General features: G+C 37.7%; 12 protein-coding genes across 13 annotated transcripts; 3 read left to right on the top strand and 9 right to left on the bottom strand.

The window, feature by feature from the left end:
• The first annotated feature begins 22,259 nt into the window (after nucleotides 1-22,259).
• Nucleotides 22,260-27,631, top strand: sync (syncoilin, intermediate filament protein). The gene is made up of 5 exons (XM_059349549.1): nucleotides 22,260-23,846; nucleotides 24,786-25,000; nucleotides 25,548-25,755; nucleotides 26,983-27,107; nucleotides 27,193-27,631. Exons 1-5 carry the CDS (start codon nucleotides 22,317-22,319, stop codon nucleotides 27,239-27,241), a joined length of 2,127 nt encoding a protein of 708 aa, XP_059205532.1. The 5' UTR covers nucleotides 22,260-22,316; the 3' UTR covers nucleotides 27,242-27,631.
• Nucleotides 27,632-29,035: 1,404 nt separating this feature from the next.
• rbbp4 (retinoblastoma binding protein 4) lies at nucleotides 29,036-38,442 on the bottom strand. 2 transcript variants are annotated; one of them, XM_059349559.1, is made up of 12 exons: nucleotides 38,286-38,442; nucleotides 36,888-37,038; nucleotides 36,634-36,779; nucleotides 35,973-36,146; nucleotides 35,684-35,799; nucleotides 34,850-35,010; nucleotides 34,632-34,758; nucleotides 33,842-33,919; nucleotides 33,568-33,644; nucleotides 32,032-32,089; nucleotides 31,813-31,923; nucleotides 29,036-29,903 (listed from the first exon to the last, which is right to left on the bottom strand). In XM_059349559.1, exons 1-12 carry the CDS (start codon nucleotides 38,299-38,301, stop codon nucleotides 29,841-29,843), a joined length of 1,278 nt encoding a protein of 425 aa, XP_059205542.1. In that variant the 5' UTR covers nucleotides 38,302-38,442; the 3' UTR covers nucleotides 29,036-29,840. The 2 variants fall into 2 exon arrangements, with proteins under 2 accessions (XP_059205542.1, XP_059205543.1); XM_059349560.1 differs by having other exon boundaries at nucleotides 36,888-37,035; nucleotides 38,286-38,435.
• Nucleotides 38,443-40,339: 1,897 nt separating this feature from the next.
• Nucleotides 40,340-56,262, top strand: tert (telomerase reverse transcriptase). Its single transcript, XM_059349548.1, has 16 exons — nucleotides 40,340-40,600; nucleotides 42,549-43,860; nucleotides 44,313-44,502; nucleotides 44,596-44,749; nucleotides 45,751-45,918; nucleotides 46,159-46,320; nucleotides 47,672-47,773; nucleotides 47,863-47,948; nucleotides 48,611-48,727; nucleotides 48,857-48,928; nucleotides 49,665-49,853; nucleotides 50,524-50,650; nucleotides 52,517-52,578; nucleotides 52,872-52,996; nucleotides 53,660-53,797; nucleotides 55,022-56,262. Exons 1-16 carry the CDS (start codon nucleotides 40,385-40,387, stop codon nucleotides 55,123-55,125), a joined length of 3,324 nt encoding a protein of 1,107 aa, XP_059205531.1. The 5' UTR covers nucleotides 40,340-40,384; the 3' UTR covers nucleotides 55,126-56,262.
• Nucleotides 56,263-56,791: 529 nt separating this feature from the next.
• Nucleotides 56,792-66,294, bottom strand: LOC131984657 (sodium-dependent neutral amino acid transporter B(0)AT1-like). Its single transcript, XM_059349561.1, has 12 exons — nucleotides 66,144-66,294; nucleotides 65,803-65,943; nucleotides 64,932-65,069; nucleotides 63,572-63,753; nucleotides 62,485-62,595; nucleotides 61,194-61,306; nucleotides 60,988-61,116; nucleotides 60,750-60,906; nucleotides 60,343-60,547; nucleotides 60,100-60,259; nucleotides 59,314-59,476; nucleotides 56,792-57,176 (listed from the first exon to the last, which is right to left on the bottom strand). Exons 1-12 carry the CDS (start codon nucleotides 66,283-66,285, stop codon nucleotides 56,976-56,978), a joined length of 1,842 nt encoding a protein of 613 aa, XP_059205544.1. The 5' UTR covers nucleotides 66,286-66,294; the 3' UTR covers nucleotides 56,792-56,975.
• Nucleotides 66,295-76,747: 10,453 nt separating this feature from the next.
• Nucleotides 76,748-90,163, bottom strand: slc6a18 (solute carrier family 6 member 18). Its single transcript, XM_059349552.1, has 12 exons — nucleotides 89,867-90,163; nucleotides 86,453-86,593; nucleotides 86,229-86,366; nucleotides 82,346-82,527; nucleotides 82,157-82,267; nucleotides 81,954-82,066; nucleotides 81,109-81,237; nucleotides 80,865-81,021; nucleotides 79,939-80,143; nucleotides 79,690-79,849; nucleotides 79,418-79,580; nucleotides 76,748-77,036 (listed from the first exon to the last, which is right to left on the bottom strand). The coding sequence occupies exons 1-12, from the start codon at nucleotides 90,006-90,008 to the stop codon at nucleotides 76,812-76,814; spliced, it is 1,866 nt and encodes a 621-aa protein (XP_059205535.1). The 5' UTR covers nucleotides 90,009-90,163; the 3' UTR covers nucleotides 76,748-76,811.
• A 7,344-nt stretch (nucleotides 90,164-97,507) lies between these two features.
• On the bottom strand, nucleotides 97,508-105,572 carry LOC131984652 (sodium-dependent neutral amino acid transporter B(0)AT1-like). The gene is made up of 13 exons (XM_059349553.1): nucleotides 105,556-105,572; nucleotides 104,669-104,939; nucleotides 102,168-102,308; nucleotides 101,947-102,084; nucleotides 101,677-101,858; nucleotides 101,478-101,588; nucleotides 101,279-101,391; nucleotides 101,040-101,168; nucleotides 99,534-99,690; nucleotides 99,168-99,372; nucleotides 98,875-99,034; nucleotides 97,815-97,977; nucleotides 97,508-97,703 (listed from the first exon to the last, which is right to left on the bottom strand). The coding sequence occupies exons 2-13, from the start codon at nucleotides 104,865-104,867 to the stop codon at nucleotides 97,563-97,565; spliced, it is 1,839 nt and encodes a 612-aa protein (XP_059205536.1). The 5' UTR covers nucleotides 104,868-104,939; nucleotides 105,556-105,572; the 3' UTR covers nucleotides 97,508-97,562.
• A 3,741-nt stretch (nucleotides 105,573-109,313) lies between these two features.
• LOC131984654 (sodium-dependent neutral amino acid transporter B(0)AT1-like) lies at nucleotides 109,314-117,812 on the bottom strand. Its single transcript, XM_059349556.1, has 12 exons — nucleotides 117,614-117,812; nucleotides 114,673-114,813; nucleotides 114,418-114,555; nucleotides 114,146-114,327; nucleotides 113,954-114,064; nucleotides 113,754-113,866; nucleotides 112,991-113,119; nucleotides 111,952-112,108; nucleotides 111,664-111,868; nucleotides 110,679-110,838; nucleotides 110,022-110,184; nucleotides 109,314-109,898 (listed from the first exon to the last, which is right to left on the bottom strand). Exons 1-12 carry the CDS (start codon nucleotides 117,810-117,812, stop codon nucleotides 109,758-109,760), a joined length of 1,839 nt encoding a protein of 612 aa, XP_059205539.1. The 3' UTR covers nucleotides 109,314-109,757.
• A 302-nt stretch (nucleotides 117,813-118,114) lies between these two features.
• Nucleotides 118,115-129,063, bottom strand: LOC131984658 (sodium-dependent neutral amino acid transporter B(0)AT1-like). The gene is made up of 13 exons (XM_059349562.1): nucleotides 128,999-129,063; nucleotides 126,721-126,931; nucleotides 125,794-125,934; nucleotides 124,297-124,434; nucleotides 123,131-123,312; nucleotides 122,944-123,054; nucleotides 122,739-122,851; nucleotides 121,778-121,906; nucleotides 121,360-121,516; nucleotides 121,066-121,270; nucleotides 120,139-120,298; nucleotides 118,690-118,852; nucleotides 118,115-118,568 (listed from the first exon to the last, which is right to left on the bottom strand). The coding sequence occupies exons 1-13, from the start codon at nucleotides 128,999-129,001 to the stop codon at nucleotides 118,410-118,412; spliced, it is 1,872 nt and encodes a 623-aa protein (XP_059205545.1). The 5' UTR covers nucleotides 129,002-129,063; the 3' UTR covers nucleotides 118,115-118,409.
• A 2,317-nt stretch (nucleotides 129,064-131,380) lies between these two features.
• Nucleotides 131,381-141,974, bottom strand: LOC131984653 (sodium-dependent neutral amino acid transporter B(0)AT1-like). Its single transcript, XM_059349555.1, has 12 exons — nucleotides 141,776-141,974; nucleotides 139,392-139,532; nucleotides 139,162-139,299; nucleotides 138,566-138,747; nucleotides 136,661-136,771; nucleotides 136,464-136,576; nucleotides 135,715-135,843; nucleotides 134,405-134,561; nucleotides 133,665-133,869; nucleotides 133,410-133,569; nucleotides 132,493-132,655; nucleotides 131,381-131,698 (listed from the first exon to the last, which is right to left on the bottom strand). Exons 1-12 carry the CDS (start codon nucleotides 141,972-141,974, stop codon nucleotides 131,558-131,560), a joined length of 1,839 nt encoding a protein of 612 aa, XP_059205538.1. The 3' UTR covers nucleotides 131,381-131,557.
• Nucleotides 141,975-143,882: 1,908 nt separating this feature from the next.
• Nucleotides 143,883-158,080, bottom strand: LOC131984650 (sodium-dependent neutral amino acid transporter B(0)AT1-like). The gene is made up of 12 exons (XM_059349551.1): nucleotides 157,560-158,080; nucleotides 156,176-156,316; nucleotides 154,942-155,079; nucleotides 153,842-154,023; nucleotides 152,449-152,559; nucleotides 150,646-150,758; nucleotides 150,443-150,571; nucleotides 149,530-149,686; nucleotides 148,261-148,465; nucleotides 147,496-147,655; nucleotides 145,913-146,075; nucleotides 143,883-145,045 (listed from the first exon to the last, which is right to left on the bottom strand). The coding sequence occupies exons 1-12, from the start codon at nucleotides 157,756-157,758 to the stop codon at nucleotides 144,836-144,838; spliced, it is 1,908 nt and encodes a 635-aa protein (XP_059205534.1). The 5' UTR covers nucleotides 157,759-158,080; the 3' UTR covers nucleotides 143,883-144,835.
• A 3,575-nt stretch (nucleotides 158,081-161,655) lies between these two features.
• On the bottom strand, nucleotides 161,656-176,618 carry LOC131984691 (sodium-dependent neutral amino acid transporter B(0)AT1-like). The gene is made up of 12 exons (XM_059349608.1): nucleotides 176,420-176,618; nucleotides 171,530-171,670; nucleotides 170,585-170,722; nucleotides 169,827-170,008; nucleotides 168,050-168,160; nucleotides 167,421-167,533; nucleotides 166,490-166,618; nucleotides 166,243-166,405; nucleotides 165,157-165,361; nucleotides 164,106-164,265; nucleotides 163,006-163,168; nucleotides 161,656-162,144 (listed from the first exon to the last, which is right to left on the bottom strand). Exons 1-12 carry the CDS (start codon nucleotides 176,616-176,618, stop codon nucleotides 161,944-161,946), a joined length of 1,905 nt encoding a protein of 634 aa, XP_059205591.1. The 3' UTR covers nucleotides 161,656-161,943.
• A 5,547-nt stretch (nucleotides 176,619-182,165) lies between these two features.
• fhod3a (formin homology 2 domain containing 3a) lies at nucleotides 182,166-278,764 on the top strand. Its single transcript, XM_059349607.1, has 28 exons — nucleotides 182,166-182,700; nucleotides 193,915-194,024; nucleotides 200,619-200,686; nucleotides 228,857-228,924; nucleotides 230,495-230,600; nucleotides 238,431-238,525; nucleotides 239,937-240,048; nucleotides 240,208-240,302; nucleotides 241,342-241,485; nucleotides 242,700-242,935; nucleotides 248,108-248,509; nucleotides 249,924-249,971; nucleotides 251,024-251,158; nucleotides 252,056-252,106; nucleotides 256,506-256,714; nucleotides 260,186-260,530; nucleotides 261,400-262,100; nucleotides 262,643-262,783; nucleotides 266,397-266,555; nucleotides 267,876-268,058; nucleotides 268,895-269,014; nucleotides 269,984-270,145; nucleotides 271,261-271,451; nucleotides 272,404-272,608; nucleotides 273,296-273,319; nucleotides 274,339-274,546; nucleotides 275,287-275,451; nucleotides 277,224-278,764. The coding sequence occupies exons 1-28, from the start codon at nucleotides 182,536-182,538 to the stop codon at nucleotides 277,298-277,300; spliced, it is 4,725 nt and encodes a 1,574-aa protein (XP_059205590.1). The 5' UTR covers nucleotides 182,166-182,535; the 3' UTR covers nucleotides 277,301-278,764.
• Nucleotides 278,765-279,258: the final 494 nt, after the last annotated feature.

Genomic DNA, 279,258 nt, shown 5'->3' with positions numbered 1-279,258 from the left:
GTAGTAAATACTCCAATCACTATATCACTATTCCATTTATTTTAAACACAACTCTAAATATCCTTTAGTAAGCTTCCTATTTGTGTTTTTGTATTATATAGCTTGTTTTTCATGTTTGTACATTTTCAAGGTGTTTAACAATGTTGTGATGCTTTTATTTTGAAAAGGTGCCGTCCAGTGTGAAACGGGTGCTTTCATTTTGAAAGGTAGTGACAGGAAATAACCGGTAGAACAGGTAAATGAAAAAACGAACGGTAAATAATAACAAGTGCGTAGTAATTCATATAAAGTTGATATAAAGTATCAAAAGGCTTCTATAGTGGCTGACTGACAGGACACAAGGTTTGTTAAAGTTTATTTTCTTCTGTCATATATTTTTAGTGGCTATATTTGTTGTCTTAACTATAGTAAAAGTGCCGCCCAATGCCCAGGTCTGGGGTAGAGGGTGGGAGAGGACAGTTTATGATGTAAATATGGGTTGTAATTTAAATCCGAGGAGTCTTTAAGTATGTCTGTCCTTTGATTTTCTTGACAACCGTTTATCCGATCAACCTCACATTTGGCGGAATTATAGCTAAAGACACAAGAAAGTGCAGTTGAGTTCAAGCTCAAGGATATATTTGATAGCAGAGCGTTTTATATACACCCCTATTAGCTGTTACATCCACTAATGCTCACTCTGCGTCACTTTGTTGACGTTCGACTCAATGCATTAAAGGAAACATCTTAGCCTCTTTAAGCTAATGGCTAACGGCAACAACAATTTCTTTTCAACACAGGTTTATAGATTAGTATCACAGAAGATGATGCTTATTGGATTTATTTGTTTTATGAAGACATTGTTGTTCCATGCTGGATTACAAAGCTTCTGAAAAGGATATGACGCACCGGAGCGTTCGCTGGAACTAAAGTAAGTCTTGCCCAAAGCATTCCAGAGATATTCTAAAAATAACAACAAGGGAAGTTTGATGTCATGGGGTTTTATTTTGCTTTCTGTTATCATGACGGCAGATGCAGACATTTAATAGAACGCTTCTAAAATAGAACACAATTACTGTAACACCTTTATCTGCCAAATACCAATGACGTGCATCACTACTTACTATCACAAAGCTGATACAGCTGAGTCTGATGGTCATGTCATTAGTTTTGCGGTATATTTGCAGTGTATTTTGTCCCCCAACAAAGTATTAGGCAATTTAAATAAGAGTACATATTTACAAGGATTTACAAGATTCCCAGTATTCAACTGAATGTAGGTCACAAACTATTTGCAAATCATTGCATTGTATTGTTATTACGTTTTTTAGTGTCCAATACATTGTATTGATATAAAAGCCCAAAATATACCCCCTCCCCAGATTAAAGGGGGAAATCTACGAGAAAAAAATTCGTAGATTTATGAGATTTAAAGTGGTGAATCTGTGAGAAAAAGGTTGCTTTTTCCTAGTTTTTTCTCATAAATCTGCAACTTTTTTCGCACAGATTTGCCACTTTAAATCTCTTAAATCTGCGACTTTTTTTCTTGTAGATTTGCCACTTTAATCTAGTAAATTTGCAACTTTTTTCTCAAAATATTACCTGAAGTTACCAAATATAGTTCTTTGCCTGATAAAGGGTTAATCAGTGTATTTTTACCTTCTAAAATCGGTCCTCCCTACCAAAAATCAATGCACATTATCACACTAATAATAAACAATATTAAAGCAATCATGCTCATTAATTTGTAATATTGTTGCCAAGGTCTAATATTAAAAAAACATCCAAAGATCAAACAATCTACTGGAGTAGTTTGGCTCCGTACTCAAGGACACCTGAGGCCTTGATGCTGATCAATCACACATTAAACAGACATCAACACATTAATGGCAGCAGCATGAACTCTGTGTGTGTGTGTGTGTGTGTGTGTGTGTTGACAGTGTTAGATGTGACTGAAAGGAGGCTGCAGGCAGGAAATCCATACTGCCGGTTGGGATAAGCCCAGCTCTCTCGGACCAGCATTATTATTCCCGACCTGCCTTTGTCCAGCCACAGACACATTCTTTCTGCACCGACTGCTTCTCTCTGGCCGTTCCTCTAACAACAGCATGCAATACTAGAACTTCATTTAAAAAAACCCAACAAAACAGCATCTCAACTACACTGCCCTACAAAGACAAAAGGCAGTAACTGCATTTTTGGTCAAAAGTGAGTTATCATTTTCATGACATTCTTTGTTATGTGACAAAACATCTTATCTCAAATAGGGGTGGGCAATATGGCCCTAAAAGAATATTACGATATTTCAGGCTATGTTTGCGATAACGATATTCTTGACGATATTACCAAATACTTCAAAAGATATAGAAAATGTGATTTTTTTTTTTAGTCTGTATAAATAATTAAAAATCTAAAATGTAGTGTGAAGTGCAAAAACAGTTGCCAAATACAAAAAACCTCTTGACTCTTGAGTATGAGCAATTAATAAAAATAACCATTTAGGGGTTCCGGGGGCATATTTTTTAATGAAATTTTGTAAAGGAGAATAAAGTTTCTTATAAATTCTGTGGTGGATTCTGTTAACACACTGTGCTCTTATTTTGAAAGCTGCATGTGTTTAGCGACAGGGAGTAAGTAGCTTTTTGTGATTAAAACAACTTTAACCACGACATCAAGAAGTAGGAACGTTGCCAATATCATGATATGCATTTTTTTTAACCATAGAAAAAATATACCGATATTATTGTGAACGATACGATATGGCACACCCCTAATCTCAAATGTGTGTCGTTTTGAAGGAAAATGGTAGTCGTTTGTACAGTAACTACAAAAAGCCCTAGTGAAACAAAGCACAGTACAGTAACATCCATTACTGTATTCTTGTTACGTTTTACCTAACAAAAAAATAACCGTGTTGCCGCGCAGTGAAGTTACTGTTTCCATGGTGACCACACACAGCTGATTTCGCGGCATCCTCACGAAAAATTATTTTGTTTATTGTTTGTTTTATTTTGGAGAATCTACTGCCTTTTTCCTTGGTATGGTGCCACGTTTTTGGTAAGTAATACAAAGCAAGAATACAGTAACTGCAAAATAGGGTTAAAATATAAAATTAAATATGAGGATTGATATTTTTTAATTTATTTATTTAACCTTTATTTAACCAGGGAATATCCCATTGAGATTAAGAACGTCTTTTTCTTTAAGGGAGCCCTGTTCAAGAGGCAGCAAACACAGAATACAGTTACATATTTACATAACATACAGACCTTAAACACGTCATGAGAAACAAGTGCATGTTATGGAATTGGCCTCAATAACTCTTAGTTTGGATTTAAAAGTGCTCAAAGAAACAAATTCAGTTAATTTCCATTCTTTCTGTAGCATATTCCATGCATAAGGTGCAGAGTAAACAAATGCCAATGTACAAAGAATAAGCTAATATAAAGTAACAAAACAGCCACATGTCCAATAATCTACCTACAACTACTTTGGCTAGATTACAGGATAACTTTAAAGTCATTTTTCTCAGTTCTGCACTCTGCGTAGTTACTGCCTTTTTGCTCTGTAGGGCAGTACACTTCTCTGTTTTTCTTTAGTTAATATTTTAACAAGTGCGTTCATGTTTATCCCCATTCTCAAATGCATTTCTGAGAACAAAAGATTTATCGAAATCGCTAAAAAAAAGAGCAAAACTCAACAAAGTTGCATTCCAGAGTCTAACTATTTATAACGGCAAAGGATGGGAGGGGAGGAAAGAGAGGTGAGAGTGAGAGAAATGAGGACAGACAGAGAATAGAGGCATGTAATAATAGTTGCAGAGAGAAGAGGGAGAGGTTCCAGGTTGATACTCAGCTGTGAAACACACAGAGGGGATTCCTCTGAGCAACAGAGACAGCTTTGTCTCACCAGCCTACGACTAGAATAGATGTTACAGCCTCTGTTGGCAGTGAGTTCTGGTTGAAAGAGGGCTATGGATGGAAGAATGAACAAAAGTGAAAACAAGTGAAAAAGTGCAAAGAAAAAGAAAAGGAGGAGGTAAAAAACAACAATTATCCGACCCCACGGCACTCCAGTTGTCCCTGTCCAGACATGTTGCTGCCTTTAGTACAGGGTTGGGCAACTTAAATGTTGCAGGGGGCCACAGTTTTTCATCAACACTACCGCAGGGCCACATATACACTCAAAAAAGCAAACTGGGTGTCTGTTACCTTCTCCTTAGTCTAACATGTAGCTTCTTCTAAATAAAATGATGTTTTGTGGTTGAACAGTTTTAAAACATGTAGTTTTAGCATAAAATGCAACACTTTAAAATTCACTAGAATACTTCATGTTAAAACAACCTAATTCAATTGCTGAATATAATACTCTGTTTTAAAATGATTTATTTCCTGAATAATTACTATTATGTTCATTTTCATATGATAAAGGTAATCTTTTAGGCTAAACCACTTCAACCTAACTTTGTTTTGTTGGTTCAGCACAATTAATTCATGTACTTCACTATTTTAAAAAGTAGTTGTAACTACCCTATTAAATAAAGTAACTCTTAATAATGTCATACATGTTTAAATGGCCCAAGAAAATTATGTTAGTATGTTACAATTACCCTTACAAATCTAGTTGGACTGACCCCTGGTAATTAATTAACAGTAATGCAAATACATCATGTTGACCCAACATATTTATGTTTTGTTCACTCAACAAAACTGTTTCTCGCTAAATTAAAGCATTTTATTTAGGTGGAAATTATTTCCATAATTTTATTTTGTTCTGGGAACAAGTTATTTTTTTGAGTGTAGGAGCGTGCACTTAACCAGATAAGGTGAAACTGCAATTTTAAATATGTTTACAGTGCAGTAACTTAACATATTTCATGCTCAAATGCATGTATAACAGTATAAATAGGAATACAAAAGGCTTGAAGCAAATAAAAAATAACCACTTACTGTGATTTCTTTTGTTTTCAGTGCAAGAACAGCAGACCAACATTAACTGCAAGAAGTCATTTTGTGCATTTTTACACTGCACTTTTAAGATTTCATGCTTAAAATGCATGTAGTTGTACTTAGGGCCACTTCAAGTGAGGGTGCGGGCCGTATGCGGCCCCCGGGCCTCCAGTTGCCCACCCCTGCTTTAGTAGAAGGGACGTCCCCTTAATGTCCCTACTACATTCCTCCGACCTGCCTTTAATGGAGACACAAAAACACTCGGTGATAGGAGTGGGAGGGAGGTGTCCATTTCACCGTCTTCATGAGAAATGAGAAAAAGTAGAGGAAATGTTGTTGAGTCATGTCTCTAGTGTGGATGAGATGAGGAGGACAGGAAAGAGAAAATACGGGTTGAAACTGTTGAAAATGAAGCTGTAAGAGTTGTCTGCTGTGTGTTTTATGGTGCCTCTGGGGAACAATTCTGTCTAAGAGCCAGACGACAGAGACAATAAGGCTAAAGGAGGGTCAATTTCCTAGAAGCTGTTGGTTCTACCCTAAAACAAAGCAATATCCTTGAAACACTGCAGTTTGTGACCCTTAAACTCTGTAATTCCAAAAGACAGGTACATTATTAAATTATATATATATCTCAGAAAGTCTTGTGATTGTTCCTGCTGTCTTTTATTGTTTTTCTTTGAATTGTTTTTGGCCTTATGGCATCATTCTCGTTGTAATTAAGTGTTCTCTGTCGAAGGACTTTGTAAACTGCTGTTTTTAAAAGGCGCTGCAAAAAAAGAAAAGTTGGGTGAACTCAAAATTTCAAGGCAACAAACTTTGATAACATTTTAAGTTGGACAATTAAACTAAATATTTTAAGTTTTGTTTTTGAGTTTGCTCAACTCTGAATTTCTCTGGCACGATTGTAACGCCGCTATGAAATGTCAGCTAATGTTGTGCCCACAATTTTGAGTTAGCATTGATACGCTAATGGCTACTCTTGTCGCTGTAACAAGCAGCGCCGCTAACATCAGTTAGCCGCTAGCATCAGTTAGCCACTAGCTTCAGTTAGCAGCTAGCTTCAGTTAGTTAGTTAGTTTTCGCTAATGACCAAATTTCACAACAAAGAAATAAGAGTTATCAGAACTATTGTCCCTTGTTGTGAACCCCAACTTAAAGATATAAGTAACAACAACTCACAAACTTTTGAGTTAGCATTGATATGCTAATGGCTACTCTTGTAGCTGTAACAAGCGGCGCCGTTAGCATCAGTTAGCCGCTAGCTTTCGCTAATGACCAAATTTCACCGATTTCCCGCATTTTACAACAAAGAAATAAGAGTTAGAAGAACTCACCAACTTGTTTTTGAGCAGACAACTGGCTTCCTTTGTTGTGCTAACTTGCATTAATACCCTAAATGTCAGGAATTTATATTTCCAAGTTTTACCAACTTAAATCACTGTTTTAGGCCAAAAAATACAAGTTGGCTTTTTTGCAGTGTATAAATAAAGTGATTATTATTATTAAATGATGTCAGGCAGACCCAACATACCTTTATTATAAACTATATTAATAACTGTCACTGATGACTTCTTCTTGAAAGACTGCTGCTTTGAAGTTGCTTCTAAACACATTTTTCATCAGCTGCAGTTCTTTGAACCTTAAGGCTGTGATGTAATGGTGAAAGTGAACTGTTAAGTTGACCCTGGATCAGTGTTTCTATCCGTCTGATACTATCTGGAGAGGAGATGGGTGGGGTCTGCATGTGTGTGTTACCCTGTCATAGATCAGCTCAGTGACCCTTTAACCACCCGTCACATTTTATGAGCCAATCAGTGTTTGCTTCTGCCTGGACATGTTGAAGCTGGTCTGTTGATAGTTGTTGCTTTAAGTTGACATGGCCCTTCCTGGACATATATACACAGACATAAATTAGATAAAGGGAACATTAAATGTTATAAATGGTCCATGACAAGTTCCACCAGATTTTGTGTTTTTACTAAAAGATGAAATAATAAAACAGAGTCAGAGCAAACATACAAAGCCCTGTGTGTCCGACGTTCAGAGTGAAACCGTCTACTCAGTGGACACAGTAAAGTATTTCTCAGAATCCAGGAGTGTTCAGAGCCAAGACACACTGGCTGTGTACAGAGCCATCTGGCCGGCAGTTCATACACACATGAGAATACACACACAGACCTACACACATCATTTATTCAAATAAAAAGTATGCAGAAAGATACGCCTAGATATCAGATCATTTTGATGAAGAACAACCTTTTCTATATTTTAGTTTTTTTTACTTTTTCTTGGAACACAGTCTGCATTTTTAGACATTCTTCCCTTTGACATTTGGTATTTAGCATGTTTTGCTCTCACAAACTCCAGGGTTCATAAAGGATACTTATACACATACTGGCCCTCATTTATCCAACGAGCGTATAAACCAGCGAAGATATGAGTGCATGTTTCATCTTACGTCAGGGTTCACGTGTGATTCATCTAACATTCGTATCTTGCCAATCACAGCGTAAGAATGATTTCATTTAAATACCACGCCCTAATATGTATAACATATATATATAATATATACCCGATTCAGAAGGCTCGCCTCACCGAAAGACACAATACGGCCAAAAAGAGGATTTTTCCCCCCTTCTCTTTTTTTTTTCTTTTCTTTTTTAAGTCAGCTTTATTAGCAAAGTGCACCATGAAAAATAATATATATATATATATATATATATACATTATATAATATATATATATATATATATATATTATATATATATATATATATATATATATATATATATATATATAATATTATATTATTATATATATATATATATATATATATATATATATAATTCTGTCCCAGTCAGAGGAGCGTGTGGCAGCGCTGATTGGAAATATTAAATCTATTCGGGCAGAATTGCTGGTGAAGCAGACGCTGACGCTCCGGTGTCTGAGCCAGATAACAGTAAACATTTAATAGCCTCGGCTAGTATTCTGTTTAAAGAATTTCATGGTTGCAAGGTGTATTTATTTTAAATGATGTTTAAATGATAAATGATGCAGCCTAAACATGTTTTGCTTCGTCACCAATAAAAAACAAAACACCACAGTTTTATCAGCTCCAGGCATCGATACAACAGTCTACGACAGGGATGGGCAACTTAAATGCTGGAGGGCCACAATTTTTCATCAACACTACCACAGGGCCACATATAGGACCGTAGACATAACCAGATATGATGAAACTGCAATTTTAAATATGTGTACAGTGCAGTAACTAAACATATTTCATGCTCAAATACATGTATAACAGTATAAATAGGAATGCAAAAGGTTTGAAGCAAATAAAAAATAACCACTTACTGTGATTTCTTTTTTTTTGCATTGCAGGAACAGCAGACCAACATTAATTGCAAGAAGAAATTTTGTGCATTTTTACACTGCACCTTTAAAATTTACTGAGGGCCACTTCAAGTGATGGTGCGGGTCCTTTCCTCCTCAGTTTTATTAATCTTGTAATTTACTTTTTACACAACTATTTAATGCTACCTATAGGAGTATTCTACACACAACATTCATGAACCAAACCATGTTCTCCACTGCAAAAATAACTTTTGTTCAAACAATATGTTGTTGCTTTAGGTTCCATACACATCTTTTTATATGCAACATGTAAAAAAAAAAAACATTGGACATGTTATGGTTAGCGTGAACTGCTCCTTTAAAAACATGACATGAAATATTTTTTCCAGCAGGAATTCCTGAGAGGGTGTGGTTGCTGCTGGGTTGTTTGGGACTGGACAAAAACAGGCCACAAGTTTCCATCCATCCATCCAACCATCTCTTTCTTTCTTTTTTTCTTTCTTTGTCTCTCTCTCTGCAGAGGAACTATCTGCCTGTTTTCATTCTCTCCAGGGGGTCGTTTAAATGAGGCGCTGACGTCACAGCCAGGAAACCTGAGGTGACCTCTGTTGAATCTTTATTAAAATAACAGGATTGGCACTCGCACAACATCTAATTAGGAGAGCTGTATGCAGAGGGGGGATTCTCTCTAGTGAAACTCTGAAAACAACAGGGATTAAGAACATATTTGTGCAGTCTAAGTCTTCAGCGAGTGTGCAAGAACCTATTTGTTTCCTTTTTCAAAGTCATAAAACGTATTTTATTATAGGAAGCCATCCTAATATTTACTGTAGCACCTCAAGCTAACATTTACATCACACTGCTAACTGCTTAAATGGACACGTCTACACATACTGTACACACACACACACACCAGACAATGACTCATAGCAGTACATTTACATCTAAGCTTTATATGTTTGGGTTTAGAGCAAGCTTCAGGTGAACACAGTGTCCTCTGGGAGCCTTTGTGATAGATGGTTGTGCTAAAAGTGGCACCAGTAAGAGCTGGGTGAGCCTTAAGAGAGATGAGTAAGACCAGAAGAATGCTACAATTTATTCTGACTAGCGTGGTGGATAATATGTTGCTGTACTTACTGGAAGCAGTGAGATCAATGCATACTAATGTTGAAGCAAGAACATGAATTTACAGCCATGCTTGCTGCTCAATGCTAATACATCTTAGGTTAGCAGTTAATATGATGACATTTTGAGTGGAATGTCATTTGTTTTATGCAGGTATTTGGTCAGCACAAAAATCTGATGATGGCACTAGATGATTTAAAGGGTCCTCATAATGGTTACAATTCATCCTGAGTGGGATGTGGATGTTTATTTAAACATTTATTGCAATCCATGCAGGCATTTTATCCAAAAACCACAAATGTCAACCTCGTCTATTAGAAGTCTTAACCTAGTAGTTGCACTACAGGAAAAGTCAGGGGGTCACCAAAGTCGATTGGATCCGTCCTCTCTGCACCATGAATTATTTCTGTACCAAATTCCAACTATTGTCAAGACATATTGCTTAAAACAACAAAAAAAGCCAAAATCATGGTGTAAAATCAGTCATAGTTGTTGAGATATTACAGTCTGGACCAAGGTGGTGGGGTTATAAATCACAAGTTTCATCAAGATACGATATTATATTGATTTCTGTGGACATGTTTGTTGATAATATAAAGCCTGCTATGTTCTAATAATAAAATCAGGGGGATGCGATCGATATGACAATATTATCTTGTGTGTGTGTGTGTGTGTGTGTGTGGATGTGTGTCTAGGGCATATCTCTCTGACCGTTAGTCAGAGTGCACTGCAAAAAAGCCAACTTGTATTTTTTGGCCTAAAACAGTGATTTAAGTTGGTAAAACTTGGAAATATAAATTATAGACATTTAGGGCAATAATGTAAGTTAGCACAACAAAGGAAGCCAGTTGTCTGCTCAAAAACAAGTTGGTGAGTTGTTGTTACTTATATCTTTAAGTTGGGGTTCAAAACAAGGGACAATAGTTCTGCTAACTCACCATGACATCATAAAAAACAAGTGCAAAGGCGATACGAGTCTGCTTCCAGATCTCTCAAGAGTTTTTTAAAGGATGTGACCGTAATAAGGTCCTGCAGATTGAGACTCTGGAGCAGATTCCAGGATGAGGGAGCCTGATACATAAAAGCCTGTTTAGCAAGTACGGTGCGGACTTTGGGAACAGTCAACTGGTATGTGTCGTTGGAACGAAGACTGTAGGTGCTATGGGTCCTGTTAATGTAGTCACACAGGTAAATATATTAGATAACTGCATCAACAACCCTACCACTAGTGTGGCTAAAAGTTGTAAAAACATTTCCTAAAACAAGGGAACAATACATCTGGCTGTTGCGACACCGACTCTGCAGTCACTTAATCCTCCCCTCACTACTGATACAAATCAATTCTGCTTGAACCAGAAGAATCATGTCTACACAAGCAGCCTGTTCAACACATGAACGCCAACACACTGATGGAAACAGTCTCTACGGTTAAAGTTTCACAGTTCAACACTGAATATCTCCTCATGATTTCATTGTTGCCGCTGCTCACTCTTTAGATCAGCTATTCTCAACCTTGGGGTCGGGACCCCAATTGGGGTCGCCAGATGATTTCTGGGGGTCGCCAAATCATTTTGGAAGTCAGCTCTGTCTCCACTGTGTTAAAGTGTTCATGTGTTAATGTGTTTTAGACTTTTTGGTCATTTAATGTCTTTTTTTGGTAATTTTGTGTCTTTTTAGTCATTTTGTGTATTTTTTTTGGTAATTTTGTTTCTTTTTTGGGTCATTTTGTGTCTTTTTTGGTCATTTTGTGTCTTTTTTCTCATTTTTTGGTCAATTTGTGTCTGTTTTGGTAAGTTTGTTTCCTTTTTTTAGTCATTTTGTGTAGTTTTTGGTAATTTTGTTTCTTTTTTGGGTGATTTTGTGTCTTTTTTGGTCATTTTGTTTCTTTTTTGGGTCATTTTCTGTCTTTTTTTTGGTCATTGTGTGTCTTTTTTTGGTAATTTTGTTTCTTTTTTGGTCATTTTTTCGTCTTTTTTGGTCATTTTGTGTCTTTTTTGGGTCATTTTCTGTCTTTTTTGGTAATTTTGTTTCTTTTTTTGGTAATTTTTTCGTCTTTTTTGGTAATTTTGTGTCTTTTCTGGTCATTTTGTGTCTTTTTTGGTCATTTTGTTTCCTTTTTTTGGTCATTTTGTTTCTTTTCTGGGTGATCTGAACTGTGCATGTGAGATTGTGTTCAGTGAGCGGGGGTCGCGGACAACATGCATGTTAAATTGGGGGTCGCGACTCAAAAATGTTGAGAACTACTGCTTTAGATGAGGTGTGTCAAACACGACTGATCCTCTCTGCCTGAGGATGTGATCTCATTCCTGTCTCATCTCATCTCTTCATATCAGCTGTTTTCATCTGCAGTGTCCCTTCATGGGAAGTGGTTGTGACTGTGTAACAGCATAAAGGTGATACACTGAACAATAAAGAATTGTTAGAAAAGACTGGTGCAATACTGGAAAACCTGGGCTCTGTCCCAACATTATGAAACTTCCCAACAAAGGCTACATTTTGAAAAGTTTTGGGTGAGATAGAAGATCTAATCAAAGCGCTGTGGGAACAAGCTGTGGCTGCTCTGTGTCTTTTTAAGGGTGTCTGTCATCTTTAAATAGAGGACATTCTTAAAGCAGAACAGTGGAAAAACACATTGAAGAGGGACAAGGGGCCCCATACTTCATTATATTAAGTGATCCCTTAAGACCATGAAAAGCCGACTGGTACAAACACTGGGTGGCGGACGACAGTAAGAAGATGGCGGCTGACAATTATGTAGCAGAAGCACTCTCTTTAAATAAACACCCGGTAAGGTCACTGTCATTAAAGCACACTTAGCCATCGTGAGACAATGCTTGATGATCCACCACATGACAGACAGCAGGGAACAACAAAGTTAGAGCAGAAGTTAGAGTTCCAAAAAGTGTTTTTGCTACCAGTTTTAATCCACACTGCAAAAAAGCCAACTTGTATTTTTTGGCCTAAAACGGTGATTTAAGTTGGTAAAACTTGGAAATATAAATTACTGAAATTTAGGGCAATGATGTAAGTTAGCACAACAAAGGAAGCCAGTTGTCTGCTCAAAAACAAGTTGGTGAGTTGTTGTTACTTATATCTTTAAGTTGGGGTTCACAACAAGGGACAATAGTTCTGATAACTCTTATTTCTTTGTTGGGAAATTTGGTCATGAGCGAAAGCTAGCGGCTAACTGATGCTAGCGGCTAACTGATGCTAGCGGCGCTGCTTGTTACAGCTACAAGAGTAGCCATTAGCGCAGTAGTTCTCAACCTTTTTGAGTCACGACCCCCAATTTAACATGCATATTGTCCGCGACCCCCACTCACTGAACAGAATCTCACATGCACAGTTTGGATCACCCAAAAAAGAAACAAAATGACCAAAAAAAGGAAACAAAATGACCAAAAAAGACAGAAAATGACCAGAAAAGACAGAAAATGACCAAAAAAGGAAACAAAATGACCAAAAAAGACACAAATTGACCAAAAAAAAGACACAAAATGACAAAAAAACAAACACAAAATGACCAAAAAAAGACATTAAGTGACCAAAAACACATTAACACATTAACACTAACACAGTGGAGACAGAGCTGACTTCCAAAATGATTTGGCGACCCCAAGAAATCATCTTGCGACCCCAATTGGGGTCCCGACCCCAAGGTTGAGAATAGCTGCATTAGCGTATCAATGCTAACTCAAAATTGTGGTCACAACATTAGCTGACATTTCATAGCGGCGTTACAATCGTTCCAGAGAAATTCAGAGTTGAGCAAACTCAAAAACAAAACTTAAAATATTTAGTTTAATTGTCCAACTTAATATTTTATCGAAGTTTGTTGCCTTGAAATTTAGAGTTCACCCAACTTTTCTTTTTTTGCAGTGTACAGACCAACTGAGGATATGTGCCTGGGGAAACAGAATGAGCAATGTTCTCTTCTGCCTCAATAAATAGTTGTGAAGGTGCCCTTAAGCAAGGCATTTTATCTCTTATCTCAGCAGAAGAGCAGTTGGGCTGGGAAGCACCAAGTTAAAAGCGAGATCATGGAATAATACTGATGGAAAATGAGATCCTTCTGACTTCATGTAAAGAGTTTATCACGATCTGATGTCTGCTAATGTAACTGTATGCAAACACACAAGAAGAACAATATGATTGTCAAGGTGGACAAACAAATTTATTAATAGTTTTTCCCGTTTAGCCAATAGAGCAAAACAAAATGACATATTTTTGTAGGCCAACCCGGAAGAAGCATGACAGTTTGGTCTACTGAGAATTAGCCTACGTGATTTTTCAATGGATTTTTGTTCATTGCAGAAAATAAACTATGTGGCAATACTCTTCACAAATGAACACTTTTACTTTTTTTTTTTTACTTTTATGATGTTTGAAGTGTTATTACAGCCAACAGAAGTAAAAAGTAAAGTTATGCAATACCAAATTACACCACGTCACTACCGTTATGCCTCAGACGGTCTCCGACAAGCTAACCAGCGGTTTTGACAAGCAAGCAAAACTGTAGCCTAATAAATTGTTTATTAACCCTTTATCAGGCAAAGAACTATATTTGGTAACTTCAGGTAATACTTAGAGAAAAAAGTTGCAAATTTACTAGATTAAAGTGGCAAATCTACAAGAAAAAAAGTTGCAGATTTAAGAGATTTAAAGAGGCAAATCTGCGCGAAAAAGTTGCAGATTTACGAGAAAAAAGTGGGAAAAAAGCAACACAGTTACTAGTCTCTAAGACTCTGGTTGAGCAGCACAAAACATATGCAGAATTTTTCTGTCATATCAAAAAAAATGCTGATAAACCTTTCCTAGTTATGAATTGATTGTTTATATCTTGATACATTCTTTTCCATTTTATAGTAGTGTTCCTAGTATGGAATACCATATGCAAATTCAATGCATATATAAGAAAAAAATGCATGCTGGGTGCAGACAAAAACAGTGGTTGCTACTATTTTGGCTATACATGCAGGCTGGTGGTTCCTATTTTAGGAACATGTATTATGTGTAACTATTTTTTGTCCCAAAAATACACAAAAAATGTGGCTGCTGGTTTGGCTTTTATATTAAATGATTTTCTTGGTTAACTTGGTACTATTCTATGTTTTCTTAACCTTACTTCATTTTAAAATCACACAAGGAATAAAAGCTTAAAACCCCAAAGGCCTAATGTGGTGAGACCACCACAACTGAATAAAGCTATGAATGGAGCCACCCATAAGGGGTCGCTCTCAGATGAAACAAGAGTTTCTTCCCACAAACTATTCTTGGAAAAACATTTTTTGAGCAAGAAATGTCTTATGAAAAGGGACTTAATGTGTCTACCAGTCAACACAAATGTTGCAAAACAGATGATACCAGAACAGATTTGAGTGAATAATACATTGCACTGCATCAAAGTCCAAAAGTCTTGAGAGTCATGAAATACTGTGCTACCAGAATAAATGGCAAATAAACAGCTTCAGATCTGAACATGAATGTAAGAAAAGTTTGAGGTTTTGCATTATCAAAGTTTTAGAACACCCCAATTTTTCCAGTTTTTTATTGAAATCCAAGCAGTTCAAGTCAAATGAACAGCTTGAAAGGGTACAAAGGTAAGTGGTGAACTGCCAGAGGTAAATAAAAAAAGGTAAGCTTAACCAAAACTGAAAGATAATGTACATTTCAGAATTATACAAGTAGGCCTTTTTCAGGGAACAAGAAATGGGTTAACAACTTAACTCTATGGAGTCTTGGGCTATTTTGTCCATTTTTGAATTATTTTCATGTCTTTGTAAGTCATTTTGTGTCTTTTTTGTCATTTTCTGTCTTTTTTTGTCATTTTCTGTCTTTTTTTGGTCATTTTGTGTCTTTTTTTAGTCTTTTGGTGTCTTTTTTTGTCATTTTGTGTCTTTTTTTGGTAATTTTGTGTCTTTTTTTAGTCTTTTGGAGTCTTTTTTTTGTCATTTTGTGTCTTTTTTTGGTAATTTTGTGTCTTTTTTTAGTCTTTTGGTGTCTTTTTTTGTCATTTTGTGTCTTTTTTTTGGTCATTTTGTGTCTTTTTTTAGTCATTTTAAAAGACACAAAATGACAAAAAAAGACACCAAAAGACATGGTGTCTTTTTTTGTCATTTTGTGTCTTTTTTTAGTCTTTTAGTCCAACATAAAATGTGATTTAGAATCTTTTTTTTAATTTTCAAAACACTATCATGCTCAATAAAGAATTTTAAATGTTGCAAATGTGCATTAATTTCAGAGTACACTGAGACATTAAACTGCATCATTTTCAATTAAATTCTGGAAAAGTTGGTGTGTTCTAAAACTTTTGACCAGTAGTGTATATCAAAGGAAACTACTGACAAATGTTCAGATTTATCTGGATAGTGGCAACCTTACTGCTGTTTGTGAGACGGATTAAATGATCGAAGGAGAAGATAAACAGGAGGAAGAGGTGTACACACTGCCAGGATGTTCTGGTGAGTTTGGAAAATACTGCAGATTGGAGCAGACAGTAACAGACCAGTCCAACAGACCAACATATGGCCAATCTCAGTGGGACATTCAGTCCTCCACCACAACGCCCCCTTAAATATTTGGTTTCCCCCTTGTCATAGTCTTCTCCCACCCACACACTGATGATCTCGCCATCCTTTACGCATGAAACCATAGAAAAGAAACCAAAAAGATGATGATTTTTATGGCAGGCTGTAACCCCAGGGGCTGTGTGGGTGTGCACCAGCACAACAGCGTTGAACAGCGTGTTGAAACAGTTAATCCGTAAACATAACTTCATGTAAATGACCATCTTTCTCCTTAAAGGAACACTCCACCGTTTTTTCATATTAAAACATGTTATTGGGTCAAGTAAGACGAGTTGATACAGACCTCTTGCGTCTCAATGCGTGCACTCAATCGCCCTGGCGCGCGGCGCCACTTGGCTAGCACTTAGCTTAGCCCAGTTCATTCATTAGGATCCAAACAGATGGACAGTTAGAAGCGACCAAACTCCTCCACGTTTTCCCTATTTAAATACAGCTACACGAGTAGTTAAACGACCAAGTATGGCGACACAAAATAAAACGTGGCGCTTTTCTAAGTGGATAAAAAGGAGAACTATAATGTATGGTGGAATAGCACTTGGGAGCACTTCGACTCGGCGCAGTAATATCATCACTCCTGAAAAATCTTCTCCCCTCAGGAGTGATGATATTACTGCGCTAAATAGGGAAAATGTGGAGGAGTTTGGTCGCTTCTAACTGTCCATCTGTTTGGATCCTAATGAATGAACTGGGCTAAGCTAAGTGCTAGCCAAGTGGCGCCGCGCGCCAGGGCGATTGAGTGCACGCATTGAGACGCAAGAGGTCTGTATCAACTCGTCTTACTTGACTTGAATAACATATTTTAATATGAAAAAACGGTGGAGTGCTCCTTTAAGCCTACACTGTTAAAAAAAATGTCTGTAGATTTTACAGTGACCGTAAAATGATAAATGGGTTAATTCAGTTTTAGTAACAATGAAACACTGTAAATGTATATATCAGCCAAAACAGTATTTTTTACAGTTTTATTTTTGGAAAAATACATTACTCCAATGTTAAATACACTGTAATATGTATTAAATATCAAATATATATATATATATATATATATATATATATATAAGCGTCACTGTAATTTTTGCATTTCTCTTTTGTAAAAAAATACTTTTTCTCAATGTTAAATATACGAAACACCATATCTCTAACATAAATATGCTGTAGTATTTTATGGTAAAATCTTTAATTTATGTGGCATTTATAAAGTATTTTCTTGTCAATTATATGGCAGAACAGCGTTTCTTTTGATGGAAAAACTTATTTATACAGTAAAAAATGGAATAAAATGGAAATCTTAAACGTGAAATCAACAGTGCAAATATCTTTTTACCTTAATATTAAAAAAAGTTCTACCGTATTTATTACGGTAAAATTCTGGCAACCACAGCTGCCGGTTTTTTACCGTAAAAACAACAGTTTTTTTTTACAGTGTAGACTTGCCAAAACACAGTGTCACAGTGGTCAACAACGGGGAATTAGATAAACATTACATCATTTTTTTGAGCACAAGAGACGTAATCTTGGAAACACTGAATCAGAATCTCAAAGGAATGGCCGTCATTATTTTATTGGGCGTTAACCGCAAATAAAAGGATATTTAGTCAAAGGGGCATTTGATACTATAAAGTGGGGCTTGTACTATATTAATCTTTGGTTGTTTTGTTCATTTAATAGCAAAAACAGGCAAAAGATGCGTACATAATTCTCTTTCCATCACTATACCCTTTTGGAAATTAGCCATCAATGACAGAGAATATAACAGGATAAACAATCCGCCACATTAACCCATAAGAACCCAGACCCAGTTATCCATAAAGGAAAGTTATGGGGGATATATCACAGACCAAGTGAACCATGCAGAACATATTTATGATGTGGGGTTTTTTGGTCATTCTGTGTCTTTTTTTTGTAATTTTGTGGGTTTTTTTGTGTCTTTTTTAAGTAATTTAGTGTTTTTTCAGTCATTTTGTGTCTCTTTTTTTAGTAATTTTGTGTCTTTTTTGTGTCTTTTTTTAGTAATTTAGTTTTTTTTCTGTCATTTTGTGTCCTTTTTTAGTAATTTTGTGTCTTTTTTAAGTAATTTAGTTTTTTTCTGTCATTTTGTGTCCTTTTTTGGTCATTTTGTGCCTTTTTTAAGTAATTTAGTGTTTTTTCAGTCATTTTGTGTCTTTTTTGGTCATTTTGTGTCTCTTTTTTTAGTAATTTTGTGTCTTTTTTAAGTAATTTAGTTTTTTTCAGTCATTTTGTGTCTTTTTTTGTCATTTTGTGTCTCTTTTTTTAGTAATTTTGTGTCTTTTTTAAGTAATTTAGTTTTTTTCTGTCATTTTGTGTCCTTTTTTGGTCATTTTGTGTCTTTTTTAAGTAATTTAGTGTTTTTTCAGTCATTTTGTGTCTTTTTTGGTCATTTTGTGTCTCTTTTTTTAGTAATTTTGTGTCTCTTTTTTTAGTAATTTTGTGTCTTTTTTGGTCATTTTGTCTGTCTTTTTGTGTCTTTTTAAAGTAATTTAGATTTTTTGGTCATTTTGATACTGCCTCCAGCGGCCCCCAGGTAATTTGAGTTTGAGACCCCTGTTCTAGAATATTTAAAGTGTTTGTTACATGGGTGTCACCGTGGGTTCTTATGGGTTACGGTAACCTTGTATTATTTATGTCATCTAATCTTGTTAAAAAAACAGATAACACTAGTACAATATTAGTGGTTTAATCCTGCATTTATAGTTTAATCATAACTATTAAATTAATAGCTGTATTCATATAAGAGGAGACAGAAATACTGGGTTGATGAGGAGTTGAACTGTGAACTCTGAGGCCATCTAGTGGTGTCTGACTGTTACATGTCTTCCTATGTATAGAGAAATATTCAAATATAGTGTGTAATGAAAGGATAAATGTAAGAAAGTCAGGCAAAAAACATATAAGGGTCAAATGAATGAATGATAACCTGTAACTACCTAAAATAAATTGTTTCAGGAGTAAGAAAAACAGCCTTCTTTATCCCTGTAAAATGTTCCCTTTCTTCTACACTACCGGTCAAAAGTTTTAGAACACCCCAATTTTTCCATTTTTTATTGAAATTCAAGCAGTTCAAGTCAAATGAACAGCTTGAAAGGGTCCAAAGGTAAGTGGTGAACTGCCAGAGGTAAATAAAAAAAGGTAAGCTTAACCAAAACTGAAAAATAATGTACATTTCAGAATTATACAAGTAACGGTAGGCCTTTTTTCAGGGAACAAGAAACTGGTTAATTACTTAACTCTATGGAGTCTTGTCCATTTTTGAATTCTTTTCATGTCTTTGTAAGTGAATTTTGTGCCTTTTTTGGTAATTTTGTGTTTTTTTTTAGTCATTTTGTGTCTTTTGGTGTCTTTTTTTGTCATTCTGTGTCATTTTGTGTCTATTTTTGGTCATTTTGTGTCTTTTTTTAGTCATTTTGTGTCTTTTGGTGTCTTTTTTTTGTCATTTTGGTGTCTTTTTTTAGTCATTTTGTGTCTTTTTTTGGTCATTTTGTGTCTTTTTTTAGTCCTTTAGTTCAACATAAAATGTGATTTTGAATCTTTTTTTTACTTTCAAAACACTATCATGCTCAATAAAGAATTTTAAATGTTGCAAAAATGTGCATTCATTTCAGAGTGCACTGAGACATTAAACTGCATCATTTTCAATTAAATTCTGGAAAAGTTGGTGTGTTCTAAAACTTTTGACCAGTAGTGTACATCTGTCACATCTTCTCATGTCTTTGACAGCTCCGTCTCATCCTCAATGCCCTCTCCTCAGACTGCAGCAGACCACCTGTGGTCCATTGTTGAGGTCACAAGTTTAGGCGAAAGCCAATCCTCCCGTGGGAAGTGGCCAGAAAAGTGAGGGGTACTATTTAAAGATTTTTAAGACCCGATAATGAGGAGGCGCGGGTGGAATCCTGGAGCCATGTTCTCTTTCATCATGAACACACACACACCATAAACCCTCCGCAAACAGCCACCTCTCAGCAGCCATAATAAATGCATCCAGCTGTAACTCCATCAGTCAACCTGCCACTATATGGGAAAACTGGAAGATGCTTGTTTTGTTTTGCTGATGCAAAAAGTGAGGATTTGCATGAAACTTTTTCAGAAAAAGTAGTTTCTAATGCAGTTAAATATGAAATTACTGTGTTAGTTTGTACACTGCAAAAAAGCCGACTCGTATTTTTTGGCCTAAAACAGTGATTTAAGTTGGCAAAACTTGGAAATATAAATTATTGACATTTAGGAAGCCAGTTCAAAGAAGCTCAAAAACAAGTTTGTGAGTTGTTGTTACTTATATCTTTAAGTTGGGGTTCACAACAAGGGACAATAGTTCTGCTAACTCTTATTTCTTTGTTGTGAAATGCGGGAAAGCGGTGAAATTCGGTCATTAGCGAAAGCTAGCGGCTAACTGATGCTAGCAGCTAACTGCTGCTCGCGGCTAACTGATGCTAGCGGCGCTGCTTGTTACAGCTACAAGAGTAGCCATTAGCTTATCAATGCTAACTCAAAATTGTGGTTGAAACATTAGCATTAACATTTCATAGCGGCGTTTACAACGTGCCAATTCAGCACATTGCAGAAGTTAGCAGAAGTAAGGATTAAAAGTTATTACAATGTAAAATTATAAGTTAGTACAACTTACAGTTGAGTTGACAAAAAACTGAATTCAGAGTTGAGCAAACTCAAAAACAAAACTTAAAATATTTAGTTTAATTGTCCAACTTAAAATTTTATCGAAGTCTGTTGCCTTGAAATTTTGAGTTCACCCAACTTTTCTTTTTTTGCAGTGTAGTTTTTTGATACTAAATACATGTCAACCTTTGAGAGAAGTTGTTGTGAGGTCCTTTTATATCTTAATATAACAAATCCAAAGTTAAACAAACTGGTTATACGCTACCAGGTGTTTAATAGACTTCTTAGAGGTCCATTTTGGCAAATCCTTTATGTCTCTGGAGCTGAAACAGCCGGCCGTGGCTCCTCTTTCTGCCAGCCCACTGTTTATTAATAAACCTAAACAGAACTGAGGTAGTCATGGTCACACATAGCAGCACACTGACTGAGACAGAGAGGGGGGCTGGGTCTTTGCTTCCCCTCCTCTCTAAGTTCATATCCACACACTGCTCCCGCTCATTCTTTGCTTTGTCACTTGAACCTCAACTCATTTTTAACGGATTCATCCTGAGGATAATACCAAAGGGCAGAAGAAAGAAACAGGCCTTTGCACTAAAGTAAGTACGATTGTATTTCAAGTTTACGTATGATGATTTGTTCAACTGATGTTCCTTAAATATGAATGGGGAAAACCCATGAAGACAAACCAAACACTAAGCAATGACGCTGCTTTTCCAATAATATATCAAACATGACATGCAGCTTAAAATAAATATATCTTTTATACAGAAGAAAAGCTATTGCTCTGAGTGCTCAGCAAATATAGGCCAGTGCTGACTCTGGGTGGTGGAGGAATGTGACTTGTGCCCATGCCTGTCCTGCAGCAAGACAGCTGGTGACTATGACGGTCTTACCCAGGGCTTTAGTCAGCCATGCATAGCACACCCCTCTCTGTGGTGCTGCAGATTTTAGTGCTCGATGTAATTTTTATGATCTGGTATTCTTTAGACACAAATGCTAGCTAGCGCTGCTTCTTGAATTTTTGGTCGAGGCAGTTTTGGCTAACAAACGGCAGCTATCAAATTAATATCACACTTGCCTTCCATGCCCTTTCTACATTACTAATCTCTGCCAATGACAGTTTTGGGTCAATTTGATCCATTTGCTCTCTGGGAGTCTCAGGCCAGTCTTGGCAAACACCTCAAAGGGTGAAATTACAACTAGATTATTCACCAGGGGAGAGTGCAAATGCCCATCCATCGGCACGATGGCATGTTATGATAATCTGTTCTCTAATGTAATCTGTGTAATGCCACTTGCTGGAGCTTCAGACTGTTTATAAGTAATGTTCAAGTGAATGCAAGAGTAAACTTGTTTGAGGTGTGTGTCTCATCATTGCCAATGTTGGTCCTTGGGGAATCTAGCCTTGCAGGACAGCTGCTGCTAGCTAAACTGCCCTCTTGCCCCTCTCCACATGTCTGCAAATGCTGATGACATCAGACGTCCAGCCAAAATATTAACCCAACTCCTCTGTTGGCATGTCTAGGCCTAGCATTCCTGATATGCAACACGACTGCAAACAAGTACAGCTATCATGTTTAATATGTATTAGCTGGGCTGTCTAATGTATTCTTATGCTTTTGTCAAGGGATGAGTCACTTGTAAAGAAGACTCCTACTTTGGAACTGGCTACAAGAATCAGGCTAAACCAATGGAAGACGATAACATGCCATCGGCTGGGTTCGCGCCTCTCTTCATTAAAGAAGAGGATGCAGATCCGGACCGAACTCTCATGGAACAAAGCGAGAACACGGCAGAATCTGCACTTAACTTCATAAGTTCACAGCGGAATCAGTCCGCTTTAATTAAGCCATACTTACAAGAGATGGATGATTTACTGAAAAGCTGCGAGGAGCTCACCGGCATCCCTTTTGGCTCTCACTTCTCAGCGAGTTACAATGAAACTAGCCTGACTGAATCGAGTCATAGCCACAGCAAAGAGGAAGTCACAATGGAGAGCTGTGGAGAAACGAGTCATTCTCCACAAGCGTATCTTTCCACAGGCTACATCGACACACACATGGACGGAGCTGGATCAGAACACCAAACGGCACAAGTCCAGTCCCAAGGCTCGGGCACCAGCGTTAAAAGGTGTGGAGTCACCACAGAAGCTTTTCGCCAAAATGAAATGCCCCTCACTTCAGCGGGAACCAAGCTGAGTGAAACCATGGTGGAGTATGAGGGTCAGCTGTTGGGGATGCTGGCCATGCTGGAGAACTGTATGGAAGAGTCTGGGATGGACTTTGAGCCCCAAGGCTGGGCTACAGAGTCAAGCCAAGAATATGTACATATTGGGAAGAAGCCGAATCCTTTTAGGGGAACAACTCTGGTGCCCGTTCAGCACGAGAGGGCAACGAAGATGGAGACCCAGTCGATGCAGTCAGAATGCTGGGATGGTCAAGATGCAGGGGGAGATAGAGTTACCAAAGAAAGTAGAAATGAGGAAACAGTGGGTTCAGTGACAAATGGACGCCAACAGAATCAAGCGCTTCGCTGTGACAACTTGGGCAGCTTCTCAATGGAAACACTGGAATGCCAAGACCAGGGGGTTCTTGATTGTCAGTTCAGGTTTTCAGGGCAATCAGGTAGAACAGAAAGTGGTTCAATGTATTGTGAGGCTACAAGGACAAGACATATGTCTACTGATGACGAAACATACGTGAAAAATAATGTAACTGGGATAGAAGTAGACACCACCGAATCAGCAGCAGAAGAGAGACAGGAGCTCAAGATGGACACCTTAGATCTGGGATCTGGCTTGAGTGAACTAGCAGCAGTAGGGTCCCAGATGGAGGAGTGCATAGAGGAGGTGCAGCGGTTACAGGTGAGGAGGAAGGAACTGCTGATGGAGGTGCTGGAGTTGAGAGGGAATAAAGACGAGGGGAGCAATGAAGAGGAGACAGGAGAGCAGATTGATAGAAAAGTGGCAGAGCTGATTAACGCACTGAAGAAGGAGGAAGAGGGAAGAAGAGAGGAGAGGAAGAAGGAGATCCAGAGTCTCAGGGAGGAGCGGGCAGACGAGGAGAGGATGCTGTGGAAGGCGAACCTGGAGAGGCAGGGGCTGTACGAGGAGCTCAGGAAGCTGAAGAGGAGGCTGTTTGCCATGGCCAGGGACTGCGCTCACAACCAGGCGGCCCTGAACAGCCAGCAGCGTGAGGTGGAGCTGCTGAAGAGAGAGGAGGTAAGAAACTCATGAAACATCACTCCGTGCATCACATTCCACAGAAAACCTGGACTTAAATACTAGTGGTGTCAACAATAATCGATTCGGCAATGCATCGCAATGCGGGGCATGAACGATTCCATAATCGATTATGTTTATTTCCTGTCCTCCAGTGGAAAGTTGTGGGGGACAGGGTGGGAATTTCAAGAAGGCCCCACACTCTGGCCTTGATGCCCTGTGAAAAAATGTTCAATTTATGGCCAAGGTGGCCTTTGCGCCCCTGTCAAAGTTCCAGTAAACACAACGCTAACCCGACCCAGGTGCGCATCAACACATGGCTCATTTGAATATTCTAATGAGCCATGTGTTGATGCAGCACAGATAAGCTAGCGGGACAAGCTGTTTTGATATGTTGTGACTGAAGTATGTGGTAGTATTTGACAGAACTTAACATTTACGTTTTTATAGAAAGTACTATTGATAGGTAATTACCATTGTATTTGCCTATTTAAAGTCGACTCGTTAACATTACATTTTTGCGTCATGAAAACTAGCGATAGCTAGCTAGGTGGGATAGCGCTAACGTCCCTACCTCAGGAACAAGGGCTCCACATTTAGCTGATGTAAACTTCACCTCAGCAGGTTCCTTTTTTATGGCAGGAGGAGGCATTTCTCTTTCCTTACTTTTAGATGAACTCAGGCAGGAGATTCATTTTGCCATCTTTTCTAAATATAGCCAATAAAATCTATTGTTATTAGGCCTATCTGACTGCTTGTATTGCCTCATGACTGACCAAAAATGTCCCTTGTTGTGTGCAGTATAATTGTGATGCATCGCAATGCATCGTAGAATCGAACTGAATCGAATCGTTACCTGGTGAATCGTAAGCGAATCGAATTGTGAGGGCAGTGCCAATGCACACCCCTAATAAATAGCTATTTCTTCCTATCTACCAGGAGAAGCTGCAGTCACTGGTGCACCAGCTGACAGAAGAGGGCTCCCAGCTCAGAGCAGCTCAACAACAACAGGTGCTGGACCTAAAAGCAGCACTTCATGCCCAGAGCGCCAGTAAGACCTCCAACACCCAGGAGGAGTTGACCGAGTGCAGGAGGCATTCCTGCGGGGACGTCCAGCAGTATCTGCAGGATGGGCTGAAAGCCCTGGAGGACAGGTCTAGTATTTTCATTCTTTTTCTTTTTTTTTTGTAATTACTTTCTCGTGTCGTTGAGCCGGGAGGTGGTGCCAAGTTTGAACATTTTGTTTACAAACCAAAAAGGACAGATCCTACTCATTCTGCCTTTAAATGTATGTCAAGTCAAGTCAAAGTTTATTTATAGACATTAAAAAAACAACCTCAGTTGACCAAAGTGCTGTACAGTTATTAAAATAGAATAAATCACACACAAATAGGTATAAATAAAAACAATGAAACAATAAAATACTAAAAACAGTAAAACAATAAAATAGTAATAAAAACTCAATCCAAAACAGAGTTAGAGATAAAAAAATTAAAATTAAAATTAAAAAAGACAAATAAAAGGGTAAAAAAAAGTAAAAAGAAAGCCAAGGATTCTTGCCTAGCTGGGACTGAACACCAAGGAGAATAAATAGGTTTTTAATAATGTTTTAAAGTGCTCAACAGACTGTGCAGGTATGCTGTTCCACAGCTTTGGGGCCGCCAAAGTGTAATGTTTCTCATTAAAATGTGTCTCGACCAGGTATGAACCCATGTTGCTCACATTGCTGAAGAGAAGGGAGGCAACAGCCGCAGCTCTAGTAAAGGCCAAAGAGCAGGCCCAGGAGCTGAAGGCCCAGCTGAGACCCTTAAAGGAGGAGATCCAGAAGCTGAACCTCCAGAGGGCTTGCTTGGAGGAGAAACTCAAATTAATTTACATCCAGAGAAGAGAGGATGTGGGGCAGTACAAGGTAAGCAAGATGAACTTTGACCTGTGAATGAGTAAAGGCAGTGGGATCTGTAGAACCTGATAATGTAATAAATTCCCGATAATGTAGTAAAAATCTGCACTTGAGTCCATTGAAAATGTAATAAAACCTGATAATGTAATAACTTCCCGATAATGTAATAAAGTGCATTTCCCAACAATGTAATACTTTTTTTTTTTTACCAATAATGTGATAAAGTATAACATTACTGAAAGGTTTTTGATCAAATCAAAGGTGGCGGAAAATCCAATATGGCCGAAAAACCCCATTGAGCTCGGATTGGCCCAAGGGTTCCAGTGATGCCGTTTGTGAAAAAAAAACGGATGAATGGGTCAAAAGTGAATAAACATTCAACTTTGACCTGTTGGTGGCGCTAGAGCTCTTGAGCTAGAGTTGATACACAGTATCACCACTTGAACCCAAGTAATGGGTGGTCTGCTGTTAAATTATTACAATATTGGGGAATTATTACATTATCGGGACTTGGGAAATGAAGGCTAACCTGATAATGTAATAACCTCCATTAATGTTATACTTTATTACATTATCGGGAATTTATTACATTATCAGGTTCTACAGGGATCTGATACACAAAGCAATAAATCTTTGGTGTTCTTACCAAGGTTATAATAGTTTTGGATTTTTCATTAGTTTTAGTTTTAATTTCGTTGTGAATTTTTGTTTTCAAATTCAGTTAGTTTTAGTTAGTTTTTAGAGTGAGTTTTCTAGTTTTAGTTTAGTTTTTAGTTTTTGAAAATGCTTAGTTTTAGTTTAGTTTTTATTAGTTTTAGTTTTTTTGTAATGGGCTATGTGTTGGGTGCCAGATTCAAAGAGGTCATAATAAATTTTGCCTTTATTTCCTTTAGTTTATCATCTCAGCCCCAATAAGGTTATTAACTGTTTTGAATTTTGGCTTGAGTGTAGACATCCCAGTCTCAGTAAACATATTTACCATGTGTTGCATGTTGAAATAGAAACATTGAATTATGAATGAAAAAAGTTGACAAAAACGAAAACGAAGGACATTTTCACTATAATTTTAGTTAGTTTTAGTTAGTTTTGTAACCACACAATACAGTTTCAGTTAGTTATCGTTTTTTTAAAAACTCTAGTTTTTATTTTTATTTCAGTTAACGAAAATGTTTTTTCAATTCTAGTTTTCGTTATTTCGTTAGTTTTCGTTAACTATAATAACCTTGGTTCTTACAGGAGACAGTGTATTTCCTGGAGGACAGCAGCAGAGAGCTGAAGACTGAGTTAAAGATTCAGAAGAGAAAAACCAAAGAGATCGAGGAGCTGAGAGACAGCCTAACCAAACAACTCCTCCTGTACAGGTAAGAATTGTTCAACTATTCTGTATCATACTTCAAAAGAACTACAAACTTTTAGAAAAACTCTAATGAAAACATTTTCTTACAGGGCTGCCATTAAGGACCATAACAAGTGTGACGCTGAGGAGAAAACATGACCGCATGTTCTTGATTAAAAAAAGAAAACTGAGGCGTGATTTGATAAAACAAAACTTATTTTTTATCTGCAACATAGTGAATTTCAAGATTGTATTAATGCACTTTACACACACGTTGAAACATGCTGTTGTTAACCCTTTGATGCACAACATATTGACCCCCCTTCTAATGCACAACATGGGTCAAAAATGACCCCCATTCATTTATCATGTTATTTAATGCTGCTGTGTGTTTCTGTGCTCTATCTTTTTACATCAACTTATTTTATGATTGAATATTCCAAGTATTCTTTAAATATCTTGTTTTTGATAACAACAGATCATTATTTACATTTTGCCTCTCATACTTTATGAAGAAAAAAAGTTTTTGTTCTATCACATAGCTATCTAATTGGCTAAGTAGCTTGCTAAGCTAACTACTTAGCCAAGAAGTTTAGCAGTTAGCTTAGCAAGCTACTTAGCTAAATACTTAGCCAAGAAGTTTAACAGTTAGCTTAGCAAGCTACTTAGCAAAAATACTTAGCTAAGCAGTTAGCTTAGCAAGCTACTTAGATAAAAAATGGATATGGGTCATTTTTCACCCATGTTGTGCATTAGAAGGAGAGTGACGCAAAAAGGGATTTTATAAAAAAATGAATAAAGGAAAACATAAAAATTAGGATGTATGATGATCAAAAACAAACTAATTGAGGAAAACCTGGAATACTGAATGATGCAAATAATTTATTGCAAAGACATAGAACATAAAAATATATATCGGGTCATTTTACACCCATGTTGTGCATCAAAGGGTTAAAAACCAGTAACCTAGAATTGGTTGGGTTTTCTTTTAGAACATCATGTGAAGATGACCTAGACTGCAGCTTGTAGAAAGGATTTTGTTATGAATAAAGGCTTTGTGTTCGTTGTACTTCAAGTGCGACTGACGAGTTAATGTCTCTGCATGAAGGTTCATGTACTTATAAGGGCAATGTGGCTGGAGAACTAAACAGTGTGACACAGAGTAATAGAGTGAGAGCACGTTTGGCAGACAGGAAAGCACAAAGACGTTACACCAGTTGACACATAAAAAAGGTCCGAGCAAAGTGTCATCAGAGGTGGAATGTAACTAAGTACATTTACTCAAGTACTGTACTTAAGTAAAATTTTGAGGTACTTGTACTTTACTTGAGTATTTACATTTTATGTAACTTTATACTTCTACTCCACTACATTTAGAGGCAAATGTTGTACTTTTTACTCCACTACATATAGCTGAGAGCTTTAGTTACTTTTCAGATCGGGATTTAACATGAAAAACATGATCGGTTTAAAGTTTAAAGTGAAATTTTCTAAATTAGACCTCATAAAAGTATATTAAATAGTTAAAATGAGCCCTACCTTGAAAAAATAAAATGCTGCTTATATAAATGCATCAATAATAATCATCAAATCATATATTGAGAATATATTTAACAATCTGAGTGGGGTCATTCCGCAAAACGAGTATTTACTTTTGATACTTTAAGTACATTTTGATGCTGATACTTTTGTACTTTTACTTCAGTAAGTTTTGATTGCAGGACTTTTACTTGTAGTTGAGTAATTTCACAGTGTGGTATTGGTACTTTTACTGAAGTAAGGAATCTGAATACTTCTTCCACCACTGAGTGTCATAAAGCATAACCAGCTCCTGCAGAGGATTATTTAGGGTTGTTTAAAAATACTTCCAAGCTTAGCAAGGCGCTGATAATATTGATAAAATATGCAGCTTAGAAATTCATATTGAAAAATGTTGACCAAGCGGAACCAAAGACCAATGAAACACGTTTTATTAAGAATGCACTCAATGTACAATTACAAAATATTGAACATAGAAAAAGTTCAACGACTAATCTACATCACGACAACATTTAAATGGTTAATGTATGACTAAGGTGGGGGGGAAGGGGGGGGGCATGAATGGAAATATCCAACAGAAGAGAGGAAGCAGCTGGCGTAAAAACTCCAGAACAATTAGGTGATGACCAGACTGAAGCAGAGAAGATATGAGACGTTTTGAGGACCATAAGCCTGCAAATAACCTCTATCACAGCCAGAGTAACTGTCATTATGTTGTGCAAAAAGCTGGAGTGCATTTTATTTAATTTATTTTTCCTGCAACCATTCCAACTTGTGCAGAGGGAGCTGTTTACTCTCTCCAACAGTAGGCTTTTTGTGAATTACCAAGTGTTGTGGGGCTTTCAGTGTGATCACCATCTATCTAGGTTCTAGGAAAACATTTAATTTATTATTTAAAAAGCATTCGCTTACATTTCAGTGTACGAGGGAGAGCCAATTTGATTACAAAAATATATTTTTTTTTATACGCAGCGCGAAACCCATGAGTGAGATTCTTCAGGAAATAACTTACTCAGTTAAAGTTCTTCATTGTGAGCATTCAAAAAAAAGGTATGACATGATTACTCTCTTGTATTTACAGTGATTTGCAGCATACAGTGTCCCACGGTAGAGTAGAGAAAGGAAGATGGGAAGAAGTAGCTGCATGGAAGTACAGAGGTGGCAGTTTGTGATGAGGTTGTAGGTTCAGACACACACACAGCGGGCGGAGGAGGAGGAGTTACGCTGTGGCTTCAGGGTCTGTCGAACCCTCTGGATCTTCATCGTTGTAGATGTTCTCAGCCTGAAGAGGAAAATCAGTGTCAGTCATTCAGCCACATGCTATCAGGGTGTAATTATGCAATTAGTCAGTGGCATTTTTGATTCAGCTCCACTAAAAAAAGATTAAGTGTGGGGCTTTCAAGAGAAAATATCACTACATGCTTTAACCCATAAGAACCCATGGTGACACCCGTGTAACAAACACATTAAATCTTCTATTTTTTGTTCCGAGGCTAAGTTTAAACCCATTAAACAATTCTAATCCATTAATAGTTTTGTCCTGTATTGCATTTAACTTGCTTTGACCATATTTCCTGAACAAATTAAAGTCACAATTTTGATAAACAAAAAGACACATGGTTATTTGTATTTATTTATTATCAATTTATTATTATTATTATTATGCTACTTTAAAACAAATCTAAAAAAATAATTTGTTGTTAAACAGAACTAATAATGTCACAATTTTGATAGATGTTGTGCAGATGCTGAGAAAAAGGTAAATTTGTGTCTAGTTTTTTTTTTATTTTAAAATACGAAATATTATAAACATAAATATTATAAACATAAATACTATAAGCGCCCAATGTAAATTTTATGTCACATCACAGATCTTTGACATTTAGGGATAGTGTTTTTGAAAACACATCAGAAATGGTGGTATATCCCCCATAACTTTCCTTTAAGGATAACTGGGTCCTTATGGGTTAACTGCTAGCTTTTTAACATCTATCACAGGCAGTGACACAATGAAGCACATCAGTTTTACTTTAAAATAGGGTAGAATAAAGTGAAGAAAGTAAAGATACGACTGGGTTAGTACACTCACCATTCCTCTCTTCTGTCTCCTCACTTTGCCCTGACTGAATCACTCCAAATGACATATCAAAAGGCTGAGATTTTTTCTTTGCAGTCATTATAGTCTAGATGGAATTGTCCAAAAAGTGAAAGTGAGGAGCATTTATGGGTACAAGTCAGGAACCGGCCTACTTTACTTACTTCAAGGGTGCTGAATGCAAAAAAAATGGTTCCCAAGTGAAATTTTGAGTTTTTGACCTTCTCATTTGCATATCAAATTGGCGGCCAAATTGCCCATCTTGCTCAGTTGTTGGACCATTTTCCCCTTAGTTTTTTTGTAAGTAGGCAATCAAAGATGAGGAAATTAAGTTTCTGGATCTATAGTCTAGGGTCAGAGCAAGGATATAGTGGAGGCTCAGTGTCTTTTTTATGTATATTTATATATATGCAAAATACCAACTTTTAAGGTGAAATTAAGCATTATTTGTGTGTTTTTTTTTAAGGCCAACATAAATAGTCAATCAATATCACCTTTAAATGTTCCAGTTGGTATTTTGCATATATATATATACATAAAAAAGACACCAAGCCTCCACTATATCCTTGCTCTGACCCTAGACTATAGATCTAGAAACTTAATTTCCTCATCTTGATTGCCTACTTACAAAAAAACTAAGGGGAAATGGTCCAATGACTGAGCAAGATGGGCAATTTGGTGGCCATTTGATATACAAATTAGAAGGTCAAAAACTCAAAATTTAGCTTGGGAACCATTTTTTTGGGACTCGGCACCCTTGAGATCTGTAAGGTAGGCCGGTTCCTGACTTGTACCCATAAATGCTCCTCACTTCTTATAGGAGGCCTTTATTCTGAAATCCGTCTAGACTATTAGCTGAAATGCCAGGAACTTCCCATCAAAAGAACCTTTCCCTGCCAACGGTTTGCTTCCTGCTCTGATCCACATGTTATAGTCTCAAAGTGGCCTGCTTTCTGTGACCTAAACATGTTTCTGCATAGTTCAATATCTTATTTATCGCCTTTGAAAGAAAATACTCTCCTCTAAAGAAGGAATCGTGTTCTTTGCCCAGCCAATCACTAACATGCCTCAATAAAATGAAATCTCAGGGTCTTACCATCTGCCAGACTTGCATAATGTTGTCTTCAGAGACTGAGCAGATGACCCAGGGCTCGTTGGGGTTCCAGGAGAAGTCGGAGATCTTGGCTGTGTGGCCTCCATGGATAAACTAGTTAAATAGAAGGAAAGACAACATTTTCATTATTATGATGCAGCCTCATGTTACAAATAACAGAAGCTCATGTTTGAAAGTTCAGCAAACTTCAATGACACGCACCAGTAACTCAGGTGGGCCGTCCTCTGCGTCTTCTGGTGACTGTTCCTCTCCGATTTTACTACAAAAAAAGAAAGAAAATAAGAGACACAAAAGTTAGATTTGGTGACAAACAATGTAACAGTCTGACTAATGGGGGTGGGACAATAAGCTTATCAAGATTTTTAGTGGGGCGGATTAGCTGAACAATCGTTCATTTTGTGATAAAAGCATGAAATTTGGTAGATGTGTTGGTGAATATGTTTCGAACAAATCTGGATATTGGGCCACCTCAAAAGCGCCCCCTAGTGGCCGTGGCAGGCATTTGTTATACGAATAAATCAATGATGAATAAAAACTGCCCTTTTAATAATACCAACTGGTGATGAATTGTATATTGTTGGAAAGCCTGATTAGTCACCTTTACAACGAGGTACAGCTTGTAAGGATCGTGCCTTCATGGAATGAGCAACGGGGCTAAACGTGTGGGTAGCACCCCCCAAAAATGTGCATCCCGTGTAGTGGGGCGGTTTAGCTGAACAATCGTTCATTTTGTGATAAAAGCATCAAATTTGGTACACTCATTGCTGAATGAGTGAAACATATTCACCAACACATCTACCAAATTTCATGCTTTTATTACAAAGTGAACGATTGGTGTAAAATATTGAGCTAATCCGCCCCACTATTTGCAGTGTTTCTTATATATTGATTTATTTGTTGATGCCACAATGTCAACACTGACTGCTACCCTACAGGTCTACGACAGCGTACATTCTTTTTTCTCTTCTTCTTTAACATATAGCACTCCTGTAGCAATGACAGTTAGCTCTTGAAGTTATGAACTTACTTGATTCCTATGGTCTATGTCTAGTACCTTCAGGTTGAATGCACTTATTGTAAGTCGCTTTGGACAAAAGCGTCTGCTAAATGACATGTAATGTAATGTAATGTAATGAAACATTACCAAACTGGCTAAAACGTCAGGGGATCATCTATGGCTAACACAACGGAACCAGAATGCAACACAGCCGAATTGATGGACATTCGGGGTTAACCCTATAAAGCCTGAACCGTGAAATAATTGCCAGAAAATTCTAAATTTTCAAAACTGGAGTGTTTGTTGAACCGGCTAAAATGTTTTTTAATTCAATATCAATTTTCATATATGAATTTATTTGTTGCTCACAATTTGCTTTTCTTGAACTCACATAATCATATAAAAAACTAATATTTTTAACCAAATAAAACTTTGACTTTCCTTTTAACATTTTCCTCAAACATACAAAATATTATTTTCCATATAAAACAACATCATACATCTGCTGATATGAAGTTTTCACGCAGTAATGACAGATCCACCAGTGGAACCAGCAAATCATTTTTGTTACATCTGGTATTTTTGTGAAATTTGTTGCTCAGTTTTTTTTAATCATCAATTCATGTATTCATCAGGTTTTTCAGGAAAAAAAATATCACACTGATGATGTAGAGGTCAAAAACTTAAGTATCAAATATGACACACTTGGCTTTATAGGGTTAAGGTATTTAGTTGTTTACCTGAGGTCCCAGACGTTGAGGCGACGGTCTGTTCCACTGGATGCCAAGATGGTCTCATTATGAGGTGACCACTGAACCTGAACAGGCAATCAGAGAACACAAATTAGGCCACTTTGAATAGAAAAACAGACAAACAATACTGGAACTCTGGAGATTTTGTCAGGGAAACGGATTTGATTACAACTTAAAATTCCCCCAACTGACTAAACACATTTGCACGAGAAGACCTGTTTCCCTTATTTCATTAAAATGTCATGAGTGACAACACTCCTACCTGGAAGATCTCGTCTTTGTGCGATTCGAAGGAATGCAGCTTCAGTTTCAAGTTTCTCAAGTCCCAAAGAGCCACAGTCTGTGAATGAGAAAGAAATATTACACACGACACCTGATAGGGCAATATAATCAATATTCTGTCAAAAAAGTTGATATCACAGACATAATCTGCATTAGGGGTGTGCCATATTGTATCGTTCACAATAATATAGGTATATTTTTTTTATGGTTAAAAAAAATGCATATCATGATATTGGCAACATTCCTACTTCTTGATGTAGTGGTTAAAGTTGTTTTAATCACAAAAAGCTACTTACTCCCTGTCGCTAAACACATGCAGCTTTCAAAATAAGAGCACAGTGTGTTGACAGAATCCACCACAGAACTTACAAGAAGACTGTCAAAATAAGATGCCTTCAATAAAACATACAAGAACCTTTATTCTCCTTTACAAAATGTCATTAAAATATGCCCCCAGAACCCCTAAATGGTTATTATTATTATTTTCTCATACTCAAGAGTCAAGAGTACATTTTTTAGTATTTGGCAACTGTTGAGATTTGCACTTCAAACTACATTTCAGATTTTTATTTATTTATACAGACTAAAAAAATATCATATTTTCTATATATCATTTTAAGTATTTGGTAATATCGTCAAGAATATCGTTATCGCAAAAATAGCCTGAAATATCGTGATATTCTTTTAGGGCCATATCGCCCAGCCCTAATCTGCATTCTGTGAATTCAACTAATTACCGACCACTGATTTATGGTGGAATGTTGCATTACCTTGTCTGCAGAGCCGGAGGCCAGGATGAACTCGCTGTAAGGGTTGAATGACAAACAGTTGACCTCTGCTGTGTGGGCGTCTACTGCGTGGCTGGGTTTGGAAGTGTTGTTCGAACGAGTGTCCCAACTGAGGTGAACAATGACAAATATTCATGCACTGTGAAGACGAAAGCTTACATCGTTTTCTGTGAAGTCTGGCTTATTGTTAAGTTTCTTACATCATGAGCTTCTGGTCATCTGCTACGGACCCAAAGAGTGACTCGTGAAGCAAGTGCCAGGAGACGTCTTCCACCACCGCAGTGTGACCAGTGAAGATCGTCTTCGCCTCGACAATCTTCCCCTCCTTTGGCACAGCGCTTATGTCCCACAGACAGATTGTCTACAGTTTGGAAAAGATGAGATAAAAACTCCATTTGATGATTCAATAAACCTCCCAAAATATGGAAAGACACTTGACAAATAGACCTGCAAAGATTGATTGTTTAACCCATTTAGGCCTGAAAAATCGCTGGGCGATTTTAAAATAAGCCTCTAATTTTCTGGAAATTCTGGAAAATTCTGGGAAAAAAAGTGTCAACTCTTCTACTAAATAATAGATTTTTCAGCCTCTGTAGCAGATAGAAATGAAATTCAAAAAGTATTTGAGAGCTTATACAAATACTACAAAACGACGTATCCGCTTTCCAGGCTTCAATGGGTTAACATATTAACCCTTTATCAGGCGAAGAACCGTATTTGGTAACTTCAGTGGATATCCAAAATGGTAATATTTTGAGAAAAAGGTTGCAAATGTACTAGATTAAAGTGGCAAATCTACAAGAAAAAAAAGTCGCAGATTTAAGAGGTTTAAAGTGGCAAATCTGCGCGAAAAAAGTCACAATTTTAATCTCGTAAACTTTTCTCTCAAAATATTACCCCCCTCTACACATTCCACAGTCCACATTCTGGCTGTAAGTAATATCCTCCAATATTCTCTAGGGTTGAAATTTGGAATTTGTAAGTAAGTATTGATAATACTAGAATAAAGCCATGAGACTTGATTTTTCTCTTACATGATCATCTGACGCACTAAGGAGGGAGCCAGACAGATTTGGATTCCAGGAGAGACCGTAGCCTTCTTTCTGATGGCCTCTGAGACGCAGATCAGGGTGACACTCTCCAGAAGCATCTGTGGATGAATGAATATATGCATGTTGTCTATTTCTTTCACAACATACACAACACTAAAGATGTGCTAAACAAAATACTTATCCATAGATCAAAAGGTAACAATTAGACCACTTTACTTTAAAACCAAATGTCACCTTTAGCTGTGTATTGTGTTGTGTGTGATCCTTGTACCTGGCTTGGAAGGGTGCTTGGTGTAGTCAAACACCAGAACTTCTGAAGTGGGAGTCTTGGTGGCGATGATGCAGGGGTTCTGGGGCATATAGCGAGCACGGTTCACCTCTCCTTCATGGTTGATCTTAATTTCTATCTCAATCTTGCCGCTTACTGAGCCGAAGCCTCCAAATTCTGCAAGGAATTACAAGGAAATAGAAGTAGTAAGTCTGAGATACAGTACAGGCCAAAAGTTTGGACACACACCTTCTCATTCAATGCGTTTTTCTTTATTTTCATGACTATTTACATTGTAGATTCTCACTGAAGGCGTCAAAACTATGAATGAACACATATGGAATTATGTACTTAACAAAAAAGTGTGAAATAACTGAAAACATGTCTTGTATTTTAGATTCCTCAAAGTAGCCACCCTTTGCTTACTAGAATACAAGACATGTTTTCAGTTATTTCACACTTTTTTGTTAAGTACATAATTCCACATGTGTTCATTAATAGTTTTGATGAATCACAATGTCAATAGTCATGAAAATAAAGGAAACACATTGAATGAGAAGGCGTGTCTGAACTTTTGGCCTGTACTGTACAATCAACCCAAGAACGCCATAACGCCACAGCCATTGGCAACTTCTACAAACCTAAATAACATCAGGCCTCTCACCTCCTTTTTCACTGTCATAATGTGAGGCTTCAAACTGGGCGTCATCATTGGGTAGCTGAACGCTGGCGATGACCAGGTGATTCTGCTCATCAGACGTGTGAGTGCCCAACACCAGCCGGTGCACACTGTAATCCTTCCCCTCTGGCCTGGTAAGGAAAGATTATTTGTTATTAATGTCATTCACATTTAATAAAAGACTGTGTGCTGGGATGTGTGAATTGTGTACTACTGGCCCTATGTGTAAAAGTATTTACCTGGAGACATCAGGCAGCCACTGAGCAGTCAGGCTGGGCCACTCTAATGCATGGGTCATAACCAGATCGTACAGGAAGGGAGTGTTTTTCTTCCAGATCTTGTACTCCTCGTTTATCACCCTCTCCTCCACCGCATCGTCAAATGCTCCTGCTGAGAAAGACATAAAATGAAAACCATTTTTGGGGTCAATATAAGGGAAACTGTCAGTGTTATCTTCGTGATAGTCAAGGCATTAATGGTAAAAGGACCTGCACTTATATAGCGCCTTTCTAGTCACTTTGCGACCACTCACACTAAGCTCATTCACGCATACTGGTGGCAGAGGCTGTCTTAAACGGTGCCACCATTGGGAATTCATTCTCAAGCAATTTGGGGTTCAGTATCTTGCTCAAGGATACTTCGACATTAGGGCTGCCAAAGACATAAAATGAAAACCATTTTTGGGGTCACTATAAGGGAAACTGTCAGTGTTATCTTCGCGATAGTCAAGGCATTAATGGTAAAAGGACCTGCACTTATATAGCGCCTTTCTAGTAACTTTGCGACCACTCAAAGTGCTTTACACTAAGCTCATTCACCCATACTGGTGGCAGAGGCTATCCTAAACAGTGCCACCATTTAGGAATTAATTCTCAAGCAATTTGGGGTTCAGTATCTTGCTCAAGGATACTTCCACATCAGGGCTGCCATGGTCAGGTATTGACCCTCCTGATCAGTGGGCACCCCTCTCTACCAACTAATGCTACCTATACACCAGAAGACTTTGAAAAGATTTGGAAAAGACTCCTGGAAGACGATCAGCTCACACCTGCTCACATCTAAAGAAGAAGTGTTTAGAGTTTTTAGTCCCAGCCTAGTCTCACACTGAGATTCTACAAAACTCCTAGATTTACTTAAGACTTTCAGTTTTTAGTCTGGGACTGTGGAAACCGTTTGGTGTAAGCCCAGCATAAGCCACAGCAGCCCCAAATAAATGCTATTGCACTTGATCAACACATGTTTAGCTATTGTTGTATTGTTTACATTGGACAGAAATGACTCAGGGGCCTGATTGGTGTTCACAATGTAGCGTTAGCAGTATGGGAGTATGCTCTGAGAAACACACCGTTAGCTTAGCATGCTATCTGATAATACGTGCAGGTTAATGACTGTATGTGTGTCATGCTGCGACATAACTTGCACAAAAGGCTTGTAGTAAACAACAACAACTGGTGTGAAAACATCAACTACAAACAGAAACGGAGATGTTTGCAGCTCACACAATGAAAATGCACCCGGCTTTTGTTATGACTGACTGACGCTAGCTAGCTAGCTAGCTGCTACCCTAGCTAGCCAGGATGCTAACGCTAGCTAAGATGTGTCAGATAACATCTGAGCAAAATAAATAAAATCCTTACCTTCCTTGTCCGCCATTGTAGGTTTCTTAAGTCCACAGAGACCTAAGGATAATTGAGATGCGGAGCCGAAAAGCCTAGTCTCAGGTGCCCCCCTTGTGTGCCAGCAGAGCCCGGGTCCTGTTAAAGCTCCGTGTGATCAGCGCTAAGCTAACAGCTAGCCGCTAACTGAGAGACGTGGGTGCGTTGGCGCGCTCTCGGTCCACGCGGGAGGTCCTCCAGCAAATCAGCGCGCATCCGCGGTGCGCGTGCCCGCCAGCAGAGGGCAGCATGCCGGAGACAGACAGACTGTATTATATTAATTGTACATACGAAAATAATTCACAGAATCTACCCCACTAAAATTTTTCTTCAACGTTTTAAAAAAGATTTAGATTTGAATTGCTTTTTTTGTGAAGGACACCCTGAAAGTATTTTTCATTTATTTTGGTTTTGCCCTTTTTCGTCTTAAGTTCTGGAAAGATATTTGTAACTTCCTTTTTTTTTTCAATTGAACCTAATTTGTCCCTTTGTTTTGAAAATATACTGTTTGGTTTCACTGACTTCCCATACACAAAAAAAAAATCAATATTAGGCCTACATTATAAATCTTATTATACTATTGGCAAAATATCACATACATAAATCTCGATACACAAAAAAAAATCCCCTCTTTTCTATATTTATAAGTGAAACCAAGCAGTATATTAATTCTATTAAAGACTCTACTCATTTGAAAGCTGCTAAAACTCTGAATATTTGTAATTTTTATAATATTTTTGTATGACAACCTCTTTATGATTTATTGAAACCCCCTGGCGACGTTCTGATGTATTTTTTTGTATTACACCCCACCCAACTGCCTTAATAAAGTTTATTAAAAAAAAAAAAAAAAAATTAATTGTACATACGTTTTATTTTAGTGAATTTTGCTTGTTATGTTTACACAGTATACTAGGTTAATCATACAATTAGAGTTTTTTTTATATTCCTCATAAAATGTTTGATGAACACGGAATGGAAGTCGCCTTTTCCCCCCAAAGCTTCCCTTTGGCTTAAGGCCCTCATGCTGTATTTAGACCTCGAGAAAATTAAATATAATCTGAGGGGAACACGTGAAAAATGTGTTTCTTTTTGGGGCTTTATGATTAGTTACATAGCTAAATTGAAGACACTACAGGATAAATGAAATGCTCACCTCTGGCAATTAACCTCTCCCCATATTTCATTTCCCTCTCTGCCTCATTTCAACCCATGGACAATGTGACTTCTCTGTATGTTGTTATTTTCTGTGTACTCATTTATTTGTTTATCTGCTTAGGGTAAAAAGCAAAGATGTGTATAATTTCTCACAAAACTATGAAGGACTGGGGGGGTAAGGGGTTGTTGTTTTTGGAAAAAGAAAAAGTCCTTATTTCTCATTGTATGTACTTTTGCCTGTCAAATGAATAAAAATAAATGAAATAAAAATGTTTGATGAACACATGAACATTTACAATTATTAATACACTCTTTTAAGATTTGCCCAGAATTGATACTTGCTTTACTAATAATACTTTTTGTTTAACTCTGAAAAATGTGGAAAATAAACCCACTGTCCTCATACCTATTGTAGTAGTGCTTTTTTTTTTTTTTTTTTTAATCATTTATCATTATTTTTTGTTGTTATAGTTACGACATGAAATGAATCATAATGATAGGTCCTATCACTATAAACCATACATCTATTTTCCCTCTTTTCATTCCCTTATCTTCCTTCTTCATCATTTCTTTCTTCATCTTGTTTACCTCTTGCTTTGTTTGTTAGTTGAGTTATGCCTTTGCCAAATACGTCAGTGAAAAAGTGACATTAAGTTAATTATATTGCTTTAGCTCACACTTTTTTTCTGCACGTGGAACTGTGAAGTTTCGCATCTAATCACGTAAAAAAAACACAACACATCTTTTCTGGTTAGCCATTGGTCAACTGTCAATTCGGCCTCGGAGTATGGGGCTATCTGATTGGACACTTCCAGTAAAGTGATATCTCATTGGCTAAGGATGACGCGGGCTCTTAAAACGCAAACGCTTGCAGCTTGCTCAGTAGCCGCTGCTGAGTGACCTATACAGACACTGCTGTTGCCATGGCAACGGCCGATCTGTCTAAACCTCTGGACATCCTCCGGTCTCTGTATCAGCACGTGCTGACCCTGGAGGAGTTTGCTAGCAGCATTGTGTTCAGAGAAGGAAAGAGAGCAGTTCTGGTTGAACAGACCGACACAAACCGCTTCAAGTCCTTCGTCCGGGATGTTTTTGTCTGCTTTGACAAGGAGCTACAGCAGGTGCCGAGCTGCAACCAGGTAAATAAACTATATTAGCTAACATAGCGTCGGTTATTAACAGTCTATGAGCAGCTAACGCTAGCTGCGCTGCTAGCTGTTAATGCTATATGACATGTGTGCAGAGGAGTAGTGTAGTGGAGTCTTTTTTTTTTTTTTTAAATAAACTTTATTAAGGCAGTTGGGTGGGGTGTAATACAAAAAAATACATCAGAACGTCGCCAGGGGGTTTCAATAAATCATAAAGAGGTTGTCATACAAAAATATTATAAAAATTACAAATATTCAGAGTTTTAGCAGCTTTCAAATTAGTAGAGTCTTTAATAGAATTAATATACTGCCTGGTTTCACTTATAAATATAGAAAAGAGGGGATTTTTTTTTGTGTATCGAGATTTATGTATGTGATATTTTGCCAATAGTATAATTAGATTTATAATGTAATATTGATTTTTTTTTTGTGTATGGGAAGTCAGTGAAACCAAACAGTATATTTTCAAAACAAAGGGACAAATTGTGTAGTGTAGTCTGTTGAGCACTTTAACCCTCCTGTCGTCCTTCCGGGTCAAATTGACCCAATCTGTTTTGACTATTCCTTCTTTCCTCCCTCCTCTATCCTCCGTCCTTCTTTCCTTCCCCCGCCCCTCCTTTCTTTCTTTCCTTCCTTTCCTTTCCTCGCTCCTTCCCTTCTTTTCTTTCCTCCTTCCGCCATCTCCTTTCCTTTCTCTCTTCTTTCCTTCCTCCTGATTTCCTCTCCTTTCCTCCTTCCTTCCTTCTGTCATCCCTTCCGCTTCCATTCCTTCCTCTATCCTCCTTCCTTCTTCCCTTCCCTCGCCCCCCTTTCCTTCCCTCCTTTCTTTCTTTCTTTCTTTCTTTCTTTCTTTCTTTCTTTCTTTCCTTCCTTTCTGCCCTCTTTCCTTCCTGCCTCCCTCCTTTTCTCCCTCCTTCCTTCTTTATTTTTTCCTTCCTTTCTTCTCCTCCTCCCCTTTCTTTTCCTCCATCCTCCTTCCTTTCTTCTCCTTTCCATTCTTTCTCCTTTTCCTCCTCTCTTCTTTCCTTCCTCCATCCTTCTTTCTTTCCTTCCTTCTTTCCTACATCCTTTTTTACTTCCCTTTGCGTCCTTCCCTCTTCTTCCTTCCTTGACCCGAGGACAACAGGAGGGTTAAAAACCTATTTATTCTCCTTGGCGTTCAGTCCCAGCAAGGCAAGAATCCTTGGCTTTCTATTTTTTTTTTTTACCCTTTTATTTGTCTTTTTTATCTCTAACTCTGTTTTGTATTTAGTTTTTATTACTATTTTATTGTTTTACTGTTTAGTATTTTATTGTTTCATTGTTTTTATTTATACCTATTTGTGTATGATTTATTCTATTTTAATAACTGTACAGCACTTTGGTCAACTGAGGTTGTTTTTAAATGTGCTCTATAAATAAACTTTGACTTGATTTGACTTGACTAGTGTTATACGTAAATATAGCATAAAATAACACGTTATTACTCAGTTTTAGTTGAATAAGAGTTGGGACAAAGACGTGCTGCGGCAGGATATTTAACTTGAAGGTCGTCAAAGGTGTTTGTAACTGTAAATGACTCACACATGATATGAGTTGTTGATATGCTTATAATATTAACTGTGAAATAAAAAGATACCTACATTTATTATGAAATATTTTTTTTAATCATAAATAGGAATTATGAGGAAGCAGTCAATATATTGATCAGTAGTGTGTCTTTGTTAATTTAACTAAGAGTTTCATGTCAAATTTACATCGAGGCATGAATAAGCAATGTTATTGTATGGATGCACAAACCTCTCAGCTGTCAGATTTGTAAGAGACTGAAATTAATGTTTTTAAATGAGAAGAGAAGGAAATCAGAATTTAATGATGCAACTATTTTAAGAGACATTTCCCATGTTGGCCAGTAAAGCTTATTTTGAGTCTAATATTATGTATTTTATACTTTCCACAGATCTGCACTCTACCTGAACTGCTGGCTTTTGTTCTTAATAGGATGAAAAGAAAAAGAAAAAGAAACATCTTGGCACACGGCTACAATTTTCAGTCCCTGGCTCAGGAGGAGAGGGATGCCGACCATTTCAAATTCCAAGGAGATATAACTCAAAGTGCTGCCTACATCCACGGCAGTGACCTGTGGAGGAAAGTCACAATACGCCTCGGCACAGACATCACCAGGTACCTGCTGGAGAGCTGCTCTGTGTATGTGGCGGTCCCTCCTTCATGTGTTTTCCAGGTCTGCGGTGCTCCTGTATATGACAGGGTGTCTATGACTACTGCCTCCGCTGGGTTTTTTCTCCAGCCTCGGTCTAGGACGCATAACAGCGCTCGATCCAGAAGGAATCGAGGTGATGGGAACTTAAAAAGTGGACTGAAAGTTGAGAATCCTACTGTTAGTAAGCTGAGGAACAGAAGGGATGTGAGTGTGAAGAAGGGGAAAAGAAAGAGGGAAACTGATAAGAAGAATGAGGAGGAGATTACGACTTGTTCAGCAAAGCGGAGACGGTTAGGACCGCAAGAGTCTACACAGGAAGAGCATCAGGTTTGCTATGAAACAGTGGAAGAAGGGCCCATGTCTGTGGAAGCCACTCTATCTATAAGGCCTTTGGGAAATGGCACTACTGGTTCCAAACAGTCTGTTGAAATGCAAACAACCACAATTCCCTTGGAGGGAGGACCCAGTTGGAGATCAGGGATTTTCCCCCCTTTGCCCCCCTCGCAATGTTTTATCCGCACACTGGGATTTCTGTATGGAGGAAGAGGCATGCGTGGCTTTCTTCTCAACAGGAAGAGGAAGAGTTCTGGTGGATGCAGAAGGCTACAAGGGCAAGATTTGGTACGGATGGTGTTCTTTGAGGGACTGGCATATCTAAACGGGCTGGAGAGGAAACCAAAGAAACTCCCTCGTCGCTTTTTTAACATGCTCCCGTTTTTTAGTCGGCTGTTGCGTCAACACAGGAGATGTCCCTACAGCAGAATACTGCAAAGGATGTGCCCGGTGGCTGAGGAAAGAGATGTAGAACAAGGGGAGTTAAACTCCCTCTTGCCTCAACACTGTGCATCTCACCGGGTCTACCTGTTCATCAGGGAGTGCCTCTCCGCTGTGGTCCCTCAGGAGCTGTGGGGCTCTGACCACAACAGACTTACTTTCTTCGTCAGGGTCAGGGGCTTCTTGCAAAGTGGCAAGTTTGAGAGGCTCTCACTGGCTGAACTGATGTGGAAGATGAAAGTGAATGACTGTGATTGGCTGAAGCTCAGTAAAACAGGTTAGCTCGTCATAGGGGTTGCTCTTATTTTCCCCTGCTACATGTACAGTACAGGCCAAAAGTTTGGATACACACCTTCTCATTCAATGCGTTTTCTTTTATTTTCATGACTATTTACATTGTAGATTCTCACTGAAGGCATCAAAACTATGAATGAACACATATGGAATTATGTACTTAACAAAAAAGTGTGAAATAACTGAAAACATGTCTTGTATTTTAGATTCCTCAAAGTAACCACCCTTTGCTTACTAGAATATAAGACATGTTTTCAGTTATTTCACACTTTTTTGTTAAGTACATAATTCCACATGTGTTCATTAATAGTTTTGATGAATCTACAATGTAAATAGTCATGAAAATAAAGGAAACGCATTGAATGAGAAGGTGTGTCCAAACTTTTGGCCTGTACTGTACTTTGCCTGAGATAACCAAACCACTCTCATCTGCAGGCAAGTTCCCACCCAGCGAGCTCTCATACCGGACACAGATCCTGGGTCAGTTCCTGGCTTGGCTCCTGGATGGCTATGTTGTCGGCCTGGTTCGAGCCTGTTTCTATGTCACTGAAAGTTTTGGCCAGAAGAATGCTGTCAGGTTCTACAGAGAGGATGTGTGGGCAAAACTGCAGGACTTAGCCTTCAGGTACACACACACACACACAAACAATAACACTGAAAAAGTTAAAATTCATGCAAACATGGGGACAGAAACGTGCAAGCCATTTTTGTTATTTAGAGGTCACCTGTCCAAGGGTCAGATGGAGGAGTTGACTCCGACTCAGGTGGCTTCTCTCCCCAGATCCACCGTCATCTCCCGCCTTCGCTTCATTCCCAAGACTGACGGCATGAGGCCTATCACACGGGTCATTGGAGCAGACGCCAAAACAAGGGTACACATTAAGACCTGTCATGATAATCATTTTGTTGGATGATATATTGTCCCAGAAATAATTGCAATGAGACCATTAAGACCATTTAATGCCAGTGATAATGATCATCTAATAGGAGCTTTCAACAGCAATTAACTTTTAAATGTTGGTGATATTCTTATATTGTAACTGTGACAGGCCTTTACATCTTAATAATGACATTAAGGCCCCGTTTACATGAGGACGCTTGCGGGTAAAAACGACAAAATATTTTATCAGAAGTGCCTTTCGTTTAGACGGTGACGGCGTTTTTGGGGCTAAAAAACGCAAAAATCTGAAACCACCCTCCAAAGTGGAAAAGTTAAATCCTCTCCTCCGTAGCGTGTCGTCTACACTGACAAGACACAAAACTCTGATCTGATCTGCTCACGTCACGTATGTGTTTACGTCACATACATGCTCCAGTACAGGAAATAAACAAACGTGGGATTATTTCCATGGTGGGACCTTCAAGCTGCTCTGGCAGCTCTAATAAACTTACAGGAGTCTTTCCACCAAATGTCCAGGATATGTACAGATAGTATTAGTGAACAGAGAAGGATCTGGAATTACCTCCATCACATTCTGGATGCAGCGATTCATCGGAGGCGAGCCAGACGGCTTTGGAGGAGACCTGGGAGATCTAGTGATGGTGGAGAACTTTGTGGAAGGAGTAGCTGATGAAAATACGTGGTGTGAAAACTTCCACATGCCCAAAGATGCTCTTATGGCTTTAAGTGATGCCGCCTGGCTGCATACAATCCAATTCCACACACTTTTGCGTCACCGTATGCAGCAGATTTCCTCCCGAAAACGCTCGTCTAAACGCGGAATAAAAAGTGAAGACGTGACGCCACTTTTGCGTCTTCTGTTCAGTCCGTCATCATGTAAACGGAGCCTGAGTTATCCCTTACAAATCCACAAGTCTTGTGTTATTACATACCGTGGGCTTGTGCATTTAGGACATTTCTTTCTCCCTGCAGCTCTTCCGAGGGCGTGTCCGGGACTTGCTGGACATGCTGGGAGCCTGTGTCCACTCCACTCCGTCCCTCCTGGGCTCCACCGTGTGGGGGATGTCAGATATTCACAAGGTGTTGAGCTCTCTAGCTCCGGCCCAGAAGGACCAGCCACAACCCCTCTACTTTGTGAAGGTTGGTTTCTGTTCACCAGCTTATGCATTGTAGTTGTACAGACTGACAAAGGGTTAGCAATGTTTTCTATGCAGTTTTTATTAATTTCCAACCTGGATCCAGTGTTTCCTCACTGTTTGACATTGAGATGGCGCTTCCTCAGTTTGTGCTTTGTTTATAATGGGATAAAAGGTGTTACATTTATTTTGTATGAAAAGTGCTATAAAATATTGATTGATTGATTGATTATCTGTGTTTAAGGTGGATGTGAGTGGAGCCTATGAGAGTCTGCCTCATGACAAACTGATTGAAGTGATTGGCCAGGCTCTGTCACCTGTACAGGATGAACTCTTCACCATACGCCGCTATGCCAAGATCTGGGCTGATTCCCACGAAGGGCTGAAAAAGACCTTTGTTAGACAGGTACTGTCATACACACACGCTGTTGTCTGATAGATAGATAGATAGATAGATAGATAGACAAAGACACTATTTTCCAGAGCACCAAGTGTTATGAGGATACTGTGTTTATTTATTTTGATCTTTTTACACTGGTTGTCATTTTGTGTTGTTGTTCTTTTCCTTGTGTTGTTGTTTCTTTTCCTTGTGTTGTTGTTCTTTTCCTTGTTTTGTTTCTTTTCCTTGTGTTGTTGTTTCTTTTCCTTGTGTTGTTGTTCTTTTCCTTGTGTTGTTGTTTCTTTTCCTTGTGTTGTTGTTTCTTTTCCTTGTGTTGTTGTTCTTTTCCTTGTGTTGTTGTTCTTTTCCTTGTGTTGTTGTTTCTTTTCCTTGTGTTGTTGTTTCTTTTCCTTGTGTTGTTGTTTCTTTTCTTTGTGTTGTTGTTTCTTTTCCTTGTGTTGTTGTTTCTTTTCCTTGTGTTGTTGTTCTTTTCCTTGTGTTGTTGTTCTTTTCCTTGTGTTGTTGTTTCTTTTCCTTGTGTTGTTGTTTCTTTTCCTTGTGTTGTTGTTTCTTTTCCTTGTGTTGTTGTTTCTTTTCCTTGTGTTGTTGTTTCTTTTCCTTTCATATGTATGTGTGCGTGTTTGGGTATGTATCCAAATGTGGGCGCGTGTATGTATGTATGTATGTATAATTTCGCTGTATAGGTAAATTATATTTATGTTTTTGTAATACAAGACATGTTTAGACAAGGATGTTAACTTGTCATATTTAAGGAGAGGGCGTGGGAGTTTATAAGTTTTACTTCTTCTCACTCCTTTTCGAATATGTATTCTGTCATGTTAAATGTTTTGTCTGACTCTTTTTTTTAATTTATTATTATTTGTTTTCATATTCGAAATAAACTTAAATCAAATCAAATCAAATCAAAAAGATAGATAGATAGATAGATGTACTTTATTTATCCCAAGCTGGGAAATTACAGTGTAGCAGCAGCATTACACACAGAGACACTAACAACACAATTAAATAAAAAGAACAACCTAGGCATACTTCAAGCAATAAAATATAAAAAATACAATAAAATGTAATGTAAAAATAAACTGTCTAAAGAAGGAGTATGTATTAAGGAGTACAATTCCAGTGCAGAATAAATATGAATATACAGTATAAAAATGTTGGTGCCATGAAAGAAATAAGTAAGGTGCAATGAACAGTGTGCATAAAAAACACATAAAGTGCATAACGACTGTATGTAATGAACCAGACTATTATTTTTTATTGTACAGTGTGATGGCATGTGGAAGGAAATATTTTTTGTCTGTGCGTAGATACGTCATGTTTGGCCTGATTGGAGAGTTTCTCACGTTTGTTAAAACAGGCAGATTTCCTGGAGGATAACATGGGATCCACCAACATGAAAGGGTTTGTGACGTCACTGCAGAAAAAAGGAAAAGCTCATCACGCCATCCTGGTTGAGCAGGTGAGAGTGACATCTGCAGGTGTTTCTTTAGAGAAGGGAGCTTGATACTTATTTAAACCTCTGCATTGAATTACTTCTCTTTCTCTTAGTATTTCTGCTCAGATCTTCTCGGCAGGGAGGCGTTGCAGTTCTTCACCCAAATGCTAACTGGCAGTGTTGTTCAGTACGGCAAGAAGTAAGTATTAAAAATACTCATGTGAGCAGCTTTTCATAGGGCTGGGCGATATGGCCCTAAAAGAATATCACGATATTGCAGGCTATTTTTGTGATAACGATATTCTTGACTATTAGGAAATACTTAAAAAGTTTGTTTTTTTAGTCTGTATAAATAAATAAAACTCTAAAAATGTAGTTTGAAGTGCAAATATCAACAGTTGCCAAATACAAAAAATATTACTCTTGACTCTTGAGTATGAGCAAATAATAAAAATAACCATTTAGGGGTTCCGGGGGCATATTTTAATGAAATTTTGTAAAGGAGAATAAAGGTTCTTGTATGTTTTATTTAAGGCATCTTATTTTGACAGTCTTCTTGTAAATTCTGTGGTGGATTCTGTTAACACACTGTGCTCTTATTTTGAAAGCTGCATGTGTTTAGCTACAGAGAGTAAGTAGCTTTTTATGATTAAAACAACTTTAACCACGACATCAAGAAGTAGGAACGTTGCCAATATCATGATATGCATTTTTTTTTTTAACCATAAAAAAATATACCGATATTATTGTGAACGATACGATATGGCACACCCCTAGCTTGTCATAGTTCTTTTGTAAATGTGATCACACTGCAACATAATCACAGACATTCACACTTTCTTTGCCCTTTTTTTATTTCAGAACATACCGTCAGTGCCGAGGGATTCCTCAGGGCTCGGTGGTGTCCAGTCTGCTCTGCTGTCTCTGCTACGGTCACATGGAGAACGTCCTGTTCAAAGACCTTAGTGAAAAGAAAGGGTACGCCACAAACTGCAACTTCTCTAGATGTAATAACACACTTACACCAGCAGAGGACAGTCTTTCTGTGTTGTGATTCTCTCTCTGAATTTACTGTCTCAGTTATTTTCCTCTCTTTGTGTCCTGTAGATGTTTGATGAGGCTGGTGGATGACTTCCTTCTGATCACCTCAGACCTACACAGAGCACAAAGCTTTCTCAAGTATGACCATTTATGAGTTTAAGGACTCTGAGAATGTTTCCCTTTGCTCTCCTTTTTAAGACAAGATGTGTCAGTTGCATGCATTTCATATATATACATATATATATATATATATATATATATATATGTATATGTGTGTGTGTGTGTGTATATGTATATATATGTATATGTATGTATATATATGTATATATATATGTGTGTGTGTGTGTATATATGTATATGTATGTATATATGTATATATATATGTGTGTGTGTGTATATATGTATATGTATGTATATATGTATATATATGTATATATGTATGTACGTATGTATGTATATATGTATATATATGTGTATATATGTATATATATATGTATATGTATGTATGTATATATATGTGTATATATATATGTATACGTATGTATATATGTATATATATATGTATGTATATATATATGTGTATATATATGTATATGTATGTATATATATGTATATATGTGTATATGTGTATATATATATATATACATATATGTATATATATATAGCCTTGCTCCAAACTTAAAGCTACTATATTATTAAAATAACTATTTCTTGAAACTGGCTGATTCTCTTGAAATAGAGATTTGATTTGTTTATTCTCTTCTGAGCTGTAAAATGGGAATTAATTAACTAATTATGAAGTTGCGAAACACAGCTTTAACATGATGTTGAATATTTAATGTATTCGTTGATATTGACACTTGGTTGTGTGTAGGATCTTGTTGCCCGGGGTGCCGCAGTACGGTCTGGTGGTCAACCCGCAGAAGGTGGTGGTCAACTTCCAGTTGCCAGGAGACATGAGCTCATGTTCAGGCATCAATGTGCTGCCTCCTCATTGCCTCTTCCCCTGGTGCGGCCTGCTGCTGGACACACACACACTGGACGTCTACAAGGACTATTCCAGGTGAAGCGTCCCGTCAGTTGTAATTATTCTTGCATAAGTTAATGTTATTTTTGCAGTCTTTATGGCTTCTTGGAAGCTGAGTGAAACCCCTCCTCTGCTGTACTTTGTACCTGCCCATAAACATTCTTGGGGAGAAGTCCAAATCCCTCATAGATGACTAATATACTTTCATAGAGCCCAGTATGTAACCACATATCTATTTGTCTATTGTAGTTTTTGCAGTTTTAAAACTATTTGTTACTTTTTCTTCTTTTCCATTTCTCACAGCTACACTGCAAAAAAAGAAAAGTTGGGTGAACTCAAAATTTCAAGGCAACAAACTTCGATAAAATTTTAAGTTGGACAATTAAACTAAATATTTTAAGTTTTGTTTTTGAGTTTGCTCAACTCTGAATTTCTCTGGCACGATTGTAACGCCGCTATGAAATGTCAGCTAATGTTGTGACCACAATTTTGAGTTAGCATTGATACGCTAATGGCTACTCTTGTAGCTGTAACAAGCAGTGCCGCTAGCATCTGTTAGCCGCTAGCATCTGTTAGCCGCTAGCATCAGTTAGCCGCTAGCTTTCGCTGATGACCAAATTTATGTAACCACATATCTATTTGTGTCTTGTAGTTTTTGCAGTTTTTAAAACTATTGTTACTTTTTCTTCTTTTCTATTTCTCACAGCTATGCAGGCCAGTCTTTACGCTTCAGCCTTACTTTGGGCTCGTTCCACTCAGCTGGACAGCAAATGAGGAGGAAACTGATGGCTGTCCTCAGACTCAAGTGCCATGCCTTGTTCTTGGACCTGAAGGTCAGGGAAATACAGTGGCTGCATTAAAACACTCTTGAATTGAAAAGCATGTCAAGTGAAAGGTCCTCTACAGCAGTAGTTCTCAACCTTTTTGAGTCGCGACCCCCAATTTAACATGCATGTTGTCCGTGACCCCCACTCACTGAACACAATCTCACAGTTCAGATCATACAAACTCAGATGATACGACGGATTTTGGACAAATAATTAAGCACACAACAACTAAAACATCTCACTGTTTTATAATTTATTTTTTTCTTTTAATCTAAGTCCTTTGCTATCAGTTTAAAGGTCCATTCTGACCTCCTGAGTGTGTAACAGTCAGCTTCAAGCCAGAGACTCCTTGGAAAGTAATAACTTGATACTTAGGGATATTTCAGAAAAGACACAAAATTACCCAAAAAAGAATTGAATTGACCACAAAAGTCACAAATTGACCAAAAAAGACACAAAATGACAAAAAAAGGAAACAAAATGTCCAAAAGAGACACAAATTGACTACAAAAGTCACAAATTGACCAAAAAAGACACAAAATGACAAAAAAAGGAAACAAAATGACCAAAAAAGACACAAATTGACCAAAAATGACACAAAATGACTAAACCCCCCCCACAAAATGACAAAAAAAGACACAAATTGACCACAAAATGATCAAAAAAAGACACAAAATGACCAAAAAAGACACAAAATGACAAAAAAAGACACAAAATGACAAAAAAAGACGCAAAATGACCAAAAAAAGACACAAAATGACCAAAAAAAGACACAAAATTACTAAAACCCCCCACAAAATGACCAAAAAAAGACACAAATTGACCACAAAATGACAAAAAAAAGACGCAAAATGACAAAAAAAAGACACAAAATGCCCAAAAACAGACACAAAATGACCAAAAAAACCCACAAAATGACCAAAAAAAGACATTTAGTGACCAAAAAGACGAAAACACATGAACACTTTAACACAGTGGAGACAGAGCTGACTTCCAAAATGATTTGTTGACCCCCAGAAATCATCTCACGACCCCAATTGGGGTCGGGACCCCAAGGTTGAGAAAAGCTGCTCTACAAAGGTTTAACTCTTGTTTAAAGAGGCTCTTGACCCACTATATGTTAAAATCAGCTGCAAGATAAACAAACATTAGCTCTGTCCCATTGACGGGGCTGCTGTCTTCCAAGGACTGAGCCTACAATGGTAGAAACCTGAACCTGCAATCCCTCTAACACAAGATGCTATCGGCCTGCATCAACAAAACAAACAATGTGGGAGACTGATGATTATTATCAGTTCATATTTACAGGACACATAGTAAAATCGATCTTGGAACACAAAATATCTCTAGTTAATATTGGCTACATGTAACAACATTAATTTAATTTATTTTATTTGATAGGGACAATGCAGTTAGCATAGATACAGGACATGCATCTGATGTGCTGCATACAGAGATATAGCTTCAGATAATTTTCAACTCCCGTTCCTAGTTGGGCTTTTACAACTACATACAAAATCACAATACTATAAAAATCCAATATACAATTACACCATCTACAAAATAAAATGAAATTACAAACAACATACATTTACATTTACCCTGAGAAAAAAATAAAAAAATAAATAAACCCTGTATAAATATAGCTTAGAGTTTAAAATCATCATAAATCTATACAACAATAAGGAGAAAAGAAAGAAATAAGAGAGAAAAAGAAAGAAAGAAAAAAAACATTAAGGACAGTTGCTTGAGGTTTAACTTGCATATATATTTTTATATATTAGATTGAGATGCATCAATGAAGTGGAAGTCTCACACATATTTTTTCTGTTTCATTCATGTTTACAGTTGTGGATAACTTTTCCTTTACAGACTAATTCTGTTGAGGCGGTCTACAAGAACATCTACAAGCTGGTGCTTCTTCATGCCTGCAGGTAAAGACGCTGACTTTCCATCTGACAACTGTCAGTCATTCAGATAAAATAAATCCAATAGACACGAGACCTCCTATAGTGTTGAAATGTAGTTCTGACACAAATCTTGACTGATTACTCACTTTCCCTCTCCAGTGTGCTCACTTTAACCTGCACAGTGAGGGTTACAGTTTAATCAACAATGAGCTGAGAGCTATTTGTACCACATTATCTCAGAATGTAAATATCTGAAAGGGCAGGGCTTGTCTCTGTCTTCACCTTTGTCTCCTTGTCTTTTCTTTTTTCCTCTTTAGGTTCCATGTTTGTTCCCAGAGCTTGCCCTTTGGTCAGACGGTTGCCAAGAACCCCGTCTACTTCCTGCAGATGATATGGGATATGGCTGGATACACAAATCAGCTCATCAGGCTCAGCAACAGAGGCAACATTCCCTTCATACACTACTGGTCAAAAGATTTAGAACACACCAACTTTTCCAGAATTTAATTGAAAATGATGCACTTTAATGTCTCAGTCTACTCTGAAATTAATGCACATTTGCAACATTTAAAATTCGTTATTGAGCATGATAGTGTTTTGAAAGTAAAAAAAAGATTCAAAATCACATTTTATGTTGAACTAAAGGACTAAAAAAAGACACAAAATTACAAAAAAAAGACACAAAATGACAAAAAAAGACACCAAAAGACTTAAAAAAGACAAAAAAAGACACAAAATGACTTTCAAAGACATGAAAAGAATTCAAAAATGGACAAAATAGCCCAAGACTCCATAGAGTTACGTTGTTAACCCATTTCTTGTTCCCTGAAAAAGGCCTACTTGTATAATTCTGAAATGTTCATTATCTTTCAGTTTTGGTTAAGCTTACCTTTTTTTATTTACCTCTGGCAGTTCACCACTTACCTTTGTACCCTTTCAAGCTGTTCATTTGACTTGAACTGCTTGAATTTCAGTAAAAAATGGAAAAATTGGGGTGTTCTAAAAACTTTTGACCGGTAGTGTACATGTGGAAAAAAAATAATTTAAGCAACATCAAGTTCAAAACTTATTATCTGCATTTCCCCATCTCTTCCTCTTCCTGTAGGACTGATTCTAGGCAGTAAGACCCAGACTGGTGTTGTGCAGTATGAAGCAGTGGAGTTGATTTTCTGTCTTTCCTTCTTGCTGGTGCTGTCTCAACACCGTCCTCTCTACAAGGAGCTGCTCCCACACCTGCACAAACGTATGTACCTTCAGGGAACACACGTATATAGAGACTACAACATCACACAGCAACTTTCCTCTAGCAACACAACACGCAATTCTGTCCTGACATACTTTAAATTGCGACAGTAATAAAGTTTGTAAAGCATATTTTATACAGAAAGAGGAAATACAATGTACTGCACAAACACACACAGTACAAGAGTATATTATGGCAAAATAAAGTACAGATGAAACTGTTATCATTTTTTGGTTTATTGTTTGGTCTGTAAAATGTCAGAAAAAAATAAAATACCAACCAAAATATATCAACAGCCCCAGATGACGTTTTCAGATATCTTTTTTTATTTTTAATGACAAATGAATGACAGATAATTCCTTTAGCTGTCAAGATATTGTGCATAAAATGGACCCAGCCTCTCTCTTAAATCATATCCTTGCCCTGTGTGATGTAATCAACTGCACGGTAAAGATCACACATTGTACAACTCACTGGTCAAAACGGATGTGAGCAGTAATATCTCTGCAAAATGCTGCTTCCCTTCCCTACTCTTAGTGACACAAGCATGGCAGTATTCCTAAATCTCAGCCACCACAATTAGATCTTCATCTTTGATTCAAGTCACCCCTTGTTGTTGTTGTTAGGATGGCTGCAACAAAAAGTTTTAGTCAAGTAACAAAATGCAAAGTGAGTGAACAGAAGAAAAATCTAAATAAAAAATTTTTTGGGTGTGACCACATTTTGCCTTTAAACCAGCATCAATTCTTCTAGGCATTTTTTCACATCTGCCTAAGACCTTTGCACAGAACTATACATCACAAATTTTGTCATCTTGCCGGCTCGGTTGGTTCACATTAACCGCCTCAAGCAGTCTCAACAATGTAAAGCCTGCTACTACCGCCAAAGATGCTACAGAGCTGGGATCACTTGCGCTTGCGGATAAAAACGACAAAATATTTTTTTAGAAGTGCCTTTCGTTTAGACGGTGACGGCGTTTTTGGGGCTTAAAAACGCAAAAATCTGAAACCACCCTCCAGAGTGGAAAAGTTGAATCCCCCCAATCCCTTTTTCAATTTGCACTTTTATGGAGGCGCCCTCATACCAACAGGTTCTAGATACAACACCAGTCAGGTTATTGCCACTTTTACTTTGATTCTACAGATGCTGGAAATGGTTCAGGTGGTAGATTTTTAAAAAAGAAATAAAAACATTAAACTGTCCTCTGGTTCTCCCTCTTGACAGGGAAGCGCAGTCTAGAGCGGCGTCTGGGGGACCTGAGGCTGGCCAGGGTCCGACAGGCTGCTAACCCCAGGATCCCACTCGACTTCTTGGCCATCCAGATTTAAACCAACTCAAAGGTTCAGATGATGGGAAGAATATTTTTTTTCCTTCCCAGTTTAATGATCCTAGTAGTACCTTTACACAGTGTCGGAAAAGAGGATTAGAGGGTGAGGGAAAAAACCCAGGCCATAGTCATCTGATACAGAGCACTAGGGTGATAAACGAAGGCCATAAACACGCCCTAAACAGCAACAACCACCAGATCAATAAAGATGGATAATTGGAAAATCAGCCAGATACAGCACTAGACTCCGCCTCTTCCCACGTCTGTTTGTCTCTCTGGACTTTGATTTACACTTTGTGGTAGTTTTCCACAAAGAAGACATGACGTCACTTGGAAGACCATTTTTATGAACATAAGGTCACAGAAATATTATCAGTTTATCACATGAATAGGCCAAATAACAGCTGGAAGCTGCAATAATATGTTGTAACACGGCTGTTTGTTTTATTATCATTTGTTAGATTGAATGTTATTTCATCATGCACATTACACAGTAACGTACGAAGGAAAGACTTTAACTGTTAGATAAATCCAGCCTTGTTCCTTAGGAAACACATGAGAGTCGTCAGGTCATATCCTAATAAATTCTGTTAAATATAAACATAGAAATCAATAGCAAAGTGCATTACAGTTCAGCATGAGTGATTTTATGTCAACAGTCCCATTGATTAAGATGAGAAGTCCACAGAAGCAGTCTCACAGTCTGGATGATGTCCTTTTTCTGACAGCAACAAATCAAATCAAATCAACTTTATTTATTTATATTTTTTAACCCATTGACGCCTAAAACTGCCTGTAAAACCTCTGGTCGATTTTAAAATAAGCCCCTAAAACCTGAAGTTTTTCTGGAAATTCAACAGAAGTGTCAACGCTTCTACTAAATAATAGATTTTTCAGCCTCTGTAGCAGATAGAAATGAAATTCAACAAGTATTTGAGAGCTTAACTCAGTGTTAGCTGATACAAAGTGCTGTACATGTTAGGATAGACCAACAATAAAAACAAAGAACAAGCAAAAACAACTAAAACAAAGTGAGTCTCATGCTGGGTAAAACAAAAAAAACGGTAAATAAAAGTTCTTCATTCTTAAGCTTTCTGGTTCTTTTATTCCTGTGTTTCAACCTCAAAGCCAAATCTGCAGATTCAAGTTGCAGATTTACGAGAAAAAAGTGGGGAAAAAGCAACTTTTTTCTCCCAGATTCACCACTTTAACCCTTAATAGGACACTCAATGAAATACTTGAAAATTCCAAATTTCAACCCTAGAGAATATTGGAGGATATTACATACAGCCAGAATGTGTAAAAAACAACAAGATACGAAATAATATTTTGAGAAAAAAGTTTACTAGATTAAAGTGGCAAATCTACGAGAAAAAAATGCGCAGATTTATGAGATTTAAAGTGGCAGATCTGTGTGAAAAAAGTTGCAGATTTACGAGAAAAAAGTGGGGAAAAAAGCAACTTTTTTCTCGCAGATTCACCACTTTAACCCTTAATAGGACACTCATTGAAATACTTGAAAATTCCAAATTTCAACCCTAGAGAATATTGGAGGATATTACATACAGCCAGAATGTGTAAAAAAAACATACGAAAATAATATTTTGAGAAAAAAGTTTACGAGATTAAAGTGGCAAATCTACTGGAAAAAATGCGTTGATTTATGAGATTTAAAGTGGTGAATCTGGGAGAAAAAAGTTGCTTTTTTCCCATTTTTTTCTCGTAAATCTGCTACTTTTTTCACGTAGATTTGCCACATAAGCAAAAACAACTAAAACAAAGTGAGTCTCATGCTGGGTAAAACAAAAAACAGTAAATAAAAGTTCTTCATTCTTAAGCTTTCTGGTTCTTTTATTCCTGTGTTTCAACCTCAAAGCCATCGTTGCTGTGGGGATTCAGTTCACCGCCAGCAGAAGACTTTTTGACTCCACAGCAGATGAGTTTGTAAAGAGCCACCAGAGGGATAGAAACCACCGGTAGAGAGCAGAGCAGCACGATGAAGGCAAACACCGAGTCTGGATACGGCTTCACTTCAGTTTTTGGGAATAGTTCCTAAACAAAAAGAGAAGGAGATGAAGTATAAAAAGTAAAGCATTGGATGTCATAATATTATTCAATTTTAAAATTAAGTTGGAGAAAGACTTGACCATTAACTCATTCAAAAAATTACTTAAAAATAGGATGATTAATTTATATAAGTTAGAGAAATGACTAATAAGCTTCTTTCTTTTCTCTCTTTTGTGACTGCTTATTTCTTTTGTTGATAAATAACAGATTGTACATTTCTAATTTTTAAATTTACTTGAGTTGTAGCAGGGTAATAAGGCGTAATAAGCTATGCTTCAGCCTTTTCGCTCCAAATGTCTATTATCAATTTTCTCTCTCTGTTGACATGTTGTTTACTTTGATCAATGTTTTTCTTTTTTTCTCTGGTTTGTTTTGATGACATGTATTGACCGAAATAAACAGATACGAAACGAAAGTTGAACAATTAGAGATTTGTAAAAATGAATTTATTTTGTTTTATTCTCACTCTTAGATATTGATACCACTCCAATATCTGTGTGCAATATGAAGCTGTAGATGTCAAGAAATGAGTTTAAATTAACTTAAAGTAATTTTGTTCCACCAAAAAAATACTTCTAGTATTATTTGTATAGGGATTTAACAAAAAAGTGTTGTTCAGCATATTTGTTTCCCTTTAGACAGAGACAGGCTCACTGTTTGATCTGTCATAATTAGTGTTCAGATGAGAGTGCATCAATGTTCTCATCTAACTCTTGGCAAGCTGCATTCATTTATTTTAAATGATTAATTGTTTTTGATTTTTTTGACATTACAGACAAACGAGCATCTTGAGATGCAGGAATGGAGTTGAAGTTGAGAGGCAACATCTATATTTGAATTGATTCAAAACTAACTCTGCAAAGCTAATAACTAAATTATCAGTGGACACCGAGATTGCATTACAGCTAATGTGTTACTACTACATGCAACAATGCTACTCTGACTAAAAACAGTAACCCAAATGGTTCTGAAACTAAGGTACTACTGTTTAAACATTTTGCAGTCATATGTAGAATCTCATTAGAGATTACAACAACACTGATATATTTGTCATATAAAGTTGCTTTGACAAACATTTGGAGTACTGTGTTTCAGGTCAAGTCTGAAAAAATACTTTCTTCTGAGGCTAAAAATGGTGCTGATACAAAATGGTACACTTTTGGGTAGTCATTAGATTATTATTAATAGAGAATCTGGGATTGGCTTTCACTCACTGGCGAGCACCACAAGTGATTAATTCTGGTGCTGTAGGGTTAAGGAGCAGGGACCAACTTCATAATTAATTTGAACTTGGAGCCCCACCAGCACCCAAAAAGCTATGATGCATCATGTTTGATGAAATAGACCTCATCCTTTATTACAATTAGCATTAAGTTAAAGGAGATCCAGATCAAAGTAATTAACGATGTGGTACTGACAATTAAAACCATTGAACTAAACCATGTCCCACCCCCTAAATTTTTAAGTAAAATGCATCAATCTAATCCACTTTGAGAGCTAAATGACAGCAAACACACACAGTTGGGTGATATTGCATTATAGAATATTGATATCCTACTGTGACATTTTTTTAAATCACTGCAGATCATTTTCTTTACTGGAATTCTTTTTCTCTCTCTGTTGCAAGGGCACGTTATCGTGTTTTTTTAACTTGGCATCTAATTGCGCTTTTCTATTACGGGTACAGGCAGACTATTAATCTGCTTTTTGCTTCGTTATCCATTTCGGATTTTAGTACCACTCGATGTAGCTGTTCGTCATAGCGAGGCCACATGAAAGCAACGCCTCTTTTGCATTACCCGTTGGTCGCCTACCAAAGAGAGGCACCATGGCACCAGAAGGGCACTAAAAGGGCTCTTATTAAGGCACATTATTAAGTTTTTTTTGCTGTAGAGGGCACATAATCATAAAGTTTTGTATGAAGGGGCACCCTAAAGGGCACCCAATCATTTTTCTGCATGTGTAAATGGCAGCCAATAAGGCACTTCCTCTCTTTTTCACCACTCCAAAGGGCACTTTAGCGCGCTTTTTCAACCATGGAGGCTGCCACTGAACATAGACAAATCATGGACCTGCTCATTGTGCTTTTTACACTCCACATCAATACCCTCGCCTTGCTTACATAGTCTGGGTTCCATGCGGGGTAAGTGGGATGTTTCTGGGCCTGGACGAACACGTAGGCAATCAGCACCACCAGCAGCATTAATGGACTGATCACCATCCAGCATGCCTTCCAGTAGATGTTGGGCCTCTTACCAGTCATGAAATATATGTCTTCACTGAAACTGTTGGAGGATACAGACACAAGAGACAGATGTAACACACTGGGATCAGTTGTATACACTGCAAAAAAAGAAAAGTTGGGTGAACTCAAAATTTCAAGGCAACAAACTTCGATAAAATTTTAAGTTGGACAATTAAACTAAATAGTTTAAGTTTTGTTTTTGAGTTTGCTCAACTCTGAATTTCTCTGGCACGATTGTAGCGCCACTATGAAATGTCAGCTAATGTTGCGACCACAATTTTGAGTTAGCATTGATACGCTAATGGCTACTCTTGTAGCTGTAACAAGCAGCGCCGCTAGCATCAGTTAGGCGCTAGCATCAGTTAGCCGCTAGCTTTCGCTAATGACCGAATTTCACAACAAAGAAATTAGTTAGCAGAACTATTGTCCCTTGTTGTGAACCCCAACTTAAAGATATAAGTAACAACAACTCACCAACTTGTTTTTGAGCAGACAACTGGCTTCCTTTGTTGTGCTAACTTACATTATTGCCCTAAATGTCAGTAATTTATATTTCCAAGTTTTACCAAATTAAATCACTGTTTTAGGCCAAAAAATACAAGTTTGCTTTTTTGCAGTGTATGAATCTCTCTACAAAGCATCAAAGAAAGGAGAGAAAGTTACGTTTTCATTCCACGGACATAAACGACTCCAACGATCTCAAGTAGTGCAACAATGAGCAGAGGTACAGAGCCCACGTAGCTGTTGAAGATCTCAAACCAGTAGTTCCCCGAACCAAGGGTGAAGATGAGCGCCGTTGAAAAGGATACCAAGCAGATGATCGCTGAGGAAGTGAGGAAAGTTTATCACAGAAGGAATTCAAAGGGAAGAACATGGATCCTGAAGCTGAAGCTGATTTACAGGTACCTGTTACGACCTCACTGGGGATCCACGTGGGCAGTAGTTTCAGGTCTCTGATGGGCATCAGAACTCCCTCTATGTTGCCAAACATGGAGGAGAGACCCAAGCTGAAGAGCATGACGAAGAACAGGATGGCCCATATCTGAGATCCTGGCATCTCTATCACTGCTTCGCTGAACACGATGAACGCCAGGCCGGTACCTGACACAGCCTGGGGGAGGAAGATAAAAAAGAGGCGAGAAACTAATGAGAAAGCATGAACTGTCTGTACCCGCCCATGTTCTACTGAACTGCAGGGAAAGAAGGGGAGGTGAGAACAAGAAACAACCAGGACTTGCAGGAAGAGTGAAATTAGACTGGACTTAGAAAAAAAGGAATGCGATGTACAAGATTCAGAGTGTTTTCAAAGTTACCTGGTCAAGGAAAGTCTGCAGGTCACAGGTCCTCAGGGTCTCCTGGGCCACCTCAGCTGGAAATGTACTATTAAGATAACTCAACCAGTCCTCATAGTTCTCCGATGTTATGTTCTGGTCTGAAATCTCAAAGCGGTTCGTCAGAGTCAAGATGTTTCTGCAGATCGAACACAAAAATCTTTTGTATCAGCAAGAAAAATGCTCTAGATTCGCATGCCAAATGTGTGTGTGTACCTACTCGTTCATACAGGAATTGAAAGCTGTGTTTGCTTTAAAACCCAGGATGGAGAAGATGGGAATGGAAGCGTAGAGAGATGTGGCGCTATTAATTACTCCGACTACAACCGCATCCATCTCACAGTTGTTTCTAAAAATGCAAAAACAGAAAGAAAATCATACACAAATCCACTTTTACTGAAGGAGTTAAAGAGTTTTAGTCCTTACTTCTCTGGATTGTAGCTTGAGAAAGCTATGAGACCTCCAAAAGCCACAGAGAGAGAGAAGAAGATCTGGGTGGAGGCGTCCAGCCACACCTGAGGATTCTTCAGTAATTCCCACTAGAGCGTGTGCAAACACAGTATCGGATCATTGTGTGCAACATACAATCGTGCATTGCCTGTAGTAGCTAGTGGTCAAACACCAACCTATTCTCATCCCATCTCGTCAGATACTGACGCTTTGACACAGGCTCTAACAGTGTTTAGCGTTGGTTTTGAATGCCAGTTTATGCCAACTTTAGACAATAAACTGCATGACTAAGGTCCACACTGCAAAAAAGCCAACTTGTATTTTTTGGCCTGAAACAGTGATTTAAGTTGGTAAAACTTGGAAATATAAATTATTGACATTTAATCCAATCCAATCCAATCCCCCTTTATTTGTATAGCACATTTAAACAACACAAACGTCTCCAAAGTGCTGTACATAAAATCAACAATAAAACAAACAATTCCATATACCAATCAGCAATAAATAATAAGTGTATAAATCTAAAATGATGCCATAAATAAAACAATACAATCAAACAGATAAACATAGTAAAATAAAATAAAAGACGTAGTTAAAAGTAGTAAAAGAAATAAAAGACACAGAGGACCACAAAACTCACGCAGTGTTAAAAAGCCAAGGAATAAAAATGGGTCTTGAGACGAGACATTTAGGGCAATAATGTAAGTTAGCACAACAAAGGAAGCCAGTTGTCTGCTCAAAAACAATTTTTTTAGTTGCTGTTACTTATATCTTTAAGTTGGGGTTCACAACAAGGGACAATAGTTCTGATAACTCTTATTTCTTTGTTGTGAAATGTGGGAAAGCGGTGAAATTCGGTCATTAGTGAAAGCTAGCGGCTAACTGATGCTAGCGGCTAACTGATACTAGCGGCGCTGCTTGTTACAGCTATAGGAGTAGCCATTAGCGTATCAATGCTAACTCAAAATTGTGGTCGCAACATTAGCTGACATTTCATAGCGGCGTTACAATCGTGCCAATTCAGCACATTGCAGAAGTAAGGATTAAAAGTTATTATAACTTATTATGTAAAATTATAAGTTAGTAAAACTTATAGTTGAGTTGACAAAAATCGGAGTTCACCCAACTTTTCTTTTTTTGCAGAGTAAGGTTGGGCTTCTGCGCCTAACTACTGGACACAGTTAAACAGGTTGACTCCAAATAATAACATTGATTCTAGTTCTAACACTGCACACAAGCTTCTCAGCTTTTGCGCTCTTTGGCTCACATTGGGAGTGAAGAGGTACACCAGTCCATCAGTAGCTCCCGGCAGAGTGAGACCACGGATCAGGAAAATAGTCAGCACCAGGTAAGGAAACGTGGTTGTCACGTACACTGCCTGAAACATACAAAAATATGGCACAGCCCTCATTAAGTCTTTCGGTAACGCTTTATAATAAGGTCCTTAATAACCATTAATTAACAAGTAATAAGGCATTGTTCTCGCTTTAGATCCGGTAGTTGCAAAAAGCATAGTTCACTTATAATAGATGAGCAATAAAGTATATTTTAATATCAATAAGCAAACAAAAGATTAATAAAGGCATGGCAAAGACATAATGGGTGGGTTATAGGTGTTTGTAATGCTATTATGAACAATTATAAGATACTCATGAGGCTTTTATTAATGTTCTTAAGCATTTGAAAACTGTTAACAAGTTTCTTATTAGTGCTTATGAATCTCTTATAGCCTGCTATTAGCTGTATTATAAAAAGGCATATTTAACTTATAGTTAACTTATAATAGATGAGCAATAAAGTATATTTTAATATCAATAAGCAAACAAAATAAGATTAATAAAGGCATGGCAAAGACATAATGGGTGGGTCATGGGTGTTTGTAATGCCATTATTAACACTTATATAAGCTTATAAACACACAATAATGTTAATAAGCATCTTTTAAAGGACTTACAAGGGCCTTATTACTTGTTAATTAATGGTTATTACAAGGACCTTAACCCTTTATCAGGCGAAGAACCGTATTTGGTAACTTCAGCGGATATCCAAAATAAAAATATTTCGAGAAAAAAGTTGCAAATTTACTAGATTAAAGTGGCAAATCTACAAGAAAAAAGTTGCAGGTTTAAGAGATTTAAAGTGTCAAATCTGCGTGGAGAAAAGTCACAGATTTACGAGAAAGAAGTGGGAAAAAAGCAACTTTTTCTCACAGATTCACCACTTTAAATCTCTTAAATCTGCAACTTTTTTTCTTGTAGATTTGAATATAAGGCGTTACCAGTCTTTCTTTCTGGTGTATGTGTGGTACTGATTTTAAAATAGGGCTTCATATTCTTTTCACCAGGTAAACGGACCTTTCCCATGGACTCGATGCCTCTGATAAAGCAGATGTAGACCACACACCAGGCGCTGGCCAGACAGATGACCATCCACCAGTGCAGGGAGCCACTGGTCTCAATGTCAGGTGTGATGTTCAGGGTCTCACGGTACCAAAAGTAGTTCACAGGAGTGCTCTTCACACACTCCTCATTGTACTCTGTGTGGATTTAGACACAAGCAAAACATGAGACCTTTTACAATTCTTCATGACTAAATCTTCAATTGTGCTTTAAAGGAACACTCCACCGTTTTTTCATATTAAAACATGTTATTCAAGTCAAGTAAGACGAGTTGATACAGACCTCTTGCGTCTCAATGCGTGCACTCAATCGCCCTGGCGCGCGGCGCCACTTGGCTAGCACTTAGCTTAGCCCAGTTCATTCATTAGGATCCAAACAGATGGACAGTTAGAAGCGACCAAACTCCTCCACGTTTTCCCTATTTAGCGCAGTACTATCATCACTCCTGAAAAATCTTCTCCCCTCAGGAGTGATGATATTACTGCGCCGAGTCGAAGTGCTCCCAAGTGCTATTCCGCCATACATTATAGTTCTCCTTTTTATCCGCTTAGAAAAGCGCCACGTTTTATTTTGTGTCGCCATACTTGGTCGTTTAACTACTCGTGTAGCTGTATTTAAATAGGGAAAACGTGGAGGAGTTTGGTCGCTTCTAACTGTCCATCTGTTTGGATCCTAATGAATGAACTGGGCTAAGCTAAGTGCTAGCCAAGTAGCTCCGCGCGCCAGGGCGATTGAGTGCACGCATTGAGACGCAAGAGGTCTGTATCAACTCGTCTTACTTGACCGAATAACATGTTTTAATATGAAAAAACGGTGGAGTGTTCCTTTAACTTTTGTAAATGAGTCCATGTCCTCTCAATTCAGTATTAAAATTGAATCTTAATTCTTATCTATCAATAAGTGTGTTCCTGTATAGTTTGAAAAATGCTTTTTATTTCCCTAATTTTAAGTAAAACAAAGCGGTTAATGGTAATGAATGAATGAATGAATTTCTCATCATGAAGCATATTAATATCTTGGCCTGATTACTGAAAATAAATGAGAGCATGATTTGTGCTCTTTGCCTGTCACACATTCCACTATCTGTCACTCAGCCAAAGCATGCTCTTTTTTTATTGTATAGATTGTAGGCTTCCTCTGTGTCATAAAGCAATAAAAATCCAATAGTTCTCCCTATTAATGTGAAATGACACGTAGAGCTTGCTAGTTAAGAGTCCTCTTAAATCTTTATTGTCTTCATACTCATTTCTCAAAATGATCTTAAACATTTGAATTTTCAGAAGCAGCTAGAATGACTGGTGGGGTTTCTTGTTACCTGTGAGGTTTTCATTGAGGGGACACTGGCTCCAGGGCAGGGGGTCTTGGAAAGAGTGACAGAAGTACCAGAGTACCCAGGCCAGCAGGGTGTTGTAGAACATGCTGACCAGGAATGACACAAACATGGAAGCAATTCCTACACACAGGAAAAAAAAAAGAAACAGCCATAACATTTCCTATTAATATTATTCTCCACTTTTACTCTGTTAATATGTTTTTAAACAAAATCAGTCCTAAAAATCACATTTTCAACTGCTTAAATGCCAGTTTGTTTACATAATACCACTGTTGTTTTTACTGAAGAAAAAACATAAATTGACCTATTTCCTGTATACTAAATTGTAGGGGAATTTTTTTTTAAATATTCTGGGATATGTCAATGATAAACAACAACACTGATTGGCTTAATCTGGTGTAAATTACTACAACTTTGAAGCCAGGCGACATAATAGAATGCATGATTTTATACTGTAATGGTCCTGGTTTTTAAATTGACTTTATATCCACTTAATTTATTTATTTATTTATATAGCACAATTTTAGCAAACACAAGGTTTCCAACGTGCTGCACAAACAATAAATACATAACACAATACAAAGAGATGTAGTAAACAATAGAACAGTAAGATGCAATAAGATAAAATAGATTAAAAAAGGGTTTCAGAGGGACATTTTTAGTCCTTAGGGGCTGGGTTTCTGTATTATGGCTACACAGTCTATGATTGTTGGAGTTCAAAAATATATTGGTTTTTTTTTAAACTCACACCTTTGCCAAAAATTGTGCCATATGCATTAACACAGCCATCATTTTTTGATCAATTAAAAAGCCCAAAATGTCCCTCATGAGAAACAATTGATAAGCCACCCACCGACTCCACCCAGTAGCGGTGAGATGGAGTTCCAGACGCCGATGGTGCCCATGCGCAGCCTCTGTCCTATGGCCAGCTCCAGGTAGAGCAGGGGGAGGCCCTCAAACACCAGCGCTATCAGGTAAGGGATGAGGAACGCACCTGGAGACACAAAGTCAACAATTACCTGACAGTCATCAGCAAGATTATTCAATCAGTAAGCAGACTTTAGCAGAAAAAAGATCCTTAATCATGCTTAGCTTGTTTTTTAAGCCATAATAAGGGAAAGTGCACTGCAATTCTGAAACAGTGTCAAGCCAGGTTAATAAAATTTATGATAGCATCATGTAATAGCATCTCACCTCCTCCATAGATTTGACACAGGTAGGGAAAACGCCAAACATTTCCAACACCTACTGCAAATCCGATACTCGTTAACATGTACTGAGCCTTGTTGTCCCATTTTGGTCTCTCCTCCACGCCAGAGTCTTTTGTTTTGCCCATCTTCTAATCTTCTAATCTCTATTCTAGGTCTGACACAAGATGCAACTATCCTAATCTGTTGTGGGCTGTCCTTTAATGTCCTATCAGGGACAGCTTTGAGGGTTATAGAATTTATTGGTTTTTATGAAGGGATCAGGTTACCAGATAGGGAGCGAAAACACCAGCTATGATTTAATGGTTAAACCCTCCAGTTTGTTGAAAATGTCAGTGTGCTAAAACGTAGATTAATGGATAACTTGGTGATGCTGGTCAATGTTACAGTGACCTAAAGAGACGTCTGCATACCATGACAGTTGCATCATAGGAGCCTTATCTTTATGCAATTATACAGTTAATTAAGTCTGGGACACACACTCATAAACCCTGTTTGTTATTTAGAGGTCACGTCTCCCAGGGTCAGGTGGAGGAGTTTACCTTGGCTCAGGTGGGATCCCTCCCCCAGAGACACCATCGTCTCCCACCTTCACTTCATTCCCAAGACGGATGAAATGAGGCCCGTCACATGAGTCACAGGAGCAGATGCCAAAACAAAGGTACATCTTGATAATTTGGTTTGCAACGGTTGAGCTGCTCCTTTAAAAAAAATGTCCCTATGTTTGTGTAGCAAGAGACTTGAAGAGAACAAATTTTAACCCTTTATCAGGCAAAGAACTATATTTGGTAACTTCAGGTAATATTTCTAGAAAAAAGTTGCAAATTTACTAGATTAAAGTGGCAAATCTACGAGAAAAAAAGTCGCAGATTTAAGAGATTTAAAGTGGCAAATCTGTGCGGAAAAAGTCGCAAATTTACGAGAAAAAAGTGGGAACTTTTTTCTCCCTGATTCACCACTTTAACCCTTAATAGGACACTCATTGAAATACTTGCAAATTCCAAATTTCAACCCTAGAGAATATTGGAGGATATTACATACAGCCAGAATGTGTAAAAAAAAACATACGAAAATTATATTTTGATTAAAAAAAGTTTACGAGATTAAAGTGGCAAATCTACGAGAAAACATTTGTAGATTTATGAGATTTAAAGTGTTGAATCTGCAAGAAAAAAAATTGTTTTTTTCCCGTAAATCTGCAACTTTTTTCGCACAGATTTGCCACTTAAAATCTCTTAAATCTGCGATTTGTTTTCTTATAGATTGGCCACTTTAATCTAGTAAATTTGCAAGTTTTTTCTCGAAATATTACCTGAAGTTACCAAATATAGTTCTTCGCCTGATAAAGGGTTGAAAAGGGGCTGGATTTTATATTTCTGTTTGAACTCTGTGAACTTTTGCACAATTTTAATCTCTGTCTGTCCAGCCCTCTGATGAATCAATGTGCAAACATTTTCATCTTTGTCTCTGTTCCAGGAAACTTGCCTAATTTTCCGTTATGATATTCCTTGGACCAGTTAAATAGTTCAGGACATTAACCCTTACTGCAAAATATATTTCTATCATAACATCAGTCCCATAATTCAATTTACAGGAATATATCAGATATTAAGTTTCAATTTAAAACTGTAAAAAGACAATATATTCAATCACTTAAAACCCACCTGCTTGCCAGTTTTTTAAAAAAAACAAGCGTTTTTAATATGTGTTTTTCGGTTGTGTTTTAGCCGTATGCTAAATAAGGACAACTGCAGAAACTAGAAGATTTTACTTGTCAAATGAAGCCTCATACATGCATTTTGGCCCAAATTTGTTTTGTCCCTATCCCAACCCTTCATCTACCCCTAAACTTTCCCAGACAGGGGGGCTTTAAGAGGTTAATGTTCAAACTGATACATTTTTGCCTTTGTAAAAAGAAATTGAAGTCTAAATTTTGTTTTTGTTACTATTCATAGTGTCCAAGCTTCTTTGGACTCAGGGATGTAAAAGTAATGTAATTTTTTTTAACTTATCAGACTGTTCAAGCTTTGTAAACTTTATTGATTCATTCACATTGACAGAAAAGTGCATAGAGTATATACTTATAGAACTACAGATTTAAAGTAGCTAATCTTTAATTAATCCATTGTATATTATGCATTTACATAATATTTAACCAAGATTGTAGATAATCTACAGACATGTTTCGCCATATATTCATTAACATACATTAGCATTCATGCACAAGGAGGTAAAGACAAACACCTGTGTGCAAGACTTAAGACATATACTTAATTCCATGTGCACATACTTGCATATGCAAAATGTGCATGCACCTAAGCACATACAGATGCATCATGTGTGCATGCACATACACACAGAAACTACATTTTACCAGTAGATTACTGCAAAAAAACTTACTAAAAGTACCTATCTAGCCATGTAAACACAACTACAAGAACTATCAAAGAGCTAACTTGACCCAGTGTCTAATTATATATGATGAATGAGTTTTATTTACTAATCTAAAGTGAATGGTTTGGTGATTGTCAAGAAAACGTTTCTTGAATTACTATTGGTTTAAATTAGCTTTTTATTATTTGGAAAAACAATACTGATGTAGTTGCCTCACTGCAAAAAAAATAAAAGTTGGGTGGACTCAAAATTTCAAGGCAACAAACTTCGATAAAATTTTAAGTTGGACAATTAAACAAAATATTTTAAGTTTTGATTTTGAGTTTGCTCAACTCTGAATTCTGATTTTTGTCAACTCAACTGTAAGTTGTATTAACTTATAATTTTACATTCTAAAAACTTTTAATCCTTACTTCTGCAATGTGCTGAATTGGCACGATTGTAACGCTGCTATGAAATGTCAGCTAATGTTGCGACCACAATTTTGAGTTAGCATTGATACGCTAATGGCTACTCTTGTAGCTGTAACAAGCGGCGCCGCTAGCATCAGTTAGCCGCTAGCATCAGTTAGCCGCTAGCTTTCGCTAATGACCGAATTTCACAACAAAGAAATAAGAGTTAGCAGAACTCACCAACTTGTTTTTGAGCAGACAACTGGCTTCCTTTGTTGTGCTAACTTACATTATTGCCCTAAATGTCAATAATTATAATACAATATTTCCAAGTTAAACCAACTTAAATCACTGTTTTAGGCCAAAAAATACAAGTTGGCTTTTTTTGCAGTGCTTGGGATTGCTAGTATTGTCCGATTTATTTGTAAGGTCATATTTAGAATTCCACAAAACTCCTTATGACTTCAGATGGGAAAGGACCAACAAATGGGAAATATTTGAGTATGATAGTGCCACTTTACTCAACACAATATATCCATTACTGTTGATTATTCATCAAAAATCAATGGTGTATATTTTTATAAAGCAACAATAGTCGACGTAAGTCTTGTGCAGCACTGCCATGGCATGTGTGAAAGGAAATGTTTCTGAACGTGATGCACGTGCAAAGATGATGAAACTGAAAGGTTATTTCAGCAATTTACTGAGAACATTGTGTAAAATAGATTTTATTGTCTTTCTGTACCATTGGGACCCATCCATAGTCCAAGATTTGATGCTTTCTGGTATGTTTTTAATGAGCTGCTGGCTATTGGCTTCATGTTTGTTCAGTCAAGCGCTACGTGACTCATTAGATGATTGTCTAGTAACCTCACATGACTCATCCAGTACCAAGAAAAGTCCAACATGGTCTAAAACTTTCTGCACATCTCTGTGTGTGAATCCTGCATTGCTGCACTGCACATTTTAATAATGATAATTCTGATAATGTGCCATGGAATTAAAAAACCAACAGTGTTGACCAAAGCGCTGCACAACACTAAACATTGAATCACAAAATACAGAAAACAGACAGATTTAAAGACAAGAATTCAGACCACATAATCAACCCTCTAATACAGCTGTTCTCAACCTTGGGGTCGGGACCCCAATTGGGGTCGCGAGATGATTTCTGGGGGTCGCCAAATCATTAAAGAAGTCAGCTCTGTCTCCACTGTGTTAAAGTATTCATGTGTTAATGTGTTTTTGTCTTTTTGGTCACTTAATATCTTTTTTTGGTCATTTTGTGTCTTGTTTTTGTCATTTTGTGGTCAATTTGTGTCTTTTTTGGTCATTTTGTTTCCTTTTTGGTCAATTTGTGTCTTTTTTTGGTCATTTTGTGTCTTTTTTTGGTCATTTTGTGGTCAATTTGTTTCCTTTTTAGTCAATTTGTGTCTTTTTTTGGTCATTTTGTGGTCAATTTGTTTCCTTTTTAGTCATTTTGTGTCTTTTTTTTGTCATTTTGTGTCTTGTTTTTGTCATTTTGTGGTCAATTTGTGTCTTTTTTGGTCATTTTGTTTCCTTTTTGGTCAATTTGTGTCTTTTTTTGGTCATTTTGTGTCTTTTTTTGGTCATTTTGTGGTCAATTTGTTTCCTTTTTAGTCAATTTGTGTCTTTTTTTGGTCATTTTGTGTCTTTTATTAGTCATTTTGTGTCTTTTTTGGTCAATTTGTGTCCTTTTTTGGTCATTTGATGTCTTTTTTTTTGGTCATTTTGTGTCTTTTCTGGTCATTTTGTGCCTTTTTTGGTCATTTGTTTACTTTTTTTGGTCATTTTGTGCCTTTTTTGGGTGATCTGAACTGTGCGTGTGAGATTCTGTTCAGTGAGTGGGGGTCACGGACAACGGCGACTCAAAAAGGTTGAGAACTACTGCTCTAATAGACAGATACTTCGAAGGCCAGAGAGAACAGATGGGTTTTTGAAAGAAATTAAAAAACAGGCAGTATCGGGGCCAGTCTGATCTGTAGAGTAGCTCATTCCAGAGTTCGGGGGCCACAACAGCAAAGGTTCTGTCACCTCTCTGCTTTAGTTTCTTTTTCAGGACAGTCTGGAGCAATCTGCCTGCAGACCTCATAAACGTGAGGAAACACCGGGGTGCAGAAGACAAGACAATATCCATAAGAGATGCTCCTTCTCGCTCCAGCCCAGAAGTCACAAATCCTTTACTTTGTTAGGGCTGATTTTTGTCTACCAGTTTGTTAATTGTACTGGCAGAGATTGACATAATGTTAGCGATGTCTTCTATGGGGTCATTCATTCATTTTCCTTAACCCTTTATCAGGCGAAGAACCGTATTTGGTAACGTCAGTGGATATCCAAAATGGTAATATTTCGAGAAAAAGGTTGCAAAAATTTACTAGATTAAAGTGGCAAATCTACAAGAAAAAAAAGTCGCAGATTTCAGAGATTTAAAGTGGTAAATCTACGCGAAAAAAGTCACCGATTTACGAGAAAAATTTGGAGGAAAAAGCAATTTTTTTCTCGTAAATTTGCCACTTTAATCTCGTAAACTTTTTTCTCGAAATATTACCACCCTCTACACATTCCACAGTCCACAATCATGCTCTCATTCACTCCTACGGGCAATTTAGAGTCACCAATTAGACCTAAGTGCATGTTTTTGGACTGTGGGAGGAAGCCGAGGTACCCGGTGACACAGGGAGAACATGCAAACTCCACACAGAAGAGCCAAAAAATACACTAAAAATAGATTTCAGTCTTGTAATAACACACTTGGAGCAGCAGAGGGCAGTCTCTCTGTATCCTAACTTATTATATTTACTCTGATCTTCCTCTGTGCTTTGATGAGGCTCCACCAGACTTACAAGACAGCAGTGGCACACAAAGTTATCACGCATTTAGCCAACATTTATTTTTCACATGCCTTCAATTTCTCACAAGAGATTTAGTCAGTTACATAAATTGAGTTTTTAAACATCTCAGGATTAAATGAAGTTCATAACAATTATTTTAATTTGCACTTTTCTCATCAACATTATGAAGAGCTTCAAATATAATAGGCACTTCAAATTAATGCATTTCAAAACCAAGTTACAAAATATGTTCCGTTTCATATGAAGCCTTAAGAATTTTTGTTGATGGAAAATATTTATATTTATAGATGGATTTATAAGCAAGCATATGAGTAATTTTATTCTGAAATCATTACACTTAGTCTGTAAACAAGGAAACAACAGAGAAACATACACATGATGCCCCACATTTTTAGTTTGCTGTGTTGATAACTTCCTTTAAAGGTGGTAGTATCTGTATCAGCAATTTCATTTACAGCATAAGCATATTGTTTTCTATTTAAGGTCCTCCTCACTGCCTCTTCCCCTGGTGCGGACTACTACTGGACACACACTCACTCCAAAGACTATTCCAGGTGAAGCGTCCCGCCAGTTGTAATTATTCTTGCATAAGTTAATGTTATTTTTGCAGTCTTTATGGCTTCTTGGAAGCTGAGTGAAACCCCTCCTCTGCTGTACTTTGTACCTGCCTATAAACATTCTTGGGGAGAAGTCCAAATCCCTCATAGATGACTAATATACTTTCATAGAGCCCAGTATGTAACCACATATCTATTTGTCTCTTGTAGTTTTTGCAGTTTTAAAACTATTGTTACTTTTTCTTCTTTTCCATTTCTCACAGCTACACTGCAAAAACAGAAAAGTTGGGTGAACTCAAAATTTCAAGGCAACAAACTTCGATAAAATTTTAAGTTGGACAATTAAACTAAATATTTTAAGTTTTGTTTTTGAGTTTGCTCAACTCTGAATTTCTCTGCTACGATTGTAACGCCGCTATGAAATGTCAGCTAATGTTGCGACCACAATTTTGAGTTAGCATTGATACGCTAATGGCTACTCTTGTAGCTGTAACAAGCAGCGCCGCTAGCATCAGTTAGCCGCTGGCATTAGTTAGCCGCTAGCATCAGTTAGCCGCTAGCTTTTGCTAATGACCGAATTTCACTGCTTTCCCGCATTTCACAACAAAGAAATAAGAGTTATCAGAACTATTGTCCCTTGTTGTGAACCCCAACTTAAAGATATAAGTAACAACAACTCACAAACTTGTTTTTGAGCAGACAACTGGCTTCCTTTGTTGTGCTAACTTACATTATTGCCCTAAATGTCAGTAATTTATATTTCCAAGTTTTACCAACTTAAATCACTGTTTTAGGCCAAAAAATACAAGTTGGCTTTTTTGCAGTGTATGCAGGCCAGTCTTTACGCTTCAGCCTTACTTTGGGCTCGTTCCACTCAGCTGGACAGCAAATGAGGAGGAAACTGATGCCATGCCTTGTTGCCCTGAAGGTCAGGGAAATACAGTGGCTGCATTAAAAAAAAACTCTTCAATTGGAAAGCATGTCAAGTGAAAGGTCCACTACAAAGGTTTAAATCTTGTTTAAAAATTCTCTTGACCCACTATATGTTAAAATCAGCTGCAAGATAAACAGATAAGGGCTGCTTTCTTCGACGGACTCAGCCTAAAGAGGTAGAAACATAAACTTCGAACAAATGATGTGGTCGGTGGCATCAACATGTAGAGTCAACAGTATCCAAGGTTGCTGTTTAAGAGTTGCTGCAAAGTGGTAAATAACAGCTGTAAACCTGTCAAGTTCCAGAATAAATGAGTTTATTACACCTGATGTTTCACTTTAACAAATAAGGTAGCAGACTGTTCTCAAATATCAGTAAATATGTACAGGATAAATAGTGAACTGGATCAGAGAACAGAAAATAAACCTGCCTGTGATATGTGTCAAGTCCAAACATTAATTAACCTTTCTATATAAATGTTTTCACATTTGATTGAGATGCCTCAATGAAGTGGTAGTCGCATATTTTTCCTTTTTCAGTCACTTTTCTTCCGTTTCTGCACCTTTGCTTTTGTGCTAGTCGCATATTAATGGATACCTTTTCTTTTTCAATTCTCTTCTTAAGCATTTACAAGCTGTTGCTTTACAACAATTACAGCTCAGATAAATGCAAATCTTCATACACTACTTACTTCCCCTCTACAGTGTGCTCATTTAACCCTTTATCAGGCAAAGAACTATATTTGGTAACTTCAGGTAATATTTCGAGAAAAAAGTTGCAAATTTACTAGATTAAAGTGGCAAATCTACAAGAAAAAAAGTCGCAGATTTAAGAGATTTAAAGTGGCAAATATGCGCGAAAAAAAGTCGCAGATTTACGAGAAAAAAGTGGAAAAAAAGCAACTTTTTTCTCCCAGATTCACCACTTTAACCCTTAATAGGGCACTCATTGAAATACTTGCAAATTCCAAATTTCAACCCTAGAGAATATTGGAGGATATTACATACTGCCAGAATGTTTAAAAAAAACATACGAAAATAATATTTTGAGAAAAAAAGTTTACGAGATTAAAGGGGACAAATCTACGAGAAAAAAATGCGCAGATTTATGAGATTTAAAGTGTTGAATCTTGGAGAAAAAAGTTGCTTTTTTCCAACGTTTTTCTTGTAAATCTGTGACTTTTTTCGCGCAGATTTGCCACTTTAAATCTCTTAAATCTGCGACTTTTTTTCTTGTAGATTTGCCACTTTAATCTAGTAAATTTGCAACTTTTTTCTCGAAATATTACCTGAAGTTACCAAATATAGTTCTTTGCCTGATAAAGGGTTAATAAAAGAGGCACAAGAAGGGTAATAATCAATCCCTGCACTGAGTTGAGAGCTCATTGTACCACATTATCTCAGAATGTAAATATCTGAGAGGGCAGGGCTTGTCTCTGTCTTCACCTTTGTCTCCTTGTCTTTTCTTTTTTCCTCTTTAGGTTCCATGTTTGTTCCCAGAGCTTGCCCTTTGGTCAGACGGTTGCCAAGAACCCCGTCTACTTCCTGCAGATGATATGGGATATGGCTGGATACACAAATCAGCTCATCAGGCTCAGCAACAGAGGCAACATTCCCTTCATACATCTGGAAAAAAATAATTTAAGCAACATCAAGTTCAAAACTTACTATCTGCATTTTCCCATCTCTTCCCCTTCCTCTAGGACTGATTCTAGGCAGTAAGACCCAGACTGGCGTTGTGCAGTAGACCAGCTGTTCTCAACCTTGGGGTCGGGACCCCAATTGGGGTCGCAAGATGATTTCTGGGGGTCGCCAAATCATTTTGAAAGTCAGCTCTGTCTCCACTGTGTTAAAGTGTTAATGTGTTTTCGTCTTTTTGGTCACTTAATGTCGTTTTTTGGTAATTTTGTGTTCTTTTTAGTCATTTTTTGTCTTTTCTGGTCATTTTGTGTCTTGTTTTTGTCATTTTGTGGTCATTTTGTGTCTTTTTTGGTCACTTTGTTTCTTTTTTGGTCATTTTGTGTCTTTTTTGGTCATTTTGTGTCTTTTTTGGTAACTTTTTTCTTTTTGGGGTTATTTTGTTTCTTTTTTTTGTAATTTTTGGTCAATTTGTGTCCTTTTTTGGTCATTTTGTGTCTGATTTGATCATTTTGTGGTCAATTTGTGTCTTTTTTGGTCATTTGTTTACTTTTTTTGGTCATTATTTTTTTTTTTTGGGTGATCTGAACTGTGCGTGTGAGATTCTTGTCAGTGAGTGGGGGTTGCAGACAACATGCATGTTAAATTGGGGGTTGCGACTCAAAAAGGTTGAGAACTACTGCAGTAGACTACCAGCTAGCTGCCAAACCAACCATGAAAACCGCAGCAACTCAAAGGTATATAGAGATGTTTTGTCCTGCTGACTGAAATATTTGTTTTGTCTACTTTCCTGAAAGTCCTTTAAAAAAAAAAGTGGACAAAGAGAAATGTAACCTAATCTCTGTCAAATTAAGAAAATACAAACCTCATTTCCCTCATCTCACCCTCAGGTTTGAAATCAGTGATGTGGATTTATCACATCTTTAGTATGGCAAACAAATGTAATCCATCTGTTACACAATGTGTCTCTTTAAAGAGGCTTTAAAGAGAGAAAAACAGTCCTTAGTCATCCGATATAAAACACTTAAGTGTAATAAAGATGGATAATCGAAAATCATCCATCTACTGTAACACACCCGCCCACCTCATCCCGAACCTGTTTGTCTCTCTGGACTTTGATTTACACTTTGTTGTAGTTTTCCACAAAGAAGACATGACGTCACTTGGAAGATAATTTTTATGTACATGAGTTCACAGATATATCGCCAGCCATCACATGAACAAGTCAAATTACTATTTTGCTGTAGTTCTTTTTTCTTTTCTTACAATAAACTGAGGACAATATTTTAGAAGTCACGGTAACACTTTACAATAACCATCATTTATAAATGGTAAACAGATAGTTTATTAACGTTTAATCATCATTTATAAACCGTATATAGGCAATTTATAATGGTAAACAGAAAATGTATTAATGTTGAACTATAATTCATAAATACCAAATAGATGGTATATTAATGTCAGTTGATAGTTACTTTACCATTAACAAACAATGACATAATTATTAGTTTATTAATAGTTTTGCACTCATTTTAACATTTTTAACACCATATTAGGTATGTTAATGATTTTGAAATCATTCATATACTTTGAAGACATTGGTTTAAAACATTTAACGATTAAATATGTATGTAAATGGTTAATAATTGGTTTATAAACAAAATGTAAACATCACTTAGATGGTTATTGTAAAGTGTTACCGAAGTCACTCAAAAATCGAACGTCTTTGTGTGAACAGCAGGAAATCTAAGATCTTATGCCAAGATACGTCCATTTTTTTAATGTATTGAAACATAAAAATTCTTACTATAGTTCAGTAACTTTCCAGTAAATTAATGTGAGAATTCCACAGAAGCAGTGATGATGATCAGCATGATGACCGTTTGTCCCTCTGTTCCTTTATTTCAACCTCAAAGCCGTCATTGTTGTAGGGATTCAGGTCGGCACGAGCAGAAGACCTTTTGACTCCACAGCAGATGAGTTTGTAGAGAGCAACCACAGGGATAGAAATCACAGGAAGCACACAGAGCAGGACGATTATAGCAAACACCCAGTCTGGATACAGCTTGGTTTCAGTGTCAGGGAATTTTTCCTGGAGGAAAAGACAAAGGAGCATTAAATGTAATACATACAATATTCTAAAATGATTTCATTTTGAAATAAAGTTGAATAATATTTTTTTGTGAACTTCCTCTCTTTAAAATCGATTCCATTCATATATTTAAGCTACAGACAGAAAGCAATATCTGTGACTTTTTTCGCACAAATTTGCCACTTTAAATCTCTTAAATCTGCGAGATTTAAAGTGGCAAATTTGTGCGAAAAAAGTCGCAGATTTACGAGATTTAAAGTGGCAAATCTACAAGAAAAAAAGTCGCAGATTTAAGAGATTTAAAGTGGCAAATTTGTGCGAAAAAAGTCGCAGATTTAAGAGATTTAAAGTGGCAAATTTGTGCGAAAAAAGTCGCAGATTTACGAGATTTAAAGTGGCAAATCTACAAGAAAAAAAGTTGCAGATTTAAGAGATTTAAAGTGGCAAATTTGTGCGAAAAAAGTTGCAGATTTACGAGATTTAAAGTGGCAAATCTACAAGAAAAAAGTTGCAGATTTAAGAGAGTTAAAGTGGCAAATTTGTGCGAAAAAAGTCGCAGATTTACGAGGTTTAAAGTGGTGAATCTGTGAGAAAAAGTTGGTTTTTTCCCACTTCTTTCTCGTAAATCTGTGACTTTTTTCCACGCAGATTTGCCACTTTAAATCTCTTAAATCTGCTACTTTTTTCTCGAAATATTTTTATTTTGGATATCCGCTGAAGTTACCAAATACGGTTCTTCGTCTGATAAAGGGTTAATCTTATTTCCCTAATGAGTTTATGGTCTCAATCACTAGACAATAAAGCAGGATATACTTTCAGGTGCGGCTACTTTTTAATGAACCAGTCTTTGCCATGGTGAACTGTGTTTTCGTCTTAGAACTCTGACCCTCTCACAGTGTGTTTTTTAAGATAATTTCGATTTTTAAGCGTAAATTTTAAGCTACAGACAGAAAGCAATACGCTTAGCTAACTGTTTCCATTTGATTAAAGCATATTTAATTACTCACTTGTTGAGTTTTTGCACAAGAGCATTGTATCTATAATACATAAAAATAATAAAAGTAGTCACCATGACAACACCCAATGGTTTGTGGATTATTGTTTCATTCTGATAGTTTCTGTTTTGTTTTGTTTTTTGAAAACAGAAGCAACTGTGTTTGGAGGGTATAGCTGGGATAGAGGATTCCAAGTTAGCAGCTTATGCTAGCTAACTGCTAGCTTGGTTAGCAAAATGCATCTATACTTAAAAAATAAACAGCTGACTCTGTAGAGTCCTTTTTGTCCATCTCAATGGTGAACAAGACATTTTAGGTGACCAAAATGTAACTGTCATGAATTAAAAAATACACTGTGAGTGATTGAGACCATAAACTCATTAAGAAAATAAGATTAACCCTTTATCAGCCGAAGAACCGTATTTGGTAACAGCGCTTATCCAAAATAAAAATATTTCGAGAAAAAAGTTGCAGTTTTAAGAGATTTAAAGTGTCAAATCTAAAAGAAAAAACGTCGCAGATTTAAGAGATTTAAAGTGGCAAATCTGCATAGAAAAAAGTTACAGATTTACGAGAAAGAAGTGAGGAAAAAAGCAACTTTTTCTCGCAGATTCACCACTTTAAACCTTGTAAATCTGCGACTTTTTTCGCACAAATTTGCCACTTTAACTCTCTTAAATCTGCGACTTTTTTTCTTGTAGATTTGCCACTTTAAATCTCATAAATCTGCAACTTTTTTCGCACAAATTTGCCACTTTGAATCTCGTAAATCTGCGACTTTTTTCGCACAAATTTGCCACTTTAAATCTCATAAATCTGCGACTTTTTTTCTTGTAGATTTGCCACTTTAAATCTCGTAAATCTGCGACTTTTTTTCTTGTAGATTTGCCACTTTAAATCTCGTAAATCTGCGACTTTTTTGCACAAATTTGCCACTTTAAATCTCTTAAATCTGCAACTTTTTTTCTTGTAGATTTTCCACTTTAAATCTCGTAAATCTGCGACTTTTTTCGCACAAATTTTCCACTTTAAATCTCTTAAATCTGCGACTTTTTTTCTTGTAGATTTGCCACTTTAATCTAGTAAATTTGCACATTTTTTCTCGACCCCATTTTGATATCCACTGAAGTTACCAAATATAGTTCTTCGCCTGATAAAGGGTTAAGGGTTATTTCCTCACTGACTTCTATACAATCGAGACTTCTTTTTACAACCAATGCTGTCTCCCCCTGCTGGCCATTGGAAACAATGAAGGTTTAAGGCAGTTTCGCATTAGGATCACTTTTTTTCCGACCTGGCGGTTACCCCTTCTTTATAATATAATGGATATAATACTGGATTCAATACTACTGAATCCTTAACATCTCAACATCTCGACTTGCTTACATAGTCTGGGTTCCATGCGGGGTAAGTGGGATGTTTCTGGGCCTGGACGAACACGTAGGCAACCAGCACCACCAGCAGCATTAATGGACTGATCACCAACCAGCAAGCCTTCCAGAATATGTTGGGCCTCTTGCCAGTCATGAAATAGATGTCTTCACTGAAACTGTCAGATGATATAGAGACCAGAGAAAATTATTAAGACACTGGGATCTCAGTTGTCATAGGACTATAGTGTAGCACAACAGGATATCAAAGAAAGGAGAGAAAGTTACTTTTTTATTCCATGGACATAAGCGACTCCAATTATCTCAAATAATGCAATGATGAGCAGAGGTACAGAGCCCACATAGCCGTTAAAGACCTCGACCCAGTAGTTCCCCGAACCAAGGGTGAAGATGAGCGCCGTTAAGAAGGATATCAAGCAGATGATCGCTAGGGAAGTGAGGAAAAAAGTTTTTAGAGAGAATTCAGGAAAAAAACATGGATCCTTTTTACTTTAGCTGAAGCTGATTTACAGGTACCTGTTACGACCTCACTGGGGATCCACTTGGGAACTAGTTTGAGGTCGTTGATGGGTGTGAGAACTCCCTCTATGTTGCCAAACATGGAGGAGAGTCCCAAGCTGAAGAGCATGACGAAGAACAGGATGGCCCATATCTGAGATCCTGGCATCTCTATCACTGCTTCAGTAAACGCAATGAAAGCCAGGCCGGTACCTGATACGCCCTGGGGGAGGAAGATGAAAGACATCCAAGAAACGAATGAGTAAGCATGAACTGTTTGTACATGTTTGATAGTAAACTGCAAAAAAAGAAAAGTTGGGTGAACTCAAAATTTCAAGGCAACAAACTTCCATAAAATTTTAAGTTGGACAATTAAACAAAATATTTTAAGTTTTGTTTTTGAGTCTGCTCAACTCTGAATTCAGATTTTTGTCAACTCAACTGTAAGTTGTACTAACTTATAATTTTACATTGTAATAACTTTTAATCCTTACTTCTGCTAACTTCTGCAATCTGCTGAATTGGCACGATTGTAACGCCGCTATGAAATGTCAGCTAATGTTGCGACCACAATGTTGAGTTAGCGTTGATACGCTAATGGCTACTCTTGTAGCTGTAACAAGCAGCGCTGCTAGCATCAGTTAGCCGCCAGCATCCGTTAGCCACTAGCATCCGTTAGCCGCTAGCGTCAGTTAGCCGCTAGCTTTCGCTAATGACCAAATTTCACCGCTTTCCCGCATTTCACAACAAAGAAATAAGAGTTATCAGAACTATTGTCCCTTGTTGTGAACCCCAACTTAAAGATATAAGTAACAACAACTCACCAACTTGTTTTTGAGCAGACAACTGGCTTCCTTTGTTGTGCTAACTTACATTATTGCCCTAAATGTCAATAATTTATATTTCCAAGTTTTACCAACTTAAATCACTGTTTTAGGCAATACCTTGTTCAGAAATGCCTGCAGGTCACAGGTCCTCAGGGTCTCCTGGGCCACCTCAGCTGGAAATGTACTATTAAGATAACTAAACCAGTCATCATAGTTCTCCAGTGTTATGTTCTGGTCTGAAATCTCAAAGCGGTTCGTCAGAGTCAAGATGTTTCTGCAGATTGGATGAGAAAATAATGTGATCCATTGTTATCAGCAAGGAAAAAATCTCTGGAATTATATGTAATATGTGTGTACGTACTCATTTATACAGGCGTTCAAGGCAGCGTTGGCTTTAAAACCCAGGATGGAGAAGATGGGAATGGAAGCGTAGATAGATGTGGCACTATTAATTAGTCCGACTAAAAGAGTATCCCTTTCACAGTTGTTTCTAATGGACACAAAACAGACAAGTTTTATATGCAGTAATTCATCAACATTTATCTAAGGCAGCTGTTCTCAACCTTGGGGTCGGGACCCCAATTGGGGTCGCGAGATGATTTCTGGGGGTCGCCAAATCATTTTGGAAGTCAGCTCTGTCTCCACTGTGTTAAAGTGTTCATGTGTTAATGTGTTTTCGTCTTTTTGGTCACTTAATGTCTTTTTGTGGTCATTTTGTGTTTTTTTTTTGGGTAATTTTGTGTTATTTTTAGTCATTTTGTGTCTTGGTTTTGTCATTTTGTGGCCATTTTGTTTCCTTTTTGGTCATTTTGTGTCTTTTTTAGTCATTTTGTGTCTTTTTTGGTAATTTTTTTTCTTTTCTGGGTTATTTTGTTTCTTTTTTTGGTCATTTTTGGTCTTTTTTTGGTCATTTTGTGTCTTTTTTTGGTCATTTTGTGTCTTTTTTGGTCATTTTGTGTCTTTTTTGGTCATTTTGTGGGGGTTTTTTGGTCAATGTGTCCTCTTTTGGTCATTTTGTGTCTTTTCTGGTCATTTGTTTACTTTTTTTGGTCATTTTGTTTCTTTTTTGGGTGATCTGAACTGTGCGTGTGAGATTCTGTTCAGTGAGTGGGAATCGCGGGCAACATGCATGTTAAATTGGGGGTCGCGACTCAAAAAGGTTGAGAACTACTGATCTAAGGGAGGTTAAGGAGTTTTAGCCCATACCTTTCTTCATTGTAGCTGGAAAAAGCTATGAGACCTCCAAAGGCCAGAGAGAGAGAGAAGAAGATCTGGGTGGCGGCGTCCAGCCACACCTGAGGAGTCTTCAGTATCTCCCACTACAGCGTGTGTAAACACATAATATCAGGTCATTGTGTCCAACATAAATTATTATATCACCTGCAGGAGCAATTAGTGGTCTATCTCACATTGGGAGTGAAGAGGTACACCAGTCCATCAGTCGCTCCAGGCAGAGTGAGGGCACGGATCAGGAAAATAGTCAGCACCAGGTAAGGAAACGTGCTTGTCACGTACACTGCCTGAAACATACAAACATATGATATAGCTTCAAAGCACAAAACACATGACATTATATGTTTTTCACCAGGTAAACAGACCTTTCCCACTGACTCGATGCCTTTGATAAAGCAGATGTAGACCACACACCAGGCGCTGGCCAGACAGATGACCATCCACCACTGGAGGGAGCCACTGGTCTCGATGTCAGGTGTGATGTTCAGGGTCTCACGGTACCAAAAGTAGTTCACGGGAGTGCTCTTCACACACTCCTCATTGTACTCTGTGTGGATGCAAGCAAAGCAAAGAACAATGGCATATGAAGAAGCTTAATTTTGAAGAATATACTGGCTAACACCAGACTAATCACAAATGAGATCTGGTCTGGAAACCAGCCGTTCATTTCTCCGTAGAGGAGGTGTGGTTTACGATCCTCCGGAGCCGTTTATTGGGCGCTTAGAATGTCTATCAAAGCGTCTGTAGGTAGCTCTTAGCCAATCAGATCAGTTATACCAGATGAGGTAGTAGAGCGACACAAATTGATTTTTGTTGTGTGTGTCTGTCAGCTGTCCCCCGGCTCGTAGCGAGATCACCAGCGTTACGGTAGCGGGGCTAGTAGCGGCGCTAACGGGGCTAGTAGCGGGGCTAGTAGCGGCGCTAGTAGTGGCGCTAGTTGGTAGATAAGTAGTTTAGATTTTTCCCAAATCCTGTAGGAAGCAAGGCTAAAACATCCTTTTTCGTGGTGAAACAGGAGTGTAAAGTCAAACGTTACTCTAAACTAAACTCTAAACTATTTAAAACACCATCTAAAGCTCAAGAGAGTGTCGCGTCTGCTGCAGCCATGTTGGATCCATAAGAAAACTACAAAACTACAAGCTTCCGTCTGCCGAGTAGTACTCGTCATCGTCTTGCCGTCCCTCCCCGTTCTGTGATTGGATCCCTAAAACAGGGCTAAGAAACGGCCCTGGTTTCCAGACTGCCTGGAGGTTCGAAATGAAATTTGAGCGCGCAAGGCAGTCTGGGTATTCCCAGGCTACTGCTGTTGTGAATATTTTCTTAAACATGATTTTCTCACACAAAAAGTGAAAGAAAAACCTAAGAAGCAGTTGAAATCACATCTATTCTTTCTCTCTTATTGAGAAAATCTGGATCTGGCCTCTGACCCGCCCACCAACGCTGCACATGCTATTAGCATATTAGCATAGCTTGCACTGCAAACTGTGGCAATAGTTTCAACATCTGGTCTATTTCCTCCACTCAAGGAGACATCAGAGATTGAGGAGGTCTGTTACAGAAATCGGTGATCAGCTTACATATCAGACTGGTGTAGCTGGCATCCTTTAACCTGCTAGCTTGTAACTGCAGTAGCCTTAGACGTGCATGCTACACTGGAAAGGGATAAGTGTTTATTGGCATGGTTGTTGAAAATAAATAAGACTTTTATTTGTGTTCTTTGCCTCTCACACACTCCACTGTGAAAAGCATGCTCTGTTTATGCCATTTTTAGTGTAGGATCCCTTTGTGCCATAAAACAATAAAAATCCAATAGTGTTCCTATTAAATCTGACCTGAAATGCCACGAAGAGCCTGGTAGTAAGCCAGTCCTCTTGCCTCTTGTGACTTAGCTATAATTGTATATACTTTAACTCAAACCAATGTGACACATTGGAATTTTACATGTGATGTTATAGGCAACACATCTGTCACAACGATGGTCGTTTGAAGCTTCATTAGTAATCATTTGAATGCTGTGCAGCCTTTTTTTTTTTTTTTGCATGTCTATTAATTTTGTTTAATTGAAATTATTATTAGTATTATACTATTTGTAAAGTTAGATTGCTGCATAGGATTCTTTCCAACTCGTGTCATCCAAACATTTTATTGGGGGAAAGAGGTTTTTGGAAAATTTTCAAAATTCTCTATATATGTTGCTGCTATATTATATTAATTTGAATGATATTAATCAAAGTAGGATTTTGTTTGAGGACTTTTTATTAATTTTTTTCAGGGTGTTGACCTTTGAAGCTATATATATATATATATATATATATATATATATATATATGTATGTATATATATATGTATGTACATATGTATGTATATATATGTATGTACATGTATTTATATATATATATATATATACAGCATATATACATTCATTTTCCTTGATGTAAGTTTTAATCTGACCTAACTGACCTGAAGTAAACTAGTGTCCTGCTGCGTGGGGTGATGAGGGAACTATCCCTTCTCAGGAAAGTTATCAGCTCCAAGGAAGTGGTTGTGCTCGATGCCAACCTCCCTTTTCTGTTATATCTTTGATGTTGTAACTACAAATATGAAACTGTGTTCTGTAACTTCTTTGTCAGACTCATTGAATACACTGCTTTTTTTTAAACTTCTTAAATGTTCTATTCTGTGTTTTTTTCTATTGTTGTTTTTATTCATGCTACCTCAATATTTTATTAGGGCTTCGGGGCAATCGCACCAAGCACTGGTCCCATACAGCATAGCTTCCGAGCACTACTGTTATACTGTGGATTTCTTCTTATTCCTCTTGCGGACGCAATTTCGCCCCGCTACTAGACAAATTATATATCAAAACGTGCGGTTTGATCGGGATCGGTGTGCTATTACTTTTCTCTACGGAATAAGAATTTTTCGCGACTTATGTCGCGAAAAACTGCCCAAAATTTTGCATTGAAATGAATGGGACGGCCGAAAGAAAATGAGCAAAAAAGAACATTAATTGAAGATTTTCAGACGTCTACTTCTCCGGCATAATTTCACCTAGAGACTCCATTTAAACTTTAAACAGTAGACAGAAGTCTTGTGTATTGGCGTATTAATTTGCGTTTCGATAGGTCATATAGTTTTTTATCAATCCCTGTTCAATGACCATGATCATTTTTGGAGAAATTCTGAGATTATAATGGGTGTGTATTGCACGGAATGTTCGTGTCAGAGTGTGTGATGTCATCGCTCAGAGTGTAGAGGGAGAGGTAAAACTGTCAAAAAATAAATTTTAAAACTGCGCTCCAGGCCGCAAATTCCACTCTACAGAAATAATTTTTACATAGAAACGTAGGAAAATTTGTCTTCTCACTCACAATCCTCTGGTAAAGCTGTCAGAGTTATAGTTAGTGCGTACGACGCACAGATTCGCCACCAACACCACCAACAGCCTCATTGGCTCCCATATTAAAAACACAGGAAGATTTCAGAAAAAAGGAAGATGGAACAGTTTTTTTAGATCGCTCTAACAAAGCTATGTTTTAATTTTTCTTTTTAAAAAATCATATGTAGACGTTCAGGAAGAACTCGGGACGCTCAAAGTGAAGTCGGATCAATGATAGGTATTATGGTTTTGCCAAAAATGCTTTCTGTTCGAGGACAGAAATTCGAGTCTGTCCACCTCTGCTGTCACTCTTTCAGAACATTAACAGCTGCAGTTAATTCTGTTGATTGCTTTGATCTGATTGCCTTTGATCTTTGATGTGATTACAGTTACAGATACACACACACACACACACACACACATGCACTAAAGTGCGCACACTCCTCACACATGCATACACATGCTTCATATACGCACACACAGGTAACTTTATGCGATTTTCGCTACACACACAGGTAACTTTATGTGATTTTAATTACACCTACACACACACACACACACACACACACACACACACACACACACACACACATATTTTGAGGTTAAAGGGCATAGTTTGAAATCTCTGAAGAATCTCATCATAGTGTACACACACCGGCAGTAGCCCCCGTGGCCCTTTCAGAATTTCCCCAGAGGAAATTTTCTAGTTGTATTTTATCGTACTTGAAGACCGGACTGCTGTGACAATAATGAATGATGAATAAAGTTATCTATCTATCTATCTATCTATCTATCTATCTATCTATCTATCTATCTATCTATCTATCTATCTATCTATCTAAGAGCAGCTATGTGGGGTTTCTTGTTACCTGTGAGGCTCTCATTGAGGGGACACTGGCTCCACGGCAGGGGGTTTTGGAAAGAGTGAAAGAAGTACCAGAGCACCCAGGCCAGGATTGTGTTGTAGAAAAGGCCCACCAGGAACGACACCAACATGGAGGCAATTCCTACACGCAGGAAATCAACATTTTCAGTTCTTCAAATAAGGAAAAATATGACTAATACATGTTACTCATAATTCTAGGCCACCCACCGACTCCACCCAGTAGCGGTGAGATGGAGTTCCAGACGCCGATGCTGCCCTTGCGGAGCCTCTGTCCTATGGCCAGCTCCAGGTAGAGCAGGGGGAGGCCCTCAAACACCAGCGCTATCAGGTAAGGGATGAGGAACGCACCTGGAGACACAAAGTCAACAATTACGTCACAGCTAAACACCAGACAGATTACACTGTAATTATCTACAAACGTTACAGAGAAATACGGCTCCTAATCAGGACCCTGCCTGACACAGTTAAACTTGCCACGTCAGTAGCCATTTTTAAAAACAGATTTTTTGTTCTGACCGCTGGGACCTTGAAAGTCACGTGACTTGGAACAAACCAATAGCCACGGGATATGAAGTCATTAACTTGCATTGTAGCGAAATCCGTGTCAGTTTCACGGAAATTTGAGCGAATCCGTGGCTATTTCACGGATTTCTGTGATACCAGGTTGGTGTGGTTGTGGGAGTGGGTGCACATGTGTGAGTAAGTAAGTGTATATGTGGTGAATATGGAATAGCTTGTCTACATGCACTCTTCAATTAATTTGTAATCGATTTTTGTTTGTTTTTTCTGTGTTTTTTGTTGTTGTTTTTTTAACTGTAATTATGTATATACATTGTGAAGCACATTGAGTCTGCCTTGTGCATGAAATGCGCTCTATAAATACAGTTGAATTGAATTGAATTGATTTGACCTCATTGGTACATTATAGTGAAACAAAAAGAACCTTTTTTTAACCAATATTTTATTCATTTTTAAACAGACACAAAACAGAGAACATACATGACAGCAGAGGCAATTAAGAGAGGCAAAAAATAAACTAAAATAAATAAAATGAAATAAAAAACAAGTAAAATAAAGATACAGGTAGAAGTAAAACAAACACAAGAATAGCACGGCTATAATGGACAAAAATAAACTTTTTATTTTACTTTTTTATACATTAATCAAGCTGTAATAAGATAGATTTCATTTTACGTTTAATATGTGCATTATAATACTAAAACACTTCCATAAATTACATTTTACATTATATCTTTTTTTCTTCTTTACATTTACTTGCCTAAGTAGGTGTATGTTTATGTTTATATTGTATATCTTTTATGTATTTTATTTATTGTCGCACTGCTTTCTGGAGTCAGCTCTTAAATCTCATTGTACATGTGTATAGTGACAATAAAGGCATTCTAGTCTATTCTGTTCTATTCTATTTAGATACTGAATAATGATTTTTTTGGCAGATTTTAAAAATGACCAAAATCATGAGTGGAGTCAGGCTAGTAATAATACTTAAAATAAACAGTAATAAAACCACCCATCATAATAATATAATATATTATATTATATATATACACTACTGGTCAAAAGTTTTAGAACACACCAACTTTTCCAGAATTTAATTGAAAATGATGCAGTTTAATGTCTCAGTCTACTCTGAAATTAATGCACATTTGCAACATTTAAAATTCTTTATTGAGCATGATAGCGTTTTGAAAATAAAAAAAAGATTCAAAATCACATTTTATGTTGAACTAAAGGATTAAAAAAAGACACAAAATGACCAAAAAAAGACACAAAATGAAAAAAAAAGACACAAAATGACTTACAAAGACATGAAAAGAATTCAAAAATGGACAAAATAGCTTGTTTACCCATTTCTTGTTCCCTGAAAAAGGCCTACTTGCATAATTCTGAAATGTACATTATCTTTCAGTTTTGGTTAACCTTACCTTTTTTTATTTACCTCTGGCAGTTCACCACTTACCTTTGTACCCTTTCAAGCTGTTCATTTGACTTGAACTGCTTGAATTTCAGTAAAAAATGGAAAAATTGGGGTGCTCTAAAACTTTTGACCGGTAGTGTATAATCACCTCTGCTTCAAATAACACTTACTGTATATAAAGCTAAAGGTACGCAAGAAAACGCTGACTAATTGTTCTCTAAGCCGAGGTCAAATAGAGCTCAGCTTCCGAAATCTAGAGTCAATATGTGACGTTGATACACTCGATGCAAATTTACAGAATTGTTTTTTTACTCAACATAACCCTGACCCAGGTCCTTTAGGATCTCACCAGGAACTATGAGGAAGTAAACACAGGAATTGGGGCAGTTGAGCAGAAACAATCCCTGATGTTGACAGTTATTATTCAAACACAGATAAGGTTCACCATTTTAACAAAGACTGACTTAGTCCATTTGTTAAAGCCTAATTACACTGAAGTGTTACTGCAATTCAATTCACGACCTCGCTTAAAGATAAAACTGTCCAAAAGGGTTAGGAGGAATATTTAAAATAATAATTGTAATGGATAAAAACAAAAGATTTCGGTAACACTTTACAACAACCATCTAAGTGATGTTTATAGATGGTTTATAAACCAATTGTTATTGAAAACATTTACAAAATTCAATACATATTTAATCTTTAAATGTTTTCAAGCAATTTCTTTAAGGTATAAGAATCATTTTGAAATCATTTACATACTTAATATGGTGTTAAAAATGTTATAATGAGTGTAAAGCTATTAATAAACTAATAATTATGCTTGTTTATGGTAAAGTAATCTATTTGGCATTTATAAATTATAGTTCAACATTATTACATTTTCTATTCACCATTTTAAATGGCCTGTATACGGTTTATAAATGATGATTAAACATTAATAAACTATCTGTTTATCATTTATAAATGGTCTATTTACATCTATAAATGATGGTTATTGTAAAGTGTTACCAAGATTTCTAACTGCAAGCTTAATTAAAACCAGGTGTGACGTTGGAGTAGGTACACTGTAAAAAAAAAAACGTTGTTTTTACGGTAAAAAACTGGCAGCTGTGGTTGCCAGAACTTTACCGTAATAAATACGGTGCAACTTTTTTCTAATATTACGGTAAAAAGATATTGACACTGTTGATTTCACGTTTAAGATTGCATTTATTCCATTTTTTTTACCGTATAAATAAAAGGTTTTTCCATCAAAAGATTTGACATGTAATTGACAAGAAAATACTTTATAAATGCCGCATAAATTAAAGATTTTACCATTAAATATTACAGTATATTTCTGCTATAGATATGGTGTTTAGTACATTTAACAGTGAGAAAAAGTATTTTTACAAAAAATAAATTACAGTGATGCTTTTTGTTACAAACACGGTGCCAATGTGTTTTACAGTAATAGAGTAATGTTGTTTTTTTTAAATTTAAAACCTGTAAAAATACTGTTCTGGCTGATATATACATTTACAGTATTTAATTGTTACTGAAACTGAATTAACCCATTTATCATTTTACGGTCTTTTACTGTCATGGCTTAATAGTTTTTCACCGTAAAATCTACAGACATTTTTTACAGTGTACATATAAGGCAACTCATATGTTAACATCTTATTATAGCATCTCACCTCCTCCATAGATTTGGCATAGATACGGAAAACGCCAAATGTTCCCAAGTCCCACTGCAAAGCCAATACATGTTAACAGGTACTGAACCTTGTTGTCCCATTTGGGTCTCTCCTCCACCACAGAGTCTTCCGCTTTTCCCATCCTGAACCGGAAATAAAAGGTTTTTCACAGTTCCAACTGTGTTACAAAGATGCACCTCTCCTAAACTTCACACCAGCAGTATATTTTTTGTTTTTGTCCAGAATTCTCCTGCTGATCTCAGCTGTCAAAATAAAATAAATACAGTCCTGAGTGTTTTAGTCCAAGTGATGTTAAGTGCTCCTCTCTCGTCCTCTATCTCGCTCTCTTTAGTGGGCTGTCCTTCTGACCTATCAACCTATCAGCTGCAGCTTTTAGCGGAATAGATTTGATTGTTTTTTATGAAGAAAGCAGGCCACCAGGAAGGAAGTGAAAACGTCATTATGCATGATGATTTAGTGGTTAAACCTACCTTTTTTTTAAATGGGAGTGTGCCTAACCTCGGATTAATGGATAACCTGATGATGCTGTTTTAATGTTTCACTGACTTAACTGTTCGGCTGCTGCCAATGAAAAGACACCATAACAGTTGGATTACCACCAGGTTGTATCTTTATACAGTCAATCAAACTTGACTCATACTTGACTATTTATACATTAAAGAGTGAAAGAGCAAAGTCGAAAAACAACAGAATTATGGGTAACGCTTTATAATAAAATGTTAAGGATTGTTTCTGAGATGTAATATTATTTTGTGTAATTTAAGCCGGTTGCCAATGAAGTTAGAATAATTTTGTTTTCAGACACAATTCTCTGTTAATTGTGGTTTAATTTTTGTTGTGATATTTTTGGAAAAGATTGAGTAATAAAGTTGTGAGAAGATAAACACTTTATCCGTCAATAATAAATCACATTGCCACAATAATTTCCTGGAAAGAGGTAAAAAATGTTTGGTAACGCTTTATAATAAGGTCCTTAATAACCATTAATTAACAAGTAATAAGGCATTGTTCTCGCTTTAGATCCGGTAGTTGCAAAAAGCATAGTTAACTTATAATAGATGAGCAATAAAGTATATTTTAATATCAATAAGCAAACAAAATAAGATTAATAAAGGCATGGCAAAGACATAATGGGTGGGTCATGGGTGTTTGTAATGCCATTATTAACACTTATATAAGCTTATAAACACACAATAATGTTAATAAGCATCTTGTAAGGACTTACAAGGGCCTTATTACTTGTTAATTAATGGTTATTACAAGGACCTTAATATAAACCGTTACCGAAATATGCCTTTAACAGAAGCGGGGAGAAAATAAAACATAAATGATTTAATAAAACAGTATTAATAGCAAAATAAATAGAGTAACATAGGGAAAGTGCAAGAATTCCAGAAAGTGGAAGTTTTTAAATTTTTAAATTTATTTTAACACAAACTGGATGTTAGAACAGAGTTTTCAGCTCTTTTTCTTTTTTTCCTGTTGAATATCTTGCGGCAGTTATCAGTACAAGGTAAGCTGTTATTGCTTGATGACGTTTTTCAGCAGAACTGAGCTCAGTGTGTTACTGGAAGGAGGACTGCTTTTTGCAGAGACTTGCACAAGTTTATCTGAAGGGGGAAAAAATAACTGATACTTGTTGTGCTGTGGCAGAATGGGTTTTAAGTCATATTCCTTTATCCTCAACTTAAAAAATACAAGCTAGTATTAAAAAAAACCACATCATGTGTGTATTTCCTGCCTGTTGTTTTCCTCTAAACTGACATCCAGCCTGTGTTTTACACTGGTTCAGTTTAATAAAATGTCAGTCATTGAGAACAGTCATTTGTTCTGTAAGATAGATTGATTGATAGATAGATAGACTTTATTTATCCCAAGCTGGGAAATTACAGTGTAGCAGCAGCATTACACACAGAGACAATAACAACACAATTAAATAATTAAATAAAAAGAACAACCTAGGCATACTTCAAGCAATAAAATATAAAAATACAATAAAATACAATAAAATGTAATGTAAAAATAAAAATCAAGTGTCTAAAGAAGGAGTATGTATTAAAGAGTAGAATTCCAGTGCAGAATAAATATGAATATGCAGTATAAAAATGTTGGTGCTATGACAGTAAGACTCTGACACTATAACAATAAAAGGTTGTATTGTACTTGATAGTGGAGATTTTTACTGGCATCATAGTCACGCAAGGTGCTCTGTGAGGTACAGTTATAGCTGCTAAGCAACAAAAAGTGGAAATATTTTTTTGACATTGTACCTGCCACACATATCCTAACATGGCTTACGTTATAGTTTGACCTAGCATACCAAATGATGGATCCCATTTCCTTTATTACTGTCAAAACAACCATATCAGATATATATATAATATTCCAAATCGGAAACTTTCCATGGGAATTCACTGGAAAATGGGGGGTAAAACTAAACGAACTGAATCATATCCAAACATTAATATAAACTTTTTTTTGTCATAAGCAGATATCCATGTAAAATAATAAAATAAAAATAACATGACGTTTCAACACATTTATTTGTAAGTAGACCTTTATTAAGTTTTAATTATTTTATTGAAAAATCAAGTCTTTCATTGAACAACAAAAACATGAATTTTGAGTTAAATATTATCTATCGCCCCCCTCCAACCCCACCCATTCAAAAATTAGAAAATTGATTTTTACAAAAAGTTCTATTGAAAGTGTTAACCCTTTATCAGGCAAAGAACTATATTTGGTAGTTAGAGTCAGGTAATATATCGAGAAAAAAAGTTTTTTTTACTAGATTGAAGTGGCAACCCTACAAGAAAAAAAGTTGCAGATTTAAGAGATTTAAAGTGGCAAATCTTCACGAAAAAAGTCGCAGATTTACGAGAAAAAAGTGGGAAATCTGCGCAAAAAAGCAACTTTTTTCTCCCAGATTCACCACTTTTAATCTCATAAATCGTATCAGGTACCTGCCTGGCTTTCATTGCGTTTACTGAAGCAGTGATAGAGATCTCAGATGTGTGTCATCCTGTTCTTCGTCATGCTCTTCAGCTTGGGACTCTCTATGTTCCTTTATGTTTGGCAACATAGAGGAAGTTCTCACACCCATTAACGACCTCAAGGTTAACCTAAGGTTAGCATAAAAGAACAGGGTTGGGCTTAAAAACAACTACCGTAATCAACTGGGCGCAGTTAATACAGTTAACATCATCTGATTTCACACAGGACACCAACACCTGTCTCCAAGCGTCTCATATTGGATGCGTTTAAAATTCAGTTAATGGAAAGCCGAGGCTGTTTCATACATACGCTAAAGCGTCAGTATCACAGGTTGAGGGCAGTGACCAAGCATCGGTATGTGAGGAGTTAGGCGTGAGACTAATATGTGATAGCTGATACACTGCCAATCTGTCCAGTGTGAACAGAGACAGGCATTGTAACCCATTAACCCTGCTATGGTTCAACAAGGACACTGTCCGCTAAAGTTATAAGAAGGAATTTCCCACAACAAAAAAAATTACTTTAAAAGAGAATAACTTGTTTGGACAGTCAGATTTTTGAAGCCCCATATAGGCTCTCCAGGTAAAATGTTGAATACAGTATGTTTATAAAAGGTGGACTGTGGATTTTTTCCTCCATCACTTACATTGTAATCAAATAAGGGGGTATCTTACATTGGCCAGTTTTAACAGGGGGAATGATTAAATACAGGAAAACCTAGTTTAGATTTCAAATAACGCTACTGACTATTATGTTAAGAAAAACAAGTAAAACTAGGACTGCAAGCAGTACTGAACGGGCCCTCGCAGTACACGGGTGTCGGGGCATGCTGCCGTCGGGGTGTGTGCGTTACAGGGACCAGTCTATACCACCCCTATGAATTTCATTGCCTTAAGTGTTATAGTGTGGCCACGGTGCCAAATATGTAATTCGACTGCCACCACAGCGCCACCTAGGGGCCGATCAATAAAACCTTAAAGGGTTATCCTCAGGAGGGCATTGACAATAATTGTACCAAGTTTTGTATAATAATGCACAAACTATCCCTTTAATCCTCATACAGTGTCTGAAGGAGGACTCTTAACTGATATGTATAAGCTAGAAGAGGCAGTTAGCAATGGTGGAAAGTAACTATGTACATTTACTCAAGTACTGGACTTAAAGTACAATTTTGAGGTACTTTTATGTACATTTTATGTAACTTTATACTTCTACTCCAATACATTTTGAGGCAAATATTGTACTTTTTACTCCTCTACATTTAGCTGACAGCTTTAGTTACTTTACAGGTCAAGATTTAAAATGAAAAACATGATACATTTAAAATAATTACCCATTTTTATAAATTAAACCACTTAAAAGTTTATTAGGTAGTTAAAATGAGTGGAGTGGAGTCATTTCACAGTGTGGTATTAGTACTTTTACTGAAGTAAAGGATCTGAATACTTCTTACACCACTGTCCTTTTTACTTCTTTACTTTTTTTTTTTACTTTTCAGGTCGAGATTTAACATAAAGTCGTAGTTATGTCATGGTGTGGCCACGGTGCCAAATATGAAATTAGACTGCCACCAGAGCGTCACCTAGGGGCCGATCAATAAACCCTTAAACGGTTATCCTCAGGAGGGAGTTTTGTGTTTATCTGACCAACCAATGTAGAGATATAAAATACTTCAATTTAAGGAGTGCCACCAAGTGGTCATCACCCAAAATTTTTCACAGAGCCTCAGGGGCTCATGGGGAAGTAGTTACCTGAGTTTCATGTCATTCAGACGCACGAATGTGGAGATATGCAACACTTCCTGTTTTGAACGAAATCTTCAAAAATTCTTTTGTGTTGATAATAGCACCACCTGCTGGTCATTTTTGGTGTGTAAGTTACAGGGGCCAGTCTATACTACCCCTATGAATTTCATTGCCTTAAGTCTTTGGTCTGGGCACAGTGCCAAATATTAAATTAGATTGCCACCAGAGCGTCACCTAGGGGCCGATCAATAAACCCTTCAAGGGTTTTCCTTAGGAGGGCATTGACAATAAGTATACCAAGTTTGGTGTTAATCCGACCAACCAATTTGGAGATATAAAATACTTCAATTTAAAGAGCGCCACCTAGTGGTCATCGGCCAACATTTTGCAGAGAGCCTCAGGGGCTTATGGGGAAGTAGTAACCTGAGTTTCATGTCATTCAGACACACCAATGTGGAGATATGCAACACTTCCTGTTTTGTGTTGATAATAGCGCCACCTGCAGGAAGTTGTCATTTAATAACTTGAGTCAGTTCAGAAGGTCTTTGAAGCGACTTGTTTTTTCCTGTATTACTTTTGCTCCTTTTGTAGTGGCTCCACAATTTTCTTCTCAAAAACCTGGCTCTTCTGGTGCTGCAGTTAGTAGATGTCCTTGCTTTTAAAAAATCAGACCAGGAGGACACTTCTAATGGTGGATTTCTTAACCAAAGCTCTTTCTGTGATCTGATCTGCTCTTTCAGTATCACAGCCGCCAGCCATCGGTTCTCTGGAGTTAAACGTAACTCATAACTTCCAAAACTCATCACCTGCTGAGTTATTTGCCTCTGATGTGCTGTGCTTTGTTCGATCTGGTTCAGCTGGCCTTATTGCCTCTCTGTCAGTGTGAGGTCTCCCTCTGGTGGATAGTTTGCTGCTCTACATCTTCAGAAACATCTTCATGTCTATAATTAAAACTTTCTCTTAAACACACCACAGAGACAATATACAGTAATATATAAATATCCTAAAGCCATGAGTAAAATGGATGTAAATTATGTTACATTTTGATATGACCAAAATATTTTTTATTGGAAAAAAATTGCAAGAACTTAACAAGAACTGACAGAAAAGTTTTCATTTGATCATTTGAGGAAATGAAGACCTAATGGAACATTTTTTTTTTTTTACAGATATATGCCTACAACAACTGAAAAACTCTTTCTCACCATTGGCCATTACAAAGCAGCATTTATTTAAAACTGAAAAGAAACAGGTACTACAGTTTTTCTCAATTGCTAAAACACTAAACCCTATTGTCTGAAGCAAATGCTCAGTTGCCTGAACCCACTGATTGATTGAATCAATCACTCTTTTAGCAAAACCAGAAGCACTTTTCACCTGTTTGGACACAACTTGCCAACACATTTTCATTGTGATGCACCCGTGCTGCATAATGGTGAGCACAGGTGACAAAAGTCAAACACAATTAAAGCACAAGTGTCACCACTTGAACACAACAACTCAAAATTGATCACACTTCTGGCTGATGATGTGAGGGAACATATACAATTTTTCTTGATTGCTAAGACACATTTCTTGAAAGCTGCTCTCCTTTTCTCTAAACTGTGAACACAAAAACCCAATTTTCAAGCTACATTCACAAAACCTCAAACTCTTCTTGCAAAACCAAACGTTCACCTTAAAACAGTTAAATCTGTGCTCAAAACTGAACCATGTTGTCAAATCGTGCCCCGAGTTAATCAAAATCAAAGTCAGTCAAAACACTGCTGAGCAGTCACTAAACACTACATAGAAAAATAGAAAACACAATGTTCAGGACGTGAAACTGGAGAAATACATGTTCATTGTTCACTGTAGGCTAAATGCATGTTGCAAAAAATATACATGAAATACTAGGCCTACAAACAGACCAACCCTCCATTACAATACATTGGTACAGTGATGTACTGAAACATATATTTACTTACAGTATACTGTGGTACAGTATGTAATATGTCATACAGTAATTGCTGTCAACATTTACATACTGTACTATAATGTCAAAAAAGGTAATTACCTGTTCTCTTCTCTAAATCTTGGGATTCTGGTGGACACAGTGAATCTACTGATGTTTGGTTGTACCATTTGTCCCGCCTCCCTCATGCTCATACCATGGACAAGAACATGGTCAATCACAGAAGCTCTGATTTCATCAGATTTCATAAATAGGGACCATTTCAGGCAGAGTGTGCATGAACATTAACCCATTGAGGCCTAAAACGCCTGTAAAACCTCTGGGCGATTTTAAAATAAGCCCCTAAAACCTGAAGTTTTTCTGGAAATTCAACAGAAGTGTCAATGCTTCTACTAAATAATAGACTTTTCAGCCTCTGTAGCAGATAGAAATGAAATTCAAAAAGTATTTGAGAGCTTATACAAATACTACAAAACGACATATCCGCTTTCCAGGCTTCAATGGGTTAAAGCATGAAAAGATGTTCCAGTAGAAACCAAGACAAAAGTCTGAACATGACTTGTCCTCTTCTCATTGCTTGTGCGTAGATATAAAAACATGGTACTAATTTAAAATGTAACTTCACCCCCAGGTTTAAGCCTAACTCCACCCACTGGATACTTTAAAAAATATAAAAAAAAGTGGGAAAGGGGCTTAAAAGGGGGCCAGGAGGAAGGGTTTTGAATAAAACAGTAGAGGGTGTGTTGAACCAATAAAATTCCCATTGTAATACATTTGGCCATAATATCAATATTAACACCAGCATTTATGTGTTTTTTCACAGTATAGTTATATCATTGAGTTTACAGCAAAAAAGCAAAATATTTTTTGTAGACAAAACAACACAACAGATTAAATAATCTTAAATGCCTTTATATAATATATATAGTTTATTTATACATGTTCTTAATTTATTAAATTTGGCCAATTCCTTCTCTAGATGTTATTTTTTCTTGCAGCAAACATAGACCAGTCTACATAATGCATATAGAGGCACTGCCAGACTGGGAATTCCGGCCAACAGAAAGATAATTGCATTGATCCATGAAGGGTACGGTACTGATGCCAGAGACGGGAACTCCTTCTGCAAACAAAAACATTGTATTGTTGGTTGCCATTTTAGCTGCACTATCAACATGTTGAGTTTTCAATGATGCATCAGAACACAGATTACTTTATGAACTTGTGTGCTTACAGAGTTGGGATCCCAGACTGAGTAGGTGAGCTCTTTTTGGACTTGTGTCACCAGGTAGAAAACTAAAATAACCAGAACTATGAGTGGACTAACGACCCTCCATGAAACCTGCCAGAAGATGCCTGGCTTATGTCCCACCATGAACTCCAAGTCCTCATTGAACCTGCCACACAAGAGGGTTTTAATTAGTTTGGAAAAGTTTTCAAATATGTCTCAAAGTCATTCCTGGTACACAGGACTTAACCCTTTATCAGGCGAAGAACCGTATTTGGTAACTTCAGTGGATATCCAATATAAAAATATTTCGAGAAAAAAGTTGCAAATTTACTAGATTAAAGTGGCGGATCTACAAGAGAAAAAGTCGCAGATTTAAGAGATTTAAAGTGGCAAATCTGCACGAAAAAGGTCACAGATTTATGAGATTTAAAACGCAAATCTACAAGAAAAAAAGTCGCAGATTTAAGAGATTTAAGGTGGCAAATCTGCGCGAAAAAGGTCACAGACTTACGAGATTTAAAATGGCAAATCTACAAGAAAAAAAGTTGCAGATTTAAGAGATTTAAAGTGGCAAATCTGTGCGAAAAAAGTCACAGATTTACGAGAAAGAAGTGAGGAAAAAAGCAACTTTTTTCTCGCAGATTCACCACTTTAAATCTCGTAAATCTGCGACTTTTTTCGCACAAATTTGCCACTTTAAATCTTGTAAATCTGCAACTTTTTTCGCACAAATTTGCCACTTTAAATCTCATAAATCTGCAGTTTTTTCTTGTAGATTTGCCACTTTAAATCTCGTATATCTGCAACTTTTTTTCTTGTAGATTTGCCACTTAAATCTAGTAAATTTGCTATTTTTTTTTCAACCCCATTTTGATGTCCACTGAAGTTACCAAATATAGTTCTTCGCCTGATAAAGGGTTAAATAGGTTGGCCTTCTCCATAAAGTTCTGCTCAATACCTTGCAAAGTATGATGCAGCAAATGCTGTAAGGTTATTTTACAGAGAATATCAAGACAAAGCAAACATTCATCATGTGACTAAAATAGTTTGAATAAGCACTGACCTGTCTATGCCGTAGATGTAAACAACAGCTATCATCTCAACCAGTCCAATGACCAGAAGTGGAACTGATCCAGCAAAGTTGTCAAAGAGAGTTACCCAATAAATCCCTGAATTCTGTGCAAACAGGAGGCAGATGATGAAGGCGACAGCACATGTTACTCCTGAAACACACAAGCACAAAAACAAGAGAGGTGTTAGAACAAAAATCAGGAAATCTTTCTTTATAAAACAAATTCATCTTATGTTGCAAAGTCAATGTTTGTCAATGATTGTTTTAAATACATAACAGAATACCAGTCAGTGCTTCTTGGGGCCATTTTTTTGGTAACATATTCAGGTCTTTTAATGGGACCACCACTCCCTCAATGTTGCCAAACAGGGTGGAGATTCCCAAGCAGAGGAGCATGACGAAAAAGAGGACAGACCAAACTGGAGAACCAGGCATCTTGGTGATGGCTTCTGTGAACACAATGAAGGCCAGACCTGTTCCCTCCACTCCCTGCACAAACACAAGTAGGAGCAAAAATATGGACTCTGATACTGCAGATGTAAATTAGCATCAAGCTAACTCTGGTACAATGCATCAAATGGCAACATTTATATTTAATATTGCACATTGTTCTTTTATAAATGAAAATAGATGTGTATCAATATATTTACATCACTGAGAAGTTTCTGCATGTCACATGTTTTGATGTCCAATCCAAGAACAATATCATGAGAGGAGCTGTTGAGATGTTTAAAGGCTGACTCATAGTTGTCTGGAGTGATGCTGTCTTCAGGAAGGTTGAATGCATTTAATAAAGTCAAGATGTTACTGGGGAGAAAATATGTCACAGATTAGTAACCCTGCATAACTGGAAATTACATGAAAGGTATTCAGATTTTTCAAGTCTATTGATATACAATATCCACATGCCCACATGTACAGTGAAAGAGTTAATACTCCTTGCTATTATGGTCATCTACCATGCAACTTTGCTTTCTTAAATATAGCTTGAGAGACTTCAGCAGTCTTACTTGGTCAGAAACTGGATAGTTTATCTCAGTGCAGATCTTTGTAAGATTTCATTGTTCTAGTCAACAGCCAAGTTAGACCATGGATACCCACCACACCATTTAATTATCCCGTCGGAGATTAATACCTGTACTAGATGTAACACATCAGTCCAATAGTTGTAAAGACATTTCACTGAAACCACAAATGTTAGTGATTCTTGAAGAGAAGTCAAGGGATCAGCAAAGTCATGTTGTTAGAGCGATCTAAAAAAAATGTTCCATCTCCCTTTTTCAGAAATCTTCCTGCGTTTTTAATATGGGAGCCAATGAGGCTGTTGGTGGTGTTGGTGGTGCATCTGTGCATCCTACGCCCAAACTATAACTCTGACAGCTTTACCAGAGGATTGTGAGTGAGAAGACTAATTTTCCTACGTTTCTATGTATAAATTATTTCTGTAGAGTGGAATTTGCGGCCTGGAGCGTAGTTTTCAAATTTATTTTTTAACAATTTTTTCTCTCCCTCTACACTCTGGCGATGATGTCACACACTGTGGCACGAACATTCCGTGCAACACACACCCATTATAATCTCAGAATTTCTCCAAAAATGATCATGGTCATTGAACAGGGATTGATAAAAAACTATATGACCTATCGAAACGTGGATTAATACACCGATACACAAGACTTGTGTCTACTGTTTAAAGTTTAAATGGAGTCTCTAGGTGAAATTATGCCGGAGAAGTAGACGTTTAAAAAATCTCCAATTATTGTTCTTTTTCGCTCATTTTTTTTGGCCGTCCCATTCATTTCAATGCAAAATTTTGGAAGAAGAAAAAATCCATAGCATGGTTCCTACAGCTATTGCTGTATGGGACCAATGCTCGGTGCGATTGCCCCATGGCCCTAATAAAGCAGAGTATGCTGTGGCTACCTTGTGATTAACAAATTGCTACCATGGTGACATGTCAACCAAGATAACGACAAAGCAATGCGTATGGTGTTGTCTGTGTCTTCCTCCTCAAACTTTGACCCTTTTAAATGTGTTTTCATTTCATGAAAGTTAATTGCAACATTTCGTTGACAAAAAATGTCTTGTTGAGGGCAATTTTTTTTAGGGTGACTCTGTTACAAAAATGCTCATACCCAAATCTTGTGACTACTCACTCACTGATACAGTTGTCATATTTCTCTGTGGCCCTGAAGCCGATGATGGAGTAGGTGACTGTGGCAGCATAGATTGAGGTGAGGCCAGTTACAGCTGTCAGGATCATAGCATCTTGTTGGCAGTTGTTGCTTGTGAAAACAAAGACAAAGGCAAAATAATCAGGGCACAACATGTCTAAGACTGGTTATTATATTCTATAGTGAGCTAAAACTGAACTGCTTATATAAATGTTTCTTACTGAACAGGGTTGTAGCTTGAGAATGAGATGAGGCCTCCCCAAGCTAAGCTAAAGGAATAAAAGACCTGGGCACCTGCATCCAGCCAAGTTTGTGGATTTTTTAACTCCTCAACCTGCAGGGGTGAGGTGTAAATTATAATGCGGCTAGATTTATAATTGACTTTCCTTTTTATCTCAATTATTCGGATGTGAAACATACGTCTGGTGTGAAGAGGAACTCTATTCCACTCAGGGAACCTTTAAGAGTCAGTCCTCGGATCAGGAAGATGGCCAGGACGATGTAAGGCAGGATGGCTGTGACGTACACTGCCTGAGTTCAAGACGAAAAGGAAAACATTGAATCATTGTGACAGTCGTAATTCTAGAAAGCATATTGTTTAACTGAAGGTTTTACAAACCTTGCCCGAAGTGCCGATCCCCCGTATGTAGCAGACACACATGGCTGACCAGGCAGCTAGCAGGCAGAGTACTATGGGCCAGTGGATTCCTCCTGAGTCAGCTATAGAGGTCGTAGTATTCAGAGTCACTCTGTAAAAATAATAATCCACGGGGGAGCTCCGTTGGCACTCTGATACAAATTCTGAAGGGGCAAGAGACAATCCTCTGTAATTGTTAGAGTAGAGTTTTAATGAGTATCTCTGTATATCGCTGTATATATGTTCAAATACCTGTCCCATTGTCATTGAGGGGACATTGGGTCCAAGGTAGTGGACCTTGAAAGGAATTGAAGAGATACCACATGATCCAGGCTATTAAGGTGTTGTAGTACAGTCCGATCAATAAGGAAACCAGCATGGAGGCTATACCTGAGTAAGGGAAAATCATTAACCATTGGCGCTTTTTGTTGCCTCTTCTTTGAATAAATAGTCCCACAGCCTATTTCACTTACCAACACCAGTAAGATAAGGGTTGATAGTCCTCCACACTCCCACGCTGCCTTTCCTGAGACGCTGGCCGATAGCAAACTCCATCAGCAGGAGAGGCATTCCTTCCAGCACCAGCAGGATGAGATAGGGAATCAAAAAGGCACCTGAAAAATGTATGATAAGTTGTGCCATTATACATTTGTCATGAGCCTTTTTGACTCAGTCCCACTTGGCCCTGCTTGTGAAGTAATCTGCCTGCCTTTCTTGCTCTGCTGTGGTGTGTTGCTGCAGGATGCTGGCACCTGTAGGGCCATCTAGATAGCTGGTTTGCCTTTATCTGCTATATCTGTACTGTGCCTCTAAGAGCATGAAGTTTTCCCATTCACTAAATTTTGTGCTAAAGCGGTACTATTAATTTAACTCCTAATCTCTGTGTCCACTTTGTTAAGTAAAGGACAATGCAGGACAAGGTGTCATTAATCCCAAGTGTTTGACTGATGCCTACAACAATCATTACTGTATGGTTCTTGAGCAATGCAAATGTTGTTCACTCCTCATGCAAATGGGTCTGACCTTAGATACGACTTGGCAACAGGAAATATTTCTAGTCCACTTAGGTTGTAGAACCCTTTGGCTAACATTATGCTAGCAAGAAAGCTAACATTATGCTAGCAAGATTCAAAGTCACTAAGATTCCGTACAGTTGAGACGGTAAATATAATTTGACAGTCAGTTTACCAACAAGACTAGTGTCGTGGCAATTTTGACAACTGCACTAAGTTAATGGGTGAGCTGGCCAAACACAAAGCACTCAATACTCAGCAAGTTTTATTAGCACATTCGTGTTCCATACACCGCACAATCCCGAATGGCTCTTTTACACTACAACAAAGTCCCATACACCGCTCGACTTATGTCTGTTGTAGTTCCCAGCATTGATTGTTCAGTAAACCTCAATATGTCCCTATTTTCCTGCCCTATACATCACATCAGGACAGAGCCTACTCGTCAACACGTTCCCCTCAGTCATGGTGTTCGAAAAGTTGAGTTCAAAGAATGAGTTCCCAGCAGGCTTTGTGTCTTGAATACCAAGTAGGTCGCTGCCTACTTCATGTCTCACTATGCAGGAGACACCAAATTTCCTTCACACTAGCTACCTAGCCAGTCATGTCATTGTCCACAAATCAATATCAAGATATTCATGAACTAATGATAGGACGTGTACAGTCGGCTGCAGCCTGAAGTAGCAAGGTGAATAGCGCATAGCGGCAAATAAGATGATCTCTTATCTGTGATAAAAAAATATCAGTAAGTTCAGAGGGGCAGTGTACTTCTTCCACCATCCTGTGGTGTTCAGAGGATGAGATATTAAAGAACTACACTCAGTGTTGTAAATGATTGTAATAAATTGTAAGCAAAGGCTTTGGCTGTGTCCCTGTTGCTGGGGTTATTCATTTTAGATGCGGGCTGGTATTATGCATCCAGTGCATACTTTTACAAAAAGACAGTTTCGTTTATTAATACTGCATGTGTTCACAGTGTTCACATTTAGGTCCAGATTTGTACGCCATTGTTTTACAGCTGACTGGCTCTGTAAAACCCTTTTAGAGAGCTCTGGGCATTCAGGCAACAGCACGACCTGAAAGTCTGAGTCCGATACACAGCAGTCTCAGTATTGCCATAGTCTGTTTTGTCTTATATTACTATTTGGAGCTGGGATGAAGGAATTAATGCACACATGAATATTTCTTTATTTTTTGTGAAAACAAATATCCCACTAGAACAATCAATGAAATTCTTTCTGCAATCTTATTAGTCCCCCCTGGCAACTTTTTTTTGAGATGTGTATTGTAGTTTAAGTTGCTGAAATCTATTCTAAACAAACACACGCTAACAACTTAGCAAGGTACCCTCTCAGAATTTTCAACCTTCATAATCTTTCCTATGACTACCATCCATGTTGTGAATGTGAAAAAGGCTTGAACATTTAATCAAAAATACTTATATACAAGATGTAGAAATCGATGCAATTCACATGCATAATGACTCACTTAACACAGCCCTTTTTGAAAATGAAACACAAAGGACAGGTTATTGTTTTGAAAGTGAAAGGATTCACAGTTCAGATATCTAATATCACCATTGGCCTTTTTACACTAATTCTGCACCACTACAATAAGCCCCTCAGGGAAACATTACAGGGCAGTCCTTAGTAACTCAACCACTTTGTCAAACAATCATTTAAGAACAGTCCATAGAGAGCTTAATCATTGATGCACTGCAAATTATTTATTTCTTACCAAAATAAAAGAACTTAGATTTAGAAGTGTTAGATAATTTATCTTGTCTTAAGAGTAAATTTCTTATTTCAAGTGCTCAACATGCTTATTTCTAGATTTAACAATCTTAATTCAAGAAATCTTGTCAAGTGAAATTATCTGTCCATGCAGCAAGATCATTTTATCTTGTTTTTAGACACTCCTTTTTTGCAATGTGCACATTTCCCATTTGAGTCCGGGCTTACCTCCTCCATGACTTTGACACAAGTAAGGAAATCGCCACACATTTCCAATCCCAATGCAGAAGCCCACACAGGTGAGGATGTACTGGGCTTTGTTGTCCCACTTGGGCCTGTCCCCGGCATCCTCCTTCTCCATCCTGGTCAGATCCTCATGGGAAAGGATCCGGTCTTCCAGTCCTGGGTTAGGAATTAGCAGTCTCATGGTGATCCCACTGAAGCAACGATGTTACACGGCCGTTCTTTGAATACAATGTGAGGGCTCAGTGTATGCACTCTGTAATGTTGGAAAAAGTTTATGATCTTTTTCTTTATCTGGTGGAGTCGGCAGATTAGCCAATGCACACTCTGCATTTCTGTTTTTATACTACCATTCAGTCATTGAGTTTAATCAAACATTAAACATGAATGACAAGTTAGCACCATCCCGTCATAGCAAAAGGATCCTGGATTTGCATTTACTGTCACAGTGTGTACTCTAATTTGAATCTCACTCTCCCATTGTCGTGATATTGCGTGTCCCTGAGGTCCTCCTTTGCAATACAAATACAACTATGAGGTGCTACTTTTTCAAAGAATTTTATTAAGGAAGATAACACTACCTAAAGGAATTTGACTTTACTGTTACATTGTATTTTTCCATCATTTCAGTGGCAGAAAACCAAAGCCACACCTCTGTCTTAAGCTTTGTTCCCTAGTAAAAATCTGAATGTGAATTACTGTAAATAAACAGTCAAGTACTAGATTTTAGTATTTTCTGTCCAGGTGCCCAGTGATATAAAACTGTGACCTGTTGTGTTCAGTCATTCAGTTTAGTCAAACATTATACAAATAGACAATGGCACAGTAGTCAGCTCCTGGGTTTAAACAACATGCTTCAGGAAGCACTTCACCTTTTTCCCAGTAGTATAATGGTGTGGCCCTGAGGCTGATAATGGGACAGATAACCGTGAGGTGCATGCATTAATGAGGACAACAAGAATCCTGAGCAAAGTTGTTGCTCCAAGAATATTATATAAGGACATGTGCACCTGCACTAATGCAACTGGATTTATGAGCATTGTGCAGCAAGGAGGACATGTACGCAGAGACCAAAAAATGTACAAATACAGTAATTTTTAAAAAATATTTCCATTCAATACATTACAGTGCAAAAATGCAACATTTCAGCACATGTTGGACTTTCATCAGTGTAAGATGAGACATGTAGGATGAGTCACCCTATGCGTGATACTTTCCAGGTGCACCTCGTCAATCATCTAGGGCTAGATTGAACACACATGAAGCAAGCTGCCAGCAGGGCAATACACACACCCGCCACTTTATTAGGTACACCTGTTCAGCTGCTCCTTAACGCAGATATCTAATCAGCAAATCACATGGCAGCAACTCAATGTATTAAGCATGTAGACATGGTGAAGACGATCTGCTGTAGTTCAAAGAGATCATCAAAATGGGGAAGAAAGGTGGTTTAAGTGACTTTAAGCATGGCATGGTTGTTGGTCTGAGTATCTCACAAAAAGCTGATTGACTGGGATTTTCACACACAATCATCTCTAGGGTTTACAGAGAATGGTCGGTAAAAGAGAGAATATCCAGTGGGCCTAAATGTCTTGTTGATGCCAGAGGTCAGAGGAGAATGAACAGACTGGCTCCAGATGATAAAAAAGCAACAGTAACTCAAATAAGCACTTGATACAACCAAGGTATGAAGAAGAGCATCTTCTAAACGCACAAGGCGTCCAACCTTGTAGCAGATAGGTTACAGCAGCTGAAGACCACACCGCCACTTTATTAGGAAGACCTTACTAGCTAATAAAGTAGCCTGTGAGTGTATATCTGCATTCATGTTGCAGTAAAACACTGGAACCATCATGTCAATGCCACAGAATGCCAAAACAGAATAAGTGCAGAATAAGAATGGGATAGAGTGTCCTGAAACAGCTGATTCAGGAGCAGCATGGCAGATAGAACTTCTATTGCTTCTAAATGCAAGTCATCCATATTGGATGCCACATTTGATACAAGATGGTACGCAAGATTACTAGAGCTGTATGTTATCATTACCACATACCACATTGTGTGGTTGGTATTGTTTTCACCTTGTGAGTGTTTGTGTGCAGGTGTTTTGTGTGAGTCAGCATGGCAACATGTGGCCCTGGAGAGTTTCGTGATGGTAGCTATCACAGAGGTGGTTTTGATCACTTTTGTAGGTGTTTATATTTATATGTGATAGCTTTACTGCCATGCAAGATGCAGTCACAAAATGTTAATGGTGTGTCATGATTCACATTGAAGACAGAGTTCAAAGATGGGTGTGGTCTAAGCCAGGTGGACACAAGTAAGAAGGAAGCCATTGGTTCATTTCATTCAATTACCTTTTGATTTGATCAGAACCTTTGTGTCCAAAAGCTTACATGGTGAGTGTATCAATACAATAGTTAAGAAACCATTGAAAAACCTGTAAATAACATTTATAACCATCCCAAATCTGAAGTATGTCATTAATATTTATTTTCCAAAACACAATAGATAACTAATATGGAACAAAAACAATAACAAAGAGATTTGCATCACAGGGATAAAGACCTTTCAACCAGGAAGTCAGATGAGGAATGTTCTCTTGGTGCAACAGATTTAAACATTAAATTAAAGTGTTGTCACTGTAGAATTCCAGAAACATTCCAGCCTTGCTGTGTCAACTAGTTTTGCTTATCTGTTTGCATCTTTGTTTTGATTCAGTGCTTAGTACTCTACCAAACAAGCTGATAAGGGCCCTAAGGTGGCCCCTGCTTTATTATCTAATCTTGAGGCCCTACCTTGAGGATTCCTTATGTTGAACTCCAGTTTTAGACCTTTATTGTTTCAGTTTTGTGCTTACAGGCTGCATATTCCCAAATCAATAGAAGGGAGTCAATAGTTACATTTTCATTCAATTCAAAGCAAAGTGAATGAGGGACTGCTTGGGTGATAGGACTTGGAGCACACGGTTATAGATTCTTTATTCTTTATTTGGTCCCCATTAGCTTCTATAAAGAGGTTGTCCTATGTATCACACAAAAATAATAATAACAAGACAAACAGTTTCAATCATAAAGTATAATAAAATCTATTATTATTATTATTATTATTATTGTTATTATTATCATTATTATTATTATTATTATTATTATTATTATTATTATTTTTAATAAAAAAATAAAAATCTAAGTCAAATGTAAGGATTGGAAAATATGTCTCTACATATAAAACTAGAGCGGGGACAAAAACAATCTTTACCAAATACACAGCAGCAAATAAATATATCTGAAAAAATGAATTCAATTAAAATCAGCAAAAACAAACAGTATTTATGTTAGATTTAGCCATTTTTGCTTTAGGAAAACGAAATGTCTATCTGATAGTGCTTTGGAGCATATTCCAGCAGAAAAGGCTGCATAAAGAACAGTTTTCATGATACAATTTGTTTGTGGACTAGGCACCAGCAGTGCAAAAAAATCAATTGGTAGATACTATTTTTTTTCACAAATGAAGTGTGTTGTGCTACAAATAACAAGAATAACGGAAGACTACATTTTAATTTAGCCTCCACAGTTAGCCATGGTCATTGTTTATGCATCAAACACACATAGCACAGAAGGAACAATAAAATTAGCAGTTTTATTTGTTTATTGACTGAATGACTCAGCAGAAGTGTGTTTGTCATAACACTTCCTTAACATGGCAATGCCCTTCTCATCAAGGAAACCCTGCACTCAATCTGATAAGAAAAAGGCTGTAAATTATCTAATCTAACACCGAGTAATTTAGTTTCATAGACCTGCTCGGCTGATATCCCATTAGTAGCCAAGCTGAGTACAGTGCCATTAGCAAAAATCTTGAACTGTTAAAGTGTCACCTATTGGTTTGCAGTCTTCTCTTTTGAAGCTGTGAGTTTGGCAAATTGTCGCTGTCTTGGTTATTGGCTGCTGCCATCTTGGATTTTTGGAGCCAGAAGTGACCATATTTGGAAGAGAATTAAGCTATTTACAAGCTAGCTAACTTGGTTATTAAGGTCTCATAGACTTCTATGCAATCTGACCTGGGTTTGCAACCAATGAAATCGGTCCCTGCTGGCCGTTAGAAAGAATGCAGATTTAAGGCACTCTTGGATTGAATTGTTCTCATATATTTCATAGTGATATGTTACTGAACATGTAGATTCTCTCAACTCCTCTAATGTCAGTGGAATTAGTGAAATTAACTCATGGAACTATTGATGAGTTACACAATTTGAGAGGTCAAGTAGAGTATGGAGTATATTTTAAACATTGACAGGTTTATTATGCGCTAAATTGCTTTCCACTGTATTTGTTAATCATTAAAGGATAATAATCAATTTATTTATCAAGTTCATTGAATAAGCAAGTGACAAAGTTCAGTTTGGCTGGATAATATATCACTAAAACTTTATAATAAAACTCCATTTCAAGAAATCAGCGCAATTTATTCAATCATTTTAAATAGATGAATTGTGATGACTTCTTGAATAAATTATCTATCATTTCAATCAATGATAGTGGTATTTAACATTGCCAACGACTCTGACTGTCCCATGCATTGTTGCATCAGCTGACCTCGCTTCCTCCCTGTGTGAGGTCTTCCCCCCTCTTCTGGCCAACTGCTGCTCTACATCTTCTGCCCGTTATACATTGTGATAAACATAACTGAAAGAGATTGAACATACTCCAAGTCACATTAGACAACTTTCACAGAGGCAAAAAAAAAATTCAAAGACAGAGATGAATGGGTAAAATTATAAAAGATTTATGTAAACCGTATGCTGTCCTGCTTCTAAATTTCAGATAGGACCAATACAATTAGAAATCTAAAGCAGGCTAGTGTGGTGCAATGAATAAGTACAGTTTTTTGATACAGCACCAGTTGAATTTTCACAAAACATGATCAGAAATATGAATAATTTAAACAAAAAAACATCAACATTGTGCGTTAAGAACATGTATACTAACAAACTGCCAAAGAAAAACATGCATTTTGTTGTATTCTGAAATGTGCAACTTAAAACAGATATATTGGCTTATCCTTTCTCCGGATACTAGTTTTTAATGCAGTAAACATAGACCAGTCTACATAATGCATACACAGGCACTGCCAAACTGGAGATTCCGGCCAGAAGAAAGATGATCACATAGATCCATGAAGGGTACGGTACTGATGCCAGAGACGGGAACTCCTCCTGTAAACCACAAAACAGTATGATTTGTGCATTACATATAATGGTTGCTTTAAAGAAAAACAAAACATAAAGTAGGGATAATTAGAATGATATATTAGCTGATCAGAGAAGTTGCATGCTTACAGAGTTGGGATCCCAGACTAAGTAGGTGAGCTCTTCTTGAACTTGTGTCACCAAGTAGAAAACTAAGATAACCAGAACTATGAGCGGACTGATGAACCTCCATGTAACCTGCCAGTAGATGCCTGGCTTATGTCCCACCATGAACTCCAAGTCCTCATTGAACCTGCAAGAACAAAAGGGTTTTAATTAGACCATCCATCCATCATCCATCCATCCATCCATCCATCCATCCATCCATCCATCCATCCATCCATCCATCCATCCAACCAACCAACCAACCAACCAACCAACCATCCATCCATCCATCCATCCATCCATCCATTCATCCATCCAACCAACCAACCAACCAACCAACGCACCATCCATCCATCCATCCATCCATCCATCCATCCAACCAACCAACCAACCAACCAACCAACCAACCAACCAACCAACCAACCAACCAACCAACCAACCAACCAACCATCCATCCATCCATCCATCCATCCATCCATCCATCCATCCATCCAACCAACCATCCAACCAACCAACCAACCAACCAACCAACCATCCATCCATCCACAGGCCTACAATAAATAGGTACATTATTCATTTTGCAGAAGGCAGTACAATACAACAAAATACCACATTAAACAAAGCATTTGCTTTATACAATACCTGTCTATGCCATAGATGTAAACAACAGCTATCATCTCAATCAGTCCATTGACCAGAGGTGGAATAGTTCCAGCAAAGTTGTCAAAGAGAGTTACCCAATAAAACCCTGACTGCAGGGCAAACATGATAGAGAGGATAAAGCCGACCGCACATGTTACTCCTGAAACACACATACACAAAATAATTAGAAAATAAATGAATATGTATGGAGGCCTTGATAGCTCAACACACTGAACACACAAGAAAAATACAAGCTGTTTCCAGGCTGGTACATTCTTAGTGTTGCCATGATTTTTGCCCTATGAAGTTATTGAAGTCAACTATCCATCAGTGGTGTTAGAAATATACAAAAATATAGTTATGTTTTTTGGCATTTATTTGACACCTATTGCAAATTCAGGATTCAGATGTTATTGCAAATATCTGCTCTAAACCTAACCCTTGTATTGAACAGCCAGACCTGTCTTCAAATACAATATTAATAAGACCTATTTTCCTTATTAAACAGAAAAATACAACTGTACATTTTCTGAATTCAAGACTAGCTTCATATTGTTGTTAATGCATAATTACAAACACTTAATTTAATCTCAACATAAAAAAGTAAAACTCGCCAAAACTATGTTGCTAATCATTCTCCTGGCTCACCAGTAAAGACTGGCCTCTAGTGGAATGTGCTTCTTTTTTTTTTTTATTAAAAATCTCATCAAGATTTCCCAATTCCACCCAATCCTCACTTTAAGTGTCCCCTGGAAACAGTTTCCTTTTTCCTGTGTCTTTCTGCAGCACGTTTATATCACTGGTTGTGTTTTATCTATTTGCAGCACTTCTTCAAGATGACTGAAGTCTCTTAATTATCTTGGTATTGTCTATTTGCGTGTGTTATCTTAATTGACAGTGTGCTGAGCTCTCAGGCCCACTGAACATCTTGCATTGCAAAGCCAATATGTATTTTAACTAACAGAAAATAAAAAAAACAGAATACCAGTCAGTGCTTCTTGGGGCCATTTTTTAGGGAAAACATTCAGGTCTTTCAGTGGCACTATCACTCCCTCAATGTAGCCAAACACACTAGAGATTCCTAAGCAGGAAAGCATGACGAAAAAGAGGGCAGACCAAACTGGAGAACCAGGCATCTTGGTGATGGCCTCTGTGAAAACAATGAAGGCCAGACCTGTTCCCTCCACTCCCTGTACAAACACAAGTTAGTCACAATGCAGCTTGCAACTTGCGAATGTGATAATTCATTATGAAAAATTATCAATATATTCACCTCACTGAGAAGTTTCTGCATGTTACATGTTTGGATGTCCAATCCAAGAACAATATCATGAGAGGAGCTGTTGAGATGTTTAAAGGCTGCCTCATAGTTGTCTGGAGTGATGCTGTCTTCAGGAAGCTCGAATGCATTTAATAATGTCTCGATGTTACTGGGGAGAAAATATGTCACAGATTATAATAAATACATTTGAATTATAATAAATATATTGGTAACGCTTTATAATAAGGTCCTTAATAACCATTAATTAACAAGTAATAAGGCATTGTTCTCGTTTTAGATCCGGTAGTTGCAAAAAGCATAGTTAACTTATAGTTAACTTATAATAGATGAGCAATAAAGTATATTTTAATATCAATAAGCAAACAAAATAAGATTAATAAAGGCATGGCAAAGACATAATGGGTGGGTCATGGGTGTTTGTAATGCCATTATTAACACTTATATAAGCTTATAAACACACAATAATGTTAATAAGCATCTTGTAAGGACTTATTACTTGTTAATTAATGGTTATTACAAGGACCTTAATATAAAGCGTTACCAATACATTTTAGCTGTGTCTTCATTGTGCAAAGTAAAGCAGAATATAACGGTTTATTTTTAGGTTTTCAGAATTAGTGTGTATGTGGAAGTTTACTGTATGCATTGTAATCTTCCGTCACTATGAAAGCTGACACGAGCTAACATTAGCCTCAGCAAACGTTATAAGTAAATTTTTCAATTTTAGCCACCATTGGTAATGTTACTAATACAGTGTTAGGGGAGGAGTTATGATCAGCAGCAGTGCATCATCGAGACTTCATTTTAGACAAACACAAAAAATCTTGAACACAGAAATGGGGAAAAACTGTTTAATGGTCTGAGTCCAAAATTCAGTCCTATATAGTTTTAAGTCTTTTTACATGTTTTTTTTTTTACATGTTTACAATGTTTTAATACAAATCTCTATGTATAATAATGACGTTTTTTTTTCTGGTCATTGGGCTGACTACTACAAAAACAATAAAACCTCCATCCTGTGACTACTCACCTGCTGATACAGTTGTCATATTTCTCTGTGGCCCTGAAGCCAATGATGGAGTAGGTGGTTGCTGCAGCATAGGTTGAGGTGAGGCCAGTTATGACTGCCAGGATCAGAGCATCTTGCATACAGTTGTTGCTTAGGAATGGAAAAAAAGGAAAAGGTACAGAACACAACATGCCGGAGAGTGGCTCCTATCTTTATAGTGAGCTAAATAAGAGTTGAACGTGTTGTTTAAACCAGTAGTTCTCAACCTTTTTGAGTCGCGACCCCCAATTTAACATGCATGTTGTCCGCGACCCCCACTCACTGAACAGAATCTCACACGCACAGTTCAGATCATACAAAAAAGAAACAAAATGACCAAAAAAATAAACAAAAATGATCAAAAAAAGACACAAAATGACCAAAAAAGACACAAATTGACCACAACATGATCAAAAAAGACACAAAATGACCAAAAAAGAAACAAAATGAACATAAAGGACACAAAATGACCAAAAAAGAAACAAAATGAACATAAAGGACACAAAATGACCAAAAAAGACACAAACTGACCACAAAATGATCAAAAGAGACACAAAAAGACCAAAAAAAGACATTAAATGACCAAAAAGACTAAAACACATTAACACATGAACACTTTAACACTTTAACACAGTGGAGACAGAGCTGACTTCCAAAATGATTTGGCGACCCCCAGAAATCATCTCGCGACCCCAACTGGGGTAGGACCCCAAGGTTGAGAATAGCTGGTTTAAACGTCTCTTACTGTACAGGGTTGTAGCTTGAGTAGGAGACGAGGCTTCCCCATCCCAAGCCATGTGCATAAAAGACCTGCGCTGCTGCATCCAGCCAAGTCGTTGGTTTTGTTAACTCATCAAGCTGCCAGAGTGAAGCATACGTTCGTACAGTATGTAACTTTTTTTGTGTAATAAATGAAATGTAATATATATATATATATATACATACATCTGGTGTGAAGAGGATTTCTATGCCACTCAGGGAACCTTTAAGAGTCAGTCCTCGGACCAGGAAGACGGTCAGCACTACGTAAGGCAGGATAGATATAACATACACTGCCTGAAATCATAACAAAAATGGGGGGAAATTAATTATTTTAGTGATAGGAAAGCATATTGTTTTACTGAAGGTTTTACAAACCTTGCCTGAAGAGTCGATCCCCTGTATGCAACACACACAAATGACCGACCAGGCAGCTAGCTGACAGAGTACCATGGGCCAATGGATTCCTCCTGAGTCAGCTATAGAGGTCGAAGTATCCAGAGTGACTCGGTAATAAAAATAATCCACAGTGGAACTTCGTTGGCACTCTGATACAAACCCTATAGGGGCAAGAAATAGTCCTCTGCAATTGTTTTAATCATGAGTACATTTTGAGCTTAATGAGCATATCTGTGTGTTTTTTCAAATACCTGTCCCATTGTCATTGAGAGGACACTGCGTCCAAGGCAGTGGGTCTTGAAAGGAATTGAAGAAATACAACATTGCCCAGGCTATTATAGTGTTGTAGTACAGTCCAACCAGTGAGGACACCAGCAAGGAGGTTATACCTTAGTAAGAGAAAATCATTCATTTATATCAGGGAACCAATATTCAGTAACAGCCACTGTTGCCAAGGATTCTTTTTTATGCCTTGGACAAATAGTTTTTGAGCCTATTTCACTTACCAACACCAGTAAGATAAGGACTGATGGATCTCCACACTCCGACGCTGCCTTTCCTGAGACGCTGGCCGATGGCAAACTCCAACAGCAGGAGCGGTATCCCTTCCAGCACCAGCAGGATGAGATAGGGAATCAAAAAGGCACCTGAAAAATGAATGGTCATTCATAAAGCAGCAGCGTATAATACAGGAAGGAAACAGACTATAGTTTCCTCCAAACTTATCACAAAACTCAAAGAGCTGGGATTAAACACAACACTGTGCATATGGATCTTTGACTTCTTGATGGGCAGAACCCGGGTGTTGAGAGTGGAGCCACTTTTCCAACATGGTGGGCTTGATCACAGAAAATGATGAAAAGGCCAACCTGGAAAAAGTAGATAGCCTTACACCTGACTGCTGGTGTTAAGACAACAACAACCTAGACAAGACTAAAGAGCTGATATATCCATCCATCCATCCATCCAACCAACCAACCAACCAACCAACCAACCAACCAACCAACCAACCAACCAACCAACCAACCAACCAACCAACCAACCATCCATCCATCCATCCATCCATCCATCCATCCAACCAACCAACCAACCAACCAACCAACCAACCAACCATCCATCCAACCATCCATCCATCCATCCATCCATCCATCCATCCATCCATCCATCCAACCAACCAACCAACCAACCAACCAACCAACCAACTCCATCCATCCAACCAACCAACCAACCAATCAACCATCCATCCATCCATCCATCCATCCATTGTAGCTATCATGGCCTAGCCAAGATAGCAGTGGCACACATAAAAGGCAGATCGCAGAGGTTACAAAACACAGGCCTACAATAAATAGGTACATTATACATTATTAGTATTATTATTATCATCTCAACCAGTCCATTGACCAGAGGTGGAATAGTTCCAGCAAAGTTGTCAAAGAGAGTTACCCAATAAAACCCTGACTGCAGGGCAAACATGATAGAGAGGATAAAGCCGACCGCACATGTTACTCTTGAAACACACATACACAAAATACAAGAGAGCTTGTTCAAACTTAGAATTAGAAAATAAATGAATATGTATGGAGGCCTTGATAGCTCAACACACTGAACACACAAGAAAAATACAAGCTGTTTCCAGGCTGGTACATTCTTAGTGTTGCCATGATTTTTGTCCTATGAAGTTATTGAAGTCAGCTATTAGTGGACTTTGGAAAAAAGCAGGGAAAGAACGACATCATTCTATATAAATGGGAAATCTTTATCTCTTCAACATGCATGTTGAGAAGATGGAGAGCTTCATGTATCTTGAGGAACTGGGCACTCTGTACCGACTCACAGGTGACAAGGCAAAGACTATATCCCCTCAAATTTTAAGGATTTTTTGCTGTTGCACCATCAAGAGTGTCTTGACAGGGAATATTACTGTACCCAACTAGCCTGGGTATACCCAGACTGCCTTGCGCGCTCGAATTTGATTTCGAACCTCCAGCCAGTCTGGAAACTAAGCGATTTTGCTAGCCCTGTTTTAGGGATCCAATCACAGAGCGGGGAGGGACGGTGAGACGATGACGCGTACTACTCGGCACTTGGAAGCTTTCCGGATCCAACATGGCTGCTGCAGACGCGAAACTCTCTTTAGCTGTAGATGGTGTTCTAAATAGTTTAGAGCGAAAGTTGAAAGGCGAAAGGTCTCTCGGCAGCTCCGCTGTCCCCCGGCTCGGAGTGAGATCACCGGTAGCGGGGCTATTAGCGCCGCACGGGCGGTTTCTGCGGCTCGTTGCGCCGAGCCGGTGAGACCGCCGGTCACCGCCGGTGATCTCGCTCCGAATCGGGGGACAGCGGAGCCGCCAGAGACCCGCAGCAGCTTGTTTGTTGCCCATAAAATCAGTGGATGTGTGTGGCTGAATGACATGAGGGGGAATAAAGCGTGAAAATAAATAATCTTGCAGAAAGCGAGAACTGGAGAAGCAAAGCAGCAGCAACACTCTCTCACAGACACACACACAACAAACATCCATCTCTGTTGCTCTACTACGTCATCTGGTATAACTGATCTGATTGGCTAAGAGCTACCTACAGACGCTTTGATAGACATTCTAAGCGTCCAATAAACGGCTCCGGAGGATCGTAAACCACACCTCCTCTACGGAGAAATGCATTGAAGGTGTCCAGACCTAATCTCCAATGAGATTTGGTCTGGTGTTAGCCAGGCTAGTACCCAACAGCAAAAAGACTTGATCATTCAGCCGGATAAACAATAGGCAGTGCTTCAAGAATAAGGTCTAATAAATAATTATACTGCATGTATATTATCTATGCTAAAAAAAGACAACAATGTTTGTTTAATGAAGATATTTTAACTAAAACAGGAGAGCAGAGTCCGGAGCATTTACAGTGAAGCTCGATTCAATGAGATCGCACCACATCCGGTAGGATCGCACAGCACATCCGGTAGATTACAAAATAAAACGGATTTCAAAATAAAACACAGTGGATCGTCATTTTCTGGCGAGATCTTTGCCACAAAGTGATTATGTACATTCACTGAGTGAATATTTAGAAAATAAAACATATATTTCTCATTAGAAATGTAACCAAAATCCATTTTTATGCAGAAACAAAGTCAAAATATTGATTTTTTTCACTAAAAATGAGAGAACCGTCCGCCATGTTTTTTTTTCTGACCGCCGGAACCTTGAAAGTCACGTGACTTGGACACAAACCAACTTCAAGTCATTAACTTGCATTATAGCGAAATCCGTGTCAGTTTCACGGAAATTTGGAGTGATTCCGTGGCTATTCCACGGATTTTGAGTTAAGCAAATCCGTGGCTATTTCACGGATTTCTGTGAGACCAGGTTGAATTCTGCACAAGTCACAAGAGAATCATACTTTAAAGATAAAAAAATACTATTTTAAAATGTTCCCATTTTTATCTGAGCTTACCTCCGCCATGACTTTGACACAAGTAAGGAAATCGCCACACTTGGCCAATCCCAATGCAATAGCCCACACAGGTTAGGATGTACTGAGCTTTGTTGTCCCACTTGGGCCTGTCCCCGGCATCCTCCTTGTCCTTCTTTTCAATCTCCCCATAGGATGGGATCCGGTCATCCAGCCCTGGGTTAGGAATTAGCAGTCTCATGGCAATCCGACTGAAGAAAAGATGTTAAACTGTTGTTCCTATAAGGGACAGTTTAGTGTATGTTCTGCTGTGTTAAATGAAGTTCATAATATTTTTTTACCTCACATGGGAAAGTAGGTAGATTAGTCAATGAACACTCCTCTTTCCTGTTTTTATATAACCATTTATAACCACCATTCAGTTCAATAAAACGTTAAACAAGTGTGCTCCATGATGCCCTGTCTTTACAGATTTCCCCACGCCCACTACAAGTGTCATCAAATTGGTGAAGACCTTTACTTGTTTTTGTTGTAGTTTATTTGCATGTGCTTTCTTAAGTTGTAGTGTGTTGAGCTTACAGGGCCATCACATAAAACTTGAATTGTGGAAAACAGCATGTTGTCTTGTCAACACAACAAGAAATAATATAAGCAGGCAAATGAATGCAACTAGTAACTACAGTTGATTCATAATAGTACTTTAATAAAATGCATCAATAAAACATAAGTCTTGTGCGTTTGGAACATACATTGTTATAAATAGACAAACCAAATTTAAACAACGATAATTTTAATCTCCAAAAAATATTGCATTCTGTTGCATTGCAAGAAATGATGGTCATTTTCCTACAGATACTATTTTTTTCTTGCAGTAAACATAGACCAGTCTACATAATGCATACACAGGTGCTGTCAAACTGGAGACTCCCGCCAAAAGAAAGACGATCACATAGACCCATGAAGGGTACGGTACTGATGCCAGGGAAGGGAACTCCTCCTGTATACCACAAAAAAAAGAAGAAAAGATTTGTGCATCAGGGATGCAATGGTTGCATTAAAGACAAATGCAACATAAGGAATATTTAGGATGATGGCTGATAACAGAAGTTGTGTCTTACAGAGTTGGGATCCCAGACTAAGTAGGTGAGCTCTTCTTGGACTTGTGTCACCAGGTAGAAAACTAAAATAACCAGAACGATAAGAGGACTGATGAACCTCCATGTAACCTGCCAGTAGAGGCCTGGCTTATGTCCCACCATGAACTCCAAGTCTTTATTGAACCTGCCACACAAGAGTATTTTGGTTAGATTATAAAAAACGATATAGTTTTTTTTTTTTTACATTTGTTGACAGGTTATCTAACAAGGTCAACCCGAACAAGATAACAGCACTACAAAGAAGACAGCAGGAAGAGGTTACATTACATTTATTACACACTCATAATAAAAAAAAGATGCAATAAAAAAATAAAGTGAGGAGTCAACAAACAGTAAAGTTGCTGACTGTTAATACCGGTCATCCTAGGTGACAAAAAGTAACATCTTTTTCAATGTAAACATAGTTATTCTTTCTGCTGTAGTGTACTACTGTAAGTATAAAAGTTAAGTTGTGAAGTTGTGATGCTTTCACTAAATACATGTAGAAATGTAAACAAGATAGTTATTAATATTTTACAAAGGTATTCCTGACATGACATAATAGTTGGCTAAATATTTGGAGTATTTCCCTCAAAAAACTGGAACATTCCGTCACCGTTCAACTCAAATACTACCTCCACTCCAAGCAATTATAAGAAACACTGGAATCCAGCATCCGCACCCAACACAGCACCAAAACCAATCCAATTAAAGTCACCAACAACCTCCTTCTCGCATCTGACTCCAGGTCCCTCAACAGGTTCCTCCTCCTCGACCTCAGCGACACCATCGACCACACCATCCTCCTCAATTGCCTGCAATCATTCATTGGCATCACTGGCCCCGCACTCTCATGGCTCAACACCAACCTTTCTGACATATTTCACTACAACTCCATCAATAATTGCAAATCCCATACCACCGCAGTTACACATGGTGTCCCCCAAGGCTTGCTGCTTGGTCCCCTCGTGTTCGTCCTGTACATGCTACCCCTTGGTCACATCATATGCCGTCACAGACTACAATTTCTCTGCTACGCAGACGATACCCAACTCTACATCTCCACAAAAACCATCACACCCTCCATACCGTTCACCATTACTAACTGCCTCGCTGACATAAAAACCTGGATTATCAGCAACTTCCTCAAATGAGACTGCAAACAAATCAGGCATCACAATTATTGGCCCCAAATCGTGCCTCCCCAGGACGTTTTATGTAAAGCGACTTTGAGTACCTTTAAAAGCACAATCTGAATTATTATCATTAAATAACAGGTAGAGTGTCTGTTACTTAAAACACAAACAGTGACATATTATATCTTATTTTACTACAGAGTGCAGCTTTGTGGCTGCCAATATGGTAATTTAGCAGTAGGCAGTACAATATAATAAAATACCACAGTAAGGAATACATAAGCTTAACACTTACCTGTCTATGCCGTAGATGTAAACAATAACTATCATCTCAAACAGTCCAATGACCAAAAGTGGAACTGATCCAGTAAACTTGTCAAAGAGAGTTACCCAGTACATCCCTGATTGCTGCGCAAACAGGAGGCAGATGATGAAGGAGCCACCACATGTTAACCCTGAAACACACATGCAAAAAAACAAGAGAGGTGTTACAACAAGAATCAGGAAATCAGTTAATTTGTACGGTGGCCTCGACAGTTAAACACACTGCAAATTAAGACAATCCTGGTCCCGGTTTTGAACAAACAGTCACAAGCTTACTTGTTACTTCTCTACCCTTCATCAACTTGGAGACACAGGAACTGCATTTAGGGAATGGAATCAAAACTCACTTTAAATAGAGAAATCACAACCAAATACAAAAACATGCTGAAAAAAGTTCCCATGTAAATGCTAAAAAGTGATGCAGATGGCAGGGACACGCTTTGTAATGACATTGTTTTGGCTTATGAAGTTATTGAAGTCAGCTGTCGGTTGCAGGTTTGCCCTGGCAGTTCTGATGTTCCAAATTTCTCCCCAGGATCAGATTCCTGCTGGAACCTGTGTGATTGTGAAGTTTTTTTTAAATTAGAAGCTTCTATTGGTCATTTTCATTGTCAGAAAGTGCCACTACTTTACTCCATTTCAGTCATTCCACTGTTACTTGTAGCTACAGTAGGGAAACCATTTATCCTAGTCGCAGATGCTGCTTATTTCTCCCAATTTCAGATCACATTCCTGCTGAAACCTGTTTGTTACGTCTACACCCATGGCCTGATTTGGCATTGCAGCTGGTGTGATCTGATTGCAAGACGTTTTCAGTCTTAATTTTCAGTGTGTTGAGCTCTCAGGGCCTCCTAACATCTTTCGTTGCAAAGCCAGTGTGTACAACAAAATAGAATACCCGTCAGTGCTTCTTGGGGCCATTTTTTAGGGAATAAATTCAGATCTTTAAGTGGCACCACCACTCCCTCAATGTTGCCAAACACGCTCGAGAGTCCCATGCAAAAGAGCATAGCGAAAAAGAGGACAGACCAAACTGGAGAACCAGGCATCTTGTTGATGGCATCTGTGAAAACAATGAAGGCCAGACCTGTTCCCTCCACTCCCTGTACAAACACAAGTTAGTCACAATGCAGATAAGAGTAAAAAACTACAATAACTTGGGAATCTGATAATTATGCATCAGTATATTCACCTCACTGAGAAGTTTCTGCATGTTACATGTTTTGATGTCCAATCCAAGAACAATATCATGAGAGGAGCTGTTGAGATGTTTAAATGCTGCCTCGTAGTTGTCTGTAGTGATGCTGTCTTCAGGAAGCTCGAATGCATTTAGTAAAGTCAAGATGTTACTGGGAAGAAAAGATGCAAAAGTTTAGTAACAATGGATAGCTGCAGTCTACATTAAAACTTCAATTAGTTTTTACCCAATAAAGTTGTCATTAATCAAAAAAGAAGTTTGGTGTTGGGGCCACTATTTTATTTATTTATTTATTTTTTACAGTTTAGTTACAGATTGTTCCTTTAAAAAGAACTTGAGAGTGAAAAGTAATGAACACAATTTTGAGACGGCTTTCTTTCAAAAACATTGAAACCCACATCCTGTGACTCACCTGCTGATACAGTTGTCATATTTCTCTGTGGCCCTGAAGCCAATGATGGAGTAGGTGACTATGGCAGCATAGATTGCGGTGAGGCTAGTTACAACTGTCAGGATCATAGCGTCGTGCATGCAGTGGTTGCTTGGGAAAATAAAAAAAGGCAAAAGATAAAGGGCACACTACGTCGAAGACATTTAAAGAGGGAGGGGTGGGGGTTCACTGCTACGCAGACGATACCCAACTCTACATCTCCACAAAAACCATCACACCCGCCATTCTGTTCACCATCACTAACTGCCCACTGACATAAAAACCTGGATTCTGGAAAAAAATCAGGCACAATTATTGGCCCCAAATTGTGCCTCCCCTCTTCCCATGACTGCTTTCTCAACATCAGTGGACTTGTTCATGTTTTATGTAAAGCGACTTCGAGTACCTAGCACAATATAAAGCATTATTATTATTAAATAACATGTAAAGTGTCTGTTAAAACTCAAACATCTTCTCCCTTCTTTTACTACAGAGTGCAGCTTTGTGGTAATTTAGCAGTAGGCAGTATAATATATGGTAACGCTTTATATTAAGGTCCTTGTAATAACCATTAATTAACAAGTAATAAGGCCCTTGTAAGTCCTTACAAGATGCTTATTAACATTACTGTGTGTTTATAAGCTTATATAAGTGTTAATAATGGCATTACAAACACCCATGGCCCACCCATTATGTCTTTGCCATGCCTTTATTAATCTTATTTTGTTTGCTTATTGATATTAAAATATACTTTATTGCTCATCTATTATAAGTTAACTATAAGTTAAACTATGCTTTTCGCAACTACCGGATCTAAAGCGAGAACAATGCCTTATTACTTGTTAATTAATGGTTATTTAAGGACCTTATTATAAAGCGTTACCCAATATATTAATGTATAATGTGTATAAGTCACAAAAGGGCTTCTATAAATGTTTCTTACCGAACAGGGTTGTAACTTGATAAGGAGATGAGGCCTCCCCACCCCAAACCAAACACAAAAAAGACCTGGCTTCCTGCATCCAACCAAGTCGTTGGGTTCATTAACTCATCAACCTGCAAGAATGATGCATGCATTATGATGTGGCTTTATTTAAAAAGATTTATAACTGTTTTATTTCTTTTAACAGTAGTGCATTTAAACATACGTCTGGCGTGAAGAGGAACTGTATTCCACTCAGGGAACCTTTAAGAGTCAGTCCTCGGATCAGGAAGATGGTCAGCACTACGTAAGGCAGGGTGGATGTGACGTACACTGCCTGAGGTCATGATAAGAAAGATCAAAAATTGGGGTGATTCTAGAAAGCATATTGTTTTACTGAAGATTTTACAAACCTTGCCTGACGTGCCAATCCCTCGTATGTAGCACACACACAAGACGGTCCAGGCAGCTAGCAGGCAGAGTACTATGGGCCAGTGGATTCCTCCTGAGTCAGCTATAGAGGTCGTAGTATTCAGAGTCACTCTGTAAAAATAATAATCCACGGGGGAGCTTCGTTGGCACTCTGGTACAAATCCTGGAGGGGCAAGAGACAATCCTCAATTGTTTTAATTATTCTTGAAAAATCTTTTTATTGGCATTTGTAATTAAACAAAAAACAGGTTACAGATTCTGTAAATGTACACAATAACTCCCCCATTGTCCCATATCCTCTACGAAAAAAGGAGAATACAACAGAGAAAGTAGTGCAATAAGGAAAACAGGAGAGAAAAAAAAAGGTAATAGCTGAATCGACTGCTAAAATAAAAATAAAAATACATATATATATATATACACTACCGGTCAAAAGTTTTAGAACACCCCAATTTTTTCATTTTTTATTGAAATTCAAGCAGTTCAAGTCAAATGAACAGCTTGAAAGGGTACAAAGGTAAGTGGTGAACTGCCAGAGGTAAATAAAAAAAGGTGAGGTTAACCAAAACTGGAAAATAATGTACATTTCAGAATTATACAAGTAGGCCTTTTTCAGGGAACAAGAAATGGGTTAACAACTTAACTCTATGGAGTCTTGGGCTATTTTGTCCATTTTTGAATTCTTTTCATGTCTTTGTAACTCATTTTGTGTCTTTTGGGGTCTTTTTTTGTCATTTTGTGTCTTTTTTTTAGTCCTTTAGTTCAACATAAACTGTGATTTTGAATCTTTTTTTATTTTCAAAACACTATCATGCTCAATAAATAATTTTTAATGTTGCAAATGTGCATTAATTTCAGAGTAGACTGAGACATCAAACTGCATCATTTTCAATTAAATTCTGTAAAAGTTGGTGTGTTCTAAAACTTTTGACCAGTAGTGTATATATACATACATACACATATACATACACATAAATGCACACATATATACATACACATACATATAAAGTATATAAAATTAAAAACAAAAAAATAAAATAAAAAATAAAAAAAAGAAGAAGAAAAAAAAAGACAGCAATGGTTTAAGTTTTAATTATGAGTACAGTTTTGGTGCTTAACAAATAACTCTGCGAGTATATTACACTACCTGTCCCATTGTCATTGAGAGGACATTGATTCCAAGGCAGTGGATCTCTGAATGAATTGAAGAGATACCACATGATCCAGGCTATTAAGGTGTTGTAGTACAGTCCGATCAATAAGGAAACCAGCATGGAGGCTATACCTGAGGAAGGGAAAATCAAAAGCTTATATCAGGGGTTCCAAATCGTTGCCATGTTGTGATTAGGAAAACAACAACATACACTATTATGTCAAATATCAAAAATCAAACATACGGATTATTAATATATCTTTCTTATTTTTATTTGTAATGTATAATCAGTCTTTATTCTGTTATAAACATTCCTTGTTATCTCTGGCTTAATATTGAACAGTAATATTAAAGGTAAACATATTTTCTTTCAGAAATTTTCCTCATCTGATAGGCCTGTTTTTCCCCCCCATTACATTCAGTGTTATCTGTTATAAAAGACAGACATTGAAAAACAAAATTAGCATCGAAATCATAATATGGTGCAATATTCATGTCTCTGGAAGGGGCAATATTAGTAAGTGGCAAAATATGTGTACCATTCTAAATGAAGTATTAAAAATTTCCCAGCCTACAAACTGTACTTTGTTTGGTACTGATCCTAGCAAAAAACTTGGTAATTTATGTATTTTGGAGTGATGATGCAAAAATTATTATTCCCTGCAATATCATGAATCATATTAGCCTGGGTATACCCATACTGCCTTGCGTGCTCGAATTTCATTTCGAACCTCCAGGCAGTCTGGCAACCAGGGCCGTTTCTAGCCCTGTTTTAGGGATCCAATCACAGAACGGGGAGGTAGGGCAAGACGATGACGCGTACTACTCGACAGACAGAAGCTTGTAGTTTTGTAGTTTTCTTACGGATCCAACATGGCTGCAGCAGACTCCTGTTTCACCACCAAAAAGGATGTTTTAGCCTTGCTTCTGACAGGATTTGGGAAAAGTCTAATCTACTAATCCACCAACTAGCGCCGCAACTAGCCCCGCTACTAGCCCCGCGACTAGCCCCGCGACTAGCGCCGCTACTAGCCCCGCTACTAGCGCCGCGACTAGCCCCGCGACTAGCGCCGCTACTAGCCCTGCTACTAGCCCCGCTACTAGCTCCGCTACTAGCCCCGCTACTAGTGCCGCTACTTGCCCCGCTACCGTAATGCCGGTGATCTCGCTACAAGCTGGGGGACAGCGGAGCCGCCAAGAGACCCGCAGCTGCTTGTTTATTGCCCATAAAATCAGTGGATGTGTGGCTGAATGTGAACATGCTGCAGAAAAACGTTGCAGAAGTAGAATTGAGCATTTTAGCCTCAAAGTAGAGATGGGCTAGTCTGGCTATGTAAACTATAGATGTAAGCATCAATTTCTGTCGCTCTACATACATCAGACTAATCTCATTTGTGATTAGTCTGGCTAGAATCATATTGCAATTGCAATCAAATTAATTGCAATTGATATTTGTTCCAAATCGTGCAGCCGTAGAGTCTTTTCACTTACCAAAACCAGTAAGATAAGGATTGATGGATCTCCACACTCCCACACTACCGGTCCTGAGACGCTGGCCGATGGCCATCTCCATCAGCAGGAGAGGCATTCCTTCCAGCACCAGCAGGAGCAGGTAAGGAATCAAAAAGGCACCTGAAAATGTATATTAATATTAATAATATATACTCACGCATCTTTGCAAACTTCAACTGTCTTGAGTTGTCCAACAGAATGCTCACTCTTAAGTCACATACATGTTTTTTTGTGTCATCTTTTTCATGGCTACCACTCATAAGGGCTTCAACATCTACAAATGCAGTTGTTTGATTAGCTTTCAAAAAGATGTGTTGATCCCTGTGGCACAAATGACAGTTAACCTTTTATCAGGCAAAGAAATATATTTGGTAACTTCAGGTAATATTTTGAGAAAAAGGCTGCAAATTTACTAGAAACTAAAAAGCAACTTTTTTCTCCCAGATTCGCCACTTTAAATCTCATAAATCTACGCATTTTTTTCTCGTTGATTTGACACTAATCTCGTAAACTTTTTTCTCAAAATATTTTTTTCGTATGTTTTTTTTACACATTCTGGCTGTATGTAATATCCTCCAATATTCTCTAGGGTTGGAATTTGGAATTTGCAAGTATTTCAATGAGTGCCCTATTAAGGGTTAAAGTGGTGAATCTGGGAGAAAAAAGTTGCTTTTTTCCCACTTTTTTTCTCGTAAATCTGCAACTTTTTTTGCGCAGATTTGCCACTTTAAATCTCTTAAATCTGTGACTTTTTTTCTTGTAGATTTGCCACTTTAATCTAGTAAATTTGCAACTTTTTTCTCAAAATATTACCTGAAGTTACCAAATATAGTTCTTTGCCTGATAAAGGGTTAATAGACAGCTTAATCATAAGATACCCCTTTCCCATTTTTCGTCCAAGCTTGCCTCCTCCATGACTTTGACACAAGTAAGGAAATCGCCACACAGTGCTAATCCCAATACAGAGGCCCACGCAGGTTAGGATGTACTGGACTTTGTTGTCCCACTTGGGCCTGTCCCCGGCATCCTCCTTCTCCATCCTGGTCAGATCCTCATAGGAAGGGATCCGGTCATCCAGTCCAGGGTTAAGAATTAACAGTCTCATGGTGATCCCACACTGCAAAAAAAGAAAAGTTGAGTGAACTCAAAATTTCAAGGCAACAAACTTCAATAAAATTTTGAGTTGGACAATTAAACTACATATTTTAAGTTTTGTTTTTGAGTTTGCCCAACCTGATTTTTGTCAACTCAAGTGTAAGTTGTACTAACTTATAATTTCACATGATAAGTTATAATAACTTTTAATCCTTACTTCTGATAACTTCTGCAATGTGCTAAATTGGCACAATTGTAACGCCGCTATGAAATGTCAGCTGATGTTGCGACCACAATTTTGAGTTAGCATTGATACGCTAATGGCTACTCTTGTAGCTGTAACAAGCAGCGGCGCTAGCATCAGTTAGCCGCTAGCATCAGTTAGCCGCTAGCGTCAGTTGGCCGCTAGCATCAGTTGGCCGCTAGCGTCAGTTAGCCGCTAGCATCAGTTAGCCGCTAGCATTAGTTAGCCGCTAGCTTTCGCTAATGACCAAATTTCACTGCTTTCCCGCATTTCACAACAAAGAAATAAGAGTTATCAGAACTATTGTCCCTTGTTGTGAACCCCAACTTAAAGATATAAGTAACAACAACTCACCAACTTGTTTTTGAGCAGACAACTGGCTTCATTTGTTGTGCTAACTTACATTATTGCCCTAAATGTCAATAATTTATATTTCCAAGTTTTACCAACTTAAATCACTGTTTTAGGCCAAAAAATACAAGTTGGCTTTTTTTGCAGTGCACTGAGGCAGAGATGTTACACAGTAGTTCTTGGAGGTCTTGCAGAGACCTTTCCAGTCGTTACAACAGGGCACATGCAATAATATTTTAAAACTTCCCAAAAATGTAAAACTCTTGCTTTTATTGTAAGACGGCTTTTAGCACTTGTTAGTGCTTAAAATTGTTTTACAGGGTGTCCTGCGGGCTCACTGCCGTAAACTGAGAATTTGTTTTTTTTTTAAAGGAATCTCAGAATATTTTTTTTTTTAAGTTTTAAACTAAATTTTTATTTCTGCTGCTCTCAATACAAAGCATGTGGAACATGTTGGTCAATTTGACTTCTTACTGGAAATAATACACAAGTCAAATCAACACATTAATTACGAACGCAACTAGATTTATACAAGCAGTGAAAACCAGCTTACCAACTCAATATTTTATATATATATATATATATATATATATATATATATATATATGTATATATATATATATATATATATATATATATATATATATATATATATATATATATATATGTATTAGTTTTAAAAAGTTTCACTCCTTTTTTTATGAGGGGTGATGTTGATAATTCAATCTGAGACACAACCTCTACCTCCACATCAATGGATTTGGCATATACATGATCTTATAACAGTTTATTATGCATTATATAAAAAGTTATTCACTAATCCAGATTGACTAAAGTCCTCAAAGCCACTTGCAGTCTCATTCATAACTCACAGGTAACTAAACAATCAAGCACTGGACAGGAAGGAGTTAAACTCAGAGACAAACACAGGTCACTGTGACTCCTAACAAGCAAATAATTTAATACAATGTCTGAATGACTTCTTGTACATATCCAGTCATGGAAAAAAAATATTAGACCACCCTTGTTTACTCTAATTTCTTGTTCATTTTAATGCCTGGTGATTATCTGGCCATGGAAAATGTCCAGATATCAGCTCTTAAATTAAACTTTTATGAGCTATTTTTATTGTTATCATTATCTTTCTCCAAACAAATGTTTGGTTAGTTGTACCAGGCATTAAAATGAACAAGATATTGAAAAAAAGGGTGGTATAATAATTTTTCCATGACTGTAAGTTATTACATTATTGACTAATAACATATTCCGATGTCTTAACACTTACCCCGACTGTTGCTTTTTAAAAAAATAGCTGCTCAAAAACCAGCACAATCGATTAATTAAGTAATAGTCTTAGCAAATATTAACAGTGGGTATTACATTTTGGCTGTTAAATGGATGACTATTAAACTTAAATAGCCTAAACTGGTGCACAATTTGAAGGACCTAACACTATAATATAATTTGATAATAAGTCACAAAAATGAAACTCACCATCTAAATGTTGCAGGTGCAAACGTTAGGCTCGTTTGAGATGAAGTGGATAAAGTGGAAGAGAGGCAGCAGGGGAGGGCGGTGACAGAAAGCTTATCAGATATACCATATAACAGTTTGTATGCTTTCTCCAATTGTTTTATTCATGTCAGAGTAGCCTATGTAAATGTCATACAGGCCATATGTAATTTCTGTTCATGCACTGCAAAAAAAGAAAAGTTGGGTGAACTCAAAATTTCAAGGCAACAAACTTTGATAAAATTTTAAGTTGGACAATTAAACTAAATATTTTAAGTTTTGTTTTTGAGTTTGCTCAACTCTGAATTCAGACTTTTGTCAACTCAACTGTAAACTGTACTAACTTATAATTTTACATTGTAATAACTTTTAATCCTTACTTCTGCTAACTTCTGCAATGTGCTGAATTGGCACGATTGTAACGCCGCTATAAAATGTCAGCTAATGTTGTGACCACAATTTTGAGTTAGCGTTGATACGCTAATGGCTACTCTTGTAGCTGTTACAAGCAGGGCCGCTAGCATCAGTTAGCCACTAGCATCAGTTAGCCGCTAGCATCAGTTAGCCGCTAGCTTTCGCTAATGACCCTTGTTGTGAACCCCAACTTAAAGATATAAGTAACAACAACTCACACACTTGTTTCTGAGCAGACAACTGGCTTCCTTTGTTGTGCTAACTTACATTATTGCCCTAAATGTCAATAATTTATATTTCCAAGTTAAACCAACTTAAATCACTGTTTTAGGCCAAAAAAATACAAGATGGCTTTTTTGCAGTGTGGTTCAACCTCCATTTAGGTATAAGTTCTCATTTTAATCAGCATCATACCAGTCATATCAGCAAACCTGACCCTCTCAAACTACATAAATACATGAAATCATTAACAGTCAAAAACAGACAAGAAAGATATATACGATAAATACAGTCTAATAGTCAGATAAAGACTGTCAAGGCTTCAAATCTGTACAGATCTCATTTTATCCATCCTCACATCCTTCTTAAAAGTTTTTTATTGCTAAATTCTTTAATATTTCCAAAAGTCCAATACATTAGATTGTGTATAGTTTATGATTTATACACAAATGTATTTAGTCTCTGACTACCAAGTCAAATCTCAAATCTATCTAGTTTGACAAAAATCTAAAAATATTGTTGTTTGCAGTATGCAAGCCAGCATGTCTTTCTGGCAATTTCCTAGATCAGTGATTCCCAACCGGGGGGTCCAGACCCCCCCAGGGGGGCACCAAAGATCCACGGGGGGTCGCGAAGCCCTCTTGATTTATCATACATCTAATGTGTTAAATATAGATGAGTCAGCATTTAATTCATTAGTGGGACAAAAACAACTAAATAAGGGCTACATTAAACATTTTTTCACTTAATTAAATGGAAAAATCACTATAGAAAAGTTTAAAAATAAAGGCTATATTGCGATAATAAGGACATGTGTAACATCCCTCCTGCAGTATACACAGGTAACCTCACCTAGCGGTAACCTCACCTAGCGGTAACCTCACCTAGTGGTAACCTCACCTAGTGGTAACCTCACCTACCGGTAACCTCACCTAGTGGTAACCTCACCTAGTGGCAACCTCACCTACCGGTAACCTCACCTAGTGGTAACCTCACCTAGAGGTAACCTCACCTAGCGGTAACCTCACCTAGCGGTAACCTCACCAATAGCGGTAACCTCACCTAGCGGTAACCTCACCTAACGGTAACCTCACCTAGCGGTAACCTCACCTAGCGGTAACCTCACCTGGCGGTAAACTCACCTAGCGGTAACCTCACCTGGCGGTAACCTCACCTAACAACAGAAACACAGTCACGTTGAGTTCGGCTTCATAGAAGCAATGGACAATGGGAGGGTCGCCAAAGTTTACAATGGTAAAAATGTGGGTCCCTCAAGAAAAAGGTTGGGAACCACTGTCCTAGATTACCCACAGTCCTCTGCACATCTCACTGTAAATATGAGCTAGAAAGTCAGAGGCGCCATGTTAACAGAAAATACTTTGTTAGGAAAGCTGGTGTACATACTAAAGGTAAAGAGAAAAAGTATGAGCTTTGGAAGGTAGCTATAGTGTTCAGACAGGCCATTCAAGTTAGCTTGGCGCTAATTTAGCCGCTTCGACACAGGGAAGTCTCTAGTGCACTTGCTCAATAGGCCCCATATGGCAGAAGTAGAACTCTTTTGGCATGATCAAACAGCATTCATGTCAAGTCCTGGCTAATCCCGAAAGAGCCTGTTAGCATAACGCTGGGTATGTAACATGATGACCTTGCTCCAGCAGCCTCAGCTGCTCCCTCTTTACATTCCTGAATCATATTTTATAGTGCACACTCTTTTATACGACCATTTATTACTACCAGTCATTCATTAAACAGTACAGTATATATAGATACAGTAGTAATACATTTGCACAAAACATGAGCAGGATTATGAATATTTTACTGAGGTGCATCAATAAAACATAAATATTGTGCTTCTACAATCTTGCAATGAAACATATGACTTTTAAAGAGTTGAGGACAGCTTCAATACTATTTTTTCTTGCAGCAAACATAGACCAGCCAACATAATGCATATAGAGGCACTGCCAGACTGGGAATTCCGGCCAACAGAAAGATAATTGCATTGATCCATGAAGGGTAAGGTACTGATGCCAGAGACGGGAACTCCTCCTGTAAACCGAAAAACCTTACGATTAGTGCTGAAGTATGATTATCTACACAAGATATCAAGATATCACAAGATATTATCTACACAAAAAAGAAAAGTTGGGTGAACTCAAAATTTCAAGGCAACAAACTTCGATAAAATTTTAAGTTGGACAATTAAACTAAATATTTTAAGTTTTGTTTTTGAGTTTGCTCAACTCTGAATTTCTCTGGCACGATTGTAACGCCGCTATGAATGTCAGCTAATTTTGTGACCACAATTTTGAGTTAGCATTGATACGCTAACGGCTACTCTTGTAGCTGTAACAAGCAGCGCCGCTAGCATCAGTTAGCCGCTAGCTTCAGTTAGCCGCTAGCATCAGTTAGCCGCTAGCATCAGTTAACCGCTAGCTTTCACTAATGACCAAATTTCACAACAGAGAAATAAGAGTTAGCAGAACTATTGTCTCTTGTTTTGAACCCCAACTTAAAGATATAAGTAACAACAACTCACCAACTTGTTTTTGAGCAGACAACTGGCTTCCTTTGTTGTGCTAACTTACATTATTGCCCTAAATGTCAATAATTTATATTTCCAAGTTTTACCAACTTAAATCACTGTTTTAGGCCAAAAAATACAAGTCGGCTTTTTTGCAGTGCACTGACAAATTGCTGCACCACAGAGAAAAAAAGAGAAATATTTCACTTAAAATCCAAAGCATGTCATACAGTTTGTGTATTTTGCAATGAGGGAACATCAGAGGAAAAGGCTACAAAATACATGATACATCAGCTGATCACAGAAGGTGTGTACTTACAGAGTTGGGATCCCAGATTAAGTAGGTGAGCTCTTCTTGGACTTGTGTCACCAGGTAGAAAACTAAAATAACCAGAACTATGAGTGGACTGATGACCCTCCATGAAACCTGCCAGTAGAGGCCTGGCTTATGTCCCACCATGAACTCCAAGTCCTCATTGAACCTGCCACACAAGAGGGTTTTAATTAGTTTGGAAATATGTCAGGAAGTCATGTCTGTTACACAGGATTAAAATGTTGCTCCATAACAGGCACAGCATGATGCTGCTAATGCTGTATAATTATTTTGCAGCAAATATCAAGACCAATTACTGCTGCTGCACTGCAGTGAGCCTGAGCCGGGTGTTCTCAGGAGGAAGCAGAAGACAGAAAAGTAGAGGATCATTTTTTTTTTAAAAGGCAGAGGAGGAAGGTAAGTGACACATACACAAAGTTCCATCAGCAGGTCATTTGCTTGGTAAACTACCTACCAAGAGAAGAGAAACAATGACATCAGCAGTTTCTCATTCATTTTCATGTCCATTGGAGATTAATTTTGACTCAATAATTTAATCAAAAATCTGTCTGGATCATCTGTGGAGGGCAGTTTGAAGATACAGTGTAGCAAAGTGTAGTTGGTGTCAGCTATGCAAAAAAATGTGGGAGGAGATTAATTCGTTTTCCAGTTTTTGAGAAAATAGATAGACTAAATGATTCCTGCCAGCTCAAAGCACCTGAACACCTCTGCCCAATTGGGCCTACATTTTAGTAAAAAGCGGCTGATTGTTGACTGATTTTACATGAGATTTAAGCTTTAAACAGTCACTGTAGTGCCACCTTCAGGGCTATTAGTACACAAGAAGAAGAAGGAATATAAGAGGGGCTGGCAGCAAATACAGGCTGACAGATATTGCCAATAGAGTTTGAATAAGCACTGACCTGTCTATGCCGTAGATGTAAACAACAGCTATCATCTCAAACAACCCAATGACCAGAAGTGGAACTGATCCAGCAAAGTTGTCAAAGAGAGTTAACCAATAAAACCCTGAATTCTGTGCAAACAGGAAGCAGATGATGAAGGCGACCGCACATGTTACTCCTGAAACACACAAACACAAAAACAAGAATCAGAAACTCAATTTATCTGATGTTGCAAGGCCAATGTGTGGACTTTTTAACTACAAAATAGAATACCAGTCAGTGCTTCTTGGGGCCATTTTTTAGGGAATACATGCAGGTCTTTTAATGGGACCACCACTCCCTCAATGTTGCCAAACAGGGTGGAGATTCCCAAGCAGAAGAGCATGACGAAAAAAAGGACAGACCAAATTGGAGAACCAGGCATCTTGGTGATGGCTTCTGTGAACACAATGAAGGCCAGACCTGTTCCCTCCACTCCCTGTACAAACACAAGTAAGTCACAATGCAGATAAGAGTAAAAAACTACAATAACTTGAGAATCTGATAATTCATTATTAACCCTTAATAGGGCACTCATTGAAATACTTGCAAATTTTAACCCTAGAGAATATTGGAGGATATTACATACAGCCAGAATGTGTTAAAAAAAACCAAAAACATATGAACCCGGGGGAGGGTTTTCATATTTTGAGAAAAAAGTTTACGAGATTAAAGTGGCAAATCTACATGAAAAAAAGTGCAGATTTATGAGATTTAAAATGGTGAATCTGGGAGAGAAAGGTAGCTTTTTCCCCACTTTTTTTGCAATTTTTTCGCATAGATTTGCCTCTTTAAATCTCTTAAATCTGCAACTTTTTTTCTTGTAGATTTGCCACTTTAATCTAGGAAATTTGCAACTTTTTTCTCGAATTATTATGACCTCACAGAGAGACATGGGGACCCCATTTTGATATCCACTGTTACCAAAGTTACCAAATATAGTTCTTCGCCGGATAAAGGGTTAATATATTCACCTCACTGAGAAGTTTCTGCTTGTCACATGTTTGGATGTCCAATCCAAGAACAATATCATGAGAGGAGCTGTTGAGATGTTTAAAGGCTGCCTCATAGTTGTCTGTAGTGATGCTGTCTTCAGGAAGCTCGAATGCATTTAGTAATGTCATAATATTACTGGGAAGAAAAGATGTTACATATTAGTAACCCTGCATTACTGTCATTTACATCAAAGGATCAATTCAGATATTTCAAGTCTATCTTAGTCTAAATGCTAGCATGGCCAAAAGACTTTTACTTTGGTAAATATCCTTCAGGGTATAATGATCAATAACTGATTACGCTTTATAAAAAGGTCCTTAATAACCATTAATTAACAAGTAATAAGGCATTGTTCTCGCTTTAGATCCGGTAGTTGCAAAAAGCATAGTTAACTTATAGTTAACTTATAATAGATGAGCAATAAAGTATATTTTAATATCAATAAGAAAACAAAATAAGATTAATAAAGGCACGGCAAAGACATAATGGGTGGGTCATGGGTGTCTGTAATGCCATTATTAACACTTATATAAGCTTATAAACACACAATAATGTTAATAAGCATCTTGTAAGGACTTACAAGGGCCTTATTACTTGTTAATTAATGGTTATTACAAGGACCTTAATATAAAGCGTTACCGAACTTACATATGAGCATGTAAATGATGTATTGAAATAGATGTGGCAAATAAATTTGAGATATACTGACTAGACATAGGCTAACTGAAGAGTTATGTCCTTTTTGTGTTAGTCAAATTATCATAAGTGAAACATTATGTCCAACAATATGTGGAACTTTGAAATGAACTGTGATCACGTCACTAACTGATACAGTTTTCTTTAAAGTGTAAAGTAAAGTAGAATGTACTTTTAGGACTTGTAGAACCTGATAATGTAATAAATTCCCGATAATGCAATAACCCTGATAATGTAATAAAAATCTGCACTTGAGTCCATTGAAAATGTAATAAAACCTGATAATGTAATAACTTCCCGATAATGTAATAAAGTGCATTTCCCAATAATGTAATACACTTTTTACCAATAATGTAATAAAAAATATAACACCAAGCACCTTTAGATTTCAAGAAGCTGTTGAATGCATTCGTGTTGTCATGGATACCTCGTTTGTGAAAAACGGATGATCGGGTCAAAAGTTAATAAACATTCAACTTTGACCTTTTATTACATTATCGGGGTTATTACATTATCGGGAATTTATTACATTATCAGGTTCTACAGGACTATTCAGTTCCAAAAACATTGAAACCTCCATCCTGTGACTCACCTGCTGATACAGTTGTCATATTTCTCTGTGGCCCTGAAGCCAATGATGGAGTAGGTGACTGTGGCAGCATAGATTGAGGTGAGGCCAGTTACAACTGTCAGGATCATAGCGTCTTTCATGCAGTTGTTGCTTGGGAAATTAATAAGGAAGACACACATTGACTTTAGGTTTGAAAAAAGCTATTTTTCTCCAATTAATTGAGACATAAAAGGTCATCATTGCCACCTCTATCACAATGTTGGTTGGACTTCCCTGGCTCTAAGAAGGGAGCAACACTGTATATTGTTTATTTATAAGGCACTACTAAAAAAACTTCCATTCCACTTATCGAGCCTAGTGAGCTTCAGATCTTTTAACTTTCCAACTCATTCATATAACCCACTGGCTCTTAATATCCCTGCTATTAAAACGGAGGTTGGGAAATTCGCTTTTGTTTATTTTTCTCCTTTTAAATGGAATAATTTACTGTCACAGCTTCAGTTGGATACACTGCTTCCTTTTAATCATTTTAAAGACATTTAATTAATTATTATTAATTAATTATTAATCTTATGATTTCTGAATGTGTATGTACTCATTGAATTTATTGTGCTTCTGTTGATTATATATTATTATGGATATGTCGTGTAATGTGTTAAAATTGTATTTGTACTGTAATCAGGGCGCCATGGGAAATGAGAGCTTGCTCTCAATTGGCCTTCCCTGAATAAATAAAGGTGAAATGAAAATGAAATCTAAATGTCTCTTACTGTACAGGGTTGTAGCTTGAGAAGGAGATGAGGCCTCCCCATCCCAAACCAAATGCATAAAAGACCTGAGCACCTGCATCCAGCCAAGTCGTTGGGTTAATCAACTCGTCCACCTGCAAGAGTGAGGCATAGATTGTGATGTGGCTTTTAACTATTAGATGTGCTTTTTTTTTTTTCAATCAAGATTTGAAACATACATCTGGTGTGAAGAGGAACTCTAATCCACTCGGGGCACCTTTAAGAGTCAGTCCTCGGATCAGGAAGATGCCGAGCACGATGTACGGTAGAATGGCTGTCACGTAAACTGCCTGAGGTCATGACAAGAAAAAAGTTAATTACTCTGCAAAAAAAGAAAAGTTGGGTGAACTCAAAATTTCAAGGCAACAAACTTCCATACAATTTTAAGTTGGTTGAGTTTGCTCAACTCTGAATTCAGATTTTATGTCAACTCAACTGTAAGTTGTACTAACTTATAATTTACATTGTAATAACTTTTAATCCTTACTTCTGCTAACTTCTGCAATGTGCTGAATTGGCACGATTGTAACGCCGCTATGAAATGTCAGCTAATGTTGCGACCACAATTTTGAGTTAGCATTGATACGCTAATGGCTACTCTTGTAGCTGTAACAAGCAGCGGCGCTAGCATCAGTTAGCCGCTAGCGTCAGTTAGCCGCTAGTGTCATTTAGCCGCTAGCGTCAGTTAGCCGCTAGCTTTCGCTAATGACCAAATTTCACCGCTTTCCCGCATTTCACAACAAAGAAATAAGAGTTATCAGAACTATTGTCCCTTGTTGTGAACCCCAACTTAAAGATATAAGAAACAACAACTCACCAACTTTTTTAGCAGACAACTGGCTTCCTTTGTTGTGCTAACTTACATAATTGCCCTGAATGTCAATAATTTATATTTCCAAGTTTTACCAACTTAAATCACTGTTTTAGGCCAAAAAATACAAGTTGGCTTTTTTGCAGGGTAGGACTTCAGATTGTTGTTTTTTTTCAGTAATGTATCATGATTGACAATTTCCCATAACAGCAATTGTCCAATTGTAGCTTAGCATCCTAGCACAGAGGCCTGTTTGTCAAGCTTTGGATATTTTACCCATAACCAAGGACATATTGTTTGGAATTTGACTACAGATTTAGGGGGAAAGCAGAGTAAATCTGTTATTAGTATAAATGTAGTTTGTGAGCAGTGATACCAAGTATTTTTCAAAGAATATAGCAATAGCCTCAAGAGTTGCTAAAAGTCACCAGCTGCTATAATTTGCTCATTTGCATATTGCCTGCCCCACATCAAACAGCAATGTGAAGCCATGCCCAAGCTCTTTACACCTGCAGTATTTCTAGAGGCCAGCAGGGGGAGAAACCACCACGTACAAAAATAAGTCCTTGTTCATGTAATTCAATAGGGAAATTACCTGACTACTTCTCCTTTGATTTAGTACCTCAGTAATGAGTTTATGGTCGCAGTTGCTAGATTCAAGTCTTCTTCAATACAGCATCATGTTTTTGTTCTGTAAATTATGGTCCCATTTAGAGTAAAATAGATGATAAAGAAGAGTATGCTGATGATGTAATTGACTAGGGGATGATTAAGGTTGTGGTTATCTTATGATTGACAGGTGCTACCACAGTGCAGTGTGCTTTTGTCTTATAACCTTTTACAGTGTTTTACTTTTTCAAAGTTAACTGTAACATTTTGGTTACTCTGAAATGTCTTGTTCCATGTTTGGTTGGACTAAAAGACACTCAGTCAGCTGTTTATTTTTACCCCTTGCTAACCAAGCTAGCTAGCTAGCTAGCTAGCACTAATGTTAACCGATGACATAGCATCATTCCTGCTCTCGAACTGTTCTGTGCATGCACTAAATGCAAAAAAAATATTTCTCTGAGCAGCATGCATGAGAATTTATTACAATACAGCAGATATATTTCTTGCCTTTTCCCTGATGGTGGGAATGAAGAAAATTGCTATTGGGTTTTTAGAAATAAAGCAAAATGGTCTGGAAAGTCACTAAATCTAGTGAGAAAGACACCAAGTTGACCATAGTCGACGAGGCTTTGCTAACAGTCAATTTACTAAAGGTTCAACAAACTTTGCCTGAAGTGCTGATGCCTCTAATGCAGCAGATGGCGACGACGGTCCAGGCAGCTAGCAGGCAGAGTACTATGGGCCAGTGGATTCCTCCTGAGTCAGCTATAGAGGTCGTAGTATTCAGAGTCACTCTGTAAAAATAATAATCCACGGGGGAGCTCCGTTGGCACTCTGGTACAAATCCTGAAGGGGCAACAAATATACACAAACAGTGATGCAATGTGGGTGCTTTGGACACATGTAATGGTAAATGGACCTGCACTTATATAGCGCTTTTCTAGTCGATTTGCGACCACTCAAAGCGCTTTACACTACAGACTGACTCATTCACCCTTTCACACACACATTCATACTGGTGGCAGAGGCTACCCTAAACGGTGCCACCTGCCACCATTGGGAATTCATTCACACACCGATGAACACAGCACATCGGGAGCAATTTGGGGTTCAGTATCTTGCTCAAGGATACTTCGACATGTAGGCTGCGATGGTCAGGGATCTAACCACCAACCCTTCGGTTGGGGGCCAACCAACTCTCCCAACTGAGCCACAGCCGCCCCGTGGCCCCATGTAAGCTGAACATGTTTGAATATTCACCTGTCCCATTTTCGTTGAGAGGACATTGGGTCCAAGGCAGCGGGTCTTGAAAGGAATTGAAGAGATACCACATGATCCAGGCTATTAAGGTGTTATAGTACAGTCCAACCAATAAGGACACCAGCATGGAGGCTATTCCTGAGGAACAACATCATTTATTGGGATACCACACACAGTAAGCCTTATATCCTTTGATAAGTTATGTGTTGTTATGAGCCTATTTCACTTACCAACACCAGTAAGATAAGGACTGATGGATCTCCACACTCCCACGCTGCCTTTCCTGAGACGCTGGCCGATGGCAAACTCCAACAGCAGGAGAGGCATTCCTTCCAGCACCAGCAGGATCAGGTAAGGAATCAAAAAGGCACCTGAAAATGTATTTTAATTGACTTATTTATTAATTCTATGCATGATGCCTACAAACTCGACATTCAGGACATCGTAAAAATGTGAAAGAGGCACACACCTTTTTCTCTCTGAGCCATAAATAAGAATGCTGCAAGTGGTCCAAATGGTACAAAACAATTGGTAACGCTTTATAATAAGGTCCTTAATAACCATTAATTAACAAGTAATAAGGCATTGTTCTCACTTTAGATCCGGTAGTTGCAAAAAGCATAGTTAACTTATAGTTAACTTATAATAGATGAGCAATAAAGTATATTTTAATATCAATAAGCAAACAAAATAAGATTAATAAAGGCATGGCAAAGACTGTAGTTTAAAGATTGTAATAACTTTTAATCCTTACTTCTGCTAACTTCTGTAATGTGCTGAATTGGCACGATTGTAACGCCGCTATGAAATGTCAGCTAATGTTGTGACCAGAATTTTGAGTTAGCATTTCTACGCTAATGGATACTCTTGTAGCTGTAACAAGCAGCGCTGCTAGCATCAGTTAGCCGCTAGCATCAGTTAGCCGCTAGCATCAGTTAGCCGCTAGCATCAGTTAGCCACTAGCTTTCGCTAATGACCAAATTTCACAGCTTTCCTGCATTTCACAACAAAGCAATAAGAGTTATCAGAACTATTGTCCCTTGTTGTGAACCCCAACTTAAAGATATAAGTAACAACAACTCACCAACTTGTTTTTGAGCAGACAACTGGCTTCCTTTGTTGTGCTAACTTACATTATTGCCCTAAATATCAATAATTAATATTTCCAAGTTAAACCAACTTAAATCACTGTTTCAGGCCAAAAAATACAAGTTGGCTTTTTTTTTGCAGTGCAGTTGAATAACTATGTGCTATGTTTTGACTGGACTTGAGACTTGACTTGCCTTGCCCAAGAAAATATGCCACATTACTTTGACTGATGACCTGGACTATGCACAGCAGTTTTAACTGTACAGGCTTAAAAAGTCACATAAAAACAACAGATTTAATTTCAATGAGTATGCATGCCTTTGAACCCTGTGCCACCTGGCTCAATCTGCAGCATTCTTGAAGAATAACAGTGACCCACATTACACACAAAAAACACAACAACATACACATACATTTATATCTATAGAGATTATTTTATCTATAGAGCAATTACTCTGTGGAATAATCTGCCTCACTACCTCTGTTGCACTGAAAGTAAACAGGTATTTAAAAAGAAACTGAAATGTTATTTTATACAAGCTGTACATTTTTAAATGTTCTTACCTTTTCTTTCCTTTTCTTACCATTTTTAGGTTTATAGTGATTGACTTTACCTGTAAATGTTTGATATATTGAGAATATGTTTTTCTGTATATTCTGTGTTGTTCCTGTGGACTCCGCAGGAAGACTAGCTGGTTACTAAGGTACCAGCTAATGGGGATCCTTAATAAATAAACAAATAAACAAATAGTAGGAATTCCTAGCATTAATTTCCTACTCAAGCCAACATACAGCTCAGTCTGTAACTCATATGTCATGCAAAAAGTAAATCATTACTTTAGAAGAGGTCTTCCTCTTGAGAATCATTAATATAACTTAATGGTGATTCCATGGCTCTCTTGTTGCCATGCATGAGTTTTATATTGTTTCCTTTTAGCCTTAATAAGGAACAGCAATTTTTTTTTTTTTTTTTTTAAACAATATGTTTATTGATTTTCACAGCACCCAGTGAAAAACAAACAAACACAAAGAACAATCAAACAAATAAAATAGAATATATAAAAATAAAATAAAATAAAAAGAACCCACACTGGGCTATACTACACTACAACTCGGCTCACAGACACAGAGAAAAAATAAATAAATAAAAATACATATCGACAGATGATTCAGAAATTATATAGATACAAAACTAATGACAGTTAAGCACCCCACATGTTCCAGTCCTATGTAAATCCTCGTGTAAATATGGTTGAAATATTCATACCAATGTATAACATAAAAGGGTCCCATATTCTATGAAAGATGTCATCTTTATCACGCAGCATACATGTCAGATAGTCAAGAGATATATATTCTATTACAACCTTATGCCATTGTGTTCTAGAGGGAGCTTGATCTGTTATCCAGTTTAGGAACAGCAATTTAATTGTATGTCTTTTTTTTAATATTGAATATGAATTCACCATAAATGTCATAAATTTCACAATAAAAGACTTTTGGTTATGTCAGCCACTTGACTCACCTCCTCCATGACTTTGACACAAATAAGGGAAACGCCACACGTTGCCGAGCCCGATGCAGAAGCCCACACAGGTGAGGATGTACTGGGCTTTGTTGTCCCACTTGGGCCTGTCATCCGCCTCCTCTTTCTCCATCCTGTCCAGGTCCTCATAGCTCGGGATCCGGAGGTCCAGCCCCGGGTTAGGAAGCACCAGCCTCATAGTGACCACCGGTGCACTGAAGCAGAGAAGCAGTGAAGTGGTGTCTGCTCCGGTTGAAGCATTAAGGAGAGGTTCACATAAGTGTGAGCCGCACAGGAGCAATGTTGAAACAAGTTTACAATCTTTTACTTTATCTGTTGCTGGCTGGCCATAAACTAGTCAGTAAGTGCACACTCTGTACTTTTACCTTCATGTAGCAGTTTAGGATTATAATTTAAAATATAAATGATAAATATAAAAGAAATCATGTCAGCTTGCAAAGGGATTTTAAACTTTAAAATCAGTCAATCATTAACTTTAATTACCTTTCTCTAACATGTGAGAACGGATCATGCTTGTTGCTCAAGTTTTATATTTTATTTTGAAGGGGTTTATTCAAAAAGACAGGAAATAAAGTAGATTTAATTGGCTGTGTAAAAAAAAAAGTGTGCCTTGCTGCAAAATCCTTAAACACGCCAGTTACCTTGTGATAGTTTTTATTTTATTTTGAAGGGGTTTATTCAAAAAGACAGGAAATAAAGCAGATTTAATTGGCTGTGTAAAAAAAGTGTGCCTTGCTGAAAAATCCTTAAACACGCCAGTTACCTTGTGACAGTCCACATGATTTATTTTAATTACTTGTATTTCTTCAAATAGAAACCACTTCATTATTCTCTTCAAGTGTCAGTGTTGGTGGTATCAGTCGTAGATATAAAAGAAGTTCCTACATGAAACTGCTCACAACACAAATCAGTGGATTATCTTACTTATTTATATTTTCTGAATTTTGCTTTGAGCACTATGAGCTGAGGGCCATTCACTTATGATGGACAGATTTGTTTCACAGAATCAGTTCCTTCAAGTTGATAAGTTTAAACCTTTTGAGTTTTGATACTTTTTATAAAATATGGAGTCCGTTTCAAATGCCCATTTGACAGCCAGTCCTAAATAACACAATATTACAGAAATATGAGGTAACACCTCTTCAGTGAGTTTAGTTACCTGGTTGTCTTGACTCGACTCCAATTAAATCACTTCTCGCTCAATCATACATCCCAGTTCAAGAAAATGAACTGGGATGTATTCTGAGCTCATCCAGTGACTAGCTGTCTTTTTACCCTTTATAGCAGCTATTCTCAACCTTGGGATCGGGACCCCAATTGGGGTCGCGAGATGATTTCTGGGGGTTCGCATAATAATTTTAGAAGTCAGCTCTGTCTCCACTGTGTTAAAGTGTTCATATGTTAATGTGTTTTAGTCTTTTTGGTCATTTTGTGTCTTTTTTTGGTCATTTTGTGTCTTTTCTGGTCATTTTGTGTCTTGTTTTTGTCATTTTGTGGTCAATTTGTGTCTTTTTTGGTCACTTTGTTTCCTTTTTGGTCATTTTGTGTCTTTTTTTAGTCATTTTGTGTCTTTTTTTTGGTAATTTTTTTCTTTTTTGGGTTAGTTTGTTTCTTTTTTTGGTCATTTTTGGTCATTTTGTGTTCTTTTTTAGTCATTTTGTGTCTTTTCTGGTCATTTTGTGTCTTGTTTTTGTCATTTTGTGGTCAATTTGTGTCTTTTTTGGTCACTTTGTTTCCTTTTTGGTCATTTTGTGTCTTTTTTTGTCATTTTGTGTCTTTTTTTTGGTAATTTTTTTCTTTTTTGGGTTATTTTGTTTCTTTTTTGGTCATTTTGTGTCTTTTTTTGGTCATTTTGTGTCTTTCTTTTTTGGGTGATCTGAACTGTGCGTGTGAGATTGTGTTCAGTGAGTGGGGGTCGCGGACAACATGCATGTTAAATTGGGGGTCGCGACTCAAAAAGGTTGAGAACTACTGCTGTATAGGACAACAATTCACAATCATTCATTGGTTGTCTTGCTGCAGCATGAGTGTGAGAAGTCGGTATATTCAGCAGGCTGACACGGTACATACTGGATACTAAAAAGAGTTGCTTAGAAAGAATTGTTCGTTTATTTTGATGTACTTTTGGTTCAGAGACAAAATGTCCCTTTAAATAAAATATCATGACAGGTTATTACCAGATCATAAGCTGATGGTTAATGGCAGTGTTAGTGCAGTGATATAAACAACACACAAGAATAAATGCTTACAGTTGGCTATTTCACAGGTTTGAACACCAATTAGCTCCTCAATTGGACATTATTTACAAAATATTCAAATAAAACATTATTTAACTATACCATACAAATGCATGTAGTAAACTTGCAATACTGCCGTAAATGATTAGTTAGACATTTTTGGAAACCGAGTTAAATGAATCCTTAATAAATAGCTACACCTAACGTCTAGTTAGCTTAGCTTGGTATATTAGCTTGGTCTTATAGAAAATGGAAACAGCTAGCCTGACTCAACCACAAATTTTATAAATTAAACAAATAAGATGCATGTTCATTGGTAAGTTTTAGAGTTGCTAGTAGGTATTTGGTTACCTTTCAACATAGCCAGGCTAACTGTTATGCTAAGCTAAGCTATCTGGCTGCTGGCTAGCTTCACATTTAATGCACAAACATAAGACTGGTATCGATCTTCTGATTAAACACTCAGCAAGTAAAAAGTGCATTTTTCCAAATGTCCAACTATTCCTTTAATGTACAACATGTCATACACGTGTGAAACATGAGAAAGCAAGAAACGAATCACGCAATACTAGGGAAACAAGCAATAATTTCTCTCTTTCCAAATTTACATTAATTTACAGAAAATATTTCAAATTTACTTTATACTTTTCCACCGATAAAAGTCCTTAGCAACTAGTTAGTATGCTCGTCTGTCATTGTACAAGACATGTGAAAGAAAAAAGGGGTAATATACATTAAACAATAAAACAAGTCCATATTCATTTTATTATAAAATATTTTGTTAAATATAAGTAAAAGTTATCTACAACTTCATTTTGTCGTTCATTTGTATTTTGGCAGAGATAGTGTCCACTGTTCCGTCACTGTAGTCCTTCTGCTTGCAGCATTTCCTCTGGATGAATTTGAACAGGGCGAACAACGGGATGGATAAACTGGGAATTCCAGCCAGGATGAAGATGATGACATTGATCCAGGGTGGGAACGGACGCGCCTCCAGGGTGGGGAACTTCTCCTATTGAGAGAGAATTGTTAAAATTCACAGCAATGTACAACCTACAGCAGGTGAATTATTACCTCCATTAACCCTTTATCAGGCAAAGAACTATATTTGGTAACTTCAGGTAATATTTCGAGAAAAAAGTTGCAAATTTACTAGATTAAAGTGGCAAATCTACAAGAAATAAGTTGCAGATTTAAGAGATTTAAAGTGGCAAATCTGCGCAAAAAAAGTTGCAGATTTACGAGAAAAAAGTGGGAAAAGCAACTTTTTTCTCCCAGATTCACCACTTTAACCCTTAATAGGACACTCATTGAAATACTTGCAAATTCCAAATTTCAACCCTAGAGAATATTGGAGGATATTACATACAGCCAGAATGTGTAAAAAAAAAACATACGAAAATAATTTTTTGAGAAAAAAGTTTACGAGATTAAAGAGGCAAATCTGCACCAAAAAAGTCGCAGATTTACGAGAAAAAAGTGGGAAAAAAGCAACTTTTTTCTCCCAGATTCACCACTTTAAATCTCATAAATCTACACATTTTTTTCTCTTAGATTTGCCACTTTAATCTCGTTAACTTTTTTCTTAAAATATTATTTTCGTATGGTTTTTTTTACACATTCTGGCAGTATGTAATATCCTCCAATATTCTCTAGGGTTGAAATTTGGAATTTGCAAGTATTTCAATGAGTGTCCTATTAAGGGTTAAAGTGGTGAATCTGGGAGAAAAAAGTTGTTTTTTCCCCCACTTTTTTCTCGTAAATCTGCGACTTTTTTCGCAAATTTGCAAGTATTTCAATGAGTGCCCTATTAAGGGTTAATAACTTAACACATCTAAAAAGGTCTTTAGGCTTAAAGTATTGTGATGAGCACACTTACCGCCTCCTGGTCCCACACCAAGTAGGTGAGACTCTTGCTGACTTGGGTTATAAAGTAGAAAACTAAGATGACGATCATAATGAGTGGACTGACCACCCTCCATGTCACCTGCCAGAAGATGTTGGGCTTGTGTCCGATCATAAACTCAACATCCTTGTTAAACCTGTTTGGAAGCAATAAGAGGGGGTGTAATGTTAGCTGAGTGTGTATGAAAGCACCCATAAAAGACAACCTTGTACTTTTATTAGACACGGTAAATAAAGCAGCATGTGTGTTAAACATGTTGAAGCTGCACACTGCAAAAAAAAGAAAAGTTGGGTGAACTCAAAATTTCAAGGCAACAAACTTCTATAAAATTTTAAGTTGGACAATTAAGCTAAATATTTTAAGTTTTTTTTTTTTGAGTTTGCTCGACTCTGAATTCAGATTTTTGTCAACTCAACTGTAAGTTGTACTAATTTATAATTTTACATTGTAATAACTTTTAATCCTTACTTCTGCTAACTTCTGCAATGTGCTGAATTGGCACGATTGTAACGGCGCTATGAAATGTCAGCTAATGTTGCGACCACAATTTTGAGTTAGCATTGATACGCTAATGGCTACTCTTGTAGCTGTAACAAGCAGCCCCGCTAGCATCAGTTAGCCGCTAGCATCAGTTAGCAGCTAGCTTTCGCTAATGACCGAATTTCACCGCTTTCCCACATTTCACAACAAAGAAATAAGAGTTATCAGAACTATTGTCCCTTGTTGTGAACCCCAACTTAAAGATATAAGTAACAACAACTAACAAACTTGTTTTTGAGCAGACAACTGGCTTCCTTTGTTGTGCTAACTTACATTATTGCCCTAAATGTCAATAATTTATATAACCAAGTTTTACCAACTTAAATCACTGTTTTAGGCCAAAAAATACAAGTTGGGTTTTTTTGCAGTGCACTGGACTTCGAGGAAATAAAACTCTGTAGTCCTGTGTTCTCACGAAACAGAAAGTCTGGAAATAGACTATTTTGAAACAGTTTAGAACATCTAAGTAGCATTTTCACTGCTTTCATCAACAGTATTATTGACACTCTGGGCAAGATACACATATTTTCCACATTCCTCACCATAGTCTTGCTACATCACTAGACATACTGTACTTATTTATCTCTCCGGTGATGAGTGACACATTATCTCTGTTCCAAGGTCAGAAAACAATGTTCTGTTATTTACTGCTTTTTTTATATAGAAAAAAACAACTCCACTGACTAGCATGTCCTGTGAATGCCTCATGCATTTATGACAATAACAAGCCAAAGAGCCTGGCCACGCTAGTGTCTTTCTGAGGCTTGGGCACAGTGGTGCTTTGAGCTAAATGCTAATTTTAGCATGCTAACATGATCTCAATGACTACATTTAGATGCACAAAATATTCTGGACAAGACAATATTTCTACTAAACTGTTTATGTGTCTGAGCCGTGCATATTCTGATTAACGTTACATGTTGTTTTCACATCAAAATACAGACACAGATGGAGCCCCCCTGTGCAGTTTTGCATTTAGCATCAAATAGCACCATTCCCTTCTGTGATAGACTCACCTATCTATGCCATAGATGTACACAATGGCTATCATTTCACTTAATCCGATGACCAGAAGGGGGATAGAGCCTGCAAAGTTGTCAAATAGAGCCAGCCAGTAGTTTCCAGAACGTTGGGCAAAGATCAGCCCGATTGCAAATGAGATTAAACAAGTCAGACCTGAAAAAAGGATAGAAGAATTAGTTACACATACACTACTGGTCAAAAGTTTTAGAACACACCAACTTTTCCAGACTTTAATTGAAAATGATGCAGTTTAATGTCTCAGTCTACTCTGAAATGAATGCACATTTAAAATTCTTTATTGAGCATGATAGTGTTTTGAAAATAAAAAAAAGATTCAAAATCAAATTTTATGTTGAACGAAAGGACTAAAAAAAGACACAAAATGACCAAAAAAAAGACACCAAAAGACACAAAATGACTAACAAAGACATGAAAAGAATTCAAAAATGGACAAAATAGCCCAAGACTCCATAGAGTTAAGTTGTTAACCCATTTCTTGTTCCCTGAAAAAGGCCTACTTGTATAATTCTGAAATGTACATTATCTTTCAGTTTTGGTTAAGCTTACCTTTTTTTATTTACCTCTGGCAGTTCACCACTTACCTTTGGACCCTTTCAAGCTGTTCATTTGACTTGAACTGCTTGAATTTCAATTGGGATGTTCTAAAACTTTTGACCGGTAGTGTATATCTCAGGATCAAATGTTCTTATCCCAACATGAAAAGTCATTTACATTTAATAGGAAATTTGGAAAATTACCGCAGAACACTTCTTTGGGCCAAGATTTGGGCAGTAAGTTGAGGTCCTGCAGAGGAACCACCACTCCCTCGATGTTCCCAAACATAGTTGAGAGGCCGAGGCAGAAGAGCATAACGAAGAACAGGACAGCCCACAGAGGAGAAATAGGCATTTTGATGATGGCCTCTGTGAAGACGATGAAGGCTAGACCTGTTCCCTCCACACCCTGAAGGAGAACACCAAAGAGTTTAACCCATAAGAACCCATGTAACAAACACTTTAAATATTCTAGAACAGGGTCTCAAACTCAATTTAACTGGGGGCCGCTATAGGCAGTATCAAAAGGACCAAAATTACAGCAAAAAAAAGACACAAAGTGACAGAAACTAAAATACTTAAAAAAGACACAAAAAAGACACACAAAATGACTTAAAAAAAAAACACAAAATGACCAAAAAAGACACAAAATTACTAAAAAAAAAACACACAAAATGACAGAAAAAAACTAAATTACTTAAAAAAGACACAAAATTACTTAAACAAGACACAAAATGACAGAAAAAAACTAAATTACTTAAACAAGACACAAAATGACAGAAAAAAACTAAATTACTTAAAAAAGACACAAAATGACAGAAAAAACTAAATTATTTAGAAAAGACACAAAACTACAAAAAAAAGACAAAATTACAGAAAAAACTAAATTACTTAAAAAAGACACAAAATTACTTTTTTTTTTTAAAAAGACACAAAATGACAGAAAAAAATAAATTACTTAAAAAAGACACAAAATTACTAAAAAAAAAGACACAAAATGACCAAAAAAGACACAAAATTACTAAAAAAGGACACAAAATGACAGAAAAAAACTAAATTACTTAAAAAAGACACAAAATTACTAAAAAAAAAGATACAAAATGACAGAAAATAAATAAATTACTTAAAAAAGACACAAAATTACAACAACAAAAAAAGACACAAAATGACAGAAAAAAAACTAAATACTTAAAAAAGACACAAAATTACTAAAAAAAGACACAAAATGACAGGAAAAAAAAATAAATTACTTAAAAAAGACACACAAAAAAAGACAAAATTACTAAAAAAAGACACAAAATTACTAATCATAATATAAACATAAAATTACTAACTGTGATATATCTCCCATAACTTTCCTTTATGGATAACTGGGGTGTGGGTTCTTATGGGTTAAACAGTTACCCTCAGCTAAATCCCACGAGTGAGATTTAAATCTAATAAATGTCAGATATTCGATCAATATCTACTGACCTGACTGAGGAAAGCCTGCATGCTACAGGTGTCTAAATCTAATCCTTGAATGATGTCTGGGTTGGTCTGGTTGAGGTGGGCCAGGGTCGCATCGTAGTTGCTTTCTGTGATGTTGTTTTCAGGGTAATCGAAGGCATTCATCAGCTTGAGGATGTTGCTAAAAGATGTTTCAAAAAGATGAGAGATGAGTTTAGTCTAAGTGAATCCTAGTTAATGTTTTCAATGCTTCTTTTGTCACATGCACTGCAAAAAAAGAAAAGTTGGGTGAACTCAAAATTTCAAGGCAACAAGTTAAGTTGGACAATTAAACTAAATATTTCAAGTTTTGTTTTTGAGTTTGCTCAACTCTGAATTCAGATTTTTGTCAACTCAACTGTAAGTTGTCCTAACTTATAATTTTACATTGTAATAACTTTTAATCCTTACTTCTGCTAACTTCTGCAATGTGCTGAATTGGCGCGATTGTAACGCCGCTTTGAAATGTCAGCTAATGTTGCGACCACAATTTTGAGTTAGCATTGATATGCTAATGGCTACTCTTGTAGCTGAAACAAGCAGCGCCGCTAGCATCAGTTAGCTGCCAGCATCAGTTAGCCGCTAGCATCAGTTCGCCGCTAGCTTCAGTTAGCCGCTAGCTTTCGCTAATGACCAAATTTCACCGCTTTCCAGCATTTCACAACAAAGAAATAAGAGTTATCAGAACTATTGTCCCTTGTTGTGAACTTCAACTTAAAGATATAAGTAACAACAACTCACCAACTTGTTTTTGAGCAGACAACTGGCTTCCTTTGTTGTGCTAACTTACATAATTGCCCTAAATGTCAATAATTTATATTTCCAAGTTTTACCAACTTAAATCACTGTTTTAGGCCAAAAAATACAAGTTGGCTTTTTTGCAGTGTGTGAAACTCACTCTGCTGTGCAGGCATCATAGTTTTGCGTGGCCCTGAAGCCGATGATGGAGTAGATAACTGTTGCGGAGTACACTGAAGTGCAGCCGTTGATGATGGAGATGAGGACGGCATCCTGCTCACAGTTGTTGCTGAAAGATAATTATAATAATGTGAGGGGAGATGTTCAAAAGATGGCTCGTTGAACGACTGTGCAGTTACTCACTGAATAGAGTTGTAACTGGAGAATGAGATGAGTCCTCCAAAGGCCAAAGAGAAGGAGTAGAAAACTTGAGCACCTGCATCCAACCAGGTCGATGGATTCATTAATTCATTTACCTTAAAGAGAATAGAAAGTAGCTCATATAAACGGTAAAACTGAGCCAGGATTCCTATGCTAATTATTTCCTGTTGTGCTCTGCAGAACAGGCAGTAAACACTCCTCCACAGCAACTGTTCTGGCTGTTGTTAATGATTTATATATAGAGATAGCACTGTACACCAAGAGTCTGATATTCAAGGACGCACAATAAAACCAACAGCTGAGGAGTTTAAAAATGATTCATTGCTGTGTGAGATCATAAAAAGAAACTGGATGATTGAAGATTGATTGCTTAATCACACAGGAGAGGTCTAAAGTATGAAAATTACAAAAGGTCAATGGCCAAAATCACACCGAATGCTTGTTTTTCACTGAGCATAAAACATCCATTTGCGTGTCATAGTTGTCAAATAGTAAAACTAAACAAAACATCTGCTGGCTGCAGCCTTGTTGCTGTGTTTGGATAGTATGGCTATGCTCAACTGAACTTGGTACCGGGTCCTTTTCTCTATTTCGTATTCCACGTTGGATAGCACTTGGGGCATTCTTGTAACATCGTAATGCGCAATCTTTGCAATTTGGCAATTATGGAAAATGCCCAAGGGGCCAGCCCACCTAGTGGACAACAAGGTCATCACCAGTTATGTGGGGCGGGAATAGTGGGGGAAACTAAATTACTTAAAAAAGACACAAAAAAGCCACACAAAATGACTTAAAAAAGACACAAAATGACCAAAAAATACACAAAATGACTAAAAAAAGACACAAAATGACAGAAAAAAAACAAAATTACTTAAAAAAGACACAAAATTACCAAAAAATAGACACAAAATGACAGAAAAAAACTAAATTACTTAAAAAAGACACAAAATTGCTTTTTTTAAAAAAGACACAAAATGACAGAAAAAAATAAATTACTTAAAAAAGACACAAAATGACAGAAAAATAAATAAATTACTTAAAAAAAGACACAAAAAAAGACAAAATTACTAAAAAAGACACAAAATTACTAATCATAATATAAACATAAAATTACTAACTGTGATATATCCCCCATAACTTTCCTTTTGGAAAACTGGGTCAGATAATCCTTGCTCAGAAAAAACAAGTTTTTATCAGCAAACAAACAGAAGAATGTCTGCATGTCTTCAATTATACATCTTAGCCCATTGAGGCCTAAAACGCCTGTAAAACCTCTGGGCGATTTTAAAATCAGCCCCTAAAACCTGAAGTTTTTCTGGAAATTCAACAGAAGTGTCAACTCTTCTACTAAATAATAGATTTTTCAGCCTCTGTAGCAGATAGAAATGAAATTCAAAAAGTATTTGAGAGCTTATACAAATACTACAAAACGAGGTATCCGCTTTCCAGGCTTCAATGGGTTAATGCAGGCTTTTAGTTTGCGGGATGCCACATTTGAACAATCTGAGTTGAATGAATAATAAAAATAACTAAAAATAATTTTAAGTTTTGTGCAGTATTCTCTCTGACCAATCAGTGGTCTGCAGTGTTTAAGCCCACTGTCTGGTATCACTTCAACTTGCTTGGAACTTCAACTAAGGTGATAATTAAAGAGTACCAGGTACTGTCCTCACAAAAGAAATCATAGGGAACTGAGTTTAATCGAGTTAAGCTCTACCATCCAGTGGAAAAACAAGACAATAGGGAATAGTGACATGTTGGTGGCAGTGTTACAACAGTGCTTACATCTGGTGTGAAGAGGAACTTGATCCCCTCTATAGATCCTTTCAGAGTCAGTCCTCTGATGAGGAAGATGGTGAGGACCAAGTATGGCAGAGTGGAGGTGATGTACACAGCCTGAGAAAGGAAAGGGACAACATGATCCAAACAGTCTAGACGGATTTCAGAATAAATGCCTCCTATAAGAAGTGAGGAGCATTTATGGGTACAAGTCAGGAACTGGCCTACCTTACATATTTCAAGGGTGCAAAAAAGTCCCAAAAAAATGGTTCCCAAGCGAAATTTTGAGTTTTTGACCTTCTAATTTGTATATCAAAATGGCGGCCATTGGTCATTGGACCATTTCCCCTTAGTTTTTTTGTAAGTAGGCAATCAAAGATGAGGAAATTAAGTTTCTGGATCTATAGTCTAGGGTCAGAGCAAGAATATAGTGGAGGCTCAGTGTCTTTTTTATGTATATACAGTACAGGCCAAAAGTTTGGACACACCTTCTCATTCAATGTATTTCCTTTATTTTCATGACTATTGACATTTTAAATTCATCAAAACTATAAATGAACACATGTGGAATTATGTACTTAACAAAAAAGTGTGAAATAACTGAAAACATGTCTTATATTCTAGTAAGCAAAGGGTGGTTACTTTGAGGAATCTAAAATACAAGACATGTTTTCAGTTATTTCACACTTTTTTTGTTAAGTACATAATTCCATATGTGTTCATTCATAGTTTTGATGCCTTCAGTGAGAATCTACAATGTAAATAGTCATGAAAATAAAGAAAAACGCATTGAATGAGAAGGTGTGTGTCCAAACTTTTGGCCTGTACTGTATATATATATATATATATATATATATATATATTTTTTTTTTTTTTTGCAAAATACCAACTGGAACATTTAAAAGTGATTGATTGAATATTTATGTCGGCCTTAAAAAAAGACACAAATAATGCTTAATTTCACCTTAAAAGTTGGTATTTTGCATATATATAAATATACATAAAAAAGACACTGAGCCTCCACTATATCCTTGCTCTGACCCTAGACTATAGATCCAGAAACTTAATGTCCTCATCTTTGATTGCCTACTCACAAAAAAACTAAGGGGAAATGGTCCAACAACTGAGCAAGATGGGCAATTTGGCCGCCATTTTGATATGCAAATGAGAAGGTCAAAAACTCAAAATTTCGCTCGGGAACCTTTTTTTTTTTGGATTCAGCACCCTTGAAATAAGTAAAGTAGGCCGGTTCCTGACTTGTACCCATAAATGCTCCTCACTTTCACTTTTTGGACAATTCCATCTAGACTAAAATACTTATATTATATCTGTATTTCTGGACAGACCTCTAACATAAATACACACATCAGACTATTCATGTGTAATGTGACTTTCAGACCTTTCCTGTGGTCTCAATGCCCCGAATGGTGCAGACGTAGAGCAGAGTCCAGGCAGAAACCAGGGCGAGCACCATCCACCACTGCAGACCTCCAGACTCATCGATAGCTGTTGAAGTGTTCAGAGTCTCTCTGTACCAGAAGTAGTCCACAGTGCTGCTCCGAGCACACTCCTCCACCAGACCTGCAGACAACAGATACGCAGATAGCAAAGGGGAAAGATGTTGCCACATAATGTACAGCAGCTGTTCTCAACCTTGGGGTCGGGACCCCAGTTGGGGTCGTGAGATGATTTTTCTGGGGGTCGCCAAATCATTTTGGAAGTCAGCTCTGTCTCCACTGTGTTAATGTGTTAATGTGTTTTAGTCTTTTTGGTCACTTAATGTCTTTTTTTTTGTCATTTTGTGTGTTTTTTGGTCATTTTGTGTCTTTTTTGGTCATTTTGTTTCTTTTTTTGGTCATTTTTGGTCAATTTGTGTCTTCTTTGGTCATTTTGTTTCCTTTTTGGTCATTATGTGTCTTTTTTAGTCATTTTGTGTCATTTTTTGGTAATTTTTTTCTTTTTTGGGTTATTTTGTTTCTTTTTTTTGGTCATTTTTGGCCAATTTGTGCCCTTTTTTGGTCATTTTGTGTCTTTTCTGGTCATTTTGTTTCTTTTTTTGGTCAATTTGTGTCTTTTTTTGTCATTTTGTGTCTTTTCTGGTCATTTTGTGTCTTTTTTGGTAATTTTGTGTCTTTTTTGGTAATTTTGTGTCTTTTTTTGGTAATTTTTTTCTTTTTGGGGTTATTCTGTTTCTTTTTTTGGTGATTTTTGGTCAATTTGTGTCTTTTTTTGGTCATTTTGTGACTTTTTTTGGTCATTTTGTGTCTTTTCTGGTCATTTTGTGTCTTTTTTGGTCATTTGTTTACTTTTTTTGGTCATTTTGTTTCTCTTTTTGGCTGATCTGAACTGTGCGTGTGAGATTGTGTTCAGTGAGCGGGGGTCGCGGACAACATGCATGTTAAATTGGGGGTCGCGACTCAGAAAGGTTGAGAACTACTGCTGTACAGGACATGTGCAGGTTTTGAATTCTTTCTGACTGTTGTCTTGATCAAGGTGTACCTGTCCTGTTGGCGTTGAGGGGACACTGGCTCCAAGGCAGAGGATCTTGAAAGGAGTTGAAGAGATACCACATGATCCAGGCCATGATGGTGTTATAGTACATACCCACCAGAAATGAGACAAGTAAGGACGCAATACCTGTAACAACATGAAACAATTAGTCACGTAGCCATTAGTTATTATATCAGCAATGTGAGGCTGAAAATACACCAATGTTTCAAGGTAAATGCTAACATTAGCCTGCTAACATGCTCACAATGGCAACACTAACATGCTGGTGTGAAGCAGCTATTATGTTTATTGTGTTAACCACTTTAGATAAGCATGTTACCATACTAATGTTAGCTAGGTATCACTGAAAACAAAGTACAACTGAAACTGATGGGGATAACGAGAGTTTTGTAGGTATTGCGCCAAAACCAGCGTAGTGAAAGACGAGATGAAAAGTTAGCATCACCAAAATGATCATAATTCATCAACTCTGTTGGGGACATGCATGTCTCTGAACCAATTGGTGAACCTCATCATAGTGAAAAAATGTCATGTTAATCAATTGAATATATTTTTAGATAATTCAGTCGGGACCAAAGGTGGACCAACCATCTGGCCTCCAGTCAGTGCTGTCTTTTCTGGATCAACACTAGGAGTGTGCCATATCGTATCATTCACGATAATATCAGTATTTTTTTTTTATGGTTAAAAAAAATGCATATCATGATATTGGCAACGTTCCTACTTCTTGATGTAGTGGTTAAAGTTGTTTTAATCACAAAAAGCTACTTACTCCCTGTCGCTAAACACATGCAGCTTTCAAAATAAGAGCACAGTGTGTTGACAGAATCCACCACAGAACTTACAAGAAGACTGTCAAAATAAGATGCCTTAAATAAAACATACAAGAACCTTTATTCTCCTTTACAAAATGTCATTAAAATATGCCCCCGAAACCCCTAAATGGTTATTTTTATTATTTGCTCATACTCTGGAGTCAAGAGTAAAAAATTTTTATTTGGCAACTGTTGAGATTTGCACTTCACACTACATTTCAGACTTTCATTTATTTATACAGACTAAAAAAACAACAACATATTTTCTATATATTTTTAAGTATTTGGTAATATCGTCAAGAATATCGTTATTGCAAAAATAGCCTGAAATATCGTGATATTCTTTTAGGGCCATATCGCCCAGCCCTAATCGACACACTAATTATATATGCTTTTCTTTTACGCACCAACTCCAGTCAGGTATGGATTGATTGACCTCCAGACCCCCATGCTGCCTTTCCTCAGTCGTTGGCCGATGGCAAACTCCAGATGCAGCAGTGGGATTCCCTCCAGGACCAGCAGGATGAGGAACGGGATCATAAACGCTCCTAGAAGCACAACATTCATCATTGTCATAAGTAAATACTCAGCAGTCGACTTCATTCACAAATCTGTTCCCATAAAGACTCCCATAAACTATAAAAAGCATTATACGTGTTTTATCACCTGCAAGGTACCATAAAAACCTGATAGACTCACAGATTCACTTTTACATATAGTGTTTACGTTTGAGAAAGTACAGTGAAAGTAAATAATTCCCAATAGTTTCAATATGTAGATCGCTGCAAACAAATTTAGGTTGGTAGACTATTTTCTAGGATTCATGATCCAGTGATTCGTTTTTAACTTTTAAGATGTGAAATGTAAAAAAGGCTATGATTTTTAAGCGAATTAGAGCAGAATTCAGACTCAAATCCTGGATCTCTGCAGTCTGTAAACATCTTACCAACACATTTTGATAAAATAATGTTTTTTTAAAATAAAAAAAATACCTACAGGTGTGTTATTTAATGTTTTAATTAAATTAATTCCGACTCCTTCCACGCCTTCAAAATAGCTTACAATACCTGAACTCATAATCTCTCATCTCTGTTTAGTTGTTTTCTTCTATATTTTGTGTTTGTGTGTGTCTAATTTCCTGTCATGTTAAGCAACTTTGAGAACCTTTAAAAGCGCTATAAAAATGTAATGTATTATTATTATTATTGTTGTTATTATTATTAAGAATCCACTATAAGTATGGATGTTATAGTTTATTTATTTCCTCTCAATTTTTTTAAATTATTATTATTATTTTCATTTATTTATTTTTTTAAATATTTAATTTATTTAATTTGTTCATTAATATGATTTAATTCAATTTATTTATTATTATTATTTATTAATTAATAAATTTATTTTTTTATTTTTTTATTAACTCAAGTATTTGTTTTCCTCCGAGATTACTGTTGGTTATGAGAGGGAGGTGTATTACTTTTTGGGAAAAACCTCAATAAATAAAGTTTTGGAGAAAAAAAAAGTATGGATGTTATATACTATGTTTAATTTTGACTGAAAGAACAGTTTTGGGAAAGCTTGCTTCAGTTAATGAAAACAGTTAAATCCTTTTAAATCCTTTCTACTGATTCATACACACTGCTCATTTTCTTTTTCTTTTTTTTCTTCTTTTTTTTTTTACATTTTGTCTTTATTTAGAACAGTCATCACCGTTTTGATAATAGACACTGTGATCCATATTTTCACATTTTCAGGCATCTCAACCACAGAACACCCAGTCCCAGCCCAGCCTACCTCCTCCATGGCTCTGACACAGGTAAGGGAACCTCCAGACGTTGCCTAGTCCCACACAGAAGCCCACACAGGTGAGCAGATACTGGGCTTTGTTGTCCCATTTGGGCCTGTCCCCTGCCTCCTCCTTTTCCATCCTCTCCAGGTCCCCGTGAGACGGGATCCGGTCGTCCAGTCCTCGGTTTGGAAACTTCAGCTTCATGGTTGCTTCTTATACAGGACTCAGAAAATGTAAAATGTAGCCGTTGAGTCTCCTTTTGGTGGACCCGTTGTTGCTTTTGCTACTTTCCTTGGAGCCTTAAAGAGGCTGCGTCCTATTATCTCAGACAGTTTCTCCTCTGCTGAAACTGTTACTGATTCTCCGTGTTCTGTCTCTCTCCGAGTCCTGTAACTACTGTACGTCCTGTTAAGGGGTGCTGAGGTATTTACTGCGACCTGAACCGCAGTTATCAGTAGCTCATTATAGTCTGTGTTGCATTATGTAATGTCAGCAGGGTTGAAGGGAAAGAGGTGAAGCCTTCTTGATAATGGTTAATGCATCACATGAGGCGATTTTCCCTTCTCCTCACTGTCCGCTTTTAAAAGGAATCTTAAAAAACCCACAGTCCATAGAGACTTTTAAAAAGGGACTAAAAACATTCGTTTTTAGCAAAACCTTTGGTTCCTCCTATGGTTTTTAGATTATGTATGTATGTTTTCTGTTTTTAGCTGTTTTTTCCCCCTTTTTTTATCCTTTTTATAATTAGAATGTTATACTTTTAACCTGTAGCACTTTGAGATTTCCTGTAATGTAAAGTGCATTACAAATAAAATGTATTATTATTATTATTATTTATTATTTATTATTATTCATTTTTATTCACTGGCTTTTAACTCAACATGAGCCTTTGCTCCGTTTTATTTTTTGTTTTTATTTGTTCTTTGTGGCTTTTTAAAAGAAAGATTCATTTTAAAATTGAGATTCATTTTAAAACCCACTTTTATTTACTGTTTTTTGTTTTACCCAGCATGAGACTGTCTTAAAGGGCTCTATAAATAAAGTTGATTTGATTTGATTTGAAAGATGAGTTTAGTATACAAAACTTTGAGAAGTTGTTTGTTTTTTTACTATATCACTTCTCTTACCGATGGCCAACAAGCTTATCCAATAAGTGTTGTGAAAGAAAACTTTTTTGTCTCACTTTGTTTGGTAGAAAGAAAGAATGAAACATTGTACATTCACTTCCCATCATAGCTTATCTTAACTATCAGGTCACTCCTTTTCAGTCCTTGAGAGATCTGATTGTTTTATTGTGGAGGGATCTTCAAGGATATCAGTCAGTGCAGCAAATTTAGACCGTGTTCTCTCTTTTATTATTTTTATGTAAATAATTTGAGTAGTATCAAAATGTTAGAGCGCAGGAAAAAAAGGCATTTTCCTTTTCAAATTTGTATTGGAAAAAAATCCTGCAGTGTAATTGTAAAGTCATTCAGAGTCCATATAAACCTTATCAGTGTACCTTTCTAATGCAATTATTAACCAAGGAAGGACGCGTGTCGGCACTAACAGAAGGCTCTGTACTGACTCGTGATCTGCAGCTATCTACCAGGGGTTATTGTAAGGATGTCCATAAAGCTTTTAGCGAGTGTACACTTGTGTGTTACTTCAGTTAGATCATGCATCTACCTAAATTATACAGTGTTTCTGTGTTGTCCCGTTTTTCAATTAATATTTTCCTTGTTTCACTGTGTTAGAAATTCATTTTTATGCAAGGGGCTGGAGCCAATCACACACTGTAACAAATTGCTGTAAGAAAACAGCCAAATTGTGACAGTAACATACTGTTTTCCATTCCATTTTTTTTTTTTTTTTTTTTACTTTTGATACTGTGTGCTTTTTAACCTGTTTGCTGCTGGAAACTCAATGTCCCTGAGGGAGCCATCCCAAGGGACCAATAAAGTTTTATCTATCTATCTATCTATCTATCTATCTATCTATCTATCTATCTATCTATCTATCTATCTATCTATCTATCTATTAAAAAGTTATTATACTGTAGAAAACAATGCATTCTGGGCAATATTTGTAGGTAGCTTGCCATTTCCCATAAAATATATAATATATATCTATGATATTTTCTAAGTCTCTTCTTGTACACATTTTTAATGGCTGTATTTTATTTAACTAATTCATTCAGTATATGCTTTATTAAAATTACTGAGGTTACAGTGAAGACAGCGCTTAATTCATAGTAATTGGCTTTCAGACAGTAATATGCTCTATTTACAAAAAATGACTGCATTGTATACTGCAACAATATTGCAACTAGCTTCAGCACTATACTGTGTTTTAGTCTACTGTAAAAATCAATGAAATGCAGGATTTTACTGTAATTCAGTATGTGGTTTTATCACAGTAACATACTGTAAAGTAGATAACAGTAGAGGAACTGTACAATTAACAGTAGAATGCTGGAAACCCTGCTGCCAGTATTTTACTGTTAATTTACAAGACAATTGTTTACAGTGCAGTTGACAGTGAGCAAGAAGCGGGTATGTCTTTGACAGGTCGCTGGTCAATCACAAGCTGAAACATTCAGGCTTACTGTCACACACACTAACTGACCTTCAATCTTTGGACTGTAGGAGGAAACCAGAGCACCAGGAGAAAGATCATGCAGGCCCAGGGCATGCAAACTACCAGGGCTGGGGAGTAGAATACAGGCAACAGGATTATGTATTTAAAATCCAAAATATCAGTATAATAACAGCATTCTAAATTGGCGGTATTTGGAATAGGGCGCCACATGAATGAATCCTTAAACCAGGAAGTGAGTTAGCATTTTAGCACCGTGGGGTCTAACCATAGACTGTATATAAATAATGGACGTAGTCACCGTGACGTCACCCATTGGTTTGTGGCCCGTTGGAAGCCTCGAGTTCAGCGTTACACTCGTCGCCATCTTGTGTCGCCATCTTGTTTGTTGGGGAGCAGACCATATTTGGACTGTGGAGGAGGAGAGGGATCTGATCACTGACTACAGCCTCTCTACACCTCAACCGGACTGAGAGAAGCTGCTGCTAATTCATGTTAGCATTAACTGGAGCATTAACTGGGATGTTAGTTTGGCTAGCAAAAAAACAAAAACAAAATGTATCTTTCTGACCTCATAAAACTGAGCAGCGACTCCTTGGAGTGTCTGTTAGTCCAACCAAACACTGAACAAGACATTTACTGAACAATTAATTCATTAATTCATTAAGTGAAAATACAGTGAAAGGGTCAAAGTTATGAGACCAAATCGGTAAACGTCCTCTTTTTTATCCATATAACGTTATATATAACTTTATTGACACGTTGCCATGGATACGCATTGCTCTGCTTCTCTCCTGGTGACGGCTCGCCTTGTCAGTGACCTGTCAATCAAAGGTAGCCCCGCCCCAAATCATACGATTCTTTATCTTCTATTTTCTTATAAATGGGGCCATTATTAGAACTATTGACATCAAATTGTCTTGAAGATGATTTTTTACTAGTGATTGAGACCATAATGTTGTCCCTGAAAAAATCCTGAGGTAATAAATCAAGTCAGAAGTTTTCAAATTTTGCTCTGAAATGAATGGGCAGATTTTTTTTGCAGCCAAATTTAGCGCCCCCTGCTGGAATTTTCGGTAGATTGCAGGATTAAGGCACTTCCTGGTTGGCCTCCACGCTCAGACACGGAGGTTGCCAGCTGGGAATTCTCAATAGACCCTATGATGATGCCAACTTCCAGGTTGGCTTTATTACTACTACTTTATTACTTTATTACATAATCTAAAATTAGGTACTTAATTGTAGTAATTTAATGGAATATGTTACAAATTAAATTTTAGGGGCATGCATTTAATAATCAGTAGTGGCATACATTTTAAAAGTAACTCCCCAAACACAAAACCTAAAAACCCAGGATTTTGGAATCAGCATTTGAAGCTTAACTTATTTTTCCTAACCTTAAACAAGTAGTTTTGTTGCCTTAACCTAACTAAGCAACTGTCACTTGTTTAAAACAGCCACTATTATTTTGTAGGATATCAGGATAGGATAATGAAAATAAAATAAAATCAATGTTAGTGTAGAATATCTCAGTGTTTATTCATATTTCCACAAAATATACAATTATAATAATCTTCATGAACATCTACATTGATTCTACAAACTTTTATTAACACATTGTCAATAAAGAAAATACAGAATGTTACTCTCAAAATCAAATAGCTCAATTTTCTCTTAAGAAAACAAAAGCAAACCCAACCGTGAAATAAATAATCATTATTGCACTGGCCTCAAATTTAAAAGTGTCGATTCCTCATGCACTAATACTATATGTCAAGTGTCTCATTTAATCTGTGCAATTCACTTGTCAATCTACTTAGTGTCATACATGTTGACTTTGGCAGAAACAGTGTTGAGCTCTTCTTTATTGGTGTTTTTTTTGCAGCAGCATCTTTGGAATAATTTGTACAAAGCAAATCCTGGGATCATAAGACTAGGAAGTCCAGCCAGGAGGAAGATAAATACGTAGACCCAGCTGGGATAGGGTAACTCCTCCAAAACCGGGAAGTTTATCTGTAAACCAGACAAGGAAAACATTTAAAAATTGTAGAAATTTAAAAAAAAAGTTATGAACTGGAGGAATGTAGTTATAGTCTAGACGGATTTCAGAATAAAGGCCTTCTATAAGAAGTGAGGAGCATTTATGGGTACAAGTCAGGAACCGGCCTACCTTACATATTTCAAGGGAATCCAAAAAAAATGGTTACCAAGTGAAATTTTGAGTTTTTGACCTTCTAATTTGCATATCAAATGGCCACCAAATTGCCCATCTTGCTCAGTTGTTGGACCATTTCCCCTTAGTTTTTTTGTAAGTAGGCAATCAAGATGAGGAAATTAAGTTTCTGGATCTATAGTCTAGGGTCAGAGCAAGGATATAGTGGAGGCTCAGTGTCTTTTTATGTATATATATATATGCAAAATACCAACTGGAACATTTAAAAGTGATTGAATATTTATGTCGGCCTTAAAAAATGACACAAATAATGTTTAATTTCACCTTAAAAGTTGGTGTTTTGCATATATATATAAATATAGATAAAAAAGACACTGAGCCTCCACTATATCCTTGCTCTGACCCTAGACTATAGATCTAGAAACTTAATTTCCTCATCTTTGATTGCCTACTTACAAAAAAACTTGGGGAAAATGGTCCAACAACTGAGCAAGATGGGCAATTTGGCCGCCATTTTGATATGCAAATGAGAAGGTCAAAAACTCAAAATTTCGCTCGGGAACCATTTTTTTTTTGGATTCAGCACCCTTGAAATAAGTAAAGTAGGCCGGTTCCTGACTTGTACCCATAAATGCTCCTCACTTTCACTTTTTGGACAATTCCATCTAGACTATTACCAGTGAAGTGTTTGTGAAACATACCGAGCTTGGATTCCAGGTTTTGTATGTCAGCGTGGCGCTGACTTTGGTGACAAAGTAAAACACAAAGATGACCAAAACAATCAAAGGGCTAATCACTCTCCATGTGGCCTGCCAGAAGATGTTCGGTTTGTGACCAATCATGAACTCAATATCTTCATTAAACCTGTTGAAATAACACAGAGTGTTTTAAGTATTTGGCATATATCCACAATGATAAGATCAAAAAATGTTTTGAACTTCTATACTGACAATTATTAGGCAGTGCACTGCAAAAAAGCCAACTTGTATTTTTTGGCCTAAAACAGTGATTTAATTTGGTAAAACTTGGAAATATAAATTATTGACATTTAGGGCAATAATGTAAGTTAGCACAACAAAGGAAGCCAGTTGTCTGCTCAAAAACAAGTTGGTGAGTTGTTGTTACTTATATCTTTAAGTTGGGGTTCAAAACAAGGGACAATAGTTCTGATAACTCTTATTTCTTTGTTGTGAAATTTGGTCATTAGCGAAAGCTAGCGGCTAACTGATGCTAGCGGCTAACTGATGCTAGCGGCTAACTGATGCTAGCGGTGCTGCTTGTTACAGCTACACAGCTGCACTTTATTACATTATCAGGTTTTATACCATTTTCAATGGACTAAAGTGCAGATTTTTATTACATTATCGGGTTATTACATGATCGGGAATTAATTACATTATCAGGTCCTACAGTTGGTAGCACCACTCTAAAGCATACCCTGCTTTATTATCTATTTTACTTTAAATGGGACCATAATTTACTAAATTAACATCATGCTGTATTGGAGAAGGCTTGAAACTAGCAATTTAGACCACAAACTCATTAGGAAAATGTTTACTGATAATAAATATATAAATATTGTATATAATAAATATACAATTGACTATCACTTGAGCCCCCTGCTGGTCATGAGGAAGAATGCAGGTTTAAGACTTTAAGAGTTATGTTGTAACATTTTATTAATAAAACTTGATTTAAGACGTATAATGGCACATACATAAACACAATAACTGTATTATAGATCATCATTATGGCAAAATAGGCTTAGCAATCTCCTGTTTGAGTTTTAAAAAACACTTACCTATCTATTCCGTACAGGTAGACTACACCTGTCATCTCGCAGAAGGCAATAATGAGCAGAGGGATGGAGCCTGCGTAGGCATCAAAGAGTGCTAACCAGTAGTTACCAGACCGCAGAGAGAAGATGAGGGCAATCAAGAAGGATGAGAGGCATACGATTCCTAAAATCAAAAACAGTTCACAGTTAGCCATTATTAAACTGTAGAAACGTACAGTACACTGTAAAAAAGGATCTGATCAATTAGTCATAATAACTTCTTTCTACAATTTACTTCCACATAACTTGAGTCATTCATTTTTAACTCAACTTTATGAGTTATCATCATTAAAACTCAGGTTTGCAGGTCACTTCAGTTAGATGTAAATTAAGTTTAAGTGTGATCTTTAAGGAAACTGGTGAACCTGCCATTATTAGATGAGATAAGATTTAAACTTAAAAACATTAGTCTACTTAATTTGAAAACTTAAGTTGAATTGCTGCCTTAAAAACACGAGTAGAAACAACTTTAAAATGTAAGTGGTATGAATATACACTGAAAAAAGAACCAAATTAATTGAATTGTTTCATTTGGTAACACCTAAATGAATTAAGTTCTTTCAAATTAATTTAATAAGTTAGATTAACACATTTGATTTTAAATTAATTTGAAAGAACTTAATTCATTTAGGTGTTACCAAATGAAACAATTCAATTAAGTAGGTTCAACTATTTCTTTTTTCAGTGTAGGTTGTTATCTTGACTTGAAAATGTGAGTTGACATGGTATGGAATTGTAACTTTCTTTGACAAGAGAATGCAAGTTTTCTTCATTAGGCAATGTAATATAGTTAGTTGTTTAAACTCAGAGTATCAAGTTTAAATAATAAATGATCATTAATTAATTAAACTACTTGTCTTACTTTACTTTATGAGTTGAAATAACACTTGTCTTGAAGTTAGGTTTACTCATGTTTTTAAGGCAGCAATTCAACTTAAGTTTTTAAGTCAAACCACCCTAATCATTTTTACAGTGTATGTACTGTGAGCAGACACGAGTGTCTAGGATCCTTTACCAGAGAGCACTTCTTTAGGACACTTCTTGGGAAAGATATTAAGGTCCTGCAGAGGAACAACAACTCCCTCTACACTTCCAAACATGGTGGAAAGCCCGAGACAGAAGAGCATGATGAAAAAGAGGACGGACCAGAGTGGAGAAACAGGCATCTTGGTGATGGCCTCTGTGAACACAATAAAGGCCAGACCCGTTCCCTCCACTCCCTGGAAAACAAGCACATAATCAGCAGCTACACTTAATACTGTAGTCTAGACGGATTTCAGAATAAAGGCCTTCTATAAGAAGTGAGGAGCATTTATGGGTACAAGTCAGGAACCGGCCTACCTTACATATCTCAAGGGTGCTGAGTCCAAAAAAAATGGTTCCCAAGCGAAATTTTGAGTTTTTGACCTTCTAATTTGTATCAAATGGCCACCAAATTGCCCATCTTGCTCAGTCGTTGGACCATTTCCCCTTAGTTTTTTTGTAAGTAGGCAATCAAGATGAGGAAATTAAGTTTCTAGATCTATAGTCTAGGGTCAGAGCAAGGATATAGTGGAGGCTCAGTGTCTTTTTTTATGTATATATATATATATATATATATATATATGCAAAATACCAACTGGAACATTTAAAAGTGATATTGAATGAATATTTATGTTGGCCTTAAAAAATGACACAAATAATGCTTAATTTCACCTTAAAAGTTGGTATTTTGCATATATATATATATATATATATCCATAAAAAAGACACTGAGCCTCCACTATATCCTTGCTCTGACCCGAGACTATAGATCTAGAAACTTAATTTCCTCATCTTTGATTGCCTATTTACAAAAAAACTAAGGGACAATGGTCCAACAACCAACGGCCGCCATTTTGATATGCAAATGAGAAGGTCAAAAACTCAAAAATTTCGCTTGGGAACCATTTTTTTTTTATTCAGCACCCTTGAAATAAGTAAAGTAGGCCAGTTCCCGACTTGTACCCATAAATGCTCCTCACTTTCACTTTTTGGACAATTCCGTCCAGACTATAAGGGACTTATATTATTCACTGTGAAAGGAATACAATTATAATGATGCCTCCAAATAAAACCATACATCACTGAGAAAAGTCCTCAGGTTGCAGGTGCTGAGGTCCAGCCCCTGAATGACCTCTGACCCTGAGATGGTGCTGTTAAGCTTGTACAGCATTTCATCATAGTTGCTCTCAGTGATGCTTCCCTCACTCAGCTCGAACGCATTTAGCAGCATCATGATGTTTCTGAAAGAGGAAATTTAGGTACATGAGTGACTAAAAAATTGTGGATTAATTCAAATTAATTGTGGTAGCGTTCCATGCACCTACTCATTCAGGCAGGCGTCAAACTGCTCTGTCGCCCGAAAGCCAATGATGGAGTAGATGACGGTGGCAGCATAGACTGAAGTACAGCCATTAATAATGGAGATGATAACAGCATCTTGCTCACAATTATTGCTAGAAAAAAAGGTAAAAATTGATTTTTAAAGTTTAATTACACACACTGCAAAAAAGCCGACTTGTATTTTTTGGCCTAAAACAGTGATTTAAGTTGGTAAAACTTGGAAATATAAATTATTGACATTTAGGGCAATAATGTAAGTTAGCACAACAAAGGAAGCCAGTTGTCTGCTCAAAAACAAGTTTGTGAGTTGTTGTTACTTATATCTTTCAGTTGGGGTTCACAACAAGGGACAATAGTTCTGCTAACTCTTATTTCTTTGTGGTGAAATTTGGTCATTAGCGAAAGCTAGCGGCTAACTGATGCTAGCGGCTAACTGATGCTAGCAGCTAACTGATGGTTTAGGTTTTAGGTTTTTAGGTTTTATTTTATTTGCACAGTTAGAATTACGTAAAATGACAAAAATAACATATAATGTAAAGTGCAGGGAGAGGCAGAAAACCCAGATGGGCTTATTTATTTAAAGCCTCCACCTAAAATTTCATAGTTATTAGAAAGTAATAAACTGATAATAGAAAAAACAAATGTATAACATCAACAAGTTATAATGACAATAACAAAAACAATTAAAAACAAAAATGAACATGTTAAAAGAGTGTATTTGTGTGTGAATTAGAATTTTAAAACAGCAGTTAAATGAGCTTTTATCGAAGTTTGTTGCCTTTAAATTTTGAGTTCACCCAACTTTTCTTTTTTTGCAGTGCAATGCAAAGAGAAAGATAATGCGTATGAATAGAGTATGAATATCTCATGGTACTTTATTCTGTTTATCTCCATTTAGACTTAACATTGACTTACTGAATGGGGTTGTAGCTGGAGAATGAGATGAGACCTCCAAAGGCCAGGGAGAAGGAGTAGAAGACTTGGGCTCCTGCGTCCAACCAAGTTGCTGGGTTCATCAATTCGTCTAGCTAGAAATTGATAATATCATCAGCAGAGAGTTATGTCTTCCATGCTAATGGTGTGGAAAAATAGTATTAGATTCTTGATATTTAAACAATAAACATTTACACAACATTTAATTAAATCCTGTCTCATGGACAAATGGGCAGACAACGCTAACTGCAGGGGATTACAATGTGTATTGCATGGCAAGTATCTGATCCACTTTCTATTGTTTCTTTGAAGTTTCTCTCACTACTCTGTAATGTCTGGATCATGTATGTTAATCACATTAAGACGCGATTTCACCTGTAACTTCCTCGTCTTCTTTGATCATGTAAGACTGAAATTTTGTATATAAGGAAGAAAGTTTACTTTGTCGAGAGGAATGGCTGAGACTCTCTCCGAGTACACGTAACTAAAGGCTTTGATTGATCACACCGGCTGGCTCACTGCATTTTCCTTCAGAGAAACACTCTATTTTGGGAAGAAACTGCATCTACAATGGCAGCGATAATTTAGTGAAATGATGCTACGATACTAACATCTGGTGTGAAGAGGAACTTGATTCCATCTACAGATCCTTTCAGAGTCAGTCCTCTGATGAGGAAGATGGTGAGGACCAAGTATGGCAGAGTGGAGGTGATGTACACAGCCTGAGAGACAGGAAAGAGAAGTCTTAAAGGAGCAACTTGTACCATTATAAAACAACATTATCATTTGAGTAACTGATATGGTTTATGGTAGAAACCAACATGAATTGCAACTACTCCCAATATCAAGGTGGAGTTGGGAAATAAATGGGCAATCCCATTTGTGTGATATAGTCACAGTCAGAATTTCCCAATCATTGCATGCTCATTATTGTGGTCTGAACCATAAAACGTGAATGCGGTATATGTTGCTAATAGACCTTTTTAATTGCAGATATTTTTTTGTCATAGCAGGGGAAAAAGGTATAAATGATAATAAAGTTAGAGCTTCATTCCCTTCAGGTGTAACATTTCCAGGGGATGAGTATTATTGGGTCAACACTTAACCCTTTATCAGGCAAAGAACTATATTTGGTAACTTCAGGTAATATTTTGAGAAAAAAGTTGCAAATTTACTAGATTAAAGTGGCAAATCTACAAGAAGAAAAGTCGCAGATTTAAGAGATTTAAAGTGGCAAATCTGCGCAAAAAAAGTTGCAGATTTACGAGAAAAAAGTGGGAAAAAACAACTTCTTTCTCCCAGATTCACCACTTTAACCCTTAATAGGGCACTCATTGAAATAATTGCAATTTCCAAATTTCAACCCTAGAGAATATTGGAGGATATTACATACTGCCAGAATGTGTAAAAAAAACATATGAAAATAATATTTTGAGAAAAAAGTTTACGAGATTAAAGTGGCAAATGTACGAGAAAAAAATGCGAAGATTTATGAGATTTAAAGTGGTGAATCTGGGAGAAAAAAGTTGCTTTTTAGTTTCTAGTAAATTTGCAGCTTTTTTCTCAAAATATTACCTGAAGTTACCAAATATAGTTCTTTGCCTGATAAAGGGTTAATGGAATTTTCCCATCATTCACAGTATGCAAAAAGTTAAACCCCCTGACCTCCCAGGTGTAGCAAACCGGACAAAGGACATACCAATCATGGATGTGCATGGCCTGTAGCATGCACTATGTTGTAGTATCATATAGAGCAGCTGTTCTCAACCTTGGGGTCGGGACCCCAATTGGGGTCTCAAGATGATTTCTGGGGGTCGCCAAATCATTTTGGAAGTCAGCTCTGTCTCCACTGTGTTAAAGTGTTCATGTGTTAATGTGTTTTAGTCTTTTTGTCCATTTAATGTCTTTTTTTTGTTGTTGTCATTTTGTGTCTTTTTTTTGTCATTTTGTGTCCTTTTTTTTTTTTTACCATTTTGTGGTCAGTTTGTGTCTTTTTTAGTCATTTCGTGTCTTTTTAGTCATTTTGTGTCTTTTTTGGTCAATTTGTGTCTTTTTTTGATCATTTTGTGGTCAATTTGGTTCTTTTTTGGGTAATTTTGTGTCTTTTCTGACAAATGCCAAAGTAGCAAGTTATTTCTGTACAAGGAGTCTCTGGCTTGAAGCTGACTGTTTTTAGTTGTTGTCTGCTTCATTATTTGTCCAAAATACGTCGTATCAACTGAGTTTGTATGATCTGAACTGTGCGAGGAGATTCTGTTCAGTGAGTGGGGGTCGCAGACAACATGCATGTTAAATTGGGGGTCGCGACTGAAAAAGGTTGAGAACTACTGATATAGAGAAATATACTGTTGATACGTGGTTTTAGGAATCTATGTGGCATTGGCCTACCTTGCCTGTAGTCTCAATCCCTCTAATACAGCAACAATAGAGTACAATCCAAGCAGCAGCCAAACACAACACCATCCACCACTGCAAACCTCCAGCCTCTTCTATAGTCTGTGAGGTGTTCAAGGTCTCTCTGTACCAGAAGTAGTCCACTGGAGAGCTGCGTTTGCATTCTGACACGAGGTCTACAGGAGGGGGTTAAATCAAAGTGAGTGGATTTGAAAATGCTCAACTAAAATTGAAGACAAAAAAAAGACCAACCTGGTCTCACAGAAATCCGTGAAATAGCCACGGATTTCGCTTAACTCAAAATCCGTGGAATAGTCACGGAATCACTCAAATTTCCGTGAAACTGACACGGATTTCGCTACAATGAAAGTTAAAGACAGTCATATCCCGTGGCTATTGGTTTGTTCCAAGTCACGTGACTTTCAAGGTTTCGGCGGTCAGAACAAAAAACATGGCGGACAGTTCTCTCATTTTTAGTGAAAAATCAATATTTTTACTTAGTTTCTGCATAAAAATGGATTTTGATCACATTTCTAGCGAGAAATATATGTTTTATTTTCTAAATATTCACTCAGTGAATGTACATAATCACTTTGTATGTTGGAATAGCCACGGGATATGACTGTCATTAACTTGCATTGTGAGCGAATCCGTGGCTATTCTATGGATTTTGAGTTAAGAGAAATCCATGGCTATTTCACGGATTTCTGTGAGATCATGTTGAAAAAAAGACAGATGGTGCCATACAGTACCTGTAAGATTATCATTGAGAGGACATTGGCTCCATGGTAGGGGGCTCTGGAAAGAGTTGAAGAAGTACCACATCACCCAGGCGATGATGGTGTTGTAGTACATCCCCACTAAGAATGATACAATCATAGACGCAATACCTGCAACAGAAGGGGAAAAGCAACGGATTTTGCACCTCAGACATTAATTATGAATCCTACATGCTGGCTAAGACTATCCAAAATCTTAACTCAAGACCAGACGACAATATTTCAAGAAAAGCTTTCATGTCTGACTTAAAATCACTCACGCATGCACTGCAAAAAAAGAAAAGTTGGGTGAACTCAATATTTCAAGGCAACAAACTTCGATAAAATTTTAAGTTGGACAATTAAACTAAATATTTTAAGTTTTGTTTTTGAGTTTGCTCAACTCTGAATTCAGATTTTTGTCAACTCAACTGTAAGTTGTACTAACTTATAATTTTATTTTACATTGTAATAACTTTTAATCCTTACTTCTGCTAACTTCTGCAATGTACTGAATTGGAACGATTGTAATGCCGCTATGAAATGTCAGCTAATGTTGCTACCACAATTTTGAGTTAGCATTGATACGCTAATGGCTACTCTTGTAGCTGTAACAAGCAGCACGGCTAGCATCAGTTAGCTGCTAGCATCAGTTAGCCGCTAGCTTTCGCTAATGACCGAATTTCACCGCTTTCCCGCATTTCTCAACAAAGAAATAAGAGTTATCAGAACTATTGTCCCTTGTTTTGAACCCCAACTTAAAGATATAAGTGACAACAACTCACAAACTTGTTTTTGAGCAGACAACTGGCTTCCTTTGTTGTGCTAACTTACATTATTGCCCTAAATGTCAATAATTTATATTTCCAAGTTTTATCAACTTAAATCACTGTTTTAGGCCAAAAAATACAAATTGACTTTTTTACAGTGTGCACTCACCAACTCCAGTCAAGTAGGGGTTAATTGCTGACCAAACCCCTACGCTGCCTTTTCTAAGGCGTTGGCCGATGGCAAACTCCAGGTACAACAGCGGGATCCCCTCCAGGACGAGCAGGATAAGAAAAGGGATCATAAAAGCACCTGGAGACATAGAGATGTGCTTGTTAACTTGCTTACTGTAACTATGTGTTATCATTGGAACATTAGATATTCATTACAATACCGCCACAGTCAGCAGTCAATCATTTCTACCTCATTATCTTCCACTGTCGACATTATGTATTTAATATACAGTTATTAATTGGGCACAAATTAATTTTATACAGTTATTAGCCCTCTATAGTAGCTATTCTCAACCTTGGGGTCGGGACCCCAATTGGGGTCCCGAGATGATTGCTGGGGGTCGCCAAATCATTTTGGAAGTCAGCTCTGTCTCCACTGTGTTAAAGTGTTCATGCGTTTTAGTCTTTTTGGTAATTTTGTGTCTTTTTTTGGTCATTTTGTGTCTTTTTTTGATCATTTTCTGGTCAATTTGTGTCTTTTTTGGTAATTTTGTTTCCTTTTTTTGGTCATTTTGTGTCTTTTTTTTTAGTCATTTTGTGTCTTTTTTGGTAATTTTTTTCTTTTTGGGTAATTTTGTGTCTTTTTTTGGTAATTTTGAGTCTTTTTTTGGTCATTTTGTGTCTTTTCTGGTCATTTTGTGTCTTTTTTGGTCATTTTGAGTCTTTTTTTTGTCATTTTGTTTCTTCTTGGTCATTTTGAGTCTTTTTTGGTCATTTTGTTTCTTCTTGGTCATTTTGTTTGCTTTTTTTGGTCATTTTGTTTATTTTTTTGGGTGATCTGAACTGTGCGTGTGAGATTCTGTTCAGTGAGTGGGGGTCGCGGACAACATGCATGTTAAATTGGGGGTCGCGACTCAAAAAGGTTGAGAACTACTGCTTTATAGTACGGTGTTGCCCTCAGGCAACATTCCCATTTTTGGCCTGTCAAATTTCTACAGTGTATGTTTTTCAGTGATGTGATACTTTTAAAAAGAGGGAAGAGTCTAGGGAACCACTACCAATGCTTTAATTTGACACATGACCTCCAGGAGGCCATATTGAAACCCTTCTTTGCAGACTTTTCCAAAGGAAACAGCTTTGCCATTTTGCACCACAAAAAAGCACTCAAAACATCATTTTGTTGCCCTTTTCCATCTGGAAAAAAAATCCTACTAATAAGTGAGTAAACCTTCATTTTCGATAGTTTCATGCAATTTAGTTTTATAATTGACACATGGCAACAGGCAACAAACCCCAGAAACTTTAAATATATATACCATTTCTTCAGATTATGTTTATTTAGTCTATTTTAAGACAAAAAAACACTCCAAACATTCTCTTCCTAACTGGCATCATAATGTGTACCATAGTGCAGTAGTTCTCAACCTTTTTGAGTCGCGACCCCCAATTTAACATGCATGTTGTCCGTGACCCCCGCTCACTGAACACAATCTCACATGCACAGTTCAGATCACCCAAAAAATAAACAAAATGACCAAAAAAAGTAAACAAATGACCAGAAAAGACACAAAATGACCAGAAAAGACACAAAATTACCAAAAAAAAGACACAAAATGACCAAAAAAGGACACAAATTGACCAAAAAAAGACACAAATTGACCAAAAATGACAAAAAAGAAACAAAATAACCCAAAAAGAAAAAAAAATACCAAAAAAAGACACAAAATGACTAAAAAAAGACACAAAATGACCAAAAAGGAAACAAAATTACCAAAAAACACACAAATTGACCACAAAATGACAAAAACAAGACACAAAATGACCAGAAAAGACACAAAATGACTAAAAATAACACAAAATTACCAAAAAAAACCCTCAAAATTACCACAAAAAGACATTAAGTGACCAAAAAGACAAAAAGACATTAACACATGAACACTTTAACACAGTGGAGACAGAGCTGACTTCCAAAATGATTTGGCGACCCTCAGAAATCATCTCGCGACCCCAATTGGGGTCCTGACCCCAAGGTTGAGAACAGCTGCCATAGAGGGTTAATCTATAGGAGCTTCATGTGAAATGACTACATTTACAGTGTAATGGCAACAAACAAAAGGTACTGACAGGAGTTTTTATTGTTTTCATTATCAAGCATGACAATGCTGATGGAGCAGGCTCGGCTCAAGGTTCATTCTGCTATCAGGATTTTTTCAGATAAAAAACATCCAAGACATCTTGCAGCTGATATGGGAAACGTATGGAAAAACTTTTGAAAATTATAATAAATAATCATTTAAAATTCTGGAGGAGGAGTTGTGTCATTGTGACATGTTGTGGTCTATGAGGTTTAAAGGTGTCAGTAGTTTTACGGGCTGTTAGCCACTCTGCAGTGGTTAATATGCAGCTTAGGCTTTACCTTGACACCAGTGGCTCAGAGATGGTCGGAAAAACGGATATCCACCTGTAGAAGGTCTTTTTTTAGCTTATCTTTCTTATCTTCTATTGCTTGAAGGTTCACTACAAGTTCAAGATAAGAGGGTGTTTCCTCTCAGCTGGTCCCATGTACAATAGCCTTCGTATGATAGCTATATCAAAGATCTAGGTACTGTAGTTTAACCCTTTATCAGGCAAAGAACTATATTTGGTAACTTCAGGTAATATTTCGAGAAAAAAGTTGCAGATTTACTGGATTAAAGTGGCAAATCTACAAGAAAAAAGTTGCAGATTTACGAGATTTAAAGTGGCAGATCTGCGCGAAAAATGTCGCAGATTTAAGAGAAAAAAGTGGGAAAACAACTACTTTTCTCTCCCAGATTCACCACTTTAAATCTCATAAATCTTCGCTTTTTTTCCTCGTAGATTTGCCACTTTAATCTCGTAAACTTTTTTCTCAAAATATTATTTTCGTATGTTTTTTTTTTTACACATTCGGGCTGTATGTAATATCCTCCAATATTCTCTAGGGTTGAAATTTGGAATTTGCAATTATTTCAATGAGTGCCCTATTAAGGGTTAAAGTGGTGAATCTGGGAGAAAAAAGTTGTTTTTTTCCACTTTTTTCTCGTAAATCTGCAACTTTTTTCACGCAGATTTGCCACTTTAAATCTCAAAAATCTGCAACTTTTTTCTTTATTCTTTTGCTGAACACTAGAGGGTATACATGAGTGCAGGGATACTATTTAAGATTGCATGTCCCTTCCTGTACCTCTATACCCCATTTTGAGGACCAATGACTTGTTAAAAGGTAATAAAGTTTTATGAAAATTGTGATTTATTTCCTGAACAAAAAGTAACGGATTACAATTTAATTCCTGTTTGCATTGTACTGGCACCTGTGCTAATCTGGCTGATTTTTTAGTGTTAGCCAACTTGAGATATGCTGGTTTGTCTGATAAGTGATGGTGATATCAGAACAAGGCCATGTTTTTGTTTACATGTAGTCATGGCCTTCACAGCCAAGAGGTAAAGTTCAATGCATCTGCAAAACACTTCTTTTACAATTCACAAACCAGTTTTCCAATATACTAGTGAAAACTCCCAGGCTTAACACGTTTAAACTAATAGTAATAAAATACAAAAATCATTTAATTACCATTTAAATCAGCTAAACGCATCAGTGGTTCTTCGCTGTAAAATTAACTTTATACAGCAAAATCCATTCACCTCTATGAGTTAATATTTAACTTAAATCACTTTAAGTGCAGATATTGAGCTCATAATGAGGCGTGATGGTTTTATTGGGCCACTTTCAATAATGGAGTATCTTTGTTTAGGACATGTTTCCTCAGGTTTTATATTTGCCCTACCCTGCTGAGTGTGTGCTTACCCTAATTAGGACTGTTGCCACCGTTATTGCTGTTAGCAACGATAACGATGTTGGTAATATATCGCCATTAGCAACGTTAGCCCATCTAGCACTACTAGCCACGGCAATGTCGACTCAGCCACCTCAATGTTTCCCTGTGGCTCAGACTGAATTTTGTTCTGAAAGATGTGTACAGCACCTTCTACAAAAAATACATCCCTCTAACCCAGCTATTCTCAACCTTGGGGTCGGGACCCCAATTGGGGTCGCGAGATGATTTCTGGGGGTCACCAAATCATTTTGTAAGTCAGCTCTGTCTCCACTGTGTTAAAGTGTTAATGTGTTTTTGTCTTTTTGGTCACTTGATGTCTTTTTTTAGTCATTTTGTGGGTTTTTTTTAGTCATTTTGTGTCTTTTCTGGTCATTTTGTGTCTTGTTTTTGTCATTTTCTGGTAAATTTGTGTCTTTTTTGGTCATGTTGTTTCTTTTTTTGGTAATGTATTTTCTTTTTTGGGTTATTTTGTTTCTTTTTTGGTCATTTTTGGTCTTTTTTGGTCAATTTGTGTCTTTTTTTGGTCATTTTGTTTCCTTTTTGGTCAATTTGTGTCTTATCTTGGTCATTTTTCGTCTTTTTTGGTCATTTTGTGTCTTTTTTTGGTCAATTTGTGTCTTTTTTTTGGCATTTTGTGTCTTTTCTGGTCATTTTGTGTCTTTTTTGGTCATTTGTTTACTTTTGTTGGTCATTTTGTTTCTTTTTTGGGTGACCTGAACTGTGCGTGTGAGATTCTGTTCAGTGAGCGGGGGTCGCGGACAACATGCATGTTAAATTGGGGGTCGCGACTCAAAAAGGTTGAGAACTACTGCTCTAACCAAAACAAATTATGATGAATTATGGACTATGATGCTAACAAAACTTCTTACTTCTTTAGGGCTACCTAGTTAACACTTGAGACACACAAACTATTATAATCTGTGTATTTATCTGACAACATGTTAAAGAAATTAATTTCATTTTAAACACAGTTTTTCACTATGGTTTATATGCATTATTTTACATTCAAGCTACAGATGAGAAGAGCCTACCTCCTCCATGGCTTTGACACAAGTAAGGGAACCTCCAGACGTTGCCTAGTCCCACACAGAAGCCCACACAGGTGAGCAGATACTGGGCTTTGTTGTCCCATTTGGGCCTGTCCCCTGCCTCCTCCGTTTCCATCCTCTCCAGGTCCCCGTGAGAAGGGATCCTCTCTGTAAGCCCAGGGTTTGGAAGAACCAGCCTCATGGTGTATGTGGAGTTAGTCCAGTTTAGAGATCCAAAATGTGAGACAGGCTTCCTCAATCAAAGCTGGGAGATCCTCCGTGCTGCACAGACACTGACCATGGGTGGAACTAGCATGTTCTATTATCTGTCCTGCTCATCTAACATCTATGTGACCTGTGTGTCACCATCATAAAACATCCCTGCCAATCGGCACAGCTTGTGTTTGAATGTGTGTGTGATGGAAAATTGGACAGGGCATGCAGGGGCAATTATATAATAATATATATAATATAATATAAATTATTAACCATGAACCAATCGGCCTTTGTGTTTCGTCCGTTTCGTCACAAGTAGTTTTACATTCCTAGCAAAAGGTTACTAGACCTAACTGAAATATGCACCAATGATAGATGTTAGCTATTAACAACTGTTACAAAGAAACCCAGAAGTTTAAAAAAAAAAAACAGACAGGAGTATTTGCTCTCACATGAATATTATATGAAAAACCAAAACCTCATCAAGACTCATATAGGGGTTGTATGAGGTATCCACAGTCAATCTATTACCTTTTAATCTATTATTATTATTATTATTATTATTATGGTGAATGGCAGTTGGCATGTCCCCAGTTTGCAGTTTGGAGGAGCAGACGACAATCATTTTCAAGTAAGCTTTAGCCACCTTAATAAATGCCCTCCTAATTATATGAAGTGCCATATTAAGAATATTTTCACTGCTCTACTTTGCCGTTCGACACCTCTGTTTAAGTTGACTTGAGGGGGAACTAAAGCCTTTATGTATTTTGTCAAAGCCACCACACTGCAAAAAAGCCAGCTTGTATTTTTTGGCCTAAAACAGTGATTTAATTTGGTAAAACTTGGAAATATAAATTACTGACATTTAGGGCAATAATGTAAGTTAGTACAACAAAGGAAGCCAGTTGTCTGCTCAAAAACAAGTTGGTGAGTTGTTGTTACTTATATCTTTAAGTTGGGGTTCACAACAAGGGACAATAGTTCTGATAACTCTTATTTCTTTGTTGTGAAATTTGGTCATTAGCGAAAGCTAGCGGCTAACTGATGCTAGCGGCTAAGTGATGCTAGCGGCGCTTCTTGTTACAGCTACAAGAGTAGCCATTAGCGTATCAATGCTAACTCAAAATTGTGGTCGCAACATTAGCTGACATTCATAAAGGCGTTACAATCGGGCCAGAGAAATTCAGCAAAGTTCAGCAAACTCAAAAACAAAACCAATTGTCCAACTTAAAATTTTATCGAAGTTTGTTGCCTTGAAATTTTGAGTTCACCCAACTTTTTCTTTTTTTACAGTGTAGGCTCCATTGAAAAAAATGCACATTTTTCACCTCACTCAACATGGGAGTTGCTGGTCTACTGCTGCTTCAATCAGTTGGATTAATTGTGTTATTGTGAGAATTTGGTGTTTTAAAAGGCTAGTTTTGATTTACCAAAGTCACACAACATGACACGCAAACTATCTGATCGAGGCAGCAACACCTGTGTTATAAAATTACTGTTCTTGTCAATGGTAATTGGTGGCCTTGACGAGAGGATAGAACGGCTTCTGTCCCCACTTTTTAAAGTTAAACAGCAAGGTAATTATGTTAAAACTATTCTAAATCCAACATACACTGTCTGTCTTTTCTTAGGTGGCTGAAATGCATATTGCTGCTCCTCCTATCCTTAGTGGTACTTATATCCTAACTGTATGATAAGGTTATTTCACTGCATTCTTATAGAAAATATGTCCCATTACTGTTGTCCAAAACTTTGCACAGCTGATCATTAACCCTTTATCAGGCAAAGAACCATATTTGGTAACTTCAGCGGACATCTATAACAGGTCTCCTCGCTTTTATTGTATTAAAAAAGTATACAAACTAACTTTACGTGTGCTTCTCATATATAAGGTGCTTTAAAAAAGACATTCAGACATTACGCATATGTAATAAGTAGTCTAAAAAGATAATAAATAGTTTAAAGGTAAAAGATAAAGTGGTGACGGATGCAAATTATGTGTTATTGTCTTGTAGGGTTGCTGTGGGGAAGAGACTATAATAAATATAATAATAAAAATGACTCAATTGACCTCGATTTGCAATATAAAAATGAAACATTTTGCAAAAAGTCTTATTGTAATATCCTCAAATAACACTTTAGGTTGACATTTTCAATTTCCAGTAGTGCCCTATAAAGGGTTAAGATGTCCTCAGGTCACTGTGACTGTAGTCGCTGTGATTTCACAAAAGGGGCAAAAAAAATCTCCAGTCTGTGTTTCAGTGTTGCTGGTAATTCTTAACCATGCCAGAAAATGCGATTGAGCTCCAGATAAAACAACATGTGAGTGGTTGTCAGGGTGTGTGAAGAAACCTTTGTACTTTGCTCTTCACTTTACAACCAGATGCATGTTATTATAAAAGGGGTCTGGAGTGTTTTTCTCTTCTATCTCGTGTTATAAGAAGTGGCTTTCTGCCCTCTAAGGGTAACAAACAACTCTACGGATTTTCCCATTAACAATCGAATGACATGTGACACAATAGATGTTACTCACACACACAGATGGTGCAGAGACACACGCCTAGTTATGTAGTAAATGGTCATTTTACTTTAACCCATTGAAGCCTGGAAAGCAGATACGTCGTTTTGTAGTATTTGTATAAGCTCTCAAATAATTTTTTAATTTCATTTCTATCTGCTACAGAGGCTGAAAAATCTATTATTTAGTAGAAGCGTTGACACTTCTGTTGAATTTCCAGAAAAACTTCAGGTTTTAGGGGCTTATTTTAAAATTGCCCAGAGGTTTTACAGGCATTTTAGGCGTCAATGGGTTAATTAGACTCTCATTCAAACACCATCAGTAGCAGTTGGGGTTCAGTGTCTTGCTGAGGGACACTGTGACATGTGGACAGGAGGAGCCTGGACTCAAACCCTGTGATTAGAGGGTGAACCTCTCTCTCTTCTCATGTTTTCATCTACTATAAATACACCAGTGTGTTCAGAGATATTGTCTTAAATTACAGAACTTCAGAAATTTTAAACACATCAGCAGATAACACCACTAACACACTGTGGCTCCATCCAAACAGAAATGTGCCGATAAGAGTTGACAGTGCCGGTGGCATTGTTAACAAATTGCTTAGTTAACTGATCCGGCTGATCCCTGTGTATTTTTTCGTGTTCTTCTTTAAAAATACACTGTTAAAAAAGATAAACAATAGCTACTCAATAAAATTGTGGCAACAGATTGCACGCAATATTATTAATTAAATCTAACTACGTTACAAGTTGAGTTAATAACAACTTAACAGGAAGTGCCTGTCAATTAAAAACAGACTAATTCTATTGTGTTGGATTCATTCAAAATTCTCTTGATTTAGAATTACATACACATAAAGATTATATTTAATGTGATCAGAATAAGTAGATTCTATCTCAAACATTTTTATATTGAAGTTACTTAAACAACTGCCTCAAAATCAAGGACGCATTTATATTTAATACATTTTATCAAATATATTAAGTAAAATTAAATGACTACAGAATCATTTATTACAGTGTATTGTGTGATTGACAACGCTGTGGTGAAGAAATTGCTACGTTAAGGCTGAAAAAACCCACTTGATTAGGGTTAGAAAATGCAGATATGTTTATTGTATACTACTTAGATGAGCCATTTTTATTTTATACTTAATCAAATGATTGGTGGAAATGACAGAAATGTTGTGCTGCCTGACTGTACTACGACCTGCTTTCAACATAAAAGACATAAAAGGCGTCTAAATCACTAAATAAGCTCCAACTCGAATGACACTTAACTCATTATCACTAGTATCAGTAGTTGCATTTCACAACTATAAAAGACCTGTGTGCACCTTTGCTCATACCAGCCTGAATATGCTGATCTTGGAAGCTGAGTGGGGTCGGGCCGGGTCAGTACTCGGTAAAACGCCTTGGAATGGCTCATAACCCCCCCAAGTCCCTACTGCTCAACCTGGGATCAGATGAAAGTAGGATCAGAGATAACGGTGCCCCCTTGTGGCAAAGCATACCCAGAAGTGTTCACTAGCCTTAACCCTTTATCAGGCAAAGAACTATACTTGGTAACTTCAGGTAATATTTCGAGAAAAAAGTTGCAAATTTACTAGATTAAAGTGGCAAATCTACAAGAAAAAAAGTTGCAGATTTAAGAGATTTAAAGTGGCAAATCTGTGCGAAAAAAGTCGCATATTTATAAGAAACAAGTGGGAAAAGGCATCTTTTTTCTCCCAGATTCACCACTTTAAATCTCATAAATCTGCACATTTTTTTCTCGTGGATTTGCCACTTTAATCTCGTAAACTCTTTTCTCAAAACATTATTTTCGTATGTTTTTTTACACATACTGCAATAAAAGCAATAAAAGCTTGTGTATATTTAAAAAAAGATCATTCTGACTGTACTGTACTTTCAAAATAAAAAAAGTAATTGTGCACAAAGATGAAAAATATAATTTTCGTACAAAAAATAACTGTTCTTGTTGGTAAGTCTCATTGTTTCAATCAATGTATTTGTATCTTCCAAATATACTTAAATGAGATTTTTAAATAAGATAAAATAAAGGTTTTGAATGCTTGAATATAATCTTAAATATAATCCCACAGTAAAACTGGTCTAGAACTGCCACTGATGATGATTGAAGTTATTACTTTAGTAAAAGCACTATAACACAAAAAAAGCACTGTAACACTAATGTCAGACGTGACTTTCAACTAAAAAAAGACTATGTTAGCCACAAGAGGTCAGCATTGGACAAGTTTGCACTTTACCTTGCAGCAAAACTCTTAACAGCAAATATTCATCCCTTTATCTATCTTTAAGCTTGTTTTAAGAACGTATTGGTTTTCATTATGTTAAAAGCTTATTTATTAAATAATTCAATAACTATCACTGAAGACTAATACTGTGCCAATGCTTATGCAGCCTTGTGAATACCGATATATTTTATTTAATAATAATAATAATAATAATAATAATAATAATAATAATAATAATAATAATAATAATAATAATAATAATAATTCATTACCATTAACCGCTTATCCGCAATCGGGTCGCGGGGGGCTGGAGCCTATCCCAGCTGTCATTGGGCGAGAGTCTGGCGTCCATAATAATAATAATACATTACATTTTTATAGGGCTTTTAAAGGTACTCAAAGTTGCTTAACATGACAGGAAATTAGATACACACAAACACAAAATACAGATTATGAGTTCAGGTATTGTAAACTTTTGAAAGGTGGGTTTTGAGTTGGTTTTTGAAGTCGTGGAGGGATTTACTCGACTTATTGCTTTGTGATTACTTTATAAGCGTATGCTTTGCCTTCTCTTTTAAGTTATTTTGCATTTATATTAATGGTTTATTTATAGGCTATGTATTTATTTTTTAATATAGGATTAGTGCGGTTCATTTTTTATATAGGGAAGCAGCGCTAAGCCAGAGGTAGTGATCTGAAGGGAGGAGGGAGAGATGAGGCAGAGAGGAAAATAGATCCGGAGGGGGGGTGGAGGAGGATTTACTGGGACCCAGACAGACAGCAGACCGGCTGTCCCGAGCTGCGCTGATCCTTCACTCTGCACAACAAGCTGCAGTCAGTCTGCTGCCTCTGGACCACCTGCCTCCCCGAGAATAACACTCCGACCAGCAGCCAAACCAAGGAGGCGACATAAGAGACTTGACCGGCTCTTGTGCGACACATCCCCGGCTTCCAGCACCTTCTCACCCCCCCTCGTCCTGCGGGAGGACCGGCTGCGCGCAGGAGAACCGCTTGGTGACGCGCGGTGGTTTGTTGTCGTTACCAGGAGAGGAGCCGGATCTGCTGCAGGTCCCAGTCCACCGGGCTGCCCCCCTCTCCTCTCAGAGGAGACTCTTGCATGGATGCACCATGGCCACGTTTGTCTGCAGGGTTCAGTTCTTAGATGACACCGATCCGTTCAACAGCACCAATTTTCCGGAACCGACCAGACCTCCGCTGTACACCTTCAGGGAGGATATCCCGCTGATCAACCAGCTAGCAGGAGTCCACCGGCTCCTCAAAGCCCCGCACAAGGTAGGAGTAACATGAACAGCTGCTACTAATATACACTACCGGGCAAAAGTTTTAGAACACCACAATTTTTCTAGTTTTTATTGAAATTCAAGCAGTTCAAGTCAAATGAACAGCTTGAAAGGGTACAAAGGTAAGTGGTGAACTGCCAGAGGTAAATAAAAAAAGGTAAGCTTAACCAAAACTGAAAGATAATGTACATTTCAGAATTATACAAGTAGGCCTTTTTCAGGGAACAAGAAATGGGTTAACAACTTAACTCTATGGAGTCTTCTTTTCATCTCTTTTTAAGTCATTTTGTGTCTATTTTGTGTCTTTTTTAAGTCATTTTGGTGTCTTTTTTGTCATTTTGTGTCTTTTTTAAGTCATTTTGTGTCTTTTTTTGGTCATTTTGTGTCTTTTTGTGTCTTTTTTAAGTCATTATGTGTCTTTTGTGTCTTTTTTTGGTCCTTTAGTTCAACATAAAATGTGATTTTGAATCTTTTTTTTACTTTCAAAACACTATCATGCTCAATAAAGAAGTTTAAATGTTGCAAATGTGCATTAATTTCAGAGTAGACTGAGACATTAAACTGCATCATTTTCAATTAAATTCTGGAAAAGTTGGTGTGTTCTAAAACTTTTGACCAGTAGTGTACACTGTAAGACTTTGCTGTCAATTTACAGTCAAATTCTAACAGTAACTTGCTTTATTATGATTGTCAAGTCAAGTATATATAATATATAATATAATAATTATTAATATTGGTTTAAATTCAAACACACTGTGATTACAGAGGTTTAAATCAGTGCTCCGTGAGGTTGTTTAGACTGCTGTATTTCACTTCAAGACTACTGCAAATAAACTTCCATACCCACCATTCAGAGGCTATTTTGAGAACACATGCAAGCACAACTGATTGGCTCTCCAGCTTGAGGTCTGAAACAAGGTTGCAAATGTTTCCCTCAAAGCCCACAGCAACATTACGCATTTGTTTTGGAAACTAAATACCCTGATTTAATCCCATGTTGGCATACATTTGCGCTGCCGAAGTGCCATTGAGAAGGATGCTACCAGCTCCAAGAAACCTTAAAGCAGACTCTAACCTTTGACCTCTCTGTTGAGGTGGCTTAAAATAAGAATACACCCCTGTCTAAAAGTAAATAGTCCTTTTTTTCCCTGTTTTTCAACATGTTTTTTGCACGCTGTCACAGTGACAGGTGTGCAAAGGTTGCATCAGTGCAACCAGATATATGTGACAGTGTGTGTGTGTGTGTGTGTGTGTGTGTGTGTCTCTGGTTCCCAGAGAAAAGCCTGAATCACTGGTGATCACATTTAGTGACGAGTCAGATTACGATGGGTGTGTGATTGAGTGAAACTCTCTGTGTGCCATTCTTAGTATATTTAAAGCAGAAATAAACAGCAACACATACCTCACTGACAGGGTTGAGTCACACACACAGATGCTACACAAGCAGACACCATGTGATCTTGTTTTTATTCTTCATTTGTAAAAAGATATAGCCTGGGAATACCCATACTGCCTTGCACGATCAAATTTCATTTCGAACCTCCAGGCAGTCTGGAAACCAGGGAGGTTTCTTAGCCCTGTTTTAGGATCCAATCACAGAACGGGGAGGGACGGCAAGACGATGACGCGTACTACTCGACAGATGTGAGCTTGTAGTTTTGTAGTTTTCTTACGGATCCAACATGGCTGCAGCCGACGCGAAACTCTCTTTAGCTGTAGATGGTGTTTTAAATAGTTTAGAGCGAAAGTTGATTTTAAAAGAAGAACAAAGTTTGACTTTACACTCTGTTTCACCACCAGAAAGGATGTTTTAGCCTTGCTTCCGACTACTAGCGCTGCTACTAGCGCCGCTACTAGCGCCGCTACTAGCCCTGCTTCTAGCCCCGCTACTGGCCCCGCTTCTAGCCCCGCTACTAGCCCCGCTTCTAGCCCCGCTTCTAGCCCCGCTACTAGCCCCGCTACTAGCGCCGCTACTAGCCCCACTACTAGCGCCGCTACTAGCCCTGCTTCTAGCACCGCTACCAGCCCCGCTTCTAGCCCTGCTACTAGCCCCGCTACTAGCGCCGCTACCAGCCCCGCTTCTAGCCCTGCTACTAGCCCCGCTACTAGCCCCGCTACCAGCCCCGCTACTAGCGCCGCTACTAGCCCTGCTGCTAGCCCCGCTACTAGCCCCGCTTCTAGCGCCGCTACTAGCCCTGCTGCTAGCCCCGCTACTAGCCCCGCTACTAGCACCGCTACTAGCCCTGCTGCTAGCCCCGATACTATCGCCGCTACTAGCCCCGCTACTAGCCCCGCTTCTAGCGCCGCTACTAGCCCCGCTACTAGCGCCGCTACTAGCCCCGCTACTAGCCCCGCTACTAGCCCCGCTTCTAGCCCGCTACTAGCCCCGCTTCTAGCTCCACTTCTAGCCCAATAAACGGCTCTGGAGGATCGTAAACCACGCCTCCTGTACGGAGAAATGAACGGCTGGTTTCCAGACTAATCTCATTTGTGATTAGTCTGGTGTTAGCCAGGCTAAAAAATATACATAAATCAGGCTGAAAACTGTAGATTGAATTGAAAATAAAAGTGAGACACTATCAAGAGAAAGAGACAGTCCCAGTGCTGGCACACAACCCTGACAGCAAACCAGCGTTCAACAGCAGAGTGGTTTTCCAGACCAAATAGATCTTTTGCTGCCCCATCTTTAAAAACCACAAAACAAATGAAAAATGGCCCACAGCACAGAAAAGCTTTTGATTACAACCTATACACAGACAGATGGCACAGCCTGCATTCGTGTTTGCAATTTTGTTCACATCAGAAGGAAGACTGTGTGCGCAATGGCAACTGGATATTGTGTTTAGATTATAGGGGTGAAGCTCAACTGTTGCAAATTTGCCCTGTCAGACTGTCCAGATCTCTAAATTGGTGTTAAATGTTATTATAATATTGGAAAATGTCAAAGCTAGCAAGAGTTTGACAACTTGCTCAGCCTTTCTTTGTTAAAGCAGCTTTCTTCTTCTTTCTTTTTGTCTTAACCATGTGTGCTCTTCTCTGAGAGAGGCCTACTGTATTATTATGCTGTGATAGGCTGGCTGGGCTTCATGTAAAGTATAGGTCACTTGTCCCAGAATTCCTGTGGCCGAGGCCTGGATCACTGCGACACTTTGTTCTCCTCACTTTGGCTGCCGTGGTTTTCCTGACCTCTTCCTCCATCTTCTCTTTAACCTCTCTGACCATGCACCAGTTTGTAGACTTGACACAAACACACATATACACACAAAAACACACACATACATACACACGCCTGCCAGGGCTAAATCAGTGCACCACTGGTTTGTGTGCATGGTCATTTTATCCAAACTGCTGAACAAAGAAGTCTCCTTTTGATTCTCACACATCATTCTCTCTTCAAGAAATAAGCCTTAATCAATAAATGAGGCTTAACAAAGATTATCTAATTCAACCACTTGAATGTTAACCCTTTGATGCACAACATGGGTCTAAAGTGACCCGACAGAGGCTTTATGTTCTATATCTTTGCAAAAAATTATTTTCATCATTCAGTATTCCAGGTTTTCCTCAATTAGTTTGTTTTTGATCATCATACATACATTGTTTAGCTAACTTCTTGGCTAAGTATTTAGCTAAGTAGCTTGCTAAGCTAACTGCTTAGCTAACTTCTTGGCTAAGTATTCTGCTAAGTAGCTTGCTAAGCTAACTACTTGTCAATATGTTGTGCATCAAAGGGTTAAAAGTGTTACCATGAAGAAAAAATCAGTGAGTTAAAGGGATAGTTCTGATTTTTGTGTGGGGTTGTATTAGGTATCATACACTTAAACTTATTGACTTTTTGAGGTGGCTAAAATATGTTTACCTTTACCTCAGAGCAGCACATTGCTTAGCTTTTGTGCCAGTACTCTTACCTGTTTCTCCAAACTGGGGCCATGTTGATCGCCACCTACACTGCAAAAAAAAGAAAAGTTGGGTGAACTCGAAATTTCAAGGCAACAAACTTCCATAAAATTTTAAGTTGGACAATTAAACTAAATATTTTAAGTTTTGTTTTTGAGTTTGCTCAACTCTGAATTCAGATTTTTGTCAACTCAACTGTAAGTTGTACTAACTTATAATTTTAACATTGTAATAACTTTTAATCCTTACTTCTGCTAACTTCTGCAATGTGCTGAATTGGCACGATTGTAACGCCGCTATGAAATGTCAGCTAATGTTGCGACCACAATGTTGATTTAGCATTGATACGCTAATGGCTACTCTTGTAGCTGTAACAAGCAGCGCCGCTAGCATCAGTTAGCCGCTAGCATCAGTTAGCTGCTAGCATCAGTTAGCTTCTAGCATCAGGTAGCTGCTAGCTTTCGCTAATGACCGAATTTCATTGCTTTCCCGCATTTCACAACAAAGAAATAAGAGTTATCAGAACTATTGTCCCTTGTTGTGAACCCCAACTTAAAGATATAAGTAACAACAACTCACCAACTTGTTTTTGAGCAGACAACTGGCTTCCTTTGTTGTGCTAACTTACATTATTGCCCTAAATGTCAATCATTTATATTTCCAAGTTTTACCAACTTAAATCACTGTTTTAGGCCAAAAAATACAAGTTGGCTTTTTTGCAGTGTACTGTAGGTAATACACAGGCATCTCATACACCCACACTTCAAAAAAATCCAAATGATTCCTTTAAATTAAGCACTTAGACAAGTAACCCCCCAAAAATGATACATAGATGTTCACCTCGATGCAGAAGCTTCACCATCAGTCACAGTTTTGCAGGAAAATCTCCCTTAAAAACAACAAAGCCTAGACTTCACTGCTCAACTTATTTTATTACCAAAGGCTTCCCATTAAAGCAACACTGGGAGATTTAATAGCCGTGCCGAACACACCCTCCTCCACGCTCTTCAAAGCGCCTAATCCTCTGTGGCTCTGATTTTGACACAAAAAAGTTCTTAAAAACTCATCGTTTAAGTTACGTAAGGGTATTGTTAACTGTCGACCCACCGTGATCGCCAGCAGGCTCGGTGTTGTTTTAACGTGGAAGTAATTACTCCCCTACCCCCACTTTCTTTCTCCCAGCTCTGCTCTTCTGGGAGAATTTGATTAAATGAGTGTAAAGTATACTAGCCACTAAGTGTTTCCCTGGCCCGTCCCAGAGCCTCGAGTGTGAAGAGCTTGCGGTTCCTTCTGGAGCCACCTCTCCGCCGGCTCCGTCCAGCATGATGTGTTTTGTTATGTTATTACTTCTATTACCCAAGCGAAGTGTTTTAGGAAAGAGACACCCTTTGGAGGGTGAGCTGTTAACGTCTTGTGTTACAGGCTGGTCCGGGGCTCACTTCTCGCTGTCCAAGCAGTATTTGTATGATTGAGTAATGTGTGTAGATAACGCGGAGCAGCAAAGGAAAGCAGGGAGCTGGAGGTGGAGGAGGAGGAGGAGTGGTGGGGCAGCATCTAGACCAGCTGTTCTCAACCTTGGGGTCGGGACCCCAATAGATGATTTCTGGGGGTCGCCAAATCATTTTGGAAGTCAGCTCTGTCTCCACTGTGTTAAAGTGTTAATGTGTTTTAGTCTTTTTGGTCACTTAATGTCTTTTTGTGGTCATTTTGTGGGTTTTTTTGGTCATTTTGTGTTTTTTTTTAGTCATTTTGTGTCTTGTTTTTGTCATTTTGTGGTCAATCTGTGTCTTTTTTTAGTCATTTTGTGTCTTTTTTTAGTAATTTTTTTTCTTTTTTGGGTTATTTTGTTTCTTTTTTTTGGTCATTTTTGGTCTATTTTGGTCAATTTGTGTCTTTTTGGTAATTTTGTGTCTTTTTTGGTAATTTTGTGTCTTTTTGGTCATTTTGTGTCTTTTTTTGGTCAATTTGTGTCCTTTTTTGGTCATTTTGTGTATTTTTTTGTCATTTTGTGTGTTTTCTGGTCATTTTGTGTCTTTTTTTAGTCATTTTGTGTCTTTTTTTGGTAATTTTTTTTCTTTTTTGGGTTATTTTGTTTCTTTTTTTGGTCTTTTTTGGTCAATTTGTGTCTTTTTTTGGTAATTTTGTGTCTTTTTTTTGGTAATTTTGTGTCTTTTTTGGTCAATTTGTGTCCTTTTTTGGTCATTTTGTGTCTTTTTTTGGTCATTTTTTTTCTTTTTTGGGTTATTTTGTTTCTTTTTTTGTGTCATTTTTGGTCTATTTTGGTCAATTTGTGTTTTTTTCATCATTTTGTGTCTTTTTTGGTAATTTTGTGTCTTTTTTTGTCATTTTGTGTCTTTTTTTGGTCAATTTGTGTCCTTTTTTGGTCATTTTGTGTCTTTTTTTGGTCATTTTGTGTCTTTTCTGGTCATTTTATGTCTTTTTTGGTCATTTGTTTACCCTTTTTGGTCATGTTATTTATTTTTTGGGTGATCTGAACTGTGCACTTGAGGTTCTGTTCAGTGAGCGGGGGTCGCGGACAACATGCATGTTAAATTGGGGGTCGCGACTCAAAAAGGTTGAGAACTACTGTGTTAGACAGAATGGGGGATTTTCAGAGACATAAAGCCTCGTTTAAGAATTCAAGAATGTTAAGTAAGCGGAATATTGCTGAATAATGCTGGCAGATTGGGCACAAGAAATGCTTTTGTCTAATTCCAACTTTAAAAGCAGGGCAGTGGGACAGGGCATGATTAACTCCCCCAGTGTCCCTACCCCACCTCCTACCCCCTTCTACTTAGTCCAACCTTTATCTAAGATTTACCAAATCTCACATGCCATATTGGCAAAGTGTGAATAACAATGGCAGTGCACTTGGGTTCAATGGCTGCTGAAACTGGGGTAAAATCGGGAGTGTTAATTCAACTCACAGGGAGTTAAATTTAACACTTTTTAATATAGTTTTTATATAGTTCTCACGGATTCTGAGTTAAAATTTCACTTTGAAAAGTGTTAATATTTTAACTCTTTAATAGTGTTAAATATTTTACACCCTTGGTGTTGTTTTATGACACCACATAAGTGCACTTTTTTACTCGAAATTGTGTTATTCCTTTTCACTTTGAGTGTTAATTTTGAACATACATTGTGTTACTTTGACACATTAAAGTGTAGTTTTAACCCTAAAATGATGTTATTTCATTTCACTAATGTGATAATTAACATTCATTGTTTTTGTTTTATGATACATTCAAAGTGCATTCTGCCTTTAGCCGAACATACAAGTCACTAAATCTGAAACATGTAACGCTTTTTGATCACTTGTTAAAACAACTCCAAAATCAACACTCACCTACTCAAAATTATTAACACTGAAAAAACAACACTACAGATTTTGCTGTGTACAAAGATTTCCCTTAAAATATTTTCTCTACTTGCTTGTGTTGTTTTGCACGTAATTAGTTCATATTTTTAGGAGCCAAACAGACACTGGAGATGGTAAAGTTAGTCGGTACACCACTTTGTTTAGACTAAAATATATTTATACCATAGTTGCTCAATAGGAGGCCCACAGCCCTCAGAAAAATTTCGTTTGGCCTTCAAATGTGCATGCATTATGTTTTAATTGAGTCTAACCGTTTTAATAGCTGCATTTAATACATTACTCAGCTACTGTTTCAAACTGCAACCCCCTAACAAGCATCTGTTAAGTCAGAAATGACTTCCTGTAGAAAGCTTCAGGTTGATTGGCAGCTCTCTTGTCAATGCTAGTGCTGTTAGGTAAAGCTTTTAGGTAAAGATAGTAATTTAGGGTCTGGTTGTTGTTGTTTTTTGCGGTTCCCCATTACACACACTTACATAGCCCTAATTTAAATGAGATGGTGTTATAGGAAACATTAGTGCACTGCTCCTAGGGCTCATAGATGTGGGAGTTCCAGGTAAATTTATACACAGGAATAAAATTTTTCTGGCTTCTTTACCGCTGAGAAAAAATCATAGGAGTGAACAGGGCCCCTCCCCTAATATTGTATCCAGTTCTCTTTATATATCCATGGTCTAGACCAGCTATTCTCAACCTTGGGGTCGGGACCCCAATTGGGGTCGCAAGATGATTTCTGGGGGTCGCCAAATCATTTTGGAAGTCAGCTCTGTCTCCACTGTGTTAAAGTGTTCATGTGTTAATGTGTTTTAGTCTTTTTGGTCACTTAATGTCTTTTTTTTTGGTCATTTTGTGTGTTTTTTGGTCATTTTGTCTTTTTTTGTGTTTTTTTTTTATTATTTTGTGGGCAATTTGTGTCTTTTTTGATCATTTTGTGGTCCATTTGTGACTTTTTTGGTCATTTTGTTTCTTTTTTGGTCATTTTGTGTCTTTTTTTTGTGGTCAATTTGTGTCTTTTTTGGTCATTTTGTTTCCTTTTTTAGGTCATTTTGTTTCTTTTTTGGGTGATCTGAACTGTGCGTGTGAGATTGTGTTCAGTGAGCGGGGGTCGTGGACAACATGCATGTTAAATTGGGGGTCGCGACTCAAAAAGGTTGAGAACTACTGGTCTAGACTATATCCCAGTGGTCTAGTTGGGAAAATATGGTTTTAACAGCATTTTAATTGGTCTAAATGACTGAATTTCAGCCAGGGATGTGTCTGAGAACTGTGTGTTTGGCTTTGGGGATTAGCTTTTTTGGCACACATGGATTAATGTTGTTGTGAGGGGAAGAGAGGAAACTGGAGCAGCAGGACCCAGAGTCACCTCATTTGCTTATGGCACATAATTCCTTGCGCTGAGCTTGGGATTGCTTAAAGAATTTGTGTTTCTTGCGACATGGATGACAATCAGCTTTGCAACACGTTGGCCTTGGCAGTGGCCCCCCGTTAGCTCCCAGCCCCTGCAGACACACCCACCCTTGAGCTGCGTGCATGCTGCCTCAGTGCAGAGTAAATATAGCAAGGTTATATTTATGCTGCGAGTCCATCCGACAGTCCGTCTCTCTGTTTCCCAGTGAGAAGGAGGGACAGCAGCAGGTCTTGTGATCTGCGGTCTCTGCTGGTCAGGGAGTGTCGTCATGCAGCTCGGGGGGCGTTTGGCAGCGCACCAGAGGCTAGCTTAGATGCTATAGAGGTGCTAGATGCTAACTCAACTCATGACTCATTTATCTATTGTTATCCTAACAATAAGTTTCAAAGCTTGTTGTAACAATAACACCATGATGTATGTTACTTTTTATGAGTTGTAGCTGGGATGGCTGCTTGCACCTGCTATCAACTTGTGACTGTACCCATAAACATCAATGCCAGTGGTGTGCAGATATATTACTGTGCACCTGGCCTCCAACTCAGCAGGGTTTCTCATTACACCGCATAGCTGGTCACTCTGCATTTCCACCTAAGATCATGCAATCACACATAGAATGGACGAAAGATTGGTCTGTTCTTTAAAGCAGCTGTTCTCAACCTTGGGGTCAGGACCCCAATTGGGGTCGCGAGATGTTTCTGGGGGTCGCCAAATCATTTTGGAAGTCAGCTCTGTCTCCACTGTGTTAATGTGTTTTCGTGTTTTTGGTCATTTAATGTCTTTTTGTGGTCATTTTGTGTTTTTTTTTTTGGTCATTTTGTGTTATTTTTAGTCATTTTGTGTCTTTTCTGGTCATTTTGTGTCTTGTTTTTGTCATTTTGTGGTCAATCTGTGTCTTTTTGGTCATTTTGTGTCTTTTTTTAGTCATTTTGTGTCTTTTTTTGGTATTTTTTTTTTCTTTTTTGGGTTATTTTGTTTCTTTTTTTGGTCATTTTTGGTCTTTTTTGGTCAATTTGTGTCTTTTTGGTCATTTTGTGTATTTTTTTGGTCATTTTGTGTCTTTTTTTGGTCATTTCGTGTCTTTTTTGGTCATTTTGTGTCTTTTTTGGTCATTTTGTGTCTTTTCTGGTCATTTTGTGTCTTTTTTGGGTGATCTGAACTGTGCGTGTGAGATTCTATTCAGTGAGTGGGGGTTGCGGGCAACATGCATGTTAAATTGGGGGTCGCGACTCAAAAAGGTTGAGAACTACTGCTTTAAAGTGAAAAACAGAAACGTCCATGTGCATAAATGTAAATACGGAAATTACTGATTGCTCTGTCTGCAAACAGACGGACTTAAATGTTCTGTAGCTTTATATTTTTCAGCTGGTATTTAAATGCATTATCTCTCTTTCTTTGTCTGTGTTTCCCTCTGGTTTTGGTTTCATGTTCTGCAGCCTTTATGGCTATGTTTCTACTAGTTAATTCCCTTAACAGCTTTGTAATGCTGAAAGCAGAGCTGCACCGCATATGGCTCTCCCACTTTTTCATGGAACACTATACACACTCGTGTTGAAATGCTTGCCCTGTAAACTGGCTTTATTTTACAGGCTCAAATTGTTTTAAAAAGGGGTGTGAAACACATGCAGCGAGTGAGTATTAAAAAATAGTGTGCCCAGAGACCAATGTCATTCCTGTGGGTGGTTCATTTACGTACATCACAGCATGGCTGGAGGGATTTCACATGCCACCTCATGTCCAAGAGTTCAATCATATTTTCCATTCCTAATCTAGGTACGAATGCCAGTTTTTAAGTTAGCTTTTAGTTTTGCTCAGTGCAGTTAAATCAAGTTTTTTGGTTCCATATAATTCATTAAGACTTTTCTATTCAAAATGTTTTTTTTCTTTCTTTTAGATAGCTTTTTTATTTTTTTATTTTTATCTTTATTGAGGCCAACAGGTTACATACAACATAGGATATTTTCCCTTCTTAAAAAACAAAACATAATTTCTCTTATATGTACAGGTTCCTGATACATAGGAAAAGCAAAGAAAGGAAAAGAAAACTAAATCATAGAAAAGATAACCATCAGGATTTTCATTCTGTATCCATAGATATACATCAACATCAGTTTTCTTCCCAGGCCCAAGTTTTTAACATTTTTATGTATTAACATTATGAACAGTTCGAACATAAGAGGGAGTTTCACTTTAATTCTCTGAAAGAAAATAAAGAAAAAGGGACATGCATGCACATAGATAATTACAACAAGACAAAAACAAAAAATACTCAAACAAAATCTGATCTTAAGCCTATATGATCAACATACCCAGTCCATTTAGACCATATTCTAGAAAATGTGTCAGTCTGGATTTAAAGGGAGTAGGATAACTTTTCCATTGTATATATATCATGGACCACATCTAGCTATTCTCCTATTGTAGGTGGGTCTTGTTTTAACCACCTTCTTGAGACTGCTTTTTTGCTTGCCACCAGAAGTATAAGTAACAACTTTTTATCTCTATGATCCCATTCTTTTCCATAGCTTGATGACTGTACGCTGCAGCTCTCCCACAATGGCACCTATCTGGATCTGGAGTCCTCTCTGGCGGAGCAAAGGGACGAGCTGGAAGGCTTCCAGCAGGATGACACAGGGTGAGACACATTCACATTTATAGCCTATCGTTTGAAACACATCAGACTTCTACACTCTCACTCTTCACTGTTAAAAGTGACGACTCCCCTTGCCCTTCTCCCGCCCCGAGCAAACACACATCTTCTCCGAGTCTCTCCATTCTTATAAAATGGGAAGAATCACAAGCGGCTGGATATGGATTTCTTGGAAGCATAAGTTCATGGAAAGTATGAAGCTCTGTGGAAAGCAGGACAGATGTGCCCTCCCTCCCTCCCTCCCACAGCTACAGCTCTCTCACTGTGTTTTTACAATAATTGATATTCTAATCGTCCTTTTGACTAAATTTCACAGTTTGCAAACCTGTTAGCGCTAAAAGAAACAGCACGATCACTTTGTCACAGCACTGCTGTGAAGTATTTTTAATCTCTTATGTCTCCCAGCTAACAGCAGCGCTGGTGTCCCTCTTTGGGTTAGCAAGAGAAATGGAAAATGGAAATCTGTTATTAGGACACAGGCGTTCCCTTAGAAACTGAGTGTAAGCCACCTAGACACTGACACACCTTGTTTTTTGTTCAATTTGGTTAGTTGATTGTGACCTTAACAATGGCGAAACGCAATTAATATATGGCCTTTCTGTGTGAAGTTGCCAGGTATATGATAATTTTCAAATTTGTATGATAATAAAAATAAAGCTCTTTTCAGGATGAACAATTTCAAAAACCTCTAAATATACCAGATATTCAACATGTTTAGGGTTTCCCTCCCATATAATGAAATGATACACAGCTTTCCTGCCAGTTGTTGTTTTTTTATCATTATGACAAACGGACCCTGGATCTGATTTTTTTCACCTGGCACCACCATATCACCACAGACATGGTGGTTATGTTTTTATTTCATAAAAGTATTTTGCTTTTTTTCATGTTGTTAGTGAAGCAGTCTTTATTTTAGCACACCTGCTGGAAAACACTTTGAGAAAACCTGAGGCTTGATACAAAATGCATTCGCTAATTTAGACACCATTAACAAAGATTCTACCTGGATTCAACAAGGGAAGCTAGCTAGTTAGCACAGTAAGCTAACCTCAACATTTTATTAGTAATAGTTCTGATAACTCTTATTTCTTTGTTGTGAAATGCGGGAAAGCGGTGAAATTCGGTCATTAGCAGAAGCTAGCGGCTAACTGATGCTAGAAGCTAACTGATGCTAGCAGCTAACTGATGCTAGCAGCTAACTGATGCTAGCGGTGCTGCTTGTTACAGCTACAAGAGTAGCCATTAGCGTATCAGTGCTAACTCAAAATTGTGGTCACAACATTAGCTGACATTTCATAGCAGCGTTACAATCGTGCCAATTCAGCACACTGCAGAAGTTAGCAGAAGTAAGGATTAAAAGTTATTACAATGTAAAATTTAACATTAACTAGCCAGCATTGCAGTCAAATTAGCAAACCATAAACTTATAATTGAAGAACAAACACTAGGTCAAAGCTAGCCAACGTTACAAACTAGAATCTAGCTAGCATACATAATCTTGCTAGCTAAGTGTTATGCTTGAGTGGCATTAGCTAATTAGCCGCAGCGACAAAAGAAACTTTATCTGCATTAAACTGGTGTATGTTCCCAGTCTGAAAACAGTATGTGCACTGTATTCAATGCTGTTGTTAAGAAGGCTGAGTCAGAGCTTTAGAAATGTACTTTGTTCTCTGCTGTTAGCTCGAAAATGGGTGACAAAGGCATTGTCATGTAACCAACGGTTAATGTAAGTGTGTGACGGTGTGTGTTTTTGGAGACTTTGGCGGCATCTTTGTCTGTTTGTGTGTGCTAGTTTCCAAGTGTACATTTATTTTGTGCAGCTGGTCTCAACCTTGGGGTCGGGACCCCAATTGGGGTCGCGAGATGATTTCTGGGGGTCGCCAAATCATTTTGGAAGTCAGCTCTGTCTCCACTGTGTTAATGTGTTTTTCGTCTTTTTGGTCACTTAATGTCTTTTTTTGGTCAATTTGTGGGTTGTTTTTTTTTGTCATTTTGTGTCTTTTCTGGTCATTTTGTGTCTTTTTTTGGTCACTTTGTTTCCTTTTTGGTCATTTTGTGTCTTTTTTTGGTATTTTTTTTCTTTTTGGGGTTATTTTGTGTATTTTTCTGTTCATTTTTGGTTATTTTGTGTCCTTTTTTGGTCATTTTGTGTCTTTTTTTGGTCATTTTGTTTCTTTTTTGGGTCATTTTGTGTCTTTTTTGGTCATTTTGTGGTCAATTTGTGTCTTTTTTGGTCATTTTGTTTCCTTTTTTAGGTCATTTTGTTTCTTTTTTGGGTGATCTGAATTGTGCGTGTGAGATTGTGTTCAGTGAGCGGGGGTCACGGACAACATGCATGTTAAATTGACGGTCGTGACTCAAAAAGGTTGAGTTGACTACTGGTGTAGTGAGTCAAAGTGTGTGTATGTGTGTGTTGTTATTATGCGCCTGGTAGGCCCTGACAGGTGATGGGCAGGTGTATAAAGGCCTGTGTGTGTTTCTGAAGTGGCTGCGATCTTGAGGAACTGGTTGGATGGGACAAGCCTGTCTGTCATCCAGCCAAGGTCACACTGTACTGACAGGAGGAAATGAATTACACATTGGGTTGGGTTTGACCCTGCCTTGGCTAAACATCACAAAGATTGACGATGGATGCTTCTGCCTAAGCCTGTCCTGCCCTAAACACTATTTATATAGTGTCAAAAATTAGTAATCTAATCTGACTCAATGTCTCGGCCTCACACCACATATTTGACTTGTGCTTTGATGTAAGGCAGTGTTTTGCAGTTTTAATTTCATAAAGGCAACAATTTTGCTTTTATGCACGGTGTTCACATCTGATATATATATACACTACCGGTCAAAAGTTTTAGAACACCCCAATTTTTCCATTTTTTATTGAAATTCAAGCAGTTCAAGTCAAATGAACAGCTTGAAAGGGTACAAAGGTAAGTGGTGAACTGCCAGAGGTAAATAAAAAAAGGTAAGCTTAACCAAAACTGAAAGATAATGTACATTTCAGAATTATACAAGTAGGCCTTTTTCAGGGAACAAGAAATGGGTTAACAACTTAACTCTATGGAGTCTTGGGCTATTTTGTCCATTTTTGAATTCTTTTCATGTCTTTGTAAGTCATTTTGTGTCTTTTGGTGTCTTTTTTTGGTCATTTTGTGTCTTTTTTTAGTCCTTTAGTTCAACATAAAATGTGATTTTGAATCTTTTTTTATTTTCAAAACACTATCATGCTCAATAAAGAATTTTAAATGTTGCAAATGTGCATTAATTTCAGAGTACACTGAGACATTAAACTGCATCATTTTCAATTAAATTCTGGAAAAGTTGGTGTGTTCTAAAACTTTTGACCAGTAGTGTATAAATATATTTCAATAGTATATAACTGAGGCTTTTTTCTACTTTTCGCGAAAACCTGGACTGCAAAATTATAAATTGCCTTTCACTGAAAAATGCAGAGTGTTATAAAGAGCAGATTGGTGTAAAGTGATTTTCACTCAGAATTGATGTTCCCACGCATCAAAAATGTGCTGATTCCAGCTGCGGCAGGACATTGCTAACCACAGTTGACAGTAAACAAGGTCCTCTGGTGACGACGACAGTCCAGAGTATGCTTTCACTAAAAGAATGTAAATAGAAAAATTGGGAAAACTGCTGGAGATTATAATGCAGAGGAGCCAGGGTCACCCCCAATCCATTCTGGCTGTTCTTGTAGTTTAAAAATATACAGAATAAAGTATATCCTATTTCTCCTGTCATGGCAATCTCACGAGCATTTTGAATCCAAAACGTCCCTTTTTATCCTACAGAAGTGGATTCTAGAGAGTTCCGAATAATTTTATATATATATATATTAAATTAACTCAGATATATATTATTCATAAAATGAATAGAAATAAAATATTTTTTGACATAGAGCATTTTCTCAGAATTATAGATAATTATGTCATTGATTAAAAGCAAGGCAAATACTTTTTACATTGAAACTTTTCTCAGAATCCTGACAAAATTATCTCATTAATAAAAAAAGAAAAAGAAAAATATATTTTTCACATTTAGACTGTACTGTACTGCGAGGGTCAAACACTATCCATGCTTTTTTTTCCATCTGAATATTTAAATAATGAACTTTTTTAATTTAAACATAAAACACTGAACATGAAAACTTTTCTCAGAATTCTGGGATGATTATCTCAAAAAAAAAAGAGTGGGTGTCCACTGATCGGAGGGTTGGTGGTTCGATCCCTGACCATGGCAGCCCTAATGTCGAAGTATCCTTGAGCAAGATACTGAACCCCAAACTGCTCCCAATGCTGCGTTCATCGGGGTGTGAAGGAATTCCCAATGCTGGCAGGTGGCACCGTTTAGGATAGCCTTTGCCACCAGTATGAATGTGTGTGTTAATGGCTGAATGTAATGTCTGTAGTGTGAAGCGCTTTGAGTGGTCGCAAAAGCGACTAAAAAAGCCCTATACACTGCAAAAAAAGAAAAGTTGGGTGAACTCAAAATTTCAAGGCAACAAACTAAGATAAAATTTTAAGTTGGACAATTAAACTAAATATTTTAAGTTTTGTTTTTGAGTTTGCTCAACTCTGAATTTCTCTGGCACGATTGTAATGCCGCTATGAAATGTCAGCTAATGTTGTGACCACAATTTTGAGTTAGCATTGATACGCTAATGGCTACTCTTGTAGCTGTAACAAGCAGCGCCGCTAGCATCAGTTAGCTGCTAGCATCAGTTAGCCGCTAGCATCAGTTAGTCGCAAGCATCAGTTAGCCGCTAGCATCAGTTAGCCGCTAGCTAACTAGCTAAATTTCACAACAAATAAAATAAGAGTTAGCAGAACTAACTGTCTTCCTTTGTTGTGCTAACTTACATTATTGCCCTAAATGTCAGTAATTTATTTTTCCAAGTTTTACCAAATTAAATCGCTGTTTTAGGCCAAAAAGTACAAGTTGGCTTTTTTGCAGGGTATAAGTGCAGGTCCATTTAACATTTCTTTAACATGTTCACATACAGTGGTTGCATCTTCAGTCAAAACATCCTTCCACTGGCATGAACCCTCCCCGAGCCTCTGACTGTCATTCTTACACAATACACTACAGACAGGTACAGCAAGATTAATGAATTTGCAAGAAAAACACAGTTCTATCAGCATCTCAGCAGATTGTGTTAACATTTTGCTCTATTTCCGAGCAAAGCTGATAACGCAGCTTAACAGAAGGACAGTGGGTCAGCTGGTCTCCTGTTTTGAGTGTATTGCAGCAGTGTGTGTTATCAGAGCAGTGCTTTCCCTGCTTGTTTTGGATGCTATCATCATGTTAGTGATGGAAGTCAGTGATTAACTCCTACAGATTGCAGGATAACAACCAAAGAAAGGAGAGCGAGTTTGAGTTGCTCTCAAAATACCATCATAATTTACCTTTATGTTTGTGTGCTAATTTTGTTTTCCCACTGGAAGTATGCTGTGTATGATGGCACCATGGTATGTGGAGGTGTGTGTGTTGTGTCTGTCCTCAAGGCTCAGATGTGTATCAGTATAGGGGTACCAATCCAATGCAGGCCACTGTTTGTCTGCACCATTCCCATCATGCCACACTGCAAAAAAAGCCAACTTGTATTTTTTGCCTAAAGCAGTGATTTAATTTGGTAAAACTTGGAAATATAAATTATTGACATTTAGGGCAATAATGTAAGTTAGCACAACAAAGGAAGCCAGTTGTCTGCTCAAAAACAAGTTGGTGAGTTGTTGTTACTTATATCTTTAAGTTGGGGTTCACAACAAGGGACAATAGTTCTGATAACTCTTATTTCTTTGTTGTGAAATGCGGGAAAGTGGTGAAATTTGGTCATTGGCGAAAGCTAGCGGCTAACTGATGCTAGCAACTAACTGATGCTAGCGGCTAACTGATGCTAGTGGCTAACTGATGCTAGCGTCTCTGCTTGTTACAGCTACAAGAGTAGCCATTAGCGTATCAATGCTAACTCAAAATTGTGGTCGCAACATTAGCTGACATTTTATAGCGCCGTTACAATCGTGCCAATTCAGCACATTGCAGAAGTTAGCAGAAGTAAGGATTAAAAGTTATTACAATGTAAATTTATAAGTTCAAAAATCTGAACTCAGAGTTGAGCAAACTCAAAAACAAAACTTAAAATATTTAGTTTAATTGTCCAACTTAAAATTTTATCAAAGTTTGTTGCCTTGAAATTTTGAGTTCACCCAACTTTTCTTTTTTTGCAGTGCATCTACATTATGAAAAACCATCATAACAAGTCCTTGCCTCATAGTTTGTCCTAAAATCTAATTTTCCTTGACACAAGTAACAAGTTTTTTCATTTTCCTTAAAGCAGTAGCCAGCTACTGAGATAATTGCACTTCCTTTTCCAGTGGTGTTTCACAGTATATTCTAGAATCTAATGTGAATAAGATGTGAAACAAGACAGATCACTCCACTAATGCCAAGAAAATTACGCTTGATTGAGTCTAGTTAATTACATTTGGCTGTAAGTGAAGCTATCGTGCAGAAACTAGACACTACACTCTGTTGCTTACATAAAGATATTTTTGCTTCTGTCGTTGTCAGGTCCAGAGGGAAGAAGCACAGTGTTATTCTACGGACCCAGCTGACCGTCCGTGTACACGCCTGCATCGGTGAGTGCTGCTTGACATGTTTATGCATGTGTTTAACATGACTTTCTCCCTGGACACACACACACACACACACACATGCCCCGTCAGACACATCAGCAAGCCTAAGAACACACTGTACTACACGCTTAGATGGCTGTCCAGGGGTTTACACGTGGTACGTGCTGGGGTCAGACCTGGGACCCCCCACTCTGAGGCAGGTTTCAATGGTATGTGAAATTTCTCCAAATTCAATGTGGTATTGTGATCATGTCAGTAACGGCATTAAACATGTATGATGGGAGCTTTTACACGGTTGGGAGAGAGAAAGGTGAATGGAAGCTTTTTATGTGTATTGGCTGTAAGTGTAAGCTCAGTTTCTTCCCTTCTGGGGCTGATGAAGTGTTCACAGTTTGATGCCCTTAACTTTTCCAGGTTTTTTAATGGTGAAGAAGAGGGGGGAGGGTGTGAAAGTTAGGCATTGAAAGTTAAAGATAGCAGCATAAAAGGGAAAATATGTTATGATAAGGTTAGGAGTGAAGAACTGACATGCAAGAGAGAGAAATGATAAGAGATGGAGCTGAGAGGGTGTTGTGTTTCCATCAACAAATTTCTATGCGCATTTTGATTCGCATGAGAAAAGCTTGATGGAAACACCAACATTGATAAAACTTTTGGAAACGTGCAGAAAAGTTTTTACGCTCGCTTGAGGTTGTTTTTTGTCTTTGTCAACAAATAGTTAATGCAATAAACGGGAGATGGAAACGCTTTATCCAAATAAGTTCTGATGTAACGAACATTTAACTCACATGACTGATCAGCTGTTTTTACGCTCTGCCACTTTTTCAGCCTCTTTTTGTTGTTGTTTTTTCTCTCTACTTCTTTTATTGTTTACTGACGGATTAGTAAGTAAACTACAGTAATACATTACACTGCCATCTTCTGACCAAAGTACGTTCATGCGGCTTTGTTTATTTGCTCTAAACTCTCTCTCAGTTGATGGAAGCGTCCCTTTTTCCCATTTTCTTTAATGCAACATTCCAAAATTTTGCTTGAAAATTTGTTTCAACTTTAATGGAAACTCGGCTCCTGTCAAGCAACCCAAAGCCAAAAAAATGATCAGCGATAGCTTATCAATACCTTTTATTGATGCTGGCATTTTTTTTTCTGGCACTTCTGTGTTGTAAAATCATGGACTCACATGTTTATGCTGCTGGAAACTTGCAACAGGGAGGTGAAGAGGGAGAAACAGTTGTCATGGCTTCGTTTCATGAACAGCAATGAAAACAGTGGTGCTAGCTTGAAGTATCTCTAAAATGATAATTTTAGGTCAATAAGGAAATCTCAAAAAACTGTTTAGGCCTACCTTTTTCCAGAAGAATCAGACTGATTTGCAAAATCAATAATTGCATTGGTATTTATAAAATTGTATAAATTGTCATCCCTATTCACACACTGCAAAAAAAGAAAAGTTGGGTGAACTCAAAATTTCAAGGCAACAAACTTCCATAAAATTTTAAGTTGGACAATTAAACTAAATATTTTAAGTTTTGTTTTTGAGCTTGCTCAACTCTGAATAAAAATAATTCAGATTTTACAATTACAATTTTACATTGTAATAACTTTTAATCCTTACTTCTGCTAACTTCTGCAATGTGCTGAATTGGCACGATTGTAACGCCGCTATGAAATGTCAGCTAATGTTGTGACCGCAATTTTGAGTTAGCATTGATATGCTAATGGCTACTCTTGTAGCTGTAACAAGCAGCGCCGCTAGCATCAGTTAGCTGCTAGCATCAGTTAGCCGCCAGCATCAGTTAGCCGCCAGCATCAGTTAGCCGCTAGCATCAGATAGCCGCTAGCATCAGTTAGCCGCCAGTATCAGTTAGCCGCTAGCATCAGTTAGCCGCTAGCTTTTGCTAATGACCGAATTTCACCCCTTTCCCGCATTTCACAACAAAGTTTTACCAACTTAAATCACTGTTTTTGGCAAAAAAATACAAGTTGTCTTTTTTTGCAGCATAGCTGTAGACTCTTAATAACTAGCAGCAGAACTGGCCACTTCTCATTTAAAATGATTCATAATTGACAGCTGCTGATTTCATTTTTTCAGCTATGAATGTATTTTTTTAACTACTGGTTTATAATTTAATGTACAGCAGGTTGGGTTATTTTGGTGTCAGCTTTCTCATTATTTTATCAGGAGTTGGCCAACAGCCCAGTCATATAATAAGCCATGTCTTCCTTTTTCTGTCTGCAACTCACTCTTCACCCCACATTTTGACTGAGCTCACCCCTTTCCTCTATGACTTGTCTGCATGGTCAACATTCTCCATGCCAGTGATAGCAGTGCTAATTCTGGATCCTAAAATCTGTTCCCCGGATTGGTTGAGAACGTGATGAGGTCAAAGGTCACTAGGAGAGGGACTCTTGGTGGTATGGAGAGAAAACGTGCACTGAAGAAAAAGCATAGAGTTTGTTAGTTTGATGTTGTATGTATCTTAAATCTGTGACTTTCTTCGCACAGATTTGCCACTTTAAATCTCGTAAACCTGCAACTTTTTTCTTATAGATTTGTCACTTTAATCTAGTAAATTTGCAACTTTTTTCTCGACCCCATTTTAAATTTATTCAGAGATTTAAAGTAGCAAATCTGCGTGGAAAAAAGTCACAGATTTATGAGAAAGAAGTGGGGAAAAAAGCAACTTTTCTCACAGATTCACCACTTTAAATCTCTTAAATCTGCGACTATTTTTCTTGTAGATTTGCCACTTTAATCTAGTAAATTTGCAACTTTTTTCTCGACCCCATTTTGATATCCACTGAAGTTACCAAATATAGTTCTTCGCCTGATAAAGGGTTAAGTGTGACATGGTTTAAGTTAAATCTTTCTCTCACACTTGCACATTTAACACACACACACCCACACTCGCGCACACCCACACACACACACACACACACACACACACACACAAACAAGCTTTTATGAGGGATCTTCCCATGGCTCATCAAAAAAAACAGAGCGCGGCTATATTTGTCTTGGCATAATTTGAAAAACAACTTACAAGAACAGAGCTTTTTGATCGAGAGAAGCCTGCATCATCGCCATATAAGATGCATTTCCTTTTGAAGGGGCATCAGTGAAACTTGAATTTTTTGCCCCGTGCCAAGGCCTGATGATAGAGTCTGCTCTCTATATTACCCACAATCCAGATTTCATCCAGCATGGCACAGATGCTGCGCAGCAACCAGATCCTGACTGGAGCTGATACTCTATCGTAGCACTGTAATTCTGCTGCATTAGACGTATAATCAGATAGCGTGAGGAAGTCGGAGCGATCCATTCACTTTAGAAATCTACTGACCATTTCCCACCCCCTCTCAGAGTCCGTTCAGATATCCACTCATCTGCCAGTTTAACGCTCTCTAATCCTCCGGGGCCTTGACCTTCAAATCGCCTGAGCAGTGGTCAGCATACTACCCACTAAATGAAAAGTCTGTCACAATCAAGGATACAAATTGCTTGTGGAGTCAAGTAACTGTGACTCACAATTAGTTGGTCAATATAGTAGAAGCTCATGTCATGGTTTTAAATCGAAAACATGGATTTCTGATCATGCCAGATGCATAGTAATTATTTCATTTATGTGATTGAAAATCAGGAAATAATCAATTCCTTAGAGATTTTCCTAATCTTGCTGGTGTTCATCAGCTTTTAGGTTTGATTGACACGGATCAGGATTTGATTGTATTAAGGTCAAATGATAGGGAGATCTTAGGGTTCGTAACCTTCTTCGGTGGTTCATTGATCTTCTTTCAGATTGAAAAGAAATGAGTAAAACTGTGAGAAACACAGCTCCTCTCCTTGGTATTTCTTGGCATGGCTGCTGACGGAAAGATCAAATTACATTCAGGCTTGCCAATTTGGGATTAAGGATGCTCTGTGATGCGTATATGTGTGAGTGAGGGTGTGATAGTGTGTGTGAGTTAATGAGTTCTTCTGTTGTATATGAAAAGGAGAACACACTGGCATGGTCAGCAAAGTGGGGACATTGTCTGCTGGTGTAAGCACTCTGCAGGCACTGTGTCTGCACTAGAAAGGCCTTCGTGGCTCTGTAACCATGCAGCTCCTCTCAGTACTCACTGCATTGCCCCCAGCGGGAGGTTGGGGTTAATTTAACAGGAATTTCTCTTTTTTTTATGCAGGGCAGGTGTCCTGAGTGTCCTCAGCTTAAGGCTGAACAGGGTTTGGCCTGAGCCTGATCATTTTGTCTGTCATTCATTCTTTTGTCGCTTACCCAGAAATAAGAAATCAATATAACCGCAGTGCTTTTATTTTGAAAAAAATAGCAAACATTCGCATTAGCACTAGAGCTAACAAGCACTTTTACTATAGTTAAGAAGACAACAAATATAGCCACTAATATATATGACAGAAGAAAATAAACTTTAACAAACCTTGTTTCCTGTCAGCCAGCCACTATAGAAGCATTTTTCATACTTTATATCAACTTTATATGAATTACTACGCACTTGTTATTATTTACCGTTCGTTTTTTCATTTAACCGTTTCACCTGTTATTTCCTGTCACTACCTTTCAAAATTAAAGCACCTGTTTCACACTGGGCGGCACCATTTCAAAATAAAAGCACCACAACATTGTAAAACACCTAGAAAATGTACAAACATGAAAAACAAGCAATATAATACAAAAACACCAATGGGAACCTTGCTAAAGGTCATTTACAGGTGTGTTTAAAATAAATGGAATAGTGATATAGTGATTGGAGTATTTACTACTTTTTACTTGATTTACTCCACATTAACAGTCTCATCATAACATGTGTTCCTATCAGTAGCAGCTCAAAATCAGATAATTAACTGTATTTTATAAAGCGATTACATTAATTGTGAGCAGAATTTAGTTCAGAGTTTTGGTCATGTGGCCCCTTGGGAAATTTAATTGCCCACCCCTGCTCTATATCTACTCATCTGCCCTGTTGCCTATATTTTCACCTCTTCTCTCAGCTGATCCTGTGGTCTGCAGTCCCCTCAGAGTGCCAATCAGACGCCCTTGTTTCAGGGTTAATTTTAGCGTTCTCTGTCGCAGTAGCTGACGGGTGGAGAGAGGTGGTTCATGGTGGGGGTGAAGTGAAGGTGTTATCTTTAGAACGTGTTGACAGCACAGAAACATGCGAGGAAGGCAGCACGGTGCTGGAGCTCCCAATGTGAGAGGAAGCAAAAGGTGCAAAAGGAAGCGTTGATTGAGGAAGATGGAGGATAATTGGAAGAAATTATGTTGCTGGGTAGTATAAGGAATGACCTAAACTACATCTCTTGTTGTGCAACTTATTGGTGCAATGTTTCTCCTTGTAAACAATGCACCGAGCAAGAATCTTAGGTCGCTTTCACAATCCAAGTCTGTTTGGTTCATCCGAATCAGAGTGAAATTGATACACTTGGTTTAGTTAGTATTTAGTCTGGTTTGCTTTCAAAGTGCAGAAATGTAAGTGGACCAATTGAAAAAAAATGTTTTGAAGAGGCGTGTACGAAGGTGGAAGGCTGGAAATCTACTTGCACTATTTTCTCTTATTGGTTGAAATATTGCCGGTGAAAAATATAAAAAAAGCAACGTGGAACCAAGCGCAAACCAACTAGATTTGATTATAACGGACCATTATGATCAAACTAATTTGGAAAGAAAGACTCAGAACGAGCTCCTGTTGAGGCTCCGTTTACTTGTCAGTAATGTGTTGATCCTGTATAATCAGAGAAGGCAAACCTTGACCTTGGCAAATATTATGTTATTTTGAGCTATATGTTAATAATTCTCCAATGAAAAAGCTTAGCTTTAGCTCAGTGGTAGCTTACATCATTCAGTATTTTACGTTTTCCTTTATTCATATTTTATTAAAATCCCTTTTTGTGCCACTACTGTTCTAATGCACAACATGGGTGAAAAATGGCACATATCCATTTTTTAGCTAAGTAGTTCGCTAAGCTAACTACTTAGTTAACTTCTTTGCTAAGTAGTTAGCTTAGCAAGCTACTTAGCCAAGTAGTTAGCCATGTAATATTCTAAAACTGTAAAATTCTGTGGTGCTGTGCGGACTACAAAGTCAGGTGATAACTCTCTGTGGGAACTGTTGTACATGCAAAAAAATATTGTTAATATAAATAAATAGTGATTGTAGCCACTTTAAGTATTATATGTAGCGATATTTTCTACACATACTATAGAAAAAGATTTATACAGATGAATAAATTCAATGGCCAATTAAGAAAAAGCACTAAAGATTAATGATGAAGCCACATATGAATCCACACTGGCTGAGTATAAACTGTAATTTTCTCATTTGTAGGCTGTGAAACTGCACATTATTTCCTGAATCCCAAAGCTCTTGTTTCCCATGGAGCCTCATTTCCCAGCCTCCCCTGGAGTGAAAGGACATGCAGTAATTAAATACAGTTTAAGTGATCAAATGTAGAGAGGGTATGCTATCTGACAGGTAAAGCTCCCTGTAATGAGTTGTACAGCAGGTGAAACAAAAGAGCCGTAGTGCAGAACAAAAGACCTCGCATGTGTTTTGGAGCCTGTTCAATCCCTTGGCACTTACCTCTGGAATTTAGCCCTTTTTAAAAAAAATTTGGCTCCTATACTGTTGGATTTCTGCGCCCCAATTATCCGTCTCTAATCACCCCCCACAGAATTGTAAAAGAGAGGTGGGGGCCGGAGGTAGAAGTGGAGTGAAGGTTGACTTGCTTTGATTTTCTCTGGTTGGGCTGTTACATAACAAATTAGCATCTTATCCAAAACAGAGTTGAAGATTGTCTGTCTTTTCTTGATGTTTTGGATGCTGCCTTGATTGGATAAAAAAGTAATTATAGGCCACTATAGAAAAACAGAGGTTTGTAGTACCTGTACTTCTACACTGTGAAGAGATATTTTGAAGATTTGATGACATCAGTAGCCGTGTTTCCATTAACAAAAGTTTGATGGAGAAAAAAAAACTGTGGAAAATGCGAGATTTAACACTTGAGGTGGTTTTTGTCCTTTTTGAAAAATAGTTAATGTGTTACAGGGCAGATGGAAATAATTTTTGCGAATAAATTCTGACGTAGCGAACATTTAACTCACATGACTGATCAGCTGTTTGCTTAATTGAATCTAATTTCTGAAGACATATTTTCTCTCACGGGTGGCCAAAGATGTCGGATTAGCAACATATTTTTATTATTTTTTCTGTCTTGCTCAATCTCTTCTTCTTCAGATGACAGATTGATGACAGCAATACGTTACACTGCCATCTTCTGACCAAAGTACGTTTATGCAGCTTTGTTTATTTGCTCCAAACCAGTTGATGAAAGCGTCACTAACTTGCATTTTCTTTAATGCAACATTTAAAAATTTTGCTTCAAAATTCTATTTTGACAACTGCACTAAGTTAATGGGTGAGCTGGCCAAACACAAAGCACTCAATACTCTGTTCAGCAGGTTTTATTAGCTCATTCGTGTTCCATACACCGCACAATCCCGAATGGCTCTTTTACAGTACAACAAAGTCCCGTACACCGCTTGACTTATATCTGTTGTATTTCCCAACATTGATTCTTCAGTTCCCCTCTCTCATGGCGTTGTATTGTATTGTATTGTATCCTTTGGATCCCCATTAGTCTTCATAGAGATGAAGACTATTCTTCCTGGGGTCCACATTAAATCAAACAATTATTACACAATTACATCATTACAGCATTTATACAGACAATAACATGAAGTCATTCATCCTAACATGATTATAATGTATATTAACATGATTATAATATGTATTAAGTAGTACAAGACATTATATGAAGAGTTACATGATTATAGAAGAGTATACGAGGTAAGCATACATTTTACCATGATGTTCAATGCAGATGTACATACTTGAGTTCAACTTAACATGATTTCATATTTTCATAGAAGACTATTGCAGCATAAGATTATGACGAAACACTGTGTTATCAGAGTTAAGTTCACAGAATGAGTTCCCACAATGCCGTGCGTCTTGAATATCAAGTAGGTCGCCGCCTACTTCATGTCCCACCATGCAGGAAACACCAAATTTCCTTCACAATGGAAACACGGTTAATGAGAGTCACACAAATCTCTGTAAATATGAGCTTGCAGACATTGTTTTTCAAGCGATGGTGGGTGCAGTGCCAGTGACAGCAGTCAGGCCTTAAGATGCTGCAGAAAGAGAAGGCTACAGCTGGTTCTAACAGTGATTTACAGTGTTGCCGTCCCCCGCTGTGGGAGATAAGGCCTGGTAATGGCATGGTGTGACAGGGAGATAATGCCTGGTAATGGGTAAGCTGGTAGGGGGCAGTGGTATACGACATCTGTGGCTGTGCGGCTGTAAAACTCCAGACACATTATATGGTTTTGCTGACACGCTGCACTTTAATATCTGTGCTTACCTTAGCCAGCATGCTCTAACTACTTTTCAATCTGGCATCATTTCCCCTTTATCCTGTATTAATCTTCTTTGCTCTACATTCGTCTCTCTTTCTCCAACACTTCTGTCGTTTAACCCCTAAAACCTCTTTCTTTTTTCGGCCTGCCCGCTCTGATCTCTAAATCTATATTTACTCTGCTCCGCTTCTTGACTCTTTGTTCTTATAAACACCTGTGGCTTTGGCTCAAGGAGTTGTGCCTTATGATCTCTCTGTGCACACGTGTTTGAGTCAACAAGGATATTTTTCTCCTCCTATGAATTGTTTGCATGCTCCATGACAAGTTTAGACCTGTCACTCAATCGGTTTTATCTGTGCATAGGCGTGATATCTTCCGTGCAAATGTGTGTTTGTGTGTCTGTATTTTCTTTTTACTATCTCATCAGTCCCTCAAATAAGCAGTTATGCGTTCAGAATACAGGACGCCCCACTCGCTTTTCATCTGTGTTTCACAGAGAAAGAAGGAATGAGAAAATCACTCAAATAGTTTCCCCTCTACCCTCACCAGCAGCTGAGACCCTGAGGAGCGACTGAGAGCATTGCGCCCACATGAGTCATGCCTTAGTTACTGCTGTGGGAGATGGAGAGATGGGCTGATGAGGCATCAGGGATGGAGGTGCAGAGCAGTGGAAGTGGTGGAATAACTTTACAGCGGTAGCTGCTGTAGAAAAGTCTGTAACACGCATCTATCCTGCAGCTGTTCTCCATTCCTACTGCAGTAGCACGCTTCAAATAATAAATATCTTGCAGCTTCCTTTCTTACAGTTTAGTAGAAGATCAGGTTGGAGAAGGAGACTCCAGAAGTCACCAGAATAAAAATGTTGGCATTGCACATTTCTGTAAATTACAGATATGTTGATGTTAGGGCTGGGCAATATGTCAATTTTGTATTGATATCATGATATGAGACTAGATATCTTTTTATATTTTGGATATCATAATTTTGTAATTTTTGATCTTTTCTCTGTATTTTAGTTAACTAATGGAAGTGTCTGAACTCATGAGACTAGCTGTTTTAGTATTTCCCCGGTAACGCTTTATAATAAGGTCCTTAATAACCATTAATTAACAAGTAATAAGGCATTGTTCTCGCTTTAGATCCCTTTAGCTGCAAAAAGCATAGTTAACTTATAGTTAACTTATAGTATACAAATCTGTGCGAAAAAAGTCGCAGATTTACGAGAAAAAAGTGGGAAAAAAGCCACTTTTTTCTCCCAGATTCACCACTTTAACCCTTAATAGGACACTCAGTGAAATACTTGCAAATTCCAAATTTCAACCCTAGAGATTATTGGAGGATATTACATACTGCCAGAATGTGTAAAAAAACATACGAAAATAATATTTTGAGAAAAAAACTTTACGAGATTAAAGTGGCAAATCTACAAGAAAAAAATTTGCAGATTTATGAGATTTAAAGTGATGAATCTGGGAGAAAAAAGTGGCTTTTTCCCCACTTTAATCTAGTAAATTTGCAACTTTTTTTCTTGTAGATTTGCCACTTTAGTAAATTTGCAACTTTTTTCTCTGAAGTTACCAAATATAGTTCTTTGCCTGATAAAGGGTTAACCAAACAGTTTTGTTGCCTAAACATTACAAAGTAGTTCTGGGGCCTAAACATAAATAACAAAGTAGCTTTTGTTGTTGTTGTTTGAATTCACAACGTTAACAATGGCTTTTAAACTTAGACCCAGCGTAGAAATGATGGCAATGGTTCAGAAACAATTCAATGTAACTGTGCGTCAGAAACATCAAGATTCCAAGATTTTGTAGTTGGAGAAACATACAATGCCATCATTTATCCTGGTAACTAGATTACGTTCTCTGTTGCAGTAACCATGAGCAGACACAAATAAAAACTGTGCATATTGCACTCAGCTGTCAGTACAACTTCAATAATTATTTATGGCTTTTATGGTTTTGCTGTTTAATCCTGTTGTGTGTCTGTTGTCGCTGTGATGGGTTGCTGTGCTGTGGCGGAGCCGGTCTGTATGTTAGTGTTGTGCTCACTGTGGATGTGGCAGGGTTTTCCCTGGGCTCTAGTTATGCTGACAAACACGAGCAGCCCAACTGTTGTGCGGTGGCGCAGCATGATGCTGTTTGAGGTTTGCTCTCCCAACCCTCAATGCTATTACTGGAAGAAAGTAAGAAATATATAACTACACATGTGCTTGTCTGAGTGTTACGTCTGGGCTTGTTCATATGAGGCACAAACCTCTGGCTGGTCTGTTTTAATCATTTTGAAACTATTACATAATGCAATAAAACATTACAATTACCACAAGCTAAACATCCAGAACACACACTGGAGAATCTGCGGGCTTGGCATCGTCTCCAGCCGTGGGGTTTTAGAGATGATGGGTTTAGGGGATGTGTGCAGAGAGAGAAGGGGAGAGGGACGATTTCCAGGGAAATGGTGAATCACTTAGGGAAGGAAACACAAGGGAAAAACAAAGAAAGGAGGAAATGCACCTGCCAGACAGAGCAGCAGCAGTCAGCCAGCAGCTCCGCAAGTTATGTCACAGCTCTGCCTTCGTACAGGTGAGGAGAGCGAAGAAAGACAGAAAAACGTCCCAACGTGGTGCCGTCCTGCTGAGCGTTTTGGTTTTCGTCTAATGTTCTTCTATTTTGGGCTTCCAGACACCAGACCAGAGAAGTTAATAATTGCTTTGGCAGTTTAATTTAGGGAATAATGTGGCTACACTGACTTAACTTTGCTCCTAACCCCAGTTGTTATGCTTTTGTAAGCCATGTAAGGCTGCATTACATTGCCTTGTGTCATTATGCAACAGTCATCAAGTAACGCAAATAAACTAAAACACGTCATGCTACAACTTTTTGCTGCTTGATACAAGGGGAAAACTCACACGATTCTTATTTTTCATCCAGTGTTTCCCATAAATTAACATTAACAGATTCAAAATTCACTGATACACTGTAAAAAAAAAAAGATAAACAATAGCTACTCTTGAGCAGCTAGCAGATTGATGTATTTAACTTTAAAACAAACAACACATTTTTTTTCTGGGAGAACATGCTCCCTAGAGGGTACATTTTTCTGTAGGCTATTTTTTTCAAATCCCAATATATGCTGCAAAAAAATTATTGCAATGCCAGTTCAGCCTTCATAACCAGTGCAAACCATGCCCCCTTTTAGTCCCACAAATGATTTCTGCAGTTTTATACAGTGTTACTTAGCTTGTCTGTGTTTGGGTCATCTGCAGGGTAATTTCCCATTCTATCCTTAGAAGTTCGTTCGCAACCAATTTAATTTTCCTCCTAAGTTAAAGTCTTATATTGTCCCTACTATGGGTCCTCTATTAAAACCTATATAATATATACTTGTAAGACAAAACCAACAGACAATGAGTAGTCCCAAAAAAGTCTGTAAATATACTTGCCAGAGCTCCCTGATACAGTAGCTTTTGTCATACACTACCGGTCAAAAGTTTTAGAACACCACAATTTTTCAATTCTTTATTGAAATTCAAGCAGTTCAAGTCCAATGAACAGCTTAAAAGGGTACGAAGGTAAATGGTGAACTGCCAGAGGTAAATAAAAAAAGGTAAGCTTAACCAAAACTGAAAAAGAATGTACATTTCATAATTATACAAAAAGGCCTTTTTCAGGGAACAAGAAATGGGTTAAAAACTTAAAGCAGTTCTGCAGCAACGGAGGTTGATCAAGCCTTGAAAGTTGCTAAGTTGCTACCAATTCCTACAGGTGTCCCAACTTTTCTTGATCACTTTCAACCTACAAGTTGCTCCACATTTATGGGAACTTCTGCAACAGAGTTGGGAAGAACTTTCTAAAGAATATTTGATTTCCATTGTAGAAAGAATGCCACAAGTGTGTTCAGCTGTTTTATCTGTTAAGGTGGCTACTTCAATGAGTCAAGTCAAGTCAAGTCAAGTCAAAGTTTATTTATAGACATTTAAAAACAACCTCAGTTGACCAAAGTGCTGTACAGTTATTAAAATAGAATAAATCATACACAACTGGGTATAAATAAAAACAATAAAAAGAATAAAATACTAAAAACAGTAAAACAATAAAATAAAATAGCAATAAAAACTCAATCCAAAACAGAGTTAGAGATAAAAAAAAAGACAAATAAAAGGGTAAAAAAGTAAAAAGAAAGCCAAGTCAACAGTTTAGAATACATTTTCCTTTCTAAACTGATTCTATGATTTATTTTTTAACTTCAATTGTTTATTTGTTACATGCATTAATTTCAGAGTACACTGAGACATTAAACTGCATCATTTTCAATCAAATTCTGGAAAAGTTGGAGTGTTCTAAAACTTTTGACCAGTAGTGTATGTCATCATGTCTGCTGTATTAGGGTCACACACCGAAATAAACAGGCACAAAGCAAGGGAGGAGTATAATAACAGGCAAGTGTGGTATGAGTCAGAGCAAGATTTTACTCAGCTAATCCACTGAGCAAGCAGCACACATCCTCCAATATCCTCTCTGTTTACTGGCTCTGGCTGCTGCTAGTCCTACTCTGGTTTCTCCGTCTACTTCTACTGTGTTTGCCTTTCTCACTCTCTCTTTCATGTCTGTCTTCCTCTCTCTCCTTTTGTCAGGCTCCCCCCTTCTTTATACCCAATCCAGCCAATTTATTTGGACGACTGAGTATCAAAAACACTGCCAAAGTACGTTCTCAAAGCCAATAAGAGATTTTTAGACATTTAAAACCACCTTTTAAATGATCATCTGGCCTATCAACATTATTACATTGAATTACATAACCACCAGCCGTGGCTCACTCTGCTTCCAAAGTTGAGAACATAGAGTGATGCAAAGCTTAATTCAGGCCTGTGTTGTTGTACTGTATCTGCCTGAAGATGTGGGTACACTGCAAAAAAAAGAAAAGTTGGGTGAACTCAAAATTTCAAGGCAACAAACTTCGATAAAATTTTAAGTTGGACAATTAAACTAAATACTTTAAGTTTTGTTTTTGAGTTTGCTCAACTCTGAATTTCTCTGGCACGATTGTAACGCCGCTATGAAATGTCAACTAATGTTGTGACCACAATTTTGAGTTAGCATTGATACGCTAATGACTACTCTTGTAGCTGTAACAAGCAGCGCTGCTAGCATCAGTTAGCCGCTAGCATCAGTTAGCCACTAGCGTCAGTTAGCCGCTAGCATCAGTTAGCCGCTAGCTTTCGCTAATGACCGAATTTCACAACAAAGAAATAAGAGTTAGCAGAACTATTGTCCCTTGTTGTGAACCCCAACTTAAAGATATAAACAACAACAACTCACAAACTTGTCTGTCTTCCTCTCTCTCCTTTTGTCAGGCTCCCCCCTTTCTTTATACCCAATCCAGCCAATTTATTTGGACGACTGAGTATCAAAAACACTGCCAAAGTACGTTTTCTAAGCCAATAAGAGATTTTTAGACATTTAAAACCACCTTTTAAATGATCATTTGGCCTATCAACATTATTACATTGTATTACATAACCACCAGCGCTCACTCTGCTTCCAAAGCTGAGAACATAGAGTGATGCAAAACTTAATTCCGTCTCTCTGCTTGCCATTTTTCGACATTGTTATTTCTTTACACATGCCCAGTGAATCCAGTCAGTTAACAATGACATCAACAGCCAGCGTGAGAAGAGCGAGACAGAGAGCGAGCGAGGGAGAGCGCATGGCAGAGAGCGAGGGGAGAGCTGGGGAAAACACTGGACGCTTGTTTCACACGTGCGCACTTGTATGTGGGATTGAACACCACAACATTTCCCACAATCAGCTTTTGTGCGTGGCTGCACGCAGCAGGAAATCAGGTCACACTTTATAACAATGCATTATGCACAGATAAAATGCAATGTAGCCAGTGGCGGTTCTACACAGGGGGCCACTGCCCCTGTGAAGAAGCCCTTGGCCCCTGCTGTGGCCCCTTTGTCAAATTAATAATAAAATTCTCAATTTATAACGATGAACGACAGAACAATTTTTACCTATTTTTTGTTCAAACAATATCTCATTGTACACAAAAGGAACCCAGAATGTGTAACCAAAATAGTTTAATTGTGCAATGAAAGCTTGTATATATATATATATATATAAAGATCATTCTCACTGTACTGCACTTTCAAAATAAAACAGTAATTGTGCACAGAAATGAGGAAATGAGACATGTCATTGTTGAACAAAAATAGTTATTATTGTTGGTTAGTCTCATTGTTTCAATCAGTGTATTTGTATCTTCCAAATATACTTAATTTATGTATGTATGTATTAATGGTTAAAATATGTTTTATTTGGTGAAAATTAATTAATAACACTATGTAAAACAGGCTATTACAGTTACACTGATTAATATCAAGAAATGCTACAAAAAAACAAACTTTTATAGCTGCAGAAGTCATGTTTTAAGTATATATCTGTGTCATTCATTGAGATACTGATGTGATATGTGAGTATATAATAAGTTATCACTGTCCCTGTGGAAATAGTAACTCATGTAGTCTGTGTGTGTGAATATAGAGCAGTACTGTAGCTGCCTGCTGGGCTCAGACCTGTCATCGCCGTGGTAACACTGGGGGCCTGTAAGAGAAGCTGGGGATATTTGTGTTTGTGTTGTGAGTAACTATTTATGTGTGTGTGTGTGTGTGTGTGTGTGTTTGTTTGTGGACTAATTCAGAGGTGGCAGGGGCATATGAAGGTCACGTTCTGGACTTGGAGTGTGACGGGACATACTGGGTCTGCGAGTGTGTGTGTGTGTGTGTGTGTGTGTGTGTGTGTGTGTGTGTATTTTTATGTGTGTGCGTGTGTTTATGTGGCAGTAAGTTTCCTTCCTGAAGACATCTGCTTCTGAGCTTCTTTCACAGCTGATGACATCCATGAGGGGTCAAGGTTACAGTCTGGAGATGAGACTGTGTGTGTGTGTGTGTGTGTGTGTGTGTGTGTGTGTTGCATGTAGTGTATATCAGTATGTTAACTTTAAAACATAGCGACCATTTGCCTCCACAGGGATGGATTTATGGGAATCATATAAAAGTTTGTTTTCATGTACTCCCGAGTGTTTACACTCACAGTGTGTTTGCATTGCGGCCTGTGTTGTTGTACTGTATCTGCCTGAAGATGTGGGTACACTGCAAAAAAAAGAAAAGTTGGGTGAACTCAAAATTTCAAGGCAACAAACTTCGATAAAATTTTAAGTTGGACAATTAAACTAAATATTTTAAGTTTTGTTTTTGAGTTTGCTCAACTCTGAATTTCTCTGGCACGATTGTAACGCCGCTATGAATGTCAGCTAATGTTGTGACCACAATTTTGAGTTAGCATTGATACGCTAATGGCTACTCTTGTAGCTGTGACAAGCAGCGCTGCTAGCATCAGTTAGCCGCTAGCGTCAGTTAGCCGCTAGCATCAGTTAGCCGCTAGAGTCAGTTAGCCGCTAGCGTCAGTTAGCCACTAGCATCAGTTAGCCGCTACACTGCAAAAAAGCCAACTTGTATTTTTTGGCCTAAAACAGTGATTTAATTTGGTAAAACTTGGAAATATAAATTACTGACATTTAGGGCAATAATGTAAGTTAGCACAACAAAGGAAGCCAGTTGTCTGCTCAAAAACAAGTTGGTGAGTTGTTGTTACTTATATCTTTAAGTTGGGGTTCACAACAAGGGACAATAGTTCTGATAACTCTTATTTCTTTGTTGTGAAATTTGGTCATTAGCGAAAGCTAGCGGCTAACTGATGCTAGCGGCTAACTGATGCTAGTGGCGCTGCTTGTTACAGCCACAAGAGTAGCCTTTAGCGTATAAATGCTAACTCAAAATTGTGGTCACAACATTAGCTGACATTTCATAGCGGCGTTACAATCGTGCCAGAGAAATTCAGAGTTGAGCAAACTCAAAAACAAAACTTAAAATATTTAGTTTAATTGTCCAACTTAAAATCTTATCGAAGTTTGTTGTCTTGAAATTTTGAGTTCACCCAACTTTTCTTTTTTTGCAGTGTAGCGTCAGTTAGCCGCTAGCTTTCGCTAATGACCGAATTTCCCAACAAAGAAATAAGAGTTATCAGAACTATTGTCCCTTGTTGTGAACCCCAACTTAAAGATATAAGTAACAACAACTCACCAACTTGTTTTTGAGCAGACAACTGGCTTCCTTTGTTGTGCTAACTTACATTATTGCCCTAAATGTCAGTAATTTATATTTCCAAGTTTTACCAACTTAAATCACTGTTTTAGGCAAAAAAAAAAATACAAGTTGGCTTTTTTACAGTGTACACGCTTGTGTGTGTGTTTGTGTATGTGTGTCACTGCTGAGCCCAGTGTAATCTCTGTCTAGCTCCGTCGCCACTCTTTAAATCTCATGAATCCTACAGTGAAGCCTTGGAGGTCCCACTCTCCCTCTCTTTTCCTCTCTCTCTCTCTCACACACACACACACACACACACACACTGAGCTCATGGGGCCTCTATCGTCATCTGTACCATCAGCCGTCTCCAGTACTCGTACTGTAGGCCAAGACCAACAGACAAAAAATAGACAGTCGCAAAATAACTGACTTATCGTCAGCAGTCTGGCCTTTGCTGCCTGCCAACTTTTCCTTTTCACTTCACTTGACATGAGACTGAAATCATGCATTATTGTCCAAACTATATTCGATTATGACAGATTGATGGAGTATTTATTCTTTTAACTACAGACAAATGGACATGCCGATCCACAAATATGTGCACATGAGAAGAAAATACCACCCAACAGTATCTTAGCACATGGGTACGGAAATGTTGATTTTTTTTTTGTTTTTTTTTTGCAAAGAAATATTAATTTTACGGAGACTGAATTTTAGATGGATTTGTCTTTAAAAAAATGAAAACAAATATGTGCTGTGGAATTCTATGTTTACAGTCATTAGCTAGAGACCAGGAATGGGTTTTTAAAATCATTTCTTTATTCAAGTGCTCAAGTCCTTACAAAAAAAAATTGAATCGGTTCCAAAATGCCTTTTTGATGATGGCATGAAGCAGCGTGGGTACGGGAGTTGTTGTTTGTATTGTTAATCAACCTGTATTGCAAATATGATGTGACTCATGGAGAAATAATGTTCACATACAAGTTAAGTTAGTGTAGTTGAGATTTATGAGCCGCCACTGTACTCATGAAGGAAATAAATAATAACACGGAGGCTCAGTAGTCTGTACCAGCACCTTCTGTTCTTACCTTTCACAATAAAAGCCTGAGACAGACGCTACATCACAGCTTAGCAGAGTGAACTTACTTGTAGCATTTTGCTAAAAGGCAACTCAACGGAACAGCTTTAACCCTTAACCCTTTAACACTCATTGAAATACTTTAAATTCCAAATTTCAACCCTAGAGAATATTGGAGGATATTACATCCAGCCAGAATGTGTAAAAAAACATACAAAAATAATATTTTGATAAAAGGCTTTACGAGATTAAAGTGGCAAACCTACGAGAAGAAAATTGCAGATTTATGAGATTTAAAGTGAATCTGGGAGAAAAAAGTTGCTTTTTTCCCCACTTTTGTCTCGTAAATCGGCAACTTTTTTCGCGCAGATTTGCCACTTTAAATCTGCGACTTTTTTTCTTGTAGATTTGCCACTTTAATCTAGTAAATTTGCAACTTTTTTCTCAAAATATTACCTGAAGTTACCAAATATAGTTCTTTGCCCGATAAAGGGTTAAGTAATAACCTTTTATTCATGTCACGTTTAGTCAGGTTTAATCATGTTATGTCATTTCAGTCTAATGAAATAGCTGCTAGTAGCTAACGTTGGCTAACGTTGCCATGCTAACTTGCTAACTTCAGATGAGTGGACTGCTCGTACAGCTACTGTAGCTAACGTTATGTAGCGAATTCAATTGTTTGGTAGCCCAGAGGTTTAAAACAGTCAAACTAAAAATAACTTTATGAACAAACAGACTATTTTGCCTTGACTTAATACAGTACAGGGCTACAGGGCGTACACACTGTGCACTGCATGACCTGGACAAAGAGTGAACCCAGTATCTAGGCTTTTTACAGTATGTTGGATACCCAACCCACTTATTTTTAGCATGATACCAGCACGGAGAGGGAAAGACTTCCTGGGATTAAATGAAGCTCTCCAGCGTGCCATTACACCTCAGGCTCCTCTCACTTCTTTATTTTAGATCCCACCGAAAAGCTATCTGAAAGCCAACTGACTGATTGGCCCAGACAGCCGTGTGGAGGCTTTTCTAAAGGGCTGCAATGAAATCCTCCAGAAACACGAGTCAGCGGTTATAACTGGGCTTAAATGCAGGACCACCAGCTGTGACCCGCCCCTTTCTCGCATGACCCATAGACAGTTGTACCGTCCCGAAAAAAAAATATTACCCTTGGTTGACCTCGGTGCCTGCCTATCTGTAAATATCCTGTGACCCAATAAACATATTGCACTGAAATAATTCCCTCTGATCAGGTTTGCTTGTAATTTGAGGCCCTCTATGTGTCATGTTGGTGATTGTGCTCTCCAGCATTTATATATTTAATGCTGCATTTGTTTTAATCATCAATTCTTAACGCTCTTACAGTATGCTCAGCATTTAGTCAGTGGCTGGAAAAGGGATTAGTAAAGGGAAATGATAAGGCAGACCTCTTACAGTTACTTCCAAAGAGTGTGGGGCTCTTACTTGAAGTTGCTGAGACTCCAACTATCCCTTGCAAAAATGGTTTTCCAGAGAGAAGTCGTACTTTGAGCCAGCATCTAGTGGTCATGAGAGGAACTGCATGTTAGGATTTTTTTTTTCTCAGTGGCTTTAACAGTTTACTTTATTTTCATGGCCTGAGGCATTATGTCTGTCGGTCGTCCATCCGTCTGTGCCATTCCATGAATGTAAATATCTCAGGAATTAATTGTTCTTTAAAATCAAAGATTAACTGATTCGGGGCGTCCCGGTGGCTCACACTGGTAGAGCACGTACCATTAAGGCTGAGTCCTTCCTGCGGCGGTTCGAATCCGGCCTGAGGTCCCTTTGCCGCATGTCCTCCCCTGTGTCTCCCCCTTTCTATCTATCACTTTAAATCAAGCAAAAATGCCCAAAAAATAATCTTTAAAAAAAAAAAAAAAGATTAACTGATTCGATTTTGGTGTCAGAAGTCAGTGTGACCTCACAAAACATGTTTTTGACCATAAGATTTATGACAAATTTCTAACAAAAATACTATATATGGCTCTTTATCTGTCTTAAGCCAGTCTTGAGCATTGTATACATAGCATGTACAGTACAGGCCAAAAGTTTGGACACACCTTCTCATTCAATGCGTTTCCTTTATTTTCATGACTATTTACATTGTAGATTCATCAAAACTATTAATGAACACATGTGGAATTATGTACTTAACAAAAAAAAGTGAGAAATAACTGAAAACATGTCTTATATTCTAGTAAGCAAAGGGTGGCTACTTTGAGGAATCTAAAATACAAGACATGTTTTCAGTTATTTCACACTTTTTTGTTAAGTACATAATTCCATATGTGTTCATTCATAGTTTTGATGCCTTCAGTGAGAATCTACAATGTAAATAGTCATGAAAATAAAGAAAACGCATTGAATGAGAAGGTGTGTCCAAACTTTTGGCCTGTACTGTATGTATACATATAAGACATATAAGAACAGATTTCTATGATTCACTTTACAACACTGTTTCTCTGTTTCTGTAACCAGGTTGACTTAACGAAACATCTGCTGATCCGGCTGCCTGTTGTTAAATCCGAGGCTTAAGCATAGTAGTAGTAGACTGTTGCTGCTCTCTGCTGAGGCCAACTAAACAGAATTAGACTTCAGTCACTTGGGGACTCTGGGATTTTGCATTTGATGCGTTGCAGCAGTACAACAAAGTGCAGTGCGGTTTTGAGTATAATTGCTGTGGATTAGGCATAGTGTAGCCTGAGCTGGCCTGTGTGTTTTTCTGTTTGGAGATGTGTAGATGGTGCAGTAAATGTTGAGGGATTAGTCAAAGCTGAAGGGTCACAGCACTAATCTCATTATGGCAGGAGGGGAAGGAGGGATCTGACTTAGCAGAACAGCCTGAGCACCGGGGGAATCCCTGTTTCACTGCATACACTCCTATGCACACATGCACATGTGTGCTAATGCACAAACTGGTTCTTCCACTGCATGTTTCTGTGCCAGACAAACAGATACGGTAGTTAGAGCTGCACAGTGAATCCAGTTTTTATTGAAATTGCAATAAGGACTAGTACAATATCCAAATCACAAGAAGCAGTGTTTATTAAAAACAAAACATTTGTCAAGTCAAGTCAAAGTTTATTTATAGAGCACATTTAAAAACAACCTCAGTTGACCAAAGTGCTGTACAGTTATTATTCTATAATAGAATAAATCTGTACACAAATAGGTATAAATAGGTATTGTCATTTAAATTGTCATTTGGTGATTGGAGAATCAAATGCATGCCATGCAATATTATTTTTTTTTATTACTTTATTGCAGGTTATGAAATTACAAATATTAACAGCTTCATCACATATTCAATTCATCCTGCCACATTTATGCATTTTTTACAAGAGGCAATGCCAAAAGAATAAATAAATAAGTAAATAAGATATTCATTTTTAATTGTTTGCTTATTCAATTAATTGTTTCATTAAGGAAAAGAAAGAGAAGAAGAAAAAGAAAAAAACAAAAACATGCTATGCAATATCAGTCAAAAATATGTCTAAAAAGCTTAAACATGCCACAAAAAATGAAATATTTAGATATATTTTCAAAACCATGCCGCCCTAAAGCATCTGTTAAGTTAATCTGTCATTTACACTCTATAAAGTTGTATTTAAATCCATTATTTTTTGGATCTGTGTGTTTTTAACTTAAGAATGACAAATGAACAGAAGAATTAGATGATGCATCATAGATATGATGGCATCTTTTCATATCTGTTGAGTCCTGGCTTGCAGTGTTCAGGATGTGATAAATCCTTTCACAGTGTAAACCAAACTCAAACACTAACTGGACTCCAGTGTCCATATCACTATTATAGTCATAAAGCTATAATATTAGGGGAAACACTGGCACACTGAGAGAGGCTCTTAAGTTATGGATTATTATAGGCACTTGGTGTAGTTTACGGGTTTTGTGTGTTGTTAAATATCCATAAAGGCCCGTGGAACCGAGAGCTTTTTTCTTAATTGTGTTAGATTAAATTATAAACAGAAGTAACTGCATCAGAAATAAGTGGAAAAAAGTCACTCTGATGGCAGTTTTTCCCCTCCTGCTTTAAGAAAATTAAAATTTTTAAGAGGGAATATGGAGCTAAATGACTAGTTAACGCTGACATGTTGCAGTGCATGTGAGGTCATGGTGAAACAGTGTGGACAAGAACTGCAAGTCCTCCAAAACAAAACAGTAAAACTCCAAGCGAACCTATAAATGAAATGTGCCTTTCTGTCTTTCCTTCATCTGTCTGTCTGCACTCAGCACACACACACACACACACACACACACACTTTACACAAGCACAGGCACAAACCACAATGACACATCCCAGTGAGTGTTTCAGCTTTTCTTGTGACAATAATAAAATCCCGGGCCAGGAAAAAAGTAGAATGACCAGTAAAAGACACGTGGACAGACAAAACCTCCATTCAAAAACCATCTTTTTAAAAAAAAAAAGTTCTCAACCTTGGGGTCGCGAGATGATTTCTGGGGGTCGCCAAATCATTTTGGAAGTCAGCTCTGTCTCCACTGTGTTAAAGTGTTCATGTGTTTTCGTCTTTTTTTGGTCATTTTGTGTCTTTCTTTAGTCATTTTGTGTCTTGTTTTTGTCATTTTGTGGTCAACTTGTGTCTTTTTTTGGTCATTTTGTTTCCTTTTTGGTCAATTTGTGTCTTTTTTGGGTCATTTTGTGTCTTTTTTGCTCAATTTGTTTCCTTTTTGGTCATTTTGTGTCTTTTTTGGTCATTTTGTGTCTTTTTTTGGTCATTTTGTGTCCTTTTTTGGTCATCTTGTGTCTTTTTTTGGTCATTTTGTGTCTTTTCTGGTCATTTTGTGTCTTTTTTGGTCATTTGTTTACTCTTTTTGGTCATTTTGTTTCTTTTTTGGGTGATCTGAACTGTGCGTGTGCGTGAGTGGGGGTTGCGGACAACATGCATGTTAAATTGGGGGTCGCAACTCAAAAAGGTTGAGAACTACTGTCTTAGACGAGTGGAGGGCATCTAATTAAGATGCATTATCTTCCTAGTTTGTGTTTTGCTGTTATTTTAGTCTCGCTCTACAGAAATACCAGCACTGAGGTGGTGTTGGTAGGCAACTGATTTCGGTTGGCTCCAGGTTAAAGGTGAGAGTCATTTGTCTGAATTATTTCCAGCTTGAAACCACCATCACTCCTGACATGCAGTGTTAAGACAGCTGCAGCCCTTTGTGCCAATGGGAAAATGGCCCACTGATTATTTAGTGTGTCAAATTGTGTTTTCTCTGGAGCACGAGGGTAATTATGTTGACAGGACTTTGTTAGCAGCTATCGGGTGGTTGCAGGGTATCGCTGTTACAACATTGATGTTGGCATGTCTGTAGGACGGTTGGTTGAATTGCAAAAAACATCATAATAAGATTAATAAATGTACTACTACGGGATTATGTCTGAAAACAAAAGTAAAGAAAATTAATAAGTTTAATGCAAGAAATAAATCAGGTGAAGTTACCTCATCCAATCCTGTTTCACGTATCCAGCTAGGGTTATGAATCAGAAATGTACTTTAAACCATGCGCTTGTGAGTTTATTTATCAATTTCACTCATTCATTTTAGTGTCACCTTCCAGGAATTGCACATAATTATCTATTTAATTTCCCCTTTGGTCACTTTGGTGTTATACTTTTAATTTAAGTCAAAGTAAACTGACAGAAATGAAGCCGTGTACCTCTAAACTTAACCATTTATCAGGCAAAGAACTATATTTGGTAACTTCAGGTAATATTTCGAGAAAAAAGTTGCAAATTTACTAGATTAAAGTGGCAAATCTACAAGAAAAAAAGTTGCAGATTTAAGAGATTTAAAGTGGGAAAAAATAAACTTTTTTCTCCCAGATTCACCACTATAAAGCCCAGCTAATTATACTTCCCTCCTCTTCACACCTGGCTGCAGCAGCAGCAGGATGAATGAAGCCAGTTTGAGACTTATCACTGCCGCTGACATGATCCTGATGGACCGCAGACGTTCTGGTAAAGGTTACCCCGATAGCACCACTCACGGCCTGATGAAGAACATGAACATTACACGTGAGCGTCTGCTGACCCTCGAGGGCCAGACGGAGTGTTCCCTGCATCGCCGCTTGATTTCCAGGGAAACCTAGAGCGACGAGAACCAGGAACTCAGACCAAAACTGAAGAGAGTAGTTAGAGCGACAGTTTGTAGTGTATGGTGATTGTGCAAATGGGGTCATTGCATTTGTGTTCTCCTCTGTTTAAAAAACAACATTAAAATAAACTAGAAAAATTCCTCTGGGGAAATTCTGAAAGGTAACTGTAATCACATCAAAGATCAAAGGCAATCAGATCAAAGCAATCAACAGAATTAACTGACACCTGTTCCGGCATAGTGACAGCAGAGGTGGACAGACTGGAATTTCTGGCCTCGAACAGAAAGCATTTTTGGCAAAACCATAATACCTATCATTGATCCGACTTCACTTTGAGCGTCCTGAGTTCTTCCTGAACGTCTACATATGTTTGTGTTTTAAGAAAAATGAAAAAATAGCTTTGTTAGAGCGATCTAAAAAAACTGTTACATCTCCCTTTTCAGAAATCTTCCTGTGTTTGTAATATGGGAGCCAATGAGGCTGTTGGTGGTGTTGGTGGCACATCTGTGCGTCCTACGCCCAAACTATAACTCTGACAGCTTTACCAGAGGATTGTGAGGGAGAAGACTAATTTTCCTACATTTCTATGTATAAATTATTTCTGTAGAGTGGAATTTGCGGCCTGGAGCGCAGTTTTCAAATTTATTTTTTGACAATTTTTTCTCTCCCTCTACACTCTGGTGATGATGTCACACACTGTGACACAAACATTCCATGCAATACACACCCATTATAATCTCAGAATTTCTCCAAAAATGATCATGGTCATTGAACAGGGATTGATAAAAAACTATATGACCTATCGAAACGTGGATTAATACACCGATACACAAGACTTGTGTCTACTGTTTAAAGTTTAAATGGAGTCTCTAGGTGAAATTATGCCGGAGAAGTAGACATAGTTTTTCTCAATTCAGACCTGGGCCTGCACTCATTGGCCACTTTATTTCCTTTCCTTTTCTTTGTTTCTACTCTTTCTCTTTGTCCCCCTCATCCATTAATATGTATTAATGTTCTTAACTCTTTTTACTCCTGCTATACTCTTTGCTTTCGAGTCACTTCCCTCCACACATTGACACTCACAAGTTGCCTCTTGGCACTAAAAATCTGGCTGAGTTGATTATCTCTGCTGGATGTATTTCATGAATGCTGAGCTCACAGAAAGCGCTATGCAGATGGAGTGACAGACAGGGCTGTAATTCTTCATCTGTATGCGGAATGATAATGATTTTGACCCTGGCCTTGGGTTAGCCTTGTCTCGCTCAGCGACGGTTACCGCTGAGCTACAGACAGCAGGCCCTTACCTCTGTGTGCTTTTAACCCCCTCCTGATGGACTCAAGGATTTGTCATCAACACGCATATTTTGGATTTACAAACGCAGACTCCTGAACCCCCTGCTGACACACAGTTAAATGCACAACTGTTCAAAAACACGCAAATGAACAGTAGGAAGACTCAGCTGAGCAGACTCTGAGCTTAGTGAAGCGCACCGAGGAACATATTTGTTTGATTCTGTCTGATCATTATAGTGGTATGTACTGTATATGCAAATAAGCATGGTGCAGTAGTAAAGTATGCAAATAAAACTACTTATATACAGGGGAAGACAAGGGGAATGATAGGACGTATGATACATTTACAACAGCACTAAGTCCATCCTCACTATAAAACATCAAAATAGAACCATGACTATCTGAAAAGCTTCTTTGTATATGACATCAAACATCAGCCAACTGTCAACATGGAGGGCAACTGAAGGCAGGCTCTGTGACTACTAACACTGCACCGCAAATGCTTTGGATCTGAGCTTCTTACAGCTGATTCAATCGATCAAGAAGTACTTTTGAGTCTGGAAATAGTTATATAAAGTGGTATATAACCCTAACCCTAACCCTAAAAAAAACAACTTAATTTTTTAGCCACGATTAGATTTTAACAGTTTCTCCAGACCTCTGGGAAAGGTTCAGGTAGAAAGACAGCTAAAGTTAGCTACGGTGGCTAGCTGCCTATAATCTAGGACAGTGGTTCCCAACCTTTTTCTTGACATTTTTACCATTGTAAACTTTGGCGACCCCTCTATTGTCCATTGCTTCTATGAAGCCGAACTCAACGTGACTTTCATGGTACCCTCCCTTTTTCTTTTTGAGATATTCAACATTTTCGTCTCCCTGACGCTTCACCATTTTTCCATTAGCTCTGTGTTTCTGTTGTTAGGTGAGGTTACCGTTAGGTGAGGTTACCGCTAGGTGAGGTTACCGTTAGGTGAGGTTACCGCTAGGTGAGGTTACCGCTAGGTGAGGTTACCGTTAGGTGAGGTTACCGCTAGGTGAGGTTACCGCTAGGTGAGGTTACCTCTAGGTGAGGTTACCGCTAGGTGAGGTTACCGCTAGGTGAGGTTACCGTTAGGTGAGGTTACCGCTAGGTGAGGTTGCCGCTAGGTGAGGTTACCACTAGGTGAGGTTACCGCTAGGTGAGGTTGCCGCTAGGTGAGGTTACCACTAGGTGAGGTTACCGCTAGGTGAGGTTGCCGCTAGGTGAGGTTACCACTAGGTGAGGTTACCACTATGTGAGGTTACCGCTAGGTGATGTTACCACTAGGTGAGGTTACCGCTACGTGAGGTTGCCGCTAGGTGAGGTTACCTGTGTATACTGCAGGAGGGATGTTACACATGTCCTTATTCTCACGATATAGCCTTTATTTTTAAACTTCTTTATAGTGATTTTTCTATTTAAATAAATGAATAAACATTTAATGTAGCCCTTATTTTTGTCCCACTAATGAATTAAATACTGACTCATCTATATTTAACACATTAGATTTATTACATCCCTTAAAATCAAGAGGGCTTCGTGACCCCCTGTGGATCTTTGGCGCCCCCCTGGGGGGTCGGGCCCCCCCTGTTGGGAATCACTGATCTAGTACTCAAAAATTTTGATACAGCAAAATATCAGAACATTATTCCTCGTTGATGAGAGGCAGCAGCATCTGTATCGATACAGCACCAAATGTTGTGAAGGCAGTGTTGGAAAAGATCCATCACCTATGTCGCAGTGCACCTTAAAGCCAGTAGGTGGCAGCAAAGGCCAATCCACATTACCCAAGCAGCACATGTCTTATATTACCATATTTTATTTGAATTTATTTATTAGTCTGCGATTAGAAACAGTATGGATATATATGCACCTGAATCTTAAGTTTTTTTTAATTGAGCTGTTGTTGTACAGAATAAAAAAGAGCATGAATATCGATATGAATCGTATCGTGAGGCCATAGTAGCCTGATGTCAGCAATAAAAAAGATAACTTTTACTCACCCAGCCAGAAATAAAACAAGGTTATCAATACGACTTTGGTTCCGAAGTCGGGAACGCACCCACAAACAAAATGGTTAAAGTCTTTGTCTCTGATTTAGTTTAGTTTAGTTTAGTTTAGTTTAGTCACGTCTACATCGGAAGAATTGGTCAAGTTTTGGGAAAACCCACTTTTCCTTATTTTCTATAAAATACATCCAATATGAGTTTTAATTCTCTGATGATACCTGTTGTGTGGAGGTTCACCAAACCCTGCCATCACTACCCTGTAGGCACTTTCTCTGTTTCCAATTGTTCTGTCCTGAATCTGAATTCCCTGCCTCATAATAGTTACATGATTGCTAATAAGCTATATAGTAGAAATATAGTGATTGTAATGGTATTAAAAGAATACTAAAGAATGGACAAAGTTCTATAACACAGTTCATGATAAACATTAAGGCCCTGTAATATCATAGGAGTATATTAATGATGTGTTTGTGTTTGAGGATAAAGATAATAAAGCTAAATATCAGCATGGCAGTGTAAGAGTCGTTGGTTCTTTCCGTGTCGTGACCTGAATACCTCACCGTTGAAGCCCGGCCAGCCGCTCATTAACATTCCGATACAACTCTAATCACCACTGTGTGTGCGTGCATTTGTGTGTGTGTGTGTGTGTGTGTGTGAGACACAGAAACACCATGCACGTGTTGCTCTGCGAGTGCGGACGCAGTGAAAGTGTGTGATGAAGTGCCTGCCTCAGGTGATCACAGCCCAGCAGTGTGATTGGTTCCATTGACTCCCCTGCATATCTAACTATTGTGCAACTTTTGCACAGCTGAGACTCATTTTGCATCCAAGTTTTATTGATCTCGTCATGAAACACATGAAAGAACAATACAAGCACATTGTGTCAAACTAAAAAAAGCTTGCTCTGAGTCAGGTGGGAACATTTTTTTAAAATCGTTTTCACATTTTCTATTAAATGGGTCACTCTGCATCAAAGAACCTTGTTCCTTTTTGTTGAATTGCAGACAAATAACCACTTCTTTGTCTCTTTCTCTCTCCAGAAAGACTGTATAACTCCAATGGACGTGACTTGAGAAGGGCTCTGTTCTCTCTAAAGCAAATTTTTCAGGTAACACGCATATTTCACATGCAATTACTGTCAGTTTGTTGTTGCAGAATACAGTTGGTTATTGTGGCCGCAGTGCGCCTCCATGATGACAGGGATCTCCATCAACGTGGCATTTCTCTCCCAGTGTGTATCTGTGTGGGTGTGTGTAGGTCTCTATGTGTGTGTGGGTGTTTTCATTTGTTTTTGTGTGAATCTTTATTTTAAGACAAGAAGAGTGAGCCACCGAAAACACCAAGAGCTTTTTCTGGAGCACACAAACACACAGAAGAATATTTAAATATACCAACAGCAACAAAACAGCTATAAGAGAAGTTCAAGGCAGCATTTAAGTGTCGTGATTAGATTTTGCACACAGTTAAATGCCCAGAAAAACATGTGTCCAGAGCAATTAGTACCAGAAGGAAAATGCAGTCAGTTGAATGAAAGCATCCATTACATCTCATCATCCCGCTGCTCATGCATGACGTTTGTTTCTTGGTTTCAAGAGAAAAAACACAACCTCTACTAATGACATGACTTTCTCATAGTTCCATGCATATTTCTTTCATCAAAAAGGCCCCTGAATGAGGATAAATGCACCTGAATGCAACATTAATTTAGTCTAATGCGTTTGGATAGAAATCTACCTTAACCCTTTATCAGGCAAAGAACTATATTTGGTAACTTCAGGTAATATTTAGAGAAAAAAGTTGCAAATTTACTAGATTAAAGTGGCAAATCTACAAGAAAAATAGTCGCAGATTTAAGAGATTTAAAGTGGCAAATCTGCGTGAAAAAAGTAGCAGATTTACGAGAAAAAAGTGGGAAAAAAACAACTTTTTTCTCCCAGATTCACCACTTTAACCCTTAATAGGACACTCATTGAAATACTTGCAAATTCCAAATTTCAACCCTAGAGAATATTGGAGGATATTACATACTGCCAGAATGTGTAAAAAAAACATATGAAAATAATATTTTGAGAAAAAAGTTTACAAGATTAAAGTGGCAAATATACAAGAAAAAAATGTGCAGATTCGTGAGATTTAAAGTGGTGAATCTGGGAGAAAAAAGTTGCTTTTTTCCCACTTTTTTCACGCAGATTTGCCACTTTAAATCTCTTAAAACTGCGACTTTTTTTCTTGTAGATTTGCCACTTTAATCTAGTAAATTGGCAACTTTTTTCTCTAAATATTACCTGAAGTTACCAAATATAGTTCTTTGCCTGATAAAGGGTTAAAGTGCTTTCATCAGCCTTTTAAATGTGAAATGTGGTGTTTGTGGAGATGATCTGTCATGAGCAACAAATTATGGGACACATGGTTGTTGACATGTGGTGTGTGTGTGTGTGTGTGTGTGTGTGTGTGTGTGTGTGTGTGAGAGAGAGAGAGAGCTGGCCTGAACCAGTGGGGGATTGGCAGTTTGTTCAACCTTTACTCTAATCCTGCACATTACTGACATCATGTGGTGAAAAATGAAAATGCAACTTGTATAAAAAAAAAACAAGATTTAAGAGGGATTTTGTGGTTCTGTATATTGTTTGGGCTTATTACTAATTATGCTTTTCCTCTTTCTGTGTGTTTTCCCTCAGGATGACAAAGATCTGGTCCATGAGTTTGTGATGGCCGAAGGTCTGACGTGTCTCATCAAAGTGGGAGCAGAAGCTGACCAGAACTACCAGAACTACATATTACGAGGTATAGTTTCTCTCTCTTATGATTATAATCAGATACAGTATTGCAAGTATAAGTGCTGACATTAATGTTAAATATATTTCAAAAACACTGCTAAAGGAAAGACAAACAAACAAACTATACACCTATGTATAATATTCAACAAAAATTGGACTTAAAAACAGCAGTTTTCATATTTAAAAAAAAATATATTATTACTTATAAACAACTTAAAAGCACCATTTAGTTTTGCGTATGTGTGTGAGTAATCACACAGCACAATTACTTGTAGAAATAAAAATAACAAAAGCAATTTTTAACTTTTTTTGATAATATAATAGCTAGTGCTAATAATTCCATTGAGGCTGATGTGAAAACATGAATCTATTGGAGGGAAAGAGTTTTAGGTAGAGCAGGTCGCTCATATTCTCAGTCTTTTTTTGTACACTTCCTTCCTGTTTCCTGTCTCTTTTAAATGAACTGTACAGTTCTAAAAAAAAAGTGCATATTGCTCTGCACTTGACAGACATACTGCATGTATAATGCATGTATTGCAAGTGTTCACCACACATCAAAATAAGACAAAAGCAAATTATTTATACAATAACAATGCATACTTTTATAAATACTGAGCTTAAACTTCATAGAGTGAGAGGGAAACATGTCTTAACTACAGTACATATAAGACTAACAACATGCTTCTGTCATTATTATCAGAATCATTATTATTTGTACACAGAGGTCTCATTTTTCCTCACTTCAAATCTAATCAAAGAATTGGCATTATAAGCACTAAGGTGGTTTTTTTCTTTGCTGTTCACACAGCGAAAACACCCCGCTGGTCTGACGGTTAAACAGTTAGTTTCTGTCTCTGCAGGAAATCCCCCAACACCCCAGCAGCAATAAAACACCAATGTTAAGATAGTTTACAACTCTTTATTATATAAAGTAGCAAATAAACAGTCCATACATGCTTTTCATGTTTAACAAGGAAAATAGATTGAGTAAAGTTCAGTGAAAATAGTTAAAGCATTAGAGCGCTGACGCTTTGATACAGTAAATTCTGCACATATTTTCTAATCATGGCTAAAAATAATCATGCTGCAAAGAACTTGTCTGAAAACAGTATTTTTCTATAGGAAAAAGCCTGCCTTTCTCAAACGGTGAAGACAGAACTGACACAAATACAGTAAATGCATGAAAATAACAAAATGATTGCAGGAAACATGAGTTAAGCATATAATAATTGAAAGGCTTTTGAGCATCAGACACTTAGACATTTGTTCTTACTTGTTAGGGTGGAATGACTGAAAAATGCCAAGTAAACCAACGGTATCATCACTGCTATCATTGTTTTAATTTGTTTGCTTAATCAGAATGCCGTAAGGTCGAATGGAACGCTCCACAATCTCGATTTTTACAGGATCACTTTGTAACTTTTCCCTGTTGTGGAAAGATGAGCCAGGAATAAAGCTTTTGAAAGACAGGAAAAAAAAGAAAAACTGTAGAAAAGAGTAAACGAACAACTGAACCAAGTAAACCAGCACCATCATCATCATCATCATCATCATCATCATCATCATCATCATCATCACCGCTATCATCATCATCACCATCATCATCATTATTGTCACAGCTGGCTCTAAGCCATGACAAAAACGAGAGATGCACCGCTTCAACTGGATAAAGTTTAACATATTTATTTAACATAAATGATAAATGATACAATAAAATGAGGTGTGAAAGTCAGTAAGATCAGTGGTGTAGGATGTGCATGTCTGAAAAGTATGGTGTGTGTGGATGTTGTGTGGAAAATAACAGAATAACAACAAAACTCAAACTAGAGCTGCCGTACCACCCGGGAGACAGGCGTCTATCTGGAAGGAGAGAGAGAGACAGAATGAATGAGCAACAGTTTATATAGTAAACCCATCACCTGCACAGGTGTCCTCAATTGCCAGATTGCCGGGCTGGCCCGACCCCCCTGTCAACCAGCAACTTACTCCAGGCCCCACTAGAAACAGCAGCAGGAGCCACAACCATCACGGCCATCATCACGTCCATCATCACGTCCATCATCACGGCCATCATCACGGCCATCATCACGGCCATCATCACGGCCATCATCACGGCCATCATCACGGCCATCATCATCATTGTCTTTTATTTCCTTAATCAGAATGCCGTAAGGTCGAATGGAGCGCTCCACGATCTCTTTCTCCCCCTCGGCAGACGTTCCTTTATCAACACGAATGAGCCAGTACTTAGGTTCATCTTTGCAGATCTCTCTCTCCTGGGGATTGATTCGATTTTGCAGGATCACTTTGTAACGTTTCCCCGTTGTCTCGGATGTGAAGGTCTTAGCGTACCCCTCTATCTGAGCAATCTTTATGTGTGGAGTTGAGTAGATTCCTCTGCCATGTAATTGTCTTCCTCCTGCTCTGTAGTGAGTCCTGATGATGCCTCTGGCTCCATCTAAGCTGGTCCCATGGTAGGAAACAGGCCATTCTCCAGCTACAGAGTGACTCCTCCATCCATCTGGACCCAACCAGGTGTCTCCACCTGGATATTTACCTCTGACCTTCAAAGCCATGCGGTACCAACCTTTAGGGCGCTCATAAAGCTCATCACCTCTCCTGCACTCAGCCGAGTCAGAGAGATCAGTGAAGTCAAAGTCGTACTGTGGGTCGAAGAATTCTTCCAAGTCAATGAAAAATTCTTGGTCTGAAGTGTGTCGTCTCCCGAGGATGTTGTGGAGATGAAAGTCATCGACAGACAAAATATTTCCCCTTTTTGCACATCTTTTCCCATCATAGGCTTTAATCTTGTGTCCAAGAAGTGAAGATATGAGTTCAAGCTTCAGATCTGAGTCCAGATACATAACTGAGGAGGTCGGAAGCAAAGTTTCTTCTCTTTGTCAAGTTGTGTGAGCTGAGCGCTCCCTCTGCACAGAAACTTCTCTTCAACAAGTGATGATTTTTCCTTTCAGTTTCAGTTTGACTCATGCTCAGGGCGTCTACTGACAACAACTGGAAACGTGGCATTACGCCTTAGAAAGACGGATATCTTTTTTTTTTTTTTCTTGACTCTGGAATGTGGCCCACATTAACCCATTGAGGCCTGAAAAACTGCTGGGCGATTTTAAAATAAGCCTCTAATTTTCTGGAAATTCTGGAAAAATTCTGTGGAAAAAAAGTGTCAACTCTTCTACTAAATAATAGATTTTTCAGCCTAAGTAGCAGATAGAAATGAAATTCAAAAAGTATTTGAGAGCTTATACAAATACTACAAAATGACGTATCCGCTTTCCAGGCTTCAATGGGTTAAGACTCAAGATTTACCTTCTTAATCTGTTTTTAATCATATTTCTTTATACAGAGGTCTCCATGTTCTTCACTTCAAATCAGCCTGTTTATATAACAACTATAGCGGCCTTTTTTTAAATACATTTAAAACCTGAAAGGGGATTTTCTTACAGAGATCCTTAACACCCAAGCACAAAAAACACTGAAGAGGGGATCATTTACAAGTATTTATTTATATATAGTAACACATGAAGAATCAGTACATCATTTTCAAACTGGATTAAAGAAGGTTCTGAAAAAAACATAAAACATCAGAGCACTAGCTCTACATGCAGAGGTTGAGTGCTGTGTTGGCTTGTCTCATTACTTTATATCAAAGCTTTAAAACAGCAGAGCACTAAAGACAGCTCAACATGACAGACTCTCCTGAAAACACTACTGTGGTTGGTATTGTTACAGAATGGCCCAGCACCACAGATTAGCAGCCAGAAGCTGGTTACTTTTTTACAGTTGGTTTATATTAGTGACATGTTAACTGTACAGTCACCTCATTCTGGTAATGGAGCCGGTTTTATTTTTAGACACAGTGATATTAAATCCATGTGATTCACTTGCTGACCCACACTGCATAAAAGCCAACTCATATTTTTTGGCCTAAAACAGTGATTTAAGTTGGTAAAACTTGGAAATATAAATTACTGACATTTAGGGCAATAATGTAAGTTAGCACAACAAAGGAAGCCAGTTGTCTGCTCAAAAACAAGTTTGTGAGTTGTTGTTACTTATATCTTTAAGTTGGGGTTCACAACAAGGGACAATAGTTCTGATAACTCTTATTTCTTTGTTGTGAAATGCGGGAAAGCGGTGAAATTCATTAGCGAAAGCTAGCGGCTAACTGATGCTAGCAGCTAACTGATGCTCGCGGCTAACTGATGCTAGCGGCTAACTGATGCTAGCGGCGCTGCTTGTTACAGCTACAAGAGTAGCCATTAGCGTATCAATGCTAACTCAAAATTGTGGTCGAAACATTAGCTGACATTTCATATTGGCGTTACAATCGTGCCAGTTCAGCACATTGCAGAAGTTAGCAGAAGTAAGGATTAAAAGTTATTACAATGTAAAATTATAAGTTAGTACAACTTACAGTTGACTTGACAAAAATCTGAATTCAGAGTTGAGCAAACTCAAAAACAAAACTTAAAATATTTAGTTTAATTGTCCAACTTAAAATTTTATTGAAGTTTGTTGCCTTGAAATTTTGAGTTTACCCAAATTTTCTTTTTTTGCAGTATAACTTTATTCAGAGGGAAATAATCTTAATTCGTTGAAACGTACTTGCAAGATCATCATCATCATCATCATCATCATCATCATCATCATCATCATTGTCTTTTATTTCCTTTATCAGAATGCCGTAAGGTCGAATGGAGCGCTCCACGATCTCTTTCTCCTCCTCGGCAGACGTTTCTTTATCAACAGGAATGAGCCAGTAGTCAGATCGTGTGCAGATCTTTCTCTCCTGGGGATTGATTCGATTTTGCAGGATCACTTTGTAACTTTTCCCCGTTGTCTTTGATGTGAAGGTCTCGGCGTACCTCTCTATCTCAGCAACCTGTACGTCTGGAGTAGAATAGATGCCTCGTCCATAGTTATTTCCTCCTCCTGTTCTGTAGTGACTCCTGATGATGCCTCTGGCTCCATCTAAGCTGGTCCCATGGTAGGAAACAGGCCATTCTCCAGCTACAGAGTGACTCCTCCATCCATCTGGACCCAACCAGGTGTCTCCACCTGGATATTTATCTTTAACCTTCAAGGCCATGCGGTACCAACCTTTAGGGCGCTCATAAAGCTCACCACCTCTGCTGCACTCAGCCGAGTCAGAGAGATCAGTGAAGTCGTAGTCGTACTGTGGGTCGAAGAACTCTTCCAAGTCGATGAAAAGTTCCTTCATACGATCATTTCGTCTGCCAATGAGGTTGCGGAGATGAAATTCACGGACAGACAAAACATCCTGTCTTTTCCCAAATCCTGTCTTGTTAAAGAGTTTCACATGGTGTCCAAGAAGTGAAGATAAAACTTCAGTTCTCAGATTGGAGTCCAGATACATGGCTGCTTCTTTCTCCTCTCGCTCTCGATGAGTGTGTGCTCTGTTAACATGTCACAAGAGTGTGTATTTATACACAGCATGAATACTTTCACTTTTGAATGGATGTAATACAACCTTTGACAGACAGTGACAGCAGGGATGCTTTTCCTTTTCCTGTAAAGAGATGTACTTCTCTACCATCACAGTTAAATGTGTTTTTATATTTAATTTAACTGTTGCTCAAAGGAAGCACAGAGGCCATTGCTTTAATAAATAAAAAATAAAAAATTGCAACTTCGAAACATTTGCATGCACTTCTTCTCCATCTTCTTCTTCCCATAAAAACTTTGAGGCTTCTAGAATATAATTCTGATTCACTATAATATAATGAACCACACCAGACTCAAGTTGGGAAGCTGTAAATTAAAACAGAATTTATCAAATTTAGAGCGTATATTTACAACAGTCCAATACTACATTCTTGTTGTGTAAATTAGTGTAAATAGCACACTGCAAAAAAAGAAAAGTTGGGTGAACTCAAAATTTCAAGGCAACAAACTTCGATACAATTTTAATTTGGACAATTAAACTAAATATTTTAAGTTTTGTTTTTGAGTTTGCTCAACTCTGAATTTCTCTGGCATGATTGTAACGCCGCTATGAATGTCAGCTAATGTTGTGACCACAATTTTGAGTTAGCATTGACAGGCTAATGGCTACTCTTGTAGCTGTAACAAGCAGCGCCGCTAGCATCAGTTAGCCGCCAGCATCAGTTAGCCGCTAGCTTTCGCTAATGACCAAATTTCACAACAAAGAAATAAGAGTTAGCAGAACTATTAGTAAAGAGATGTACTTCTCTACCATCACAGTTAAATGTGTTTTTATATTTAATTTAACTGTTGCTCAAAGGAAGCTCAGAGGCCGTTGCTTTAATAAATAAAAAATAAAAAATTGCAACTTCGAAACATTTGCGTGCACTTCTTCTCCATCTTCTTCTTCCCATAAAAACTTTGAGGCTTCTAGAATATAATTCTGATTCACTATAATACAATGAACCACACCAGACTCAAGTTGGGAAGCTGTAAATTAAAACAGAATTTGTCAAATTTAGAGCGTCTATTTACAAAACAAAAGTTTATTAATTTAAAGACAAAATACATTGTCCTTGTGCAGTTTTCAATTGAATGTAATATGTCCTATTTTATGTACATTTTTGACAGCAACCCAACATTTTTGTTTTGTTTATTTTTTAGATTGATTAGGTGGCATTAGGCCAGCATGTGTTATTGGAGCTTGTTTGTAGCTCCTGCTTGTAAATTGTCTATTGTCTGACATACCTTTTGTGTGAACACAAGGTTTTATAACTACTTTTGAAGATTAAAAATAATATGTTTTCCAAGTAGCCACCTGTGTCTTTCTGCTCGGTCCCTCACAGCCAACAATTACCTTTTCCAAACCTTTTCTGTTTTCTGCCGAGTTGTTGTCCGTCCTAAAGAATTGGGAAGGAAACTCTTTGCCCCTGATGGCTTTCCCAGTTATTTATAGATATATCCTGTAGACCAGCTGTTCTCAACCTTGGGGTCGGGACCCCAGTTGTGGTTCGCTGGATGATTTTGAGGGGTCGCCAAATCATTTTGGAAGTCAGCTCTGTCTCCACAGTGTTTAAGTGTTAATGGGTTAATGTGTTTTCGTCTTTTTGATCACTTAATGTCTTTTTTTGGTCATTTTGTGTTCTTTTTAGTCATTTTGTGTCTTTTCTGGTAATTTTGTGTCTTGTTTTTGTCATTTTGTGGTCAATTTGTGTCTTTTTTGGTAATTTTGTTTCCTTGTTGGTCATTTTGTGTCTTTTTTGTAGTCATTTTGTGTCTTTTTTTTGGTAATTGTTTTTATTTATTATATTAAATATTATTATTAATTGTTATTTTGTTTCTTTTTTGTCATTTTTGGTCAATTTGTGTCTTTTTTGGTCATTTTGTGTCTTTTTTTGGTCAATTTGTGTCCTTTTTTGGTCATTTTGTGTCTTTTTTTGGTCATTTTTGGTCTTTCTTGGTCAATTTGTGTCTTTTTTGGTCATTTTGTGTCTTTTTTTGGTCAATTTATGTCCTTTTCTGGTCATTTTGTGTCTTGTTTTTGTCATTTTGTGGTCATTATGTGTCTTTTTGGGTCATTTTGTGTCTTTTTTTGGTAATTGTTTTTCTTTTTTGGGTTATTTTGTTTCTTTTTTTAGTCATTTTGTGTCTTTTTGTGGTCATTTTGGGTTTTTTTTGGGTGATCTGAACTGTGCGTGTGAGATTGTGTTCAGTGAGCGGGGGTCACGGACAACATGCATGTTAAATTGGGGGTCGTGACTCAAAAAGGTTGAGAACTACTGCTGTATACAGTTGTCACTGGCTTGTTTACAGCAAGTGTTGAATCATCCTTTCTCTCTAACTTTCTGTTTCTTCCCTCTCTGCCTTTCCTCAGCTCTGGGGCAGATCATGCTGTATGTAGACGGGATGAACGGAGTCATCGGGCATGCTGAAACAATCCAGTGGCTGTACACTCTTGTTGGCTCCAAGGTACAGCCATACATACATACAAACACAAAAACAAGCACACATACACTCAAACTGTGAGCAGGCTGACTCTGAGCTAGCCAGTCATTGTTTGCTGAGCATTATTTTTAGCTTTTATACCCAGAAACACACACACAAACACATCTGCCACTGATTGTATTCTGTGTCTTCTGTTGGGTTTGTGGTGTTTTTGAAGGTACATTTCTGTTTTGCACTGAAAGTATCAATCTTGATTCCAATGTCTAAAGTTTTCTTTCTATTTCTAGTTTAGTTTACTTTGTTTGAATGTATTTTCTATATGGATAACTCATAGCACATATTGAACAAATACTCTCCCTCTCTCTACCTATATCTTTTATCAAGAAATTATATTTATTGAGCTATTTAAACAGAAGCACTCGTGATATAGACTGCACAACCTGGTCTCACAGAAATCCGTGAAATAGCCACATATTCGCTTAACTCAAAATCCGTGGAATAGCCACGGAATCGCTCAAATTTCTGTGAAACTGACACAGATTTTGCTACAATGCAAGTTAATGACAGTCATATCCCAACCTGGTGTTTTTTCCTATTGGTTTGTTCCAAGTCACGTGACTTTCAAGGTCCCGGCGGTCAGAACAAAAAACATGGCGGACAGTTCTCTAATTTTTAGTGAAAAAATCAATATTTTGACTTTGTTTCAGCATAAAAATGGATTTTGATCACATTTCTAGCGAGAAATATATGTTTTATTTTCTAAATATTCACTCAGTGAATGTACATAATCACTTTGTAGCGAAGATCTCGCCAGAAAAAGACGATCTGCTGTGTTTTATTTTGAAATCTGTTTTATTTTGTAATCTACCGGATGTGCTGTGTGATCTCATTGAAACGCGCTTCACTGTAAATTGCCCGGACTCTGCTCTCCTGTTTTAGTTAAAATATCTTCATTAAACAAACATTGTTGTCTTTTTTTAGCATAGATAATATACATGCAGTATAATTATTTATTAGACAGTGTGTAATATTCGATATTTTGAGTAGAAATAGGTTTTCACAACCCTAAAACGGAAGAACTACAACAAGTGTGCTGATGTCCACATAAGTACTGAAGAGAGGTCTGGGGAGTTGTAGTTTTTTTAATAAAACAGGGTTTCCCCTAAAATTGGAAGTTGGAAATACTTAATTAGTGGCTTTCCAGGGGTTTGAGGGGATGTCAATCACATTTGACTGCAGTATACATGATCTCATGATGGGGACCTGTAGTAAAGAAAAATACATTTTATTTAAAGATAAAAGTTGTGTTTCCATCAACAAATTTGTATGTGTATTTTCAAGATTCACATGAGAAAAACTAGATGGAAACTCCAAAATTTCTTTTAAAAGCCGACAGTGAGGAGGCCTAATAGAAACACGGTGTTCTCCTCTCTAGTTCCGCCTGGTGGTGAAAACAACCCTGAAGCTGTTGCTGGTGTTTGTGGAGTACTCCGAGTCCAACGCCCCGCTGCTGATAGACGCCATCACCTCCGTGGACACCAAGAGAGGTATTAATAACTCACCAGCTGCTCTGGAGCTGGTTCTCATTCATTATTCTGTCAGACTCTTTTATTAGCTGTGACTGCCCAGGTTGGCATGTAGGGAAGGGGGGCTTGGTGGAAAGTGAAAGTAATTCATGTTTTCATTTGTCATGGACTGATTTCCAGGAAGCAAGCCGTGGTCCAACACCATGGAGATCCTGCAGGAGAAGGACGGAGTGGACACAGAGCTGCTGGTCTACGCCATGACCCTCATCAATAAGGTGTCCATGTCTACTGTGTCTATAAACTGACTATTAATACCCTTTTTAGAATTATTTTTTCAAGTACTGTATACAGCAGGGGTCCCCAAACTTTTTTCGATGGGGGCCACATCAACTTTTCTTTCTGTGTCTATAACAGGAAATGATATGGGCCAAAGTGACCACCAGTGTTATTGTGTAAATATAACGATCAAAAAAAAGTCTTCACATGTTTATTTGAAGTACCACAGATATTCCTTTTATTTTGTAGAAAATAAAAACACAAGCTGATGCCAGTTAACAATGAGGTGATGTGATTTTGTAACAGGTACAGGTGAAAATAGATTCTGCATTCAGAATCTATATTCCATTTCCACCTTTTGTTGAAATAGAAATAGCTGATTCTGCAGTAACATGATTTGGAATTTAGCCACCAAAATGTGTAAACCTCAGTTACTTGGATGGATGGATGGATGGATGGATGGACGGATGGATGGATGGATGGATGGATGGATGGATGGATGGATGGATGGATGGATGGATGGATAGATAGATAGATAGATAGATAGATAGATAGATAGATAGATAGATAGATAGATAGATAGATAGATAGATAGATAGATAGATAGATGTACTTTATTTATCCCAAGCTGGGAAATTACAGTGTAGCAGCAGCATTACACACAGAGACAATGACAACACAATTAAATAAAAAGAACAACCTAGGCATACTTCAAGCAATAACATATAAAAATACAATAAAATGTAATGTAAAAATAAAGTGTCTAAAGAAGGAGTGTGTATTAAGGAGTAGAATTCCAGTGCAGAATAAATATGAATATGCAGTATAAAAATGTTTGTGCTGTGAAACAAATAAGGTGCAATGAACAGTGTGCATAAAAAACACATAAAGTGCATAACGACTGTATGTAATGAACCAGACTATTTGTTATTGTACAGTGTGATGGCATGTGGAAGGAAAGATTTTTTATATCTGTCCCTTTGACTGGAGCTGGAGCAGCCTACTAGATGGCTTATCGGTCTCTGTTTCTTTTCACAGACACTTGCAGCTCTGCCTGATCAGGACTCATTTTATGACATGGTGGACGGTCTGGAGGAGCAGGGCATAGAGACAGTGTCCCAGAGACATCTGGGGCGGAAAGGCACTGATCTGGACTTGGTTGAGCAGCTTAACCTTTATGAGGTTTGAGACACACAAAGTCATAAGAATAAGTAAAATATTGTAATCTGGTAGTTTAAGATCTGATTTTAGTCTAGACGGAATTGTCCAAAAAGTGAAAGTGAGGAGCATTTATGGGTACAAGTCAGGAACCGGCCTACTTTACTTATTTCAACGGTGCTGAATCCCCCAAAAATGGTTCCCAAGCGAAATTTTGAGTTTTTGACCTTCTAATTTGCATATCAAAATGGCGGCCAAATTGCCCATCTTGCACAGTCATTGGACCATTTCCCCTTAGTTTTTTTGTAAGTAGGCAATCAAAGATGAGGAAATTAAGTTTCTGGATCTATAGTCTAGGGTCAGAGCAAGGATATAGTGGAGGCTCAGTGTCTTTTTTTATGTATATTTATATATATGCAAAATACCACCTTTTAAGGTAAAATTAAGCATTATTTGTGTCATTTTTTAAGGCCGACATAAATATTCAATCACTTTTAAATGTTCCAGTTGGTATTTTGCATATATATATATATATATATATATATATATATATATATATACACACTACCGGTCAAAACTTTTAGAACACCCCAATTTTTCCAGTTTTTTATTGAAATTCAAGCAGTTCAAGGCCTTTTTCAGGGAACAAGAAATGGGTTAACAACTTAACTCTAAGGAGTCTTGGGCTATTTTGTCAATTTTTTAATTCTTTTCATGTCTTTGTAAGTCATTTTGTGTCTTTTTTTTACTTTCAAAACACTATCATGTTCAATAAAGAATTTTAAATGTTGCAAATGTGCATTAATTTCAGAGTACACTGAGACATTAAACTGCATAATTTTCTGTTTCTCTTCTCAATTCTGGAAAAGTTGGAGTGTTCTAAAACTTTTGACCAGTAGTGGTCAAAAAGACACTGAGCCTCCACTATATCCTTGCTCTGACTCTAGACTATAGATCCAGAAATTTAATTTCCTCATCTTGATTGCCTACTTACAAAAAAACTAAGGGGAAATGGTCCAATGATGTGCAAGATGGGCAATTTGGTGGCCATTTGATATACAAATTAGAAGGTCAAAAACTCAAAATTTAGCTTGGGAACCATTTTTTTGGACTCAGCACTCTTGAGATATGTAAAGTAGGCCGGTTCCTGACTTGTACCCATAAATGCTCCTCACTTCTTATAGAAGGCCTTTATTCTGAAATCCAGCATCCATCACCTCTCCCACTTTTCTCCCTAGACGACTCTTCGACATGAAGACGGAGACGATGACAGCCAGCCTCCACCGACGGGACGCCGCGACCGCCGGCGAGTCAGCCTCGGAGGCGGGGACAAAAAGCGCGGCCTGGAGAGAAGGCGGAGCCGCAGGGCCTCTCTTGGGCGATCCGGTCACGCGTCCCCTTGCAGCCCCGCGTCCCCACAGAGGGCCGGCTTCCATCCGTTCAATGGACAAAAAGCTGAGGACACAAGCGAGAGGTGAGAGACGGTGATGTGTCACAAATAACAAGTTATCAGGCGATTAAAATCGTCTCATAAACCGGTTGGTTTTCAGCAAGTGTAAGGAATGAATTTGGTTCCAAATATTAAGTCATCACTTTTGAGACATGCATGTGTAAACTGGACTCGCTGACTGTCTCGTACCAACACTTTCTGCTCCAGAGCACTGTCAGGTTTCCTTCCATCCATGTAAGTTCAAAGGTCTTTCAGGGAAAGGTCATCCGCTGACCTCTGACCCCTGCTCCTCACTACATGCTGTAACAGCATGTCTCATGTCACATAAAGCAGTAGTTCTCAACCTTTCTGAGTCGCGACCCCCAATTTAACATGCATGTTGTCCGCGACCCCCGCTCACTGAACAGAATCTCACACGCACAGTTCAGATCACCCAAAAAAGAAACAAAATGACCAAAAAAAGTAAACAAATGACCAAGAAAAGACACAAAATGACCAAAAAAAGACAAAAAATGACCAAAAAAGACACAAAATGACCAAAAAAGACACAAATTGACCAAAAAAGACACAAAATGACGAAAAAAGACACAAATTGACCAAAAAAGACACAAAATGACCAAAAAATGACAAAAAAAAGACACAAATTGACAAAAAAAAGACACAAAATGACCAAAAAAGACACAAAATGACCAAAAAATGACAAAAAAAAGACACAAATTGACAAAAAATGACAAAAAAAAGAAACAAAATAACCCAAAAAAGAAAAACAATTACCAAAAAAAGACACAAAATGACAAAAAAAGGCACAAAATGACCGAAAAGGAGACAAAATGACCAAAAAGACACAAATTGACCACAAAATGACAAAAACAAGACACAAAATGACCAGAAAAGACACAAAATGACCAAAAAAACCCCACAAAATGACCAAAAAAACCCCACAAAATGACCAAACCCCCCCCACAAAATGACCAAAAAAAGACATTAAGTGACCAAAAAGACGAAAACACATTAACACTTAAACACAGTGGAGACAGAGCTGACTTCCAAAATGATGTGGCGACCCCCAGAAATCATCTCGCGACCCCAAAGGTTGAGAACAGCTGACATAAATCACTCTTGAGTTTCTGTTTTTATCCTGCAATGAAACACTGCTGCAGACTTTTGCTCTACTAAAAGAAATAAAAAAGATCTCTGCAGCTGCACTAGCCTTCGGGGATTATAATTCTAATACAAGCTTACACGTTATTAAACCAGCACAGGCTTATTCAGTGCTGTGTGTGTCTGCACAAATAGGGGAATTTGGAGCCGGATGTAGCTGTTTACCTGAGGTAAATCTTTCCTCTCTTCTTCCTTCATCTCTTCATCCTGTCAGAGTAACGTGACTGAAGCAGATTATGTCCCATGCTTCCGCTGGTATTAAACTAGTGGTTGCATGTTAGAGTGTGCATGCTAGCACACATTTGTATTTCAAAACAGGAGTCAAAATGTACATAACTGTGTGAATCCACGTGTATATTGTATGAAGGGCTGTGTGTGAATGCTCCTTGTATCAGAGACTGCTTCATATTTATACACTACTGGTCAAAAGTTTTAGAACACAGCAACTTTTCCAGAATTTAATTGAAAATGATGCAGTTTAATGTCTCAGTGTACTCTGAAATGAATGCACATTTGCAACATTTAAAATTCTTTATTGAGCATGATAGTGTTTTGAAAATAAAAAAAAGATTCAAAATCACATTTTATGTTGAACTAAAGGACTAAAAAAGACACAAAATGACCAAAAAAAAGACACAAAATGACAAAAAAAGACACAAAATGACAAAAAAAGACTCAAAATTACCAAAAAAAGACACAAAATGACAAAAAAAGACACCAAAAGACTAAAAAAAGACACAAAATTACCAAAAAAAGACACAAAATGACAAAAAAAGACACCAAAAGGCTAAAAAAAGACACAAAATTACCAAAAAAAGACACAAAATGACAAAAAAAGACACCAAAAGACTAAAAAAAGACACAAAATTACCAAAAAAAGACACAAAATGACAAAAAAGACACCAAAAGACTAAAAAAAGACACAAAATTACCTAAAAATGACAAAAAAAAGACACTAAATGACTTACAAAGACATGAAAAGAATTCAAAAATGGACAAAATAGCCCAAGACTCCATAGAGTTAAGTTGTTAACCCATTTCTTGTTCCCTGAAAAAGGCCTACTTGTATAATTCTGAAATGTACATTATCTTTCAGTTTTGGTTAAGCTTACCTTTTTTTATTTACCTCTGGCAGTTCACCACTTACCTTTGTACCCTTTCAAGCTGTTCATTTGACTTGAACTGCTTGAATTTCAATAAAAAATGGAAAAATTGGGGTGTTCTAAAACTTTTGACCAGTAGTGTACATGCACACACAGAAAAACAAACGTTTATTGGCCGTCCCATTGGTCACACACATGTCTCTGGTCTTGTGGAACAACACCTGGCAGCACACGCTGACTCGGCTGCAACAAGAATCATCTGGTTTCACTCGACAAAACTGTTTGGTGACACTGATCCCAAGTCAGTTCTTCAGCGGTGGCTTATTCTCCTCTTAGCATTCCTTTCCCTCTTCCTTGTCATCATATTTTCTCTACTTGTGCATGTGAAACTACCTGACTGGAGGCATGGAGTGTGTAATAGGAAACATTCATCTCCCCTCTTTTATTTATGTGTTTTTCTTGTCGGAAAGGGATAGTTTGGCTTTAGTGAAGAGGTTGTATGAGGACTAAATTCTACTCAATATTAATGTAATCGTTTTATAAAATACAGTAAATTATCTGATTTTGAGCTGCTACTGAAAAGAATACATGTTATGATCAGACTGTTAATGTGGAGTAAATCAAGTAAAACGTAGTAAATACTCCAATCACTATATCACTTTTCCATTTATTTTAAACACAACTGTAAATGACCTTTAGCAAGGTTCCTATAGGTGTTTTTGTATTATATAGCTTGTTTTTCATGTTTGTAAATTTTCTAGGTGTTTTACAATGTTGTGGTGCTTTTATTTTGAAATGGTGCCGCCCAGTGTGAAACAGGTGCTTTAATTTTGAAAGGTAGTGAAAGGAAATAACAGGTGGAACGGTTAAATGAAAAACGAACGGTAAATAATAACGAGTGCGTAGTAATTCATATAAAGTTGATATAAAGTTATTATTATTATTATTTTCTTCTGTCATATATATTAGTGGCTATATTTGTTGTCTTAACTATAGTAAAAGTGCTTGTTAGCTCTAGTGCTAATGCTAATTTTGCTATTTTTTTCAAAATAAATGCACTGCGGTTATATTGATTTCTAATTTCTGGGTAACCTTGGTAACAGCCAACGGGCCGGATGTGCACCAGTTAGCCGCTAGTATCAGTTAGCCGCTAGCTTCAGTTAGCCGCTAGCTTCAGTTAGCCGCTTGCTTTCGCTAATGACCGAATTTCACAACAACACCCTAAATGTCAGTAATTTATATTTCCAAGTTTTACCAACTTAAATCACTGTTTTAGGCCAAAAAATACAAGTTGGCTTTTTTGCAGTGTAGATGGATAGAACTGCTTCATTTCCCCCTCAAAAATGGGTCTCTGATAGCAAGATGAAGTTGTGAAAATATAGAAAATATAGCGTACACATATTTTTAGGTGGCTAATAACATACATTTAACTGCAGCTGCGTTAACCCAGTACATTTCTTAGCTTAATAAACTGACTATGTATCTCATACAACCACTTTTTTTTTTTTCAAAGATCAGAACTATCCCTTAAACCCTTTAGTTTCCTGTCACTTTATCTCTGATAGATGCCATGTCCTTATTTGTTGTCTTTGAGCGTGATAAATGTTGTGCAGCTGTAAACCTTATTTCCACTCATCATTCTCATCTAATCCTCCATCTCTCCCTCCACCCTTTCCTCTCTTCCATCTCTTTATTCCTTTAAAAATGTTGTGATTTCCGTTTGCATGCTTATCTTATGTATCGCATCATCTCTCCCTCCATCCTCCCCTTAAATGTTCCATCCATCCATCCATCCACCTCCCCACCTCCACAGAGAGGAGGAATGTGAGGTTGGGATAGAGGAGGAGGAGGAGGAGGAGGAGGAGGAGGAAGAGGAGACTCCAGTGACTGAGTCTGATTCGGATGAGCAGGAGGGGGCTGCGTCTAAACAGACCACCCTCAGGTATTCTGGGACATGATGGTAACATGATAATAAAGTAATGTCCTGTGGTCTTCTGGTATGTTTTAGGGCTCTGTATATATATAATGCTATAAAGCTATTACATGTCTTCTGTGTCACTGTTTTCAGTTGTATTTCTGGGTAATGTAACCCATAAGAACCTATTTATCCTTAAAGGAAAGTTATACGGCAGCTGTTCTCAACCTTGGGGTCAGGACCCCAATTGGGGTCGCGAGATGATTTCTGGGGGTCGCCAAATCATTTCGGAAGTCAGCTCTGTCTCCACTGTGTTAAAGTGTTCGTGTGTTAATGTGTTTTAGTCTTTTTGGTCACTTTATGTCATTTTGTGGGGGGTTTTGGTCATTTTGTGTCTTTTTTTTGGTAATTTTGTGTCTTTTCTGGTCATTTTGTGTCGTGTTTTTGTCATGTTGTGGTCAATTTTTGTCTTTTTTTGTCATTTTGTTTCCTTTTTGGTCATTTTGTGTCTTTTATTAGTCATTTTGTGTCTTTTTTTGGTAATTTTTTAAATTTTTTTGGGTTATTTTGTGTCTTTTTTTGGTCAATTTGTGTTTCCTTTTTAGTCATTTTGTGTCTTTTTTTGGTCATTTTGTGTATTTTCTGGTCATTTTGTGTCTGTTTTTGGTCATTTTGTGTCTTTTTTGGTCATTTTGTGTCTTTTTTTGGTCAATTTTTTGTCCTTTTCTGGTCATTTTGTGTCTTTTTTTTTGGTAATTTTGTGTATTTTCTGGTCATTTTGTGTCTTTTTTGCTCATTTGTTTACTTTTTTTGGTCATTTTGTTTCTTTTTTGGGTGATCTGAACTGTGCGTGTGAGATTGTGTTCAGTGAGCGGGGGTCACGGACAACATGCATGTTAAATTGGGGGTCGCGACTCAAAAAGGTTGAGAACTACTGGGTTAAAGCTCCGATGGGGTACATATGGTGTTACTTCTCATTATGTTCCCAGTTTCATCCATTTATTCCTCTGTTCCTAGCACGGCCAGACATCTTCCACCCATAGTTCACCGAACAACCGTCCAGTCCATCACCATCACCTCCAGGAAGGAGAACACCAAAGAGGAGGAGCAGAGGAATCGGACTGAACCGCCTCCACCACCCACCCTCCACTCCCCTCCTACCCCCTCCTTCTCCTCCCCTGTCAGCCCCGCAACCCCCACCTCCCTCCTGGCGTCCCTCCTGGCCAGGAAAAGGTCCATCGTCACCGTCCCGGCCACTAAGGAGGTCAGCCCGCCGTCCCGCGGCAGCTCCCGCCCCTCCCCCCCCGAACGCATGCCCTACCTGCCCCACTCCCCCTTCCACCTCTTCTCCTATGACCTCGATGAGGAGCCAGCTCCACCCAAACCCAGCGAAGACTCCCCCAAATCCACGTCTCCCAGGTCAGACGGACAGCAGAACTCAATCTCACGAGTTCAAGAAGCACAGAAACCTCTCCTAGCATCTCTTCGACGTTTCACTTCTCCTTTTTTTTTTAAGTTTCCACTTCTGTTTCTGGCTTTTCTCGCACCAGCTTGGATCTCTTTGCATCACTTCTGTTAATCATCACCTCCCTTTTCAACAGTTTTTTTCACTCGACTGCACGGCTTCTCACATTCGGCCTGTCGACTCTGTTATTATCACCTTTTGTTCCTTCACATCTTTTTTTCTTAGTTCTGTCAGTACGTGTTTAGTCTGCACTTGTTTGCAATCCTCCCTTTGTTTCTCTCTCTCTCCTTCTTTTCAGGAACAGCACAAGTACAGCACCTCTATATCTATATAGTCTGTCCTTGCTTCTTGTTTTGTTATTTTAGTAGAACTGCATTTTCTCAGCTTTACTTTCTCCATTCACTCTAATGCTGTGTACAATTTGTTTTGTGTTAAATATACTGTATTTCCATATGTAGTTGACACTGCCCACATATAGCCTTTTTATGATTATCCTATATTCAGATGCTGATATTTTTGTTAGCTAATAATTAGCTAAATAAAAACTGTTATTTTGCATGTTTAAACAAAAACTTAAATTGATAGTTCAGATTTTTTCAGGTGAGGTATTTATCCATAGTCATTGTATTACCTACAGAAGATGGCAGGCGGTAAATCCCCAGATTTAAATAAATCATAATCATAAAAAGTATACACTATATTTAATTAATTTACCATTTTACATTGCTGTCAGACAGCTAATACACTGACTAATAATAATAATAATTCATTTTATTTGTAATACACTTTACATTACAGGAAATCTCAAAGTGCTACAGGTTAAAAGTATAACATTCTAATTATAAAAAGGATAAAAAAAGGAAAAAAAAAAACAGCTAAAAACAGAAAACATACATACATAATCTAAAAACCATCTAGATGGGAGGAACCAAAGGTTTTACTAAAAAGGAATGTTTTTAGTCCTTTTTTTAAAAGTCTCTATGGACTGTGCTGGTGGTGGACTATGGATAAGTACCTCACAAAACCTCGAGACTATGCCTTTAAATAACAAACCAGCAGCTTAAAAAAGAAACTTGTAGCATGCTAACACTGGTTTAAAGACTTGTCAAGCTAAATATATTTGAGTAAAGGGTCTTTTCAGGTTCACAGTGGACTTTAAGTGAGGAGAGACACCTTGCCTGGAATTTTTTACAGAAACATAAAGGAATAAACACCACAGGTCCCTCTCGTGTTGCCCTGACAGTATCAGTCCCGTTATGTAACAAGGTGTCACATTTGTTCCTCGCCACCAGTTTTGCACTGGTCGATCGGTGTCGTGTAACTGGTTGAGTGGAGAGGTCACTCACTCTCACCTATCTTCTCTTCCAGGAATGGCTTGTCCTACTCCTCCCTCCCAAGTACGCCCACCAGCTCCAGGTGAGCCCACTCCAACATGTGCCTGCATTCTTACATGACAACAACTTTTAGAATTCATGCTTGTGTAGCGTAAACAAATACACATAGAAGTACATATTCATGTGTGTTTGCATGAACTCACATGTGTAACAAGTATGGACAGTGTGGAGCTATGTGGTGCTTTCATGATAATGGTCCCCGGTTACTGAACTGCACTGCAAAAAAAGAAAAGTTGGGTGAACTCAAAATTTCAAGGCAACAAACTTCAATAAAATTTTAAATTGGACAATTAAACTAAATATTTTAATTTTTGTTTTTGAGTTTGCTCAACTCTGAATTTCTCTGGCACGATTGTAACGCCGCTATGAAATGTCAGCTAATGTTGTGACCACAATTTTGAGTTAGCATTGATACGCTAATGGCTACTCTTGTAGCTGTAACAAGCAGCGCCGCTAGCATCAGTTAGCCGATAGCATCAGTTAGCCGCTAGCTTTCGCTAATGACCGAATTTCACAACAAAGAAATAAGAGTTATCAGAACTATTGTCCCTTGTTGTGAACCCCAACTTAAAGATATAAGTAACAACAACTCACCAACTTGTTTTTGAGCAGACAACTGGCTTCCTTTGTTGTGCTAACTTACATTATTGCCCTAAATGTCAATAATTTATATTTCCAAGTTTTACCAACTTAAATCACTGATTTAGGCCAAAAAAAATACAAGTCAGCTTTTTTGCAGTGTGCTCATATTACCTCTATGGAGAAAACAGTCATTAACATAATTTATGACGTGTTACATAAATACTTACACATATAGAAGCCCTGTATATGTTGTGTTCATGAACAGATTCAGCTGTTTATATCATCATATCTTCACAGTGGTGCTTGGGTTGCATATTAAAATAGACCAGCAAATTAAAAAAAAATGAAATATGGAACATCATCCAAATCTTTGGTACATGACTGTTAGAATAAAAAGTTTATTGAAAAAACAAATGATGTTTGAGAATCACAGCATCATACTGATGCACTGGTGCATGAAATCTTTTTTCTTCTTCTCTCTCTTTACTTCAGGCCTGCTCTGGGAGGTCTTCTGTCGTCGTCTTATCGACAACACCAGGAATCTCTGGCAGCAGAGCGAGAACGCCGCCGTGTGGAGAGAGAGGAGAGACTGCAGAGGATAGAGCGAGAGGAGAGGAACAAGCACAGGTGAGGCAGCGCAGGCTTTGTTGTTGAAAGAGCCCTACACAGATTGAGATGAGAGATTAGATTAAATAAAAATGTATCACTCCAACAATTTATTCCACCTAAAACAAATACAAATATATTGTTTCATTGCTATTGCATTGCTATGGACTGAAAAATAACTATATTTGGTAAGTCCAGGTAATATTTCGAGAAAAAAGTTGCAAATTTACTAGATTTAAAGTGGCAAATCTACAAGAAAAAAAGTCGCAGATTTACGAGAAAAAAGTGGGAAAAAAGCAACTTTTTTCTCCCAGATTCACCACTTTAAATTTCATAAATCTACACATTTCAAGAAAAATTTCAAGGCAACAAACTTCGATAACATTTTCAGTTGGACAATTAAACTAAATATTTTAAGTTTTGTTTTTGAGTTTTGCTCAACTCTGAATTTTTCTGGTAACGCCGCTATGAAATGTCAGCTAATGTTGTAACCACAATTTTGAGTTAGCATTGATACGCTAATGGCTACTCTTGTAGCTGTAACAAGCAGCATCTGTTAGCCGCTAGCATCAGTTAGCCGTGAGCTTTCGCTAATGACCTAATTTCACAACAAAGAAATAAGAGTTATCAGAACTATTGTCCCTTGTTGTGAACCCCAACTTAAAGATATAAGTAACAACAACTCACCAACTTGTTTTTGAGCAGACAACTGGCTTCCTTTGTTGTGCTAACTTACATTATTGCCCTAAATGTCAGTAATTTATATTTCCAAGTTTTACCAAATTAAATCACTGTTTTAGGCCAAAAAATACAACTTGGCTTTTTTGCAGTGCACCAGGAGGTCTACAGACGACCATACGTACATGTGTAGGTGATGATTATTACCTTTAAAATGTTCTGTTTGTTTATCTCTACCAGCCGCGACTATGTGGATAAAATGGAAGAGGCCAGGCTCGCGCGGGAGGAGAGGTAAGTGTGTGCACTAAATCAAAACAACGCACTCACAGAACAGCTGAACCTGCAGGGAATATGTTGCAGCCTGTGGTTTGGGAAGCTCGGTAATAGTGTAATTGTTTTCAGGTTAAAAAGGTTTGGGGGAGGTGGGGGGGTACTGAATCGATTTTCTTTGCTCTGTCTGCCTGTTTTCTCTTTTCTTAAGGAGCTGTATTTTAACTGCCTTTCTGCCAAGGGCCTGATTGTTTTGGCTGCATGCTGTGAGAAAATCAGATTCCAGGATTCGTCAAGCTTTTCACACTGAACGCACGTACACATGCACCGATGCACGTTTTACTCAGGCACATGTGCGTTTAAACACACACAAGAGGAATTTATATGAGGGTAATAAATATATGTTTGTGTGCAATGGGAAACAAGAGATTTACTTAAGAGGGTATGTGAGGTCACGATCAGATTCAGGACTGATCAGACAAAATGCAGCCATTTGTTTGAATTGTACATATTTCTCTTTTTATATTCATATTTTTATAGACTCTTAAATGTTGCACTTACTGGAGAGCACTTTGAATTTCGTTGTACATGTGACAATGACAAATAAAGACCTATTCTATTCTATTCTATTCTATTCATACAATATATCAATTCAGAATCCCCCAACCCTTTTAACCTTAAAACAATTACACCATAGCACTATGTATTGTGCCAAGTGCTGTCACTTTTTCTGTACGCTCAGACATCTTTCACCCTCAGTTGAAAGAACTGTTGATATTACACAGAGCAAAAAGAAATAAAAGCTGACAGAGCAAAATAAAGGAGAACTTAAAGAAGTTTTGCAGAAACAAGCATGAGACCGAAAGAGTTGACAGAAAGACAGAGAGGGAATCAGCTGCTAAGTGACAGAGGTTGATATATTTGTTGTATTTCACAGTTATCAGAAAAAAATCCGGGATGCAAGATATAGCACTGTAACACCTTGACATAAAGGACTTACATGAAATATAATGGCCCTAATACCAGAGTCCAAATGCCAGAGTCCAAAAAATGAATGTTCGTTAGTTACACACTGAAGTTGGATTGAATCTGGATTCCTGAAGCATGCTAGCACACCAAGCTAAGATGCAGAATATGGTTAAATACCCGCTAAACAGGTTTGCATGCAGATGTTTTAGCTTATAGCATTAAGCAGACTGTCTAAAATAAGTGGATGTAGCCTTGATGACATAACCTGTTGGTTTGTTGACTACTGTTTTAAAGGAGCTAAACCCTTTTTAGACATAAATTACAACATTTCAATGGGAGGGTAGAGCTGGCTACACTGCAAAAAAACAAAAGTTGGGTGAACTCAAAATTTCAAGGCAACAAACTTCAATAAAATTTTAAGTTGGACAATTCAACTAAATATTTTATATTTAAGTTTTGTTTTTGAGTTTGCTCAACTCTGAATTCAAATTTTTGTCAACTCAACTGTAAATTGTACTAACTTATAATTTTACATTGTAATAACTTTTAATCCTTACTTCTGCTAACTTCTGCAATGTGCTGAATTGGCACGATTGTAACGCCGCTATGAAATGTCAGCTAATGTTGCGACCACAATTTTGAGTTCGCTAATGACCGAATTTCACCGCTTTCCCGCATTTCACAACAAAGAAATAAGAGTTATCAGAACTATTGTCCCTTGTTGTGAACCCCAACTTAAAGATATAAGTAACAACAACTCACAAACTTGTTTTTGAGCAGACAACTGGCTTCCTTTGTTGTGCTAACTTACATTATTGCCCTAAATGTCAATAATTTATATTTCCAAGTTTTACCAACTTAAATCACTGTTTTAGGCCAAAAAATATAAGTTGGCTTTTTTGCAGTGTAGGTTAAACAGGTAACCATCCTAATAGGGCCAACAACTTATCAAAGAATGATTTATGGACATAAATAGTTTAAGTTTTTTCGCTCTTTCTATTTCTCAATGTGTAAAGACATACAGCATATTTACGGTGTTTGATCCAAGTTAAAGCAACCAACACTCTTAATCAGATGCACACACACACACACAAACACACACAGGATCCAGTTTCTTCAGACCTCTGAAGTGGCCTGATGCTAATGAACTCTGAACAGAAGCTCCACACATTCATGGTATGGTGGGAAAGAGGAGGGGTTAAAGAAAGAGAGAGAGAGAGAGAGAGAGAGAGAGAGAGAGAGAGAGAGGGTTGACTCTGTGCCATAGATCTCGGTTGTGGCTGGCAGGTGGTAACATTTGGTTTGGGAACATGGTGAGGAAGAAAGAGGAGCAGCACGAGGGAGGAGAGCTGATGGAGGAACATCTTGAACAGGTTTACTCTGATTCACTTCTGATGTTTGGCCTTTCAGCAGCCATGCTAACATTAACCATCTCTACCGTTCTTCTCTCTTGTCGTTCTCCTTTCCTCTCCTCCCTAACATTGTTTCTTCTTCTCCAAACTCCCTCTGGGTGCATATTTGGACTGCTGGTGATAGTATTTAGCGAGACAGGAGAGGAGAGCGGGACGGTGGCAGGAAATGAGTGATAATTGCATTGAATGCTTTGTGGGCGATAAATGGGGCGAGGTAGAGGAGTGAGGTAGGCTGATAGAGTGAAGAGGTGGTATGAGTGTTTTTCAGGTGAACAAAGAATGTTGGAAGGTTGTCATGGATTGAAGTAAACCAGCAGCGTGCTATCTAGAGTAGTTTAGGGCTGTTTGGCAAAAACCAACAGTGAAAGCAGCTCCTGATTTATACAGGTTGGCGTCAAGGTTATTATAGTTAACGAAAACTAACGAAATAACGAAAACTAGAATTGAAAAAACATTTTCGTTAACTGAAATAAAAATAAAAACTAGAGTTTTTAAAAAAACCATAACTAACTGAAACTGTATTTTGTGGTTACAAAACTAACTAAAATTATAGTGAAAATGTCCTTAGTTTTCGTTTTTTTCAACTTTTTTCATTCATAATTCAGTGTTTCTATTTGAACGTGCAACACATGGTAAATATGTTTACTGAGACTGGGATGTTTACACTAGAACCAAAATTCAAAACACCCAGAACTGTAAGAGTTAATAACCTTATTGGGGCTGAGATGATAAACCAAAGGAAATAAAGGCAAAATGTATTATGAACTCTTTGAATCTTGCACCCAACACATAGCCCATTACAAAAAAACTAAAACTAACACTAAAACTAATAAAAACTAAACTAAAACTAAGCATTTTCAAAAAATAAAAACTAAACTAAAACTAGAAAACTCACTCTAAAAACTAACTAAAACTAACCGAATTTGAAAACAAAAATTCACAACGAAATTAAAACTAAAACTAATGAAAAATCCAAAACTATTATAACCTTGGTTGGCGTGCAATACAACAACATTTTTTAGAAACACTGTCTATTCTTTTCAACCTGTTTTCTTATAGAACCAAATTGTCAGATGTGATCAGGTTCATTCTTATGTGACAAGGTCAGCTAATGGTGGTCAGATGATGTCACCATGTCCAAAATCAAATGCCTTAAAGAGAACAGTTATTTATCGTGTTATTTGTCAGTTATTGGAATAATTGCCCACTGAATATACGTGAACTGAATAGTAAAGTATCTTTTAATTATTACTTGAGAATGCACTATTTAAATTTGTGAGTAGTGAATTAACATATTTACTGTGTGAAAGTGAGAATTAATGTAATAGATATGAATGTAATAACTTATTCGGAATGATTTCTGATGATGTATATAACAATGTCTACAATGTTTAATTGTTGACAAAATGACCAAAAAAGACACAAAATGACCAAAAAAGACACAAAATTACCAAAAATAGACACAAAATGACCAAAAAAGGCACAAATTGACCACAAAATGATAATAAAGACACAAAATTACCAAAAAAAAAGATAAAAAATTACCAAAAAAGACACAAAATGACCAGAAAAGGCACAAATTGACCAAAAAAGGTAGCTTAAAGAGAACAGTTATTTATCGTGCTATCAGTTATTGGAATAATTGCCCGCTGAATATACGTGAACTGAATAGTAAAGTATCTTTTAATTATTACTTGAGAATGCACGATTTAAATTTGTAAGTAGTGAATTAACATATTTACTGTATGAAAGTGAGAATTAATGTAATAGATATGAATGTAATAACTTATTCGGAATGATTTCTGATGACGTATATAATAATGTCTACAATGTTTAATTGTTAAGTGATTTTTGTTTTGTCTTGTGGACCCCAGGAAGACTAGCTCCTCCCACTTTTGGTGACAGCTAATGGGGATCTTTTTAACAATAAAAAATAAACTGAGAGAGGAAACACAGGAGACGCATTGTTTCTGATTCTGATCCTCCCTCTCTCTCTCTCTCTCTCTCTCTCTCTCTCTCTCTCTCTCTTTCTCTCTCAGGTATAAGAACGTGGAGCGTCTGGCGGCGGAGGAGTTTGAGAGGGAGCACGTCCGGGTGTCAAGGACTCGCCCTGACCTCGACCTGACCTTTGAACCCGCGGAGGCCTGGCCCTCGTCATCACGCAGCAGCACGCCGTCCTCCTTCGCCTCCCAGGAGGACGCAGAGGCCGACCTCGAAGCGGGGACCCCCGCCACCCCGTCTGAAACTGGTAGGACACCTGAGAGGATTTGTGTAGGGATTTACGGGGAAATTTATGAAATGATTTAAGTTCTAAGCTGTGTTCCAGCATGTAATATTTAATTATTAATTAAAAATGTATGGGTAACGCTTTATATTAAGGTCCTTGTAATAACCATTAATTAACAAATAATAAGGCCCTTGTAAGTCCTTACAAGATGCTTATTAACATTACTGTGTGTTTATAAGCTTATATAAGTGTTAATAATGGCATTACAAACACCCATGACCCACCCATTGTGTCTTTGCCATGCCTTTATTAATCTTATTTTGTTTGCTTATTGATATTAAAATATACTTTATTGCTCATCTATTATAAGTTAACTATAAGTTAACTATGCTTTTTGCAGCTAAAGGGATCTAAAGCGAGAACAATGCCTTATTACTTGTTAATTAATGGTTATACCAAGGACCTTAATATAAAGCGTTACCCAAAATACTAGTGGTTAATACTGTGGGGACCAGTGGCGGTTCTACACAGGGGCCTCCAGGGGCCACTGCCCCTGTGTAGAAGCCTTTGGCCCCTGCTTTGGCCCCTGTGTCAAATTAATAATAAAATGATCAATTTATAACAATGAACGACAGAACAATTTCTCATTGTACACAATAATAATGTGCAATAAAAGCTAAATATAAAGATCATTCTCACTGTACTGCACTTTCAAAATAAAAAGTAATTGTGCACAAAAATGAGAAATGTCATTGTCATAGAAAAATAACTGTTAATGTCTGTAAGTCTCAGTGTTTCAATCAACGTAGTTCTTCCAAATGTGAGATTTTTAGCTAAAATAAAGGTTTTGAATGCTTAAATATCATTTTTGACGATTTTTAATGTGCCCCCCTGATTAAACACTGGCCCCTGCTTAGCCCCCCACAGCAAAATTGGTCTAGAACCGCCACTGGTGGGGACTTCAAATTAAAACCAGAAGGTCGCCAGTTCATATCCCAACCGTACGCTCCAAAGCAATCACTCTTAACCTGAAATTGTTTCATTTTGCCTGCCATTTTCATTAGAAATGCATGCGTGAGCTAAAGAAAGAGAGGCGAGACAGACTGTGGAAAATACTGACAGAGAGGAGGGGACAGAAAGAAAAAAACAGAGAGAGAGAGAGGAAAAGGGTGAAAAGGTCAAATGCGTTTTTGAAAGACCTTTTTCAAAGTGTAATGCCAAAACATCTTGTGTAAGAAAAAAGGCCTTGTTATGGAGCTGATGCATGCACAGCCATGAGCTGAGGTACTGTAGCGCAGTTAGCTGAGTGCATGAGGCCTCACAGTGTCGTGTTATTCTAACCCCGCCTGCATCACTGCATGGACTGTACTGGGGACTTACGTGTTTATGTGTGTTTTGACATAAACAGGATCTTTAATTCTTCATTTCCTGTTCATATCCTGGTCCTGCAACAACCTGGCTTTCTGTACCCGCCATATTGTTTACATTAGCGTATGGGTGTGTGTTTTTGTTTTTCTTATAAGTGCGTGTGAACGTGTGTTGATACAGGGGGCAGGAATCAAACACAGCCATGCTACATGTATCAGACTGTGTTTCATTGCAGATTGGGAATGTTAGAGAATAAAGTATCTGGGAATAAAGTATCTGGGAATGTTAGAGAATAAAGTATCTGGGAATAAAATATCTGGGAATGTTAGAGAATAAAGTATCTGGGAAAAAAGTATCTGGGAATGTTAGAGAATAAATGTTAGAGAATAAAGTATCTGGGAATGTTAGAGAATAAGGTATCTGGGAATAAAGTATCTGGGAATGTTAGAGAATAAATGTTAGAGAATAAAATATCTGGGAATGTTAGAGAATAAATGTTAGAGAATAAAGTATCTGGGAATGTTAGAGAATAAAGTATCTGGGAATAAAGTATCTGGGAATGTTAGAGAATAAAGTATCTGGGAATAAAGTATCTGGGAATGTTAGAGAATAAAGTATCTGGGAATGTTAGAGAATAAAGTATCTGGGAATGTTAGAGAATAAAGTATCTGGGAATAAAGTATCTGGGAATGTTAGAGAATAAATGTTAGAGAATAAAGTATCTGGGAATGTTAGAGAATAAAGTATCTGGGAATAAAGTATCTGGGAATGTTAGAGAATAAAGTATCTGGGAATAAAGTATCTGGGAATGTTAGAGAATAAATGTTAGAGAATAAAGTATCTGGGAATGTTAGAGAATAAAGTATCTGGGAATGTTAGAGAATAATGTTAGAGAATAAAGTATCTGGGAATGTTAGAGAATAATGTTAGAGAATAAAGTATCTGGGAATGTTAGAGAATAAATGTTAGAGAATAAAGTATCTGGGAATGTTAGAGAATAAATGTTAGAGAATAAAGTATCTGGGAATGTTAGAGAATAAATGTTAGAGAATAAAGTATCTGGGAATGTTAGAGAATAAATGTTAGAGAATAAAGTATCTGGGAATGTTAGAGAATAAAGTATCTGGGAATAAAATATCTGGGAATGTTAGAGAATAAAGTATCTGGGAAAAAAGTTCTGGGAATGTTAGAGAATAAATGTTAGAGAATAAAGTATCTGGGAATGTTAGAGAATAAAGTATCTGGGAATAAAATATCTGGGAATGTTAGAGAATAAAGTATCTGGGAAAAAAGTATCTGGGAATGTTAGAGAATAAATGTTAGAGAATAAAGTATCTGGGAATGTTAGAGAATAAGGTATCTGGGAATAAAGTATCTGGGAATGTTAGAGAATAAATGTTAGAGAATAAAATATCTGGGAATGTTAGAGAATAAATGTTAGAGAATAAAGTATCTGGGAATGTTAGAGAATAAAGTATCTGGGAATAAAGTATCTGGGAATGTTAGAGAATAAAGTATCTGGGAATAAAGTATCTGGGAATGTTAGAGAATAAAGTATCTGGGAATGTTAGAGAATAAAGTATCTGGGAATGTTAGAGAATAAAGTATCTGGGAATAAAGTATCTGGGAATGTTAGAGAATAAATGTTAGAGAATAAAGTATCTGGGAATGTTAGAGAATAAAGTATCTGGGAATAAAGTATCTGGGAATGTTAGAGAATAAAGTATCTGGGAATAAAGTATCTGGGAATGTTAGAGAATAAATGTTAGAGAATAAAGTATCTGGGAATGTTAGAGAATAAAGTATCTGGGAATGTTAGAGAATAAATGTTAGAGAATAAAGTATCTGGGAATGTTAGAGAATAAATGTTAGAGAATAAAGTATCTGGGAATGTTAGAGAATAAATGTTAGAGAATAAAGTATCTGGGAATGTTAGAGAATAAATGTTAGAGAATAAAGTATCTGGGAATGTTAGAGAATAAATGTTAGAGAATAAAGTATCTGGGAATGTTAGAGAATAAATGTTAGAGAATAAAGTATCTGGGAATGTTAGAGAATAAAGTATCTGGGAATGTTAGAGAATAAATGTTAGAGAATAAAGTATCTCTGATTTATTGGTGACAGGAGACGCTGATGACTCCAGCGCCAGTGTAGAAACAGAGGAGAAAGAAGCCAGTGCTGAAGAGGAGGAAGAACAGAAAGAAGAGGAAGTACAGGAGGAAGTACAGAAGGAAGCATCGGCAGAAAAGGAGGAGGAAGGAGAAGAGGGTGAGCAGGAACCAGAGAAGGAGAAAGAGGAGGTGGAGGTGGAGGTGGAGGCGGAGGCGGAGGCTGAGGAGGACAGCGGCATCCTGAGCGACAAAGAGCGACAGAATGAGGAGGTGAATGAGAAGGACAACTGCTCCGCCTCCAGCATCTCGTCAGCCAGCAGCACTCTGGAGAGAGAGGAGAGGGGCAGCAGTGAGAATGGTGGGTCGTTCTTTAGTATTTTGCATTGTGAACTAAAATTCAAGTTATAATTCCAGGTCTAGTTTTAAGTCAGTAGGTCAGTTTTAGGGATTTTGTTCAGCTGTCACTCTCTTGAAATGATTTAAGTTCTAAGCATGTAATATTCAATTATTAATTAAAAATGTATGGGTAACGCTTTATATTAAGGTCCTTGTAATAACCATTAATTAACAAGTAATAAGGCCCTTGTAAGTCTTTACAAGATGCTTATTAACATTATTGTGTGTTTATAAGCTTATATAAGTGTTAATAATGGCATTACAAACACCCATGACCCACCCATTATGTCTTTGCCATGCCTTTATTAATTTTATTTTGTTTGCTTATTGATATTAAAATATACTTTATTGCTCATCTATTATAAGTTAACTATGCACTTGTTAACAGTTAACTATGCTTTTTGCAGCTAAAGGGATCTAAAGCGAGAACAATGCCTTATTACTTGTTAATTAATGGTTATTACAAGGACCTTAATATAAAGCGTTACCGAAAATACTAGTGTTCACTAAGAAGCATGATCAGCATATTGGGAGATTTCCCAGCATGCATCATTTTGTGTAGCCTGAAAAAAACATAAATTATTGAAACTTGCTATGTTTTTCATCTATTATAAGTTAACTATAAGTTAACTATGCTTTTTGCAATTACCGGATCTAAAGCGAGAACAATGCCTTATTACTTGTTAATTAATGGTTATTAAGGACCTTATTATAAAGTGTTACCTATGTATGTATTAAAAATGATCTAAAGTCATGGCTGTACCACAATGCATTTTGCTGAGGAATTTATATCTAATATATCCCTCTTGACCCCATTAATCTGGTCCTCAGGTTTTAAGGAGACCGAGGTGAACGAGGAGTGCAGCAAGCTCCTCAACAGTAAACTCTTCATGCTGGACATGCTGTACTCCCAGAACAAGAAGCCCAGTGACGAGGAGGAGGAGGAAGAGGATGTGGAGAAGGAGAAGGAGAAGGAGAAAGAGAAAGGGGAGGGGGAGGACAAAGAAACCCAGGAGGATGCTGGAACGCAACTGGGCGAAGACGAGGAGATCGACCACAAGGCTGAGAAACCAGATCAGCGCGGGACCATCCGGCCGTTCGCCGAGCGGTTCGGACACTTGATCAAGGACCTCGGCTCCAACGCCCCTCACCTGGACGTCCCCGCCAACGAGCCCCCTCCCCCCCCGCCCAAAAAGGAATCGGACACGATCTGGGACCAGCTCCTGGCCAGCCCTCGAGAGCTGCGCATCGGGGACATCAACTTCACCGACCTGACGGAGGAAGACGACAAAGACATTCTGGATGCTGTTTTGATGGGAGGATGCAGCGACCTCCCGCCGCCGCCGCCTCCTCCGCCCCGCTTCCCTCCGCCTCCACACATGCTGGGCGGCTGCCCTCCTCCGCCTCCCTTGATTGGGATGATGAGCCCTCCTCCTCCACCTTTCTTTAGTGCCCCCATTCCAGTGCCTCCTCCCCCAGAGCCGCCACTTTTTAACAAGAAGAAGAAGACAATCAGGCTCTTCTGGAGCGAGGTGAGTCAAGATGCAATTATCATCGCCATCAATGTTATGTTGTGATGTTGTATGTGATGTTGTATTTTTTTCTTAATCGTATCGTAAGTGTTTGTATATGTATTTTGTATATTGTACGTATTTTTAGTTATTTTTTATTTAATTTTAATTTTATTTTATTTTATTTATTTTTTTTAATTAATTAATTTATTTTTATTTTTTATTTATTTATTTATTTATTTTTTTGTTTGTTTTTGTTTTTTTGTTTTTTGTTTCGTAATTCTCTGCTTTTTTACATCATGGCCAGGGGACTACAGATGAGAACTAGCCTTCTGGCTAACTCTGGCATTTTTTAACCATGCATAATCATGTGTTTTATGAAATTGCACTGTCCCCTTTTAAATAAACTAATAATAATAATCAGTCAGCCACAAATATCACAGTGTTACACATCATTTATCCAGTAGATCAGGGATTCCCAAAGTGTGGTGCGTGGACCCCTGGGGGTGCACGAGAGTGTCTCAAAAAATGTCTCTAGCTAATTCATCTCTTTTTGTGTTCAGGTGCGTCCGACGGACTCTCAGTACAAGGACTACAAGCGGAGTGAAGACTCGTTCTGGTCCAAACTGGAACCAGTGAAAATGGACACAGCCAAACTGGAACATCTGTTTGAGACGAAATCAAAGGAAATACCAGTTACAAAGGTGAACAAGCAGACCCTGAGCAGGCTTCAGAGAGCTGTAGAGACTTAGCCTGGCTAACACCAGCGTTACAGCAGCGAGCGGTAGCGGGGCTAGTAGCGGGGCTAGTGGCGGCGCTAGTAGCGGGGCTAGTGGCGGCGCTAGTAGCGGGGCTAGTGGCGGCGCTAGTAGCGGGGCTAGTGGCGGCGCTAGTAGCGGGGCTAGTGGCGGCGCTAGTAGCGGGGCTAGTGGCGGCGGTAGTAGCGGGGCTAGTGGCGGCGATAGTAGCGGGGCTAGTGGCGGCGATAGTAGCGGGGCTAGTAGCTGCGCTAGTGCCGGCGCTAGTAGCGGGCTAGTGGCGGGGCTAGTGGCGGGGCTAGTAGCGGCGCTAGTAGCGGCGCTAGTGGCGGGGCTAGTGGCGGGGCTAGTAGCGGCGCTAGTGGCGGGGCTAGTAGCGGCGCTAGTAGCGGGGCTAGTAGCGGCGCGAGTTGGTAGATTAGGCTTTTCCCAAATCCTGTCGGAAGCAAGGCTAAAACATCCTTTTTGGTGAAACAGGAGTGTAAAGTCAAACCTTGTTCTTCTTTTAAAATAAACTTTGGCTCTAAACTATTTAAACACCGTCTACAGCTAAAGACAGTTTCGCGTCGGCTGCAGCCATGTTGGATCTGTTAGAAAACTACAAAACTACAAGCTTCCATCTGCCGAGTAGTACGCGTCATCGTCTTGCCGTCCCTCCCCGTTCTGTGATTGGATCCTAAAACACGGCTAAGAAACGCCTGGAGGTTCGAAATGAAATTCGAGCGCGCAAGGCAGTATGGGTATCATTGTATGATACTGTATTTATGCCTTGAATTACCTGCATATATAACCTAACACATTATGGACTGATCAGTAATTTGAGTTTGACAAAAGTTAGAGGAGTGAGTTTCATGCACCTTTGCCTTTTTCTTTCTAGTTTGTCCTTGTGACTTGTATATATGAACGAATGAATGAATGAATGAATGAGTTCATTTAAAGGACAGCATGTAATACCATAAATCATTGTCACTTCATGAACAACAACAAGAAGATGGTTACATCGGATTTAGCAGTGGTGCTATTTTCCATCGGTAGTCCTTCATTGGGGGGTGGGCTAGAATATTTTTTTCAAGGATAAAACTTTTAAGAGCATTAATAAAATCATGGTGAGTCCTACAAGGGTAAAACTTTTCCTAATTAAAATTAAAATCATGGCGCACATCTGCTCGTAGGTGCATTGTTGTTTAGTTAAGAGCCTGCTTAGAACGATAAGCACGTCTGAATGTAGGTGTTTTTGTTCAATTAAAAGCCTAATTATGAAAACCTAGCTAGATAGTAGGTACATTTTAGTTTGTTTAGTGAACTCTTTGATGTTAGTGGAGGACTTGATGTGTTGGGGGAATTCATTCCATTCTTTTATAGCTATATATGAGAAGCAGTTTTGTGCGAAAGCGGTTTTTCTTTTAGGGATGGTGAATATACAGTTGCTGGTGCTTTAGCACAAACAGCTTGCTTCCACCAGCCACACAGCCTCTGGGTTTGATGCACTTTATCTCTAGAACTTAAAAGCTGATACTGAGCTGAAAAGCTGAGGTCACGCGAGTTCTGATCCTGATCCAACACAACGGGAGTTTTTTGAATCCTTGGTAATTCTCACAAAGGCTCTAAATAATAAAAATAAGGAAAGTATGGTCTGATAAGACAGGGAGCTGAAAGCAGGCTTCTTACACTTTGAACTCCTGAGCCACAGGGACTCACCTCAGGTCGGCTTCTGGTCCACACGTAATGCCACAGTATGATGGTGGTCTGCAGCTTTAGTATCAACACAGCTCAACAAAAGCTGTCAGTTAGGCAAGGCACGTTTATTTGTATAGCACAATTCAACACAAGGTGATTCAAAGTGCTTTACATACACATTAAAACAGCAAGACACAATTGAAAACAGTAAAAACAGTCAATTAAAACAGGGAAATAGAAATAAAAATACAAATAAGATAAAATAAGATACAGCAGGATAAGAAAAGAGATAAAATAATAAAAAGCACAAGTCAAACATTGCGTAGTTAAAAAGTAAGGGCAGTAGAGTAGAGCAGATAAGTGTTAAAGTTAAGGCAAACTTTACTCATATTTCTTGAGCTTTGTTCCCTTCTTTAGCTTTTATGTTTTTGTTTTTTTCCCTTTAGAATATTAAGTATGTATTTTAGATAAAAAGATTGGTAGTTGGAAGGTTCAAACCAGTTTAATTTAGGTTTTTTACCAATGTGGTTGTATAATTTGTGTGTGTATTTTTTAGTTATACCATCAGTCTTTGATAGTTTGCTCCTTTTTTTCCTCTGTTTGATTTTGATTTTTGATTACTTGCAAATTCCAAATTTCAACCCTAGAGAATATTGGAGGATATTACATACTGCCAGAATGTGTAAAAAAAAAACATACGAAAATAATATTTTGAGAAAAAAGTTTACTAGATTAAAGTGGCAAATCTACGAGAAAAAATGTGCAGATTTATGAGATTTAAAGTGGTGAATCTGGGAGAAAAAAGTTGTTTTTTTTCCCACTTTTTTCTCGTAAATCTGCAACTTTTTTCGCGCAGATTTGCCACTTTAAATCTCTTTTTTCTCGAAATATTACCTGAAGTTACCAAATATAGTTCTTTGCCTGATAAAGGGTTAAGGCAAAGAATTAAAAGCAACTTTTTTCTCCCAGATTCACCACTTTAAATCACATAAATCTACGCATTTTTTCTCGTAGATTTGCCACTTTAACTTCGTAAACTTTTTTCTCAAAATATTATTTTCATATGTTTTTTTTACACATTCTGGCAGTATGTAATATCCTCCAATATTCTCTAGGGTTGAAATTTGGAATTTGCAAGTATTTTAATGAGTGCCTTATTAAGTGTTAATAATGGCATTATAATACAGCTAATAGCAGGCTATAAGAGATGTATAATAAGAACATTAATAAAAGCCTCATCAGTATCTTATAATCCTTCATAATAGCATTACAAACACCCATAACCCACCCATTATGTCTTTGCCATGCCTTTATTAATCTTTTGTTTGCTTATTGATATTAAAATATACTTTATTGCTCATCTATTATAAGTTAACTATGCACTTGTTAACAGTTGAATATGCTTTTTGCAGCTAAAGGGATCTAAAGTGAGAACAATGCCTTATTACTTGTTAATTAATGGTTATTACAAGGACCTTAATATAAAGCGTTAATAGTGTCAGAGTGGTGCTGTAGTGAGAGTCTTCCCATGTCCATATGGTGAATATATATAACTTCCTAGTGGCAGTAACCAGATCTTAGCACCTACTTTGTTACACTTTTATGCGCTGACGTATTACGACTTCCTCCCATTAATAGCCTATAATGTTCTCGAGTGCCGGTGAGGTCATATGTTCACATACAGTGACAATACGACCACATACCATCACTGTAAAGACTTAACTGTAATGGTATTTCCTGCTTCTCCTCACCATTTAACTCCCACAGCTGCAGTCGATGTAACCTGAGTGAAGGTCCCTCTAATCCTCACAAGCCCATAAAGCAGACCACACCAGAGACAGACAGACCCAGCAGTGACCCTCTCTGTATTTTTGTGTCCTAGAAAACAGCAGCAGACGGCAAGCGTCAGGAGATCATCGTGTTGGATTCCAAGAGAAGTAACGCCATCAACATCGGTCTGACGGTGCTGCCTCCTCCTCGCACCATCAAGACGGCCATCTTGAACTTTGACGAGTACGCGCTCAACAAGGAGGGCATAGAGGTGAGAGCAGGCGGCAGCTTCCCTCTCAGAGAAGGGAAGCCAATGTGGAAGTGCCTTAAAGCAGTAGTTCTCAACCTTTTTTGAGTCGCGACCCCCAATTTAACATGCATTTTGTCCGCGACCCCCGCTCACTGAACACAATCTCACACGCACAGTTCAGATCACCCAAAAAAGAAACAAAATGACCCAAAAAAGACACAAAATGGCCCCCCAAAAAGACCAAAAACGGACACAAAATGACTAAAAAAAAGACACAAAATGACCAAAAAAGGGAAACAAAATGACCGAAAAAGGCACACATTAACACTTTGGAGACAGAGCTAATTAAAAATTACATCACATAGCTACTATATACTGGTGAGAACGCACATACTCTTTGCTCAGTCAAAAAAAGACACAAAATGACCAAAAAAGACACAAAATGACCAAAAAAAGACACAAAATGGCCATAAAAAGACATTAAATGACCTAAAAATGACACACATTAACACAGTTGAGACAGAGCTGACTTCCAAAATGATTTGGTGACCCCCAGAAATCATCTCACGACCCCAATTGGGGTCGGGACCCCAAGGTTGAGAATAGCTGATATATGGTACCTACATAAAACTGATCACAAGGTCTGTGGATTATCTTGGGTACCTTACTTGTGATTTCTTGAAAGAGACTTCGCTGTTGAGTTTTTCAAATGTGTTTTTTAGCACATGGTACCACAAGCCAAGAGCCTATCTATCTATCTATCTAGTTCCCTTATATTTGAGGTGAGGCAGACACTCCTCCCTTCTCAAAGCCATCTGGACTGATAAATAGCACTACAGATAAGAGAAGAAATATACATTTTGGATTATAAACTCAACAGTCCCTGCATTCTTTCTGGTGACCAGCAGGGGGAGACTCTTATTAGTACTACTTATTAGACTTATTAGTTATATTTTTAGAGTTTCAAGTCTTCTTCAATACAGCTTGTGAGTTTTGTAAATGATTGTACCATCTATAGTAAAATAGAAGACAAACAGGGTATGCTTCTTAGAACTTTGACCCTTTCAAAGTGCATTTTCACATCATGAGAGTTAACTGTAACATTTTAGTCACCTAAAAACATTAGCTTATCACTTAGTATCATACTCCAAAACTCCAAAATGCCAAACTCGAAGCTTTAAACCAATGGGTGGCTAACGATGGCTACGATCACTTCTTTTAAACAGTCTGTGGGTGAGAGACAGACAATAGTGAAAAGGAAGAAAGTGATGTTTGAAACCTGATTTCTTCACATCTTGTATGACACCTGTCACATATATTTTGTTGTGTCCTTGTCCTCAGAAAATCCTGACGATGATCCCCACAGAGGAGGAGAAGCAGAAGATCCAGGAGGCCCAGCTGGCCAACCCTGACGTCCCGCTGGGCTCCGCAGAGCAGTTCCTCCTCACTCTGTCCTCCATCAGCGAGCTCTCTGCCAGACTCCAGCTCTGGGCCTTCAAGATGGACTACGAGGCAACGCAGAAGGTCTCTAGACACATGAGACCATGTTGTGATTATATAAAACTAGAGCAGAGGGAAGGCCAAACCAAATCCACATTTAAAAATCATACCAAAGAAGTGAATTCTGTTTCATAAAAGCAGAACCAGACAGACACACACATAGCCAAATGAACTGTGCACCATAAAGATTTGACTAAATGTGCACCGCATGTGTGCATTTGTGCGTCTTATGCCCGATGTCAGAAAGTATCAACATCCCTTTGAGTACAAACAACATCCGCAAAGCATCAACATAGTTACATCATAACAAAATATGCACGCTTATTAGCAGCACCTCGTCTTCCTCTGGCACACCATGTTTTACTCGGGCGAAGAATGCATCCAGGAGGAGAAGTTCAAAGTGAAAACCCAGAGAGCGAAAAAAAACACGCCGCCCCTCCCCCTCCCCCTCCCTGTCCTGTAAATTTTACGGCTTTCCGCAGGACGCCGTTGTCTTTAATCTCCATGAAAGGCTAGATTCCTGACCGCACGTTCGGCAGAGCGGCGTTCCCGACTCGACTCTGTGGGACGGTTTGGTAGTGGGAGGCTTAATGGAGGGCAGCATACCGTGCAGGCACACAACAGAGACCTGCTGCACAAAAACAAACGCTTCATATAATCAGAAGCAGGTTTGATAGCGACGGCTGACCGAGACAGCAACCTTTAAACAAACTGTCATGACCTCAAACAAGCACAGATGATTTGTGCTGGGAGACGGAGTGCACCTGTTCTCCACTTTTATAGCTGTAGACTAATGAAACGCATGTTTTTGGGAGTCCTAATTGACTGAACTAATGATGTATGTGTTTTCCTCCCCTCAGGAAGTTGCAGAGCCGCTGCAGGATCTGAAGGAGGGTATGGAACAGCTGGAGAAGAACAAAACTCTCCGTTACATCCTCTCCACACTGCTCTCTATGGGAAACTTCCTCAATAGCACCAATGTGAGTCACAGGTTCATCACACTGGGACATAATGACAAGCTTCTTTTGTTTGGAGCAGTAGTTTGTAGTAATTGTAGAGATAGTCAGTGATTTTAAGAGTGTGGATTTTCTAAGCCTGTAATTTGTAGATTAAAAATTACATCACATAGCTACTATATACTGGTGAGAACGCACATACTCTTTGCTCAGTCAAAAAAAAAGACACAAAGTGACCAAAAAAAGACACAAAATGACCAAAAAAGACACAAAATGACCAAAAAAAGACACAAAGTGACCAAAAAGAAACAAAATGACCCAAAAAAGACACAAAGTGGCACAAAAAAGAAGTAAAATGACCAAAAAAGACACAAAGTGACCAAAAAAAAGACACAAAGTGACCAAAAAAAGACACAAAATGGCCCAAAAAAGAAACAAAATGACCAAAAAAAGACATTAAATGACCAAAAAGACACAAAGTGACCAAAAAAAGACACAAAGTGACCAAAAAAAGACACTAAATGGCCCAAAAAAGAAACAAAATGACCAAAAAAAGAAACAAAATGACCAAAAAAAGATACAAAGTGACCAAAAAAAGACAAAGTGACCAAAAAAGACACAAAGTGACCAAAAAAAGACATTAAATGACCAAAAAGACACACATTAACAGTGGAGACAGAGCTGACTTCCAAAATGATTTTGTGACCCCCAGAAATCATCTCGTGACCCCAATTGGGGTCGGGACCCCAAGGTTGAGAATAGCTGATATATGGTACCTACATAAAACTGATCACAAAAGGTCTATGGATTATCTCGAGTACTTTACTTTAGACTTGTGATTCCTTGAAAGAGACTTCGCTGTTGAGTTTTTCAAAACGCCATCTAGTTCCCTTATATTTGAGATGAGGCAGACATCTGGACTGATAAATAGCACTACAGATAAGAGAAGAAATAGACATTCTGGATCTTTATTTCTTTGCTTGTTTTGTCCAGGCGAAAGGCTTCGAGCTGACATATTTGGAGAAGGTTCCAGAGGTGAAGGACACGGTTCATAAGCAGTCTCTGCTGCATCACGCCTGCTCCGTGGTGGTGGAGAACTTCCCTCAGAGCACCGACCTCTACTCCGAGATCGGAGCCATCACACGATCTGCAAAGGTACGCTCACTGATGGGAAGATTACATAAACATAAACAGTCTCTCTGTTTGAACAAACATCACTATGAAGTGTAGTGTCACTTATAATAGATGAGCAATAAAGTATATTTTAATATCAATAAGCAAACAAAAGATTAATAAAGGCATAATGGGTGGGTTATGGGTGTTTGTAATGCTATTATGAAGAATTATAAGATACTCATGAGGCTTTTATTAATGTTCTTATTATACATCTCTTATAGCCTGCTATTAGCTGTATTATAATGCCATTATTAACACTTATATAGGCTTATAAACACACAGTAATGTTAATAAGCATCTTGTAAGGACTTACAAGGGCCTTATTACTTGTTAATTAATGGTTATTACAAGGACCTTAACCCTTTATCAAGCGAAGAACCATATTTGCTAACTTCAGCGGATATCTAAAATAAAAATATTTCGAGAAAAAAGTTGCAAATTTACTAGATTAAAGTCGCAAATCTACAAGAAAGAAAGTCGCAGATTTAAGAGATTTAAAGTGGCAAATCTGCGTGGAAAAAAGTCACAGATTTACGAGAAAGAAGTGGGAAAAAAGCAACTTTTTCTCGCAGATTCACCACTTTAAACCTTGTAAATCTGCGACTTTTTTTGCACAAATTTGCCACTTTAAATCTCGTAAATCTGCAACTTTTTACTTGTAGATTTGCCACTTTAAATCTCGTAAATCTGCGACTTTTTTCTCACAAATTTGCCACTTTAAATCTCTTAAATTTGCAACTTTTTTTCTTGTAGATTTGCCACTTTAAATCTCGTAAATCTGCGACTTTTTTCTTGTAGATTTGCCACTTTAATCTAGTAAATTTGCACATTTTTTCTCGACCCCATTTTGATATCCACTGAAGTTACCAAATATAGTCCTTCGCCTGATAAAGGGTTAATATAAAGCGTTACCGTCTTTTCCTTCAAATCATAAAATCATCATAAAGAACTTTTGTGTATATGTTCCGAAATTTTCTGCAAAAGAAAACAAACTTAAATATGAATTGATAAATCATATATTTACTTTACATTATGACAGAAGGCTAGGTGGGATGTTTTAAATACCTTTCCTGTATCATCGTCTCTTCTCTCAGGTGGACTTCGACCAGCTGCAGGAGAACCTGTGTCAGATGGAGCGGCGCTGCAAAGCATCATGGGATCACCTGAAGGTGATCGCCAAGCACGAGATGAAGCCGCAGCTGAAGCAGAAGATGTCTGACTTCCTCAAAGACTGCGCTGAGAGGATTATTATACTCAAGATCGTTCACCGCAGGATCATCAACAGGTACATCCCGTCATTACAAACACAACATTCTGCTGTTCCCACATTACTTCAGTTATATTTTACTAAATGTCTCGTGAAACCATAAAAGTATAGAATGGACTAGAAACAACCTACTTCCCATAACCTACATACCTATAACCATTTGTTACAAATAAATATATTAAATGTAGTTTAAGTTGTAAAATTACAGTTACTTGGAAGCCGAGTAATAACCATAAATTATAATAATTATAATGAAAATATTATTATTATTACTATTATTATTGTTATTATTATTAATAATAATAATAAAAATAATAATAATAATACATTTATAAAAAAAAGAAAATAAAGCCTCAAATTTCTAGTGGGTAGTTAAACTTTGGTTATAGATCTTAACCCTTTATCAGGCGAAGAACTATATTTGGTAACTTCAGGTAATATTTCGAGAAAAAAGTTGCAAATTTACTAGATTAAAGTGGCAAATCTACAATTTTGAGTTAGCATTGATATGCTAATGGCTTCTCTTGTAGCTGTAATAAGCAGCCCCGCTAGCATCAGTGAGCCGCTAGCATCAGTTAGCAGCTAGCATCAGTTAACCTCTAGCATCAGTTAGCCGCTAGCATCAGTTAGCCTCTAGCATCAGTTAGCCTCTAGCATCAGTTAGCCGCTAGCTTTCGCTAATGAATTTCACCGATTTCCCGCATTTCACAACACAGAAATAAGAGTTAGCAGAACTATTGTCCCTTGTTGTGAACCCCAACTTAAAGATATAAGTAACAACAACTCACCAACTTGTTTTTGATACAATAATTTATATTTCCAAGTTTTACCAACTTAAATCACTATTTTAGGCCAAAAAATACAAGTTGGCTTTTTTGCAGTGTAGCATCTCACCTTAGACAGCCTAACATACACCGACCTGTGAGCGTCATAAAACTGGAGACACATTACTTCTCGCTCCTTCTCGCAGGTTCCACTCGTTCCTGTTGTACCTGGGTCACCCGGCCTACAGTGTGAGAGAGATCAGCGTCCACAGGTTCAGTAAAATCCTCAGCGAGTTCGCGCTGGAGTACCGAACCACCCGAGACCGCGTGCTGCAGCAGAAACAGAAACGAGCCGACCACCGCGAACGCAACAAGACGAGAGGAAAGATGATCATGGACGTCAACGCTCCTGTGAGCATCTCTCACACACACACATACTGGTTTTCATACATCACGGGGACTTCAGTTTTATCATCCCTTGTGGGGACCACCCTTTCTAGAGGTTGTAGAGAGCTGAAAATAATTTAGTAAACTTGCTATAGCCAAGTTAGCCTATACACGCCTTCAAACCTCTGAAATGATGAAGTGATATTTTAATCAGGCTTTATAGGGACATCCGGAAAAACTAGTAAACATGCATTCAGGGTACATCATTGACATTAATTAACATATTTCACACAGATTATTTGGTGACTAATGGGGACCTACTTTTACATACTTTTCTAAGAAGCCAATTATAATTATGCCATTTGCAAAAATAGTAAATAACATTAAGGACAAAAATAATATTGAATAGAGACAGTTCAAATTATGTTGAAGTTTAGATGTTCATATATTGCAAAGCATTTTTTAACAATTATATTAAATGCATTGTTCTCATTGTTTGAAAATATTTTTCATTTGTAGCCTTATTTACAGGGACAGTTTGTGTCAAAACTAGTTTTCATGAACCTTCTTCAGCTATGATTTGTTCAATGTGAAACACACACACACACACACACACACTCAGTCTTTACACTCTATTTCTTCTCTTTCCAAATCTGCCAGCTGCTTTTCTTCTTCATTTTCTTTGACTTTCACCCTTTCTTTCCCCTGTAGTCTGATGATGAAGACGAGAGTGAGGTATCCTGTGTAAGGGCTGTCTGCATCTGTGTGTGTGTGTATGAGTGCATGAAACCACTAACCCTGACTGCTGTAGTTCTCAACCTTTTTGAGTCGTGACCCCCAATTTAACATGCATGTTGTCCGCAACCCCCACTCACTGAACAGAATCTCACACGCACAGTTCAGATCACCCAAAAAAGAAACAAAATGACCCAAAAAAGACACAAAATGACCAAAAAAAGAAACAAAATGACCACAAAATGACTAAAAAAGACACAAAATGACCCAAAAAAGACACAAAATGACCAAAAAAAGAAACAAAATGACCACAAAATGACTAAAAAAGACACAAAATGACCCAAAAAAGACACAAAATGACCCAAAAAAGAAACAAAATGACTAAAAAAAGACACAAAATGACAAAAAAAAGAAACAAAATGACCAAACAAGACACAAATTGACCACAAAATGATAAAAAAAAAGACACAAAATGACCAAAAAGACACAAATTGACCACAAAATGATAAAAAAAGACACAAAATGACTAAAAAAAGACACAAAATGACCAAAAAAAGGAAACAAAATGACCAAACAAGACACAAATTGACCACAAAATGATTAAAAAAAAGACACAATATGACCAAAAAGACACAAATTGACCACAAAATGATCAAAAAAAGATACAAAATGACCAAAAAGACTAAAACACATTACCACATGAACACTTTAACACAGTGGAGACAGAGCTGACTTCCAAAATGATTTGGCGACCCCCAGAAATCATCTCGCGACCCCAATTGGGGTCCCGACCCCAAGGTTGAGAACAGCTGCCTGACTGGACCACTTCACCTCAAAGTTTCACAGGTTTTAACATCTGATTGGATCAGTCAATAAAGTAGAATAGACTTTATAATCTCATGATGTTTTTTAATTGATGCTTCAGATTTGGCATGTTTGAGTCAAAGCCTAAAATCATCAAAACATCAGCGGCTGAGTTCTTATCCTCTGTCTGTCTTTCTGTTCTCTCTCTCCATCAGGCTGGTCGTTATGGCTCCAGCAGCAGCAACAGCGCCCCCGGTGGCAGCCAGGAGGTGCAGCACCCTCAGGGTCTGGGCCACACCGAGGACGCTGCAGAACACGAGCACATGAAGGCCGTGCTGAGGACCAGCCTCAGCGGCGGCGACAAGGAGGCCAGCGGCGTGCCCGGGCTCCGGACACGGACAAGATGCCGGCCCGGAAGAGGAGGTGAGGCTGACAGGAAGTTCCTTTTATGGTCAGAGAGACTCACTGCACTATAAAGCAGACCTGGGCATAAAAAAATATCAAACATTAGCATTAGCACTAGAGCTAACAAGCACTTTTACTATAGTTAAGAAGACAACAAATATAGCCACTAATATATATGACAGAAGAAAATAAACTATAGAAGCCTTTTCATACTTTATATCAACTTTATATGAATTACGACGCACTCGTTATTATTTACCGTTTGTTTTGTTTTTTCATTTAACTGTTCTACTGGTTATTTCCTGTCACTACCTTTCAAAATGAAAGCACCCGTTTCACACTGGACGGCACCTTTTCAAAATAAAAGCATCACAACATTGTTAAACACCTTGAGAATGTACAAACATGAAAAACAAGCTCTATAATACAAAAACACAAATAGGAAACTTACTAAAGGTCATTTACAGTTGTGTTTAAAATAAATGTTAAAGTGATATAGTGATTGGAGTATTTACCACTTTTTACTGCTATATTTGATTTACTCCACATTAACAGTCTTATCATAACATGTGTTCCTATCAGTAGCAGCTCAAAACCAGATCATTTACTGTATTTTATAAAGCGATTAAATTAATTTTGAGCAGAATTTAGTTCAGAGTTTTGGTCCGGCCCCTGCAACCTTCATGGTATTGGTCATGTGGTCTATAAAGGGTCTCCTCTCTTATGCCGTTCTCCTTCTGCGTGTTTTTTTCCTTCAGGTCGCACGGTGCAGGCGTGGACTCCTCCTGTGGAGGACACTCAGGTCTGTGGAGACGACGCTGCGGATGAGATCATGGAGCGCATCGTGAGGTCGGCCACGCAGGGTCCAGGAACCAGAGCGCAGCCCCGAGAGAGGAGGAGGTCCAGGGCCAACCGCAAGTCATGTACGACCTTTAACCTCTGTCCCAAATACAGACCACATAGAGAGTTTATAAAAGTTTATAAAGGTGCAAGAGTGAAAGCAGAACTTACTAAAACATGTTTTTTTAAAAACTGTTGTTAATATAGTACTATTTAGATTTTTATGTATTCAATAAGTGTATTCTGTGAAGCTTATTGGGTGTTTGGAAGGAACCTGCCAATTGGATTATCTATAACATTAACGATCAATTAATCGATTCATCGCTGCATACATACATGTGCAAAATAAAAGCTATATATACAGTACTATGCAAAAGCCTGTTTTGATAACAGATGCTTTTATTTTGAAAGGACGAAAAGAGACTTGATCCTGTCAATTGTAAAAACTATATCAACTGAGATTATACTGTAAAGATAACGTCAAGGAGTTCAATATTTTATGTTTTAGCCCCCAAAAGAGGCATGAGGTTTGTTTTCCCAATAATCTTGCATATTTAAATGTGTTCTGTGTTTAAATAAGTTTTGGATCAAATTAAACCAAGTAATTCATGCTAGCAAGGTTTGATACAGTAAGCAAATTTTGCTCAAATTAATACTCTCGTATTCCTCCGTGTGTTTTATAGTTGTTATTGCAACTTTCAGTTTGCAAACTGGAGCTTTATCCAACTTAATTCTCAGCTCATCGGTTTATTCACGTTCAGAACTAAACGCTCGGCCATGTTTCATGTTTGTTCAGTGAGAACTGATATGCAGTCAGAGATAAAATAAAAATAAAAATATGCACAGATCGATTCAAAATTCCACTATTAATCGATCATTGATTAATTATTCCCATCCTTAATACATACGGTATATAGTTAGTATGTCATATGGAACTGAGACACTACACCTTTCACACAATGATCATGTGATATCTCCTCTCTCCTCTCCCCTCCTCCTCTCTTCCTTTCCTCTCCTCCTCTCCTCCTCCTCCCTCTCCTCTCTTCCTCCTCTCCTCTCCTCCTCCTCCCTCTCCTCTCTTCCTCCTCTCCTCTCCCCTCCTCCTTTCCTCTCCTCTCCCCCCTCCTCCTCTCCTCTCCTCCTCCTTCCTCTCCTCTCTTCCTCCTCTCCTCTCCTCCTCCTCCCTCTCCTCTCTTCCTCCTCTCCTCTCCTCCTCCTCCCTCTCCTCTCTTCCTCCTCTCCTCTCCCCTCCTCCTTTCCTCTCCTCTCCCCCCTCCTCCTCTCCTCTCCTCCTCCTTCCTCTCCTCTCTTCCTCCTCTCCTCTCCCCTCCTCCTTTCCTCTCCCCCCTCCTCCTCTCCTTTCCTCCTCCTCCCTCTCTTCTCTTCTTCCTCTCCTCTGCTCACCTCCCCCTCTCCTCTCCCCTCCTCCTTTCCTCTCATCTCCTCCTCCTCTCCCCCTCTCCTCTCCCCTCCTCTCTTCCTCCTCCTTCCCTCTCCTCTCCTCTCCTTCTCTCCGCTCCTTTCCTCTCCCCCTCTCCCCTCCACCTCTCTTCCCCTCCTCCCCTCTTCCTTTCCTCTCCCCGCTCCTCCTCTTCCCTCCCCTCCTCCTTTCCTCTCATCTCCTCCTCCTCTCCCCCTCTCCTCTCCCCTCCTCTCTTCCTCCTCCTTCCCTCTCCTCTCCTTCTCTCCGCTCCTTTCCTCTCCCCCTCTCCCCTCCACCTCTCTTCCCCTCCTCTCCTCTTCCTTTCCTCTCCCCGCTCCTTCTCTCCCCTCCTCTTCCCTCCCCTCCTCCTTTCCTCTCCTCTCCCCTTCTTCCTCTTCCCTCCTCCTCTCCTCCTCTCTCCTCTCCTCACAGTGAGGCGGACTCTGAAGAACGGTCTTACTCCTGAGGAGGCTCTGGCTTTAGGACTAACTGATTCTCCAGACACTTGAATCTGATGCGTCTGCTGTCGTAGCCGCTGAAACAAACTGACAGTCGAGGAGGCGACTCCTCTTTCTCCTCCACACTAAACAGCTGAGTTGTTTCACAAGTCACAAACCCCTTTTAGGTTTTTTGCCAGCTGCTAATTTTGCCTGATGTGTCTGAGTGATGAAGCTGCAGCCACAATAGTGTTTTTTTTTTTGTTTGTTTTTTTATGCAACGCAAAGAAAAAAATCTTCTTGAGGAAGAAAGTGGAAGTGAAGAAAGAGAACTGATGTATTCAACCTGGCAAAGGAAAAGAACATTTGAAATCCAGCGACGTCGCCTCGACTCTGAATGGAAACATTTCTCATCTAAACATATATTTGAAATGTTGCATTAGTCCAAAGAGATCACTTTCTGCAGCTGTGACTTCACCACGTTTCATTTATTTAAGCTGTGAATTTGGGTTGTAAAGGTTAACGGGACGAGGATGAAGTTCGATTTTGTTCTCTTATCCACTTTCAGAGAATCGCCACAAACAAAAGAGGCTCACTAAGAATTATTGTGTTCTGAAAAGGCAAATGTTTGCTTCTGCAGCTGCACGTTTGACAAGTGACGAGTGTAGTTTTGTGTCGTAAGAACGCGAAAGGTTTTCAATCTGATGTGCCTTTAATCTAAAAAAAAGGGACGATAACGTACCTTTTCACCATCTCTCCCTCTTGCTTCAGTCACCTCCTACTTCTCAGATAACTCACTAATGTCACATCCACAGGTCTAGTTACATTGTGTACGACTGTTGATTACACTTTTTTTATTTTATTTTGGCAAAATATTTATTTGCAAAGCTCGGACATGGTGCACCTTACTCAACATTGAAAGTTTCTAATGCTGAAATGAACTAAACAAAGACAAAAGGAAGTATTTATTTCAGAGGAAAGTGTTTGTAAAGTGTAAAAAGACAAAAAGGTAAAGACATTTTTAAAATTTTAATAATCTATTTTGAAGGACATGCAGATAATTCTGCAGAAAAAAATGTGTAAATGCCCTCGTCAGCTGCCAGGTACTACGTAGTACTACAGTGTGCATGTTTAGTGCGGTTCATGTGATGTATTATTTTTGTAATTTCTGTAGAAACTTGTATTATAGTTTGAGAGAAAGTGGGGAAACGAGTCTATTCTGTGAATTGCAATCAAAGATAAAAGAAATGAAAGATGTGATCGTAGCTGAAATGTGTGTTTTCAAGGTATTGCTGAGCGAGCGGAGCAGCGTTTGGGCATTTACTTTGAACTCTGCGGTCACATTGAACTTTGTATGAACTTGAACAGTTTGTGGATAATGTAAGTCTCAGCTGAACCACCTGCTCCTCTCACAGTGCAACAAACAGGGAGATAAATATAGATCGCTGCATAAATATAATGTGGTGAGCTGAACGGGACACTTTCACTTGAAATGCTGTGTATACACACTCTGCAATAAAAAACAAAAACATTGAGTGGGGGAAAAAAAGGATGTGCATGTCTTTCTTCTTCACTGTTTTCTTTCATATCATGAACACACACTGGAACACATAGTCTAGATGGAATTGTCCAAAAAGTGAAAGTGAGGAGCATTTATGGGTACAAGTCAGGAACTGGCCTACTTTACTTATTTCAAGGGTGCTGAATCAAAAAAAAAATGGTTCCCAAGCGAAATTTTGAGTTTTTGACCTTCTCATTTGCATATCGAAATGGCCACCAAATTGCCCATCTTGCTCAGTTGTTGGACCATTTTCCAGTTTTTTTGTAAGTAGGCAATCAAAGATGAGGAAATTAAGTTTCTGGATCTATAGTCTAGGGTCAGAGCAAGGATATAGTGGAGGCTCAGTGTCTTTTTTATGTATATTTATATATATGCAAAATACCAACTTTTAAGGTGAAATTAAGCATTATTTGTGTCATTTTTTAAGGCCGACATAAATATTCAATCAATCACTTTTAAATGTTCCAGT

This window comes from Centropristis striata, chromosome 14 (assembly GCF_030273125.1).
Source record: "Centropristis striata isolate RG_2023a ecotype Rhode Island chromosome 14, C.striata_1.0, whole genome shotgun sequence".
Classification (NCBI taxonomy): Eukaryota; Metazoa; Chordata; class Actinopteri; order Perciformes; family Serranidae; genus Centropristis; species Centropristis striata.
This window is presented reverse-complemented; position numbering and strand designations above follow the sequence as displayed.

What these genes read in the sequence shown, in the direction of transcription:
- LOC131984691 (XM_059349608.1), bottom strand. Translation starts at nt 176,618, where the DNA reads ATGAGGCTGGTTCTTCCAAACCCTGGGCTTACAGAGAGGATCCCTTCT. An exon ending in GTGTCAAAGCCATGGAGGAG is followed by an intron (nt 171,671 to 176,419) that starts GTAGGCTCTTCT and finishes CTATGTCTCCAG; the next exon opens with GTGCTTTTATGATCCCTTTT. An exon ending in TACCTGTACGGAATAGATAG is followed by an intron (nt 163,169 to 164,105) that starts GTAAGTGTTTTT and finishes TTATTTCAACAG; the next exon opens with GTTTAATGAAGATATTGAGT.
- LOC131984657 (XM_059349561.1), bottom strand. Translation starts at nt 66,285, where the DNA reads ATGGGCAAAACAAAAGACTCTGGCGTGGAGGAGAGACCAAAATGGGAC. An exon ending in GCATCGAGTCCATGGGAAAG is followed by an intron (nt 62,596 to 63,571) that starts GTCCGTTTACCT and finishes TGTATGTTTCAG; the next exon opens with GCAGTGTACGTGACAACCAC. An exon ending in TTCAATTCCTGTATGAACGA is followed by an intron (nt 60,907 to 60,987) that starts GTAGGTACACAC and finishes TTCGATCTGCAG; the next exon opens with AAACATCTTGACTCTGACGA.
- sync (XM_059349549.1), top strand. Translation starts at nt 22,317, where the DNA reads ATGGAAGACGATAACATGCCATCGGCTGGGTTCGCGCCTCTCTTCATT. An exon ending in AGCTGCTGAAGAGAGAGGAG is followed by an intron (nt 23,847 to 24,785) that starts GTAAGAAACTCA and finishes CCTATCTACCAG; the next exon opens with GAGAAGCTGCAGTCACTGGT. An exon ending in CTGAAAGCCCTGGAGGACAG is followed by an intron (nt 25,001 to 25,547) that starts GTCTAGTATTTT and finishes TGTCTCGACCAG; the next exon opens with GTATGAACCCATGTTGCTCA.
- LOC131984652 (XM_059349553.1), bottom strand. Translation starts at nt 104,867, where the DNA reads ATGAGACTGCTAATTCCTAACCCAGGACTGGAAGACCGGATCCTTTCC. An exon ending in TGCAGAAACTTCTCAGTGAT is followed by an intron (nt 99,373 to 99,533) that starts GTAAATATATTG and finishes GTGTTTGTGCAG; the next exon opens with GGAGTGGAGGGAACAGGTCT. An exon ending in GCCCCAAGAAGCACTGACTG is followed by an intron (nt 99,035 to 99,167) that starts GTATTCTGTTAT and finishes TGTGTGTTTCAG; the next exon opens with GAGTAACATGTGCTGTCGCC.
- tert (XM_059349548.1), top strand. Translation starts at nt 40,385, where the DNA reads ATGGCAACGGCCGATCTGTCTAAACCTCTGGACATCCTCCGGTCTCTG. An exon ending in AGGTGCCGAGCTGCAACCAG is followed by an intron (nt 40,601 to 42,548) that starts GTAAATAAACTA and finishes TACTTTCCACAG; the next exon opens with ATCTGCACTCTACCTGAACT. An exon ending in GACCTTAGTGAAAAGAAAGG is followed by an intron (nt 48,728 to 48,856) that starts GTACGCCACAAA and finishes TGTGTCCTGTAG; the next exon opens with ATGTTTGATGAGGCTGGTGG.
- LOC131984650 (XM_059349551.1), bottom strand. Translation starts at nt 157,758, where the DNA reads ATGAAGCTGAAGTTTCCAAACCGAGGACTGGACGACCGGATCCCGTCT. An exon ending in CCTCAACGCCAACAGGACAG is followed by an intron (nt 154,024 to 154,941) that starts GTACACCTTGAT and finishes TGTTGTCTGCAG; the next exon opens with GTCTGGTGGAGGAGTGTGCT. An exon ending in TACATCTATGGCATAGATAG is followed by an intron (nt 146,076 to 147,495) that starts GTGAGTCTATCA and finishes GCTTCCAAACAG; the next exon opens with GTTTAACAAGGATGTTGAGT.
- slc6a18 (XM_059349552.1), bottom strand. Translation starts at nt 90,008, where the DNA reads ATGGGAAAAGCGGAAGACTCTGTGGTGGAGGAGAGACCCAAATGGGAC. An exon ending in TCCAGCTACAATGAAGAAAG is followed by an intron (nt 81,238 to 81,953) that starts GTATGGGCTAAA and finishes TGTGTCCATTAG; the next exon opens with AAACAACTGTGAAAGGGATA. An exon ending in TATGTCCATGGAATAAAAAA is followed by an intron (nt 79,581 to 79,689) that starts GTAACTTTCTCT and finishes ATCATCTGACAG; the next exon opens with TTTCAGTGAAGACATCTATT.
- rbbp4 (XM_059349559.1), bottom strand. An exon ending in CTCAACGTCTGGGACCTCAG is followed by an intron (nt 32,090 to 33,567) that starts GTAAACAACTAA and finishes CTTTTTTTGTAG; the next exon opens with TAAAATCGGAGAGGAACAGT. An exon ending in ACGGCCCACCTGAGTTACTG is followed by an intron (nt 31,924 to 32,031) that starts GTGCGTGTCATT and finishes CTATTTAACTAG; the next exon opens with TTTATCCATGGAGGCCACAC.
- LOC131984658 (XM_059349562.1), bottom strand. An exon ending in GGATTGGCACGTCAGGCAAG is followed by an intron (nt 123,055 to 123,130) that starts GTTTGTAAAATC and finishes TCATGACCTCAG; the next exon opens with GCAGTGTACGTCACATCCAC. An exon ending in TATGACAACTGTATCAGCAG is followed by an intron (nt 121,517 to 121,777) that starts GTGAGTCACAGG and finishes TTTTCTTCCCAG; the next exon opens with TAACATCTTGACTTTACTAA.
- fhod3a (XM_059349607.1), top strand. Translation starts at nt 182,536, where the DNA reads ATGGCCACGTTTGTCTGCAGGGTTCAGTTCTTAGATGACACCGATCCG. An exon ending in GCTGAGGACACAAGCGAGAG is followed by an intron (nt 242,936 to 248,107) that starts GTGAGAGACGGT and finishes CTCTGTTCCTAG; the next exon opens with CACGGCCAGACATCTTCCAC. An exon ending in ATGATGAAGACGAGAGTGAG is followed by an intron (nt 273,320 to 274,338) that starts GTATCCTGTGTA and finishes TCTCTCCATCAG; the next exon opens with GCTGGTCGTTATGGCTCCAG.
- LOC131984654 (XM_059349556.1), bottom strand. Translation starts at nt 117,812, where the DNA reads ATGAGACTGCTAATTCCTAACCCAGGGCTGGATGACCGGATCCCATCC. An exon ending in GGATCGACTCTTCAGGCAAG is followed by an intron (nt 114,065 to 114,145) that starts GTTTGTAAAACC and finishes TTATGATTTCAG; the next exon opens with GCAGTGTATGTTATATCTAT. An exon ending in TATGACAACTGTATCAGCAG is followed by an intron (nt 112,109 to 112,990) that starts GTGAGTAGTCAC and finishes TTTTCTCCCCAG; the next exon opens with TAACATCGAGACATTATTAA.
- LOC131984653 (XM_059349555.1), bottom strand. Translation starts at nt 141,974, where the DNA reads ATGAGGCTGGTGCTTCCTAACCCGGGGCTGGACCTCCGGATCCCGAGC. An exon ending in GCATCAGCACTTCAGGCAAA is followed by an intron (nt 136,772 to 138,565) that starts GTTTGTTGAACC and finishes TCATGACCTCAG; the next exon opens with GCAGTTTACGTGACAGCCAT. An exon ending in AGTTCCTCTTCACACCAGAT is followed by an intron (nt 136,577 to 136,660) that starts GTATGTTTCAAA and finishes TCACTCTTGCAG; the next exon opens with GTGGACGAGTTGATTAACCC.